Below are 269,096 nucleotides of genomic sequence, written 5' to 3'. Positions count from 1 at the left end.
AAAATCATGATTGTTGGGAAGGTGGAAAGTCACCTACCTGGATAAAACTGTGCATGCGCCCAAGTCGCAAACCCTCTGTGCCTTTCGTGTGACCAAAGGAATCATTACAATGAATGGGGGTGACCTCCCTATTTGTAGATTTGGTTGCATGGGTCTAAAGTGCGACCTTGCAACCTGGTATTTGCGAGGTCATAAGGGTCGCATGGTCACATTGATGGGCAAGTGAGATCTATGTGAACTTACGACCTTGCGACCTGGTAGTCGCGAGGTCGCAAGGGTCGTATTGATGGGCAAGCGAGACTTATGCAATCTTGCGACCTATATGACTTGTGGGTCGCAGGGGTTGCAATAGTCGCAACGATCACAATAGTCACAAGATTTAGACTTAGTCGCACTCTAAATCTGTGACTGACTTACTTTGGACAAGATCTAGTGACCTAGCTACACTTAGCTGGAAAACTTAGTCTTTTACGGGGTTCTTCTGGACTGGCGAACTCTTGAGTAGATCTCAACGGTGTAGGAGGTTCCGCACGATACAGGGGCTCCAAAAATTTTAAGGGTTTCAGGATTTTTGGAGGGGTTGTTGCAGCAACTACAACACAGGGGAAAATTAAAATACAACCTAAATATATATATATATATATATATAATAAAAAATAAAATTAGCAATTATAATTATTAATTAGTTCGCTTGGGATAGCTCAATTAGTAATGGCCATGGAAATGAAGTCTCACCAAACTGGAAGTCTTGGGTTCAAATCTTGTGTTTTCCCCCCCAAGTTTGGTGTGAGAAGTTGAACATGATGAAGGTGTAGTCCTACCAAGCTTAAAATATATCTATATATATATATCTCTCTCTCTCTCTATATATATATATATATATTCCAAGGAAAAATTGTAATCTTTCATTAATTTTGAAAAATTACATATAGTAGATGCTTGACAACATATGCATCATTGACTCTTAGTCATATCAGTGTGTACAAGTCACAAAATTCATCAAAGTCCATTCCTAAAATGGTTGGAAAAAAGAAACATATTCACCACGCAGGGTGATAGCATGAGAGAGCCTGAAAAGTATATTTTCAAAAACTGTGACATCTACAAAATATACACCACGCAGGGTGATCTCATAAGATATATTCTGTAAATAAAACTATGATATATACAGTGTATATTATAACTGAGCACTTTCAACAAAATTTAGGGTCCATCTACCCTATGATATGCCTGATCTATATATGGCCTGTGGTAATATTGGTACTGTGCAGTACCCCTCTGCTCCTGAATCATCCACTGACCTCTGGGTAGTAGCGTGGCCTCCTTGGAAAGCCTGTCAGCGTTGTTGTTATGCTCCCTGTAAATATGATGACATATGATGGAATTAAAATGTGTTTTGAATATGTTCACTTCATCCAAAATATTTCTAAGTGTGTGTGCATGGTAGATAGTAATATTATTGAACCAATTAATAATGATTTTGGAGTCCCCGAAAATCTGTAGATTGATGCATTCATGGCTTAGAGAAAAATGCAATAAATGGCGAAGTGTGATAAGTTCAACATAATTGTTTGTCCCTTCTCCAAGTCCCATCTTGACCCTAAAATGATATTGGTCAGAGATGTACAGTAGAAATCCTCCCCCACACCCATGTTCCTGAGCGGCACCATCAAAAAAAGCCCAGGGGATGGATTGATCAATGGGTTCAGGTGCAAGTGGTCTTCGGGGGCGAGGCATAGTATATTCAGGGAGTTCATGATAGGCAGAAATGATATTTGCAGTGATAATCTACCATCTGACTACACCATCTTCAAAAATTATTCTATTCCGAGCCAGCCAGATAGACCAACAAATAATCAGAGGAAGACAAATCAGATTTGATCCAGAATGCGAGCTGTGCCAGTTTTTCCATGCTTGGTTAATGTTTCCCCCCTCCCATCTGCCAGAATAATGAATCACAATGCGATGGACCTCCAAAGATTGATCGTAGTTTCACATTTAAGAAAAAGATGATCAGTTGATTCAGATGCTTGCTTACACAGAACACACCAGTGTGGTTCGTGAATGGCTCTGTGAGTTAAGGATTCCCCTGTGGGGACTTTATTGCTAAGTACACACCAGAAGAAGAGCTTGGTTCGCGGTGGGGTTTTTAACTTCTAGATAGCCCGCCACCAATCTTGTGTATTCTCTGGCTGTCTGTTATTTATCAACCCGAGGTAGCCAACTTTTGGGGTGTATGCTCCATTTTCAGCAAGGCACCACATAATTTCATCAGGTCCCTCCTTAATTCTGATGTGAGACTCAATCAATGCAACAATGTAATTATTCCACATTTGGTGCCAGTGAGGAGGGATATTTAGCTCATGTGCAGATTTCCAGGCCTGTGCATATATGGTGGTATTATCCTGGTCAGCAATATGTGCAATAACACTGATATCTCTCTGATTTAGATGGAGGATTAACTCTCTCAGAAGCTGGTATCGACCGCCTCCCCCTGTCCAGGGGTCCAGTCCGATGTGCACTTTTGTGCCATCATTTATCCGCCATGCCAAATTATTGCAGATGTTCGGGAGAGCCTGGAGCAGAGCTTTCCAAACCGAAGAAATACCAGTCCTCGGCCATCGTGGCAGCCTAACCCAGTCCATGATTTGGAGAGGCCATATGTATTTGTGGTAAGTAACAGAGGTCCAAAGGTTCTGATTGGAGAGGAGTGTCCATCCCATTTTTGCAGCAAGTGCTTGAGCAAAAAGGGGTAAATCTTTTAGTCCCCATCCTCCCCATTTTTTGGGCAAGGCAATCTTGTTCCAACTAACCCAGGCAAAAGTTCTCTTATCCTGTTGACCATTCCAAAGATATCTGTTGCAAATCTGTTGAAGGCGAGCAAGGATGCTTCTGGGTATCCAGGCTAAAGCCATCCAGAAAACAGGGGTGGCCTCCAAGACTGATTTTATTAGCACTAATCTTCTTGCTTTGGATAAGAAATGATGACACCAATTTGTTAGCCTTTTCTCCAATTTGATGACCAGCCATATCCAGTCAGCAATTTTTTGGCTCAGGGGTTTGATCCAGAACCCCAGGTATTTGAAGCCATGGTCAAGTGGGAGAATGCAATATGGGAAGTGTTGTTGTGCATATCGAGATTCATGGATGGATGTGTGAGCTAAAGTAATGGTGGATTTCCCATGGTTTGCCATCATACCTGTAGCCCGGGAGAAAAGGGATAGTAGATTGTCAAAAGAAACAGAGTCTCGAATGCTACCATCTAGAAAAATAAGGACATCATCGACAAATAGGAGATGTGTGAGGTAGCATTGATCATTTATTTTCAGACCGAATAGTCTGCCAATTCGCTTTTCATGTGCAATTAACCGGCTGAGTCCTTCCATGACAATGAGGAAAAGGAGGGGGGATAGAGGACAACCCTGTCTGAGTCCCCTTTCAGCATGAAAGAAATGGGAAGCAGAGCCATTAATGAGGACACTGAAGGAAGCTGTAGATATGCAAGACATGATCCAGGTGGTGAAAAGATGCGGGAAACCCAGGTGGATGAGAAGCATTTTGATGTAAAGCCAGCTAACACGGTCAAAAGCTTTCACCAGATCAATCTTTAAAATGATGCCTTTTAGCTTTTTGGATCTAATAGAGTGTATAGCCTCTTGAGCAGTACCAATGGCTTCATGGATCTGTCGGTTCTCGAGAAATGCGAACTGCTCAGGTGAAATATAATGTGAGAGGATGGGTCTGATCCTGTTGGCAATGATCTTAGAAATGATTTTGTAGAGACAATTGCAGAGAGAGATGGGGCGAAAGTCGTTGAAAGATGATGGTGAATCAGTCTTGGGGATAAGGGCAATGAAGGTGGAATTAATGGCATCATATAATTTTCCAGTGGTCCTGCTCTCCTCCACGACATTGAGCAGGTCTTGTCCCAAGAGATCATAAAAAGCCAGATAAAACTCAATAGACCACCCATCCAGTCCTGGGCTTTTATCTTTTTTAAACCACTTCAGGGTCCCCTCAAGTTCAGTAGGTGTCACTGGTGAATTAAGCTCCTCTGCCGCCTCTTCATCTACAAACTGAGGGAAAAAGCCAGCCACTTGTATAATATCCGCTAGATTGGTCCCTTGGGGAGATTTGTAAAGATTCTAGAAGTGTGAGGTACCCAGAAGAGATAGCTTTTTGAAGGTGTCTACCACACCTCCATTAGGTATGGGCATATTCCAGATAGTGTTAGCTACCTTTCTTCCCTTTGCAAAGTTCTGAAAGAACTTTGTGTTATCATCTCCAGCTTGTAGCCAGATTGCCCTGCTCTTAAGTCTCCAGGTTTCCTCTCTTTCCTTCAATATCTTGTCCTTCTATTTCTCAAGCTCAATAAGATGGGATTTTTCATTTGCAGATGAAAATCCCTTATTGTTGTCATCCATAAGAGCGCTCAATTCAGATTCAATCAGAGATAGGGTCTGATCATCCCTCTGTTTTTTCTCTTTGGCCCAGGAGATGGATAGATGCTTTAGCTGAGATAGATTGTGGCAGAAACCCTCAGCCAGGGATCTGTGTCTCGAGATGGGATTTGCCTTCCAATAGTCAGTGACCATCTTGATGTATCCCAGATCCTATAGCCAGACATGATTGAATTTGTAGGGGTTTAGGTTTTGATTCGGGACCAAGGATCTCCAAATATATTGGGGAGTGGTCAGATATGCCCCCAGAACCCACCCATTGTCTATATCTATTCAGATGATGCAACAGGGGCACCTTAATCAGGAATCGATCGAGCCGCCTAGCCAGAGCTGCATCCCCTACCCTTCTATTTCTCCAAGTGGGCAGGGGCTTTATCATGGGGACATCCGTAAGGTTGTGCTGCTCCAAAGAATTCATAAAGTACCCAGATAGAGGATCTACTTGTGCTTGGGATCCCCATGATTCCCCAAATCCTATGGAGAAATTAAGATCACCCCCGATGACCAGATGATCAGGTGAAGTAATCTCTAGATTGAGAAAACGCTGCCAGAAATCCTCTCGCCGATGACAAGGTCCATATACATTAATAACCCGGATATTCATACCAAGATCGGCCGAGAAAATATCCATACCTAAAAACCCTAATCCTCCCCAGGATGTTGTAACCTTAATGGTGCGAGGGTTGTATCCAATGGCTAGTCCCCCTGATCGTCCCGCAGCATCAAGGGAGTAAAAAAGCCAACTAGGTTTTAAGGATGATAAGGTTCTGATGATGAGGTCAGCATCCCCCAGGGTTTCTTGCAGCATAATGATATCCACAGGCTCGGCTTCAAATAACCTACGCAGGGCTAGTTTTTTGGAGGCACTAGCCATACCTTTGCAGTTGAAGGAGAGCCATTTCATGGTGGAACCCTCCCAGGGGTGTTCAATGCTCTAAGAACCCCTTCCAGAGTGGATTGTTTGCCAGTGACGACTTCTGCCCCAGCCTTTTGTATGGCTTTTGTGAGATTGGACTTTCGGCCATGAGATGTTTGAACAACCGGACCAGGAAGAGTGAGACCTAGCCCTGTATAGGAGGGAGTAAGGCTCTCAGGGAGGGAACGAGAGCGTAAGTTGTATGAGTGAGGTGGTTCCAATCGATCCAAGGAGGATGGGCGGGGGTGGGGGGGGAGGGACAGATGGAGCAGTGGTGGAAATGATGGGAGGGGGCAAGGTAAGAGCGCAGGGTATGGAGGGAGAAATGATCCTAATAGATGCAGAATCAAGTGATGCACTGCAAGAAAGAGATACAGATGAGATAGGGAGAGAGAAAAGAGGAGTACCCGCTTTTCTTGCAGCCTCAGCAGCAGCTCGGGATCATGTCATCGGAGGCGATGGAGTCCTATGCAGTTCTTTCGTTGCCATGGAAGTACTATCCCGAACAGGTGCTTGGGGGACCGAAACAGGGGTGTGGGCCGGGGTGGAGACAACATTACCTTTGAGTTAAAAGGAGCACTCGGAGAATCAGATGATTTCTTGATTAATGGGCATTCCTTGAAGATGTGCCCCACCTTGTGACATCTCCTGCAGCGAAATGGGACACCTTCGTAGTCCAAGATCTGAACCCGAGTGTAATGCCTCCATTTTAATGTAATTTTTTCCTCCAAGCCCTCTCGCGTATCCAAATGCACCAAGATGCGAGCCAAGGTTCGATTCTTGGTCTGAACATAAGACTTATCGAAGTCAAGGTAGGTGCCTAGCGTATTCCCAATCCTGACAAAAACATCTTCAGACCAATACTGAAGTGGGAGTCCAGGTAATCGAACCCAAATAGGTCCAGCCCCTATCTACTCCCTTTCCGGGTCAAACAATGGACTCCATCGCTTTAGGAGAACTGGCGCCATCTCTATATGCCAGTATCTCACGAGAACCAGATCTGTATATTCCTCCTTTGTAAAATGCAAAGCAAACCACCCCCTAGGAAGAATCTGGACCTCTGACAATTCTTTGAGGGTATTGCCCCAAATTTCCTTGACCCAGAGGGTCAGTCTCTCCGCTGTGTAAGCCCTACCCCGGACATGCCCAACCAGAATAGAGTTGGCCTTGTTCGCGACTTCGCCCATCGATATATCCTCACCGAAGGAAATTGTGAAATCCTTTGTCGAAGCTTTCACACACTTAACCTTCCTTTTCCTTGTCCGCAGAGCAGATGGATGATCCTGTAACGGATCAGTGGAATTACGTCCCTCTTGATGAAGCTGGGCTGTCGATTTAACCCTAATCACAGGGGTTCCAAAACAACCTGAAGGTGGAATGATAGGGATTGACGGGTTGCGACTTTGAGGACCCCCAGGTGTCTGGTCCAAAGGTGGCAGAGGGCTAGACGGGTGTAGCTGGTCGCCCGAAGGGCACGGCTCGAATGAAGGAGAGGGCGGTGTGACAGCGGCAAGCAGGTGCAACGTCCCAGGTGAGAGCGAAGGACAATCCAGGGCAGGAGAATCTATGGATAGCGAGCCGAAATGCAGAGATGATGCGGTGTGGCCAGGGAGGGTGACCACCAGGGCAGAGCAAGAAGGAACAGAAGCGGATGGCAGATGAAAACCAGAAGTCGATGAGTTAGGGTTAGGGCTTCTGAAAATGGCCTGATCAGGAAACGGGTCCTGAGAATAGTCCACCTCTTCGTAATCCATGCTTTCTTCCATAATGAGGTAGGGAACCGACATTGTGATCGTCGGAACAGTTGATAGCGACGCAAGGAGACGGATGTCATCGGTCAGCCAGAGGACTGCGGGTTTTCGGTGAAGCTGCAGAGAATTAGTGGATTACCCTAAACCCTCGCTAGGTAGACTATGCGGACGCTCCATCCTTTTTCCAACCATTAATTGGACTCGAGATGAAATATGTTATTTGCAATCATGATTTTGAATTTATTCCCTCACACGTGCAAATTGTTCAAGTCGACCTCAGCTTAATGTAGGCTCAAGAAGCCCAATGGATGTCATCTATATATGTGTGTGTGTGTGTGTGTGTATTAAAACATTTTGGCTGGGTCAAATTAGATAATTTTTTTTTAATAATTATATTTATCAATTATTAATAATTAAACCAACCTAGATCCATCTTAACTCCAGACTTACTAAGCGTCGAGAGTGATCAAGTGTATTGAGGTGAAAACCTCTTTTAGAGTGAAAAGAGATTTGATCCCTCTCAACGCTTGGTAGATTTGAAGTTGATATGGATCTAGGCTCGTGTATTTGTCAATATAATATATAAATTATTTTATGTTGTTACCAAACTTGTCTAGTAGACATAGAGGTAGAACGTATTATTAAAAAAAAAAATCATTATAAACATTATAGGTAGAACATAATGTAACTAAAAAGCAAACAAAAACAATATGAAAAAGATGTATACCAATATAGAAATACAACAAAATAATTACCTTAATGAAGGTATACTAATCATGAGTTTTTACCCCACCAATTACGCCCATTTTCATTAAGATATTTTATATTTTTGAAGAAAGCACCATGGGAAATTTAGTTTTCTAAATAACCTTTGTTAAGACATTGCTTTGTTCCTTGATAAATAACCATCGAAGAAAATCTTGGTGTCAATTGTTATTTGAATGAATTACATTTTACATTCCATGATAGGGTTTCCTCGATGTCATTACAAACTTCGATAAAAAAATTCCTTGTCACTCCTTCCTCGAGATTCTTCATAATAATTCTATTAGATTCTTCCTAATATGCATTGTATCAATCAAATAAGCTATTTGTAGGTGTGCATAGCAGATGAACGTATTAAATTGTATTGGATAACTTTTCATTCCTCATGGAAATCCCTTAATGCCTTGACAAACTTTATGAAACATAAATGAAATTACAACAATAATTGTTAGATACAATAAACATAATCCAATAAAGATAAAAATTGTGAAACATTATAAGCTACATAGACAAATTGCTTACCTACATGATTCCTATTATATTCCAATCCATGATTGAAGTGTCATTCATCATGGTTTTATTCGATTTTCTTCTTTCACATTGAAAATATGATTTCTAGCGGTTCAATGCCTATGGTTCTAAGTGCATTTATTCATCAAACACCTCTTTTGCCAAACTTTGTGTATGCTGAGATTTCATCCTAGGACCAAAAACTAGATACACAATTTGCACTTTGTTTGAAGAATCACAATAAATGGATTAATACCAATATTAATTATATACAAAGGAATTATTGGAATTACTTCAAAAAAACATGGTATTTTTATAAAATTATATAGTATTTAAGTGGATGTGTACATTGCATACCAAAAAAATGTGTTATACATGTGGCATCATGTATTATCCATGTAAGTATTTAATAGAATTGAAATTGCTTTTGCCTTATTGGTCTAGAGATGTTGTAAACGGTGATGCCAACCCATAACTTTAATAGTTCGTCGATAAAAAGCTTAATGTGTACATTCATATCTCTAAGTTGGTATTTACCTAATTTATTGAATATAAACATAATTACTAATTTAACATCCAAGGTGGAAGGCTATTTGTTGGGTCCCTATAATACTAGTGATTACCCCATTACTATTGTAGTTATACCCCTTATTTATATTGTTGTGCCCCTATTACCCACATATTGTTATTTCTGTGCCCCATAGAATCCCTCTATTATTATTTTTGTGGCTTTATATTAATATTGTTAGGTCGGCTGGATTATATTGTGACTCCTTAGACTCCTATATATAGAAAGGAGGTTTTGTCATTTGTATCATCGAAGAATTGTTCATTTATGTAATGTAAAGGAGGTTTCCCCCTCGAAGAGGCTGAATTCTAAGGCGTTGATCTTTCTTTTCTATCTTTTCTTGAGCTGGTTTCATAACATTTGGTATCAGAGCTTTGGATTCTAGGGTTTCGCTGCTCCAAACAGGTCATCGTGGCATTTTCGCTATAACTTTTTTTCTGTGACGTTTCAGAAGTCGCAAAAAAATCCATTTGAGAAGAAATCTCCCTGAACCTTGGGTCCGAATTTCAGAGTTTTTCGCGCGATATTTTCGGAGATATGATCTGAGGAAGTTGGTCTTTTTGCAGACTCCTGAATTACACTCAAAACAGGTGACATGGGGAAAATCGTCATAACTTTCTTTCTGAGCATCGGATTGAAATTTCGTAAGAAGGTACAAAAAGAGGACGGACTGTAGTTTTCTTTAATATATTTTTCAGAGTCAAAGGTTGAAAGAGTGACACGTGGCACGCCGTACAAGTTCACTCTACTGAACTAGTCTATAATCAAGTCACCGTGGGAGATTTCGCATAACTCTTCCTTGGAGAATCCAATTTGGGTCAGACTTGTGGAATTGGAAAGAGGACACAGAGGGCTACTACAGGTCACATATTCAGAACTAGATAATCAGAAAGTACAGAGATACATCGGAGGCAATATCGAGCTCCTACAAAGTGAAAAAAGGTGTGTAGATTTTCTTTAATTTTTGCTTAAGCTTGGTTTGAAAATTTATTTTGAAGGAATTCAAAGGGCATATTAGAGAATTATTATCGGTAACTGATGCCCCGAGGAAAGAAAATGAAAACACATATTAAGGATCCTGAAAGCTCTAGCATGACTCATGAAGAAGAAGAAGAAATGCTATATGATATATCAAAATTACAAGAACAAGTGCAACGAGTGTCACTTGCACAAAAAGCAACAGAGTCTAAAATGGATGGTTTAAGGAAAGATGTAGAAGCTAAGATGGATGGTTTAAAGAAAGGTGTAGAAGCTAAGATGGATGGCATGGAAGCTAAGGTGAATGGCATGGACGCTAAAATTGATGGCATGGATGATAAGATGGATAAGTTGCTATAAGAAATAGTCACTAAGGGTGAAAGAGTACTAAAGGAAACTCATGACGAGAACAAAAGAAATGTTAATCATGATTCCATAGACTCTAATGTTGGATCGAAGACTCACCATGTTCCAAAAATCGATATGAGGAAGTTTGATGGCAAGTATCCCACCACATGGATATTACAGATGGAGCAATTCTTCGATCTCAATAATGTGCAAAACGCACAAAAGGTATGTATGGCAACTTTATATTTGGAACCAAATCAGTTTGTATGGTATCAATGGCTTTGTTCTCGTAAACAGTTTATCACTTGGGAAATTTTTACAGAAGAATTGATAGCACATTATGAGGATACAAAAAGCAACACTTTTTTTAGCCAATTGATAAGTCTCAAACAAAAGGGTTCAATAATGGAGCACATTGAGGAGTTCCAAAAATTGAACATAAGGGTAAAAGATATTCCAGAGGAGCATAGGATTGATGTGTTCATAGGGTCTTTAAAGGATAATATCCAACATGATGTGCGCCTTTGGGAACCTGATTCATTAGAAAAGGCATTCAGGTTAGCAAGAAAAATGGAAAGCAAAATTATGGCAACTAGGAAGCATACCATTCACAACTATAAAGACGGAAGTGTTGTTGCCCATAGTCTTCCACAACCTACAAGGTTGACACCACAACAATTGGAAGAAAAAAGAGCAAAAGGGCTTTGTTACAATTGTGATAGCAAATACACAAAAGGTCATAAGTGTGCTGAGAAGAAATTATTCTACATAGATTGTGAAGAGGAAGAAGAAAAGGAGCAAGAAAGGTCAAAAGAAGAGGATATATTCCAGGAACAAAGCCTAGATGAAGAAAAAATAAATCCGACCATATCTTGTAATGCATTGGCGGGAATTACCACTCCTCAAACCATCAAGATAGAAGGACAAATCAAGAAGAAAAAGGTAATAGTGTTGATTGATTCAGGAAGCACCCACAATTTTATTCATTGTAGGGTAGCAAAAGAATTGAATTGCTTCCTATATCCAGCACCAGAGTGTCAAGTGATGATTGCAAATGGAGGAACAATAAATTGTTATAGAAAGTGCCATAATATCAAGCTATCCATGGGAGAATATGTATTGACTAGCCCAATGCTTTCCATTCCAATGGGAGGTGCTGATGTTGTACTAGGAGTCCAATGGCTACAATCCTTGGGTACAATAGCTTTTAATTTTCAAGAACTTTTCATGAAATTTTTTGTGGAAGGAAAGGAAGTTGAATTAAGGGGTATTGCAGGGAAACCAGGAAAGATAATAAGCTCTAATGGCATGACAAAGCTTCTAAAAAAGGAGCAAAGAGGTGTAATTGCACAATTATGTTCGCTAGATGTTTCCACATTGGAATCATCTATTTCTCCAGATCTCCAAAAAGTCCTGGACAATCATTCCAAGGTATTTGAGACTCCCAAAGGTCTCCCACCTATGCGTGATCATGATCATGCTATTCATCTGATTCCAGGAAGTGTTCCTCCAAACATCAGGCCGTACAGATATCCATATGTCCAAAAAAGTGAAATTGAACGTATGGTTGCAGAAATGCTAGAGGCTGGTATAATTCAACCGAGTCAAAGTTCTTTCTCAGCTCCAGTAGTATTGGTGCACAAGAAGGATGGATCATGGCACATGTGTCCAGATTATAGGGAGCTCAACAAGCTCACTATTAAAGATAAGTTCCCCATTCCTGTCATTGATGAATTACTGGATGAATTGCATGGATCAATTTACTTCACCAAGTTGGATCTTCATTCAGGATATCATCAAATCAGAATGAAGATTGAAGACATTCCGAAAACGGCATTTAGAACTCATGAGGGTCATTATGAATTTTTGGTCATGCCTTTTGGCCTTACCAATGCACCTTCAACATTTCAAGGTTTGATGAATTCAATTTTCAAACCATTCCTTAGAAAATTTGTGTTAGTATTTTTTGATGATATACTAATCTACAGCAAGTCTTGGAAGGATCATGTTGAACATGTTGACAAGGTGCTACAACTATTGGAGGAGAAACAATTATATGCAAAAAGATCCAAATGTTTCTTTGGAGTCCAGGAGGTGGAATATTTGGGTCATATTGTATCTCATGAAGGAGTTAAGGTAGACCCTAGCAAAATTAAAGCCATTAAGGAATGGAAAATCCCCACATCCATAAAGCATCTGCGAGGATTTCTTGGGTTGACAGGGTATTATCGCAAGTTTGTTAAGAATTATGGGAGAATAGCAGCACCTCTAACAACATTATTGAAGAAAGATTCATTTTCATGGACTCCGGAAGCAACAAAGGCCTTTGAACATCTTAAAGAGGCAATGTGCCAAGCACCAGTCTTAGCTACACCGGACTTCACAAAAACCTTTATTGTGGAATGTGATGCTTCAGGAAATGGAATTGGTGCTGTTCTAATGCAAGATGAAAGACCCATTGCTTTTGAAAGTCGTCCAATCAAGGGAAAGTTTTTAAGCAAAGCTATTTATGAGAAGGAAATGTTGGCAATACTCCATGCACTTAAGAAATGGCGACCCTACCTAATGGGAAGACACTTCAAGGTAAAAACGGATCATGATAGCCTTAAATACTTTTTAGAACAAAGATTATCCTCTGAAGAGCAACAAAAGTGGGTCACAAAGATGTTGGGTTACGACTTTGAAATCATCTACAAAAAAGGGAAGCAAAATGTGGTGGCAGATGCACTCTCAAGAAAGGATGAGGATATGGAAGCATTGTTGTGTGCCATTTCTATTATCCAACCAGATTGGATAAATGAAGCAAAGGAGGAATGGAAGAATGACGAAGAAGTGTGGGCACTTATTCGAAAGCTACAACAAGATTCCAGTACTTCTGATACATTTAGCTGGCAAAATGATTCGTTATGGTACAAAGATCGCTTATACCTCTGTAAGAATTACCAGCTAAAACAAAAGATTCTTATGGAATTGCACACTTCTCCCTTAGGAGGGCACTCAGGATTTTTAAAAACTTACCACAGGGTTAAGAAGGAATTTTTTTGGGATGGCCTTAAATCAGATATTCAAAAGTTTGTGGCGGAATGTTTGGTTTGCCAACAAAATAAAGTTGAAACAATTAAAACACCGGGTCTATTACAACCTTTATCCATTCCAAGCCAACGTTGGGAGGAGGTTTCAATGGATTTTATCACAGGTTTACCCAAGTCTGAGGGAAAGAGTGTCATCATGGTGGTAGTTGACAGACTTACCAAGTATGCACACTTTTGTGCATTATCACATCCATTTAAAGCCAGTACAGTTTCTACTGCATTTATGGAAACAGTTCAAAAGCTACATGGAAACCCAAAGATTATTGTAAGTGACAGAGATCCCATTTTCACTGGAAATTTTTGGACAGAATTATTTTCTTGTCTTGGTACTCAGTTAGCTCATAGCTCATCTTATCATCCTCAATCTGATGGGCAAACTGAGATAGTAAACAAATGTTTGGAAGGATATCTTCGTTGCTTTGTATCTAATAAACATACACAATGGGTCAAATGGTTGCCTCTGGCTGAATGGTGGTATAACACTTCCTTCCATACAACAACAAAAATGACCCCATTTATGGCACTTTATGGGTACCAACCACCATCAATCACATCATATTTAAGAGAAAATTCTAAGGTTCAGGCAGTGGAACATCACATCGAACATCAACAACAAGTCCCCCAACTCTTAAAGGATAACCTCGTGTTGGCACAAAATAGAATGAAACAACAGGCAGATCAACATCGCAGTGAAAGAAGTTTTGATGTAGGTGATTGGGTATTCCTACGGCTACAACCATATAAGCAAATGTCCCTAAAGCAAGCTAAGAAGGGTAATAAATTACCACCAAAGTATTATGGTCCGTACAAGGTGTTGGAAAAGATTGGTACTATGGCATACAAATTGGAGCTTCCTGCAGCTTCTCGATTGCACCCAGTTTTCCATGTTTCATGTTTAAAGAAGGTTATAGGCGACAAGCTCCCAGTTCAAACAATATTGCCAGAACTTGACGAGGAAGGAAAAATTATATTGGAACCGGAAGCAGTCACAGAAACAAGAACTCGACAGCTACGAAATCGATCAATTTCAGAGTATCTTATCAAGTGGAAGAACTTATCCGCTGAACATTCCACATGGGAGGATGAGAATTTAATGCAGAAGTATCCAGAAATGCTCAAGCGTTGAGGACAACACTTTTTTGAAGGAGAGGGGCATGTTGGGTCCCTATAATACTAGTGATTACCCCATTACTATTGTAGTTATACCCCTTATTTATATTGTTGTGCCCCTATTACCCACATATTGTTATTTCTGTGCCCCATAGAATCCGTCTATTATTATTTTTGTGGCTTTATATTATTATTGTTAGGTCGGCTGGATTATATTGTGACTCCTTAGACTCCTATATATAGAAAGGAGGTTTTGTCATTTGTATCATCGAAGAATTGTTCATTTATGTAATGTAAAGGAGGTTGCCCCCTCGAAGAGGCTGAATTCTGAGGCATTGATCTTTCTTTTCTATCTTTTCTTGAGCTAGTTTCATAACACTATTGTTTATAATAGAAATGGGCCACGATGAGAATAGAATTAGCCCCTCCACATGGATTGACACTACTAGCTTCCAATAAAATCCTTACATTACAATGTTCTTTTTTAAACATTTGTCATGTTTCTTTGATGTTTCTAAATGTTGAACCATCTATAGAACATCATTGTCACTTATGGTCCATGCATGGTAATCGATAAAATATATTATGTTTTTGCACCTAAATAGGTTCTATAAATATTGAATTAGGGGCAATGATTAAGAACCATACAATGAGTTTTTTCTGTTAATTAATTAGTTTGATATCTACTTATTTGGCATTGTGGGTATTTCATTTCTGTTGGATATTGTCCATATTTTATAATATGATTAATAGGACATGCATTGAATAACTTTCATAATGGAACAACATTCTCAATAAGTGTGAGGTAAATTATTTGGTGATGGCAAGTGAAATTGAGATAATAATCTACAACATAGAAAATAACTAGTTAATCTAAAGAATATTAATCGCAAATATTGCATCCTTAATTTACATGTTAATTAACACTAAAAATAGAGGAAAAATGTAGACCTTCATAAATATGTGATGAATTATATTATATACCATGGGCTCTAGGTGAGACAAATGTTTGGCAAACCATTCAATACAGAGAAGATTTGTTCTTGAGATTTCACAAAGGGGTTGTTGTGACTTCTCAATTAAAGGTACATTGTGAATATCATCAGAATTTTCATCCATTGCAGAGAAATATCTTGTATCAATATATTGATATCGTCATTCTCAATTACATTATTTTGCCAGCTTCTTCCATATGAGTAACTTAATCTTGAATGTTTACTCCATCTTCCTTGTAATCCCCCCGACTCGACCCCCAAATTGTAAACGAATATTTACATTTGAAACATAGACTAGTGGGTTGGTGCATACTAATTATGCTGGTGAGATGAGGACTACTTTGTGGCGTAGTCTTGTTTAAAATACAATTTTGAATGCATAAATGTATTCAACACCCTAAAAAACCCTAGGGCACTCGAATTATGCAGATTAAACAATTTAAACTCAAATTTTTAAAAATCTCTGTCAGATTTTGATTAAAATTAACTAGAAAAATGGTCGTGAAAAAAGCCATTTCGTCGATAAATTAGACTTCGTCTATATATATCGGCATTGTCTAATTTATAGACGAAATGACTTTTTTCACGACCAATTTTCTGGTTAATTTTAATCAAAATCTGAAAGAGATTTTTAGAAACTTGAGTTTAAATTGTTTAATCTGCATAATTCAAGTGCCCTAGGGTTTTTTAGGGTGTTGAATACATTTATGCATTCAAAATTGTATTTTAAACAACAAAACGTCATCAACTTTCAAACAATTTAAGTTTCGCACATTTTGGCTTATAGTTTGGAAAATATCCTTCGTCAAATTTCGCCACCTTCACTTAAAATATGTAAAAATGTATTTTACTTTAATTAGTTAAAAATATATAAATATAGTTATTTAATTATTTTTTCTTAACTTAATTAATTTAATTAATTTTAATTAACTTAAAGTTAATTAGCTTAATTAGTTTGTAAATACTCTTTTTTTTTAGTTATTAATTTTATTTATTAATAATTTTATTTTATTAAAAAACTCACTGGATTCAAGAGCACGTGCGCACACACACACATATATAGGTGTAGTCTAACTTATAGACGAAATAATATTTTTCACCAAAATCCGATAATACAAAATTAATATAACTTATAGTCGAAATCATGTTTTTCACTGAAATCCGTCAATAAATATATATATATGAAATAACATTATATATATATATATATGAAATAACATTTATTCCCTAGAATCCAATAATACAGTTTTAAGCTAGAATGTGATTTTGTTGTTGTTTAAAATACATTTTTGAATCCATAAATGGATTCTCCACCCTGAAAACCCTAGAGGCACTCAAATTCTATAAATTAAACAACTTAAACTCATATTTTTAAAAATCTCTACCCGATTTTAGTTAAAATTAACTAGAAAAAATATCGTAAAAATGTCATTTCATATATATATAACAAAGTCTGGCTTGTCGGTTGCCTAGCTCCCTCGACGATATTCCGAATGCATTTCATATGAAACTCCCGAGAGTAGTCAACCTTGAGTTAACCATATAAACACATCACGAACGATTAGTGTAGAAGCAAAAAGGTCTTTGTATTAAATACAAGAGGGGCTTTACATCACATATAGTGGGAAGAGGCCCACTCTCCACGGGGTTCCCCTCTTCGTATCCATTCTTCACAAGCTTGAAACTCCATTATTACTTATTATCCTTTCCGCAAGCAAGGTAATAAAGTAATTAATATTATGTTGATTATGAATTAATTTAATTTTGGACAAAAATTAACTGAGCTGCAAAGTATACTCTTTATATATATATATATACACAATGGTCTTCAATTCATTATGGTGTTGGCATCCATCATTTGTACAACATTAATTTCATCAATCACTTGCCGCTTGATTCGACTCATTAGAAAGGATGCCTCCAGTGCAGTGTTCATCAAAAGTTGTTATACACTCTCCCCTGAAACCTGTATGTTTACTTTTGGCACGAACACATCTGCATCAGTGTTGTCAAGCAAGCTTGGAATTTGACATCCCACAGGACGTATTTGGCATTCCATAATGTATTTGACCGACGTTGGAAATGTTTCCTTGTCAAGTTTGAAGTACATTATAAATCGATAACCTGTCAAAATGACGTTCAACTTCAAATTAAACCCGTGAAAATTTATCACACCTGTATAAAGTTACAAGCTCATCACACTTCTAGGATCCTTAGTCCCCAATTTCCTAATATCACAGGGAAAGTTTGCGAGAATGGCGAGATTGGACCTTGGTAATAAACGTGCAGTTATATCATGCGGCGCACTCAAGACTTTCTCTGCTCTGAAGGGAGAGATTAGCAAATCATTTAACATAAATTATTTTTGCATACTTACAGTGCATTAAATTCTGTTAAAGCCTAAATGGGTACAAGGCCAGTGGGCCGACAAAGGAAGGGTGTTGGTGTTGGTGGTCTATATTTTTTATATATAGAAACTCCCAAGTGTTTACAAAGGAAGTGTAAACAGTGTGGGCAGAGTGAGGTACCATCCATGCCGGTGGACTAGGAATATTGAAGGAGGAAAGGCTGGTTCCAATGTTTTTCTCTTGTAACGAGAAAGGTTGATTCCAGTGGGTTTCGATCTGCCTCCATGGCTAAAGAAGTTACTCAAGGAATAAATGCTTCCAATCTCACAACAATTTCCACTGGTACTGCTGAAGAAGTTACTCAAGGAATAAATGCTTGCAATTTCATTGCAATTCTCACGGGTACAACAACTTCATAGTTCACTATATATAGAAACTAATGTCCTAATTTTATTGATGTATATTTCACTTTTTTCTTGATCTTCTCTTAGATGTTGGTGGTATGGCGTGCTATGATAGAATGTGCAGAGCGCTTCCAAATTTCTTTCTGTGGGTTCATTTATTTATTTGTGGGGCTATCCCTGCTTGCTTGTGTGGTGTATGTGCGTGAAATTAACGTTTGTGGGTGAGAGCACAAAACAGAGAGGAAAATGTTCTTAAAGAAGAACAAAGAGTGAAAAATCTGGAAGCATAAGTATTTTTTGGGGTGTTAGATTAGTGAACCGAACCGGCCAAGGCAATCTCCATTCCTCTTCCGGTTGGATGTATGAGGTTGGGGAGATCTAAGTCTACTTTTTTAATTTGATTTGATTTCTTAACATCAACAACAATTGCCATACCTAATTCTCTTATTTTGATTTTAATAACCTTATCTAATTCTCTTGTTTTGATTTAACAATCTTAACTAATTTTTTGTAGACTTTCCCGGTTAAATGGTGTATTTTTTGTTTATTTGTTTTCAATTTCAAGGTTTGTAATAATTGAATTGCTTTAAGCGAAAATGGAGGAATAATATTTTACAAGGTACATTATTGCTCCTTTCAACTACCCCTCAGCTTATTCAGATTTGATTTCATTCAAGTAGCAACAATTACAACCGGTAAGTAATTCATTAATTTATTTCTAGATTTTTCTTTGTTCAGTAATTGCAATCTGTAAGTAATTCATTAATTTATTTTTTAATTTTTCTTTGGTGTTTTGTTTGTTTCTTTCAAGAGCATCTGCTAACATATAAAGCCTACGAAAAGGGCAGAAAGGATCATTGCTATGGAGTAATATTCTTAAAGTAAGTTGCAAGTCTTTCTCAATATCTTCTTGCTTATATTGTCATTGTGGATAACATTCATAACATTATTTTGTTTTATAGATTTAGAAATTTACAGTGAAAAGCAATCTAGATTGTTTGCAAAATAATTATAGAAATATATGAGGATTAGGTTAACATAAAATTACTCCCCAAAATAAATAATAATAAAAAGTAATCTAAAGACTCTTGACCAACAAAATAGGTCAACGTGTTCGATTTTAGGATGTTTGTATTATGTTGAAATTCAAGAAAATATTCTAAACCAGATATCACATTTTGGATATCCACAAATAAAATATATTCACTTAATTGGAACTGGGTTTATGAGAACTATATGCAAGGCCAGAACAAGTTTTATGAGAGTTATATGTAGGGCACTAGCGGAGCGGATAAGAGATTACTCCTTTCACACTTCGTCTTACTTCTTTCAAACACTTCGACGTGTTCCCTTTTATGGTGATTCTATAAAAAAAAAAAAAAAAAAAAAATAAATAAATCGGTTGATTCTAAACCCATATATTGCATTTTGATATCCTCAAATAAAACTTATTCACTTAAATTGCAGTTGGGTTTACGAAAATTATATGTAAAGGAGCATGGTTTATGAGAATTATAAGTAGGACTGGAGCAAAGATTACTTTTTTCGCACTTAATTTTACTTCTCCCGAAGTCATTTTGTACTAAATATGGAATTTGAATAATGAAGATTGAAGTACTAGTCAGAGAGAGCATGTGATAGTTTTTATTACTATATTACCCTCAATAGATGTGAATGAATGAATTGGAACATTGGTTTGACTTCCAATTTTCAAATTTGAAGGGTTGGCCTTAGTTTTATTTAGGATGATATATATCTATTTAATCCTTCAAAGATAAATGGTAATAAAAAAATTATATTTCAATTGATAGGTTATATTAAATAAACGTTTCTCTAGAGTTTCATGATTGTTTTGTTTTTTACACTCTCTTCATCCATTTTTCCTCTTTTCATCATTGCTATCAACTTAAATAAGAAGTAAACTATAGATTTTGACATGGTAAGGTACTCAGACGTCTTATTTTTCATATTTATTAATGTCCCTTGTTATTAAGTTAAAAGATTGCAATAGCTACAGGATCAATATGATTCTGGAGTTGTTTCATGATTCTGCAACTATCTCCATGGTTTGCTTTATTCTAGTATGCCAGCCAAGTAAAGAACCACATGGGCAGATAGGGATTGATCTCCCCATGGTTCTCCTCCTATTCGCCCGAGCCAAATCATCAAGGAAGTCGTCCAATGGAGTGGTCAAAGAAGCAAGTCAATACATGGATAAGCGGAGCATCGAGAGTTTAGATAAATCACAACTCTCTGATTTGCTTTCCAAATAGCAAATTGTAGAGAAATGTTATTACTCTGTTATAGATTAGAATTCAAACTAGGATTGTTTTAAGTTTTATAAGGCATAAAAGTCTCAATCTGTTGAGCACGAATTCTATATATATATATATATATATATATATATATATATATATATATATACTCTGTAAACAGAAAGCAAGGGGCGTATGTAATATTTGAATGACTGTTTGAAGTTTTATAACTTTGTTCTCTTTAATTGAAGAAGCATTTTCGTCAACCTCATGCGCAGTTAGTTGTTGAATTAAAGTTCTAAAACCTGTTGTTTTGTGGAGGGCCCCTACAGACAGTTGAGGTTCAATATTTTACGTTTAGCTCAGTCATTTCATTTTCGTTATTTCCAAAATTTCATTATCATAGCTTCAGTTTCTTTATAGTCATTTGTTTACAGTCTTTTTTTTGTTGTCTACCAATTTCAATCATTTATATGCTTTCTAAAATAGAACCATGTATATAATCTTCTTCTTTTCATAGCAAATACATCTGTTAGATTGCATTCCCTCTCTTTTTGCTTTAACATTTCAGTGGAATTGTTAATTGCAGTATAGAGATCTTAGCATATGATACTTTATAAATTCATTCTAGAATAGAAGTGATTCTCTTTTAGAGCATAAATAATTGTCTTTCTAGAACATAAGTAGTTTATTCACAGATTTTAGAATAACTTTCTTTTTAGTTTCTTTTCAAAAACACAATTTATCTTAAAGAAGTTTTTCGTAGAATTTACAAAGTAGTTTTGCTTTTCCATTATCTTGCATAGTAGTTCTTTTGAAACTAATGATAGTTAGTTAAATAGGATCATGATAACTTGTTTTAATTTTATTTTCAGAGTTGATTGTAGGAATTTAATTGTAAATCATCAATTTCATTAGGAACATAAGAATAAAGAAAATCCTTAAAATAAACACAATCATCATTTTAATAAACTCAAGAAGGCTTCTAGCATATATAGTGCACTTGCACTTCACAAGTTTACCAACTCTGGTCGATAATTTATGTAAGCAATTTAAGAACATTAAATTGACCAAACAGTGTATTAAAAAATGTTAAAATAGAAATGATAAGGGGCGGTTGACACTCACAAATTTGGTAAATTTGGGTAAAACGTAAAATGAAGGCCATGAAAAATGTATAAATGTCATCAATTTTTCATTTGACGGGCAAAGAAGATTTGAAATTCCAGGCTTGTTACTAAGCGAAACTCTCTAAACTGCAAAGGTTATTCCAACCCCAATCGATCCATGTTGTATGTTCGTCAAGCTGTCATTGAAAAGTAGAACGTGTTTTTAATGGTAAAGATTAGTAAAATCCACGACCAACACCATTAAAGAAGGGATCTAGATCTTTGTGCATAAAAAAACATCATTCTACCATGATGTACAATTCATCATCATTCTTCTATGATGTACAATTCATAAAGAGGGACCAACGCATCAATAATCATACTTTTGTTGTTTCAAATGAAAAATATAATCTATAAATATATTCTAAATTTGTGTGTAGAGGATACATATAAAGCTATGTATAGATTATAAATTATATTCTAAATATGTGTGTAAAGTATGCACATAAGGTTATAGATATGAATTTGAATAGCGTCATTCCAATATTAAATGGCTTTTGATATTTACCACACATTGTTGGACTTGCCTGGGTAGGATTTTGACGTATAACTGAATTTAATGCCAATAAATAATAGGTATATACATTCTTTAGATGCCAAGTTGTTTGTGCATTCCACACCTCACAACTTTCAAAAGATATTTTTCTTTCCCAATATTCCTCATTGGGACTCTTGGAGCCCTATAAATTTCCCTTGGCAATCAGAGCTTTTACTTAGTGGAAAATCCATTGAGTTGAAGTCGATAGGCCTCCCATATTATTAGTACGAAATAATTTTGTCTGCAATAGAGTTAATTGTCTGATAGATGATTTGGTAAATGATCAAACCCTAAAGACTACGTATTCATAGTTGACACAAAATCATGATGTGATCATAATAGAATGGCATGATGTGACCAGAACCATATGGATCCACCCGTTTAGTATAGTTACCCTGTCACATATTATTATTATTGTTATTTTAATAATGATAATGATAATGAATTTGCATTTGCAAAAAAATAAAATCAATTGGTGACTTTCTATATAAATTAAAAATAATTTATATGAAATAATGTAGTTATTTTATGAATAAATAATAAATTTAAATTTATTTAGGCTTTTGAAATAATAAATTTATTACAATTGAATTGTTAATTAATAATAACATATTAATCTACACTAATTTAATTAATCTTAATTATATATATATTTGAAAAAAAAAAATTGAAACAGAAAAACAATACACTTAAACATGGAATGTGCAATTATGTGAGAAAGCTTATTTGATATGGATTCATTTCCATGCCTTATATATGTGTGTGTGTAATGTGCATCAATGTGAGAATTTATTATTATTTTTTTTTTTTGGAAGTTAAGGGACTATAATTATTGTTGAATAGTTGACTATCATAAACATTATATATTAGTAAAGCTCTCTAAACCAATCTAAGTGTAAATAAATAGAATTAAAAAAAAAGATGTGTTCTAATGTCCACTTTTATTTTTGGTCAAAAATTGAATAATCTAAGGGTCAATGCATATAGCAATAGTTGAATTATTTCTAGTTTGTCATAGATATAGTATTAATTGTATCATTTCTATAGTTGTGTTATTTTTAATTTTTGGTCAAAAATTGAATAGTCTAAGCGTCAATGCATATAGCTATAGTTGAATGATTTGTAGTTTGTCATAGATATAGTTATAATTGTATTATTTCTATAGTTGTGCTATTTCTAGTTTGTCATTGATATAGCTATAGTTGTATTATTTCTAGTTTGTCATTGTTAGTATTTGATATATTATAATAAAATTGTGTTCTAATCAATTAAAATCAATTTACAAAGGGGAATGTGTTTTGCAAGAGTTCAAAGGAATATATTATATCACATTAATTTATCTAAAAATAATTTACAAATCATCATGAATAAACATGATATTAATTTTTATATAAATAATTTCTTCAATTTTCAAAAATTAAAAGGTCCAACTATAACTTCTAAAAATATAAGCTTAAATCATTCTTAATATTTCCCAAAAAAATATTGAATTTTTTCACAAAGTAGAAAGATTACTCAACTATTATTCATGGCAGTTAGTTCATACCTTTCAAAGTTCAGTGGTAAAACAAAGTGGCAGGGAACGCTAGCTATGCTGCCTTATTACTTATGCCATTTTGTTTAACTTTAATTTCTTTTGTTTTTCTTTTAACACTTAGTTTTGTTTATTTGAATTTATTTTTATTTGTTTTAAATACTATTAATATTTATTTATATTTTTAAAACTTTTAAGTTATTAAAATTCATTAAAAGTTTATAATTTTTATTTATTTTAATTATTAATTGTCGCTCGTCATTTCCAACAACGAATTCATTTTGGAACCTAGACTTTGGAGGTTGATATCTTGAGTTCTACTCAGCCAAATGAAAGCTTGTTAAAAAGCTATTTCCATGACGAACAATTTGAAAACATTAATTCAAGCGAACCTGGAGATTTACTATGCCAAAAAATTAGCATAAGTAAAAGCTATGAAATTTCAACAATATTTAGTTCCATGGTTTTGATTTGGAAAAAATTCTTTGTGTAGGAAGATTTGATGTTGCTTATTCATTCCAAGATTGTTTGATTGTTATTCTTTTCTCCAACATAAAGCAATAGGAAGTTCAAATTTTATTTTATAAATTAGATTAATTAGATTCTTTAATTGGTTTTGCATCATTTTGGAAATATGATTTCTCTCTTGATTTTTGATTGGCTTTAATTTTTTTCATTGGTTATTTTGGTAAAGAAATTGTTGGAGAAGATGAGGTAGAGGGATCTTGGAGCAATGAAATTGCACCAACAAGGAGGATAAAGGGATTCTTTCTAGCTAAAATCGGAGATCTCAACCATTCTTTCAAAAACTCTCATCTTTGGGAGATCTTTTGTAAATTATAAATAATAGTTTTGAGAATGAGCAGACGGTTCATCTTTTATGCAAATTAGAGACTCTTACCACTTTTGTAAGGAGTATTTTTGTTGTAGTTTAAGAGGAAAACTCATATTTGGTTTTTGGGGGTTTTCCTTTCAAGATTCAACCATTGTTGGAGAAGCAGATCTTGCAGTTTTGCAGCTCTTTTCTTCGCTAACAGAGTTGGTCATTTTGGGAGGATTCTTGAAGATTCATTGTAAAACAAAGCAAATGATCCAGATTTATTTTATTTTATTTTCAAATAATTTTATTTGTTAATAGAATCATATTCTATTAATGGTAAATTTGAGCCAATTATTCCATGTTTTTCACTTATGTCAAATATGTGAATGGTTGTTTATTTGATCAGATCTTGTAATTACATTGATCTCTAAATTTATTCTTGCATTTAATCAAATTTGAGTAATTATTTACTCTGAAATTTGCCATTAAAAAATAGATTCAATTGTCATTGAAATTGTTAGAGCTTTTTCCAAGTTTCAATGACCCATCTTTCATTGTTTTAAATCTCTAAACATATCATGTATGGCAATTGTAATACCGACTGCTAGAACTAATTTGGTCGTCTGATATTCATCATTAAAAGCATGTTAAAGCACAATTATTGTCGAATCCTTGCACTTGGTATTTAGGAGTTATCTCGTAGATATCGAGTTAGAGTAGTTTTCTTTGTTTTTCTGCATTAATGAGTAGGCTTGCATTTAGATTTAGATTTAGTTTTAGTATTATGTTTTAGAAGTCTTCTTATGTAGGACCAATCTCATTTATGGCTTGGATGAGCCCTTGTGCCAACTTAAGGATTTCTTTATTGCAAGTGCATTGCAAGAGGATAAGTCTAATTTCTTTTTCTTATTGATAAGTAATTAGATACATCACAAGTCAACAGGGAGAGCAAGTGTAACTAGACCCATTAGAACCAGCCAGAATCACCATCCAAATAGATCAGGGCTTAGTTTGGGGCCCTCATAAGGTGATCTCCCCATTTTTTATTTTAGTAATTTTTTGCCATCAACAGGGCCAAAGTGCCCAATTTTGTAGTTATAGAATTTCTTGCATATTAATAAAAATACATCACTACTACAAACAAAGTCAAACGAAAGAGTATGGGGGGATATGATTCCATGAGTGTGAAAAGGGCCTTTACATAGGTTAAGACACTATTAAAATAATATTAAGTCAAAAACACATATGCTTTTATTCAAGGTTCCTAAATTGACTTTAGAAGGTGCCATGTGTCAATATAGTTACATGCACATAAAAGTGAGAGTGTTATTGTTGTGGGATGCACATAAATATTATGAAAACATTCTAATTGGTGGGAATATTGGACACCCCAAAAGTGAAATAACCCTATGACATGACAGACACCAAGTAGAATTTGAGGTGGGTTTATGGAAAAAGGGGGACAGGTTCCCCGATGTGAGGTATGAGGGGTACCTAGACATCCATGAGGTAATAGGAACTCCTGGAAACCAAAAGTATCTATAACATGCCTGGTCAAATAGGTTGCACACCCTGGAGGTAATTACATAGCCTAAGGTATTGCAATTGCAGATAAGGGGGTGCAAGATTTGGGTTGTGGGGCTAATGGGAGGTGTGAGTCTATTGGTTGGAGGTTGTTGGGTTTGGTACCTTGAGTTGGTTATGCATGGTTATGGTATATAACTAAGATTGGCTAAGTGATGCACTATGGATTTGAAGCCATAACTCATGGGTGACTAACTATTGAGATATTATGAGCAATTCAGTCTATGGCTGGGAGGAATGTTTGAGGTTTGCAAATAATTGGTGTTAATATAAAGATAACTACTTATTTTTTATGTGTTATCCATTTTCTATTGCAATATTCCATGCCTTTTTATGAATTGTATGAGGATAATAATTTATTGATTTTATTTATGCAACTATGTGCACGTGTGTGAGATCATTTCATTATTGGATGCATTTAAATATGCATAACATATGCATATGGAATAAAATTAAAAGGAAATCTATTGAAAAATCGAGCTTAGGGGTAAAAATTATAATAACATGCCCTAGAAAGCAGTTGGGGGGGAGTTACAGAGTGGTATAAGAGCCCCGGTTTACAAAACTTGGGCCATATGGGTTAGACTTTGCTACAAAGGAAAATCCTAGATTACTAGGCAATTGTTTAATAAAACTCGTAGGGAATAAAGATAGACAGACTCTCAATTTGGGAGGAAAACCATTGGAATGATATATTTTACATATACACAACTAAGTGTGTATTCATGATGGATCTACCCATATCCATACTATGGAAAAAGCATGTGACAGTACATCCCATCAAAAAATGTAATCAACTAGTACAAAATAACTCAACAGGGACAACAAATTGTCCATCTGAAAAACATCATTTCCATAATATACAACCAAACAAAAAAATAGAGTAGACAACTATATGACTTATATCATAGTGTCAACTATATATCAAAAACATAAATAATATCCATAAATAAGTGTAACAATCATGAAAAGAGTCGGAGAAAAGACCAATTTTGAGTCTATATAATTTCCACAAAAGGACAATGGTAGAAATGGAAGTGTGCATCATTCAAACTTTCTTGAATTGACCATAACCTTGAAGCCAACTGAAGGCCTTCCTTAGAAAGATGATCTGCCTCTCTTTGTAAATATGAGAGCATGAGAAATCATCATAAGAGTGTTTTAACCTCAGTAAATCCTCTAGAACTTGAATAAGATGTAAACTACGACACTGTTGAATCTCATTATCCCAATTGACAACCAGTAAAGAGTCACTAGAGACTTGTAATTGATCACAACCCTTTTTCCTTGCAAAATCTAGAAGAGAGCAACAAGCTATTGAAATTGTAACTATGGTTGGTCTTCATAATGTACATTTATTCACTTGATATAAATGTATTTATCATTGTAAAGCATATTTATAAATGCTTGAGTCAAAGGAAATTTTATTTTGAGTCAAACTCTAATTGCGACTTTTAAAATATATAAATTTGAATTTTTGAAATGTAATTTTTTGCTTCAGAAGTGACAAGTCAGTTTCCCTCCAAGTCAGGTTGGTCGTGGCCAAGAGACACATCCATTCACCCTAGAAAAACTATTATATAAAGCTAGCTCGAGTTCCTCAGTTGGGCAATTCACATCTCTCACTCAACAAGTTCTAGGCAAAGGTATCGAAGGACAAGAAGGAAAAAAGGAAGGTGAAATCTTCTTTCTCTCTCTCTCTAGCATCTCGCACATATGGTCTACTCTCTCTCTCTCTCTATGATTCAAATATTTCTAGGGTAATTGTTGTTGGGGGGGCTGAAATTTTTCTATTTACTAGGCATTTATTGGGCGCAACCTGAAATTATGGGTTACTGGATAGTTGTCGGGAGGCTGAAATTTCTAGATCTGACAGGCATAAAAAAGTACATGATCAATTTGGGAGAATTGACTTGGAGGAGAATACTAGGTTTGACCATAGGTCTAGGCGTGTCTCTTATTGAACAAGAAGAATTTCTCTATAAGTGCATAAGTGAAAAGAAAGTCCAAATAAAAAATAATTATCAAAATTTTGGAAATATTATGCTAACCCTAATTGCACTAGAAAATCAACACAAGCAAGCAACTTAGCCAAGTTGTTTGTACCCCTCCCAATACCCATGGAAACTTTGTAAAAGTGTTGCCATGATAAGAATAAGATAAAACCTCCTCTACACATGGATTCACCCCACAGTGCGACCCCATCAAAGTAACCCCAGGGATGCAAAATAGAAGGCTCCTCTAGTATAAATTTTTTAGATGTGGGAATAGAATAAGATTGAGGGAAATGTAACAGAAAGGCCATAAAGTTAGCAACCACTTGATCCGGAAAAGATGGCACATCTATAAAAATGCATTTGTTTCTTGCTAACCACGTGGCCCAATAGATGAGAAGAGGCAGGGCCATGAATGGTTTTGTATTCCTGTTTTGTACCCAACCCCTCCACTTACCCTCAAAACATTGTCTAATCCAAGAACAATCATGACCAAAAAAAGATATGCATATATTCTAGATATGGAAAATAAACAGATAATCAACAAAAATGTGTTCAATATACTCACCATTAGCCTTACAAAGGATGCACCAACTGGACCAATATTATGATCCTCTGCAACTTATCCCAGGTAGGAACATTTTTAGCAAGGACGCACCACATGAAGAGATGGGATTTTGCCATAAACTTCACTTTCCAAACATAGAAAAGCCATAAAGTTAGCAACCACTTGATCCAAAAAAGATGGCATGTCTAGTAAAATGCCTTTGTTTCTTGCTAATCACGTGGCCCAATAGATGAGAAGAGGTAGGGCCCTCAACGGTTTTGTATTCTTGTTTTGTACCCAACCCCTCCACCTATCCTGAAAACATTGTCTAATTCAAGAACAATCATAACCAAAAAAAGGATGCAGATATTCTAGATCTGGAAAATAAACGAACAATCAACAAAAATGTGTTCAATAGGCTCACCATTAGCCTTACAAAGGATGCACCAACTAGACCAATCTTATGATCCTCTGCAACTTATCCTAGTTAGGAATTTTTTTAGCAAGGATGCACCACATGAAGGGATGGGATTTTGTGTTATGAAACCAGCTCACAAAAAGATAGAAAAGATAGATCAATGCATTATAATTCAGCCTCTTCGAGGGGGAAACCTCCTTTACATTACACAAATGAACAATTCTTGGATGACACAAATGACAAGACCTTCTTTCTATATATAGGAGTATAAGGGGTCATAATATAATGAGAGCCGAAAGAACAATAATAATGTAAGGGCACAATAAAAACAATATGGGAACTACATGGGCACAACAATATAATAAGGGGGTTGTACTAATAACAACAAGCACTTACACTAGTAGTATAGGGACCGAACATGCCCCTCTCCTTCAAAAAGTGTTGTCCTCAACGCTTGAGTAGTTCTTGATGTTTTTGTATAAAATTCTCATCCTTCCATGTGGAATCTTCAACGGGTAAGTTCTTCCACTTGATGAGATACTCTGAAATTGATTGATTTCATAGTTGTCGACTTCTCGGTTCTGTGAATGCTTCAGGTTCCAATATGATTTTTCCTTCCTTGTTAAGTTCTGGCAATATTGTTGGAACTGGGATCTTCGACAACTTTTGAATGAGTTCCCACCCTGCTTCTCCATTCTTCCATTCATCCCTTGCTTTGTTTATCAAATTTGGTTGGATAATTATACCAACCTCTACCATTTCTGCAACCATATGTTCAATTTCACTCCTTTGGGTATAAGGATATCTATAAGGCCTGATGTTTGGAGGAACACTTCTTGGAATCAAATGAATAGCATGATCATGACCACGAACACGTGGGAGACCTTTGGGAGTCTCAAATACCTTGGAATGATTGTCCAAGACTTTTTGAAGATCTGGAGAAATAGATGATTTCGACGTGGGAACCATTAGCGAACATAATGGTGCAATTATGCCTCGTTGTTCTTTCTTCAGAAGCTTTGTCATTCCATTAGAGCTAATTATCTTTCCTGGTTTCCCTGTGATACCCCTTAATTCAACTTCCTTTCCTTCCGAAGAAAATTTCATGAAAAGTTCTTGAAAATTAAAAGCTATTGTACCCAAAGATTGTAGCCATTGGACTCCTAGTACAACATTAGTACCACCCATTGGAACGGAAAGCATTGGGCTATTCAATACATATTCTCCCAAAAATAGCTTGATATTATGGCACTTTCCAAAGCAATTTATGGTTCCTCCACTTACAACCGTCACTTGACACTCTGGTGCTAGATATAGGAAGCAATTCAATTCCTTGGCTATCCTATAATGAATAAAATTATGGGTACTACCTGAATAGATCAACACTATTACCTTTTTCTTCTTGATATGTCCTTCTATCTTTATAGTTTAAGGAGTGGTAATTCCGACCAATGCATTACAAGATATGGTTGGATTCATTTCTTCTTTCTTTGGGGTTGGTTCCTAGTGAGTATCCTTTTCTTTTGATGTTTCTTGATACTTTTCTTCCTGATATTTCACTGCTTGAACCTTCTTCTTCTTGATATGTCCTTCTACCTTGAGAGTTTGAGGAGTGGTAATTCCTGTGATTGCAATACAAGATATGGTTGGATTCATTTATTCTTTTTCTGGGGTTGGTTCCTTGTGTATATCCTCTTCTTTTGATGTATCTCGATGTTTTTCTTCCTTCTTTTCATAATCTATGTAAAATAATTTCTTCTCAGCACACTTATGACCTTTAGTGTATTTGTTATCATAATTGTAACAAAGTCCTTTTACTCTTTCTTCTTCCAATTGTTGTGGTGTCAACATTATAGGTTGTGGAAGGCTAGGAGAAACAACACTTCCATCTTTATAGTTGTGAGGGGTAGACTTCCTTCTTTCCATAATTTTGCTTTCCACATTTCTTGCCAACCTGAATGCCCTCTCCAATGGATCAGGTTCCCAAAGACAAACCTCATGTTGAATGTTATCCTTTAAAGTCCCTATGGAGACATCAATCCTCTACTTCTATGGAATATCATTTTCCCTTATATTCAATTTTTGAAAGTCCTCAATGTGCTTTTCCATTGAACACTTTTGTTTGAGATTTATCAATTGGATAAAGAAGGTGTTTCTCTTTTTATCATCATAATTTGCTATCATTTCCTCCGTGAAAATTGACCACGTAACAAGTGGTTTACGAGAACAAAGCCCTTTATACCATAAAAATTGATCCAATTCTAAATAATTAGATCCAATACGTACCTTTTGTAACAGTGGTACACCATGTAGATCAAAATATTTGTCCATCTGTAGTATCCAATTTACTGGATCCTTGCCATCAAACTTCCTCATCTCACTTTTTCTTGATTTTAGGAGCTCGTTCTTGAAATGACCGTAACTATGTAATATCGAATCTTTAAGTCCTGAAATTTAGGCCAATGATAGCCCTCTGAGTCCTCTGTTAACTCCTCAAGTATGATCGCAATTGGATTCCCGAAGAAAGATTTGTTCCCAATCTCCCGCGATGACCTAATTATAGACTAGTTCAGTTGAGTGAAATTGCATGACATGCCACGTGTCATTGTTTCAACCTTAGGTTCTAAAAGTTATACCCAAACAAAATACAGTCTATCCTTTTTTCTGTAACTTCTTACGAAATTTCAATTTGATTCTCGAGAGAAAGTTATGACGATTTTCCCAAGGTCACTTGTTTAGGATGTAATTCGAGAGTCTGCACAAACCCTAACTTCCTCAGATGATATGTCGAAAAATATAGCGAGCCAAGATCTAAAGTTCAGACCCAAGGTTCAGCCTGATTTCTTCTCAAATGGGTTTTTGTTTTAGCCTCTGAAACTTCGTAGCGAAAAATTTATATCGAAAATTCCACGATGACATGTTTTAGATGAAATTCTGGAGCTTGCAAAAACCTTGATTTTCTTAGATCGTATTTCCAAAAATATAGTGATACAAGCTCTGAAATTTTGTCCCTAGGTTCAACGTGATTTCATCTCAAATGGGTATTTTTTTTTTCGCTTCTGAAACATTAAAAAAAAAAAAAAAAAAAAAAAGTTATAGCGAAAATTCCAGGATGACCTGTTTGGAGTTGCGAAACCCTAAAATCTAAAGCTCTGATACCAAATGTTATGAAACTAGCTCACAAAAAGATAGAAAATATAGATCAACGCCTTAGAATTCAGCCTCTTCGAGGGGGAAACCTCCTTTACATTACACAAATGAACAATTCTTGGATGATACAAATGACAAGACCTCCTTTCTATATATAGGAGTCTAAGGGGTCATAATATAATCAGAGCCGACACAAAAATAATAGTGTAAGGGCACAATAATAACAATAGTGGGCTTCTATGGGGCACAATAATAACAATATGGGGACTACATGGGCACAACAATATAATAAGGGGGTCGTACTAATAACAATAAGGGGTTACACTAGTAGTATAGGGACCTAACATTTTGCCAGACACTTCACTTTCCAAACGCATTTCATCCACCATTCCTCATTTGCACTGACAATAACGATATTTAGGTGAAGGTATCCTCCCTTGCGAGTGTAGATGCCTATTGGGAAATGGACCCAAACCAACTCATCCTCAGAATGTGTTAGTCTTATATGGGAAACATATAGATCCTCCAAATACCCTTTCCAGACATCACAAAATTCCAAACATATCTACAAATCCCTCACTGATAACCACCCTTGACACCATATAATAGTCCTAGCTAGGTTGTGATATGAATAGGGCAAGAGTACCCACTGTCTCTGAGTTGACCAACTATGGCCTAAGGTAGGCGATGGGAGAGCTTGTCACTTAGCTAGGGGTCATGTCCCAAATGAACCTTAATGTCATTACCAACCTTCCAAGGAAGACCTGAAAAAATAATGTCAAAAGAGTTGAGTACAACATGCCAAATGATAGATATATTAACTCGAGGCTTATCCCTCTTCTTAATCTAATATTATAGAGAAAAAGGATGGATGTACTTCTAATAAACCACCCACATCCATAAAATGTTAGTGGATAAGAGCCTCCAACCACATTTAGCCACTAGAGCATGCGATAATAAGAAAATTATTTTGATACCCCACCCTCCCATCCCTTTGGGATGATCAATCCACTCCTAATGAACCCATAGGAGCACAAACTAATCTTGAGTAACATCCCACAAAAAAGTAAAGTATATTATGCAAAATTTTCTAAAATACCATGGGGAATCCAAGTATCTGACATCCAAAAAATAGGAATGGCATCTAGAACATATTTAACCAACATAAGTCTCCCTGCTCTAGACAACCACCTAAGACACCAACTTTTTAATCTTTTTTCGATCTTGGAAATTGTAGCAATTTGATTTCAGATGAAAACCCAAGTATTTTTTACTAGCATCCAATACATGAAATTGAAAGAGAAATACATTCTTGATATTCAGATCTTCTATACCAAAAAAAGTTTGAGCCGAAATGGTTGACTTCCTATCATTAACAACCATGCCTATATATGTACCAAAAGATTAATAATCTATGATAATACAACTACATATCTACAAGATCCATTACAAAAAATAATAATATCGTCAACAACTAACATGTGAGAGATTGATAGTGCTTCTAAAATGAAAACGCCTTGAAAATAACCCCGATGATTTGCATCAACAAGAAAACAATTAAGACTTTCAGCAATAAGCAAGAACAAGATAAAGGGAATCCCTAGTGGAGACCTCACTGAGAACACAAAAAAGGGGATGTCTAACCATTGATCAATACCACAAGAGAAACAGATCACAAACATCCCATCACCCAATTTATGAAGTTTGTCCCAAACCCTAGATGTGTCAATAACAGTCTAAGGTACATCCAACTCACTCAGTCATAAGCTTTGGATAGATCAATTTTTTTTCACACTCTTTAATTTGTGATATTTTATACTATGAAGACCTTATTGCGCCACCCCAATGGCCTCATGAATTTGTCTCTCGTCAAGAAACCCAAATTGTTCCTTTGATATAGAGGCAGAGAGAATAAGTTTTCACCATCTTGCTATCACTTCAGATATGATTTTTTTGGTACAATTTCATAAAGAAATAGGGCGAAAATCCTCAATTTTTTAGGTTTGTACACTTCAGGAATGAGAGCAATGAAAGTGGAATTCAAAGCCAACAATACTCTTCCTTCCCTCTAAGATTCATTTACAACTCGCAACAGGTCAATAACAATGATATCAAAGAAACCTTCAAATAAATAAATCCCCCAACCATCTGGACAAGGACTTTTATCTTTCTAAAAACTTGAAATAACAACCTTCAATTCTTCTACAAAGACCTCCTCCATTAGGGTTATGTTTTCTTCATCATTCACAAATATAGGGAAAAATTGGGTGACCTTGATGGCTTCAACAATATTTTTCCTCTCAAGCTCCTTAAATAGGTTTTGAAAATGTGAAGTGCTTAAGGAATAAAGACCTTAAAATTTTTAGATCTCCTTGTCTGTGCCATCATGAAGATTCCAAATGGTGTTACACATCTTCTTACGCTTAGAATAGGCATGAAAGAAATTAACGTTCTCTTCCCCATTTTCTAACCAGATAACTCTGCTCTTCAAATGCCAAGCAGCCTCCTGAGCTTCAAGAATGGCCTTCGTACTGGAGGACAACCTAAACAGAGTCTCCCTATAGTCTACATCCAAAAATCCACTAGCATTTGAGTATGATAAATCATGTATATGCTTTTCAATATCCACCAATTCCTGCTCCTCTATACATCAATTTTGTTTTTCCCATTTCACAACATGTCTCTTGGCATGAATAAGATTCGCTTCAAAATGTTGGGCAGTTGACAAACTAGATTATGGATCAAAAGGAAACCATCCCTCCTTGAATAAACTGATAAATTCTTCATCTCTAATCTAAGAGGAATTTAACTTAAAAGGACAACCAGGCTCGGGACCATTTTTTTTTAATTCCAATAAAATTAGGTAGTGATTAGATTCCCCGCTTGAGCCGATCCACTACCAGATGTTAAAGAAATTTTCTACCAATGCTTTTTCCACAAAAAACCGATCAATATGCTTAGTAATGCGGTCCTCCCTAATGTGATGGTTTCTCCAAGACAGTTTGAGCCTAACATTTTCTATATCTATTTTTTTTTCCCACAAGTTTATTAAGGAAGAAATCTGAAATATTGGCAGCTCTAGCCCGAGGGCCCTAATATTCTACATCTCCCATGGAAAATTTTAGATCCCCACCTACCACAAGAATCTCTAATTCCACCACTTTCAATCCAGAAAAATGATTGAGGAAATATACTTGACCAGCACAATGCCCATACACTTTTATGCAAATAATAAAAGTCCCCAACTCCAAGAAAATATTTCAAGGCCCAACCTAGACCTTATACTCCAAAATTTCTAAACTTGTATCTTTCAAGAGACCCAACCAACAGTTAGGCCCTCAGATTGACCTCTATCATCCAAGGCTACAAAAATCCAACCACTAAACATATATTCCAATAATTTTGATATAACCTCCCTAGGACCGAAAGTTTCCTAAACAGAAATGATACTTGGGTCCTCTACCTGAATCAAATACTTAAGAATAATTTTCTTAGAGGAACTTGCCGACCCTTGACAATTAAATGATAAGAATTACACAAGGAAACAAATCCCTAGGCGAGCCTAGTTCTAAGCGCCCAAGTGATGGATAACTATCTTCCAATAACCATTTGTTCTCTAATGTTTTTCTTGGCCATAGCCAAGGTATATTTCCACCCATGAGATTTAGTACAGGGGGAGGAGAGAATAATATGGCCAAGACCACTAGCTAGCCTTAAGTCTTGGAAATACCAAGAGGAGGGTGACTCAATATTTCTTTTCAATTAGTTAATTTTAACTTCATAGAGCATTAATTATCATTAGGATTAAATCAAAACATAAATAAACAACACCATTCAATAATGCACAACATGCAAGACAATAGAGATGAAACTTTTAGGTGGAAACCCTTCCGGAAGAAAAACCACCGAACGCTTCTTAATATAGGTCTTTAAAATTTACATCAATTAGGAAGCACCAACTTCCAATATTTTTAGCATCGTCTGAAGGAGGCTCGAACCCCCTGGTTTACAGTCTCCAACTTGAAGGATGCTCCAATGCTTTGATTTACCAGCTCTAAATGGAAGGATGCTTCAAACTCTAACTTAAAGGATGTTCAAACACCCTATGCAGGCTCCAACCTGCCCTAGCACCACCATGCCACCCTGAAGTATTCTCAGGAGCCAACCTGAAGGAGACTCCACCCTCCTTCCTTGCACAACATTGCCACCCTATTCAGCAAGTTGACCACGTTTCAAAAATTTCAGACTCGGTCCACCTTGCGCTCAAAATAAATAATGTCAAAAAAATATGTTATTTTTGTGGATATGCAATACTGGCACAACGACATTAACAACAACAATAACTTCTTATGCTCAACCAATCAAACCCTAACTCAACAATCAACAACATTCTCAGCTCAATGATACACTTTTATTGCCATACCTATCAACATCAATATGTTCTCAAGAATGCATTCTTTTATAAACTCAGATCATTAACATGTAAGCCAACTTTGAAGCTTCTACTCATGATAAGCAACAAACCCTTACTACAACTCAGGTAGAAACCCTAACAACAACATGATACAAATCAAGTCACTGTTATTGCAACATTTATCAATCAACCAACTAATCTTATCCAAACCCTAGCTCTAACAACCAACATTCATATTCTTGCTGCATAAAGATTGAACCCTAGCTCGAAATTCCAATATCATTCAACACTCTATCATTCATAAGGGAATCCTAGCATATATAGTCTACTTAGCAGCATAAAACTCAGTCAAGTGCACTGCCGCATCAATTTTGCTCAAGTTACATCATGGGTCAATGTATAGTTTCAACGCTTGGTCAATACGTCAATCCTTAATAATCTTTCTCTTCTTCTGAACAAAAGGTCAAACACGACTTCTATCTAACACTACCATGTTAGTTTTTGTAGTATTAGAGGTGTTCCAGTATTGAAACTTTGTGGAGAGGCTAAAACACAAGAGTTCTCCATAACCCAAAAATCTGGAAATTCCACCTAGAAGCGTCTCAATTAAATTATTAGCCTAATTTTAAATATTTCCTAAGTCTAAACTTAGGAAAAATGGTTTAACTGAGAAAGGTGTGAATCATCTAGAAACTCACCTGGATTAATCCATAAATGATCTTAACCATCCATTGTGTTTTAATCTTGGTCATTGGAGTCCCAGTCAAAGATTATAAGAAGAAGTTGATGGGTAGATGGAGGAACACACTTAGTGTGCGATTTCCTTGGCAGATTGAGCTACCTAGCTGCAAATATTGAGCAAGGGAGAAGTTTGAGCCAGAAGGATGCACAAGTGAGATTGAGGGTGCACCAGTTGCAAATACTCAATGATCAAGGAAATCGATTGTATAGTAGCTAGCGTTTGAGTAGCAGGTGTTAGAGGGGCAAAGTAGTAGATTTTCGGAGGAGTTTCCAATTCCGGAAGAGTTAGGAGAGAGGAGGCTGAATATTTATTTAGAAAATCCAAGGAGACCTTGGTGTGAAACCAAAACAAGTCTCAAAAGGAGATCTTTGTGTAGAAGAGTGTTTTGCTCTGGTGTAAGCATGCTGCACATAACACAAGTGTTCATCCCAAAGCTTAGGATGTTTGCTACAATATTCTCTCAGTAACTGGATCACTGTCCTGTTAACTACTTCTGTCTGGCCATCAGTTTGTGGATGAAAAGTTGTGCTTTTCTTCAATTTGGTGTCCATCAGTTCCCACAAACTTGAACAAAACTTCCCCACAAATCGGGTGTCTTGATCAGATACAATAGAAGTGGGTAATCCAAAATGAACCCATACATGTTCAAAGAATAATTTTGTAGTCTGTTCAGCTGTAATTTGTTTATGACAAGGTATCAAAATACACATTTTGCTGAACCTATCCACAACAACATATAGATAATCATGACCTTTCCTAGATTTAGGCAGTCCTCCAACAAAATCCATGGAAACACTTTCCCAAGGGTGAGAAGGGACTGGCAATGGAGTGTACAAGCCTAGTTTTCTATTGCTGGGCTTGCTTTTAGCACACATAGCACACCCTCTTACATATCTAGAAACTGTCTCATTCATTTTCGGCCAATAACAAAACCTTTGTAGCTGTGCAACTGTTTTACTTACCCCAAAGTGACCTGATATCAAAGAAGTGTGTGCTTCCTTAATTATATTTACTCTCTCAGTTTGTGGAATGCAGAGTTTCCCACAATGATATAAGAGTCGGTCCTTCACATGATAGTCCAATTCTTCTACTCTTTTGCCTTGACTCAAAGTTGCATATACATCTTTAAAGTCCATATCCTGAGCATATTGTTCAATGTAGCTTTCATGTAGTACAAAATTATGCTTAAGTATGGTAGATGCATTTATAATGGGTCTAGATAACATGTCTGCAACTTTGTTATGTATGCCCTTTTTATATCTGATGACTAAATGAAACTGTTGTAGAAAACCCATCCATCTGTAATGTCTTGATTGCTGCAACTTAGTTTGGGAGTGTAGATATTGAAGTGGTTGATGATCAGTATGTATTACTGTCTCTTTGCCCATTAAGTAATGTTTCCACTTTTTCACACTCTAAACTAATGCATACAATTCTTTATCATATGTACGATAGTTTACTACTGCAGGATTAAAAGTCTCAGAATGATAACATATGGGTTTATCGTGCTGTGTCAACACTGCTCCCATGGCATAGTCACTGGCATTAGTTTGGATCTCAAACGGTCTTTGCAAATCTGGCAGTGCTAGTACAGGTGTTGCACTAATCTTTTTTTTCAAGGTGTCAAAGGCTTTCTGATGTTTTCCTCCCCACTGAAACACCTTATTCAATCATGTTAAAGCGTGTAAGGGAGCTGCAATTGAGGAATAGTTAGAAATAAACTTCCTCCAATATTGTGCTGCTCCTAAGAATCTTCTCACTTCTGTAGCAGACTTGGGTTTAGGCCAGTTTACAATGACTGCCACTTTAAAGGGATCTAATTTTAATTCACCTCCCCCTACTATATGACCCAAGTAGTTTAGAGATGTTTTGCCAAATTCACATTTTGAGAGTTTAACATAAAGTTTTTCTCTTTTCAAAGCATCTAGTGTCTGCTTAACATGCTTTAAATGTTCTTCCCACGTTTTCCTAAAAATCAGAATGTCATCCAGGTACACAATAACAAAATCATCAAGAAAAGGTCTGAGTACATCATTCATTAATCTCATGAAAGTAGCAGGAGCATTGGTCAAGCCAAAAGGCATAAGAATCCATTCATGCAATCCCTACTTTGTTTTGAAAGTAGTCTTACATGCATCTTGCTCTGCAACCCTGACCTGATGATATCCACTGTGAAAATCTAGCTCGGTGAAATAAATAACTTCCTTCAATTGATCTAAAAGATCATCTATGCGAGGAAGGAGATAATGATTTTTTATTGTTATCTTATTTAGTGCTTGGTAGTCAATGCACATTCTCCACGAGCCATCTTTCTTTCTCACCAAAACGATTGGTGACCCACATGGTGATGTGATAGGCCTGATGAACCCTTTCTCGAGCAACTCTTGCACCTGCTTCTTGATTTTAGCATTCTCTAAAGCAAACAACATGTACATTCCAATTTTAGGCAATGGAACATCTTGCTACAAAAAAATATCATGTACTATTCCCTTTTTGGGTGGCAGACCTTTAGGTTCTTGAAATAAGACATCATACTCTGAAACAACCTTTTCTATATCAACTTGTTGTTCAACATTACAGCCCTCAAATACATTAGTTTTATCAGGTTTCTTTTCCTTTGCAACCATCAGTAATAATTTCTTGCATGAATTTGTCATTCTTTTCATCTGCCCTGAGTTTATGAGAGTATAATTATTCTTGAGCTTGTGAGATCTTACAAAGTATTCGATTCCATCTTTAACAAGTAGATACTTGTTCTCAGCTCTATAGAAAATAGCCTTTCTATCATACAAGTAAGGACTTCCTAAAATAATTCCACATATATCCAAAGGAATTATGTCTAACTCAACCTCATATACAAACGTTGACCCAAAAGAAAACTTGAGTTTGCACTGTCTAGTCACTTGTAGTTGTGCTTTATCATTCAACCATCCTAATGGGTATGGTTTCTTATGAGGTGTAGTTGCTAATCCCAATTTCTTTACAATTGCTTCAAAAATTAGATTTACTTGTGAGCCACTATCAAACAAAGTATCAATCTTTTGATTTTTGGAAACAACTCGAATATGGAAAAGCTCATGTCTTTTTCTCTCATTTTCTTCATCAATAACAGATTGAATAGAATTACTACTAGATGCTTCAGAATTTTTACCTTTTATACCTATGGTTGCAATAGTTGTTTCATCTCCTGAGTTTGATCCCAAATCTTTCTGAATAGCTGCAGCAGTCTTATTCTTCTTGCCCTCGGACTTCTTAGGTCTCAGCTCTGGATGCAGAATCCAGCAATGCTCATCATCATGCCCATCCATTTTATAGTGAGTGCATGAAGCTTTGCTTTTCTGTGCAGTGTTAGCCTTCCTTGCTTTCCACTTCTGCTTTCTTTTCTCCTTGTTCTTGCTTGCAGTGGGTTGGGATGGTCCCCCAACTCCTGGATTTCCATTCTTTCCTCTAGCCTCTAGATGAGTAGCTTGTACAGATACCTCATCTATACTAGTGGGATTAAACATGAGAATGGTATGCCTCATGTAGCTGTGTAGACCGCCAATGTACTTCAAAAGAGTCTCTGGTGAGTCTAATTAGTTCCCTAGAATCAATGCTCTCTTTCTAAATTCTTGAGTATACCCTTGCACACTTTGACCTTTCAACTGCCGAAGAGTTTGCTAGCTCATCATGGCTTGTTGCATGTAGGCCAATGGATAGAACTGCTTTTTGATTGCAGAAACAAATTCACTCCAGACAGAGATGGTCTTACCATGTCTTTTCATATCAGCTTGGGTTCTGCCTTCCCACCAGACCAAGGCATTGCCTCCTAGGCGTAGGCTTGCCAACTAGATCTTTCTCTTGTCTGAGTCTATGTTTTGTACTCTGCAATACACATCAATTTGTCTAATCCAATTGTCCAACGTTTCAGCATTTAACTCTCCATCATATATAGGCAAATCTAATTTAACATCTAGCTTGATCAAAGATGTTTTCTTATTATGCACAGGGCTATTAGGAGGTGTGAGAAAGCTTTCCTCTTTCCCTTTTCCTTTGGAGTGGTCATCGAAATGAGACTCATCTTCTTCTTTATCTTGTTTAGAACCTGAGGAGTCTTCATCCTTATGCTTTCTAAAGTCCTTATACATTTCTTCTACCATAGACTTTATAGCTAGGAAACTTTCTAGGAATTGAGGGTTTGGCCCTACAGAACCTTCTTCTGACATTGTCTTCCGAGGATAGACTCTCCCAATTTCAGGATTAGCTTCCACCAACTCTCCTTCTCCTAATTTTAGCTTTGATCTAGTGAGCATTCAACGGCTAAACCAACACAAGCTTGTCTAACCTTACAGCTTAGAGCTCTGATACCACTTGATCTGATAATCACCCTATGAGTGACCTCAGTTAAAGATTTATTGAATAGAGGTATTACAGACTCATGTGTTGGTGTGCGTGTCTATGTTATTTAAGCAACAGATCGATCAGATTGCAAATACACAGACACTTGAAATGGAAAGACAACAGAGAATATAGTAAGCAAATACAATAACACAAGAAATTAATAAGGAGTTCACCCTATTCTCCAGGGCTACATCTCCGGTCCAGCTCTTAGTGGTGGTCTTATTTTATTGTGTCTTAAGCAGAGAATTACAATGTAGGGACTCAATATGAGTCTCCTGAATGGAAATTTACTTGGCAGGGTGGTTCTTGGATGCCCCAAGCCACTAGAGTACACAGACTCTTTTGCCTACTAGCTCTGTGACCCTCTGGTCTACAATGGAGAGAGCCCAATGTGGTGCTCAGTCCGGACAGATCCTCTCTGGGATGGCTTGAATCTCTCAAGCTCTCTGGTGCTCGATGCTGCCTCTGGTTAGCTCGGCCCTCTGTCTTCTGTCTTTTGCTTTTGCTTCACTGTCTTCTTCTTTGTGTTTCATCCTCCTCTCAGGGTTCTGGTCTCTTTGTCTCTCTTATGTGTCTTCTGTCTCTGTTCATGGCTTTAAAGTCGTTCGTTCCCATGTATGTTCATTTCCTCCATCGAATCACCTTCTGCAGTGGCGCTTGGAGTTCCCTGTTCAGCGTCATCATCAGGGTCACAAGGAGTGGCCACATGTCCTCCTTTAAATGGCGCCAGCCTGCTTCGTCGGTTCAATTCTTCGGTTATGTCGTGGAATGAGTCTTCCTCCACCGTGGCGGTCAAAACGGACCTCATATCTTTACAAACTGCTGCTTATTCCCTCGTTAAATCCGGTCTGGTCATCAGGCGCAATATCAACCGTCACATTTGGACCCCCCAAATCCAACGCCAATCGTTCATTTCGTGTGGTTGACTTGCTCGACCGTTAGCGCGCGATGAGCAGTGGTTTTCTCTCTACTTCGCTTGCCACACGTCGATCGCTGAGTGGAATCGCTCTGCTTTCATCCAAAACCGCTTATCGTTCAAGGAGCCCCCGATCAATACCACCGGTTTCAGAGCGGGTCCCACCTTTTAGCTTTAGCCCTTTTTCGCCTTTTTCCCTACGGTTCTCCGGCTCCCCACACGACCAAGTGCTCGGGGCTTCCCCATTTCAAGCCTTTTCGCCCAGCGATGCACGATTAGTGCTAATCGCGCATCAAAAACCACCTCCATTTCCCGATCCGGGCCTCCCAGGGGCTAATTTTGCCTCCCGCACAGTCTCCATGGGCCTCAGTCAGCGCGCTTTGACTGAGGTCCTCGTCGTTCCACGTTGGCTGCCATTACTACTAGTTCAAGGGTGTTTTTGATCACTGTTTTGAATTCTTAGAAGTTTGTCCCGAACTGATACAGTCATGGTTCTTTTGACAGTTCTTTATGGATCCAATTCGGATCAACTTCTCATCAAACTGACACTTCATGCCATCGAACAACCTTCCAATTGCATCAATCCCATATGAAGAATGCTCATCTCTAACACAACTCAATCCTATGGCTTTGCGAATGCTACTGTAAGAATGCCATGTGTTGGATCCCTCATGTCATCAACTAATGAGTTAGCTAATCTTATCATAGTACCAACTCCACAAGAATTCACGTCACTTGAATATAATGCAAAAACCATAACATCTCTCCTTGTCATTCGAACCTCTCCACACATACACACCATTAAATCTCAAATCTCAAATCTACTCAAGAGTAAGTACCCATGCTAGGTGCTCCACATCTCATTGGACTTGTCGCCCTCGACAACTAACAACGATCCCGTATCCAAGATACTCACAACGACGATGAAGTGGGGTAGCCTAGGGAGTACCTATGCACACTCTAACACTACCTCTTGAAGATGTACTTTTCTCTCTTGAACATGCTCAAATTGATCCTAGAAATGGTCTTCCTCCTCCTAGAATAAGCCCTCCATACTTGTTTGCAATGCATCTCAGCAAAGGGGGATATGAACCCATCCTAACCTCACTCTCCTTAGTCAATCTCTCCAACTCTAGATCCTCATGCCAACCTCCTGTGCGGTTGTACCAAGGCTCATCATCCTGACCCTCATATCAAACTACAAATGATTTTGTTGTGGCTCCATCATCATCAACATCAAAGTGATCCTCAATCAACTCGCCCTCCTCATCATATATGTCAAAAAATTCAACATACTTGGATATTGAAATCTTAACATCAACTATCTCGGGTCTCCTAGCAAGACTTGAAACCTTCTTTGCTAACTCAGTCATCACCTTTGTCTATCGTAGAAGAGTAGAATCCACATGATCCAAACTCCTCACAATCTCATTAACATGTTGTCTCCCCTTCACATGAATGACTATCATCCTTGCATCACCATATAAAATGCCTTGTATAGTTAGAACAATCATAGGCTCCACTCCCGAAATAAGGAATGATCTCCTTAAATGTGGTACATGCACAACTCTCTCTCTCTCTCTCTAATGAGAAACTCTTGTCCCAATAAAACATCATAATCATTTTACTAAATAATGGTGAAGTCAAGCTTCCCACTCCAGTGTCCAATCTTCATTGGAACATCTATGAGCATCCCAATGACTCTCCTATTTTCATAATTCACTACCTTGAAGGACATATGGACTAGAATAATTTGCATACCCAACCTCCTCACTACACCTCCTTCAAGAATTTATGAGAAGCATTGTTATCAATCAAAGCAATCTATTGCATCCCACCTACACACATACTCACATAGTTCAATCAATTCTTGTTTCAATCATGCTTTGGAGTAGCCTCCTTCGACAAACCTACACCCAAAACCTACATCACCCCTACAACTAGCTTCTCTACTTATTGTAATGGAGATACCTTTTGCTTCCATGGGAATTTCTTCACCATACGATCTTCTCCACATAACCAACAGGAAAGAGACTTCTTCTCTTTCCTTCCACCATGTCTCCTTCTCGGTCACTTCTTCACGGACTCAACCTGCTCATAATGTGTCTCGCTCATCGAGGCAAGGTATGCCACCTCGCATCTCATCCCATCTGAAGTCCCTAAGTGATCTCCATCAAATATGGCTAGGCTCAACCTTCTCTCTTGAACAAACCTCGATATTGTTGTAGTCTTCCACTACTCTCTTTACCTTCTCACTGAATGCTTTACTATCAACACACAACTTTACCATCTTTTCTTCCAAGCATTCCCAACTTCTTAGGATAGCTTGAATTTCAATGATGTGATCTTGCATCGATGTCCTCCATGATGAATCCTTTGCTACTTCATCTTGACAAACTTCCATCTCTTCTCTTGGTCGAATTTGCATTCAACTCATTACATCATGAGAGAATGGGGAAGTTACGAAACTATCTTCAAACTACTTCAACTCTGATCTTTGCTCTGATACCAACTTACATTGGAAGGTAGTAGACTTTACTTTGATACCAACTCTAAGTTGGTGAAGAGCTACACTTTTGTCTTCACAAACTTCTACTCTGGTACCAATTGTCATGCCCTAGATCAGAAACTCAATTTAAGGTGTGTCAATTCCTTTAGACGTGTGGCACTTGTAAGGTTTATTGCAATGAATGTGACCAACTTATGACTACTACTTCCAAATTACGCCTTTATAACTTATACTTCTTAATGTGTAAGATATATTATGTTAGTGGAATTAACATTCAATCTTCATCACAAGTATAATGCCCAACATTCAACATCCAATATAAATGTCACAATAATGTCACATACATAAACATCACAATATGGCACTTCACCTCATTAAAAACAATACATGTATGCATGACTTCTTCTTTATACAAATATTGAGTTCATGTACATCAGAATTGGCCCATGGCCTAATCTAAAATTACATACCACAAAGCCATAAACCCAATCCCCTTGGCTCATCAACCATGTTCCCCCACAGAAAACCAACCATAGATACCCCATCTCCATTTCAAATTACCCTCACAGAGTTTGGTCATTCCACAATACCATCGCACGATTCGGTCATTCCATAAGGCTCTCACACGGTTCGGTTATTCCACAAGACCCTTGCACAGTTTGGTCATTCCACAATGCCTTCCCATGGTTTATTTGCTCCATAGAATCTCGCATGGGTCGACAAGACTCTACATGTAAGGCAAACATTCCAAAATGCTTCAGTCTGTACCTACTCCTTTGTGCATAGCTCAGACCTGCTCCTTCATCCTTGTGTTCTTCCTCAACTGAGTCCGTTCATGCTTCCATTCATTCATTGCACATACATATGGCATCATCATGCCAAATGGGCGGTTGTGCAACCCTTTCAATTCGACGCACCATTCCACCACTTCATGTATGGAACCTTAATTTTGAGGGAAATAGACTCATTTCTTTAGGATGTCTCATTCCACTTAGGCATGGTCATTATGCCTGGGGGTGTTGGGCATGCTTGTTCTGTTTGGGCATGTTATGGGTCCACATGGGCACAATCATGCCAAATTGGGCACTAAGGTAGGGGTGTGCCTTAAGATGACTTGTGCACCACTTGTGCCTCATTTCTTGTCTCACGTGGGCGTGTTCCACTATGGGGCACCAAAATTCAGGAACTCTTCATTCCTTCATGTTGTAGCACCCAAAATGTTGCAAATATCATCACAAAATGTGTGATGGCGTTCTTGCCTCGTGACACATCTCATCTAGCTCGTGTTTCTTGTGGGCGCTCAAGCTCAAGGCCTGACATCTGTGATCCCATAAACCCCTCCAACTCTTGCCTCGCAAACTAGAGCCTAAAAAACTACAAGATGAGCCATGGCTCACTATGCAAACATAATCATTGAAGTAGTGAGGCACACCATTACAGAAGTGGAGGAAGAGGTCTAACAAGAACATAGGTTCATCCCTAATCAACACATTGAAAGGGAGACCAAGCATTCGATACCTAAAATAGGCACGTCTACTCGATCTCGGCAAACCTCATATATGCAAGTGATAAATTTATACTAGCACATCAAAATTCTTATTAGAAGAGTCTTTATTGAACGGTTTGACAAACAACAATAGATCATGGTTTGCATGGCAACAATGTTGGAGAATATTGAAAGGCTAGATAGGAAAGTTTTTGTCTTGACCAAAAAGCAAGTAGATATCTCTATCACCACCTATGATGAAGATAGTGACTCACCTACACCAATACAGGTAGATTCTCCTATGGCATGACGTGATCAAGCGAACCGACTTTCTAGTTTATATTTTAGCTTATAATTGAGTATTATTAATGTTTTGACTATGAAGATTAATCACTTGACATGTAATTGGATTAGTTGTCTTTTTAGCTCAATTGACAGAATGGTAGTTGCAACAAGAAGTAATGTGAAAATTTTGAATCTCTATTATTCGTCTAGTTTCCCAAGCAACAAACCAGTAGAAAAGAAAAGAAAATAGTTATGTAACTCTTTTTTTGAAAATTAATACAAGTTGCCTAACCTTTAAAAACAAACTTATAAAATGAAAGGGAACTCAAAAATTTCATTTCTAAACAATTATATTATAGAAACAACTCAGTAGTCAATTGGGTATATACCAATTGGTAAAGAGGAAAAGTTATTATCTTCCCCACTTGGGTTCAAATCCTACTTGTGACATGTTCTTACTTTGTGAGTTAATTGTTGTTTGGGGCTCTTCATGAGATGATTATTGATTGAGATTAGTTTAGGTGCCAACAATCTCATTATTTCCTATAGGTTGGAGGGTGGGTGCACAAGAACATGAAAAAACAAGTTGATATAATTTAATGAGATGATTGAGTAGTAGGTCCATAAAAATATGATAAACCATAGTTGGTCTCAATAAATATTGATAATCATTAGTGTCATATTTTGTGGACTACTTGTAGTTTGTTGTTGTTATCTATATCATGTTCATAATAATTACAAGTATAACCACTACAATGACATATTCTATAGTTAAAATTGTGTTCTATGTTGATACTGTCATCTCGTGTTCATACCCAACTAGTTTTTATGTCTATAAATAATAGTATTCTCGATATGTTGTTAGGCAGTCACTTTTTGTAAAAGTTTGTCAAGGGTGTCCTATTTTAAGTAGTTGATACAGTGGAGTCACCTTTGTTCACTTTTTGTTAAAAACTTGTCTCTTGTGCTCTACTCTATGGATTTGGTATGGTGAACTCACCTTACTCCGAAATTGCTGAAGAATTGAAGAGCTTTTACTGTAATATCTCATGTAATATTTTCAGTTATCAATAGAAATATTTGGACAAATTTACAAAAAAAAGAAAAAAGATACTCTCATATTGTGTAATAGCAATAATTTTGTAAAATAAATCAAAACAAAGGTTTAGGAAAATGGCATGGGCAGGTTAGTTAATGTTAATTACATAAATTGATAACCACTTATTTAGTTGTAAAAGGATTCAAAATAATGTTTCTTCTACATGGGTAAACTTCTATATTTCATAAGTATGGATGTTATTTTTTAATTACATAAAAAAAATTAGACATCTTTTATAATCTAAATCATAAAAAATTACCTTATTTATAAATATGGTGTTGTTGTTGTTGTTTCACAAGAAAATCAAACTTTTTATTAAGGAAATAAAAAGTTACAAAGTAGATGCAACAAAGCATTCTAAGCCAAACTGTGAATCCACCATACGCAGAAAGTGAAACCACAACATACTGAGGAAAGTGGAAAGTGCACTTGCTCAATACTAATAACCATATGAAGCACTATAATGTGTAAGCATAAACCCGGGTCTCTCTGAACATTCGGAGAAAACAACCCATCAACAAAAATATAAAGTAACAGTTTTGTGAATATCTAAGAGCCCAACAGTCATATACAAATTCAACTGAAAGGAGAGCCAAAATACCAATGAAAAATATATTGCCCCATAGTAAAAATATGCAGAGAAATAAGACCATATACAAAAAGCCAAGCCATTAAAAGCATGGAGGCTGATCCGACTCGGTGACCTGCCCATTGTCATAATCAATCATATGTCAGGAGTCCAGAGCATGTTGTAAACCTTTTTTAGAAAAGTAATCCACTTCCACATTCCTTTCCCTGTAAACGTGACATGCAGAGAAATCAACAAAGGTTGATTTAATAAAAGAAATATCTTTTAATATAGGAATCAAAGTAAGATTTTGACAACGCTGCACGTTGTCTATCCAATTTATCACATTCAGAGAGTCACCAAAAATTTGTACCGAATCAATCCCCAATTGTCTTAGCCAACATAAAAGGATTTTCAGAGTTTTTAATTCTGCATAGTTGTTTGAACCAATTCCAATACCCACTGAAGCTTTTAGAAGTCTGTGATCATTTATGTGAATGATAATCCTTGCCCCACATCTATCATGAGCATCTGAAGCCCCATCAAAATATGCCCACGGGATATCAGGTCTAATATGTTCTTCTTGAATGTTCCGACAACACAAAGAGGGAGTGGTTTGAGGAATCAGTTCATAGATAGAGGCACATTGAATAGCATAGGATAGGGATTTGAAGGCTTGTCTTGAAAAATGCTTTTGTTCCAAGCCAACCAGATCCCAAAACAAATAATCGGGGGATTGTTCCTATGATGAGAATCATTTGAAAATGACCACCAGTTTTGCCAAGCATCCACCAGGGAAAGACCAAGCCAATGCATGCTGATACTAACAGCCTTCAAGAAGATATCCCATGTTCTTAAAGTAAAAGGGCAACTTAAGAAAATATGAGAAATGTTTTCTTCATAGTTTTTGCATAGAGAACACCATCCCGAACCATGTTTATTTATTTTTTTGAAGATTATCCCAAGTTGAGACTTTGTTCTTGAGAATACACCAAAATAAAAGTACTTATAAATATGTTAATAAGCTATTTTATTTATTTATTTTCCTATTTTAACCTATATTATATTAAAAATCAATAAATATAATATAATTTCATCTTAGCCATTAATTTTTAAACAATCAAAAGCTTTCGTCTAAGTTTTTCCATATGTTTAAATGTTTAAGGAATGGGATAATAAATTTGTAAACTCAATTTTTTTTTGTAAGCTTGGTAGTACTACATCTTCATTATGTCCAATTTCTCACCCCAAGCAGGCCAAACTCATTTTTTTTTAAATGTTTTGTTTTGTTTTATTTATTTTTTCAAAATTATAATGATTTAAGTTTTTTTTGTAAGCTTGGTAGATCCTTTCTATTCCAATTTCAAAAATAGAAAAGTGTTACAAAATATCATCCACGATGAAAAGGCCTCAACCTGCCCATTGGGAAACCAGGTTTGTTGGCCATTTGACAACATTATAAGCCATCCAAAATCTGAATAGTCTGAGAATGTTTAACAAATCTTTATAAACTTGAAAGTCTTTGTGCCTTCTACTGGCTATACACCTATAACATAAAAACACAAACATCTTGCTACTCATCTATACATAACAAAATTGATTATCCAAACTATACTTAGCAACATACTAATCATTTGAAGATTCTATTGGTGTTGGGTCTTTAGCACTAGATCCCTACAAACCAGTCTGTGGGAGGCATGGAATGTGCCTCTCTATGCGGACTAAGCAAGTGTTTTTTTGTTGGATTTGACGTTGTATAAGTTGTAATTCCTTATGGATTTCCTGATTTCAATTGTTGGCTATGAGATTCCTACAAAAGTTGAGGTTAAGGTTTTTGCCAATAGAATCTTCGTTATCCAGAAAATATGTAAGGTCTGTTGATAATGGGTGCAGCGACCTCTGGTTTGGATAGCATTTGGGATGAGATCTTTCCACTCATCTAACTCCATCTCATAATTTTCTTTATGTCGTCCAATTTCATATTCCCAACCCATAATGGTCTGATGGGCCCGAGGGTGAGGGTTGGTCCGATAGGTCCTCACAACTTCCCTGCTGGTCATGATTGGGGTTGACTCCTTCCACATCCACGACCTTGGCTTTGTCCTCAACTTCCCCTAGCATTTTTCTCTTGAAGCGAGGTTGTTTAAGCCATTTCTTGATGCTGGTAGTGATGAGGATGAGAAATGCTAGTGAAAACTGACATGAGAATCACAATCCCTAGAGATATTGTCCAGGTAGCAAACCACAGAACTGACAAACAACCCAAAGGGAGATACCACCAAACTAAATTAAGGTGTAGTCCTGCAGGTGTTAGAAAAACATGTGCAGTGGAACAATGAACATTAGACTGAACCAAAAAAGTATTTCCCGCCCTCTTAACCTGGTATCAACCATAAATTCTGACAACAAAGGTGCATAACACACCATAAGCCCATAGGTAGAAGACAATACTAAGGCACAAGATTATCCCCTCAAGACCACCCCAAAGCAGACCAGTCTGAGGGTTGTGCCGAGTTTCAAAGAGAATATTTGTAGCATCCTAACATTTGACAAACGAATTAGCTAAATAGACATTCCAAAGAGGTAGGAGCGCATAAATTGGCAAGATACTAAAACAAGTAGACGAGTTTTTGGGCGCGAGCCATAATATCCCAAACAACCCAACAAAAAGGCAGACCTCTACGTCCCTTAATTTCAAAAACAAAACTGCTCCAGACCATAAATTCACACCCGAAGCATCCATCCATAGACTATTAAGGCACAAGCAAATTACAAGGAGAATGGAATGCAAACATTTGATAATGAAAACATACCCTTGTATACAACAACTTTAGGGGTGGCCTATTCCAACAACGACTAGGTTCACTATCGTCCAAATGCTAAAACCTTGGCTGGGAGGGCCTGTAATACCAAGGTCCTTTCCAGAAAACCCTTCGGTGCTACCTGCATAGAAACCAACGATCGTGTCTGCAGGCTTGACCAAAAGTCGATGAATAAAGATACTCAATCTCCTCGCCACCTTTCACATGGGAGAACTTAAGTGAGGGCGATTGTGCAACCACCCACCATGCCCCATCATTAAGTGCATGGCAGGGGCACAAATCCCACCATTGCTGCACTACCAACTCTCATCCAGATCAGGGAAATGATTTAAGTCATTTTAAAATAAATTACGATGGGATAAGAAATTTGCAAACTAATTTTTTTTTTAATTGCTTTAAATGTTTTGTTTTCATTTATTTATTTTTTCAAAATTATAATGATTTAAGCCATTTCAAAATAAGTTAGGAGTGAGTTAATAAATTTGCAAATTCAATCTTTTTTTTTTTTATAATTTTATTTGTTTTTAAATATTTTATTTATTTGAATATATTTATTTTTCAAAATTATAATAATTTAAGTCATTTAAGAGGTGATTACTTTTTTTAGATTTTTTTATAGTTAAAATTCTCATTAAGCAAATAAAACTTTAGCTTTTTTGAAAATATTTATTAGATTCGAAAACAATATTTTACCATCTAAAAAGTAAAATTTATCTAGTTATAAACTTACTCTTTAATTATATTTAAGGGTAAAATGAATTTATATTAATTAAGATACCAAACACTATCCATATTTGAGGGTGTTTAATCATTTTTTTTACGGGAAAGACCTAATGACCTAAGAATTCTTCAAAAATTTGATATGGATCACAGAAGTCTCAATTCAATAAAAGACCTAATGACTTAGTAAGAGTTGAGACGTCTTGTATTGATGATAGACAGAGTAAAAACTCCTTAGGGTTGCCTACTCCTTGAGCCCAATCAATACAAGCTAGAGCATGCCTCCGGAGACTTGAACTTGAGCGGATGGGATGTCAAACCACAATCTCAACCACTTGAGCTAAGAACCATTGGCAAGGGAATTCAATCATTAAGAATATATGTTTTCTCTTAAGAGGTCATAAGTTTATATCTAAATAGAGATAGAGTATGTCCACTTTTATAAACTTTAATAGTAAAATTGTTGTGTGGAGGGGTTCTCTTATCACACAAACAAGGGGGTCTTATACACCAATGTGATGTTTGACTTAACTATGAACTTAATATTAACTTATTATTATTACCACTACTTATTTCCCCAATCCATACGTAAGTATAGTTATTAAATTTTATTTATTTATTTTTGTCAATATCAAAATAGTTTATATACCCATACTCAAGTTTATACTCTTGCACTAGACAATATTTAAGTCATTAGCAAATTCACATCACTATGAATATCCTTACATGACCCTTGCATTTCTAATCATCACTAGCACACATTTTACTAAACTATCATATAATTTAGAGAATTTTGATTCGGATTATCCACAACATCCATTTTTTGTTATGTTTCGAGTCTATAGAAGAATCATCTTCAAGACAATGTCTTGAAGATGATTCTTCTATATACTCGAAACATAACGGAAAATTGATACTATAGATAATCCAAATCAAAATTCTCTAAATTTTCACCACATAAATCTACAAACTCTTATCATATATTTTTTTTCAAGAAAAAACATTATAGAAAAACTCATCACATGCTTCCTTAATAAACATGTCAACTTCATTAATACTTTTTACTGAAACTTATTTGAATCAAAATATCTAACCAATTTGATGATAATCATTTAGATTAACCTCATACATAAATAAACTCACACATATACCCAATCTAACTTTACATAAGGGTAAAAACATATCATAACTCAGTGACATCTTAAAAAAACCTAACTAAATAAAAACAATTTTAACACATACTCACACGGAATAAAATAAACAAATCTAACTCGAAATTTTAAATAAAATTCACAAAATCATCTCACAACCATGCAAATGTAACTCTATTAATAAAATCCAACATCAAACATTCAAAATTCATCTCACAACCATGCAGCCAGATGCAAGGCAAAACCTCGTCCACCTAACTTGTCCTAAACGCATGTGCATACCCACCTTGCATGACTCTAGGATCCCAAAACAATAAAAAAATATAACTTTTATGAAAATTAGAGAAGAATTGATGATATAAATAGAGAATAGGAGCAATCATCCTATATCATTTTTTATTTTCACACCATAGGGTAGAATAACGAAAGCCTCGCTTCTATTCCACTCCACAGGCCAGGGAAGCGCAAGGAAGACGTTCGAGGCTTCAATCGCAGGGTAGGTTTCAATCTGCAGACCTTCTAAGTCTCCCCAATTTACTGTTTTTGTTTGGGTTCAATTTGATGTCCCGATGGCAGAATTTTAGCCCTAGAACTCTGAAATTGATTCAGAAATTGGCTTTTCTTGTTGAATTTGGTCACCGTATGCTTTATCTAATCCACATGGAGGATTGTATGGGATTTACACACATAGCGACCGCGGGAGATTATGATGGTATATGGGAAGGCGTACCCAAGGAGGGACAATCGTTATGCGTGCTAGTGGACTGTATGGGACTCCCACAACGGCTGACCGAGGGAATGTTGACATTTTTATGAATTTTATTGATAACATTGCCACCCCCTTTATAGATGCTTTGACCTTAAAGCATAACATAAGGGTTTTCTAGGAATGACATCTTTTATTTTGACTTGTTTGTGAGTTGGCGAAATTCTCTCGTGTATTTGGACCTTCCTTGAAACTGGAAGCATTAACACCATACAATTTATAATGTTGTCATTGCCAGTTACGAACGGTTCTTCAAGGTTTGTAGTATAACTTACTAGTTGGGGTTTGTAGTATAACTTACTAGTTGTATTAACCATTCTGCCCCTAGAACTACATCCATTTCCTTGAGTAGTAGGGAAAATAGATTTGTTTGTAGCTCTAGTTTCTGTATTCGGATTGAAACCTTATAGCATTCTCATATTTCTTCGAACTTTTGCCCAGTAGCGACAAACATAGTTAGGTCCTTGATTGGGCATATACAAAGATCAAATTGTTTAGCAAGATCAATGTTTATGCAATTGAGAGTATTGCCATAATCTACAAGTATATTGACATTTCTTTCTCTTATGAGGCCCTTATGCTTCAGGGTTGTAGAAATTTTGAATAATTCAACACATATTCACAGAGATTATCCTGATCATACAATTATAAGCAGAACATGTATAATACATAATCTCCTCTACATTGATCATCAATTTACAGAAGCAGAAACATTCACAGGCACACATAGAAGCATCAATCAAACTCATAAACACAGTATGTATCCCGGGGAAAGCATCTCGCTAAAAACCCCACACTATCTGTATATTATATTGATTGAATCATGTAACATTACAAAGCATAATACTTCTCACAAGTATCTCCACCTGTTACACACAATACAGCTCAGATTTGATCTCCAAATCTCCCCCGCTGCTTGCCTGCCTCCACTGCTCAATACCTGCTCAAGAACTGATGAGAATAGCTTCCCAAACTCGTTTTTCACCTGCAAAATAGTCACCCACACTATGTTGGACGTGAGCAACAGCTATAATATCATGAAGATACGTGAGCAAACTCATTGGCATACTCAATCCTTTGATTGTGCAAATCATCATGCACAGCTATAGTCACAACTGATAGCAATCTGATCCTCTAACACCTGTCCCTGCTGAACTGAACATGCACTGACATGCAACTGAGTTAACTGATGTATTCTATAGTTGCATTATGAGTTAATAACTTGTGAATTAATTAATAACTAATTCACCCAACTCATCTTTAGTCTATTGATCAGTTAGACTAAATACAACCAGTTTAACAAAGCTAAACTGAACACAACTCCATCAACTGTACCTCCAGTCCACTAAACTCAACTCACTTGAGTTCTAACTGAAGTCCTGCATGCAACAACTCAACTGACTCATAAGAAAAACGAATTTCCTTCTGACAGCTGCATGTGCCACTTCCGTAGCTCAAACTGAAGTGCTCCAAGAGAATAAGATTAAGTTTATAGTCCAAATATTATTGTGAGATAATAATATTTGACTTTTCTATTTTTGACTTTGATCACTCACACTGTGATCACTCACACTTTCATCAAAAATAGAAGTCCATCTATTTTTCCCAACTTGATCAATCATCCATAGACATGATCCATATGTCTAAAAATAGACTTGCGCCAAAAATAGCCTGCGGGCCCACTTAGTGAAGGCGACTCTTTTCACTAAGCTCCATCATCTTGTTGCACTCTCAACAAGCATTTCTTGTTGCACACTTTTCAACACTCCCTCTCAACAAGAAAGGCTTCCTCTCAAACCCGATCCTGTAACTCTGGAATGTTCTCCATGCAACACATCTGGCTGGTCCACTTGCTCTGTCATCAAAGTCTCTGACTGCTATTGCCTCTGTCGACTGAAACTCTGCATCTCTGTGCTCTTCAGTATCTGACTGCTCTAGCCTCTGTCACTTTGATCTCTGACTGCATCCGTGCTGCTGCTGGTTCTATCTCCCAGAATTGCATCCGCACTGCACCTCCCAACTGACCTCCCTGTTGGGATAAAAACATCCTCTGATGCTGAAGCTCTACCTGCAGCTGACAAGTGCTCCCTCTCTGACATCTGCGCTACTGCAACATCTCCATGCATCTCGCACCATTGCACACCTCTCTGTGCCACCTAGCACTATGCAAAACACTTGTGCCTCTCGCATTGCTACAACCTGCTAGCTATGCGTTGTCCTGGGATTCCCTGCACTGTCGCTCTCTCTGCCGCTCTATCCGCATCTGTCTCTACCCAATCAATCAGTTCCTGCTACTACATATCGGGGCTCCTGTAGCAAGGTCTCATCCAAGAGGTTGGGTACCTCAAGGATCTTGCCCCTCCTCCTTGGGATGATCAATCCACATCACCTCACCTCCTACCTGGAGGTATGGATGCATGCGATCCCTCAGCCCACCTGGCTTGAAGTTTCCCCCTACTGGAGGTCTCTGGATGAGTAGATGTCTCTACTCGATCTCCTCTCAGCTTCCCCTGTTGTGGCTCCTCCACAATCTCCTGAAGCTGCTGCATCAATCGTGGCTCCTCCACAATCGTCTGAGACTTCTTCTGGCTCTGCATGTTGAGAGGTAATATACGCTCCCTCTCAACCACCAAGTCTCCATCAGTTGCCTCGCTGCTCAAGGCTTTGCATGCATCTTGAACCTCAAGAGCATACAGGTTCCTGACCTGTGAACCAATCTCATGACAACGAAAGCATCTCACCTTCGATTTGTCAACATTCTTCCCATCACTAGAAGAACAAGATTCGAAAAGAGAAACCTTCTCCTTCCCCTTCTTCGCCTTACTCGCTAAGGCACAGTTCTCCTCATCCTGCATGGATGAAGAACCGTCTCTGGTGCTCCGTCTAATCTCCTCCTGCACAAGATCCGACCAAAGTCTCTCCCATCCTGGCAGTTTCTCCCTTCCATTCACCGAGTCCTGGTAGCTATGCCAACTCTTAGGAAGGTCAAGGAGTCCTAGACTCACCATCCTCATCATCAACAGTAACCCCCACACTTCCCAGCTCATCTCGACACTGAGTGAACCTCGTGAGATACTGGGGCATACTATCTCCATTCTCGAACTGAATGTTTCTGAGTTTTATCTCTTGCTTTGGAATTAAATTCGAATTCCACCAGCACAAAACTCAACTGCTTCCGATCTAGAATTCGTGAGAACAAAGTATTTCTTGTACAGAGATCGACTGTATGGGCATTCACCGGATATCTCACCTTCCAAAAGAAGGATGAATCCAGAGGCTACCTGGCCCGATTACAGACTCTGCCTGAAGAAATAAAATGTAAACACTTTCTGAATAGTAGATCTGATGATCAATCCTCGCTTGATATCCCGTAAAAAATCTCTTCTACAAATCAAGCAGCTCTGATACCATGTAGAAACTTTTTCTACAATTATCTAGCTCTGATACCATGTAGAAATTTTGAATAATTCAACACATATTCACAGAGATTATCCTGATCATACAATTATAAGCGGAACATGTATAATACATAATCTCCTCTACATTGATCATCAATTTACAGAAGCAGAAACATTCACAGGCACACATAGAAGCATCAATCAAACTCATAAACACAGTATGTATCCCGGGGAAAGCATCTCGCTAAAAACCCCACACTATCTGTATATTATATTGATTGAATCATGTAACATTACAAAGCATAATACTTCTCACAAGTATCTCCACCTGTTACACACAATACAGCTCAGATTTGATCTCCAAATCTCCCCCGCTGCTTGCCTGCCTCCACTGCTCAATACCTGCTCAAGAACTGATGAGAATAGCTTCCCAAACTCGTTTTTCACCTGCAAAATAGTCACCCACACTATGTTGGACGTGAGCAACAGCTATAATATCATGAAGATACGTGAGCAAACTCATTGGCATACTCAATCCTTTGATTGTGAAAATCATCATGCACAGCTATAGTCACAACTGACAGCAATCTGATCCTCTAACACCTGTCCCTGCTGAACTGAACATGCACTGACATGCAACTGAGTTAACTGATGTATTCTATAGTTGCATTATGAGTTAATAACTTGTGAATTAATTAATAACTAATTCACCCAACTCATCTTTAGTCTATTGATCAGTTAGACTAAATACAACCAGTTTAACAAAGCTAAACTGAACACAACTCCATCAACTGTACCTCCAGTCCACTAAACTCAACTCACTTGAGTTCTAACTGAAGTCCTGCATGCAACAACTCAACTGACTCATAAGAAAAACGAATTTCCTTCTGACAGCTGCATGTGCCACTTCCGTAGCTCAAACTGAAGTGCTCCAAGAGAATAAGATTAAGTTTATAGTCCAAATATTATTGTGAGATAATAATATTTGACTTTTCTATTTTTGACTTTGATCACTCACACTGTGATCACTCACACTGTAATCACTCACACTGTGATCACTCACACTTTCATAAAAAATAGAAGTCCATCTATTTTTCCCAACTTGATCAATCATCCATAGACATGATCCATATGTCTAAAAATAGACATAGTCTAAAAATAGACTTGCGCCAAAAATAGCCTGCGGGCCCACTTAGTGAAGGCGACTCTTTTCACTAAGCTCCATCATCTTGTTGCACTCTCAACAAGCATTTCTTGTTGCACACTTTTCAACAAGGGTTTTAGGTTGTAACCTTCTTGTCATGTTTGTTGGTAGAGTAGTAGGCTTAGTGTTCTTTCTTCTTGGATACTAGTTTTCTCTGCTTCCAAAGGTGTGGTGGAACGTATTTTGTAGTGACTTATTGTTTTTGACTCATTGAAGGATTGCTTGCTTCATCGTGATTTTGTTGGACACATGAGATTGCAGCTAATCATGGTTCCTCAGGATCTGAATTTTCATTGTGTGTAATGACAATTTCTTCATCACGTTCTTGTGCTTCAACTTGCTTCCCATCTACTATTTTATAGTAGCGTAAGGACATGTCTTCATATTTATGTTTGGCATTCAGTCTTCACCACACTTGTGACAACTATTTGTTTTTTATCCCTTTCTCTGTTTCATTACTTGAAGAGTTTGACTCTTTTTCAACTTCATAAGTATAAAATTTCTTGTTAAGGTATTTGTGTAGTGAGGTCCATTTGTCTCCATAATACCTACATTTGTTTGTTTGTTTTTTTTTTTTGGTTTTCTGATTATTGTTGTTGGTCTTCATCTTCCTTGAATGATAACATTCTGAACTAATGTTTTTGCTCAATAATATTTGCACCATGTCTAGCTTCTTTGATAGTTTTAGTTTTGTATAATTTCAATTTTGCACGGATATAATCCTTAAGTCCACATCTATACATTTTTAGTAGTTCTTCATCAGTAAGTCCTCTTTGTTTTATAGCTAATACATCCCATTCGTGGGTGTACTTTCTTATAAACTCTTTTTGCTTGAGATGAATGAATTTCTTGTAGATTTCATGTTCTTCTTCGTCATGAAACCTTTTTAGCAAGGCATCCACAATTTTTTTCGAAAGGAATGAACGAACTTCACATTTGTTGGACCACCATAGGAACCAATCATATGCTTCATCTTCCAAGGTGTTGGATGTGATCATGATATTTTTTTGCTCACCTATTGGCAGGTTTGACTCAAAAATGTCCTCCATTTTATTAACTCACATAATAGCGCCTCTATGATCTTTACCATCGTACTTAGGTAATTCTCTTTTCATTCGTTGATAGTCTTTTTCCTGGAAATTGTATAGTACTGATTTCTTGAGAAGTTTGTTTGCGGAATTTGCGAAATTTCATGCATTTGCGAAATTTCGTGATTTGGAAAAGCTTCGCCTTTGGAAGTCTTGGGATTTTGTGTTGGTTCTTGAGTAATTAAAGGATTAAAAAATGGATTAAATCCTCCCATTAACTGGGTTTGTATGCCTAACAACATTCTCTCATTATTATTTACTTTTTTAATATTTGCCATTCCTTCTTGAGTTGCAAGTAGCTTATCTTGACCCTCTTTTAATTCTTATTGTTTAATATTCTCTCATTATTATTTACTTTTTTAATATCATTTGCCATTCCTTCTTGAGTTGCAAGTAGCCTATCTTGACCTTCTTTTAATTCTTGCTGTTTTTTCAACATTATCGAGATGACATCGTACCTTATCGAGTTCTTTTTGATATTTTTTGTCATCATTATTATTCCCCATTTTGTTCATTTTTTTCTTAGTGGAACATTTTTTTTTTTGGTTTCTTGAGTATTGTTGTTGGTCTTCATCTTCCTTGAATGATGACATTCTGAACTTACGTTTTTGCTCAATAATCTTTGCAGCATGTCTAGCTTCTTCAATAGTTTTAGTTTTGTATAATTTCAATTCTGCACGAATATACTCCTTAAGTCCACATCTATACATTTTTATTAGTTCTTCATCAGTAAGTCCTTTTTTCTCATAGCTAATACTTCCCATTCGTTGGTGTATTTGCTTATAGAACCTTTTTGCTTAAGATGAACGAATTTATCGTAGATTTCATTTTCTTCTTCGGCATGAAACCTTTTTAGCAAGGCATCCACAAATTTTTTCCAAAGGAATGAATGAGCTTCACATTTGTTGGACCACCATAGGAACCAATCATATGCTTCATCTTCCAAGTTGTTGGATGCGATCATGATATTTTCTTGCTCACCTATTGGCGGGTTCGACTAAAAAATGGCCTCCATTTTATTAACTCACATAATAGCGCCTCTATGATCTTTACCATTGTACTTAGGTAATTCTCTTTTAATTCGTTGGTAGTCTTTTTCTGGAAATTTTGTATAGTATTGACTTCCTGAGAAGTTTATTTGCGGCATTTGCGAAATTTCATGCATCTGCAGAGTTTCATGATTTGGAAAATCTTCACCTTCTGAAGTCTTGGGACTTTGTGTTGGTTCTTGAGTAATTAAAGATTAAAATATGGACTAAATCCTGCCATTAACTGGGTTTGTATACCTAACAAAATTCTCTCAATGTTATTTACTTTTTTTAATATCATTTGCCATTCCTTCTTGAGTTGCAAGTAGCTTATTTTGACCCCGTCCTAATAATTCCTGTTCTTTTCAACATTTTCGGGATGATGTCGCACCTTATCGAGTTCCTTTTGATATTTTTTGCATCATCATTATTATTCCCCATTTTGTTCCTTTTTTCTTAGCGGATTTTTTTTTTTGGTTTTTTGAGTAGTGTTGTTGGTCTTCATCTTCCTTGAATGATGACATTCTGAACTTATGTTTTTGCTCAATAATCTTTGCAGCATGTCTAGCTTCTTCGATAGTTTTAGTTTTGTATAATTTCAATTCTACACGGATATACTCCTTAAGTCCACATCTATACATTTTTAGTAGTTCTTCATCAGTAATTCCTCTTTGTCTTATAGCTAATACTTCCCATTCGTGGATATATTCGTTTATAGACCCTTTTTGTTTGAGATGAACAAATTTCTTGTAGATTTCATCTTCTTCTTCGTCATGAAACCTTTTTAGCAAGGCATCCACAAATTTTTTCCAAAGGAATGAACGAGTTTCACATTTGTTGGACCACCATAAGAACAAATCATATGCTTCAGCTTCCAAGTTGTTGGATGCGATCATGATATTTTCTCGCTCACCTATTGGCGGGTTTGACTCAAAAATGGTCTCCATTTTATTAACTTACATAATAGCGCCTCTATGATCTTTACCATCGTACTTAGGTATTTTTCTTTTAATTCGTTGATAGTCTTTTTTGGAAATTTTATATACTATTGACTTCCTGGGAATTTTATTTGCGGCATTTGCGAAATTTCATGCATTTGCAGAGTTTCATGATCTGGAAAATCTTCGCCTTCTGAAGTCTTGGGACTTTGTGTTGGTTCTTGAGTAATTAAAGGATTAAAAAATGGATTAAATCCTCCATTCACAGGGTCTATATACCTAACAACATTCTCTCAATGTTATTTACTTTTTTAATATCATTTTCCATTCCTTCTTGAGTTTGCAAGTAGCTTATTTTGACCCTCTCCTAATTTTTCTTGCTTTTTTTCAACATTATCGAGACGATGTCATACCTTATCGAGTTCTTGTTGATATTTTTTGCGTCATTATTATTCCCCATTTTGTTCCTTTTTTTCTTAGCGGAACAATTTTTTTGTTGTTGTTAAATTAAATAATATTTTTTTTGAATTATATATATATATATATATATATATATATATATATATAGATATATATAATAATAATAATAATAATAATAATAATAATAATAAAATTATATAATTATGCTAACTCTATTAAAAACCAACTATAATCTTCGTATGAGCCCTCAACTATAGTGTCGATAGAGAAGATGATAGTGTCGGTGGGGGTGGTGGGGGCCAGGCAAAGTGACGTTGGACGTCTAGTGACAATTCAAACTACAATGTCAAGGGATACAGTGACGTCGATGGGGGAATCGAGGTGACGGTTGGCCAGGATATGAGATGATGGAAACTTAACAATGTTGGAATAAATGAAACAGAGCGACAGTTGACAACAACAACGTGGGGATACATAGATTATGTATTGGTTGATTGGTTGGACGATGAGGAACAACACTAAGTGGAACGACGAGAGACAAGACATGGTCGAGAGAACATGTGCAGGGGGTCAGCGGAACAACAGTTGGGGATGAGACTTGTACGGACACTGACGAGTGTACACGGATACAATGCGACAAAGTTGCCGAGTTCGGAGAACAGATAACAATGGATGATGTCAGGGCATGCAACTAGAAGAGTGGTGGCGGGGATATGAAGGGGAGCTAAGATAGTGGGAGATAACAGAGACGACAACAAGAAAAAACAGGGTGTAGGGATGGATGAATGGCGATGCCGAATTGCAGCGGCACATTGACTAATTCAGTTGGGAAACATTGATGGATGATGAAGTATGCAACGAACCCATCAGAGGACCAAAAATGGCTTTGATACCTCTGTAAGAGGAAACCAACACACCATAAATGTAATGTGTGTAGACTCGTGTTTGTAAGTGTAAGTAAGTAATTTTATTGATAAAATTTGAATGGTGATTACAAACCTTCGTGGCGGTTGCCTATATAGGCATTGACTAGCCATGAAGGTGAATAGTCATGGCTTTTAACTATTTACCCTTCCATAATTAATAATGTTTTTTATAATTAATTAATTAATTATTATTATTTTAATATTATTTATTCAATTAATATTTTTATGAATCTTGTTCATAACAAATAGGTGATAGATCGAGGAACCCCATGGTGAGTCGAAGTGTGCAAGAGTTGAGATTTATAAGTAAAAATCTCCCTAATAAAAGGGGTTAGGCATCTCTAGTCCTGGTACCGAAAAAAGTAGAGAGGGGGCCCCTAGAATCGCTGTAGAGACAGTGAAAACGTCTTCTGATCTCATAGTAAACTGGGCATTTGAATATAAGGTGCCACTCAATCTCCGACTCTTGAAGATGTCACACTTGGCAAATTTTGTCCAACCGAAGAATATGATGGTCAGTTTTCAGTCTTGACTCTAAGATGATGTGAGCCAACACGAAGCTACCCTAGGGGTATCCTAAGTGCATCCAATGTCAGCACAAGTAGGGGGGTTGGATGATGAGGCCATCTTGCAGCTCTAAGAAATGCTCCAAATAGAATCACATCTTTAGTAGGAGGTGAAGTCCATGTGACCTAAGTGTATAGCCGATAAATATCCTCCTTGATGGACTGGTTCAACCCTTGTTTGGTTCGCATAAGATGACTTGGCGCATCAAGAGAGAATTTGAATGGGGGGAGGTGCTTTGGGGATATGGCCATAGACCGGAGGAGCCGAGATGCCTTTGAGAACCACCCACAAGCACAACCTGTAGATTGTTTTAAGAGAGCTCTTGGAAGATGAAACCAAGGGTAAAAAAAATGAATTTATATTTACGTTTGTTTAATGAAATGCATCTCACCTTTATATAATTCCCTATGTTCCATTTACATGAGTCTATCACAAACCTATTCCTTGTGTCTCATAGGGGTAAAGAATATACAAGTAAACCTCTTAAATATTTGGATGTGGAAGTAGAATGGATAGACTTGGAACTCTCTCTTGTTGCTCTTGATATTGTTGGTGATGCAAATTGAAAGTAGAGCCGCCTCTTTTTCCAATCGTTTTTCCTTTTTGTTTATTTGAAATCTAAATTTATTTTATTGAATATCTTTAGTTTGATTTTATTAATTAAATCTAGTAGTCTCTAACATTGATATGTTTATTTCCTAGGCTTGTTTTTTTCAATTAGGAGCCATTTCAAGTTGCTTATATCAAACCCTAATTGAAATTTTGCTTTAATCTTGCATTTCAAGTTTTATCTTTTTATTTTGGGGCTACTATATTTGTTTAAGCAAATTTGGAATTTGATCTTTAATTACATAAATCATATTTGCATACATCTTCAAGTCTAGTTTCTTTTACATGAGAGAAATTTACTCTCTAAACTTGATTTAACCAATGTTCCACCAAGACTCCGGGACGGGGAAATGCAGGTGCGGGTAGACGCAGAAGGGAGACGTGCGGGAGTACCCTCAAATTTTAGGGAAATTTAGGGGGGACAGGGGGACGTCAGGGTATATACTTTTTTCTTTTTTCTTTTTTAATATATATATATATTTCAAATTCATATTCAATAATGAAAGCATAAATACAATGATACATACATAATTGAATTAAATAATGAAATACATTGACCCATACTCATCATCCTTAGTAATACATACATGATTCATCCATAGACCACAAGATTTAATAATGAAATACTCATCCATATTCATCATTAATTATTCACCATTCTAAAATCTACATTGATTTAAAAATTAAATTCATCATTCATCATTCTAGATTCTAAATTGATTTAAAATTAAAATTCATCATTCATCATTCTAGATTCTAGATTGATTTAAAATTAAAATTCATCATTCATCATTCTAGAATCTAATTAGTACTGAGCAAACTAGACTATAATAGATACTGAAATCTGAAGGCTGGAATAGTAAATTGATATAACTCAAACTCAAGAACAGTGGAGTGTTGAGTCTAAAAGTCACTCTAAAGTACATAGAGGGCTTGGTTCTCTTGATTAAATACTAATTCCATACCCTTGTACATGACAAAATGCAATGGAAACATTGCAATCCATCGAATCCTGAATTTTGGAAAAACTGTTAAGTCTACTGGATTTTAATTTTTGAGTGAGATCTAAAATTCTACTTTCTCCATATGAAATCCAATGAGGTCGGAACCACTTTCAAACATCCCGAGTCATTTCATGGTAATGTTAAAAATTTAAGTAAAAGTGACATTCTTCTTTATCTTTCATGTAAAAGTGACATTCTCCTTTTTCATTTTCATCATTTTACTTTAAAAATTTAACATTACCATGATTGCATAGCATTAATATGGAAATATGGTCAAATACTAGGTTTCCCCCGTCATAAATCATTGTTTACAAGCAAATTTAAGAGGGGATGCATAGCCCATTTTGAGGGGGGCCACCCTTTTGGGGATTCACGTATCCCACACTGGGTAAACGCCCCCCTTGCGTCTCCCCACCTCTCCCCAAAAGGGGGACGTGGGGAAACGTTTCCCCAGACATGTCTTAGGTCAGTGGGGTGCAAGGGGTGCACGCACTTGACTCTGGGGAACGTGTCCCCGTGGAACATTGGATTTAACGCTATTCCATGAGGATGCATTTCCCATGATTTGGGGGGGACACCCCTCCTAATTCCCACATGTTGGGGGTGAGGGGCTACCTTGAGAAATGCCTCCACCGGGGGGAGGCACCCCTCTCATTTCCCACAGGTTGGGTTGAGGGGGTACCTTGAGAAATACCCCAACCGGAAGGAGGGGACACCCCTCTCACTTCCCACATGTCAGGGGTGAGGGGATACCTTGAGAAATGCTCTCCCATCCCCCGACAACCCTCTCAATTCCCACATGTTGGGGGTGAGGGGGTACCTTGAGAAATGCCCCCCTCCCCCACTAGGGGGGGAGGGGACACCCCTCTCACTTCTCACATGTTGGGGGTGAGGGGATACCTTGAGAAATGCCCGTCCCCCACTGTTCCACCCCTTGACACCCTCTTGAGAAACCTGTGAAGATGCATGGGGAAACATTTCTCTAGTGCGGGGAGCACTTTCCCATAAAGGGGGACATTTGGTCATGTTAACCCCTTGTATCGTTGTTGTTCAACAACCCTTTTAAGACAAAACAAAGATAAGGGATTGAGCTTAGAGTATTTTGTGACACCAATAATTAATGGTAATATGAAATTCACATTCTCCTTTATTGTACTTTTTTAAAAAAGTTTTCAAGATTTTAGACTGGTAGGATTGTAGCATTTCCTTTGGATTTTATTATGTAAGATGGTATGTGATTGGCATTAGTCAAGGCCACCAAGCTATGGGATTTTGTGTCATGGAATCACATATGTTACTCTCTACCATTTAATATTTACATTGCACAATGGTGAATTTGCATGGGATGATTTTTCATTCTTGGGATTTTATCTTTATTACTTTTATTTTTATAATTTAAGAAACAAAGACATTGATCTCCCCTTGTCCCCCATGAATTTCCCTAAAATATGGGGTTGGCTCCTGTGTGTACCCCTGCATTTCCATGCCCCTCCATCCTAGAAATTTGGTGGATTCAATCTCTAGTTGAGATATACACTAAGTTGTTCATTTAAATCATATACCTTTCACTTGGTGTTAATTTTAATTTACTATTGCAAATCTAGAATTTAACACTTTAATTCATAAATCAGATTTTACAATTGGACAAGTCTAATCACACTTTAGACTTGTCTCTCCATAATCACAAATTTGAATTTATATTCTAGGTTTACGTATTAAGGATCAAATTGTGGTTTGCCTCAAGCTTTTTTTTTCAAGGCTTATCTTTCACTTGAGGATTCATTGTATCGAATTTGAAATATACTCTTGCATAGCATAAATCAGATTTGTAGATTTGATTGAGTCTAGTGCATATTCATAATCATGTTCTAGACTTGTCTTTAAAACTTACAATTTGGAGATTGTTCTTCAAGGTTCATATTTCATTATCTAATTAGGAGTTACCTTAAGTTTTATATACATAAGATTTATCTTTCAGTTAAGGTTGTCTTATTTCATAAAGCATAATTTGGGGATATCTCAAGTTTCACGCTCACTTTTCCAAACAAACTCTCAACTTAAGTTTAAACTTAAAGCACTCATCTTTTACTTGGGTTGTTACTAATATTTTTACAAATTTGAATTATATCTTGTATACCATAAAGTAGATTTGTAATCTAACTCTTAAAGCTTAAATTCACCTCATTAAAAGAATTTGAGCAATTGATCTTTAGGGATAAGGCTTGTTGACCATTTCGTGTCAACGACCCTATAGCAGTACACCCTTTTTTTCACAAAAGGGATTTCATTATTCAGATCATGCAGGATTCATCATTAGTCTTCAGTTTGTTATAATTGTAAACCCATTTTGCAAGTTTATAATGTAAATGATCCTAGTAAGACTGCCTATATATGTAACAACCTAGGTAAGCCTACTGTTTTGATGACGATTTCTATCCTAGGAGGTTTTTCGGCTCACCGATTCATGTGTGTTTCTAAACATGGACGAGCGACAAAACTTTTCCCTCCAGCCTCACCCCAAAGCTAGGGTGGATTTTGTCATCAAGATCTTAGGTAAGTCTTAGTGTTTTAGTCGAGTCTTTGTAAAAGTAATTTGGAAGTAATTCAAGCTAATTGGCTAAATTGTTTTATTATAAATTACTTAATCTAGTATATCATATTGAGTTAGAATGAGGTATTATAATGAGGGTCTATAATGAACGAGTTTCCCCCTTCATGTATTAAATTGTAATATCTTGATGTAAAAACTATTTTAGTGCATGGTCCCTCATATGTAGACACCATGGCTGAAATATTAGAGAGTTGGAAAAATTATTTATCCCCTCATGGGTCAATTAATGAAAAATTCGAATTTCTCAAAAAATAAAATAATTTGACGGAGGAGATTAAAAGAAAATTTAATCATTTTTAACGGTTGAGATTACTTCGATGGGGATCAAGCCAACTAGCAGTTGGAGAATTAATCTATAAATTAGATATCGTTTGTCATTTGAAATCATTCGATTATTGAATCGTGTACCAACTCTTGAAGCTCTTGTAAACTTTTTTAGAATATTACAACGCAAAGTCTTTGGGGTTTTACTTGATGGCAGTGTTCCTCTCCGGTATTTTATGGTAACTTGTATTTAAAGTTTTGTTGATCTTATTTATAAGCTGCTGGTTTATAACTCTTGTAGATCAATCGATTGCACAAGTATCTTGCTTAGGTTGTTGGGTTTTAGGATAACATGAAGATTTTTAATTGATGAGCAGGTATCTCTAATTTTTAAAGATTTAGTAATTATTTTATACCTCTATTGGTTTAACGACTTATTTTATAAGTGTGCAGAAATCATTTGATTCAAAAAATTTGGGTGTTCGGGGAAGTACTTGGTTGAACCAGTTGTCTCTCGAAACTTGAGATCTGAAGAGCCTTCCAGATTAAAATTCCGGGATCTATCTAAATAAGTTTCTCTTGCAGGGTTTCCTGGCCGGTGCCTCATTTAAACTCATTTATATCTTAAAATCTTCTATATATGGAGCTTTAATTAATATTTTCTATTTCTAGAGCTATATTTTTTTGATCTATGGGCGGAGGGGTCCTCATACCCATAGGTTAGAATTGTAAATTAATAGTACATATCATGTAAATTATTTATAATTATCTTGTGTATTTTCTAGCTTTGTTAATAATTTTTCATTTTCTAACCTTTTTAATATATATATATATATATATATTTGTGGGGTTTTCCTAATTATTTGTGGCAGATCTGAAAGGGGAGGGCAAGGGTTTCAACCTCCATCATTAGATCTATTTGTTTGCAGCTTTTTCATATGGAATAGGTTTTGCAGGACGAAAAACTTTCTGGACATCAATTTCTTGTAGCTGCTAGTCTTGGAGCTTTCTCCTGGTCTTTAGAGTGAAGTTTTTTTTGAGATTAAGTTTTGTTTGTGGCATAAAAATTTGACTGAAATTATAAAGGAAGTCGCAGACATTCTTGGCACAATTTCTTTAAGCCACACGCCTTTGAAGTCTTGTTTTCCATTTTCAAGTTAAATACATTAAATTTGGAAGAAGCCGTTTTTTGTTTGAAAAGAACGTTCATCAAATTTTCACTTGCCTTGGAAGGATTGTTGGAACAACGAATATCTTTTGAGGGTTTGAGCCTTGGACGTCCCATTCCTTGATTCGCAAACCCTTTTTGAGATCTAAATTTCTTTTGTCCTATTGGTTTGGAGCTCTCTTTCCAGGACCGTAAGGAATTGAGGGATTCTCCTCGGATCTAAATCGATTTTCTCTTGAGGGCTTTCATTCATAACTTTTTCAAGAGAAATCGATTTCCTTTTAGCTGTAGACATTTCTTGGCTGCAGGCTTTAAAGGAATTTCTTCTTTAGTGCACGAATTTTGCTTGAATTTTGGAAGGGGTTTGATGATTTTCTTTTACAAATCTTGCAAAAGCCATTTTTAATTTTTCAGTTTGGATAATTTTTCTCTCAGCCACATGCAAATTCGAAAAGGGAGAGTCAATTTAATTTTTCCTTTAGCAAAATTCTTGATAGAGTATGAGCAAAATTATTTCTTCTGACAAACCCTTGGTTCTAATTTTTTGAGAAATTGAGCATTCCTAAAGCGTTCATCTCCTAGCTGCAAAATTTTATTCTTCATCCCTTCGTTATTTTGACGTCAATTTTATTAAGGGCAACGTATTTAAAGTTTAATTCTCAAACTTTGGACATATTGTAAAGTAAATGAGACATTCCATTTTGGGAAGGAATTAACTTATGAAGTGAAATGTTTTGTGGGAAATATTCATATTTTTAATTTTGTAAAAATTAACAAAAAAATTTCCCTCAATGAAGGGAAAATCAAATTACTGAAACTGTCCGCCCGTTCTGCCGGCTCGATTGTCGTGTCCCAAAACTCGTCTGTGCACACTCGCCCAGCTTGCAACTCGCCTTCGTTTCCTTCAAACCTGACTCAGCACTATGGCCCTTCGTCCGCCTGCACCTTGCCTCGACCTTATCCTTCGCTCTTGTTAAGTTGCCAAGTGATCTTGCTTAAGAATGCTTGTCGCTTGGATGGCTTTCTCCTCAAGTCGTCCTCCCATATATATATATATATTTGTCGCCCAAGTGTTTGGGCGGGTCGGCCTACCCCTCGACCGACCATATAACTCGTCCATCAATTGTCGGGTCCACTTCCGCACGTCGGCTCACCCAGTGCGTCCTCCTCCATACCTCGGCCCAACTTGGTTTTTCGACTCTCCTATAAACTCGTCGTGCGTGCGTGAATACTTGGTTGAATTTCCATTTCGGTTTTCCGACTCTCCAAGTAATTCGTCGCACGACTTATTAGGGCGCGTTTAACCGAACGCTCCCTCTCGTCGTACCGCCGGGCATGCTCACCCGTCGCCTTTAACTAAAATCGTGTGGTCGTTGCATAGGTCGACTTGTCGCACATAACTGAAGATGACTCACCCGTCGCATAAAACCGACTCCGACGCCAGTTAGACACATGTGGCGCACCCTCCTCGTCTCGGGGTCCTGACATCCTCCACCACTCTAAAAGTGTCATCACCCTCGACAACACTGTCTCAACAACCACCATCACCAAGACTGTAAATATGGGTACCTAGATGTGTCCACCTCTGACCTGCCTCATGCCATCGATATGCCAAACTCTGGAAGAAAATCATGTGTTGGATCCCTTGTGTTGGTGATTAGTTGGGTAGCTAATCGAACCGTACATTGCCTCCACAAGAACCCATGCTTCCTACATCATCATGACTCATTTCTACATCCTGCTACCAACCGTGTCCATCTCACCCCAGATGTCTGCTCAAAACATAGGAGACTCACTACCATGAGCAGCTAATAATGAGCCTCATCCCCATGTCAATCTAAGAAGAGAGGGAGGAAGTGGAGGCTGAAGGTTCTCCCTCTTCCTCAGCTAATAGCTCAATCCACCTGTCTGGATCTTCCTCGTCTAATATCTGCATGTATGCTTTCCGAATCTCCGTCTGGATCTCGGGTATAACATCTCCATCTCCTTCCACTGCCTCTAGTCTGCTTGATAGATCCAAGATATTATTAGACAATGCTCTAATCACCTGTGACTGCTCCATAAGTTTTGCCTCTGTACAAGACAACCTCTTATAGACTTCCTCATCTCACTCGACGTCCTCCATATTCATTGCTGTCAACTTACATTCGGCTGTCGTAGCACCTATGGTTGGCACACCAATGGGATCATCATCACGCCCGTTGTAAATGTACAACTTCTTCAAGTGTGGCACCATCATAGCTTCAAACTATTTCATAAATTCCATACTCATTACAGCTTCATAGTCGTCTAATCACACAATCGTGAAGTCGACTTTCCCAGTCCATTCACCTATGGTCACATCCACTTTTTCTGCTATACCAATCATTGAATTTGGTGGGGAGTTCACTCCTTTCAACTGTGCTTGAACTGGAATAGATTTCAACCCAATCCCCCTCTTAGTTTCTTCCCTCGTGAAGTTATGAGTCGCACCACTATCCACCATAGTGAGAACAGTGGTTTGCCCAATCTTCATCTCCACATATTCCAATTTGTTCCTTTAAGGATCTCATCGTGAGACTGCTTCCGTAGCCACTGCAGCTCCTAGAATCTGCATCACTCCAACGAATGTTTCTTCTTTCTTCTTCTTCACATCGACTTGTGCTACTGCCACTTTCGGTCTTGAAGGATAATTCTTCACCATATGTGGTTCTTCACAAATCCAAAAATTTAGAGGCTTCTTCATCTTCGACTTGTCATTTGATCTCGAAGGCTCTTCTTTCGTATTCTTCTCTTTCGGCTTATCTGTCTTCTTTCTCTTTTCGGTTCCTCCATCGTAATGTTCTACTAAGCGATCAACCATCACAAATGCTTCCTCTAGTGTCTTGATCTTATGCCTCTTCACCTCATTGCGTGCCCAAGGTTTCAATCCTATAATGAAATTGAATACCTTGTCCTTCTCCGCCATATCAGGTAACTCCAAGATCGCACTTGAGAACTCCCGTTGATATGCTTGTAGGCTTCCTGTTTGCTTCATATACTTAATCTTCGTCCTTGCATCTCAAGTCTCATCTTGTGGGCTAAAATGAGTTTGCAAAGCTTTCTTCATGTCGTCCTAAGAAGAGATTTCCGCAGCATCACCACTGGCAATCTGGTCCATCTTTCTTCGCCACCACATCTTAGCATCTTTCGTCAAGAATTGAGCAGCTACCTTGACTACCTTGACTTTGGCCTCATCATCAGGTATACCCAAACGCTCCAAGTATTGCTCCATATCCCATAAGAAATTGCCAAGAGATTTCACACTTCTCATCCCATCATAAGATTCAGGTTCTTTGACCTTCACATGGGCAACTCCTCCAACAGAGCCTTGCCCAACTGCTTTCTTCAAAACATTTATCTCGTTTCAAGCATCTTCAAGTTCCTTTTGCAACTTCGAGATTTCTGCCAAACCTTGATCTCTTGTAGCTTCAATGTCCTTGATTTTTTTCTCTGTTTGCGTATACATCCATTATGTATACTCGTATTGGATTTTGAGGTCTTCAAATTCTTCCTTCAACTTCGTGTGCATCTTCTGAAATTCAACATTCTCGGTTTTCACCAATGCCACTTCATAAGTTAATTCCTCCATTTTATCCACTAGTTTGTCCATGAAAATTGTCTCGACATCCTACTAGATTCCCCTGTCATAACTTGAGGTTCTTTCGCTTGATCAGCCATCTGCTTCGCTTGTGGTCTAGTAAAGACCATACACTTATTTTATCGTTCAACTTGACTCTTCACTTGCCCTTGTCGAATTTTCCAAAGCCCTGCAGAAAGTCTGATATCCCCTGTCACGAAAAGATATCTGCTTCAAAAAAAAGGGCTCTGAGACCATCTGTCATGCCCCTATCCTGGTAGTGGTCTTTCAACCGCACATAGGCAGGTGCGACATTGCTATCCACTCTCTTTTCACCAATACTCATGATTACGGAATACGCCTAACCATTCAACACTTCGTTATTTTCTTTAATTCTACTAAGCATTATCATTACATAGCAGAAATAACATTTACATCATCATCATATCATCATATATATGCACAACAGAAATACTTTCTTTTAAACGGGAGTGACAACTCCCAGATTATAGTCTGCCCAATAATACAATAATTCAGTGTTTTTACAAAAACAAGTACAAATCAAGCCTTTGCTAAAAACACCAAATTTCACCTCAGCAAAGCTTCCTTAAAAATTTCGCAGTTTGCCTGCTCCTGTCCGGTCGCCCACCTCACCAGGTGAGATCGCCCTCGTTTAGCAACGCCCACTTGCAAACCTGTTGTTCAAGGTTGCCTACTTGCAACTCGTCGTTTAGGGCCGCCCACCTGTCGTGTCGTGTCGTGCTGCCCAGCCGCACCGTGCACGAGCGCTTGCCTGCCACTGTGCAGGGTCGCCCACGTTCGGAGTTCACCGTTCACATTGGTCGCGCACCGTCCGTTGACCTGTTATACCCGTGCAAACTCGGCCAACCAGTTGGGTCGTTCGGCCGCACTCACGGGTCGGGTCACCCAGCTCGGTCGGGTCATCCAGCTCGGTCGGGTCATCAGTTGTTCAGCCGCACTCGCCGCAGCTCAGGTCAGCCTTCTGCCTGCCCGCGCCCGTTCATCGAAACTGTCTACCCATTCTGCCTGCTCGACTGTTGTGTCCCAAAACTCGTCCATGCTCACTTGCCCAGCGTGCAACTCGCCTTCGTTTCCTTCAAACCCGGCTCAGCCCTTAGTCCACCTGCACCTTACGTCGGCCTTATTCTTCGGTCTTGTTAAGTCTCCAAGTGCTCTTTCTTAAGAATTCTTGTCGCTTGGATGGCTTTCTCCTCAAGTTATCCTCCCATATATATATATTTGTCGCCCAAGTGTTTAGGTGGGTCGGCCTATCCCTAGGCTAACCATATAACTCGTCCATCAACTGCCGGGTCCACTTCCGCACATTGGCCCGCCTAGGGCGTCCTCCTCCATATGTCGGCCAACTCAGTTTTTCGACTCTCCTATAAACTCATCGTGCGTGCGCCCATACTTGGTCGAATTTCCATTTCGGTTTTCCGACTCTCCAAGTAACTCATCGCACAACTCACCGTCACACAACTCGTTAGGGCACGTTTAACCAAACATTCCCTCTCGTCGTATCGCTGGGCGCGCTTACCCATCGCCTTTAACCGAACTTGTGCGCTTGTCGCATAAGTCGACACATCGCACATAACCGAAGATGACTCACCCGTTGCATAAAACCGACTCGGGCGTCCATTGCACACATGTGGCGTTCTGACACAGGGGGTGGCAAGGGCCAACTCCACGCAGCTCCCTCCCCACCCACCCCCGTGGCCCAAGTCGACCAGGCGGTGGCAGGGGCAGCGTCCTCCCCACCCACGCTCGTAGCCAAGCTTGCCAGGAGGTGGCAGGGGCCGACACATGGAGTCGGCCCTTGCCACCCCCTAACCGGCTTGGTTCGCTTGGGTGGGCAGGAAGGGAGATGTTTGGAGTCGACCCTACCATCCCAAGGCTTCTTTTCGGTTTTTTTTTTTTAATATTTTAATTTATTTTAGTTTAATTTTTTTAAAATGATTTTTATTATAATTTTTTAAATTTAAATTTATTTTTTTTAAATGATTTTTATTATAATGTTTGTTTGTTTGGTTTTTTTTTTTAATTATTGTGTTTTTATTTTATTTTATTTTTTTAACTTAAAAATTTGTTTTTGTTTTTTCGAAAATTTTTAATTTTTCTTGGTATAATAACTCTTTCATTCATGTGTTCATTTTTAAAGGTTTTTTAGTCATAAATTTTTTGAAAACTTAAGACTTTTTTGTAGTCAATCTTTTTGGTTTTAATTCCATGGTTGAAAAAATGTCAAGATTTTAATGTTTTTCTAAGTCGTGATATTTGATCTTTAATGTTATGGTTGAAAACAATGATAAGTATTTTTTCTTAAATTCATGCTTGAAAATCGTTGGAAATTTAAAGATTTTCGGAGTCATCATATTTTATTTTTAACATCATTATTAAAAAATGTTGAAAATTAACCGTGAAAAAAAAAAAGACATTATTCTAGCGTCAACACTTTTTTTTTGGCAGAGTGTTTTTTGCACACAAAAATTTGGCTTTCACTGCCATTTAGAAAAACTATTGAAAATGTACCCCGAAAAAAAATATATGTTATTCCAAGCATCAACACTTTTCGTTTTCAGCATGTTTTTTCATTTTTTGGGGGATTTTTGCACTAGAGTACCCGTTTTGCAGTAATAGTTCTCAATTAATCGGTAACTATGTTAAGAATACAACAAAGGAGATGCGGGAAGCTATAACAAAGTAACACTAGAGCGATAATGCCAACAAAAAGATGGTGTTAAGAGAAAAGCTTAAGAACACCAAGATGACCAAATCAAATACAATGGCTACTTATCTCACCAAGGTCACACAAGTTCGTGATGAGTTGGTTGTTGTTGAGGAAGTCGTGATAGATGGAGAGATGGTAAGGATGACCCTAAATGGTTTCACCATTTACCAAGCCATGGGCTCCTTTCATTAAGGGCATCATGGTGGGAGAAGCTTCCTGATTGGGATAGACTATGGGATGATTTCATCTATGAGATTCAAGGGGAATCTCTATCAAGAGACCAACACAAGAGTGATGATGAGAATCTTGCTCTTGTCAATAAAGCAACAAGCAAAGTTAAGCGTTTGAGCAACAAGAGTAGGGAGTCAGCCTAACAACTAAACGAGGACTTAACTAAGGTCAAGTGTTTTGTCTGTCATAAGATGAGACATTATGCTTCACGGTGTCTAGAGAGAAAGAAGGGTGAAAAGGCTACGCAGTAAACTATTTGTGTCGGCAAACTCAGGAAGAGTTTGCCAGAAAGTTTAAAACTGAGTTCACACTTGTTTCCGACCTTTCCTTGGGCACCTTACCAATTTGTGCGCCGCTACGAGTTAGTGGAGCCACACAAAATATGACAAGGGCACGAGAGTTGTTTAACAGCCCGGTCAAGTCAAACTCATAATTGCATGTGGAGTTTGGTATTGATACCAAACGTGCAGTGAAGGGGGTTGGAACAATGATATTCGAGTTTGAGTTAAGAGGAAGATTGGAAGTGAAAGATCTGCTATGGGTGTGCCAAAACTCAAGTAGAGTTCGCTCTCAAAACTCAAGGGGTTTTGTGTAGCATTCCAAGATGGAGAAGCATTGATCAAACCCATGGGATTTAACTGTAACATGGGCCACTGCAGTTAAGGGGAGAAACCTTTACATGCCAAAGGGCCAACCTATTCAAGCAATGGCAAGAAGCAAAGCAGTGACAAAGAACAAGGAGCAGGAAGCTCTAAAGGTTGAGCAATTCAAAAGGAGTCGACCTTTAGGTTTAGGTGGGGAGGAGCGGTCAACAAATCCATCCAAGTTTGTCAATAAGCTCTCTTGGTACGGGATGACCTTATAGGATGTCTAGGAGCAATAGACTTCTTGGAACAAGTCCAAAGAGAGTAGCCTTCAAGGATAATTTCAAACTAGGTGGCAAGGGAGGCTTCCAATTCAAAGGGAGCAACCATGGCAATGGATGTAGTTCCAGGTGGTAGAAGTACATCCCTCACTACGAATGAGTGTTAATATTTGTAACTTAGGAGGAAAGTACTCCCGCACAGGCCGAAGTGTCTAGGCGTGCAAAAGTCACCCTAATTCTCCTTGGGACACTTGCTCAAGTATTAAGTAAGTTATTGTTTAAAATTAGCCTAAGTCTAACTTGGGAAAAACACATAATTAATTATGTTGGCTATTGAGCTAAAGAAATTTATCCTAAGTAAAGTATTTACTTCAACGATTATGTTTAATCGCAACTATCAATCTCAAATCAGGCAAGATCTAATCTTAACCATCAATCACCTTAAATATTAGGGTTAGGGATTTAGCTCAATGTAAAGTTATAAAATCAAGGCTAAATAGAGAAGAAAGAAACACCATAGAATAACACAAGACTTTGAGAGAAGCATCTCCATGATCAATGGAGGACTTGCTTTCTAGTGTGTCGTGTCCGAGAAAAGTGCATAAGTGAAGCATAGGAGATACACATTAGCCAAGAAGATTAAGGATAGATCTAGGGCTTTATCAACTAGATTGGATCCAAGGTATGTTTTAATTGTATTTTCTTCACTTGGAACATTATCCTAGGATAGGAGCCCAAGTAGATTTATATTAAGTTATTAATGAAGAATTGTTGACTAGGCATACTTCATATGTATCAAATGCGATTGAGATTGATGTAATTTTGCTTTCCAAAATTATGTTAAGAACCTAGTTGTGCATTCATTTAGTAGATTTGTAGTCTACTAGGTTAATAAAGTGCCAGGTGCTAGGTTCAAAGTAAAATTTAACAACTTGATCCTGGAGTTTTCCTTCATCTTTCCCTTCTCACGCCACCTACTAAACCATTATACTGCTACTCCATGTTTGCTTAGGTTAACTCTTCATTAAATCACCTTGTGCCTACACTCTATAGCCTTAACAATCTTACCTTTAGGGAAGCTCCCCTTGAATTGGAGAAGAACACTTAAAAGAGAGAGAGAGAACCACTAAAGTGACAATGGGTAGCCATCTTGAGTTGCACAAAACTAGCACCATAATGCTTGGGACTTTATGGGGGTGTTAGACAAATCCCATCCTAGAAATGAGTATTTCATGTTGCACCATTAGCTAAGTATTTCCAATAAGATGCTGAAGATGAGATTCAACAAAGCAGTTGATTGGATCTTGATTATCTACAAATGTAAGAATTTTTGGAGAAGCAATATTTGTTTTAATGGGATAATATCCAAACAATGAATCCATGGGGATAAACTGCTTAAAATATTAGAAACAGGTAGACATACAACAAATGAGAGCCAAAACAAAAAAAGTTATGCCAAAAACAACCACTGTGAAGTCGTCCGTTATCATAAAGCCATATCTTAAGTACATGACCATACAAATTTCTAGTTCTGTGGAAACAAAAAAAACCACCAAGAAGCAACACCCTTTGCTCTTCGATCTTGTGACACCCGCTTACCTATGTTGTAGAAACAAAATGTGATATATGTGATTTATTGATATGAGGTGCATTAGAAAATACTTCCCCGAAACAAGTTGGCAAAGACCGAGCATGCACTGCAACAATTGACAAATAAAAATTACCAATCAATCAAGATGGAAAGAAAGCTATCTAATTGTGTCCTCAGACGCATCCAATATCTAGCAATTGATATTACAATACAATATTTAAGAAACACTGAAAGTAAAACGTCAAGATGAATAATCAACTCTGTATCTAAGTAATAACTTTCCCCTTGCTTCAATCCGATTTAGAGTAGATTAAATCCACCTAAAACTGTAATATGGTTGCAAGAAAAAACAAACTCTTGAAACTCCATGATATAAAGAAATATTGAAAGGTTGATGCAAGAAAAATTAGGGAAACTACGCATAACACTTATCTTGCCCATGAGATTTTTGGTATTAAAATTAAATATTTTAAATCAACTGATCTGAGTGTAACAACTTAAAATCATGTTTCACTTTTTCTTTGAATACAATTCTGTGATTTCCCTGTATTGTAAAAAAGAAAGTTCGCAAGATCTTAAACCATGACAGAGATATTGCTGCTTTGATAAAGAAGAACGTTATGAGTTCCCTCGGTTCCTCATTTATCTATCAAGTACTTCGTTTTGACCATGTCTTTATCAAAGCGGGGAAAAAAATCTGTGCTATATATATTCATAGTTTTGGGATGCAAAAATGACACTGGAAAGTCTTTTAATGGGTTATGAGTAATAACCCTATACATCAGCTAATACAAAAATCCCAACGCAGTTTTAAAAACCAAAACATCTTAATGAAAGCTAGAATGGACTGCCAAAACCTGTTCAGTAAAAATTAAGTTCTCTGAATGGCTCATATTCAAATGAGAACATTAACAATGATAATTCAATGTCTAGACTAGTCAATTTTGGACAATTAGTGTCAGGAATCTGCGACCACAACATCGGGAATATCTAGCGAGGGCGGAGCACACGCTGTACAATCCACAGGAAAGATTTAAACATCAGAGAATTGACAAATAACCAGCCAAAAGATAAAAGCATTAAAATAATTTTCCTAATTAAATTTATCCCTAAAAGGTATTCAAAAAAAGCCAAAAAAGTCATTTAAATCATCTAACCAGTTTGAGTTTATATCCCATACTATCTAAAGTCCATATAGATTACAAAAATACATGTATACTTATTCATGCACCACAATCTACTAGAGTAGGTTGGGTATTTGCGTCTGACACTTGCTCATCTCCAGTATCATGTTTATAGAAAGTTTGAAGAGCTCTCACTATAAATGGCCGCACTAAATTAACCTCCATAGCAGAAAGGTTTTTTAGCTGCCAGTGTTTCCAATTTTTTTCCAATTTTTTAATCTGTGTGACACTCAAAAGCATTCGTTTAGTTTACTCTAATCTTTCAAGCATATATTAAGAATATCGTCATGTTACAAAGACTACCTTCATTGCATGAGTTCTAGAGTGAAGTGACTCTAAGCCAGTCTCAACCTTATGGAACCTGACATCCCTTATATCCTCTATTAAAGACCTCACCTACAACAAGGTTGAAATTAGAAACAAGCACTCAAACTACTCTTAGCCAAATCAATTTGTAAGAATATATTATTATTTAAAAGATAATAACAAAAGCAACCTCAAAGAATACTTACAAGATAAATGTCTGGTATGTCATCACGTGCACTAAAGTTAATCATGTCCGAATTGTTTAAAAAAGAGGTTAGATATTATAGCTGGAAAAGAATAGGCCTCCGCATTGTAAATTGAATCAACCTAAATGACTCAACTGGCATTAAAATTAATGGCAATAAGGGCGTTGCTAGAAATACATACTAGTCAAAAAGCAACCTTGATATCTCCACATAATAGAATGGCAGTGGTTGAAATTCTCTTGGGGTTCCACGCTCAGCATCAAGAACTTCTGTCAATATCTCTGTACAAGCACTTAATTAAACGTTTTCCCACATTTAAACACTTGAAAGAAATCCAGAATGTTATAGATCATGAATAACAATTAAAAAATCTCCCAAAACAGAGCTAAGACTGTTTCAAATGTATTATCTTGCTACAAGCTAACCAATACAAAGAGCAAAGGCAGATGCATAAATTTCAAAATACAAAATGTTCAAGGCCTCAGTTACAAGGAGAGACAGTGTAGGTGCATAGTTGGTAATATGCAGGATGCCACTGGAGAAGATGGAACAACCACTAGGATTCGGTTCAGCACCACCATTGATGGCAGGAAGCCATGGCAACAGGTTTTTGCAGTGATTTTCCTCCCAGATTCTCTTCCCTCATCTTGTCTGCATATTTTGATGTGGTTTTCTTGTGCCTCATGGGTTATTTTATCAGTCCTCATGTGTTTGGTTGTCTTATTTCCTTTCTAAGAGATGGTGGCTTACTCTGCAGGTCTATAATTTGCCATCACATCGGTCTCTGGTGTTCATATTCTTCTGTTTTCTTGGCCCAGGGCTGGCAAGAATTATCTTTATTTTTTATTTTTCTGTTTGGTGGTGCTAGGAATTTCCTTTTCCATGGCTGTGATGCTAAGGGCAAACTTATGTTGCCATGGAATCTGTTGGTTTATCAGCATCAAAGGTGGACTGAGGAATCTCTTGCCAAAACAAGAGGCAACAAGAAATTGCTACCCATTCCTGCCCAACTTGGAGTTTTTCTAGCAACGGAGGCCCCAATGACTGTATTAAATCAGCAGCCTCTAGAGGGTTATATTGAAAATTCATTGAAAACAGCTCAGATATGTCATTTCATGAGCTTGTGGCCATTTGTTGAGTCAACTGCCAAAGTGGATGCTCCAGAGTGGAGCAGCTTTAAAACTACTTCCTCCGGGATATTTCGTATTGTTCTTCTAAAGATTCTACTTCCATCATAGTGCAGCAGAGGTTTCATGGCTTACCTCTTGAATTATGGCATGAACCGGTCAATTCTCAAATTGGGATTCATTGTGATAATTTCTGATGGGATCCAATATTACCCTAGACAAATCAATCTTGCATATGCCCAAAGCAGCTTGGACTTGAATCTTCACAAAGCCCTACCAGCCTCAGTCTACTTACTACTTGAGGATTTCTAATGGGAGTAGAAAGTCAAGTATGAGAGTACCCATTCAATTGCAGGATTTGCTCCCAGACAGGTCACTTGGCTGACACCTGCCCAAAGAAGCAGACTTCAAATCAATTAGCAGCAGCTTTCAGAGTCAGATATCAATGAGCCTGCCGATCATCTGTTAACTTTTGGGTTACTCTGAAAGTGTTACATCATGTTTGAGGCTGCTTCATGAACTTTGGGGTACATGGTGTATGATCAGCCCTTGTATGGTCTATGATAGATTTTCCCATGGGAGATGGTCTATGGTGGACATGCACATTGGAGATGGCTTACCCAATGGTTGCTTAACCTCAATTGGGTGTTTGCTTGACATTGTTCCCTAGTGCATTGTAAATCCCCTAATAGCTTACGTGACATTCTACATGATGGCCACATGGAGTGTTTGCTTGCTTGGAGAATGACCAACGTGGGAGTGTTTGGCATCCTAGAGGAGGGCATTGGACCCTAGACAAGACAAGGTAGCTTGGATACTTGCATGGAACCTTGGAGTTGACTTGGCGATGCATCGATTGTGACAATGTTCATGCAAGGAGAATTGACATAATGGAGTACATGCCTTAGGAGATTCGTTGGAGTCTTTGGAGACTTGTAGGAAGAGCATTGGACATACCTCATGAAGCTTCGTTGCATTTGGCCCAAACAATGAATGTAAAACATAATAGAATTAACACTTGTTTAAGTTTCCATCATATGCTGAAGTAGGAAATTTTAGAGACTTGACCAAGCATTTATATACGATATTCTTTTAAATGACATTGTCAAAAATTAGTTGCAACAACCAATGTTTAATCTGGCAGTTGTGAGAGGAAAGAGCTTCCCTAACGAAAGTAGAATGGTCCTTATATAATGTCCTCCTTGAATTAAATTGCCCAAAGGAGGACAAAGTAGCCTATCTAACCCTGTAGGCTATAGTCAATTGTAAAAGGGAAACCCAATATTTGATGTTATTGGGGTAATATTAGATAATTTGGGGTAAATGGAGGGAAAAGTGTAATAAAAAAAATTGGGGCAAAATAGAGGGAAACTTGTTAGCCCCTCAAACAAAAATTAGGAGGGTAGACCCCAAAGGGAATCTATAAAAAGGAGAGCAGAAAATCATTTTAATCATCATGGTTGTGGATCTTTCTGATTTTTACGCTGAGGCTCATGGAGGGTTTTAAGCCCCCCTTTTATCTGATTTGTTTCGGTGGTGAAAGATTCCACCCTCACCAATCCTTTCCCTCTACTCTGTTTAGAATAATATATGAGGCAACATTCATCCATTTTGAGATAGTGAAAGGTTTTGAGGCTAGGATTGAAGCAGTGAGAGTTTTCCTGAGGCTAGGACTGGAGCAACGATGGTAGTAAGAGCAAATCTGATGCAGCAGGGGCTTTTGTGACCCTACTTGAGGCAGCGACCCATCTGGATGGTGGTTTCTTGTGACAACACGTTAAATTTTGAGGCGAAATCTTTGACAGTGAAGTTCCTCGACTAGATCTGAGGTAATGAAGGGGTTTAAGGTTCAATTATGACAGTGGATCACCCTTCCAGGTAACCACTATGACAACAAGGGTTCACTGTGGCTGTGGGGCGCAATTATGACAACGGATCACCCTTGAAGGTACCCACTGGATAGCGAGGGATTATTGTGGCTGCAGGTTACTCCTGGAAGATTCCTTGTGGAAACAACACTCCATTAAGGTCAAATCTGAGGTGGCAAAATACCATGAGAGATTCTTTGGCAGCTGATCATCTTTGAGACAACAAAATCATTCCTAAGGCGGGTCTGTGACAACAGGACACCCTTGAGGTTTGTTTGCAGCCTCAAACATCTTTGTGGCATGATCTTTGGCAAAACAATGTTCGGCTGAGTTAACTGTGGCAGTGAAGATGCATTAAGTCTGGGTCCAATAGTATTAGGACCAATGTTGCATGAAACCATCCCCCCTATCCCCCACCTGCCTTCAAGGATCCAAACTGAGATCTGTGGGTCAGGCCGACAATTATGGTTCCTGGAAATTCAGAACCATGTCACGGATCCATACAGATCCTGAGCGTATCCAATGCCCAATGGGCGGTTCCACGACGACCGACCCAAAAAGCTTATTTATTTATTCATTTTTCTCTAACTTGAGTTGGAAGTGGGTTTAGGTTGAGTTAGGGAAATAATAGATGGGGATAAAGCTCATTTCCTCCTCTCGTTTCCCCACTCTTGCATTTTTGGAGAACTTGGAGAAGAGAGGAGAAGAGAGCGAGGAGAAGAGAGGTTTGGGGAGAGTTTGGAGTGAAGGAGGAGGAGCTTGGAGGAGTAAAGAAGAGCTCCCATCTACAAAAGCTAAAGAGGTAAGTGCAAACCCCAAACTCCCTCATTTTTCTGTCATTGTTGTTTGTATTTTTTCTTCTCTCTCCTACTCTTTCCCATTCTCTTTTCTTGCTCAAGTTTGTCCATCTATATTCATTTTCCAAATTGGTGTTATTTTGGCTTCTATGTATCATTCCACTTTTGGTTTTCATTATGGCAAGGGGGAGTAGGAATAGAAGGGAAGAAGAACAAGAGGATAATTGTCCCCATATGAGTGACCCAATGTATGATGAGGAAGGGTTTGAAGAGGACATTGAAATGCTAAAGGGGAAAACTGCATTGACACCCTTGTGGAATTTTGTGACCAAACTTGAAGGGGGAAAAGGTGGTGGAAGCTACAAGTTTTTGTACCCTCATGGTTGTCATGGAAGAAAACCATATAGTGGTTGATGTACCCAATGTGAGAAGGCCTCTTTGTGGGGTGTTGAACAATGATGACAAAAAGGATGCCGTGTGGATAACAATTTGCTCAAAGGTTTCAGTCGAACAAAGAAAAAAATACATCCAAATAGAGGTTGCACAATAGAAAAACAAGAAACAAGAAACTCGTTTTGAATAAGTGCAACCTCTAGATTTGGTAGCTCATCTCATCATGGTACTTCTACAACCTTTGGAAGTAGAAGAACAATGGGGGATTTCCTGAATGTCGCTGGGGGATGATGTGGATGGAAAGTTAGTTTGGCTTTTTTGTGGTTGTGGTGTACCATTCAATGTGCTTCGCTCTCCCTATTGGCATGATATGGTTAAGGCAATCAATAAAGCCCAAAAAAGATACAAGAGCCCCAACTATGAGAATGTTAGAACAATGTTAATAGAAAGAGAAAAAACAAAAGTTCGAAGAGCTTTGATACATTTTACAAATGAGTGGGTGGATTGTGGGGTATCCATTGTATCAAATGGGTGGACAAATGTTAGAAACCAACATTTGATAAATGTTCTTGGTATTTCTGCTAGTGGTGCAGTGTTTATTACATGTCTTGACTCCTCCTCATCGGTGCAACTTCCTAAAACATTGCAGATCTCCTATTGCAATCAATCAAAGATATTGGTCCTAATAGTGTGGTTCAAGTGATCACTGATAATGCAACAAATTGTAAGACAACAAGAAAAATTATTGAGCATACTCATCCACACATCTTTTGATTTGGGTGCTTGGTGCACGTAGTGAACCTTTTGATGCATGATATTGTGAAGCACAAAGAATGTGGATGGATTAATGAGCTTTACAAGAGAGGGAAGCAACTCATTAAATTTATCATAGGGCATACTATGGTAAACTACTTTTATGGCACTTACTCCAAGTTGCAATTGCTTAAACTTGCAAAAACCAGATTTGCAAGTTATTACCTCACCTTTAGGCGACTAGTGAAGGTGAGACAAGCTTTAACTAATATGGTGACCTCTGAATCATGGGAGGAAATTAACACTGATAGAGATGGTGCTAATGTAGCCAAGGACATTATTCTTGACAATTGCTTTTGGTCACAGATTAAATATGTTCTGTAATTCACCAAACCAATTTATTACATGATCAAATTTGCAGATTCAAATTGGCTAATAATTAGGGAGGTGTATGAGCAAATATATAGCATGTTGGGGCAGATTAAAGACATTGCTTAGCCTATACATACCACATTGTACAATTATATTCGTGCAAAGGTGGAAAAACGATGGGATATGCTAAACATCCCATTGGATGCCTTACATATTTTATGACACCTAAATATTATCATCCATCATGGCTTTCAACACCAACACCTGGGGGGGAGCAGGAGAAAACCACACCTAGATCTAGAGGTTCTAAATGGTTATATGAAAGCATTGGATAAATTAGTCCCTGATGAGGAGTTTGCCATGCTACAAAAACATTTGAACTATACGCTTAGCACTGGTCCATTTGGGGGCATGCATGCAATTAGAGATCGAGAGAATTTATCTTCTCTTGAGTGGTGGAACATGCATGTAGGTGTTACTCCACTTCTACAAACTTTGGCATTGCGGGGGTTATCACAGGTGGTAAACACGTCTTCTGTATAGAGGTGCTGGAGCTCTTATTCTTTCATCCACAGTTTTATAGGGAACAAGTTGAGTTTAGACCGGAAAGAGAGCTTGGTTTATGTTCACTACAACTTACGATTGTTATCCCATTACTATGATGATGCAAAGACTAATGAAGACCTTAAGGTTTGAGACAAAAATCCAGAGGAACCCAATTTGGAGAATGGAGTGTTGTGATTAGAACAATTGGAGGATGCTCTTATCCAGGATGATGATGATCGAGTTGAGATGTCACCCCTATTTGGTCCCTTGGTTGGTGTTACCCACCACCTGTGGGTAACATCTATAGGAGAAATTTTTTCTCCTAGATGGTCCTTAATTGGCAGTCAGGAGCCCCTTGTAGCCACCAAATAACTCAATGTGCCATTGTGTTTGCCACCTGAGCCAGACATGTGGTCCCTCAACCACTTGTCATGATTGTATGTTTGAAGATGCGCTTCCCGACCCCAAAGTTATGGCTTTTCATTGGTATATTGAGTAATTTTCCTTACTTTTCATGGGCACTTTTGGGCATGAATTGGTGGGGGGATTCAGCGTAAAGAGTGGGTTAGGTTTGTATTCTTGTTTCCATTGCCCAATTTCGTGGTTACCCTTGTATCCTAGTCTTGTGGGATCTCTTTTACTGGCTATTAGCTTTAGGGTTGGCACTACATAGAAAATCCTAATTTTGGTTGCGTGGTCCTGCTTTCTGATACCACCTACATCACTCCCCTTCAACTCATTTTAGCCCCATTCGTTTGTTTTCCCATCGAGGTCCACATGTGTCCATTGGGTCCACATAAGGTTAGCCTCCCCTTCCCCTTGTCCGCAACTTCAGTCAGGCCTAAAATGATGCCCCAGAGGTTGATGCAGCGAAAAAGAAAAGAAAAAGCATAATTTGGCCACTCTCAATAGGAAATGCACCACAAAATGCAAAAGATGGTTGGGACATACAGATTTAGCACGTGGGAAAAATCCAAACATGAGCTCTACCACTTATCCATGGCCATCACCCTTGTTCCTATGGGCCTTAGTCGAACCCCCTCCATCATTAAGGAACCCATGATTGTCCCAACCCCTAGTTGGCGATGAATTGCCCCACTTTAAGGGGGTATTCACTGCTATATATTACACATCATGTTCTCATCCCCTGGAGCCCTAAGTAGTTTGAAGAAAAATCAATCAAAGGCAAAAGTGATATGAAGAAGGGTGGAAAAACAAAGGTTGAGGTAACTCATGTACCATGATTTGCTCCCTTCTACACTCATATACCTAGGTGTGGACTTCCCTTATTATAGCTACCCTTGCATCTTGACATGTGGTCTGGATGATTCCCCTCATCCTCACTCCATTCTATTATTATATCATTTGCCACCTACCACTTGAAGAGTGTACCATGAACCTGTCACCCCCTTTAAAGGTTGAAACCACCTAATAGGGTCCTTGGTTAACCCACTATTGAGCTTGAAGACACTTGTACATGCCAAAGCTCGTTATGGAAGGGCATGCCACCATGAAATGCTCCATTGATCCAATGACTTATTAGCTCTTTTACTTGATTATTCAAAAGATTTTTTAAATTGGAGGGAAAGGGGACAAATTGGATCTTATGCAGGATTGCAGGTGGGTCTCCATTTGGGGCTTGGTCTCCTTAGATGAGGTCGTAGCCCTCCAGAGGGCCACAATGGCTCTTGTAAGGTGAGTGTTGAAGGCCTCGGGCTCCACCATAGCAGAGATTACTTCATGGATCCCCATCACCGATCATTGATTGCTCGTTTTCCACCTTTTTGGATGAAGATGATGCACCTGGATCACCATGCCCAGTCGACTCTACACTTGCACCACACACTTGGCTGATGTTCCAGGGTCCAGAGGATATTTCCTGCTGCATTGGGAGGACTTATATCGTTATCGTAGCCCTTACAGATGGTCTACTGGCATTTTCGATCCACTTGGAGACCCATGAAGATGTCATTGTGCCCCTCACACCCACTTGGGGGCACCACAGGGATTCGCTTGGAGGACAAGGGGGCAACCCCTTGTCTATTATGTTTGAGGTCCATTCTCACATCATGGCATACTCAGGACTTCATTAGCTCTCCTCAAAGGCCCAATGACTCACTTTGTTCATCATTCGACCCTCTTCAGAGGCTTCTTATTATGTTATTGAGTTATTTGGTGGGTTTGTCACCATAAGTATTGTTATTATGCACATTATTTAATTTGAGGGGCTCAACTGGGCCAAATTAGCTAAATTGGACTCATTAGTGATTGTATAAATATAAGTGAGATGATTCATTTTCATCATCATTGTTATGAAACCAACTCACAAAAATATAGAAAAGATAGATCAACGCCTTAGAATTCAGCTTCTTCGAGGGGGCAACCTCCTTTACATTACACAAATGAATGATTCTTTGATGATTCAAACGAAAAAACCTCATTTTTATATATAGGAGTCTAAGGAGTCACAATATAACCCAGCCGACCTAACAATAATAATATAAAGGCACAAAAATAACAATAGAGGGATTCTATGGGGCACAGTAATAACAATATGGGGACAATAGGGGCACAACAATATTAATAAGAGATACAACTACAATAGGAATGGGGTAATCACTAGTATTATAGGGACCTAACATGCCCCTCCTTCAAAAAAGTGTTGTCCTCAACGCTTGAGTAGTTCTGGATGCTTCTGTATAAAATTCTCATCCTCCCATGTGGAATCTTCAACGGATAAGTTCTTCCACTTGATGAGATACTTCGAAATTGATTGTATTCGTAGCTGTCGAGTTCTTGTTTCTGTGACTGCTTCCGATTCCAATATAATTTTTCTTTCCTCATCAAGTTGTGACAATATTGTTTGAACTGGGAGCTTTCCGCCTATAACCTTCTTTAAACATGAAACATGGAAAGCTGGGTGCACTCGAGAAGCTGTAGGAAGCTCCAATTTGTATGCCATAGTACCAATCTTTTGCAACACCTTGTAGGAACCATAATACTTTGGTGATAATTTATTATCCTTCTTAGCTTGCTTGAGGGACATTTGTTTATATGGTTGTAGCCATATGAATACCCAATCACCTACAACAAAACTTCTTTCGCTGCGATGTAGATCTGCCTGTTGTTTCATTCTATTTTGCGCCAACACGATGTTATCCTTTAAGAGTTGGAGGACTTGTTGTTGATGCTCGATGTGATGTTCCGCTGCTTGAACCTTAGAATTTTCTCTTGAATATGATGTGATGGATGGTGGCTGATATCCATAAAGTGCCATAAATGGGGTCATTTTTGTTGCTGTATGGAAGGAAGTGTTATACCACCATTCAGCCAGAGGCAACCATTTGACCCATTGTGTCTGTTTATCATATACAAAGCAACGAAGATATCCTTCCAAACATTTGTTTACTATCTCAGTTTGCCCATCAGATTGAGGATGATAAGATGAGCTATGAGCTAACTGAGTACCGAGACAAGAAAATAATTTTGTCCAAAAATTTCCAGTGAAAATGGGATCTTTGTCACTTACAATAATCTTTGGGTTTCTATGTAGCTTTTGAATTGTTTTCATAAATGCAGTAGAAACTATACTGGCTTTAAATGGATGTGATAATGCACAAAAGTGTGCATACTTGGTAAGTTTGTCAGACTTGGGTAAACCTGTGATAAAATCCATTGAAACCTCCTCCGAATGTTGGCTTGGAATGGATAAAGGTTGTAATAGACCCGGGGTCTTGATTGTTTCAACTTTATTTTGCTGGCAAACCAAACATTCCACCACAAACTTTTGAATATCTGATTGAAGGCCATCCCAAAAAAATTCCTTCTTAACCTTGTGGTAAGTTTTTAAAAATCCTGAGTGCCCTCCTAAGGGAGAAGTGTGCAATTCCATAAGAATCTTTTGTTTGAGTTGGGAATTCTTACAAAGGTATAAGCGATCTTTGTACCATAACGAATCATTTTGCCAGCTAAATGTATTAGATGTATTGGGATCTTATTGTAACTTTCAAATAAGTGCCCACACTTTTTTTATCATTCTTCCATTCCTCCCTTGCTTCATTTATTCAATCTGGTTGGATAATAGAAATGACACACAACAATGCTTCCACATCCTCATTCTTTCTTGAGAGTGCATCTGCCACCACATTTTGCTTCCCTTTTTGTAGATGATTTCAAAGTCATAACCCAACATCTTTGTGACCCACTTTTGTTGCTCTCCAGAGGATAATCTTTGTTCTAAAAGGTATTTAAGGCTATCATGATCGGTTTTTACCTTGAAGTGTCTTTCCATTAGGTAAGGTCGCCATTTCTTAAGTGCATGTAGTATTGCCAACATTTCTTTCTCATAAATAGCTTTGTGTAAAAACTTTCCCTTGATTGGACGACTTTCAAAAGCAATGGGTCTTTCATCTTGCATTAAAACAACACCAATTCCATTTCCTGAAGCATCACATTCCACAATAAAAGGTTTTTGTGAAGTCCGGTGTAGTTAAGATCGGTACTTGGCACATTGCCTCTTTAAGATGTTCGAAGGCCTTTGTTGCTTCTGGAGTCCATGAAAATGCATCTTTCTTCAATAATGTTGTCAGAGGTGCTGCTATTCTCCCATAATTCTTAACAAACTTGCGATAATACCTTGTCAGCTCGAGAAATCCTCGCATATGCTTTATGGATGTGGGGATTTTCCATTCCTTAATGGCTTTAATTTTGCTAGGGTCTACCTTAACTCCTTCATGAGATACAATATGACCCAGATATTCCACCTCTTGTACTCCAAAGAAACATTTGGATCTTTTTGCATATAATTGTTTCTCCTCCAATAGTTGTAGCACCCTATCAACATGTTCAACATGATTCTTCCAAGACTTCTTGTAGATTAGTATATCATCAAAAAATACTAACACACATTTTCTAAGGAAAGGTTTGAAAATGGAATTCATCAAACCTTGAAATGTAGAAGGTGCATTGGTAAGGTCAAAAGGCATGACCAAAAATTCATAATGACCCTCATGAGTTCTAAATGTTGTTTTCAGAATGTCTTCAGTCTTCATTCTGATTTGATGATATCCTGAACGAAGATCCAACTTGGTGAAGTAAATTGATCCATGCAATTCATCAATGACAGGAATGGGAAACTTATCTTTAATAGTGAGCTTGTTGAGCTCCCTATAATCCGGACACATGCACCATGATCCATCCTTCTTGTGCACCAATACTACTGGAGCAGAAAAAGAACTTTGACTAGGTTGAATTATACCAGCCTCTAGCATTTCTGCAACCATACGTTCAATTTCACTCTTTTGGGCATAAGGATATCTGTACGGCCTTATGTTTGAGGAACACTTCATGGAATCAGATGAATAACATGATCATGATCACGAATAGGTGGGAGACCTTTGGGAGTGTCAAATACCTTGGAATGATTGTCCAAGACTTTTTGGAAATCTAGAGAAATAGATGATTTCGATGTGGAAACATCTAGCAAACATAATTGTGCAATTACACCTCTTTGTTCCTTTTTAAGAAGCTTTGTCATGCCGTTAGAGCTGATTATATTTCTTGGTTTCCCTGCAATACACCTTAATTCAACTTCCTTTCCTTACGCAAAAAAATTCATGAAAAATTCTTGAAAATTAAAAGCTATTGTACCCAAGGATTGTAGCCATTGGACTCCTAGTACAACATTAACACCTCCCATTGGAATGGAAAGCATTGGGCTAGTCAATACATATTCTCCCATGGATAGCTTTATATTATGGCACTTTCTAGAGCAATTTATTGTTCCTCTATTTGCAACCATCACTTGACACTTTGGTGCTAGATATAGGAAACAATTCAATTCTTTTGCTACCTTACAATGAATAAAATTGTGGGTACTTCCTGAATCAATCAACACTCTTACCTTTTTCTTCTTGATTTGTTCTTCTATCTTGATGGTTTGAGGAGTGGTAATTCCAGCCACTGCATTACAAGATATGGTCGGATTCATTTCTTATATATCTAGTTTTTGTTCGTGGAATATATCCCCTTCTGTTGACCTTTGTTGCTCATTTTCTTCTTCCTCCTCACAATCTATGTAGAATAATTTCTTTTCAGCACACTTATGATCTTTAGTGTCTTTGCTACCACAACTGTAGCAAAGCCCTTTTGCTCTTTTTTTTTTTAGTGTCTTTGCTATCACAACTGTAGCAAAGCCCTTTTGCTCTTTTTTTTTTTTTTTTTTTTTTTTTTTTTCCGATTGTTGTAGTGTCAACCTTATAGGTTGTGGAAGACTAGGGGCAACAACACTTTCATCTTTATAGTTGTGAGTGGTATGCTTCCTGGTTGCCATAATTTTGCTTTCCATTTTTTTTGCTAACTTGAATGCCTTCTCTAATGAATCAGGTTCCCAAAGGTGAACATCGTGTTGGATATTATCCTTTAAAGGCCCTATGAACACATCAATCCTATGCTCTTCTGGAATATTTTTTACTCTTATGTTCAATTTTTGGAACTCTTCAATGTGCTCCATTATTGAACCCTTTTGTTTGAGATGTATTAATTGGCTAAAAAAAATGTTGCTTTTTGTATCATCATAATGTGCTGTCAATTCTTCCGTAAAAATTGTCCAAGTGATAATTTGTTTACGAGAGCAAAGCCATTGATACCATATAAACTGATTTGGTTCCAAATAAAGTTGCAATACGTACCTTTTGTGTGTTTTGCACATTATTGAGATCGAAAAATTGCTCCCTCTGTAGTATCCATGTTGCGGGATCCTTGCCATCAAACTTCCTCATATCGATTTTTGGAATATGGTGGGTCTTCGATCCAACATTAGAGTCTATGAAATCATGATTAACATTTCTTTTGTTCGCATCATGAGTTTCCTTTACCACCCTTTCACCATTAGTAAGTGTTTCTTGTAGAAAATTTGTCAAATCCGTCTTCAAATTTGCCATGCCTGTCTTCAAATCGTCCATCTTAGCTTCCACACCATTTATCTTAGATTTCATGCCATTTATCTTAGCTTCTGTTAGCTTTTGTGAGAGTGACATTTGTTGCACTTGGTCTTGTAATTTTGATATATCATGTAGCATTTCTTCCTCTTCTTCATTAGTCATGCTAGAGCTTTCAGGTTGCTTACTAGGCGTTTGCATTTTCTTTCCTGAGGGCATCAGTTACCGATAATAATGCTCTACTATGCCCTTTGAATTCTTTCAAAATATTTTTTCAAACCAAGCTTAAGCAAAAATTTAAAAAAATCTACACACCTTTTTTCACTTTGTAGGAGTTCGATATTGCCTCTGATGTATCTCTGTAATTTCGAATCATCCAGTTCTGAAATTGTAACCTGTAGTATCCCTTTGTGTCCTCTTTCCAATGCCACTAGTCTGATCCAAATTGGATTCTCCAAGGAAGAGTTATGCCAAATCTCCTACAGTGACTTGATTATAGACTAGCTCAGTAGAGTGAACTTGTACGACATGCCACGTGTCCCTGTTTCGACCTTTGGCTCTGAAAAATATATACAAGAAACTACAGTCTGTTCTCTTTCTGTACCTTACGAAATTTCAATCCGATGCTCACAGTAAAAGTTATGACGATTTTCCCCAGGTCACCTGTTTGGAATGTAATTCAGGAGTCTGCACAAAGACCGACTTCCTTAGTTCATATCTCTGCAAATATACCGCGAAAAGCTTTGAAATTCGGACCCAAGGTTCGGTGCGATTTCATCTCAAATGGGTTTTTTTCGCTTTTGAAACGTCGCAGAAAAAAAGTTATAGCGAAAATGCCATGATGACCTATTTGGAGCAGCGAAACCATAGAATCCAAAGCTCTGATACCAAATGTTATGAAACCAGCTCACAAAAAGATAGAAAAGATAGATCAACGCCTTAGAATTCAGTCTCTTCGAGGGGGTAAACCTCTTTTACTTTACAAAAATGAATGATTTTTCGATGATCCAAATGACAAAACCTCCTTTCTATATATAGGAGTCACAATATAACCCAACCGACCTAACAATAATAATATAAAGGCACAAAAATAACAATAGAGGGATTCTATGGGGCACAGTAATAACAATATGGGGACAATAGGGGCACAACAATATTAATAAGGGATACAACTACAATAGTAATGGGGTAATCACTAGTATTATAAGGACCTAACAATCATCACTTAGATTGGGTTTTTATCTCTTATGAAATTTTCGTTATCCCTTTTGGAGGATTATTTTGGATGTAATGGATGAATTTTGATGCTTCGATATCTCTTTCTTTTCTTGGAGCTTCATTATTGGCATAATTTGGTGATTGAATATACTCTTTACACATGTAAGTAATCTTTTCATGTCCATTCTTGTTATTTGCTTTAATACATTGATGTTGTTGGGACTTTCGCTATACTAGATCTGAAATTCACTGCTTTTCTTATGTGAAATTGTGAAAATTTAGTCTTTTGTAGCGTTGCATCACCTCATGTATCATGTGTGAAAGGGTGAATGTTCTTAGAGATTGTTTCAATTGAATACATCTTGATAAGTCATCAACTATTTCAAGTTGAAGTATAAATTCTTATAGCAATTGTTCTCATGCCCTAATTGCCATGCAAAGTTGTCAAGGAGGCTCCTTGATTGGGTGTAGTTCCTCTAAATCACAAATATCATCTTGACTCCATTTTCCCCAAAGGATAAGGCACTGATCCTTCCATAGGTGATCATTTTTAAAGCTTATTTCTCTCACCTTCCCCTCTTTTCCTAGGTCTGGCCTCCATAGGTCTCCTAGGGTGTCACTTTTCTCATGATTTAGCCATCAAAAAAATTTGATCTCTTGCCCACAACTACGTTGGTGTGTTCTCCAGAGGCCCTCCAAATTTCACGAAATTCTGATGGTGGGATCTTGAGATATTTCAAACCCTAGCTCGAAGATCGATTCTTGCCCTTGGTTTCCCATTGGCTAGTGACCTCATTAGGATCATAGCATTAAATCATTAAAAAAAATCTTTTTTTGATCCTCTTCCCTTCCCTAATTAGGTCAAGTACATCCTTGATTGATCAACTCCATATCCTTGACCTAATTTTGGGCCCACCTGGCCCTTTGTAGTCCTACAACTTGTTGACTCCAATTCCACAAAGATTATTTAGAAGGCAATCATTCATAGGGCCTTTTGAGTCTAGGGGCTTCCTTGATAAGATATACTCTCAAACCCTAACCTTGAAGGCCCTCTTAGCCCTTCCCAGAGAGCCTATCAGCTTGCTTCCCCAACAAGCAAACCATACAATTGAGTCTTTCTTGTGATTAGGCCTTAGGAATCACTCTGTATCCTTTCATTGACCTATTCATCTAGTGATTCCCTTTATACTGAGTCTCCTCCCATCAGTAAAAGTCCGTAAAGAGCAGGGAGCTTTAGCTGAGGTGACAGTGGACTATCGCTCCATTATTGCCCTTGACCTAGTAGTTGCCCTTCAGGATCCCCTCCTAGGACTCCTACTAGTTTGAGCGGTAACATTTTGGTGCCATTGCTGGGGAGGAAGCAGGTCCACCTCCCTAGTGAATCATTGAGGAATTAATTCATTGGTGACACTTCAAATATTCCTCTGCAACTCCATTCATTGTCCAAACCCCTAGTTTGCTTGAAGGTGACAACATTCTTCCTCTAACTAGGGTCATTGCAAGAAGGGGAGAATGAACTCCATCACCTGTTAGAACCGCCCTTCTCCCTAAATTTGAAAAGGTCAGTCATCCTACCACAAAGATGGGAATTGATTCTAGCACTGACCTAAAACAAGACCAACCCAAAATGACCAAACGTGAATGGAATTTGGTTAATGTCTTTGCCCCTTTGAAATTGAGTGATGACCCAAAACCTTTGCTTGAGAAATATAATAACTGGTTGCCCAAGTTCAAAGGTGATGCTACCATATGGGCCTGTGACTTTATCAAATAATTCTATTGGAATATGTCTCCTAGGTTGATATTTGATGAAGATAGGGTCATGATGCTTTTTGCTTTGTCTATGAAGGACAAACAAGGGAATGGTTCCTTAGTCTTCCCCCAGCATGCATAGATGACTTTGACCAATTTGATGACATGTTCATGAGAAGATTGTCATGTAATGCACAGGAAACCTTCAACATTGAGAAGTTTTATCAAATAAGTAGGGGAAGGGAAGACATTCGAGAATTCATCCAAACATTTGATAGGGTAGTTCGGGATATCCCTGACCATTTGAAGCCCCCTGATGCTAACATTCTCGCCAAATTCATCAAAGTTGTGGATGGCCACCTAATGTATACATTAAAAGACAAGAAACCTTCAACCTTAGTTGAGGCTAAAGAGCTAGCAATGGAAGTCGAGGAAAACCTGTGAATCTCCAAAATGGATGCTAATGACCACCCCAAGGCTAAAACAAAGGTCAAGAAGGAAAATCCCAAATATCAACATGAAGAAACCCTTATGTTACTTCTCAAGAAAATGGAAAAGCTCAGCAAATAAATGAACTCACAAGATAGGCTCTACATGAACAAGTTCACTGCCTTGGAAAGGGCCCAAAAATCTAGCTATAACCCAAAAGGGAAGCCTTTTCCTAAGAAGCAAAATGAAGAGGAAAAGCCAAGCTCATCTCAAGTCCCCAACACTTTGGCTCCAATAAATGTTGTTGAACAAGATTCGTCCTCTGAAGATGAGCAACGTGATGAGTATGGTAATGATGACGAAGAAGTAGATGAGCGAGCAAACCTTGTAGAATCTGAAGCCTTCAACATTTTGCGAGGGGGTTCATATATTCATCCTCCCATTAGTGAGGTCAATATCAAAGAAGAAAAAGAAGAGCCAGTCCTTAACGTTGATGATAGTGGAAGATTCAAGGGGGTCCAATATTCACAAAAGGACAACATAATAAAGACCCCACAACCTCCAAGGAACCCAACAAAGACGACTCAATATTAAAGTAGGTCCCTCCTAAAGAACCTCTCCCTAAAGATCCCCTTAATAAGGATCCTCTGAAGAAAGCCAATCCCAAAAAGGATACTCAAAAGAAAGAGACCATCAAGAAAAAGGATAAGGGCAAAGAGGTCGGACTTGACATTGATCTAGAGACCACTATAAGGAAAATGACTATACCAGTTCCATTAAAAGAGATTGTGAAGCTTCCTCGACAATAATGGAAAATTAAGAAATCCTTGGGCTTTGAAGAGGAAGAACTACCTGAATCATTGCAAAATATCCATCTTCCCGATCTAAACCCAGGACATGAACCATTCATGCTTACCTCAACCATAAATGACCTTCTATTACATAATTGTATGTTGGATTCAGGGGCTTCTACAAACATCATGTCAATAAAGGTCATGAAGCAATTGGGTCTTAGCATCACTCGAAGGTATAAAAGTGTGTGTGGTTTTAATTCCAAACTTATGGAAGTAGAGGGCCTCATAAAGGACCTTAAGGTTTCTCTAGCTATGAACCCCGATATATCATTGCTTATGGATGTTGTGATCATAGATATCCCTGATGCCTAGGGGATACTATTATCGAGGAAGTGGGGAACCATTGTTGGAGGTCGTCTCCAAATGGATTTGTCATATGCCACTATTTTGCAATTTAATGGAACCCCCTTTATTCTTTTTGAGAACCTGCATACCCTATTCATGTGGTCAAGCCAACACTGATCCCATACTACAAGACACATGAGATTGAGAAGCCTTCTCCCATGGGGTTATCCTTGACATGTGGCTCCCATTCTCAAACCCTCCCCATGAAATTTGAACCAATAACTCAATAAGAAGTAAACCCCACACAAACGAACTGGTGTACACCCCATGGGTGTTTATCTCTCTCTCCCTCTCTCTCTATATATATATATATGTGAAAATTAAAATTAAAATAGTATAATGAGGTGATCAACTGAAATCTTGAAAATAAAAAATATCTCTTTGTCTTGACTCATGTGCTCCATAGTGAAATTAGGTGTTTGTTAATTCCCAAAACCCCTTGGGATGAAATAGTGGTCACAACACTGAGAGGGTTGAATGTTAAAAACAGTTTCTCTTAGATTGTTTGACATATATTGAGATTAAATCTAAATTTCAAAATATATGTCACGTTACCAATCTTCTTGACCTTTTAACTTAGCAAAATCATGGTAATCTTGGAATACTTCTCTTATGTTTTTTAAACATATAAATAAAATTCTAAAGAATTCCAAGTAATATCTTATTTTCTTAAGGTTTGGTAGCTTAGTTTGATATGGGTGGACCTTAACCAACACCATTATTTATAATGAATCAATTCAAGCAATTATATATACATACACAACTTGAGTGGGCAAATGGTTAAGGCACACGTGCTTCCTCATAAGGGGTCACAGGTTCAAATCTAGAAGGGGGCAGAGTATGTGCACCTCTGTAAACTTTAAGAGTCGAATCATTGGGTAGAGATGGGTCCCTTGTCCCATGAACAAGGGGGGTTCATACACGAGTTTTGTGTCTAGCTTGATTATAACCTTATGCAGAGATGAACCCCTTGTTCCACAAACAAGGGGTCCCATACACAAATTTGGTGTTTGGTTTGGTTGTGACCTTAAAATCTGATGATGATGATTATTATTATAATACAAAATAAAATATACAATTGTTTGAATAGGTTTAAATTTGGAAGGAGGTAGAATATGTATACCTCGCGCGTGTATATATATATATATATATATATATATATATATGTCCACGGTAAATTGGTAACTCGTTTGGAGTAATCTAGGTGAGGCCTAAGATCAAACCTAGCTACTATCACTGTAAGACCAAGAGTATATTTAATAACCCGTAAGCCAAATATACCAGGAATTTATGGCTTAGCAAGAGTCAAGACTCCACGAGGGTGGGGGAGCCTACTCCTTGAGCCTTATCTCAATGGGCCAAAGATATCACCCCACGAGATTTTGAAATTGTGGAGGGGATAACATCCCATTGTGCCAACCACTCAGTTGTCCAACGAGGAGACTCTATAAACTTTAACAATCAAATCATTGTGGGGAGATGGGTCCATTGTCCCACACACAAGGGGGTCTTATACACCAATTTGGTGTTTTGCTTGGTTGTAACCTTAAAATTCGATTATTATTATTATATAAAATGAAATATATAATTTGTTTGAATGAATTATTATATATATCCCACCCTCTAACTCATATGCAAGGGTAATATAACAAGGTTCAAAGCCATTACAACAATATATTGGATATGAGTTCAACATTTTGAAAATGTAGCGAGCAAGGTCTTCTGGCTTGTGCCTTAGCCGGTGAAGACCTCGAATTGTCCTCATGAGTTAGACTTCAGTTAGGATGAGTTATTTCTAGTTTAAAATAAGCATCAAGTTAACATGTGTAGAGTTGGAGCTTCAGTTAAGAGGAGTTTTCATCAGTTTGACTATAGAAGGAGGTGGTAGTTAGTAGTTCAATTATAGTGAGTTAGTCTTCAATCTTGATTGAAGGAAGAGCGAGTTAGATCTCCAATGTTGATTAGAGAGAGCACGAGTTAACAACTCCAGTGATGATTAGAAGGAGAGTGAGTAACACTCTCTGTTAACTTGCTATCACAACTCGAGTTCTAAATTTGAACTAGCCTAATCTAGCATGGATTGCATATATAAAGAGAGGACGAAGGCACAAGTAAATTCAATTGTTTTGTGCACAAAGGTTTGTGACAAGTCAAAGCTCACGATTTAGTGAGAGGGAGCCTTGAATGTGGAGTGCATAACTTGTGTCCTAAAGAATAGGAGCCACAAGTGCACTAGGATTTAGGAGAATTGGTTGTGTGGAGTTGGTGCCCTAAAAAATAGGAGCTCAAGTGCGCTAAAAAATAGGGCCATGTACAGTGATGTGTGGTTTGACGGTAAAGTCATATGGGCGATGCCCAGGCAGACCCGAGTTCAAATCTGATTGAGTACATTGACCTGCTGTGGTGGCGGCTAGAGGGGCGGATTCCCCTTTCCCGTTGAGTCTGCTCTTGCTAAAATCATAGGAACTTAGTATAACTGATTTGCAGGTGGTTGGTTATGCTCTTGGTGTTATAGTGGCAGCGTTAAGGTTTGATCCTGGGTCTCCCCTAGATTAGGCCAGGCAGTTACCGATTCACCATGTGGTATAAAAAAAAATAAAAAAAAATAGGGCCATAATTGCACTATGAAATAAGAGATCACTACAAGGAATAAGGAGGCCAAGTGTGCAAGGAAGGAGGAGCATAATTGAAGCAAGACAAGGTTTGCAGAGCAAAGTCAAGGAGGCAACAAATGATCAATTATGTATAGTGACCGAGATCAAGTAGTGATCAAAGGCAGGCCAAAATCAATTGTATTAGTTGAGATTTGTGTGAGAAGCATAACACTTTCTCAAGAGATACAAGTTATTTTGCAATAGATTCAATTGCTCCAAGACAATCACTAAAATTGCCAGATTAAGCAAGCCAGTTTTCTCTATTGGGTTTCTTGAGATGTGTTTTTATTCCACTGCTTATAAGTTGTTAAGAGGCTCTGTATCTTGGTGAAAAATTAACTAGTTTCAGTGATTGTCTAAATAGTACAAAATTTCATGAAAATTTAACATATTATTTACAGAAATTAAATTTACTTAAAATAGATAACAATAATTCCTCCCCATTACTCAATTTACAACTATATATAATATATTTATTTCATTTTGATAAATAGATTATGTGAAGTTTAATTCCTATTAAATATTATATTAAATCTCATCAAATGGAAACAACCACCTTTGGAGAAATAAACCACCCAAAGAATGTTTATACAAAGTAAGTCGTATACCATCTTGTTTTGTTATCTTATTGGTGGGCCCGAATCGTTCTTCAATATTAAAACTATCCTAAATTCTAACTAAATGATTAAAAAAAATAAAAATATTAAAATAAATTCTAACTAAATGGTTTAAAAAAATAAAAATATTAAAAGTAATGAAGGTACAAGTGTTGCTTTTACTTGCGCGGGAAAACAGCCACTTCAGATCGTTGTGTTCAAGCGGTTGAGAACGATCATTGTCTTCAAGCTCTCGCTAAGAACATAACGGGGATGGGCGTCAATCAACTCAACGTGTGAAGAAGTGTGAAGAAGCGTGGGCAGAGCATGAAACCTTGCCACAAAAACCCAGAAGCCGACTCGCCGGATGTAACAATAAACAGAAGCCACTGATTGTCAGAAATCAGGATAATACAAACTCAATCTTAGTGCACAGAATAGAGATCCCCAGGGGTGCATTAGTCGTGAAAAGATTAAAGTACTCGGCAAAGATCAAAGGAGATACGAACCAACCTGAGCGAACTTGAGCCGAAACTGAACAATTTTTTTTGAGGTTCGCCGATTTTTATGCGTCATGTTCGACGAATCCTGTAATATTGCATAGATGGCTTGCTGCTTCCATTAATGGCTCTTTTCTCGACACTTACTGAGGTACTAAAAATCTAACTTACTAGGCATGGGTTTCTTCTAATTTCTTTTTTGTATACATTTAATAGTTTGTCGAATTAGGGGGATTTTATTACTGGAATCTGTCTTTGGAGTCACTCCTCTGTCTGCCTTACTGAATTATTAGTACTTATAAGGTACTGTGATTGGATCTGGATTACGCGTTTGTCAGTAATCCTCTGTCTCCTGTCTTTTTGTCACATTAAACCGAGGACAATGGAGCCATGGAATGGGCACAAGTCATGACATTGATTTTCATTTTCATATGGGTCGTCCACTTCTAATAAAAGGCATTGAATAGCAAGAAGCTATGCTTAGATTGGGCAATGAGGGGTTAAATCTATAAATATAAAATTATGAAAAACATCTTTTGAGTCAATCCCTATTCATCCTTCTTCTTGCTTCTTCTTCTTCATGCAATGATGTACAACTGTCCAAATATTCTGATTGTTTCCCTGCTTTGTGACTCAATAATGACATCAACTGCGTAACGGCTATCACCAGGTGAGAATTAAAAGGCTAGAATTATTTATTTGTTTGTGTTATCTATACACTTGTCCAAAAGACCATTGTATGTTCAGCCTCTTCTCACTGTAGTTATTATTAATTTTGTCGCAAGTGATGTAGATGGTAAGAAGGTAGATGTAGAAGCCACGGGAGACTCAATAGGCCATATGACAAAAAAGATTCGAATGGTGGTCACAAACATCTCTGAAAGAATGGCAATCACTGTTATGTAGGGCCTGTCCTCTCAATCCCCTTTTCTTAAGCACCTATTAGTCATGGTTAAAGAAGTGTCCTTGTCAAACGCCTAAATATTTTGTTAAAATTAATTGCGGGTTGAATAAATGCTGTTGGCAGAAAAAACTTTACTTGAAGGCCTTTCAGAATGGCCTATGAGAATATGTCAAAACCACCGGGGAAGAATATGTAACATGAACAAAACAAACATTGATATTAGCTGAGCATCATGAAAAAACTGCCAAGCTATTGCATGCTTATGATTAGTTTCTTGAAGAAAAGGGTAACGCTAGGTTGTGCTTGATAATTGTATGACTTGTTCTGAACACTTGGACCATGTATATAGAGTCCATCTTGAACTTGCTGAAATATTGTATTTGAAAAGCAGAGAATGAAGGGGATTATCAGTCGTCTCACCAGAGTGCTCTCTACAATCCCAGAGCTTTACTCTAAGGCATCAAGCTTATCCAATTCAGTTAAGGGCATAGGAAATATCAGAGATTGGTAACATCCAAGGTTGCAGACTGGACATGTGATTTATAAACAATGATTTCGACACTCATAACAGATGACTAGAGACTATCTCTGCTTATGGACTAACACCAGTAGGATACAACTGTAGGAACAATTGAGACTGTTGATCACAACCAAAAAGTAGAGAATGTCCCAGCCAGTCATAGATGGCAGGAGACGATTGGACTGGTAGATAGACAACACAAAGTTAGGGAAGAAAAGTACAGTAACATAGCATGTGTGTTTGCAATAGTGATTCATCAAGAGGATGCCGAAGAGTATGGATTTGATATATGGTAGACTGGACAATAAAACTGTATTTGCATTCCCAAGCGTATTATGTATAAGGCGTTTAGATGGTTGAGGAAGTTGGGTTAATGCATAGATAGTAGGAAGGAAGCCATGAAGATAGAATGTTGTAAGGTTTCTGTACCACTGCAGGAACAATGGGGACTGTTGATCGCAGCTAAAAAGTAGAGAATCTCTCAGCCAGTAAATAAAGGTAGGAGACAATTGAACTGGTAGATGGACAGCACAAAGTTGGGGACTGAAAGTACAATAACATAACATGTGTTTTTGCAATAGTGATTCATGAAGAGGATGCTGCAGAGAGTGGACAATAAAATATGCGTTTGCATTCTCAAACGTATTAAGTAAGAGGCATTTAGTTGGTTGAGGAAGTTAGGTTTAGTACATAGATGGTAGGAATCAAGCTATGGAGATAGAAGGTTGTATGGTTTCTGTGCCACTGCCGGAACAATTGAGACTCCAACATCCTATGTGATGGGATAAGAGAGAATGCTGCCTACAAATTTGATTCTTAAGTCTCTATTTGATTCATTCACCTCTGTTTGGATTGCTAATTTACGAAACAAATTGATGTATTGTTGGACTAATTGCAAGGGCTCACACAAGAGAACAAGTAAGATATAAGTATGCAAGTAAATAGAGAATTGCTATTTTCATATGGTACACTTCATTGTATCATCTATGTAGAGATTAAAAAATTGTTCAAAATGGTCAAAGTTGACCATGTCTTCGATGAAATACATTAAATGTTGAGAAATCTAGGGCATTAGGATTAGGTGATTTCTCTTGTAATGATAACTACTTGTGAATGCTTTTTACTTCTTTAGATTAGGTTCTTCTTTAAATTATTATAGTGTTCTTCTTCATTAAACAATTATCAAAGCATAAACAATATGGAGACAAGAGACACAAAATGTAGGCAATCAACTAGGGCCAAAACCTCTCCAACTTTAAAGGAAAACCTAAACGAATTCTTCTTCTTATAGAAACTTCAAGTGGCGAATACCAATACCAAGACCCTTGACACAATGACCTCTCCAAGACCAAGTCACAAGACCCTTTCTCAATGCTTCTCCTTCTTGTCAAAGTCAACATTGGTCAAACTGACTTCTAGCACTGCTAACTTCGGCTATTCTGGTGTTTCGGCCTTCCTCCACAGATCTGCAACTTTTTGGCTGCCTAAAATCTCTGCAAAATCACACATGTGGGCTGGATTATGGACCTTTATGATGTGTTCCTCCTTCGCTTGGCTTGAGAGCTTCTTCTTGTAACTTCGGCTAGCAAGATTGAAGGTTTGGTGACCTTTTACTTGGCTTCTATAAGGGCTGGTGTAACCCTACTGTAGAAACCCTAGTTTCTGTCACACGTGAGGAAGATGACCCAAAAATAGTCTCAAATTACTTCGCTCTCCTTCCCTTCTTACTGGTTATGTGGTTGCTCTCCTTGTGATTCTCGTGCCTTTTCTCTTATTTCGGATGCTTGACTGAATTTTGCCTCAAGTGATGCCGAGTTGCTCTATATATAGTGAATTGCCCATGTGATATACGCCGACTTGCCTTTCTAGAATCATCCTTATACCTTTTTGTAGGCCGACTTCAAGGAGAGCTTGTGACATGGTCTTGGAGGGTTAATGATGTTGAAGAATCTAGGACAAATAAGTGTAGTGTGATTCTTCGTTACTTGATAACAATTTGTGGAGTCTTTTTACTTTTTCTTGTTAGCTTAATCTTGTTCTTCTTCTTATTAATGCATGTGTGTGTACTTCATTCAAACTGCTATGAAAACATAAGAACAAGAAGACAAGATGTTGGCTCTTTGCCAGGGCCAAAACCTCTCTTCTCTTGAGAGGAAAACCCTTTAGTAAGTTTCTCTTATTGAGGCTTCTTATTGATTAATGCCAAACCCTAGACCCCTGTTAAATTATGGTATGTTCTATGCTTAGAGCAGTTTACTTCTTTTACTTTTATTAGCCACTAATTATCCATCACGACAAAAAGTAAAATGCAGATAGAACATTAAATGATCGACAGAAAACAAGCCAAGACAAGAGACACAAGATGTGGCGGCTAGCCAGGGACAAACCCCAATGCGGGGAAACCCTTTGATCAAATCTTCTTTTATCTTCAATAGTTCAACAGAGAGAAATAATACAATGCAAAATTCTGAAATTTTAGCAGCAGCAAAACCCTAATCAACAAAGTCAAAGCTGGTCAAACAAGTCAGATTTGACCTCCAATCAGCTTGGTCAATATCCTAGTCAACTCGGCTTCCAACAACAAGAAGAGTCAACCCAAAATAGTCCGAAATTACAGTCAAACTTCAGTCAATGATGGACAGATTTGCGGTCAACCTTTTGATAGTGAACATTGGTCAAACCTGAGGTCAGATCACCTCGGTTTGCATGCCAAAATTTGCGGCCTGCCAAGGAGAAGCAACCACACCTAATCTGTATTCAAAGAGTAGTCCACGTTGGTCAATACTGGTCAAAGTACCTTCTTACAGCCTTGGTCAAACTTGGTCAATGCAACCCTAATCAGAAATTTGCGTCTTCCTTTTTTCAGCCACACATGAGAGAGAGAGAGGCTCATCTAATGTGTAGGAGAGAGAGAAGATGAGTGATGAGATGAGTTGCAAATGACTCAACCTCTCTTCTATTTATATGAAACGTTGGGCATGTGTGCCACACACTTCGCTATTGGCCGACCTTGACAATTTGTCAAGTAATTAGAAATAAATTCATATCTCCATAAATACTTGTCGGAATCGGATGATCTTTAGATCAATCCTACACCTCTCGACAAGAGGAATCTAGGAAAAATATAAGCAGCCATAAATAAGGTGACCCACATGGAGTTTGGCCCTAGTTGCCAATTTTAACAACCCCTGACTAGGATATCCTCCAAGCGCAAGTCAAGTCCTTCCTCTGTTCTGCTCTTTGTTCCCGGCACATAGACTTCCTCCTTCCGACACGTTGCTTCCCAGCACTTCGTCCTCCTTCGCTCTTTGTCTAGAGATAGTTCTTGCTCATGTGAGATTCTTGATGTGATATGCTTCCTTTTTACTTAGAGATGATCTTCACTCATGAAGACACCCTTTCCTTGATCCAACGAGGTTCTTCTTGAGATAGGTCTACAAACTGGTGTAACTGAACAACAACCCTAGTTTAGCTATGTGTAGTAGGAACCCTAGAGAATTAGGGCTCTTTTTCCTTCGCTATAGATAGAGACTCCTTCGCTTGACTTGGGAGGCTTTGTAGACTTGATCTTTCACCCAAACAATGATAATTCATGAACTGCTCTCTAGCTGCTGTTATGCTGCAGATTTTCCTTACTGTTCCTCGCACGTGTGATTGTTTCTAGCCCTAGAAACAGTCCCTTACACTTCGGTCTTCTTCCTTCTTTCTTTGCTTGTCTTGGGGACCCTTAGACTCGTCTTTCACCTTCACTTTCTCAGCTTCTACCTTCTCTGATTTCAGAGCTTGATTGATTACGTTGAGAGGGAGTGGACAACCTATATATATATAGAGCACTGTCCCTCCTTTAGGCCGACTTGAGGCCGACTAGCTGTCCTTAGGTCGACTTGACTATTTCTTCATTATTTTCTTTGTTTTGCTTCTTGAGGAGGATGTTGCTGCATGGAGAGGACTTGCACTTGTCTTGGAGGTATTCCTTTGACCTTTATACTATTTTATACATAGTAACATGCCCTTAAGGTCTTCAATATTTTCATTTGACTATTTGACTTACCTATAACACTTTAACTTGTGCTAGACCTATTTCAATGAGCAAGAAACTCATTGACATATATTTTAAAAATAATATTTCTTTTCTTGAATAAATACAAATATCAAAAGTACATTTATGAAGACCGAACCTAGTTACATTTTCTTCAACACTCCCTCTTAACTAGGGAGATATTCATACAACATTACAAGGTGTTTGGATATAATCAATCTTGAAGAATTCACATAAGAGAAACTGGATTTACAATCCATTTGTTATAGCATCATATCCATTAGCATTATCACAGTGCAAGGCCTTGACTAACAACTCCATCTCTTCATGAGATCATGAGCTACAATGCTGGCGAGACCAATGATTTATAAACACCTTCATCATTGTCTCTCAAGGTATATACCCACTTGGGTGTTCTTTGAGTATGACCTTCTAGGACTATTCTTATCTTGGGTTCCCAACCCTCAAAGAATATCAGTCCTCTTGCCTACTCTTGTCTTGGATGCCCTACACATCCTCAAAGAGTATTGGATGTCAGATGATTACCCAATCCTCCCATTTTTTCTTCCCAAGTGAAGACAAGAATGTTGTGTCTATCTTGTGTCTACATTTCCATTTGCGACCTTCATCTAGACTTATGGCTGTTAGTGCTGGTCTAGTGCATGACCCATGAGATGGAAAAACACAATTGTCACTCCTTTGTAATCAGGGGTGATACAAAACTCCTTGATTAGGGACTTGTCGGAACTCGCTCTTAACTAGGGACGCTTTCATTCATCAGCAACTTCTTCTTTATGGGTCCTTTAGCTGCTTGATCTCCTTCCTTTCTTTGATGTCATGAAGTCTTTGTTCAAACTTCTTCTAGGTATGGCACCATCCATCGATCACTTTCCTTCCTGGTTTGTCATGTCATTGCTTCCTTTGTGGAAAGTGTCTTTCTTACCGTACATCAGGTTTTCTTGTCATCTGGCTACTCCTTTGTCATCTGTCCATGCTTCAGAATACTCTTCTCATGGATGCTTCATTGCATTTGATTATTTACATGCTTCGACCTAGTAGCCCATCATGAATTCATCTTGATATTGCTTCAAAATTACTTTTTATTTTGTTGGATGGCTTCTTCATCACGACATCTTTGTAGAGTAGAATCAATTATTTGCATATTTCATATCTCCAAGGCCTTCATAGGTGTCAAGGGTCCTTCCTTCTTTTGTCAGAGAGAGTTGTCCTGCCTTCTTTCGGGAGATATATTCAAAGTATCTTGTCAGATAGTGATTCTTGGTGATCATGGTGTTCTTCACATGATTGATCTCTTTCTTCATTTGCTTCTTCTTAGATAGGTCAACCATCTTATGCTTCTTGTGAGAGCATTTCTTTATTGCTTGCTTCCTAGACTGGTCAACGTTTCTTCTTGCTTTGTAGTCAACAATCGTATATTCCTAATGTGAGCATATTATTTTGTTGGCCTTCATTGCATTGTAGTACATGCCTTCGAGCATGTCCTTGGTGAAAGAGATTCTCATCTTGATTCTCCTTTGATCATCTTAGCTTCATTTGGTTGTCCTTGGTGTGGCCCTTCTTGCTTCATCTTAGATTGCCTGCATATCATCCTTTTCTTGAATCCCATGAATGGGATTCCCGATGAGACATCTGCTTTAGTTCATGAACCTTCTTTTGAAGATTCCATTATAGGATCTTAGAGACCCTTGCCTAGCAAATGTTTCTTTTCTTTTGATGATGGAGGTCTTCTAAGATTCTTAATCATGATCAATCTTCTTTTATCATGGATGAGGTCCTATACTAGGTATGCTCCTTCTATATGAATATCTTGAGCTATATCTACCATGCTCTTATATTCTAGAAGATATTTCTATCCATGCATTTTTATTCTCATTATAAATGCTACATCTTCATGAGTATCTAGAACTCTATGGACTTCATGCTTCTAGATTCTAGAAGATGTTTCTAGTCTTGCAATTTTATTTTATTCCTACATGCTCCTATCCTACTCAAAACCTTGAAAGAAGACTTGAAGTAAATAGTTTGTCTTAGTCATAGTAGAGATCCGACGGTTCTTCCTTCTTTTGCTTCTTTTCTTCTTCTTACACCTCTTGAGTCATGTGCGCTGTTTCCCTCTTTCTTTTGATGTTGTTGTCCTTCTTAAGCTTAGGACAATTCCTTTTGTAGTGTCCATATTCTTGGCATCCAAAACATTGGATTTAGGACATGTCTTTGTTGTTTGTTCTTTGTGGACCAAATTTGCCAAATTTTCCCTTTCTCTTGGTTATAGTAGCAAATGCTTGCTCCTTTGATCCCACATCTTCCTTTGCTTTAAGTCTGGTTTCCTCTGTCCTGCATATTTCACTGAGTGTGGTTGCTTCCTTCTTGGCATATATGCTTGATGTGTAGTTGCCCCAATCCTTAGATAGAGCATTGAGTACTATAGTTGTCATCTCTCTGTCAGACATGACTTCCTCAAGCTCTTGAAGTTGATCTCTCATTTCAGAGATTTTCATGAAGTAGGGAGCTATTCCTTCCTTTGTTATCTTCATCTTGTACAGTTCACTCCTTAGAGATATGACTTCTCCGGTTGTGGATAACGAGGAAAGCTCTACTAGCTCATCATAAATTTCTTTTGATGTTTCAAATTTGGAGACATAAGGAATGAGAGAGTCTTTGGTTGATTCTATCAGAATCCTTTGAGCTCTTGTCTCATCCTTATTGTACTTAGCTAAGGCTTGAGTTTGTTCCTTAGCAGGGATAGTGATATTCCCCATGTTCTAGAAGTTCATTCTCCTTGAGAAGTAAATCAATCCTCTTCTTCCATGCAAGAAAGTTATTGGTACCTACCAATTTATTGCTTTCCTTGCAAAAAGACATTGATGTATATTCAGAAGGGGACATGTACTTGATAGATTTTGAGATGTAGTGGATTTTCTTTCTCCTTGAAGACTTGATGGCTTGAATTCCTATGATCTTGATGTTCTTCAAGTTGCCTTCTCCAAGTGGACTTGCTTGATGATGAGATTTGCTTGTTGACTTGTAGCGTGATGGAGGTCTTGCTTCAATTTGCTCTTCTTTGTAGGTGCCTTTATGTAAGGCACTTCTTGCTATGTAGTCTTCCTTGGTGAATGATAGGTGATAGGCCTTCTTTTCCTTGAGTAGATTTGGCTTGATGCTTCAACCTTGTAGATGACTTTCCTTGATGAGTGTTCTTGAGTTGCCCTTTCCTTAATGTGTCACCTTAGCTCTGATACCATGTTGAAGAATCTAGGGCAAATAAGTGTAGTGTGATTCTTCGTTACTTGGTAACAATTTGTGGAGTCTTTTTACTTTTTCTTGTTAACTTAATCTTCTTCTTCTTCTTATTAATGCATGCGTGTGTACTTCATCAAATTACTATCAAAACATAAGAACAAGAACACAAGATGTTGGCTCTTTGCCAGGGCCAAAACCTCTCTTCTCTTGAGAGGAAAATCCTTTAGTAAGTTTCTCTTATTGAGGCTTCTTATTGATTAATGCCAAACCCTAGACCATTGACTAGGATATCTTCCAAGCACAAGTCAAGTCCTTCCTTTGTTCTGCTCTTTGTTCTTGACACATAGACTTCCTCCTTCTAACACTTTGCTTCCCAGCACTTTGTCCTCCTTCTTCGATCTTTGTCTAGAGATAGTTCTTGCTCATGTGAGCTTCTTGATGTGATATGCTTCCTTTTTACTTAGAGATGATCTTCACTCATGAAGACACCCTTTCCTTGATCCAACGAGGTTCTTCTTGAGATAGGTTTGCAAACTGGTGTAACTGAACAACAACCCTAGTTTAGCTATGTGTAGTAGGAACCCTAGAGAATTAGGGCTCTTTTTCCTTCGCTATAGATAGAGACTCCTTCGCTTGACTTGGGAGGCTTTGTAGACTTGATCTTTCACCCAAAAAATGATAATTCATGAACTGCTCTCTAGCTGTTGTTATGTCGCAGATTTGCCTTATTGTTCCTTGCACATGTGACTGTTTCTAGCCCTAGAAACAATGCCTTACATTTCAGTCTTCTTCCTTCTTTCTTTGCTTGTCTTGGGGACCCTTAGACTCGTCTTTCACCTTCACTTTCTCGGCTTCTACCTTCATTGATTTTAGAGCTTGATTGATTTACGTTGAGAGGGAGTGGACAACCTCTATATATAGAGGATTGTCCCTCCTTTAGGCCGACTTGAGGCCGACTAGCTGTCCTTAGGCTGACTTGACTATTTCTTCATTATTTTCTTTGTTTTTCTTCTTGAGGAGGACATTGCTGCATGGAGAGGACTTGCACTTGTCTTGGAGGTATTCCTTTGACCTTTATACTATTTTATACATAGTGTAACATGCCCTTAAGGTCTTCAATATTTTCTTTTGACTATTTGACTCACCTATAGCACTTTAACTTGTGCTAGACCTATTTCAATGAGCAAGAAACTCATTGACATATATTATAAAAATAATATTTCTTTTCTTGAATAAATACAAATATCAAAAGTACATTTATGAAGATCGAACTTAGTTACATTTTCTTCAACAAATGACTCAAACAAATTCTCTTTTTACAATGTATAATATGCCTATATAGGTCTTCAATCCTTGACATTAACTCACTAGACTTTTATGATATGATGACCAAACCTAATAGCTCACAATGGGAGCTTCAACTAACAATAAAATTCCTTGACTATGAAACCCATGATGCAAGCATTACAAAATAATTTTATTTTCTTCTTTACATCAATTACATAAAATCGTGGTTACACATGTCATTATGAGGACCAAACTTAGTTACATTTTTTAACACTCCCTCTTAACTAGGGAGGTATTCATAATCCATACAAGGTACTTGGACATTCTCAATTTGAGGAATTTTCATAAGAAGAGTTGGATTGGTAACCCATCTATTTAGCATCATATCCTCCAATATTTTTACATAGCAAGACCTTGACTAACAACTCTTTCTCTCCACAAGATTAGAGCACAATGTTAGCGAGAACAATGTTTTATAGACACCCTCATCATTGTCTTTCTCGGAATATACCCCACCCAGGTTCACTCAGAGTATGTTCCACCAGGACTATTCTTAAATTGGATTCCCAATCCTCAAAGAATATCGATCCTTTACGACTACTCTTATCTTGGATGCCCTACCACATCCTCAAAGAGCATCGGATGCCAAATGCTTACCCAATCCTCCATTCTATCTTCCCAGGTGAAGACAAGAATGATGTGTCTATCTCTCTGTTGATCTAGATTGTCATTAGTGTCAATATGGCAATATTCTAGGATACTAAATGATGATATGAAGCCAAGGAGAAGCAAAGTAGATCTGTGAAGAAACAGGAGCAAGAAGCCAAGGAGCAAAGAGGATATTGGAAGCCACGAGAAGCAAAAAGGAACACATCGTAGGAGTATTGCAGAATATTAGAGCAGAGAATATCGGAAGTCATAGGAGCTATCAGAGCAGAGAATATCAGAGCAAAGCAGAGCTATCAGAAGTTATAGGAGGTCACAGGAAGATAAGCCACAGGAGCAACAACTATCGGAAGAGCGGGGGTAGGAGTGTACGTCTGTTTTGATCGTGGCTGAAGGCCTGCACTAAATCCTAGCCGTCGATCTCATTTTCAATGCTTACGTCATAGTCAACGGTGGGGGTTAAGCCTGTTGTTAACTCGTGTGCTAGTTGAAGACCCGCAGGCCGTAGATTTGATGACCTCGTATATCCAATGGATATCGAGTCACAAAATGATCGGACGTTAATCTCAAGAACGGACCCGAACTTTTATAGATCAAGGATTTATAATCCTTATCGGCTCCGTAAAGGCGGTTAAGCGTCGCACAAGTTTCCCGATCGATATCGTTATGAACCATTGGATCCAACACGCCTTGATCAAACGGTGGAGGATCGACAATTGGGTTTGTTGATCAGGTGGATCAACAACCGTCGGATTAAAGATGAGATCAACGGTGGAGAATTAATCCGATAAGACTTGGGACTAAGTGGACCCGATTGAGTTATCAAAAGAAGCTTATTGGAATATCGCATCCGTCGCATATCGCTAGTCTTGAAGAAATGTAACGATGGTAAACTGCGATTGTGATTAAGGTGATGATGTGGCAGGTGGGACCACCCATTATATGGTTTTAACTATGTTGATATGTGAAGATCGATGATGTTGATACGGAGGACAGAGTATGTTATGGGCACAACTTATAAAATACCTCCGGAAGTTGCGATTGATGACGTGGATGTGGGACCTCCTTGGGTAATCGAAGGAACAGAGGAAGCCGAAGAGAAAACGAGAAAGAAGGAAGCCGAAGGTCAAGCGACACTGTTGCGTGGGTTAATCTTTGAAATGCTTGAACCTGTGATGATTTAAAAAAGAGGAGCAGTACAGATCGTAACTGAGTTGAACAATTCGGTGAAGCGAAATAAGGTTTGATCTGCCATCATTTGAAGGGAGCAATAGACTACACCAGTACTGAAGTATTTATGAGTATGATCCTTGGAAGTAAGAGATCGTGACACTAAGAATAGTGAGAAGCAGTCACTCCTGAAGCACTTACCGTGACAGATAGAACAACGGGTTGAAACAAAGATTTTTATTTTTTATTTTTTATGTTATTTTATTTATTTATTTTTATTTTTATTTATTTATTTATTTTTTGTGCAGACAGTCAGGGGTCTCGGGCATCTATCACAGAGAAGAGGTAACAGTTCACAACTCGTAAACTAGAAGAAACAGAGGTAAGCTGCAGGTCCAGCAGGACAGAAGAAAGCAGGAGGACAAAAGTAAGTTGTAGGTCTAGCAGGGTTGGGAGCAGAGAATAACTACCAAACATATCTAGACAATATACAATAGAGGGTTGGAGCCCTTGGGGTAGGTGCCTCAGATTTGGAAGGATTGGTGTCCTTGTAGTTGGTTCTCCTAAATCCGAGGTTGGTGCCTTAATAAGACAGGGTTGGTGCCCTAGAGGTTGGAGCCTCACAAAAAGTCCAAGTTGGTGCTTGGCAACAGGTTGAAGCTTTATATATATTGTACCTGATTCATTGTAAAGATTATATTAATAAAAGCATGTATTCCTATTGTTCATTTTGTGTTCTAAATGTAAATGATTTAACTGGTAAAAATGACAATTGAAAAGAAATACTGATTCACCTCCCCCTCTTAGTATTTCCAACAATTGGTATCAGAGCAGTTTTTTCATATCAGCCTAACAACTAGAAGAAGGATTCTTAGTCATGATGAGAAATCAAGAAGTGTCAGGAAGACCTCCTCTGTTCGATGGCACAAATTTTGGTTTTTGGAAAAAAAGAATGTCCTACGATTTAATGTCCCTTGGACCTGAAGTTTGGCATTTGGTTTTAAATGAGTACACAGCTCCTTCCACTCTTCCAACAGATCAAGACGAAAGTAAAGCTTACATTGCAAATGCAAAAGCCTTAAACTCCATCACTAGTGGAATCATTGATTTTGAATTTACAAAAGTCATGAATTGTAACTAGGCCAAAGAAGTATGGGATAAGCTAATTAGCTTATACAATGGGGACTCCAAAGTTAAGAAGGCAAAGCTTCAAACTCATAGAAGGCAATTTGAAAGTCTGAAAATGGATGATGAAGAAGATATTGCATCATACTTTCTCTGAGTAGCTGAAGTGGTCAACTTTCTTAAAGGATTGGAAGAAAACATTGAAGAAAGCACTATTGTTCAAAAGGTCTTAAGATCTCTCCCAGACAGATTTGACTCCAAAGTAAGTGCTATAGAAGAAGGATCTAGATACTCTCAAGATGGATGAACTTCATGGAATCCTCATTACCTATGAGATGAGAAAAGGATGCCCAAGTTCCATATAAGCGGCATTCAGGGCCTCAAAATCAAAAAAGGGGAAAGAATGGAATACCAGTAGTGATGACTCTGATGTTGAATCCGAATTGGCAGAATTTGTACGAAGACTAAAGAAAGGATCTAAGCTAAAAGGTAAGTACTCTCTTATTTGTTTCAAATGTGGAAAAATAGGTCATTATGCTGCAAAATGTCTTCATAAGCATGATAGTGATGGTGAGGGAAATTCTAAAAGGATGGTATACAAAAGAAAAGGGTTCAATAAGAAAAATTTCTTCTCTAAGCAAGATGAGTCTGATAAAGATGAATTTGTAGTCATAAAAAAGAAATCAACTAATCAGTGCTCTCATCGCAAAGGAGGTAATGAAGAATTAGATGAAGAAAATGAACATGCTGGAAGCCAAGAAGTATTATTCATGGCATTCACAAATGATGATGATTCAAGGCTAGAAGGAAATGTAGATGAATTGTTAATGAGTGCCATTGAAGAAAATGAGAAATTACAAAATAAAATGATCTCTCTCAAGGTAGAAAACGAGGAAACAAAAAGAAGGGAAGACCTCTTGAAAAATAAGCTAAAAGAAAAAGAAGAAGTTTGTGAAGAACGTGAAGCCAAAATAGTATCTCCGAGGAAGGAATTGGAGTAAGTCAAAAAGGGTTGGGAAAGCTCTCAAATACTTGACACTATCCTAAATAATAAAAAACCTCAACATGGCAAATCTGGGATAGGTTTTAAAGGAGAATCATCAAGTACAAAGAATAATGCGAAAAGCTATGCCGACTTACTTTCCAGCAACCCAAAAGAGAGATTATTTCATCAAAGGCCCATCTCAAATCCAAAGAATGAAGAGAGAGTAACTCCAAGGAAGAATGTTGATTTAAATCATGGCTATTACAACAGGTACAAAACATTATTTCATCAAAGGCCCATCTCAAATCCAAAGAATGAAGAGAGAGTAACTCCAAGGAAGAATGTTGATTCAAATCAGGGCTATTACAACAGGTACAAAACTATATATTTTGGGCTTTGTTTTTATTGTAAAAATTTTGGTCATCAAGCTAGACATTGCATGGCCCGTAAGAATGAAACACCAAAATTGAAGGATCAAACAAACAAACCGTATGGTCCCAAAGGGCAAGAACAAATCAAGACCTACAACTCTTTTGATCCCTTGGCCAAATTTGATCCGATGTGCTCATTATGTAATGATAATGGACACAATGAACAAAATTGCCTCCTCAAAAGAAGAAAAGCAAAAATTGCCTCGTTGAAACATGCTTTGAACCACCGTTGAAAGGAATCTCTGCAAATTATGACTGGTGATGTGTAACTTCTGTAGCTCATTCAAGACATGTTTTGAAGACCGTGTGTTTTTTTTGAAGGCCGTATATGCTGTGAATACTGTGAAGGCTTTGTGCGTTGAATAATTTTGAATGTTGTATGCTGGTCTGCGTTCTGTTGGAACCTGCATTATATACATATCTTTGAATGGTGCGTTAAGTCCATGTGCGATGGCCATGTTCAAATGTTGCTGGCCATAAATGGGTAATGCGTTGTTGGTGGCTTATGTGGTGCGTTGAGCTCCTTTTTTGGAGATCATGTAATGCTTTTGGAACCTTTGATTGGAGCGCTAGCCTGAGCATGGAATGCATTGATGTATTATGTTATGGATTCCATTTTTAGTATGCATTGGTGAATAGTAACGTATGTTGTTTAGAAAGGCTGTGGTATATATGTGATGGTTCATGCATATGTTGAAGTTTATGAAAGCGTTGTTTTTAAATGAGCATATGTACATTGGAAAGTGGGTATGGTGAATACACATTTTGGTACATATATCCGCTTTATGCATTGAGTTTTGGAGGGCCGTAAACTATATAATGGTTGGTAAAATATATGGTTGAAGTTGAGTTATATATATATATTGAACCATTCGAACTGATTTATTCTGATTTGTCTTTTGAAGAAGATGCATGTAGGATGAATCTCTGTTAAGAGATTTTTGTAGCAAGAATTTTGTCTATTCAAGGTCCAACCCAGAAGTATTGCAAAAATGCATTATCTTATTTCCATAGTTGGTGTAGTTCCCACTGGCAAAGAGAACTACCATGAATGGTCCAGGAAGATAAAGCATACCTTGATTTTTAATGAGTTGTGGAAAGGAGTTTGTGAAGGAGGAGGAGGCAATCCTCCTGAAAAGCCCACTTCAGACAAAGAGCTTGCCATCTGGGAGAACAAGAACAACAAGGCCTATGCCTTGATTGCAACATCAGTCAATGAAGAGGTGAGTCGTTATATTACACCATTCACAAATGCTTTTGAAGCTTTAAAGAAGCTGAAAGATTTATATGACTCACACTCTGAGCTTGAAGTAGTCCAATTAATGATCAAACTGTTTAATTTAGAATTGAAGGATGATGATCCCCTTGCCTTAGCCTCTAAAATAAGAGCCATTATGCATGATATAGAAGCCATTGGTGTTAAAATGGATGTTCCTCTCACAACTTTTGTCAAGGCATTGTATCCCACTTATTCCCATTATCTTGAGTCATTACAAGCTAGTGGCAAATTTAAGGAGATTTCCTTTGACTCTCTTGTGGAGAAGTTTGCTGAAAGAGAGAAAGCTTTTGGAAAGAAGAAGATAACTGCTCAGTCTCTTGAAGAAGCTATGTGCCTTGCACAAAAAGAGAAGAATCAGGCACAAGATTATTCTAGAGGAAGAGGTGGTCAAAGAGCACGTAGAAGAAAGAATAATATAGGCAGGGGGGACAAACATTACCAAGGAGAAAGACCTGATCTTCGTTGCATATGATGCAACAAAAATGGACATGATGCTTCCACTGTTGAAGTTTCTAAGTCTACCAGTTAGAAACCCTCCATGCACTTTACTGATTTATTCCTACCTACTTGTTCTGTTACTTGACAAGTTATTTACAATGTAATCAACATATTACAAATCATCAACTAAAGGAAACAAATACAAGCACACAAAATGACACCATTATTTTTTGACCAATGTCCTCGAAAAAACCCAATGCAGGAAAACCAGTGCAGCTATCTGAGGGTTTTCTTATTAAGCAATTTCAGAGTACAATTTGGGTGCCAAATCCGGCTTACCCAACAGAGAATGCCCTTGGTAGTAGTACCTCTCAGTCTGAGACAGATGTCCTGGCTGAAACCCCGAATAAACCCTCCGCCAGCTCCTCAGCTCCAATCTGCCCCAGAAATCCTAGCATCAACCTCTCTTTGCCCAACGCTGGCCCCGCGTCACCTTGAATAGGCCTGCGTTAGCCTCAAGAGGCCCTTTGTCAGCCTTCTGGCCCTCTGAGTCAGCTACGCTGGTCTCTCTGATGCATTGCACAACCCCTGGTTGCCTCTGCGTGAGCCTTGGCTGCTACTGCGTCACTCTCTTTGGCTCCTGCGTTGATCTCCCGACACTATCTCTGCCTCTTTGTACTCATTGCTCCTCAGCTGCAACTCTGATCACTGATTCTATTTCTCTTAGCAAACCCCGCTCTAGAGAATAGAATGATTGATCATCTGGTGTAATCTCTAAGTGACCCTCAAGCCCCCTCTTATACTTTTCTCGTTGACATATCAACGACCGAGATTAAGTCCCTAATCAACGGCTAAAATTAGATCTGGCTGGATTAATTCACTTTAATATTTTAATTTCCCTAAGTTTAGACTTAGGGACTCCATTAAAAATATTCATTATTTTAATATCTCCCAGACTGTTTAGAATCTGCCCAAACCCTTTCGAGGTATTGGAGATCTCATGTGCCCCAACCTCTCCACCAAATTTCGTGGCTAGAGCACATCCGATGCTACCCCAAATCAACACCCACATGTAATCTCTCATGGGACATGATTAGACGGGAAGGGGATGAAGAGAAAGGAAAATCATTAGATAAAGGGAAAGATAAAGCACCCGAATCTGCTCATTATGTCGTGGCACATTGCAATATGGGAGTAACCGAAGACTTATTTAATGCTTCATTTGCTTCTCGAAAAGATGCATGGTTGGTTGATTCAAGAGCAACTTGCCACATTACTTTTAGAAGAGATTTCTTTTGAAGAATTCACTAACAATGTTGATGGAGCAATTTATTTTGTAGACAAGTCAAAACTCAAGCCATCAGGGCTTGGCATTATCAGGCTCAAACTGTCTGGTCTCCCATGCTTCCTTCTACATGATGTTCTCTACCTCCTAGAGTTGCGGAGAAACTACTGTTTTTGGTTCACATCTTGCCAATAAGGACACTCTTTTTAGATATTTAATGGCAAGGTTGACGTCAGAAAAGCATCAAACAACTCACTTGTTATGGTTGGGATAGAAGAAGAAAGACTTCTAAAGCTGCAAGGAACCTTTGCTCGTCCACAAAATTTTGCATACAGTTCTCAATTTGACGAAGGCACAATACCATCCTGTCTCTTATGGCATGCTAGGTTTGGACATCTGAACTATGACAGTCTATGTTTATTGAAGAGAAATGGTGTTACTGGTTTGCCTACTATTCCTAGGAAACTTAAGCAATGTGATGCTCATATCATAGGAAAGCACAACAAATAATCTTTTCATGATTCTCATTCTAGAACGCATAGAAAGCTTGAACTCATTCATTTTGACTTGTGTGGGCCTATGCCCGTTCCTTCTACAAATGGTAATAAATACATGACATTTATTAATGACTACACCATAATGCGTTGGGTATAACTATTGAAGAACAAATGTGAAGCTTTTGAAACTTTCAAGAACTTTCATGCATTGATTGTGTTGTTGCACAAAGTGTCCAGGCACCGCGACAATGCTTAGAGTAAGGGCTGTCACTCTAATCCTTACTCACTCTGTTTAGACTTTCTCCTAGACAAGTCAAGGGGGGTAGTCCCTAGGGTGAATGAATGAGGGCAACTTGTGGAACACAGGCTCTAGGAGACTCAAGGATGAACAACTTGACGAATGTAAAACAAGTCCTAGTTAACGAGATGGATAGATCAAACAATTAAGACAAATACAACCACGAGATAGAAATGATTTTAGACTAGTGCCTTAATATCAAGTTAACCATACACCAAATGAAAACAATTTATCCAGAGAAATTTGTAAATGTAATGGAAGTGACGATCATGAAGGATTAAATGTAAAATGCTCAAAACTTTAGCATGCAAGATATTCTAGCAACTAAATACCATGAAGAATTATGAAATTTAAATGCTAAACAATATATGATCCTAGAGTTAAAATGATTTTCTTTAATGACCCAGATATAGGAAATTTGTCTATAGCCAATCTTTAAATATGATTTTAAGCGTGTTTGACAATAGATAAATCAATGCCATAAAATTTTCCCCTTTTTAATTTTCAAAGTCAAAAACCCTTAGCATAAATAAAAATCCCAAGAATGAACTTTAGATTAAAATTTTTAATGTTTTCCTTAGGCAATTTGTTTCTATGTGCTAAGTTTTATGAGAAAATTTAATGTGGCAAATGTTTAATAAAATTTTTTAATGTGACAAAAATAAAAATCAAAAGGGTTACAAATTTAAATTTTTAAATGTGAGAGCATGGGTCTCCTTTTGATTTAATTCCTTCGAAATTTCAAAGTCACAAAAAATTTGAATATATATATATATATATATATATATATATATGAAACAAAATCAAAATAAAAAAAAAGGTCAAAAGAGGAACGGAAACATAAATAAAACCAAAGTCATAAATGAGAAACCTTAGAAAAAAAACCTGAAAAGCAATAAAAAATATAAATTCGAAATTTATTAAAATTTAATCTTAACCAAAGGTTAGAACAAATGTGAAAATCAAAATTAAAAAAAACAAAAAGAAAAAGAGCTAACCCTAACGCATACCCAAACGATAAAGCAATTAAAAAAAGATGAAAATCGAATGTTTGTGCAGGTCTGGACGGCGGCGGATAGGAGCTCGAGCGGGGGGCAGAGAGGGGCTGCAGGTCGAGTTCGCAGGTTGATGTAGCTAGGGAGACACAAGTCTATGAAAGGGAGGAAGGAGCCGTGGGTATAGAGCCTCATGAGCAGGGAGTAACGTGGGTTATGGAGGCAGCGATGTCGGGCAGTGTGAAGAGGAGGTAGAACGAGCGGATTCAGAGGTCGGGCAACAAGGATATGGCAGTGAGGTCGCAGGTTGAGCAGCGAGGGAGAACAATGCAGGTTTGCGGAAGGGATGAGGACGACAACAATGAGGAAGGAGTATTGCAGGGGGATGAGGAGAAGGAGGTGCCGGGAGGGAGATGCAAGCAACAGAAAAGAAGGGAGTTGGCAGAGGAATGGCAGTGATGGGGAACCACTAAAATGGATGGTGAATGAAATGAAGAGCTGGGAAGTAACAAAGGCAAAGGAATGATGCAAATGACAACAATGGCAGTGGGAGTGCAGGGATGAGGAAGGAGGGAGCCAAAATTGCAACAAACGAAGTTCAGATTTTGAAAATAAATGGAAAACACCAAGCAACAGAGAAAAGTGAGGCTTCCAAGGAGCAAATGGTAGCCTCGAAACCCTAGAATAAACCCAGAATAATCGAATTTCACACTAATATATCTTTTGCTTCAGATTTCTTTTCAGGAGAAACTTATAAAATCCACAGATTTAAATTTTTCAAACCCTTGAACTGTAAAAAAAATAATGCCCCTGCAAAATGATATTGAGGCCAGATCTTACCCTCCAGGGCCTAGATCTGGCTTCAAATAAAATTTTCCTTCCTTTCAGATCTGTACCTGCAATAACAGAAACAAAACACCCAGAACCCAGATATACAAATAAAATTGAAAACCCCAAAAACCCATGTTAGAGAAATACAATAATTACAAGTTGAAGGCTCTAAGTAGCTAGATCTATCATTATGCCGCACAGAAATTAAAAAAAATAATTTTTTAAAGAGGTGCTAACTCGAAACCCTCATGCATCATAAAAAAAAAATCTTATGATAAGCCCAAAGTTAATTTAGTTGGGCTCTTTAGAAATACAGACCGAGAGTTGGCTGGTCCAACTGAAAACTTCCCCTAATGCCTGATAATCTAACTCAAGGTTTCCCTGCAAAACTCAATTCAACCATTAAAAATAGAGCGAGAAAATAATAATTAAATTCAGACAAATAGAGGTCCCTGCTATTACATTCAAAATTTAAACTACTATTCAACGCCAACAACTGAACAAGATACCTATACTCAAATCACTCTTCAAATGCTATCATCAATGGCTTTAGAAAAAATTATGCATGAAATAAAACATCTTACAGTATTCCATGAAGAGTAACACTAGTAGAATTTAACTCCAAAGTCTTTCTTTATTATCCAGAAAAGAATTACACCGGAGCTTCTTGCTAAGTATACGACTCAAAGATCGGATAGATCGATTGACAAATGACCTCCTATTCAAAGATAAATCTTCAAAGGCTAGTTCGAGTGATCCTCGTCAAAGTAATCTCAATCTTTGATGAAGATCAATTTTTTTTTTTAATCTCATTCGTCGAAATATTTAATTTTTGAGGAAATTCTAAATTTTCATTTAAATGCATTTTAATTAACTCAAAAATTAATTTTTTGAGTTAATTTCCCCAAAAAATTGACTTTGACTTAACCCCAAGAATCAAAGGTTTAAAATTTATCAAAATAATTAATTTACCTTAGTCCCTAGACCTCTTAAAATTTAATTTTTTAGGACCGACGAATTTTTCCGTTGGAGAATTTAAATTTACCTAGGACCTGGAATTAATTAAATTTCTGGCTTAGGATTTTAATTAATTTGGGTCAGAAAATTTAATTAATTAACCTATGAGGGGATAATTTTTTTTCCAACTCTCAAGACATTTTACATCATGATTTTCATATTTTTTACATCATAAGGGGAAAACCCATTTGTAATACCCTCATAGATTACCCATTTGTACGACACATGTATAATCCAGCAGATCAAGTAATTTGTAATAAAATAATCTAACTAATCAAATAGTTAGGATTATTCCCAAATTACTTTTACATAGACTCGATCTAGAACACTAGGACTCTCCTAAGATCCTAGCGACAAAATCCATTCCAGCTTTGGGATAAGACTGGACAGAAAAACTCTGTCGGCCATTCGAGAATGGATTAGTGAGATAAAAAACCGCCCAGAATGGGGATCGTCATTAGAAAGGTAGGTTTACCTAGGTTGTTACATACATGACACGGTTCTGCTAAGATTATTTACATCCTATACATGTAGAATGGGTTTACATAACTTATTGGAAGTCAGACTGATGATGATATTTGGACGACATAGACACATCGATCAGGCGCTATCTCTTTTGCGAAAAAAGGGTTTGTACTGCTATGGGTCATTGACACATAGTGGTCAACAGATTGAAAATGATACACAATTTCATATTGGCTCTATTTGTACTAATAATGGAAAATAATATACTTCAAATGAATTTGAAAACTATCTTCGCTAGCATGGGAGCAAACCATTAGAGGAAATTTCAGCCTAAAAGTGGCCTCTTAAGGAAAAGTAATAAAATAAGAGTTATGAATTTTGGAGGCAAAAGAAAAAAACTATTATTTTTTTTATTGTATTTTTGGCTTATCTCCTTATTGGTTACTCAAATTTCAAGCACTCGTTGGATGCACATTTAAATTTTGCATCCAATGAGTACCTATTATGCATACTTTTGAGAAAACCCACATTGATAAAAATTGAAGATACATTAAAAAAACGTGTTGAATACACTTTTTTAATGTCTGTCCAATTTTTATCAATATGGATCTTCTAAAAAATATGTATAATGGGTACTCGTTGGATGAAAAATTTAATTCCGCATCCAACAAGTGTCTACACTTTAAATTTGAGTAAACCTCTATAGTATAAGGAGATAAGCCAAAAATACAATTAAAAAAAATAGTTTTTTTATTCTCTCCGCAAAATATTTAAATGTACTTCTTTTTAAATTTAAAAGATTTTGATTAGTTTACATATTATGTAAGTGAAAATTTCATGGGCACTTTTAGGTCGAAATTTCCTCTAATGACCAAACAAATGTGCCTTATAATCCTCAATAGAATGGTGTAGTTGAAAGAATGAACAAGACAATCTTAAATATGGTATGTTCAATGATGTTTTTCAAAAATGTAAAGCTGATGTTTTGAGTTGATGCAGTTCTATGTACAGTGTCTATTAAGAATAGGTGTCCATCTCATGCTCTCAAAAACAAGACTTCCTATGAAATATGGTATGGTCACATTCCTTTGAGGAAGCATCTAAGGGTTTTTGGTTCCACTTGTTATGCCTTGATACCTAAGGAACAAAGAAACAAACTCATTGCAAGGAGTCAGAAATATATCTTCTTGGGGTACTCAGATACCTCCAAAGCATACCGTCTCTATGATGAAGTAAATAAGAAGTTTATAATATTTAGAGATGTGATATTTCTTGAATCTCCCAAGACTGACAATGTTTTTGAGCGGCAGCTTAATTGCTTGGACAGATTTGGACATGCAAAATCCTTTCAAGAAATTGATAATGAGATTCCACATCTTGAAGGGGGGATCCCTATTCTGGATCAATCTGTGGAATCTCCTTCTGAAGCACTCTCTCCCCTTCGTGAAGCTCCAATCACTGATCAAGAAGACACTTTGCGTGATGTGATTGAGAGAATTGGAATGCTAAATCTTGATTCAGCCCCATCTCAATCAACTAAACAACCCGGGCCATCTCAGAAAGGTCCTCCAAAATGGCTCACAAAGACACTTAAAAGTGTTCGTCTTGATGAGGTTGGAAAGACGGACAAGAAGCTTTGCTAAACAGAATGAAGGCGACGTAGACGATTTTGATTCCCCTGTGGATATGGTTCTTCTTATTTATGAATTAAATTTGTCTACAAATTTTGAACCAACTTCCTTCAAAGAAGCCACTTCTCATGATGAATGGAAAGAAGCAACGCAAAAAGAATATGATGCTTTGATAAAGAATGGCACCTGGAAGCTAGTTGATCCTCCATTGGGAACCAAACCGATAGGATGCAAGTGGGTCTTCACAAACAAGTATAAAGCATATGGCTCACTTAACAAGCATAAAGCTAGGCTTGTGGCAAAAGGTTTTGCACAAAAGGAAGGGGTCGATTATGAGGAGACCTTTTCCCTCACAGCGAAATACGCTACCATCCAGACTCTCTTTGCCTGGGCAACTCAGAACGGTTGGAAAGTCCATCAAATGGATGTAAAAACCGCCTTCTTGAATGGATACTTGAAAGAAAATGTCTTTATGTCCCAACTAGAAGGATTCGTTGTGAAGAGACAGAGCACAAAGTATGTAAGCTTGTCAAATCCTTGTATGGCCTCAAACAACACCGCGAGCCAGGTACGAAAAATTCACTGAGCATCTTTTGAAACTCAATTTGAAACACTATGATCTTGATGATGTAACTTTGTTTGTCAATAAAGTTGGCAAAACAATTGTATATATTGTGGTGTATGTAGATGATCTTTTGATTGCATCCATAAAGAAAGAACTGAGGAAAGGTTTTGAAATGGCAGGTTTGGGATATGTTAATTACTATCTTAGTTTTGAAGTAACCTAACATCCAAAGTTTATATTCCTCTCTCAAAAGTACATTGGAGATTTGTTGAACAAATGTGGCATGGTTGAGTGCAATCCTTTGACCACTCCAATGGAACATAACTTAAGGCTCACATGCACTGAAGGAAATGAATTTGAGTATGCAACAAAGTACAAACAACTTGTAGGAAATCTCAACTACCTAACTACTACCAATTCAAAATTTTCATTTGTTGTTTGAATCGTCTCCAGGTTTATGCAAAAGCCTTGTGAGGGTCATTGGTCTATTGCAAAAATAGTTCTAAAGTACTTGAAGGGAACTCAAGACTTTCGACTCAAGTATACACAAGTGGATGACTTCAACTTTATTGGATACTCTGATTCAAATTTTGACGGAGATAAAGAAACTAGAGTATCTACTTCAGGTTATGTTATGAGGCTTGGATCAGGAGCTGTCTTTTGGAGGTCAGACAAACAGTCAGTTCCAACAGATTCCACAATTGAGTCTGAATATGTGGTAATTGCAGAAGCAACGAAGGAAAATGGGTGTCTCAAGAAAATTTTGGAAGATTTGCAGGAGAAACAAGTGCATTCAACTCCTCTTTTGATTGACAACACTTCTGCAATAAAGTTAGCCAAGAACCCAAAGTTCCATGTTCAAACCAAACACATCAATACAAAGTATCATATGATTTGACATCATGTTGAGGCCAAGACTATTCACCTTTGCCATTGTTCCACAAGCAAGTAGACTGCAAACAACTTCACCAAAGTGCTCGGAAGAGAAAAGTTTGAAAGATTCAGATATGCTTGGACTCACCAACATTCCTTCGGATTGAGGGGAGGAATGTTGACACCTAATCCTAAGGGATTGGGAAATTAGTGTAAATATTGTAAATAACAAAATAAAGAAGATGAAGAGACATTGGAAGATGAATATCAATAGTCTCCCTCTCCTTGTATATATTCAAGATTTCTGTTCATGCAAGCGCAATTCCATTTAGAGTTACAAACCTGGCCCGACACATAAAAATATAGAATACATTTATTTTAAGAGAAGATCGAGTCATAATGAGTTACTTGTGTACTTGTTGCTGCAAAATCTAGCAGGCCTTGGAGAGGGGTACCCTACAAGGCTATCACTAGACTAAGTGACAACAATGGGGTGATGGCCCACTATCACCACAACCAAAACCCCTTGCTCTTTATGGATTTTCACCAATAGGAGGAGTCCAAGTATATTGTCACCTGTAAGGGATATTCTAGGTATAAAGGTGTAAGATGACCAAGAGGCTTCTAAGGGAAATACACAACTTAAGTACAAGGCTTCAAACAATGAACGAAAGCAATTCACTTTCCTTAGAGATGTCGAATTTCTGCAACACAAGACCTAGCGTTTGATTAATGAATTGAGAGTTGGGATGGCCAAAGGTCAAGGTGTAGAGAAAGGGTTACCCATAATGTATTTCAACAACGATATGGCACATGAAACCCTTAAGAAGTCCCCAAGTTGAAGCTAAAACTAGATTAGGGTTTTACCCTAGGGTAAACAACTAGGGCGAGCGAAATTATGGACAAACTTGGAATGAGTGCTTACCAAAGGGGAATGATTTTGAGGCAACTACTCCACCCTTGATATTTAGACTTTCCAAAAACCAAAATTTCCCTTCCTAGTCAATTCACACTAGGCTATAGGTGGTTGTTTGGCCTTAAGAAGGTCGAATTAGGTAAGAGAGGGAGAAGAGTAAAATTTATGGATAAAAAGTGACTTGATCACCAACAAAGGATGGCCAATGCCTAATCCTAGGGTTGATGGAGTTTATGGATTCTTTAGGTTGGCTAAAACTGGCAAAGAAGTAAGGATATTTTGATGCCCTAACATTCAAAATCCTAACTATTTTTCTCTGTGGTTCATAGATCCCAAAGATCAGTGATCGCTACGTCCACCGAATATTTGTACTCAGCAGATCCACTTGAAAGGATCACTCCTTGCTGGCTCAACCATGGAGCTTGACCCCGAGAGTGTCGAGAGAATTGAGCCCATGACCTCTCAATAGCAAAGGTGATTTAATGATGGGGACTCGACTAATTGAGCTAACTTTCAGGGCTAAAACCCTAACTGTTACCTTTGTGAGGGATTGAAATTCACTTGGGAGAGCTAATGTAAGATCACCAAGGGGATTGCCATTCACATATCATACACTGAGTAATGTATGCAATAATATGACCTAGCTTACATGAAAGTGATATTCAACAAAATTAGGGCACAATATTAAACCTAGATCACCAATTCATTCCATACATTAGACATAAAATCTAAAATTTTGCAAATAAAGGCACTTACAAGACAATATGAATCTATAATCCAATTATCAATCCAAGATAACTTCTCCAAAGACAAAACAATAGCTTGAAGACAAGATTTGCTCCATAGATCATATCTCTCCAATAGGAAAAGAGGCCAAGTTCACAAGTGATGATGATGAGAAATGCAATAGTCCTCTCCTTTATTTATATGATGAGGAATAGTTCCTAATTAGACTAAAAGCCTTTAGAGAGATGAGTATAATCATATTGATACATTGGGTTACAAGCCAACCCTCTATCTTAGACATAAAATCATTTGAATGCCCACATGTGTGAGCTGTGAGGCCTTATTATGATGACATCATCCATCAAATAATCTCCATGTGGCATGCGTTGAGGCTCTAGGATGCCATGAGTGGTGTAGAGGCCTCACAAATCATGATGTGAGGGTTGGCCTTCAAATCTTTGTCAAAATCCCTCTGTGGACCCCAAAATTCACTTTGGGTGTCAAAAGGTGATCTTGTGGGTCTCCAATTGCTCAAAACTCCCATCTCTACTCCAATGTTGAGGGCCTTCCAGGTGCTACTAGCCCTCCCATGTCTCAGAAGGTGAGACCATACTCATCCGGGCTTTCGATGAGTTGCCATCTCTCAAAGAGTGCTAAGGCTGGCCTGGGGGCATGCTGGTCTAGATGCATCATCATGAAGAATCATGAAATGTAGTGCAAAGTGGCAAAACATCGGGTGCAGAAGGTGTCCAGGGGTAGATGTGATGTGTTGCTACTACCCGGAGACCTAATGCTCTCAATGCTTCACTTGTGGGTGCCAATATACTTCTTTGGGGCATGGGTACCTGTGGGTAAGGTGCCCAGGTCATGCATTGTAGAACCAAATGACAATTACAATATGAAGTCTAGTGAAAGCAACCAATCATTAGGGATAATAATATTTTTTGCATCTAAGTAAACCAAGCTTGAATGTAAAGGGTTATTTAATACTTCAAATAAGGCTCCCCTTCCAAAATTAGGGCCTTGAACTCGCAATATTGTTTCCTTCCTAGGTAGGAGTGGCTAAATGACAATCCTATTAGGTGTTTCCAGTGCCTAGGTGAAGTAACATTTCCTTAGCCCACCTTTCAATTGATAGGTGTTAGTGAATAATGATGTTGTGGAGGGGAGAAGACTTCATGGCCAAGTGCCATGGTAAAAGGGACTAGCATGATGGGAATCCACATCCTGATTGTATAAATGTGAGGAGGGAGCAATCATGGATGCATGAGCTACCAACTTGGCCTTTGTTTTTCTACCCCTCTTGTGCGCCTTTTACTTTTGCTTGATTTTTCTTTGTATTACTGCTCGTAGCTCAAAGGCTTAGAGCTTTCTTTGTATGATGTATAATAGTTGTATTACCCCTTAATGATGAGGCAACTCATTGCCCATCAGGGTTGGGACATGCAATGGTTCCTTTTATGATGTAATAGGAGCAACATGTGCTTAGGAACCGGGTGATGGCCATAATGAGTGAGGTAGATCTCATGCTAGGCTTTTGCCCATGTGCTAATGTGTATGTCCCAACCATCTTTTGCATTTTGATATTCTTTTGTTTTATTTTGTGGCCATAATATGCTTTTTCCCTTTTCTTTTAGCTGCATCAACCTCCCAGGGCAAAGTTTTGGGCACTGTTACCACTCAAACTAGCAGGGGTCCTAGGAGGGGATCCTATGGAGCAATTACTAGGTCGAAGGTGATGATGGAGCGATAGCCCATTGTCACCTCGGTTAAGGCTCCCTTCTCTTTATGGGTTTTCACCGATGGGAGGAGACTCGATGTATGAGGAATCATGATGATGAATATATCAATGGAAGGATGAAAGGTGATTCCCAAGGCCTATTCACAAGAGAGACTCAATTGTATGGCTTTCTTGCTTGGGAAGCAAGGTGGTAGGCTCTCTAGGAAGGGCTAAAAGGATTCTTGAGGCTAGGGTTTGGGAATGTATCTTGAAGAGATGTTCTCTAAGCCTAGAAATCCTTATGGAGACTTGGTCTTTATGTGATCTTTGCGGAATTGGAGTTATAAAGTTGCGAGACCACACAAGACCAAGTGGGCCCAAAATTAGGTCAAGCAAGTGGAATTGGTCACTTAAGGAGGGGCTTGACCTAATTGTGGAAGAGAAGAGGATCAATGAACAAATCTTCTTGGAATAGAATGTAATAATCCAAATGAGGTCACTAGCAAAGGGAAACTTAGGGCAAGAAATAGTCCTTGAGTTGGGGCTTGCATCATCATCATGACCAGCATTGTCCCTAAGGCCTAACTGGACAAGCTCTTCTTTAACCAAGAGCGTTATGTTGGGAGGCTTTATGTATGATACCGTGTGAAAATTTCATCTATCACAACAACTAGAAATTATTTTTCTAATTGTTAATTTATTTAACAATTTATTTGTTGTCTTCTATGACAATACCAAATAATTCACACCGTGATTTTCACAAATAAATACAGGGGAAGAAAAATAGCGTTGGAATTTGAGAAAATATAGCACAGACACATAAAAATATGACACCATTATTTTTGGACAAATGTCCATGGAAAACCCAACTTGGGAAAATCGGTGCAACACCTGAGGGCTTTTATTATTATGTAGCAATGAAATTCTGAGTACAATTTGGATGCACAAACTGGAAATCCACTATAGGAGAAACTAGCCACAAAAATTAGTGAGACAAATTTTGTCTCACCCGACACTAATCCAGCTCTAAAACTGACTCTCAATGGGCTCCATGAAACCCCTGCGTCAACCTCTGTGTCAAACTTGTGCAGGCACTAGAACGCTCTGCCTGGAATTGCAACTGATTAAGCTGTCTGCCCAATCCAGCCTCTGAGAATGACTCGCTGGCACCTTTTTGAAATCTTCCTGGCCCCTCTGTCTGGTCAAATTGAACTCTGTCTTTGCGCAACCTCATTGAGGAAACTCTGCCCTTCTGTAGTCGACTCTCCGGATTTGGAAAAACTTTCCTCCGGACTCATTGTCCTTGCCCCTCACTATCTCTGCTTCGATCTCTGGCTCTCCGACAACTGCTTTTGCTCTCTGGAAATCGATCTGCCAAGTAAATCGAACTGCTCAAGTTTCTCAAGTGTGTTCTCCATCACCACGTCGATCCCTTCTTATATTTTCCTGTTGGGACTCCAACGACCAAGATTAAATCTTAATTGATGGCTCAAATAAGTTTTGGATCGGTCCGTGTGAGTTTCTATAGAGTTCTCACCTTGACTTAATTAATTTTGATTAATTAACAATATTCCTTAAGTTTAGACTTGAAATATTTAAAAATTGGTTAATAATCTAATTAAGTCATTTCTAGGTGGAATTTCCAGAAACAATTTTTGGGTTTTGGAGATCTCATGTATTCTAGCCTCTCCACCAAATTTTGTGGCTAGAACACATTTGATGCTACATAAACTAACACTCCCTCTTAGCAAGGACTGTGTTCTCTCTAGTGCTGCACATTCTGCCACAACACCTTGTCTCTGTGTCATCCCCTGTCACACTGTTGATGTTTGGCCATACTGCCCACCAACTACTGCACAACTCTAATGCTGCATTTGTGCTGTTGCTGACACTGTTGTAATGCTACCAACCCTGCATCTGCACTGCAATTCCCTCTCATTTGTTGTTGCTGCTATTGCAACCACTGCAACTGAGAAGCATCCTAAATACTGAATCAACTGTGATCAGTATGATGCATCTGTCTCCCGAGTCTCTAACGGCTACTAGCATCTGCAATGTCACTAAAGAATCTGCGTTGCTGCCAACTCTACACTGAGCCACCTGCTCTGTTGTTAGCACTGCACTGTGCTCCTCAGCGTTAGACTGCTACTAGTCTGCAATTGTCAGTCTGGTACTGATTGCATCAATTGGCACTGATCCATCTTGCTACTAAATATTGTGGGCCCCTATAGCCAAGTAATGATCCATGAGGTGGAATCCCCAAGGATCCCGCCCAATCTTTGTAGCTCTGTGGGGCTACAACACCAAATCACGCCACCTCACTTTTGAAGGTATATCTGCGAACATAGCAAACTCTTCCTCTAGCCTAGAGGAAAGCTTGTCTGAGGCTGCTTGCTAGTCCTGCTTCTCCTGCTTGTCCTTCTTCCTGAGAGGACATTGGGTACTGTAGTGACCAAGCTCACCACATCGGAAGCACTTGACCTTTGACATGTCCTTCTTCTTCTTCTTTTACTCCCACTACCCCTGACTGGGACTCTTCGATGCAAGGACCACATTCTCCTCTTCCTTCTCACTCTTCACGACCTTGTTGCTACTACCGCTGATGGTGCTCTTTACCAAAGCTCGCCTTAATTCTTCCTACTGCAACCCACATTCTGTCCCAACTAGGCAAAGTGTCTTTGCCCAAAATGCTTTGAACAAACACTTGCCAGTCCTTTGAGACACTATTTAGTGCCAATCGTACAAGCTTTGTAGGTTGGGGCGCCTCCCCAACGATTGCTAGCTGATCTCTGACCTCCTGAATCTGAGTGAGGAAGGGATCTATGCCTTCACCCTTCTGCATCCTGATGGTTCTCAACTTCTCTTGGAGAAACATCTTCCGCTGCTCGAAAGAACTTTGATATAGCGTAGAGAGAGCTACCCGCATTTCTCTGGCAGTACTTTTGCCAAAAATATGCAAGACTATATGATCTCGGACTCCATCTAATATTATTCGCTTCGCCTTTGCCATTTCCTTCCTGCACTCCTTCAGTGGTCTGCATCCTGGGGAACTGCCACCACATTATCTATGTAGGCTTTCAGGCCGTATTCATCTAGAAGGAAGGACATCTTCGCCTTCTAGATGACATAGTTGGAGGCTCCCTCCAACCTATCCTTATCTCTAAGCCCAGTTGTGGCCATCTCAATTTTGTCGAAAACCTCTTTCCCTTTGCTTGGTTGCTGGTTCTGCTATACTCCCTTCTGGAGTGAGAGAATTTGCACTCAGCTACTGCCAATCTGCTGCTGGAAAAATCAGATTTCTTGGCTAGAAACCCTCTGAGAGAAATTTTCCCTCTGTTGTGTGTGCTTTTCTGTTCCACCTGATGCTGATTTTGCGACTGCAAACTGCTGCAAAACCTTATGTGTCCAACCAAGGAATCTACTCAGCTAAAATATGAGTTGCTTCTCCCTCTAACTGTTGGAATCACTATCTTGGGCAACTTGACTTTTTTGCACCCCTGCAACTAAATATCGAATTTCTTCCCCATCAATTCGCCCTGCCTATTAATGAAGTGCGCAACCTCTAGGAATTTTGGCCTGCCTATTAATGAAGTGCGCAACCTCTAGGAATTTTGGTCTACTGCTACCCCTGAGCAATGAAATTCTCTCCTCTGCTTTTGAGCTTCCCGGCTGATTACTCATGCTCTGATACCATGTGAAAATTTCATCTATCACAACAATTGGAAATTATTTTTCTAATTGTTAATTTATTTAACAATTTATTTGTTGTCTGCTACAACAAATACCAAATAATTCACATTGTAATTTTCACAAATGAATACTGTGAAAGAAAAATAACGTTGGAATCTGAGAAAATATAGCACACATAAAAATATGACACCGTTATTTTTTGACAAATGTCCTTGGAAAAACCCAACTTGGGAAATCTGGTGCAACAACTGAGGGTTTTTATTATTATGCAATAGTGAAAAGTTGAGTGCAATCTGGATGCACAAACTGGCTGTTCACTATAGGAGAAACTGGCCACAAAAATTAGTGAGACAAAATTTGTCTCACCCATCACTGATCCAACTCTGAAATTGGCTCTGAATGGGCTCTATGGAACCCTTGTGTCAGCCTCTGCGTCAAACTTGCCCAAGCATTAGAACACTCTGCATGGAACTGCAATTGATCAAGCTGTTTTCCCAATCCAGCCTCTGAGAATGACTCATTGGCACCTTCTAGAAATCTTCCCGGACTCCATCAACTAAATTGACCCTCTATCTAGCGAAATTGAAATTTGCTTCTGAAGCTTCTGCACTGCCTCTGCACAGCCTCACCAAGGAAACTCGACCCTCCTGTAGCTGACTCTCCTGATTTGGAAAAACTTTCCTCGGACTCTCTGTCCCTGCCCTTCACTGTCTCTGCTTCGATCTCTGACTCTCCAGCAACTGCTGCTACTCTCTGGAAATCGATCTACCAAGGAAATCGAACTGTTCAAGTGTGTTCTCCATCGCCACATCGATCCCTTCTTATATCTTCTGTTGGGACTCCAACGGCCAAGATTAAATCTGCATCGATGGCTCAAATCATTTCTGGATCGATCTGTGTGAGTTTCTAGAGAATTCTCACCTTGACTTAATTAATTATGATTAATTAACCATATTCCCTAAGTTTAGAGTTACGAAATATTTAAAAATTGGTTATTAATCTAATTAAGTCAGTTCTAGGTGGAATTTCCAGAAACGATTTATGGGCATAGTTTTCAAAACCGGCCGGTCTGAACTGGAAACCGGTCAAACCGACTGGTTCATTAACCTTGGCCATCAAACCAGTTGAAAAACTCGGTTTTTTGAGCGGTGCATCGGTTTTTTGGTCTGACTAGCCATAAACCAATCGGTTTATGAAGGAATTGACCGATTTTCCCTTAAACTAACCGGTTCCTTCATAAACCGATCGGTTTATTGCCAGGCCAGCTACGAACCCCACAGAATGCAGTTTTGTGAGTTTTGATGAGATTTTGAGGAAAATTTGGGGTTGTTTCTCTGCAAAAACAACCCCTCTAAGAAAAGTATGACCCCCCTCTCATTTGCCTCACATATATCAACCCTAGCAACACTAGCAATCAATGGTAATGTTAAATTCTTAAAGTAAAAGTGACATGTGAATCTTATCCAAAGTTTTCTTTACACATTCTTATGCTTTATTCGATCATCTAACTATCCACATGTTTCACAAAAAGTTTGTATTTTTGACCCATTGCAATCCTTCATCCCTTTTTACCAGTATGTTTCCACATTACATAGAATACATACTATTCCTGTCATGATGCTCTTCCCAAGGACATTTAGAATGATGGTCCTTCCCGGATCATGATGATCCATTTCAACAAGATGACAAACCTCTAACATAATTTTAGATAATATCTGGATGAACAATATGCAAAATGGTCTATCATTATATCCTAGATGATCTCTACAAAGCCACTTATGTAAACTTCAAAATATGCTACCATCATATTCTTCTTTCCTATGATGCTTATGCAAGACATATCATCTAGAAGGAAAACCAACATTCATGAAGAACCTAGAAGTCAGCAAACCTTCTTTTAGTAGTAAAGATCCTTCACTTCTTCATTCGTTGCCTTCTTCTCATGTTCTCCCACTGCTTCGGCTACATGAGCTTCACTCCTATCCTTTATCTTATTGTTCTGTTGGTTTGGACAATCCCTCTTGTAGTGTCCAAATTCATTGCACTTGGAGCATTGCGACTTGGACATATCTTTCTTCTTGGACTTGCCAAACTTTCCCTTCTTCATCTTCTTGACTTGGGCTAGAAAGGCTTGAGATTGCTCATCTGATCCAATGTCATCCTTGACCTTGATCCTCGATTCTTCTAGTATGCATTGTGCCCACAACTCATCAAAGGGAGTTAAATTATTCTTGGAGTAAATACTTGTTGCAAAGTTGCTCCATTCGGGTGGCAATGCATTTAGAACACATATGGTCACTTCTGAATCAATGATTGGTTCCCCAAGTCCTTGCAAATGGTCTCTTAGCTAAGAGACTCTCATGAGAAAGGATGCTATATCCTCATCCTTTGGTTTCTTCATTTTATATAGCTTGTTCTGCAAGGACATCTTTTGACCTATTGTACTTACATAGTACAAATTCACTAGCTTTTCATACATTGCCTTGGAAGTCTTTAGGTTTGCCACAAATGGAACAAGAGAATCCTTAATTGATTCAATTATGATCCTTTGTGCCCTCACTTCCCCTTTCTTGTAGTTTGTTAGTTCTTGTGTCCTTTCTTTGCTAGGTTCAGTAATTTGCCCAGTGACATATTCCATCACTTCTTGTTCTGTCAGTATCAAGTCAATCCTCTTCTTCCATGCTAGATAGTTTGATGCCCCAATGAGCTTGTTTCTCTCCTTGCAAAAAGAACTTACATGACTTGAAGATTCAACCATTATGAAATAGTATGATACTTACTTGAATATCAAGATTCCCCTTTTGATGATATCTCCAATGTTCTTGGTGTCTTCAAGATCCTTTAAGGAGACTTCCTTGAAACAACTTCCAAGATTGATGCCTTTCAAGTAGACTTCTTCTTATGAGATCAATGCCCTTCTTGAAATCTTCCTCTTAGAGCTTCCTTTGATGCAAGCTTGATGGAGACTTGATCTTCCTTGAATGTGGAAATCCTAGATCAATAGGTCTTCTTCTTCGGGCCTTCTTGAGAGTTTCCTTTTTCCTTCATCTTGACAATCAAATTCTTCTAGTGTCTTGCTAGTTGCCTTCCTTGTTCACCTTAGCTCTGATACCATGTTAGAAAATGATAAAGTGGCAGCTTATTAAACTTATTTTATTTAACCTTGATACTTGCTTGTGAATCTTAATCTTCTTTATGTTCTTTTAGTTATATCTTTTCATCAAACTATTGAAATATGTAACTAGGTCCAGTCTTCATAATGACATATGCAATCATGATTTTATGTATTTAATGTAAAAAGAAAAATAAATTTATTATTGTTGTTCTTGAGGCATGGGTTTCATGCTCAAGGGAAATTTATTTTTAGGTCAAGCACTCATTGAGTGCTTCTAGGGCTTTGTTATTTAGTCTACAAGTCAATTGAGTCATTGTCATGTATTGAAGACCCATTTGGGCATGTTACATATTGTAAAGAAAACTTTATTTGAGTCAAAATAGAGTCAAAAGACCCTCCAAGACCTCGTCATGATGCAAAGATCAAGTCGGCCTTCTCAAGTGGACAAGTTGGCCTAAAAGGAGCAATTTGACCTAGTGGGAGCATTATATATAAGGGAGACTTCGACCTCACTTAGGACACTCACTCATGTCTCACAAGTTCAATCAAGAAATAAAAGGAAGTGGAAAGAGGAGGACGAAGAGAAGGAAAGAAAAGCAAGATTGCTGGATTTGTTTTGGGCTATTACTCTCCACACATGCAAAGGGATTAGGACATCTATTGCAGCAGAAAAAGGCCGAGTTGCAGAAGTCAAGTTAGGGCATCAAGAAGGTCACTTTGCAAGTCGAGTTCTCTAGGAGAGAGAATCAACTCAAGCGAAGACGAAAGAAGGAAAAGTCTACCATTATTTTCCACATGTGCAAAGGCTAGGGTTTTTGCAGAAGAATCTACTAGGAGGTCGAAATTGCAGAAAAATCTGCAGGAGGACGAAGTTGCAAAAGAATCTACTGGGGGGTCGAACTTGCAGAAGAATTTGCTGGAGGTCGAAATTGCAGAAATTGTTGGAAGGAAAGCTCGTCAAGAAGGAAAGATTTGACTTCGTCTCAGAGGGTCTTGGTCAAGGGTCGTAGGTCTTGGAATTGGTCAATTGAATTTCTATAAGAAGAGAAGAATTCTGGTGGAGTTTCCTCTCAATTGGAGAGGTTTTGGCCTTGGCTCATCACCTATATCTTGTGTCCTCTTGTCTCATTGTTCTTTATCGTTTGGTAGCCGTTTGATGATAAGAACACAATAATAATCGAGTTGAAGAAGAATATAAGCAAGAGAAGTGAAAAGACATCACAAGCAATTATCAAAGTAAGAGAAATAAGCTAACTTAGTTGTTGTAGATTTCTCAACACAAACAATATCAAGAAACGACAACAACAAAGGAGGATACAGATATAGGCTCTCAACTAGGGCAAAACCCCTCCAAGGGGAAAACCCAAAAACTCTTCTCTTCTAAGAATCTACTTCAAATAAGATATAAAGACCCAATCCTTAGACCAAGTCCTTCTCCCAGTACCATGTCAGCCCTTCCTCAAGTACTTTCTTGAATCTGCACCAAATTGCGACACGCTGCAACTTCGACTTGCCAGCTACAACATTGCTACTCGATTTGCAACTTCGACCTTGCAATTTCAGCCTTGTAGCTCCTGAAGAAACCCTATCTTGGCCTCCTTCTAGGACCTTCCAAGAGCAAGATAGCTCTTCCTAAGGTCAACGAGGTATAAACAGATTTTCCTTCCTCCCAACCTATGTTACCAGAAACGAGAAACGGGAAACGAAACGAGAAACGAAAACGGTACGAGAAACCGAGTTTGGAGGTTTCGCACTCAAGAAACGAGGAGAGAGAAAATGAAAATAAAAATAAAAAATACAGCATTAGTTTTAATTTTCAATATAGTTTCAACTGAATTTCCAGCCCAAATTTTATTAAAAACCTAAATAATTTAAATAAGAAACTGATGCTTAGCAAATTGACTATTAAATATATACATTCTTATGCCTCCTAATCAATTAAGTGTATACATTTTTATGCATTTTGCGCCTTCAGCTAATTATTGTTTCCTTAAATTTTTTTTCAAATAATTAGATATATATATATATATATATATATATATATATATATATATAGATATATATATAAACAATAAATAGAATTTGCAATTAAATGTGAATTTCTTGAGCCACATATAGAATAGTGTTTAAACTATGAATTTTAACCATATATATGTTAAAGGAAAACAAATCAACTAAAAAAAAGGACAATAGTACAGAAATGATCAACTTTCTATATACTTGGCATAAGCCTCTAGATTATTGAATGAATACATGAGTGAAATCTACAATAAAGAGTGAAAATACAGGGCTGAGAATGACATGCAAAAGAGCGAACTACCACCGGTAAAAGATTTCTCATAAAATATATGCACCCGTTAGCTAAAATAACCGTAGAAAACGACGTTTCCATTTGGTTTCCGTTTCTTACACGTTTTTTACGGGGAACGGTGGCAACCGTCCCGTTTCTGGTAACATAGCTCCCAACTACAAGATGCTGCACTTCGTCCTATTGCAACTCGGTCTTGCAACTTCGACCTCTTCCTTCAACCCAAAAACCCTATATTTTTGCACGTGTGAGAGGGATATAGCCCAAAAACCAAGAAAATTCATGCTTCTTCCTTGCCCTTGACCTTTGCTCTTCGTTTCTAGCTTCCCAACTACAAATCAAACTCTTTCTTGAGATATTGAACTTGTGAGTGAGTGTGTCTCCAAATGAAGTCGAACTACTCTTTATATAACCTTTTCAAAGGGTCGAATCCGCTCCTTTAGGCCGACTTGAGGATCCCAGGGCTGACTTGTACTTTTGGAGATTCTAGGGCTGTCTAGACAAAGAAACAATCCTTTTTACAATTACAAATTGCCTGGAAGGGTCTTATAAACATGATGTTGACTCCTTTGACTCATGACAATAAATCCTAAGACCTAACAAACTCTAGAAGCACGAAGAACATGCTTTTACCTAAAAGACCATCAATAATGAGCATGAAAACCATGCTTTAATAATAATAATATTTCTTTTCTTTTTCTTGTTTGTTACATAGGATACATATTGAAATGAGTAAAGCAATTATGAAGTCTGAAACTAGTTACATTTCTCAACAAGTTGCTCATTGGTTCTTTGATACCATTTGAGTGTTGTGCCACTCATGGTACCTTTAAATGTGATCTATTGAGCTGAGGGGTTGTTTTTTTGGGTCTTCTCAATGGGTATTGAGGGTGAACATATGATTGTTTTCACTCCTTGTACTATTAAAAGTAGGAAAGTTGGATATATTAGGTCGATGCTTCTCTTGAGTTTTTTCTTTGCACTTTTTCTCTTCATAGAGTTATTTGACTCAATGGAGATTTGTTGAGTCTTTTGACTCGGTCGAGTCAAGTTTGAAACAAGAACTCGATTTAGACTTGCTTACTAGACTTGGGATTCACCAAGACTCTTGTTACTCGACTTTAATGATACTTGCAAGACTTGAAACTCATCGAACTAGTGACACTCACAAGAATCGAGACTTGTTGAAATAGTGATACTTGCAAGTCTTGGGATTTGTCGAGACTTGCTTAGACTTGGCTTAGATCCCCTAGACCTGGCTCAGACTTGTGAGTTTCACATCACTAAAATTATTTTGTTTTGTTTTGTTTTTTTTCTATTTGTTGAGTTTTCCAAGTCTTGAATAGAGTTTGTTGAGTTGTAGAGGTTTGTTGAGCCCTAGGCCTATTGATTCTTTTTGTTGAGTTTGAGTTTAGCAGCATTGCTTCACAATTCAAATCTCTATACAATTTTCTTTACAAGATTCAAATTTATTGGCTCTTTTTCTTTGGATTCTTCAAGAGTTTGGTGGATGCAGCCATCAAATCCTTAGGGGATTTGGTTTCTCCATTCGTGTGATCCTATTCTGACTTCGTTGCATGACAGATTTTAGTCTCTACTGTAAGAATCTCTTCAAATTTTCCCTTTATAATGTCTAGGGATGCCTATGATGCTTGCTCACTATGTTGGTTTTTTGTCTAGTCTTAGGTTTCTTGATCTTATTTCTTTGGTGCCATTGGACTTGCTTATCTTCGTGATATTTGGGGCTGCCCCCCAAAACCCCTTGTGGGAGTTCACCAGTGATATCATCTCTTGTCGAAAGATTATTCTAAGATTGCAAAATGCACCCCAATTGTTGGGTATAAAATGAACCCTAACCTAAAACCTTAGAAGTAATAAAAACTAATTTGATATTCCGAAGGGACATGGATTTCTGATAACTACCCAAGGAATTCAAGCTTTATGCAAGTTCTTAATGAGATTAAGTTAAAGTTGAACTAGATAGCTTAGCTCCCTACTTGCCTCCAATATTTGTATTATAGCATTGCATTAATTGAAGGAAAACAGAGCATCCCCCTAAAATCACAACAATGTCAAAATTGGAAATATTTGTACTCTAAATCAAGTTATGTAATACTTTGATGTTCATTGGGGATTTATGAAAGTGTAAAATTTGTTGGCAGTAAATTTGGTTTGCTTTGTCCAATGACCTCATCTCCAAATTATTACAATGTTTGTGAGGCAATGTTGCACAACTCCACCATTAGGTAGAGCCAATAAATCTCCTCTTTGTCTACTTTGGAAAAGAAAGTGAATATGCCCACTTCTTCCAGCTGTGGATAATTTGATGAATAGTAGGTCCTTAGAATGGTGATTATGATTATTTCACGATCTAGTGTTTTGAGTGAAGTTGTTGCTCAATAAATATGTGCAGGTCATGCTCTAACTTTCACCATGGGCAGACATTTGATAGGATAAAACTTTTAATATTCATTATAATGTTTGTAATGGTCATATTTAAGGTACATTAAATTAACTGCTTTTCTTTTTACATGATATGGTATTTAGCACATGCTTGATTCCATTTACTACTATAGTTTTTTTTCTCAAGCATGAATTGAATGAGGCAAGTTTATTCTTGGTTTAAAGATGATGTTTGCTATTTCATATGATGGCACTTGTCCAATTTTTTTTTCTAGACTGATTGTTGAATAATGACAAACAATTTGGGGTATTGATGATTATATTTCACATTCTGAAGAGTGTGTGCATGTGTCTATATATATATGTCATAACGTGAATTTAAAATTGATCAATGTTGATTTATACATTAGAGTTATTGATTTTTTATGTTATTAACTTATTGATGATTGGATTTCACGATATTGATTTACATTGAATTTATAAGTACTTGTATGATGCTTTCACATAACATTATATATCTCGAGGTCCTATCATTTCATGGAAATTGAATATAACTTTAAAAATATTTGTGGCAATCACTGTTTTATGTATTACTTGATAGTTAATATTATTTCCATAATTTTAACAAAGATATAATTTATATATCAGTTAAAAATTTCCCTTAACTATATTCTAATGGTTGTGATATTCACGTGGACTTCGATTTGCACTAAAAATGCTTTCCACTTTTTCTTTATGTAATATATATAAATAAATGCTCAACAAAATGAGGTGTACTTGAGCTAAGTTTACCTCATTCAAAATTTCGGATTAATTGAACTTTTCCAAAAGAAAATTTCCCATTACCATAGTACTTTTGAGGAGGGTGGCAGTAGCTTATTACTTGTCTTGAATTTCATGTTGTAGAATGAAAGCAGTCACATTTGAATGTGTACTATAATGTAGTGAAATTAAAGAAAAAATTATGTCCACCAACTACCAAAACAGGTTGACTGAAAGGGAGTGCAAAAGTTATCTCCCAAAAGTACTACAGAAAACTTAGTTAATTCTTTCTTACTTGAATACCTTTTGATGAAGATAAAGAGTTTTGTAAACAATGGTTTCATTCTTGTAATGATAATTGATAACTCTCTTCCTTTTATGTTTATTCCACTAAGTAAATATTACTGTTCGCTTAAATTGGCTCATATATTGTTGTGGAATGACCATTCATAACCGTCTTCTTTTTATGGTTGTTTCATTAAGTTAAGATTCTTAAAGTTTGAATGCTACTTCGATTTCAAAGCAATAATTGTATAAAGGCACAATACTAGCTCCAAGAAACCTAATGTATAAATTATGCATTGATGGTTAAGTTTGGTGATTTGGATTTTATGCAAATATAGAACATGTGACTTTTTTTCTATCACATATATTTACAATTATGTTTCTTAAGTAATAGCTTTAGGATGAGAAACCTTGCAATCATGAAATTTCTTCAACTATTTTTGGTTTTGTTTTCATTATAGTGGACTAAGGTCATTTTCTTTTATTATTTGCAGTGGAAGATATTATAATGGCTCATGTTTGTAATGCGTTTAATAATTATTTGTTGTAATTTAGGAATTTTGCCAGCGTGCATAAAGGTTAATCAATAAAGCAATGGCTGGTCAGTCTGATCCACAGTTATCTCTTTTCTCTTCAGCAGAGGTAAGTCCTTTACTTTCTATATAGAAATCTATCGTTTTGTTTTGTCTTGAAATATTTTAATTACTTGTAGTCTGTTAAATTTTAAAAATAATTTACAAAGGTTTTGATTTAGTTTTTATTGTAGGTTGAATTTTTGGCAGAGGACGAAATGACAGATATTATTCCAAACGTGCGAATGGATGCTTTAAACATGATTTGTGTATGGACCATCTCCATCTCTCCTTATTACTTGCGAATCAGTGTGCACATTTGTTCTTACCTTTCTACTTTGGATTTTTTATGCTTTATTTATTGCCTTCAGCTATTAGATGTTACTTACACAATTTGATTTTTGGCTCTAGCAGAGGCTCAAATATTTTAAAAACTTATGTGCAGGGAGATTTTGGTCCATTCCGCCCTCAAATCCCTGCGAAAGTACCACTATGGTTGGCAGTTGCATTGAAGAAACGTGGGAAATGTAGAATACAGCCACCAAATTGGATGACTGTTGGTAAGTATGGATGAGGTTGCTATAATGAGATTATGACGTTAAGGGTATTTTGCATTTTACATTTGGATCATTGCTTTCAAAATTTCTGCAAGTGGTCTTGCCATGGATTATACTTGTACCCCATTTCGACATGAGAGGACTAAAAGGGAAAAGGCTTAACTTAGTGTGGAAAGTTATTTACCAGTTTTAATTAACCAAGATATTCTTAACAAGGTGGATTGACATCACTATATGTCTGATAAAAATAGGGAAGGACGAGGCAAAATCCAATCCAGATGCCTTATGTACAACTTTAGTCTACTAGAGAACCTTTGGATCATCATAGCACACATGACGAGGGTTAGAAAAGGACACTACTCCTAGGATCGAGGAACAAAATTTGTTAGTCTCTTGGAGAGCAGGTACACGTTTTGGATGTTGACGATGACCCTGATTTCAAAGTAATTAACAATTTAACTCCGTAAAAATTTCAATTTAGTTGTTGCTAGTTGGTTAGATATGCCTTATTTTCTTAAATTAGATTCTCTGTTAAGATTACAATTATGTTTGGTCACATCTTGAGGTCAAAGCTTATCTGTAGACTGAGCAGAATTTGATGAGTGGCTAGAAAATTATGATAGCTAGTTCATAGGAAGGACCAAGCACATAGTTGGTGGCGGTCTTGTGTTTAACCCAATGTTTTTAAAACCAGAACCGGTGACCGGACCGGTCCACCTAATGAACCGGTTTACCGACCGGAACCGGTCTAACCGGGACTGGTTTGGTCTAAACTAACCGGTTTTTAAAAAAACATTAAATAATTAATTTTTAATGAAACAAAACTATTTTTAAGATGTAAAACCATGATTCCAAGCCAATAGAGACAAAATATGCAAAGTTTGCTCATTTATATACCATGTAAAGGTGAATATATCAAAATGGCACCGAGTGCAATACATATCATCGACAAAATAGCAAAATACATAAGAAATGAGGCTCTAAATGGCCTATAAAGTCCAAAAACAATGTTGCAAGCTATGAGGCCATTGGCCTACTGTCCTACTACAAGTCTACAGTGTACACATGATCAATCATCAAGTTCATCACCACTACTAGACACAGGATCATCATCAGGAGCTACATAGACATCATCTGGTTCAGAGTCTGAGGATGCCTCAGCCTGATTTGCAACCTCAGTATCAATGCCACCAATGACAATAGAAGTGGAAACGAAACCTTTCCTAGATTTGAAGTTTACCGTCTGTCTGGCAAGGACCGGTAATGTGATGTTAAAGCAACCATAAAAAAATGCTAAGGCATTTTAAGTGCAAAGGGAGAAATGTTACAGATAAAAAAGTCACTCGTAATTCTGAAGATGTACATGACATTTTAAGCTTTCAATTACTGGGACAAGGTGAGAATGCTTGAGGGAGGACATTCCAAAGGAATATGGAGTCACATGGGGTGTTTTATTTCAAAATTGTACAAAAACAAGCATAATTGTGGGCACTTGGGATTTGGGGGAACACCAGCTTAAGAGGAAGTTTGATTGTTATTCAGGGGGTTTAAAGATCACATACAACATCGTGGGAATGTCTTTTAAGCTAGGCAACATAAATTTACCAAAAAGAAAAAAGATGGGATCCAAAGTATCATGTTAAAAAATACACGAGATTGAAAGAAATAATTAGTTTAAAAGAAAGATATACTTTCGTGCAGGAAGCAATGGAGTTTGCACATAATAATGAAGACAACTGTAATCTTATTTAAGCCTTAGAGTTTGTCAACTTTGACTCTTTCTACAAGAAAAGCAGTTAAATATAAAATGAGGATAATTGAACCTCTAACAATGCTCCAGAAGAAAAAGAAAAAATAGTGTAATGGCGGTTAATGCTCACATGAGTTATTAGTTGTTAACACAAAATTCACAAATTTATTGTAAATGATCATGCACATTTGTGAGCATACCCTTTGGTTCCATGGTTCAAGTTCATGCAAAGTTCAGCTTGAGAGTTCTTTGAGATTCAGAACAAGACAACACAACATCCGAGTGATGCCTCTTAGATAGCTGAGTTTGTGCCTGAATTAACCCTAGATCCTGCACAAAGGAACACAGGTGATCTGTTGATTACAAACTGTTTCGTTTGAAGAGCATGCCTAAAACCGGCCGGTTTAGGACGGAACCGGCCGGTTTTTCACTGGTTAGGGCAAAAACTGGGCGAAGGGGGCCTTCCAACCGGGTCTTTTGGCCGGTTTAGACCGACGACCTTGCTAACCGGCCGGTTAGACCGATAACCGGTTTTTTAAAACGGTTTTGAAAACACTGGTTTAACCTTGGTACTACCCATTAGCTGTGTTAGTGGATTCACGGGGTCTTGATGCTGGATCCACAGATCTGTGTTTTGGATATGGATACGGATACGGATCACCACCCACATCTGCGTAGGATCCACCATGTCAACAGATCTTTCAAACCTGAAAACGAATCCTATGCTACTGAAAGAAATCCTGTGCCAAGTTCCAATTAGCCCTCACATGCCGGATCCCAAGCAAATATGATTAGATTTTTTGGTTTATTTTTTGTATTTTTAATGACATTTGCCACCTGTTTGAAACCCTATAACGCAAATGATCTATTTGGATTTTTAGTTAGATTACTTATTAGTAATTTGTAGGTCGTATAGTTGTATAAGTTATTAATTACCTATTGTCCGTATAGCGCATGATAATTCTAGCAAGAAAGGTCTGTCACATCAAAAATTTAATTTTCAATTTTTATAATGCTAACAGGAAAGCTTTGAGACAATACATAGATAATAATATATAGTGTACAAAGGATGGTTGTGTTAATAATAATTTAATTAGATCAATCCCATCCAATTCTAGCTGAAGAGTCATCTTAGAACAATATGATACATAGACTATAGCATGTTCTCAAAAGTGTACAATATTCATTTACTTCTGTAGCTAGATGGGAATTTTAGATTTTAAGGCAAATTTCAATGAAGATGACAGGTTGATCATGATGTAGAGTTGAATTATTCAATTGATGAGCATGCAGACCCATTTTTCCACGTGTAGTTAGACTTTTTGTATTTACAATTATCCTTTTTGTATGAAGCATGATTTCAGTTCTACTGTTGTGATTCGTGAATGGTTTTGATCTCTATCTTTGAATATGTCTTTTAAAATAAAAAAAAATATATTTTTGTATTTTTTATACGTGGCATTTCCCACCGTATCCAGATGTTGGCTTTTCAAAAATATCATGGATCCGTATCTGTTTCCGTTTCTTGGTAACTTAGCCCATTAGCAATACCAGCCACAGTTCAATGCAGCAGTCAACAAAAGATTTTACTCCCTAGAATATAATGAAGATAGGTAATTCACTAGGCAATTTGTGGAAAAATATATCTATCAGCTCAACTAGCCGTCTATAAAATTGGAAGACGCAGTGTTTGATGAGCCCTTTCAGATTAAGTTTCATTGAAGAATCGTTTCGTTATTTGAAGTAATGAATGGTGCTTTTCCTTATCACTTCTTTGCAGTAAGCTTTTCAGTTTGCTTTGGAGATCTAATATAAACTCCAAAAGGGGTTCTTACAACCAAATCAATAGTCAGGAAAACAGTTTCAAAAGAAGTCTTTTCGATCTTTCTATATATACACCTAGCACTTCTTCCCAGGATTGTGGGGGAGCGGCTCCCACACCCCCCCCCCCCCCTCGAATCGCTCCTGGAGCATCCTCCCACAAAAAAATTTGCTCCTTGGTTTTTTCACAAAATTTTTGTCGCAAAGATGTTCCAAACACAATTTTTTTTCAAAGAAACAAGAGTTTTTGATTAGGACAACATAATATTCAACCTTATGTCCCTAGTATTGATATGTAATTTATGGTAATGCCAATGAAAATGAAAGATAAGGAGAATGTGGCTTTTACTTAAATTTTTAACATTATCATGAAATGACTCGGGATATTTGAGAGTGGTTCCGACCTCATTGGATTTCATATGGAGAAAGTAGAATTTTAGATCACACTCAAAATCCAGCTGAACTATCAATTTTTCAGGATTTCAGGATTGGGGGAATTGCATTGTTTCCATTGGATTTTGTCATGTACTAGGGTATGAGACTAGTATTTAATCAAGAGCACCAAACCCTCTATGTACCTTGATGTTAGTGACATTGGTTGTCGAACTCCTCTATCATGACCCTATTAAAAAGGTACTCATCACTCAAACAAAATCTTGACTTGACATGCTACATTTTTTCTATTTTTATGTAATTACTTAGAGGGTGATATTAGTGACAAAGATCCCATGATAGGCAATGATTTTGATGATATGTAGCTATTTGTTGTAGCATGATTTTTTTGGATGCTAGAGGCCATCTAGAGCGTATTTGTTGATGTATTTTCGGTTTAGATATGGATTGCACTCTATTGTATTTTGGTTATGTGCACCCTTACATGCTATATAAATGAGAACTTGTAACTTGTGGACGTGGTTGATGAAGATTATAATTTCTAGATGATTGATGTTATATGGTTTAATCCATGTTTTTATGCTTTTTATATCTAATTTATCATTTTACATGCTTTTGTTGACATATATGCATCAAAATATACACTGATTCGCTCCTAACCTAGGAGCTTTTGAAAATGTCACTCCTCCCTCCCGCTTCCCGCTCTCACTTCCCGCTCCTGCTCCCAAGTAACATTGCGTCTTCCACCTTTATATATGATGGGAGAAACTATGGGCAAAAACCAAACTTGATAAACCAAGTAGTACTTAGGGAAACACCAAGAAAATATTGTGAATATCTCAAGCTGTATGGCTAGTTTGATGAATAATATATCAAGTAAAAGTTCGATAACACGAAGATAAGGAGGAGCAACCAAAGCCTCTTGTAGAAATTATAGTTTCAATTCCCAACACTTCCAATTCTTAATCGCCGCTGATGAATAAGGTGTAATATCCCTTAGGGGAAAAGTGCCCTTAGGGTTGGAAGGAGCACACGACAATAAATTTTATTGTAACTAGTATCACATTAATCTCTCAATTTTTGCAAACAGAGATAATATTGAATGCAATAAATAGTATAACCAGTATTAATTCCACCAACTCATACACATGTAGCCAATACAACAATACATAAAGGGTTGCAAACCCATAGTCCTTTCAATAACACACTAAAGTTTTAGATTCACAACAATTGCTAGCAAACCCTACAGTCCTAATCAATGTTGCACGAAAAGGGGACACGGAAGTGTCATTTCCCAAAAATCTATGAAGCGAAGTGTCTACTAATATATATATATATATATACATATATATAGATATAAATAATATTTTTTTGCATTTATATTAAAAAAACATCCCAAATACCAAATTAGTTGTAGAAGACATGACAACATGCATATTTTTACATAAATCAAGATAGATATGGCATCCATGATTTCATTGTACATCAATGTTAATTATTCGAGCATCAACCATCTAGATTATAACAATTACAAACACACATCAAATTTTTAAGCATATCACAAAACATAAAATATTTAGAAGATAAAATCATCAAACATTCAAGTAACTTATCGAGCAAGTGAGCAACTGTCAACATGACTCATGTCCAAAATTCAAATAATAATGTTTACAAAATAGGCCACTTGGCCACCACCAAGACTCAAGTACACACTGAACTAGGAAGAGTAAGACAAAAAAGTTCAAATTCACAACAAGACTACAAGTCTATTCTCTGCAAAAGCAGTGACTGTGAATATATCTACTAATCTCTCCTCTTTCCACCACGAATAGGACGTGAGCCTCCACATGGTGGCAATGAAGAAGATAGTGAAGATGGTGGCTCTGGAAGTTGTGGTAGTGGAACTGATGGAGATGACCCTTGCTGTTGGTGTTAAAGCATGGATCCTGGGAATTGTTACTGCTCAAACTAGCAAGGGTCCTAGGAGGGTAATCTAAATGGCAACTACAAGGTCAAGGGCAACAATGGAGTGATAGCCCACTGTCACCTCAGCTAAGACTCCCTGCTCTTTACAAACTTTCACCGATGGGAGGAGACCCAGTATAAAGGGAATCACTAGATGAGTAGGTCAATGAAAGGATAAAGAGTGATTCCTAAGGCCTATTCACAAGAGAGACTCAATTGTATGGTTTGCTTGCTTGGGAAGCAAGGTGATAGGGTCTCTAGGAAGGGCTAAGATGGCCTTTGAGGTTAAGGTTTGAGAGTATATCTTATCAAGGAAGCCCCTAGACTCAAAAGGCCCTATAAATGCTTGGCTTCTAAGTGATTTTTGTGGAATTAGAGTCAATAAGTTGCGGGACCACAAAGGGCCAAGTGGGCCAAAATTAGGTCAAGGGTATGGAGTTGATCAACCAATGATGTACTTGACCTAATTAGGGAAGGGAAGAGGATAAAAGAAAGAATCTTCTTTTGATGATTTATTGCGATGATCCCAATGAGGTCACTATCTAATGGGAAGCCAAGGGCAAGAATCGCCCTTCGAGCTAGGGCTCGAAATATCTCAAGATCCCGTTGTTAGAATTTCGTGAAATTTGGAGGGCCTCTAGAGGACACACAAACCCAGTTGTGGGCAAGCGATCGAATTCTTTTGGTGGCTAAATTGTGAGAAAAGTGATGCTCTAGGTGACCTATGGAGGGTAGTCCTTGAAAAAGAGGGGAAGGTGGGAGAAATAAGCTTTGAAAATGATCACCTATGGAAAGATCAGTGCCTTATCCAATGGGGAAAATGGAGTCAAGATGATATTTGTGATTTAGAGGAACTACACCCAATCAAGGAGCCTCCTAGACAACTTCACATGGCAATTAGAGCATGAGAACAGTTGCTAGAAGAATTTATACTTCAACTTGCAATAATTGATGAATTATCAAGATGTATTCAATAGAAACAATCTCCAGGAACATTGACCCTTTCACACATGATACATGAGATGATGCAACGCTAGAAAAGACTAAATTTCCATAATTTCGCATAAGAAAAACAATAAATTTCAGATCTAGTATAGCGAAAATCCCAACAACATCAATGTATTAAAGAAAATAACAAGAATGGACAAGAAAATATTACTTACATGTGTAAAGAATATATCCAATCATTAAATTATGCCAATAATGAAGCTCTAAGAAAAGAGAGATATCCAAAGTTCAAACATCAAAATTCATCCATTACATCCAAGATAGTCCTCCAAAAGGGATAACGAAAATCTCACAAGAGATAAGAATCCAATCGAAGTGATGATGATGAAAATGAATCATCTCACTTCTATTTATACAATCACTAATGAGTTCTATTTAGCTAATTTGGCCTAGTTGAGCCCCTAAAATAAAATAATGTGCATAATAACAATACTCTTGGTGACAAGCCCACCGAATAGCTTAATAACTTAATAAGAAACCTCTTAAGAGGGTCAAATGATGAACAAAGTGAGTCGTTGGGCATTTGAGGAGGCCTAATGAAGTCTTGAGTGTGCCATGATGTGAGAATGGACCTCAAACATAATGGACAAGGGGTTGACCCCTTGTCTTCCAAGAGAATCCATGTGGTGCCCCCAAGTGGGTGTGAGGGGCACAAGGACATCCTCATGGGTCTCCAAGTGGATCGAAAATGCTTGTAGACCATCTATAAGGGCTGGGATAATGACATAAGCCTTCCCTCTGTAGTGGGAGACATCCTCTGGACCTTGGAACATCTGCCAAGTGTGGTGCCGATTGGTTTTGGTGATCCAGGTGCATCATCCTCATCCAATAAGGTGGAACACGAGCAATTAATGATCGATGCTGGGGATCCATGAAGTAATCTCTGTTATGGTGAAGGCCCATGCCTCTCAACGCTCACCCTACAAGAGCCAATGTGGCCCTTTGGAGGGCTATGACCCCGTATAGGGAGACCAAAGCCCAAATGGATACCCACTTGCAATCCTGCATAAGATCCAATGCGTTTCCTTGCCCTCCAATATAACAAATCATTAGAATAATCAAGTAAAAGAGCTTACAAGTCATGGGATCAATGGGGCACTTCATGGTGGCATGCCCTTCCATAGCGGGCTTTGGCATGTACAAGTGACTTAAAGCTCTGGCATGTACAAGTGACTTCAAGCTCAATAGAGGGTTAACGAAGGACCCTATTAGGTGGTTTCAACCTTTAAAGGTGGTGATAGGTCCATGGTATACTCTTCAAGTGGTAGGTGGCAAATGATATAATAATGGAATGGAGTGGGGATCGGGGGAATCATCTAGACCACATGTCAAGGTGCAAGGGTAGCTATAATAAGGGAAGCCCACACTTGGGTATATGAGTGTAATAGGGAGCAAATCATGGTACATGAGTTACCCTGACCGTTGTTTTTCCACCTTTCTTCATATGCCTTTTGCCTTTGATTGATTTTCTTTGATAACTGCTTGGGACTCCAGGGGATGAGAGCATGATGTGTAATATATAGTAGTGGATACTCCCTTAAAGTGTGGCAATTCATCACCCACCAGGGGTTGGGACAATCATGGGTTCCTTAATGATGGAGGGGGCTTGTCTAGGGCCCATAGGAACCAAGGTGATGGCCATGGATAATGGGTAGAGCTCATGTTTGGCTTTTGCCCACGTGCTAAATCTGTATGTCTTGGCCATCTTTTGCATTTTGTGGTGCATTTCTTATTGAGAGTGGCCAAATTATGTTTTTTCTTTTCTTTTTAGCTGCATCAATCTCCAGGGCATCATTCTAGGCTTGACCCAAGGTGCGGACAAGGGGAAGCGGAGGCTAACCTTATGTGGACCTAGTGGGCACATGTGGACCTGGATGGGAAAATAGATGAATGGGGCTAAAATGAGTGGAAGGGGAGTGACGTAGGTGGTATCAGGAAGTGGGACCACGCAACCAAAATCAGGATTTCCCATGTAGTGCCAACCCTAAAGCTAATAGCCAATAAAGGAGATCCCACGAGACTAGGATACAAGGGTAACCACGAAATTGGGTAGTGGAGACAAGAATACAAACCTAACCCACTCTTTCCACCTAATGCCCCCAACAATTCATGCCCAAAAGTGCCGATGACAAGTAAGGAAACTTACTCAACTATACCAATGAAAATCCATACCTTTATTGTCGGGAGGCTCATCTTCAAACATACAATCATGACAAGTGGTTGAGGGACCACATGGCTGGCTGAGGTGGCAGAGACAATGACACATTGAGCTATCTGGTGGCTGAAAAGGGGCTCCTGGCCGGTGCCTGAGGATTATCTAGGAGACAAAATTTTCTCCTATAGATGTTACCCACAAGTGGTGGGTAACATCTGGGTCCAACTGGGACATGAGCTGTTGGGAAAGTGCACTAAGCTACTCAACGAGAGGTCATGAGAACACCAACAATCTCTTGGTATCGCAAACCTATTACCTGCACATATCAAATACCAAGCGCACCGGGTAACATGTTTTTGTGGGTGTCTTATGATCACCCATGCTTATTACTAGGCTGTAAAAATCAACGAGAAATTAAAGTGCAAATTTGATCTAAATGGAACTAATCTATCACGAGAATATCATATGATGTTAGTTCTAATGAGAAAATTAGCTTGCGACGCATCCTACCTTAACATGCATATAATACAATGTCAAGTATCAAGGAAAGGGGTGATATGTCTTAACTTGACCAGTTGCGGCCAAAGTTCATCGTTGAGTTTGGCAATGTAGTAATAATCCTCCCCAACTTTCTCATGAATCCTGACGAGCATTGGATTTTTGTCTACCAAGACCACATCCCCAACCTTGTATTCCCTTTTAGTCTTCCACTTTTTGTTTGCTTGTGATTTGGTCACTTGAGAATACAAACTTCTTGTGAAGGGAGAATGGGAGAAGGCTTCTCAATATCATGTGTCTTGTAGTATGGGATCAGTCTTGGATTGATCACATGAATAGGGTATGCAAGTTCTCTAAAAAGAATAAAGGGGGTTCCATTAGATTGCAAAATAGTGGCATATGACAAGTCCATCTAGGGATGACCTCCAACAATGGTTCCCCACTTCCTCGATAGTAGTATCCCCTAAGCATCAGGGATATCTATGATCACAACATCCATAAGCAATGATATATTGGGGTTCATAGCTAGAGAAACCTTAATGTCCTTTATGAGGCCCTCTACTTCCACAGGTTTGGAATTAAAACCACACACATTTTTATACCTTCGAATGACGCTATGACCTAATTGCTTCATGACCTTTAATGACATGATGTTTGTAGAAGCCCCTGAATCCAACATACAATTATGTAATAGAAGGTCATTTCCGGTTAAGGTAAGGATGAATGGTTCATGTCCTGGGTTCAGATCGGGAAGATGGATATTTTGCAATGATTCATGTAGTTCTTCCTCTTCAAAGCCCAAGGATTTCTTAATTTTCCATTGTTGTCGGGAAGCTTCACAATCTCTTTTAATGGAACTGGTATAGTCATTTTCCCTATAGTAGTCTCTAGATCAATGTCAAGTGCAACCTCTTTGTCCTTATCCTTTTTTTTGATGGTCTCTTTCTTTTGAGGATCTTTTTTGTGATTGGCTTTCTTCAGAGGATCCTTATTGACGGGATCTTTAGGGAGAGGTTCTTTAGGAGGGCCCTGCTTGGGAATTGAGTCGTCTTTGTTGGGTTCCTTGGAGGTTGTGGGGTCTTTATTGTGTTTTCCTTTCATGAATATTGGACCCCCATGAGTCTTCCACTATCATCAACATTAAGGATTGACTCTTCTTTTTCTTCTTTGATAATGACCTCACTAATGGGAGGATGAATATATGAACCCCCTCGCAAAATGTTGAAGGCTTCAAATTCTACAAGGTTAGCTTGCTCATCTACTTCTTCGTCATCATTTTCATCCTCATCACTTTGCTCATCTTCAGAGGATGAATCTTGTTCAACAACATTTGTTGGAGCCAAAGTGTTGGGGACTTGAGATGAGCTTGGCTTGTCCTCTTCATTTTGCTTCTTAGGAAAAGGCTTCCCTTTTGGGTTATAGCTAGATTTTTGGGCCCTTTCCAAGGCAGTGAACTTGTTCATGCAGAGCCTATCTTGTGAGTTCATTTCTTTGCTGAGCTTTTCCATTTTCTTGAGAAGTACCATAAGGGTTTCTTCGTGTTGATCTTTGGATTTTTCCTTCTTGAACTTTGTTTTAGCCTTGGGATGGTCATTAGCTCCATTTTGGAGATTCACAAGTTTTCATTGACTTCCATTGCTAGCTCTTTAGCCTCAACCAAGGTTGAAGGTTTCTTGTCTTTTAATGTATATGTTAGGTGGCCATCCACAACTTTGATGAATTTGTTGAGAATGTTAGCATCAGGGGGCTTCAAATGGTCGGGGATATCCCTAACTACTTTATCAAATTTTTGGATGAACTCTCGGATGTCTTCCCTTCCCCTACTTATTTGATAAAACTTCTCAATGTTGAAGGTTCCTTGTGCATTACATGACCATCTTCTCATGAACACGTCGTCAAATTAGTCAGAGTCATCTATGCATGCTGGGGGAAGACTAAGGTACCATTCCCTTGTTTGTCCCTCACAGACAAAGCAAAAAGCATCATGACCCTATCTTCATCAAATATCAACCTAGGAGACATATTCCAATAGAATTCTTTGATAAAGTCATGGGCACATATGGTAGCATCGCCTTTGAACTTGGGCAACAATTATTATATTTCTCAAGCAAAGGTTTTTGGTCATCACTCAATTTCAAAGGGGCAAAGGCATTAACCAAATTCCTTTCACGTTTTGTCATTTTGGGTTGGTCTTGTTTTGGGTCAGTGCTAGAACTAGTTCCCATCTTTGGGATAGGATCACTGACCTTTTCAAATTTAGGGAGAAGGGCGGTTCTAACAGGTGATGGAGTTCGTTCTCCCCTTCTTGCAACGACCCTAGTTAGAGGAGGAATGTTGTCACCTTCAAGCAAACTAGGGGTTTGGACAATGAATGGAGTTGCAGAGGAATATTAGAAGTGTTATCAATTAATCAATTCCTCAATGATTCACTAGGGAGGTGGACTTGCTTCCTCCCTAGCAATGGCACCAAAATGTTTTCGCTCAAACTAGAAGGAGTCTTAGGAGGGGATCCTAAAGGGAAACTACTAGGTCAAGGGCAATAATGGAGCGATATCCCACTGTCACCTCAGCTAAGGCTCACCGCTCTTTACAAACTTTTACTGATGGGAGGAGACTCGGTATAAAGGGAATCACTAGATGAGTAGGTCAATGAAAGGATAAAGAGTGATTCCTAAGGCCTATTCACAAGAGAGACTCAATTGTATGGTTTGCTTGCTCGGGAAGCAAGGTGATAGGCTCTCTAGGAAGGGCTAAGAGGGTCTTTGAGGTTAGGGTTTGAGAGTATATCTTATCAAGGAAGCCCCTAGACTCAAAAGGCCCTATGAATGCTTGGCTTCTAAGTGATCTTTGTGGAATTGGAGTCAACAAGTTGCGGGACTACAAAAGGGCCAGGTGGGCACAAAATTAGGTCAAGGATATGGAGTTGATCAATCAAGGATGTACTTGACCTAATTAGGGAAGGGAAGAGGATCAAAGAAAGATTATTTTTTGATGATTTAATGCTATGATCCTAATGAGGTCACTAGCCAATGGGAAACCAAGGGCAAGAATCGATCTTCTAGCTAGGGCTTGAAATATCTCAAGATCCCACCTTCGGAATTTCGTGAAATTTGGAGGGCCTCTAGAGGACACACAAATGCAGTTGTGGACAAGCTATTGAATTCTTTTGGTGGCTAAATTGTGAGAAAAGTGATGCTCTAGGTGACCTATGGAGGGTAGTCCTTGAAAAAGAGGGGAAGGTGGGAGAAATAAGCTTTGAAAATGATCACCTATGGAAAGATCAGTGCCTTATCCAATGGGGAAAATGGAGTCAAGATGATATTTGTGGTTTAGAGGAACTACACCCAATCAAGGACCCCCCTTGACAACTTTGCATGGCAATTAGGGCATGAGAACAATTGCGAGAAGAATTTATACTTCAACTTGAAATAATTGATGACTTATCAAGATGTATTCAATAGAAACAATCTCTAGGAACATTCACCCTTTCACACATGATACATGAGGTGATGGAACGCTACAAAAGACTAAATTTCCACAATTTTGCATAAGAAAAGCAGTAAATTTCAGATCTAGTATAGTGAAAGTCCCAACAACATCAATGTATTAAAGAAAATAACAAGAATGGCCATGAAAAGATTACTTACATGTGTAAAGAGTATATCCAATTACCAAATTATGCCAATAATCAAGCTCCAAGAAAAGAAAGAGATATCCAAGCATCAAAATTCATCCATTACATCCAAAATAGTCCTCCAAAATAGATAACGAAAATCTCACAAGAGATAAAAACCCAATCCAAGTGATGATGATGAAAATGAATCATCTCACTTCTATTTATACAATCACTAATGAGTGTGCTTTAGCTAATTTGGCCTAGTTGAGGCCCTAAAATAAAATATGTGCATAATAACAATACTTTTGGTGACAAGCCCACTAAATAACTCAATAACATAATAAGAAGCCTCTGAAGAGGGTCGAATGATGAACAAAGTGAGTTGTTGGGCCTTTGAGGAGGCCTAATGAAGTCCTTAGTGTGACATGATGTGAGAATGGACCTCAAGCATAACAGACAAGGGGTTGGCCCCTTGTCCTCCAAGTGAATCCCTGTGGTGCCCCCAAGTGGGTGTGAGGGGAAAAAGGACATCTTCATGGGTCTCCAAGTGGATCAAAAATTCCAGTAGACCATCTGTAAGGGCTAGGATAACGATATAAGCCCTCCTCTGCAGCGGGAGACATCCTTTAGACCTTGGAACATTTGCCTATTATGTGGTGCAAATGTGGAGCCAATTGGGCATGGTGACCGAGGTGCATCATGTTCATCCAAAAAGGTGGAAAACGAGTAATCAATGATTGGTGCTAGGGATCCATGAAGTAATCTCTGCTATGGTGGAGGCCCATGGCCTTCAACACTCACCTTACAAGAGCGAATGTGGCCCTCTGGAGGGTTAAGACCTCGTATAGGGAGACTAGGCGCCAAATGGAGACCCACTTGCAATCCTGCATAAGATGCAATGCGTCTCCTTGCCCTCCAATATAACAAATCATTTGAATAATCATGTAAAAGAGCTGACAAGTCATTGGATCATTGGGGAACTTCATGGTGGCATGCCCTTCCATAATGGGCTTTGGCATGTGCAAGTGCCTTCAAGCTCGATAGGGGGTTAACCAAGGACCCTATTAGGTGGTCTCAACCTTTAAAGGGGGTGACAGGTCCATGGTACACTCTTCAAGTGGTAGGTGGCAAATGATATAGTAATGGAATGGAGTGGGGATCAGGGGAATCATCCAGACTACATGTCAAGGTGCAAGGGTAACTATAATAAGGGAAGTCCACACTTGGGTATGAGTGTAGGAGGGAGCAAATCGTGGTACATGAGTTACCTCAACCTTTTTTTTTCCACCCTTCTTCATATGCCTTTTGCCTTTAATTGATTTTTCTTCAAACTACTCGGGGCTCAGGGGATGAGAGCATAGCAGTGTATACCCCCTTAAAGTGGGGCAATTCATCGCCGACCACGGGTTGGGACAATCATGGGTTCCTTAATGATGGAGGGGGCTCATCTAGGGCCCATATGAACCATGGTGATGGCCATGGATAAGTGGTAGAGCTCATGTTTGGATTTTTCCAATGTGCTAAGTCTGTATGTCCCAACCATCTTTTGCATTTTGTGGTGCATTTCCTGTTGAGAGTGGCCAAATTATGCTTTTTCTTTTCTTTTTAGTTGCATCAACCTCTGGGGCATCATTCTAGGCCCGACTGAAGGTGCAGACAAGGGGAAGGGGAGGCTAACCTTATGTGGACCCAGTGGACACATGTGGACTTGGATGGGAAAACAAATGAATGGGGCTAAAATGAGTTGAAGGGGAGTGATGTAGGTGGTATCGGGAAGCAGGACTGAGCAACCAAAATCAAGATTTCCTATGTAGTGCCAACCCTAAAGCTAATGGCCAGTAAAGGAGATCCCACAGGACTAGGATACAAGGGTAACCACGAAATTGGGCAATGGAGACAAGAATACAAACCTAACCCACTCTTTCCACCGAATCCCCCCACCAATTCATGCCCAAAAGTGCCCATGAAAAGTAAGGAAAATTACTCAACTATACCAATGAAAAGCCATAACTTTGGGGTCGGGAAGCACATCTTCAAACATACAATCATGACAAGTGGTTGAGGGACCACATGTCTGGCTCAAGTGGCAGAGACAATGGCACATTGAGCTATCTGGTGGCTCTAAGGGGCTCCTGGCTGCCAGCTGAGGACCATCTAGGAGAAATCTTTTTCTCTTATAGATGTTACACATAGGTGGTGGGTAACACCAACCAAGGGACTAGATGGAGGTGGTATCTCAACTCGATCATCATCATCCTGGATAAGAGCATCCTCCAATTGTTCTAATCACAACACTCCATTCTCCAAATTGGGTTCCTCTGGATTTTTGTCTCAAACCTTAAGGTCTTTATTAGTCTTTGCATCGTCATAGTAATGGGATAACAATCCTAAGTTGTAGTGAACATAAACCAAGCTCTCTGCCCGGTCTAAACTTAACTTGTTCCTTTTAACACTGTGGATGAAAGAATAAGAGCTCCAACACCTCTCTGCAGAAGACGTGCTTACCCTTGGATAACGCCCGCAATGCCAAAGTTTGGAAAAGTGGAGTAACGCCTACATGCATGTTCCACCAGTTAAGAGAAGATAAATTCTCTCAATCTCTAATTGCGTGCATGCCCCCAAATGGACCAGTGCTAAGCATATAGTTCAAATGTTTCTGTAGCATGGCAGACTCTTCCTCATCAGGGACTAATTTATCCAATGCTTTCATATAACCATTTAGAACCTCTGGATCTAGGTGCTAGTGTTGAAAGCCATGATGGATGATAATATTTGGGTGTCATAAAATATGCTAAGGCATGCAATGGGATGTTTAGCATATCCCATCGTTTTTCCACCTCTGCACGAATATAATTGTACAAGGTGATATATCTAAGCTCAACAATGTCTTTAATCTGCCCCAACATGCTATCTATTTGCTCATACACCTCCCTAATTATTAGCCGATTTGAAACTGCAAACTTGATCATGTAATAAATTGGTTTGGTGAATTACAGAACATATTTAATCTATGACCAAAAGTAACTGTCAAGAATAGTGTCCTTGGTTACATAAGCACCATCTCTATCAATGTTAATGTCCTCCCATGATTCAGAGGTCACCATATTAGTTAAAGCTTGTCTCACCTTCACTAGTCGCCTAAAGGTGAGGTAATAACTTGCAAATCTTGTTTTTTCAAGTTTAAACAATTGCAATTTGGAATAAGCGCCATAAAAGTAGTTTACCATAGTATTCCCTATGATAAATTTAATGAGTTGCTTCCCTCTCTTGTAAAGCTCATTAATCCATCCACATTCTTTATGCTTCACAATATCATGCATCAAAAGGTTCACTATGTGCACCAAGCACCCAAACCAAAAGATGTGTGGATGAATATGCTCAATAATTTTTCTTGCTGCCTTACAATTTGCTGCATTATCAGTGATCACTTGAACCACATTATTAGGATCAACATCTTTGATTGATTGCAATAGGAGATCTGCAATGTTTTGGGAAGTTGCACTGATCGAGGAGGAGTCATGACATGTAATAAATACTGCACCACTAGCAGAAACACTAAGAACATTTATCAAATGTTGGTTTCTAAAATTTGTCCACCCATCTGATACAATGGATACCCCACAATCCACCCACTCATTTGTAAAATTTATCAAAGCTCTTTGAACTTTTGTTTTTTCTCTTTCTAGTTACATTGTTATAACTTTCTCATAGTTGGGGCTCTTGTATCCTTTTTGGGCTTCATTGATGGCCTTAACCATATCATGCCGATAGGGAGAGCGAAGCACATTGAATGGTACACCACAAGCACAAAGAAACCAGACTATCATTCCATCCACATCATCCCTCCCAACAACATTCAGGAAATCCCCTATTGTTCTTCTACTTCCGGAGGTTGCAGAAGTACCATGAGGAGATGAGCTACCAAATCTAGAGGTTGCACTTGTTTCAGAACGAGTTTTTTGTTTCTTGTTTTTCTATTGTGCAACCTCTATTTGGATGTATTTTCTTCTTTGTTCAACTGAAACCTTTGAGCATATTGCTATCCCCACGACACCCTTTTTGTCATCACTGTTGAACACCCCACAAAGATGCCTTCTTGTGTTGTAGCTCTGACCCAACTCTGATATCTTTGGTTGTAGATCTAAACCAAAGATATTATGATAATAGAAATAATCCAAGAATAACAAGATCAAATATAGATAAATGCTTCTTTATTAATCTCAAAACCCTTAAGGTAGGGCAACACCATACATTCACTCCTTAAGGAAGGAGAACACTCCACAAGCCATATGCCTGTTCATACAATAATCCTTCACTCCTTCTCCATGTGGAGTCTCTAGCCTCTATATAGGCCTCATACATAAAATACCATGGATCATTACCATGGTTCCCTCATACCATCAAACTAATACCATGGGCCCATTACATTATTAACTACTTGTGGTCCCTTACATGATATGGGTTAACCACGTTATTTATTACTATGGCCCATCCCATTATTACATTATTACCTTGGGTACCTCCCTTGGTACCCCATATTATCCCCCCTAGGTATATAACATTCCATCCCCCTAAGCATGTTTCGTCCCCGAAACATGGGAAGAACACAAATAATAAGATCTACTCAAAAGAGTAGTCCACTGATAACATGCACGTGCATCTAGCCATCCAAGAGAAAGGTGAACCCTCGATCTCGCTGATGCCTCGCTCGCTTGAGATGGAAGTTGACCGTGGCAGCTCTTCTGTGTTGATGTGTAGTAGGTGGATCTTCTCTCCTCGCTATCCGTCATACGGGGGTTGTTGTCCTTGTGACTACTTGGTTGCCATCTTTTTGTTTGTTTTCTTGCGGGGTGATGTGGGTGATGATATGTTGAAGTTTTAACCCACGGTGTCTTTTTCTTTAATTCACCCTGCTGTGGTGCCTGTTGTGGTGTCTTCTTTTCCAATATGACTTCAACCACTGATCCCTCCTTTGATGTATCAGCACCTGGAACCTTTTCTGCTTCAGCCTCTGTTTGTGTTTGATTGTCTATCATCACTGGCTCATCATCTAATATGTCAGACCCTGGAACATCTTCTCCTTCAGCCTCCTTGGACTCTACCTGTTTATTAATGGAAATATCCTCTAATGTAATTTTCTTCTTTTTATACCAGAGCTTCAGGAATTTCTTATGCACATTAATATTGATAGTACCCACAGATTCCATCCAAGGATATCCCAAAACAACATCCATATTATCCATCTCTGAAGTATAAAAATCACCATGCAACACATACTTATCCATAGAAAGCTTCAAATCCTTATAAATTTGAACATCCTTATCATCAACCTGTGTATTTTCAATATGTTTTGCTGGGACTTGCAATTTTTTTTCCAAATTAACATTGATAAAATTATGTTTACCACTAGGATTGATAGAATTAGAAACAATGATCTTCTCTTTCTGAATCAATCCATGAACCTGCAATAAAGATATATCAGTAGGAAATAGCCCCACATGTTTCTCTTTATCTTGTTTTCTGGCATGAGACCATTTGTCCATAAAGAGTTTTTCAAATTCTTTATCTGACAAGTCGTCCAACTGTTTGATGCCAAGTGAGTTCCACCATTTGTCAGCCTCTTCTGTCAAATTAAGCCGTACTATAGCTTTCCAACATATCCCATATTTGGACTTTATTCTTTGTATGAATTCTTCAATAGTAGGACCATTATCTTTTCCTGTAAAACATAGAGTCGCCATGAAGAGGGTTTTGAAAAAATTCACTTACTTGGAGAAAATTTGAAATTGTCACAGTTTAGTCAATATTGCTCAGAATCCCTATTATGACCTATTTTTAGAAATGGAACAATCATTCTGCATCTACCCATGTGATAGAAATCTTGATCCAGGCACTAGAATTCCATATCTGCGCTGCAACTCTCTCGCCGTCACCAAAATTTCTGCAAAAAGAGCTGATTTTAAATCAGCGATATCTCCCTCATCCGGACTCCGATTCGACTGATTTTTTTTTTGAAATCGGGTAATTTTTCTCAAACAATCCAGATCTACAATTAGATTTTGCAGATCTTCCACCAGGACGTCCAGATCTGCGCCGCAAACTCGCTGCCCTGAAAAATTGTCTGCAACCCCACTGATTTTAAATCAGCGATATCTCCTTCATCCGGACTCTGATTCGACCGATTTTTTTTTTTTGAAATCGGGTATTTTTTCACATAGAATCCAGATTTGCAATTAGAATTTACAGATCTTGCACCAAAACTTACAGATCTGATCTGCAAACTCGCCGCCCCTGAAATCCTGCAAAAAATAAAAAAAAATTCTCCACTTTTGTGCCCAAGAAAGTGCTCTGATACCACTTGTTGTAGCTCTGACCCAGCTCTGATATCTTTGGTTGTAGATCTAAACCAAAGATATTATGATAATAGAAATAACCCAAGAATAACACGATCAAATATAGATAAATGCTTCTTTATTAATCTCAAAACCCTTAAGGTAGGGCAACACCATACATTCACTCCTTAAGGAAGGAGAACACTCACAAGCCATATGCCTGTTCATACAATAATCCTTCACTCCTTCTCCATGGGTATATATTATCCCCCCTAGGTATATAAAGTGTTCTTTATTGGGTATATTTGTATTCTCTTATATTTTTGGCCCCCCTTGGTACCTCCCTTTATTTGCCCAAGAAAGTGCTCTGATACCACTTGTTATAGCTCCGATACCACTTGTTATAGCTCTGATACCACTTGATATAGATCTAACCCAGAAATATATGAGAATAGAAAATAACCCAAGAATAACAAGATAGAAATAGATAGAAATGTTTCTTTATTGATATCAAACCCTTAAGGTAGGGCAACACCATACATTCACTCCTTAAGGAAGGAGAACACTCCACAAGCCATATGCCTGTTCATACAATAATCCTTCACTATCTCCCATGTGGAGTCTCTAGCCTCTATATAGGTCTCATACATACAATACCATGGATCATTACCATGGTTCCCTCATACCATCAAACTAATACCATGGGCCCATTACATTATTATTAACTACTTGTGGTCCCTTACATGATATGGGTTAACCACTTTATTTATTACTATGGCCTATCCCATTATTACATTATTACCTTGGGTACCTCCCTTGGTACCCCATATTATCCCCCCTAGGTATATAACTTCTTGCCTGGGTATATGAACCACTATATGGTTTTCTTCCATGACAACCATGAGGGCACAAAAACTGGTAGCTTCCACCACCTTTTCCCCCTTCAAGTTTGGTCGCAAAATTCCACAAGGGTGGCAATGCAGTTTTCCCCTTTAGCATTTCAGTCTCCTCTTCAAACCCTTCCTCCTCATCATACATTGGGTCACTCATATGGGGACAACTATCCTCTTGTTCTTCTTCCCTTCTATTCCTATTCCCCCTTGCCATCATGAAAACCAAGAGTGGAATGATACATAGAAGCCAAAATAACACCGTTTTGGAAGATGAATATAGATGGACAACCTGCAATGAAATGAACAAGAAGAAAGAATGGGAAAGAGTAGGAGAGGGAGGAGAAAAAATACAAACAACAATGACAGAAAAATGAGGGGCTTATACAAACAACAATGACAGAAAAATGAGGGACTTTGGGGCTTGCACTTACGTCTTTAGCTCTTGTAGATGGAAACCCTTCTTTACTCCTCCAAGCTCCTCCTCCTTCACTCCAACTCTCCTCAAGCCTCTCTTCTCCAAGCTCTCCAAAAATACAAGAGTGAGGAAACGAGAGGAGGAAATGAGCTTTATCCCCATCTATTATTTCCCCAACTCAACCTAAACCCACCTCCAACTCAAGTTAGGGAAAAATAAATAAATAAAATAAGTTTTTTGGGTCGACTGCCGTGGAACCGCCCGTCGGGCATTGGATCTGATCAGGATCTGTAAGGATCTGTGGCATGGTTCCGAATTTCCAAGAACCGTGATTGCTGGCCCGATCTGTGGTTCCGGATTTCCGGAACCGTGGATCCCCCACCGATCCATATGGGATGCGGATCCCGGTTTGGATCCTTGGGGGGGGGGTGAGGGGAGGAGGGTGCGGTGGTTTCGTGCAGCATTGGTCCTAATACTATTGGTTTGACCTTAAAACCAGCCTCAATAATCATCCAGACTTGCTGCCTCTTTACTGCCACAGTCAACTCAGCCGAACATTGTTTTGCCAAAGATCACGCCACAAAGATGCTTGAGGCTGCAAACAAACCTCAGGGGTATCCTGCTGTCACAGACCCGCCTTAGGAATGATTCTGCTGTCACAAAGATGATCAGCTGCCAAAGAATCGCTCATGGTTCATCAACAGGGCCTCAGGGGTATTCTGCCACCTCAGATTTGACCTTAATGGAGTGCTGCTGCCACGAGGAATCTTGCAGGAGTAACCTGCAGCTACAGTAAACCCTCGCTGTCCAGTGGGTACCTTCAAGGGTGATCTGCTGTCATAATTGCGCCCCACAGCCACAGAAAACCCTCGCTGTCACAGTGGTTACCTGCAAGGGTGATCCACTGTCATAATTGAACCTTAAACCCCTTCACTGCCTCAGATTTGGCCCAGGAACTTCACTGTCAAAGATTTCGCCTCAAAATTTAATGTGCTGTCACAAGAAACCACCATCCAGATTGGCCGCTGCCTCAAGTAGGGTCACAGAAACCCCTGCTGCCTCATATTTGCTGTTACTACCATTCGCTGCTCCAGTCCTAGCCTCAGGAAAACTCTTACTGCTTCAGTCCTAGCCTTAGAACCCTTCACTGTCTCAAAATGGACGAATGCTGCCTCAGATGTTATTCTAAACAGAGTAGAGGGAAAGGATTGGTGAGGGTGGAATCTTTCACCACCAAAACCAATCAGATAAAAGGGGGGCTTAAAAGTTAAAACCCTCCATGAGCGTCAGCTTAAAAATCAGAAAGATCCACAATGATGATGATTAAAATGATTCTCCGCTCTCCTTTTTATAGATTCCCTTTGGGGTCTGCCCTCCTAATTTTAATTTGAAGGGTTAACAAGTTTCCCTCTATTTTGCCCCATATTATCTAATGTTACCCCAATAACATCAAATATTGGGTTTCCCCTTTACAATTGACTATAGCCTACAGGGTTAGATAGGCTACTTTGTCCTCCCTTGGGCAATTTAATTCGAAGAGGACATTATATAAGGACCGTTCTACTTCTGTTAGGGAAGCCCTTTCCTCTCACAACTGCCAAATTAAACATTGGTTGTTGCAACTAATTTTTGACAAGGTCATTTAAAAGAATATCATAATGCTTGGTCAAGTCTCTAAAGTTTCCTACTTCAGCATATGATGGAAATTTAAACAAGTGTTAATTCTATTATGTTTTACATTCATTGTTTGGGCCAAATGCAGGAAGCTTCATGAGGTATGTCCAATGCCCTTCCTACAAGTCTCCAAAGACTCCAACGAATCTCCCAAGGCATGTACTCCATTACGTCAATTCTCCTTGCATGAACATTGTCACAATCTCTGCATCGCCAAGTCAACTCCAAGATTCCCATGCAAGTATCCAAGCTACCTTGTCTTATCTAGGGTCCAATGCCTTCCTCTAGGATGCCAAACACTCCCAAGTAGGTCATTCTCCAAGCAAGCAAACGCTCCATGTGGCCATCATGTAGAATCTAAGTCACCAGATACGCCGAATTTGAAGCATTAAATTCGAAATTCGGCGTTTTTCAAGGGAAAACGAACATATTCGTTCGAGTTCGCCATTAAATTCGGCGAACTCGAATTTCAACCCGAATTTGATTGTCTGGCGAATAAAATCGAATGAAATTCGTTTGAAATCGTTTAAATTCGGCTACATTTCATTAAATTCGTTTTTTTTTTCGCGCGCCCGCGGGTTTTATTGTTCCTGTTTGGGACGGCCTGGGTTTCTTTGTTTCGTTGTTTCATTGGCGCCGGCGGTCCAGACTCGTCACTCAGCAGACATACTCCAGTCTCCAGTCTTTGTAACTTTGTAAGGGCTTCTGTTCAGTGGTTCACTGTTTACCAGGCCGAGAAAACTGCAGCCGCAGGCGTGCCCACTGGCGCGTGAGTCTAGTAGACTTGATTCGATTTACGGTTTACCACGCGCGTGCCCACTGCCGCTACAGCCTACAGGCATGTGTAATACCTATACTTATTACTGTGTAATACCTTGATGTGAATCGTGATCATTGATGACTATATCCTTTTTGGTTTGCCATCCCCACCTGTATAAAGCCTGCATGAATGTGACAAGTTTTATGAAATAAATTGTCTCCTCTGCACCCTAGCAACCGAGATGGTGATTTTTCTTTGCTTGGTTTGGCACTTTTGCATTTCATGTGTCAACGTCACTTTTTTTATGTAGTAAATTAGTTATTTATGCCTGTGATATGATATTTTTTAATAAATCATTATTTGGTAGTTGGCATGGTGGTTTTTCTGGTTACAGATTTTAGATTATATTATATGATAACTTGATAAGTATAAGGTTATCCACGTGTATTTGTTAGTTTGAGACCCATCTGTATTAACATGCATGCATATGATGACCTTTGGAGAGGCTGCTAAGACAGCATTCGTAGGGAATTTAAGCTTCATAGATTATATAACTCGAATGTTCGTCAATCCCTGTCATGGGGTGTCTACTAGATTTGTCCCCAGTTTCACTCAAAAATGTTAAGTATACTGATCCAGATTTTATGTTGAAACCTTTCCACTTTTCTTATATGATGGAAATTGGTATGTGTGCTAAACAACACCATTTGCCTGGTTCTCTATTGACAATTTCATACTGCCAAAAAGGTTTCATCTGTGTAATAGATAAGTCTCTGAATGGATAGGAAAAAGTGTGAATATACAATTGATTATCCTTTGCCTACAAACTGTGGTTGCAGCAGTCATAAAGGTCTGATATTTGGTTTTGAGCTAACAATTGGTGAGTGCAGCTATTGAAAAATTGATCTATTCTGATATAAAATTTGATATTAAGCATTTAATAGTCTGATTATAAGGATAATCATGATAAAACTCACTCCATACCATTTCTCATATGCATATGATATATCTATCTTTAATATACATTTTTTTTTTCGAATTTCTATTTGTCGAATTTTATGTCGAATTTTATCGACAAAATTTGAGTTGCCGAACTTTATTCAAATTTCATGGTCCTCGAACTCGAACTCGAACCTGGTGACTTAGTGTAGAATGTCATTTAAGCTGTTAGGGGATTTCCAATGCACTAGGGAAGAATGTCAAGCAAACACCCAATTGAGGTTAAGTAACCATTGGGTAAGCCATCTCCAATGTGCATGTCCACCATAGACCATCTCCCATGGGAAAATCTATCATGGACCATACAAGGGCTGATCATACGCCATGTACCCCAAAGTTCATGAAGCAGCCTCAAACATGATGTAAACACTTTCAGAGTAACCCAAAAGTTAACAGATGATGGGCATGCTCATTGATATCTGACTCTGAAAGCTGCTGCTAATTGATTTGGTGTCTGCTTCTTTGGGCAGGTGTCAGCCAAGTGACCTGCCTGAGAGCAAATCCTGCAATTGAATGGGTACTCTCATACTTGACTTTCTGCTCCCACTAGAAATCCTCAAGTAGTAAGTAGACTGAGGCTGGTAGGGCTTTGTGAAGATTCAAGTCCACATTGCTTTGGGCATATGCAAGATTGATTTGTATAGGGTAATATTGGATCCCATCAGAAATTATCACAATGAATTCCCAATTTGAGAATTGACCGGTTCATGCCATAATTCAAGAGGTAAGCCGTGAAATCTCTGCTGCACTAGGATGGAAGTAGAATCTTCATGAAAGGACCAACTTTGTGCTTCTTCCATAGGCCTCTGTCGTAGACTGATTCTCAATGCTCAGGACTTTAGAAGAACAGTATGAAATATCCCGGAGGAAGTAGTTTTAAAGCTGCTCCACTCTGGAGCATCCACATTGGCAGTTGACTCAACAAATGGCCACAAGCTCATGAAATGACATATCTGAGCTGTTTTCAATGAATTTTCAATATAACCCTCTAGAGGCTGCTGATTTAATACAGTCATTGGGGCCTCCGTTGGTAGAAAAACTCCATGTTGGGCAGGAACGGGTAGCAATTTCTTGCTGCCTCTTGTTTTGGCAAGAGATTCCTCATTCCACCTTTGATGCTGATAAACCAACAGATTCCATGGCAACATAAGTTTGCCCTTAGCATCACAGCCATGGAAAAGGAAATTCCTAGCACCACCAAACAGAAAAATAAAAAATAAAGAGAATTCTTGCCAGCCCTGGGCCAAGAAAACAGAAGAATATGAACACCAGAGACCGATGTGATGGCAAATTATAGACCTGCAGAGTAAGCCACCATCTCTTAGAAAGGAAATAAGACAACCAAACACATGAGGACTGATAACTACATAACTGAATAACCCATGAGGCACAAGAGAACCACATCAACATATGCAGACAAGATGAGGGAAGAGAATCTGGGAGGAAAATCACTGCAAAAACCTGCTGCCATGGCTTCATGCCATCAATGGTGGTGCTGAACCGAATCCTAGTGGCTGTTCCGTCTTCTCCAGTGGCTTCCTGCATATTACCAACTATGCATTTACACAGTCTCTCCTTGTAACTGAGGCCTTGAACATTTTGTATTTTGAAATTTATGCATCTGTCTTTGCTCTTTGTATTGGTTAGCTTGTAACAAGATAATACATTTGAAACAGTCTTACTCTCTGTTTTGGGAGATGTTTTAATTGTTATTCATGATGTATAACATTCTGGATTTCTTTCAAGTGTTTAAATGTGGGAAAACATTTAATTAAGTGCTTGTACAGAGAGATTGACAGAAGTTCTTGATGCTGAGCGTGAAACCCCAAGAGAATTTCAACCACTGCCATTCCATTATGTGGAGATATCAAGGTTGCTTTTTGACTAGTATGTATTTCTAGCGACGCCCTTATTGCCATTATTTTTAATGCCAGTTGAGTCATTTATGTTGATTCAATTTACAATGTGGAGGCCTATTCTTTTCCAACTATAATATCTAACCTCTTTTTTAAACAATTCGGACATGATTAATTTTAGCGCACGTGATGACATACCAGACATTTATCTTGTAAGTATTCTTTGAGGTTGCTTTTGTTATTATCTTTTAAATAATAATATATTCTTACAAACTGCTTTGGCTAAGAGTAGTTTGAATGCTTATTTCCAATTTCAACCTTGTTGTAGGTGAGGTCTTTAATAGAGGATATAAGGAATGTCAGGTTCCATAAGGTTGAGACTGGCTTAGAGTCACTTGACTCTAGAACTCATGCAGTGAAGGTAGAGTCTTTGTAGCATGAAGATATTCTTAATATATGCTTGAAAGATTAGAGTAAACTAACGAATGCTTTTGAGTGTCACACACGGATTAAAAAATTGGAAACATTGGCAGCTAAAAAACCTTTCTGCAATGGAGGTTAATCTAGTGCGGCCATTTATAGTGAGAGCTCTTCAAACTTTCTATAAACATGATACTGGAGATGAGCAAGTGTCAGACGCAAATACCCAACCTACTTCAGTAGATCGTGGTGCACGAGTAAGTATACATGTATTTTTGCAATCCATATGGACTTTAGATAGTATGGGATATAAACTCAAACTGGTTAGATGATTTAAATGACTTTTTTGGCTTTTTTTGAATACCTTTTAGGGATAAATTTAATTAGGAAAATGCTTTGAATGCTTTCATCTTTTGGCTGGTTATTTGTAAATTCTCTGATGTTTAAATCTTTCCTGTGGATTGTACAGCGTGTGCTCCGCCCTCGCTAGATATTCCCGATGTTGTGGTCGCAGATTCCTGACACTAATTGTCCAAAATTGACTAGTCTAGACATTGAATTATCATTGTTAATGTTCTCATTTGAATATGAGCCATTCAGAGAACTTAATTTTTACTGAACAGGTTTTGGCAGTCCATTCTAGCTTTTAAGATGTTTTGTTTTTTAAAAATGCGTTGGGATTTTCGTATTAGCTGATGTATAGGGTTATTTCCCATATCCCATTAAAAGACTTTCCAATGTCATTTTTGCATCCCAAAACTATGAATGTATATAGCACAGATTTTTTTACCCGCTTTGATAAGGACATGGTCGAAATGAAGTACTGATAGATAAATGAGGTACCGAGGGAACTCATACCATTCTTCTTTATCAAACCAGCAATATCTCTGTCATGGTTTAAGATTTTGCAGACTTTCTTTTTTACAATGCAGGGAACTCACAGATTTGTATTAAAAAAAAAAGTGAAACATGATTTTAATTTGTTACACTCAGATCAGTTGATTTAAAATATTTAATTTTAATACCAAAAATCTCATGGGCAAGATAAGTGTTATGCGTAGTTTCCCTAATTTTTCTTGTATCAACCTTTCAATATTTCTTTATATCATGGAGTTTCAAGAGTTTGTTTTTTCTTGCAACCATATTACAGTTTTAGGTGGATTTAATCTACTCTAAATCGGATTGAAGCAAAGGGAGAGTTATTACTTAGATACAGAGTTGATTATTCATCTTGATGTTTTACTTTCAGTGCTTCTTAAATATTGTATTGTAATATCAATCGCTAGATATTGGATGCGTCTGAGGACACAATTAGATAGCTTTCTTTCCATCTTGATTGATTGGTAATTTTTATTTGTCAATTGTTGCAGTGCATGCAGGGTCTTTGGCAACTTGTTTCGGGGAAGTATTTTCTAATACACCTCGTATCAATAAATCATATATATCACATAGGTAAGTGGGTGTCACAACATCGAAGAGCAAGGGGTGTTGCTTGTTGGTGGTTTTTTTTTTGTTTCCGCAGAACTAGACATTTGTATGGTCATGTACTTAAGATATGGCTTTACGATAATGGACAACTTCACAATGGTTGTTTCTGGCATCACTTTTGTTTTGTTTTGGCTCTCATTTGTTGTATGCCTACCTGTTTCTATTGTTTCTAATATTTTACGCAGTTTATCCCCATGGATTCATTGTTGGGATATTATCCCATTAAACAAATAATGCTTCTCCAAAAATTCTTACATTTGTAGATAATCAAGATCCAATCAATTGCTTTGTTGAATCTCATCTTCAGCATCTTATTGGAAATACTTGGTTAATGGTGCAACATGGAACACTTATTTCTAGGATGGGATTTGTTACAAACAAAATCTAACACCCCCATAAAGTCCCAAGCACTAAGGTGCTAGTTTTTTGCAACTCAATATGGCTACCCATTGTCACTTTAGTAGTTCTCTCTCTCTTTTAAGTGTTCTTCTCCAATTCAAGGGGAGCTTCCCTAAAGGTAAGATTGTTATGGCTATAGAGTTCAGGCACAAGGTGATTTAATGAGAGTTATCCTAAGCAAACATGGAGTAGTAGTATAATGGTTTGGTAAGTGGTGTGAGAAGGGAAAGATGAAGGAAAACTCCAAGATCAAGTTGTTAAATTTTATTTTGAACCTAGCACCTGGAACTTTATTAACCTAGTAGACTACAAATCTACTAAATGAATGCACAACTAGGTTCTTAACATAATTTTGGAAAGCAAAATTACATCGATCTCAATCACATTTGATACATATGAAATCTGCTTAGTCAACAATTCTTCATTAATAACTTAATATAAATATACTTGGGCTCCTATCCTAGGATAATGGTCCAAGTGAAGAAAATACAATTACACCATACCTTGGATCTGATCTAGTTGTGAAAGCCCTGGATCTATCCTTAATCTTCTTGGTTAATGTGTATCTTCTCTGTTACACTTATGCACTTTTCTCGGACACGACACACCAGAAAGAAATTCCTCCATTGATCATGGAGATGCCTCTCTCAAAGTCTTGTGTTATTCTATGGTGTCTTTCTCCTCTACTTAGCCTAGATTTTATAACTTTACATTGAGCTAAATCCCTAACTGTAATATTTAAGGTGATTGATGGTTAAGGTTAGATCTTGCCTCTTTTGAGATTGATAGTTGCGATTAAACATAATCATTGAAGTAAATACTTTACTAAGTATAAGTTTCTTTAGCTCAATAGCCAACATAATTAATTATGTGTTTTTCCCAAGTTAGACTTAGGCTAATTTTAAATAGTAACTTACTCAATACTTGAGCAAGTGTCCTAAGGAGAATTAGGGTGACTTTTGCACGCATAGACACTGCGCCTTGTGCGGGAGTACTTTCCTCCTAAGTTACAAATACTAACACTCATTTGTAGTGAGGGATGTACTTCTACCACCTGGAACTACATCCATTGCCATGGTTGCTCCCTTTGAATTGGAAGCCTCCCTTGCCACCTAGTTTGAAATTATCCTTGAAGAGCTACTATCTTTGGACTTGTTCCTAAAAGTCTATTGCTCCTAAACATCCTATAAGGTCATTTCATACCAAGAGAGCTTATTGACAAACTTGGATGGATCTGTTGATTGCTCCTCCCATCTAAACCTAAAGGCTGACTCCTTCTGAACTACTCAACCTTTTGAGCTTTCCGCTCCTTGTTCTCTGTCACTGCTTTGCTTTTTTCCATTGCTTGAATAGGTTGGCCCTTTGGCCTGTATAGGTTTCTCTCTTTAACTGCAGTGGCCCTTGTTATAGTTAAATCCCATGGGTTTGATCAATTCTTGTACATGTTGGAATGCTACACAAAACCTCCTCTTCTCTATCATAGAGATTGAGAGCGAACTCCACTTGAGTTTTGGCACACCCATAGCAGATCTTTGACTTCCAATCTTCCTCCTAACTCAAACTGGAATATCATTGTTCCAACCCCCTTCACTATATGTTTGGTATCAATACCAAACTCCACATGCAATTATTAGTTTGACTTGACCGGGTTGTTAAACAACTCTCGTGCTGTCTTTTTTTGTGTGGCTCCACTAACTCGTAGCCACACACTAATTGGTAAGGTGCCCAAGGAAAGGTTGGAAACAAGTGTGAACTCAGTTTTAAACTTTCTAGTTTGTCGACAGAACTAGTTGATTGCATAGCCTTTTCACCCTTCTTTCGCTCTAGACGCCGTGAAGCATAATGTCTCATCTTATGGCAAACAAAACACTTGACCTTAGTTAAGTCCTCGTTCGATTGTTAGGCTGACTCCCTACTCTTGTTGCTCAAACCCTTAACTTTGCTTCTTGCTTGATTGACAAGAGCAAGATTCTCATCATCACTCTTGTGCTGGCCTCTTGATAGAGATTCCTCTTGAATCTCCTAGATGAAATCATCCCTTAGTCTATCCCAATTAGGAAGCTTCTCCCACCATGATGCCCTTAATGAAAGGAGCCCATGGCTTGGTCAATGGTGAAACCATTTAGGGTCATCCTTACCATCTCTCCATCTATCACGACTTCCTCAACAACAACCAACTCATCACGAACTTGTGTGACCTTGGTGAGATAAGTAGCCATTGTATGTGATTTGGTCATCTTGGTGTTCTTAAGCGTTTCTCTTAACACCATCGTTTTATTGGCATTATCGCTCTGGTATTACTTCGTTCCCACATCTCCTTTGTTGTATTCTTAACATAGTTACCGATCAAATGAGAACTATTACTGCAAAACAGGCACTCTAGCGCAAAAACACCCCCAAAAATGAAAAAACAGGTTGAAAGTGTTGATGTTGGAATAACATATTTTTTTTTATTTTTATTTTTTATTATATATATATTATTTTTTGTTTTTTATTTTTATTATATTATTTATTTATATTTTTTAATTTATATTTTATTTTATTTATATTTTATTTATATTTATTTATTTATTTTTTTTCGGGGTACGTTTCCAACATTTAATAATAATAATAATCGTCTGTGAAAGACACTGATATGGCAATATTCTAAAATTTGAACTAAAACCAAATAGAGGAAGGACATCCTTCTGTAGTGGAGTATTGTTAGAGAGTTTTGTACATTATATGTTTACACGAGAACTATTTTATTTGTTTGTCCATTTTTCATTTTATGGCCCACATGCAATGCAAATGAAATTGAAATTGAAACACAAAACTTCAGACTAGCAACCACATCTTAGTCGAGATGATGAGCAACTCTTGTGTATTAATATTGCATGCAGTCAGTTGCATTTTCAGAGAGGCATAGGAAAGGAAAATGTGAGCATCCTACCATTCTAATCTATTCAGAGCCCGACAGAAATACCAAGTAAGATTTACCTATATTTACATCTTGTGATAAGAGCAGAGCAAAGAAAAGGACAGACTTGGTTGGAGCTTGGACTCTATTCCATCATCTATCCATGTCCATGGAGGTTTGCCTAATTATTAACAGGCTGACCGAGTGCATGAGATCTGAAAGACATAGATTTATTGTCTCTGCTCTCTTCTTGCTATATAACTCTTTTCTTTCTTTCAGAAAGGCCAGTACTCGGCGGCTTGATTTTCCATTTGTTCATGGAAGGAGTTTCTCCGTGCAGACCTGAGAATGGTCTTATCCGCTACAATGAAATAAGCCGAACCACTGACTGCCAATCAAAGTACATACAACAGAATATCAGGGAACGATCAACATTTATTGTAATTAGAAGGATGTTGTAAAGGATCATTACATATACTCATCCTACCACACTTTTATGTTCACTTGTATCACACTCTAAGCTTCCATAAGCTTTGTACTAGAAGGCATCCCGTTTAAGGAGATTTGTGTGCAAAAAAAATTTTTTTTTTTTTTTTTTTTTTATAAGTTTTAGTTTTTTTCATGGTCAATTTTCAACATTTTTTAATGATGACGTTAAAAATAAAATATCACGACTCCGAAAATCTTTAAATTTCCAACGATTTATTTTAAGCATAACATTAAAGATAAGATATCATGACTTAGAAAAACAACAAAGATTGACTACAAAAAAATCTTAAGTTTTAAAAAATTTTATGACTAAAAACCAAGAAAAAAATTAAAAATTTTCAAAAAAAAAATCCACTTTTTTTAAAGTTAAAAAATAAAATAACATAAAAACACAATAATTAAAAATAAATAAATTAAAACTAAAAAAATAAAAAAAATTAAACATTAAAATAAAAACTATTAAAAAAAATTAAAATAAATCATCATAATAAAAATCATTTAAAAAAATAAAAATTTAAATTTAAATTTAAAAATTGAAAAATGAAAAATTGAAACTAAAATTATAATAAAAATTATTTAAAAAAATTAAAATTGAAATTAAAATAAAAAATAAAAAAAATCGAAAAAAGGCCCTAGGATGGTATGGGCAGACTCCACACAGCTCCCTCCCGACCCACCCCAACGGACCAAGCCGGCTAGGGGTTGGTAGGCGTCGACTTCATGAGTTGGCCCCTGCCACCCCTTGGCCGACTGGGTCGCAGGCGTGGGCGGGGAGGGATCTGTCCCTGCCACTCCCCCATGAGTTGACCCCTGCCACCACTTGGTCAGCTTGGGCCACGGGGGTGGGCGGAGAAAGTTGCGTGGAGTCGGCCCCTGCCACCCCCTGTGTCAGGGCCTCGAGAAGAGGAGGGCACGCCACATATGTGCGACAGGCGCCTGAGTTGGTTTTATGTGACGGGTGAGTCATCTTCGGTTATGTGCGATGAGTCGACTTATGCGATGACTGCACGAGTTTGGTTAAAGATGATGGGCGAGTGCTCTCGAGGATATGACGAGAGTGAGCGTTCAGTTAAATGCGCCTCGACGAGTTGTGTGATGGTGAGTTGTGCAACGATGCGACGAGTTACTTGGAGAGTCAGAAAATCGAAATGGAAATTCGACTAAGTATGGGCGCACGCACAATGAGTTTGTAGGAGAGTCGAAAAAGTGAGTTGGGTTGACGTATGGAGGAGGACGCTCTGGGTGGACCAATGTGCGGAAGTGGACCCAACAGTTGATAGACGAGTTATATGGTCGGCCTAGGGATAGGTCAACTCGCTTAAACACTTGGGTGACACACACACACACACACACACACACACACAGATATATATATATATATCAGAGGGCGACTTGAGGAGAAAGCCATCCAAGCAATAAGCATTCCTAAGAAAGAGCACTTGGCGACTTAACAAGAGCGAAGGATAAGGCCTAGGTAAGATGCAGGCGGACGAAGGGTCGAGCCGGGTTTGAAGGAAATAGAGGCGAGTTGTAGGCTGGGCGAGTGTGCACGGATGAGTTTTGGGACACAACAGTCGAGCGAGCAAAACGGGCAGACAATTTCGGTGAATGGGTGCGGGCATGCAGCAGGCCGACTCGAGTTATGGTGGGCGTGGTTGAACCATGGACGACCCGACCAAGCTGGGCGACCTAACCTGCGGGTGCGACCGAACGAGCCCACCCAGTTGGGCATGTCTGCACGGGAAGAATAGGTTGACGGACATCTGAACGGTGCACGAGCAGTTTGAACAATGAACTCCGAACCTGGGTGACCTTGCACGGTGGCAGGCGAGTGCTCGTGCATGGTGTGACTAGGCAGCACGACACGACATGACAGGTGGGTGACCCTGAACGATGAGTTACAAGTGGGTGGCCTTGAACGACATTTGCAGGTGGGCACTGCTGAACAAGGGCGACCCGACCCGATGAGGTGGGCAACCCGACACGAGCAGGCCAACTACGGAATTTTTATTGAAGCTTTGTTGAGGTGAAATTTGGTGTTTCTAGCAAAGGCTTGATTTGTACTTGTATTTGTAAACATAATGAATTATTGTATTATTGGGCAAACTCTATAATCTGGGATTTGCCCCTCCTATTTAAAAAAAGTATTTCTGTTGTGCATATATATGATGATATGATGATGATGTAAATGTTATTTCTGCTGTGTAATGATAATGCTTAGTAGAATTGAAGAAAATAACGAAGTGTTGAATGGTTAGGCGTATTTTGTACTCATAAGTATTGGTGAAAAGAAAGTGGGTAGCGATGCCGCACCTACCTATGTGCAGTTGAAAGACCACTCCCAGGATAGGGGCGTGACAGATGGTATCGGAGCCCTTTTTTTGAAGAAGCATTTATCTCTTCATGACAGGGGATATCAGACTTTCTGCAGGGCTTTGGAAAGTTCAACAAGAGCAAGTGAAGGGACAAGTTGAACGATAAAAGAAGTGTATGGTCTTTGCTAGATCACAAGAGAAGCCGATGGCTGATCAAGCGAAAGAAGCTCAAGTTATGACGAGGGAATCTAGTAGGGATGTCGAGACAATTTTCATGGACAAAGTAGTGGATAAAATGGAGGAATTAACTTCTGAAGTGGCTTTGGTGAAAATCGAGAATGTTGAATTTCGGGAGATGCACACGAAGTTGAAGGAAGAATTTGAAGACCTCAAAATCCGATACGAGTATACAGAATGGATGTATAAGCAAACAGAGAAAGAAGTCAAGGACATTGGAGTTGCAAGAGATCAAGGTTTGGCAGAAATCTCGAAGTTGCAGAAGGAACTTGACGATGCTCGAAACGAGATAGCTGTTTTGAAGAAAGCAGTTGGGCAAGGTTCTGTTGGAGGAGTTGCCCATGTGAAGGTCAAAGAACCTGAATTTTATGATGGGATGAGAAGTGCAAAATCTCTTGGCAATTTCTTATGGGATATGGAGCAATACTTGGAGCGTTTGAGTATACCTGATGATGAGGTCAAAGTCAAGGTAGCTACTCAATTCTTGACGAAAGATGTTAAGATGTGGTGGCAAAGAAAGATGGACCAGATTGCCAGTGGTGATGTTGCGGAAATCTCTTCTTGGGATGACATGAAGAAAGATTTGCAGACTCATTTTAGCCCACAAGATGAGACTTGGGATGCAAGGACGAAGATTAAGTATATGAAGCAAACAAGAAGCCTACAAGCATATCAACAGGAGTTCTCGAGTGTGATCTTGGAGTTACTTGATATGGCGGAGAAGGACAAGGTATTCAATTTCATTATAGGATTGAAACCTTGGGCATGCAATGAGGTGAAGAGGAAGAAGATCAAGACACTAGAGGAAGCGTTTACGACAATTGATCACTTGGTAGAACATTACGATGAAGGAACAAAAGAGAGAAAGAAGAAGACAGATAAGCCGAAAGAGAAGACTACAAAAGAAGAGCCTTCAAGATCGAATGACAAGTCGAAGACGAAGAAGCCTATGAAGTGTTGGATTTGTGAAGAACCGCATACGGTGAAGATTGTTCTTTAAGATCGAAAGTTGTAGTAGTAACACAAGCTGATGTGAAGAAGAAGAAAGAAGAAACATTCGTTGGAGTGATGCAGATTCTAGGAGCTACAATGGCTACGGAAGCGGTCTCACGACGAGATCCTTAAAGGAACAAGTTGCAATATGTGGAGATGAAGATTGGGCAAAGCATTGTTCTCACTATGGTGGATAGTGGTGCGACTCATAACTTCACGAGGGAAGAAGCTGCGAGGGGGATTGGGTTGAAATTTATTCCAGCTCAAGCACAGTTGAAAGCAGTGAACTCTCCACCAGATTCAGTGATTCATATAGCAGAAAAAGTGGATGTGAGCATAGGTGAATGGACTGGGAAAGTCGACTTCACGATTGTGTGAATAGACGACTATGAAGCTGTATTAGGTATGGAATTTATGAAACAATTTGAAGCTATGATGGTGCCACACTTGAAGAAGTTGTACATTTACAACAAGCGTGATGGTGATCCCATTGGTGTGCCAACCATAGGGGCTACGACAACAAAATGTAAGTTGACAACGATGAATGTGGTGGAAGTCGAGCGAGACGAGGGAGTCTATAAGAGGTTGTCTTGTACAGAGGCAAAACTTATGGAGCAGACACAAGTGATTAGAGCATTGTCTGATAGTATATTGGATTTATCAAGTAGACTAGATGCAGTGGAAGGAGATGGAGATGCTAGACTCGAGATTCAGACGGAGAGTCGGGAAGCATACATTCAAAGATTGGAGGAGGAAGATCCAGATAGGTGGATTGAGCTATTAGCTGAGGAAGAGGGAGAGCCTTTGGCCTCCACTTCCTCCCTCTCTTCTTAGACTGACATGAGGATGAGGCTCATTGTTCGCTGCTCATGGCAGTGAGTCTCCTTTGTTTTGAGTAGACATTTGGGGTGAGATGGACACTATTGGTAGCACGATGCAGAAATGAGTCATGATGATGTAGGAAGCATGCGTTCTTTGTGGTGGCAATGTACGGTTCGATTAGCTACCCAACTAGTCACCAACGCAAGGGGATCCAACAGATGATTTTCTTGCAGAGTGGCATATCGATGGCATGAGGCAGGTCAGAGGTGGATACATCTGGGGACCCATATTTACAGTCTTGGCGATGGTGGTTGCCGAGATGGTGTCGCCAAGAACGACAACACTTTTAGAGTGGTGGAGGATGTCAGGACCCCGAGATGAGGAGGGCACGCCACATGTGTGAGACGGGCGCTCGAGTTGGTTTTATGCGACGAGTGAGTCATCTTCAGTTATGTGCGATGAGTCGACTTATTCGACGATGACACGAGTTCAGTTAAAGGTGAAGGGCGAGCGCACCTAACGATACGATGAGAGGGAGTGTTCGGTTAAACGCGCCTCGAAATGGAAATTCGACCAAGTATGGGCGCACGCATGATGAGTTTATAGGAGAGTTGAAAAACCGAGTTGGGCTGATGTATGCAGGAGGACGCACTGGGGGTAGGCCGACCTGCCTAAACACTTGGGCATATATATATATATATATATATATATATATATATATATATATATATATCGGAGGACGACTTGAGGAGAAAGCCATCAAAGCGACAAGCATTCTTAAGCAAGAGCACTTGGCGACTTAACAAGAGTGAAGGATAAGGCCGAGGTAAGGTGCAAGTGGACGAAGGGTCGAAGTGCTGAGCCGGGTTTGAAGGAAACAAAGGCGAGTTGCAAGCTAGGCGAGTGTGCATAGACGAGTTTTGGGACACGACAGTCGAGTGCGCAGAACGGGCAGACAATTTTGGTGAACGGGTGCGGGCAGGCAACAGGCTGGCAGGGCGACCCGAGTTGCGGTAGGCACGGTCGAACGGTGCACGACCCGACCCGTGGGTGCGACCGAATGACCCGACCCAGTTGGGTGGGTCTGCACGGGCATAACAGGCCAACGAACATCCGAATGACGTGCAAACAATGTGAACAATGAACTCTAAATGTGGGCGATCTGCACGGTGGCAGGCGAGTGCTCGTGCATGGTGCGGTTGGGCAACACGACACGACACGACAGGTGGGCAACCCTGAACGACGAGTTGCAGGTGGGCGGCCCTGAACGACAGGTTTGCAGGTGGGCGCTGCTGATTGAGGGCGACTCGACACAAGTGGGTAAACTACAGATTTTTTAAGGAAGCTTTACTGAGGTGAAATTTGGTGTTTCCAGCAAAGGCTTGATTTGTACTTATATTTGTAAAAAGACTTAATTATTGTATTATTGGGTAGACTATAATCTGGGAGTTGCCCCTCCCATTTAAAAGGAAGTATTTTCGCTGTGCATATATATGATGATATGATGATGATGTAAATGTTATTTCTGCTGTGTAATGATAATGCTTAGTAGAATTGAAGAAAATAACTAAGTAATGAATGGTTAGGCGTATTCCGTACTCATAAGTATTGGTGAAAAGAAAGTGGGTAGTGGCGCTGCACCTACCTATGTGCGGTTGAAAGATATCGCCAGGATGGGGGCGTGACACCCTAGTCGGCTGGGTCACGGGGGTGAGCGAGGAGGGAACTACCCATGGCCCAATAGGTCCTGGGGTGGCCGGGGTCGATTCTTGGAATCGGCCCTTGCCACCCGAGAGCTTTTTTTAGTATATATATAAATTTTAATTTATTTATTTTTTAAATGATTTTTGTTTAATGTTTTTTTTTTTAATGTTAATTTATTATTATTAATATTTTTATTTAAATTTAAATTTATATTAATTAATTAATTAATTATTATTTGGTTTTTATTTTATTAACTTAAAAAAATTGTTTTATTTTTATTGTTAATTTTTTTATTTTTTTTCTTGAATTATGTTGTGTTTTTGAAATATTTTCCATTTTTTATTTTATTTTATTTTTGTTTAAATTTTTATTTTTTTATAAGTAAATTTTGATTTTTCTTGTCTTTTTTTTTTTGATTTTTTTACCATCTGTTTTATTTATTATTATTATTATTATTTTTTTTTTAATTTTTTTCAATATTTGAAAATTTGTTTTATTTTGTATTATTTTGTGTGTGTGTTTTTAAATTGTATTTTGAATTTTTGATATTTTTTATTTTTTATTTTGTTTTATTCTATTTTATTTTTTTAGATTTTTATTTTTACAAGTTAATTTTGTTTTTTTTTTCTTCAACATTTGATTGTTTATATATATTTATATTTGATTTTTTTGTCGTGTTTTTATTTTTATTTTTTATGTTTTATTATCAACCTGAAAATCACCAACATTTAAAAAAAAATCTACATTTAACGCATTAGAACATTTAAAGTGTAAAAAATAAGCCCTTTAATGCATCACTTTTCAAAATCAAGATGAAAATCAATAACAAAAAAAATATATTCATACATAAAAAAAATTAAAGTATCAAAAACAAGGGCGCATAGCTAGCGCCAATTTAGTTATTGAATTTTGAAAAGTATATACCAACTGCCACATTTAAACAGGGTACATTGTAGATACTCTTAGTTTGAATATGGTTAAATTAAAATAAAAAACGTAACTTTCATTGGGGGTGATTGAGGGAGATGTGTTCATAATAATGAGCAAAATATAAGCTTTTGTTTTAAATATAATGTACTTAAAACATTGAATTTGATTGTATTAAATTACAGTTAATCATTTTTTTTTTTAATTTGTTGTTTCATAGCTAATATTCTTTTGACCAAATAATTTTACAAAATCAGAAAGTTTTCGAAGTAGAACAATCATATGATGTTGTTAAATTGAAACATTTCCATACTTCTATTTAATGTGGTAAAACCACGTGTGTTGTTAAATTGAAACATTTCATACTTGTATTGTATTTGGTAAAGCCATGTGTTTTGCATAGTCATAAAAATGTCTAAGTTGGAACATCTAGATGTTAGTTATAATGTATGAATACATTTGTTAAATTACTTTTCATATTTATTAATAATTTAATCTATATAATTATAAAAATTAATAAAACTTGAATCAATCATTTTTTTCATGGATAATTGTTTAAAACACTTAAGTATCTATTTTTTACTACAATTTTCAAGCAATAAAAATTAATTATAAACTGATTAATTGTATAGTTTACTTTAATGGTAATAAAATTTATTTTTATCTAAGTTTTTAAAAGATAAATGTAAAATATCACCCAGATATATCCAAGGAAGATTAATGTAATAGTGTGGAGTCTATTTATTTCTTAGTTTTTTTTTTTTAAATCTTTATTATATATTTATGTTAAATTAACTAAAGGTTTTTAAGTTTATATTTTGTTGTACATTGATAATTAAAATTAGATTTAGAGTTTGAATTACAAATATGTTTTATTTTGTTGTAGAGTTTGCTTTGTTTATCGTTACATTATGGTTTTCTGCCCAAGGCAAAGTTTTTCCTTACTTGAATTGGAAAAACACAAGAGCCCTCTTAGTGGTAAGATATAAAGATAAACAATCTTTAGTAGATCTTATTAAGATTTCCATAGCTTAATACTTTTCCTTTCAAAACTTCAACAATTGCAATGCTTGAGAGTAGCAAAGACGCTATGGTAATTATTAAATTGCAAGAGCAACTTCAATGCACAAAAGTTTATGTAAAACAATAAAGATGATACATGAATCAAAGTCTTTGTTCTCCATAGATGTAGAGAAACAATTGATAATGATAAATACTTCAATAATGGACAATTTGGAAAGTCATTTCCCATTTTAGAGAAATTACGATTAAAGAGAAGAAACATGAGGGTGTGATTATATGGTCATGATTATGAATGGACAATTTTTAAGGCCACTTCACATTTTAGAGTAAATCTTAAAGGGAAGAAACATGAGGGTACGATTATATGGTCATGATTATGATTAGCTTATGATATAGATAGTAAAAATTTGAAATCAATAAAGAACTAAAATTGCATAATGCAATAAGAAGGATATTGCATACCTGCAGCGTACTTTAAATACAACTAAATTTAAGTAAAAACCAATAAAGAACGAAAATTGCATATTGCAATTCTCGGATGCGGGTATACACAACAGATGACAGGACGGCAGTGGAACGGGTCGGCAAGTGGCATCTCCACATGGCCACCCATAAGCTCACACACAAAGTAATAAATCCGTCACATAGCATTCGTAAATGCCATTTAATGCAACACTCGAACCAATTCACCAGCGCCATCCCACCTCGGCTCTACATCATGGAGACCTCAGGTAATATTCGGCCCACCTCCTATGTTTTTGCTCCTCTACCTCTGAATTGCAATTGCCCCCTGGCTGCAGTGGAGCCAAGCACCCGCACTGCAACAGGCAGGCGATGCAATATTCTCTGCTGCATAGAATTAGGAAAGGGCAACCATTTCTCTCAAAGTCTGATATGCAACCTGAATCCTGCCTCTCAGCCTTCTGAGCCTTCTGCCTCCAATTTTAGCTCAGTGTTGACTTCTTACAGATAGTCCCTTCCTCCCCACACCATTATGCCTTGAATGCGTAGCAGGAGAGGCAACAACAGAGGCAGACCGCTTCGTCCTTCACCCTCAATGGTCTCTGACTCCTCTTCCCCCTCATGTAATTCCATCTTAGCTCGTTATCCTGATACACACAGCGGCAGAGGCTGCACTCGCGCTGTTCACTCCCACCCCTCGCAAACCCATCCTTCAGCCACTACTCCATCTTCCAGCTCTCAGCAATACAACCATTCTACCCAATTCACATACCATTGCACTCTGAATCGATCTATTATCACGACCACCATTACAGTGATGTTTCAGGAGGAGCCTTCTAGAGATGAAGGTCGTCCCACTCGCACAACGGAGAAGAGTGATATTGCTCAGGGCGAGCCTTCTGCAACAGAGCAAAATCGAGAAACTCTGGCGAAGGAAGACACAGGTGAGCTGCAGAATGACGAGGATGACCATGACGCCTATAGGTGTCTAATTCTTGAAGAACACCCGTTAGCACCACATGACAACTAGAACACCATGCATCTTCAATTCTCAGGTTCTTGGCTACCAAGTCTATGGGTTTACTTTTGCATTTTTGAGCAAAACAATTAGTTTTGAAACTGAATTCAATAGAATATCGTTCTATGTTCACATGCTGGTTTCCCCTGCGAGGGCAACAAATTTATTTTGGATTGCACTGGTTTCCCACTTCTGGGCAGTCTTCATTATGTTTTTGTTGCAATATGCCATGAACCTTGGCTAAGAACTATAGAGGCCAAAGCCTCCTTGTATCATTTTGTTACAGTAATAGATCTTAGATTTATTTAGAAAAATAAAATAAAATTGCATATTGCAATAAAAAGACAATTGTATTTAGGCAAAATGATGTAATAATCTTTGAGATACGTGTACACCATTTGCAACGAACATTTTGATCTCGTGGTATATGCAAATGCTTTCAACAATAAATACAAGAGAAGATTTCCCGATGAACAATAAAAATAAATTTATGATTTAATAGTGTTCTTATTTATGGTTTATTATGTATTAAATATACAAAAGTTAAAACGTATAATTTTCAAAGTGTTTAAATTTAAATTTAAACGATAAATTTAAATTTATTGTTTAATAAGTATTTAACTAAAAATATATTTATGATTATTGTGGAATAAGATTTATAAAAATATTCTTAAATAATTAAAGAATAATGATTTTTTAAAATATTTATTGAAATTATATAAATATTATATATAATAAATTTATTTAACATCAACATATTTATGATTTTTAAAAATTAATATTCGTAATAAATATTAATTAGAAATAATATACTAAATTTTTTCAATAGTATTAATTTCTAAATAGTAATTGTAATTAATGAATAAAAATAAATATTAAATTTAAATATAGTTTTATAAAAATTATAAAATATAAATAAACTAAATTGTGTATCATAATTATTTATTAAAATAATTAATTAAAATTTTTAATAATATAATTAAGTGTTTAATTATATTTTATTAATTTTATTTCTAAAAACTTATTTAATTAATATTATTTATTAATTAAAAAACACAATTTTACATTTTTATGGTGCTTACTTCCTAGAATGAATGGATTTTTTTTTGCGCGGACATAAAATATAAAACATAATGCACAAAGTTATATTTATTATCCTGCCGTCATAACAATTATGAGGTTACAAGCTATACAATGTATTAATAATGATGCAACATTTAATGACACATATACATCATATATTCACCGAGCTTCAAGGTTTAACCTATGAATATCTCTATTATCCAGCCGGGGCATTAAATGTTGCTGGTTTCTTAGACCCTCACGTCATTATCTTGGTGAATTTCGAAGCGTAAAGGTTTTTTTCATACTCATTTTTAGTGAACTTGGTGTAGTTGTGATGTTAGGGAATAGGGATGTATATTATTAGTATTCTTGTGATACAATATAATTGGCAGCGAAAACATCATTATAAAATAAGATTCTAACCAAATTACCCAATCACTATTCAAAAAAAATAATGTTCACATTAATAACCGTTGTTTGATTTTTTGTCAAATTAACAATAATTCGATGGTTAATACATTTTCGAATGCGTTATACCTGTCGTCAATGGAAGGGATAATATGCCCTCTAAAAAAATGTGTTGATGTTGCATCAACACTTTTCAAAATCAGCGTGAAAATCACTAACATTAAAAAAAATGTTCATACTTGATACATAGGAAATTTAAAGTGCCAAAAATATGCTCAAAAAAAATGTGTATTCTGAATCACCACTTTTCAAATCGAGTGATTTTTTACTACCTCAAAAAAACGGGTACTAGGTAATTTTCTCGCTTGAGCGGTAACTATGTTTCTACTCGAATAACTGAGAAATCACCCAATCCTTTACCACATCTAAGATGATTAGTTTGGCCTTCACATTCTTTTGAATGTGGATGGCTAGATCTACATCATTTGTTGGCAGGGCGAGTTTGGTGTTAACAAACTCCCATATGCCATTCTCCATGAGTATCAATGAAACCTTCACCTTTCAGAGAATGAAGTTATAGGAACCCTCCAAATTGTACTCAAACCTCAATTTGGTTGCGTCCATCTCCAAATCAAAAACTCAATTGAAAGGTTTGGCTTGGTCCTTTAAGCACCAAAAACTCAATCGAAAGGTTTGACCTCGTCCTTTAAGCACCCAAATTTTTTGCCAATCCCTTGATTGGTATAATATCTCTCTCTTCCTTTGAGGGCTGACCTCCACCAATCACACTAACCAAATTGTTGTTTATTTTTCTACCTTGGCAAGTTATTATTTTGCTACCAAGTTGCATAGATCTACAACTATTATTTTTCGACTACCTGTCTACTCATGTGAGACTCTTATTATTGCTCGATTGCTTGTTTACTCACTGCACAAGACTCTCATTGCTGCCCAATTTCCTGTCTACTCACTGTGCAAGACTCTCATTATTTCCTGTAGCTTTCTAGTGGATGTTCTAGCTAGGTTTTCCTATGTTTCCCCCAACTCTTTGCATTGTGCTCTCGATCCACTACTTGCTCGATGGTTGTCGACTGTCTCAGCCACAACACCAATCTCCTCATGGGCCTCGATCTCCTTCTCTTTGTCATCTTGTTGTGTCCCTTAGCTGCTTCCTTTGTTGCGACCTCACATTGTCACTTGACCCTTGCCTAACTACATATAAACCTTGTCTATTGTCATTGCCTTTGTTGTTGATGACACTTTGCATGTGGCCCATTTGTTGTAGGTCTCCTTGCTTGTGAGCCCTAGCTAGTCAATGGTTCTATGTCAGTTGTCAGCCTTTGTCCCACACATCTACACCTTCCTCACACATGTCCTATCTTCTTTCGCAGTTGGTTCGTGCTGTTGCGACTTTTATCTATCTGCCTAAGTCCAAGTGCAATTCAGTTGAGGCCTACTACTCTTGTGCCACAAGCTAGATAGCTACAATTGTTGCTAACTTGTTGGCCCTAAGGACAAGTCTAATAGCCTACTGTCGTCGACCACAAATGCCCCGCCCTATTTTATTTAATTTAACCTTTAACATTTCCCAATAGCTACGTTGTACCACTGTACGACTTCAACAATTTTTTATTTTTGATTCCACCTCGTACAATCACGACCAAATCTGGCCCCTACGATTATTGTATGAACCTGGCACTATGATTTCAATATTAGTCTTCTTCAGAATTTACACTATGATACCATGTTTCCTTTGAAGTTAGCCCTCGACACTTTATTATTGTAGCACATTACAGATCTACTAAATAAATGCACAACTAGGTTCTTAACACAATTAGTGAAAGAAAAATTACACCAATCCCAATCACATGTGACACATTGATTATGTCTAATCAATACTTCTTCATTAATAACTTAATGAAAACCTACTTGGGTTGCATCCTAGGATGATGGCCAAATTGAAATAAAATACAATTATAACATACCTTGGATCTGATCTAGTTGATTAGGCCTTAGATCTACCCTTGTTCTCCTTCTTTGATTTGGATTTCCTATGCTACATTTTTGCACTTTCCTTAGACTTGACACATTAGAATGGATGTCCTCCACTCACCATTGAGACACCTCTCTCAATATCTTGTGTTGTATGGTGTGTCTTTCTCCTCTCAGATTTTCTTTTATAACTTTACATTGAGCTAAATCACTAACCCTAATCTCCAAAGTGATTGACGATCGATATTAGTTCTTGCCTCACTTGAGATCGACAATTGAGATTAAATCATAATCGCCAAAGTAAATACTTTACTTTTTCTAAGTTTCTTTAGCTCAATAATGAACATAATTATTTATTTTCTTTTCCTAAGTTAGACTAAGTTACAATAAAAACTTACTGAATACTAGAGAAAGTGTCCTAATTAGACTTAGGGGCTTCTGCACACCTAGACAATTAGGCCTATGCATAAGTACCTGCACAATCAACAAACATAAACACACGTGGCTAATCGCACTTTGGGAAAATGGAATCAAGAGAGTATAAATTAAATAGGACAAGTGCATGTAAATATAAGGCTATGGCTTCTATACATGTCCCAAATATGCCTTAGATTGTTGATTTTTCTTGCAAAATAATGTCATTGGAAAGCTAGTTGTGCTATTCAAGATGTTTATATGAAACTGATACCACATCAATGCTAACAACAATTTGGTTGATTAGATGTCGCTAGATACAATAACAATAATGGTAAATGATTTTAAATCCTCACATTATGTTATCACAATGAATCATGATTCATTATAGGGTTTCACATCAACAATACGAGTAAAGTAAATTGCACAAAAGAAAGCACCGCATAAAAATGATTGCCTCCAATTTCCTTTTAGGCTTTATGCATGTGAAATTTAGATGAAATTTGAGGGGAGAGATCCTCTATCCTCAGAATCCAAACAAACATTGCAATGGAAAGAGAGCCCCCCTTTATAGAGTGAATCTCCTCTTCAATGTTCTACAAAGTTTTCGAGATGGCGGTACACGGGAACGAGGACACACAGAAAGGGGATGTGTGGGAGTACCCCCAAATATTAGGGGAAATTCAAGGGGGATTGGGGGGGGGGGTTGTCGGGGTTTATATATGATTCATGAAATACAATGATTCATGCATCATAAATATGATTCAATGAAATAGAAATAGTAAAATATTTTATACATTGATTAAAATCATCATTCATATTTTAAAATATAATGATTACTAAGCAAAATAGTAGATACTACAGTGCGACGATTGGAATAGTAAATTCAAATTACTTAACCTCAAAAAAACAAGAGTGACGAGTCAAAGGGTCGGTCTAAGGTCATCAATATCTAGAGTCAAGACTCAAAAGTTGAAACTGAAAATGAAAAATGGATAATGAACCAATGTGATTAGAACTAGACTGGTCATTGAATTAGTTTACCCCAAAACTAAGATTTGAAAAAAATTTGGACCAAAAAACCAATCGACCAAAAAATATATAAATTTTGAAAAAAATACATAAATATTAATGTGCATTCATATGAATCCAAACCATTATACAAAAATATGCAAAGTTTCTCATATGTATAGAGAGCATACATGTAACCAAAATAGTAGTGGGTGCCATCCATCTTTTAACCAAAAATACAACAAAGAGGCTCTAGATGGACTCTATATTCCAAAAAAACCATGGTACAACAAATACCTACATATCATTAAATTATTGTGTATATTGGGATCCTCATCATCAATATCACCCTCTAAGCATTAAAATAAGATATAAAAAGCTAAACATGTCAAAACAAGATTTTGCTTGAATGATAGGGACATTTTTATTTAGGTCATGACAAAGGAAATCAACAACCAATGCCACCAAAATTGAGGTTCATAGAGATCTTGGTGCTCTTGATTAAAATGTTAGTTTCATACCCTCTTACGTGATAGAATCCAATGGAAATGTTGCAATCCCCCCAATATTGAAATCCCGGAAAATGTAGTTTATTGGATTTTGAGCGAGATATAAAATTATACTTTCTTGATATGAAATCCAATGAGGTTGGAACCACACTCTAACATCCTCAAACAATTAATGGTAATGTTAAAAATTTAAATAAAATGATGAAAATTACATAGCATTAGGAGGGCCCTAGGGTTGAATATTAGGCTTCCCCACTTATAAATTATTTCTTTAGGAAAATTTAAAGGGGTTCCCAACCCTTTTTCAGGAGGGATTCCCACAAGCACCTCTTTTGGGGAAACACGTTCCCCACATTGGGGAAACATTACCTCTTGTGTTTCCCCAAGTTTTCCCTAAAGGGAGACATGGGGAAACATTTCTCCAGGCGTCCGCTTTTCTTATGAGTGTGGGAAATGTGGGGAGCACACCCCTATGAACACTGCTTCTCTCATACAATAAAGAACAAAAACATTTCCCTTCTAATTAACTCCATGACATTCCAAATAGATAGTAAAATATTGTAATAGTTATATCTCTCCTTAATCGAGGGTTGACTATGTCACATCATGTGGAAAAAAGCCTCATAAGGAAAACTTGTCATCATCTAAAGAATTGCAGTGAGTTACATCAAAAGTCTACAAAATATGACGTACAAGTAAAAATGCGTGAGAACTAAATCAACATGCAAAGGTACACATTAAGCTCACCATCTACTAATGTATGTATGAAAGCTATAATAAAATAATTCTCTGAATAGGAGGATGTGTTCCAAATTCCACTTGAGAAATCTCACCTAGTGCACCCTCCAAGGTGCATGAGAGAATAAATAATATAATTATCCTCCTAAGAGAATGCTCCATAACAACCACATCCAAATATAGCAAGAGGTCCACAATATGCATGCAACCAATCCACATGTGTGAATCCCAAGGTAATCAACTCTATGGATGAATATACAGAATGAAAAGTGGTTGGAATGCTCCACAAGAAAGTATACAATCAAATCCAAAAATAAAAAGTAGAAGTCTACACAAGTGTGCCCTCCAAGGAAATTTCCAAAAGTAGAAAGGAAGGAACCTTTAACACGTGTTCCCTCTAAGAATAGAAAGAAGACCATGTCGTATGTATGAAAAAGACACATATGTGAACCTTAAAGTATGCTACATGCCTTGCCTCCTAAATGCCTTGCATAACCATCTCAAATAAAAAAATGTATGTGCCAAGTCAAAGAGGTGAAGGTGCTTTTCAACAATATAAAAAGATGCAAGCATAGCTAAGATATCCCTACAATAAAGATGAAAGAGCACCTAGGATGGTTTTCCCTAGAAAAGTGTGCCATGCCACTGCCTCCAAACAATAATAAAATACTCTCGGATAACATATGCCCTAGGAGAATGTGCTAAGTTGGTCAGAACTTGTCATTTGAATACTCCATATTCCATGTCATAAATATGTCCAACCAACCCAAGAGAGTGTGCTCTATAGAAGTGTGCCAATATTTCTAAGAAGAAGTACCTAAATGCTAGATTTGATTTAAATACCCAACAATATTTTATACCCAAAAAATATATTTTTAACCCAATAATTTATTTTCTGAATTGTTGAGTAAAAATACACTAGTATTTTAACAATAAAAATATGCAACAGAAGCACAAATAGAAAATCAAGTACCACACAAGTACTTGAAAACATGCTTCACTCCAGTCCAATGCACCCTCCTCAGCTCCACTAAAAATTGGCTTAGGTTATTCACAACAAAGCATATATAAATTGGTCTAGTGTTAACCAAATACATCAAGGAACCAATTCATTTCCTATACAAAATGGGGTTTGCGGTGTATACAAAGGCTTGCAATCCACAATCCCGAATCTTCTCAAGATAACAACTACATACTTTCCCTAACCTAGAAAAATCTCGACTAACTGCTACCACAGCTCCAATCCCAAAAAGTAGTGCATTATGTTGATGTCCTTCATCTTGAACTTTGAAGCTAAATCTCACTTTCATATCTCGATAAGATTCTTTGACCCTATGAAAAATAGGTCATCCACATAAAGTACCAAGATGAGTAAATCATTGCTAACTAGTACAAAGTACATGTAACATAGTTACCGATCAAACGAGAAAGTGAACTTGTACCCGTTTTTTGAGGTAGAAAAAAATCACCCGATTTTGAAAAGTGGTGATGCCAGAATACACTTTTTTAAGCATATTTTTGGCACTTTAAATTTTCTTATGTATCAAGTATGAACATTTTTTTTCGATATTAGTGATTTTCATGCTGATTTTGGAAAGTGTTGATGCAGCGTCAACACATTTTTTTAAATGTTAGTGATTTTCATGCTGATTTTGAAAAGTGTTGATGTATCACCAACACATTTTTTTAGAGAGTTTATTTTTGACACTTTAAATTTTTTTTATGTATCAAGTGTGAACATTTTTTTTGTTAGTGATTTTCATCTTGATTTTGAAAAGCGCTGATGAGCATCAACCCTTTTTGTTGAGAGGGGTTAGTTTTTACACCTTAAATTTTCTAATGAATTAAGTGTGGATATTTTTTTTAAATGTTGGTGATTTTCATGTTAGTAATAAAACATAAGAAAAAAATAATAATAAAAATAAGACAAAAAAAATTAAATAAAAAAAATATATAAAAAAAAAAAAAAGAAAAAAGAAAAAAGAAAAAAGAAAAAAGAAACTTAAAACATAAAAAAATAAAAATAATAAAAACATGTTAGTTCAAAAAAAAACATGACAAAAAAAGCAAATACAAAAAAAATATATAAAAAAAGAAAAAAAAAACAAAAACCTATAAAAATGTAAAAAAAAAAACCAAAATTAATTTGTAAAAATAAAAATTTGAATACTTTATTTTTATTTTTTTCAATTTTTTTTTTTTTAAAGAAAAACAACTTGATCCAAAAAAATCTAAAAACATTTATTTATTATTATTATTATTATGTTTTAAAAAACCTCTTTACAAAAACACTTAAAATGACTTTAAAAAAATTTAAAGTAAAAAAAAAAAAATTAAGAAAAAAAAATTAAAATAAAAAATAAAAAATATTTAAATTAAATAATTTAAATAAGCAAAATTAAAAAATTAAAATTAAAAAAAATTTAAAATAAAAGAAAAATTTAAAATTAATTTTTTAAAATTAAAAGTATAGAAATAAAGAAATAACGTAAAGACAATTATGAAAAAAAATAGCCAATTTTTTTTTTTTATAAAAATTAAAAAACAAAATAAATATTGAGAAAAAGTTAAAAATATTTAAATTAAAAAGTTTTTAACTTTTTATTAAAAAATTATATGTTAAAATTTAAATTATAAAAAATTCAAAATTCAAAATATTTAAATTTAGAACTTACAATAAAAAATATTTAAATTGAAAAAAAAAATTAAAATATGAAAGAAATCAAAACAAACAAAAACAAATTTAAATTAAAAAAAAAGAAAAAGAAAAAAAAGGAAAAAAACAATTTAATTAAAAAACAATTAAAAAAAACAATATAAAAGAAAACAATTAAAAAACAATAAAAATAAAAAACAATTAAAAATATAAATAATAAAAAAACAATTAAAAAAAATAAAAAAATAAAACAATTAAAATAAAAATAAAAAAACAATTACAAAAAAAAACCAATTACAAATTGCATAACCCCGCGCCCCTCCCCATCTCGCCTCCCTCACCCACCTTCGCTCCCCCTCCTTCCCCTCCGCTCTCCGCATGCTTGCCCAACCCCCAACCCACTTGCCTCCTTCACTGCGCCACCTCCCTCGCCACATACCATACCCCCCCTTACCCCCCTCCCCTATCCGCCCGGCCCCCCAGCTAGCGGCCAAGAGGCCGCAGGCCGATTCCCCGGGTGGGTAAGGGAGGAGGGTAAGGGGGGACAGGGAAGGCGGTGAGGGAGGCGGGTGGGCTGGGGGCCATGTGAGGGAGGGGAGAGCGGAGGGGAGGGAGGGTGTAAGGACCTGCGGTCCGTGTGACGGGCAGGGCGACTCCGCCATGTGAAGTTGGATGAGCTGTGGCTGAAACGAAGGCGTGCGATGTGAAATGCGCATGGAAGGAGTTGGCTGGGGGAGTTTATATGGTGGGGACGAGTTGGGCAAGTCACCCGCGGGCCGACCAGACGATGGAAGTGTTGGGCAAGTTGTGAGGGGCGGTCCCACGAGTTGGGTTGGCCGACCCACCTCACGGGCGAGCTGAAACAAGTTTGGACAGTCGGCTGTGTGTAGGTTGGAGGGTCGGCCAGGTGGCACGACCTCACCTCCCAACCATGTACATAGGCAGATGGAGGTGGAACGAAAGGCAGATTCGAACAAGCATTCGATCATCATCAAGGAAGGCGAAGTGAAGTGCGAAGAGCAGGCATAGCTGGCGCAGAACTGTAGGAGTTTATGCATCCGCCCGCCGGGCAGACAAGCACGAAGGCTTGCACGAGTTTGGTGAACGGGTGAGTTGGGAGGAGGGCTGCACGAAGGTGCCTGCCTAACGGTCGAACGAGCATGATAGGTGGTATCAGAGCAGCTGATCCGGATATAAGGGTGTTGAAGTTGGTATCAGAGCTCACGGTTGGAGCTGGTACGTGACGAAGTGACAGTGGAAATCAAGGGTACTTGCAGGTGAAGGAAGCTGGTTTCACATACAAGTGGAATCAAGGGCTGGCTCGGTTTTGTAGGGAACTTGGTGAAGCTGGTGGATGGTCTATACTAGATCACAAAGAAGGAAGCTGTTGGCAGACATGGCAGGTGAAACTCATGTTATAATGGGTGAATCTAGCCACAATGCAACCGAGGCTTTCATAGAAAGGATATTGGAAAGAATGGAGGAATTGGAGGCCTACTGGACTTCAAGAATGGCCGTGGTCGTTAAGGATCAAGAAGCCAATGTGAAGATGAGGGAAGAACTCGATGAACTCCAGACTCAATATGAGTACACTGATCTTAAGTGTACACAACTTGAAGATGAAGTCAAGGAGATTGGAGAAGCAAGAGACTGAGGTTTGGCAGAAATCTTGAACTTGCAGAAATCTCTTGATGAAGAGAGAGATGAGATCGTGGTGTTGAAGAAGGCCGTGAGACATAACTCAGGTGGAGGAGTGTCTCATGTGAAGATCAAGGAACCAAAATCTTATGATGGTACAAGAAGTGCGAAGACTCTTGGTAACTTTCTATGGGATATGGAGCAATACTTGGAACGCTTGGGTCTATCCGATGATGAGACAAAGGTGAAAGTGGCTGCTCAATTCTTGACGAAGGATGCTAAGATGTGGTGGCGAAGGAGAATGGATCAGATTTCTAGTGGCAGTGCTGGTGACATAACTTCGTGGGATGACATGAAGAAGGCTTTGCAGACCCACTTCAGTCCTCAGGATGAAACATGGGAAGCAAGGATGAAGATTAAGTTTATTAAGCAGACAGGGAACCTACAGACATATCAGCGGGAGTTTGCAAGTGCAGTTCTAGAACTTCCTGACATGGCGGAGAGGGACAAGGTGTTCAACTTCATTATTGGGTTGAAACCTTGGGCACACAATGAAGTGAAGAGGCAGAAGATTAAGACACTTGAGGAAGCTTTTGCTGCTGTGGATCGATTGGTGGAGCATTATGACAAAACTTCTGATGAGAAAAAGAAGAAGTTCGATAAGCCGAAAGAGAAGAAGAAAGATGATGCTTCAAAATCGGATGAGAAGTCGAAGACGAAGAAAGCATTGAAGTGTTGGATATGTGCTGAACCACATACGGTGAAGAATTGTCCTTCAAGACTGAAAGTGGCTGCTATTGCACAGTCTAGTGCGAAGAAAGAAGAAGCTTCTGTGGGGATGATGCAGATACTTGGAGCTGCAGTTGCTACGGAAGTGGTCTCTCGAAGAGATCCTGAAAGGAACAACTTGGAGTATGTTCGGATGAAGATTGGGAGTGCTGATGTGCTCACTATGGTGGATAGTGGGGCTACTCACAACTTCATGGGTGAGGATGTTGCAAGAAGGATTGGGCTGAAGTTTGTACTGGTGAAGGCACAAATGAAGACAGTGAATTCTCCTCTTGATTTTGTGCTTGGTGTAGCTGAAAAAGTGGACACAACACTAGGTGAGTGGACCGAGAAAGTCAACTTCACTATAGTGCGGATTGATGACTATGAAGCTGTGCTGGGAATGGAATTCTTGAAACTATATGATGCAATGATTGTTCCACAATTGAAGAAGCTGTACATTTACGATGGAAGGGAAGATGTACCCATTGGTGTGACAAGGCCTGATTGTAAACTAGCAGTGATGAAGATGGAGGATGAGAAGTGCATGGATGATGTGTGTAAGCGATTGTCTATTGTTGAGGCAAAGCTTACTGAACAGTCATTGGTTATCAGGACACTATCTGATAGTATCTTAGATTTGTCAAGAAGGCTAGAGGAGGTTGAGGATGATGATGATGATGATGTTTATGTGAGACCAAATGTACATGGGGAGGATCAGGTTGCATATCTACAAAGGATGGAGATAGAAGATCTTGACAGATGGATTGAGCTTATTAGTGAGGGTGAGCCTTCAGGCTCTACTCCCTCCACATCTTCTTAGGTGACTTAAAAGATGGGGCTCATTGTTAGCTGCTCATGGCAGTGAGTCCTTGAAAACATGTTGAGTAGGTATGACAGATGATGCAGGAATGATTTGGCATTAGCATCATGACATGTTGCAGATGGGATGGAGTTTCCATGGACCTGAGCATGGGTGAGATTCTTGGTGAGTCCAGGATGTGACAGAGTGAGAAAAAGCGATGTAGGCATAATGATGTGCATTCTTATGGTTTGAGCGTGACAATTGGACTGATCATCCGACTAGTTCAAATCATGAGGTCTGGAAGTGTGCAGAGAGATGGTGGCATTATGTTGGAGTATCTGACGACAGTTGATAGGATGGGACGACACATGGTGGAGACAGTTGTTTTACATATGTTGCAGGGATGTTTGCAGTATATGGACTGGTTTATATCATGGACCAGGGATGAAACAATTATTTTGATGAGATGATGTTCCTGGTGGCAGATGGTTACTAGGATGGTATATTGTCGAGGACGACAAAGACTTCAGGTGGAGGAGGATGTAAGGCCCTGTGGTCCGTGCGACAGGCAGGGCGACTCCGCTGTGCGAAGTTGGACGAGATGTGGTCGAAACGAAGGTGTGCGATGTGAAATGCGTGTGGAAGGAGTTCGCTGGGCGAGTTTATATGGCGGGGACAAGCTGGGAAAGTCACCCGCGGGCTGACCAAACGATGGAAGTGTTGGGTGAGTTGTGAGGGGGCGGTCCCACAAGTTGGGCGGGCCGACCCACCTCACGGGCAAGCTAAAATGAGTTTGGACAGTCTGCTGTGCGTAGGTTGGAGGGTCGGCCAGGTGGCACGACCTCACCTCCCAACCGTATACATAGGCAGATGGAGGTGGAACGAAAGGTAGATTCGAACAAGCATTCGATCATCATCAAGGAAGGCAAAGTGAAGTGCGAAGAGCAGGCGTAGATGGCACATAACCGTAGGAGTTTATGACTTGCCGGGCAGACAAGCACGAAGGCTTGCACGAGTTTGGTGAACGGGTGAGTTGGGAGGAGGGCTGCACGAAGGCGCCCGCCCGATGGTCGAATGGGTGACACGGGTGGAAGGCTGCACGAAGGCGTGCCCGCCCGCGGTTGAACGAAATCGGGTGGAGGGTCTCACGAAGGCGCCTCCGCCCGTGGTTGAATGGACTCGGGTGGAGGGTCACATGAAGGCGCCTACCCGCGGTTGAACAGACTCGGGTGGAGGGTTGCACGAAGGCGCCCGCCCGCGGTGAATGAGTTCGGGTGGAGGCTGCACAAAGGCGCCCACCCGACGGTTGGATGAGTTGGTGACTCGGGTGAACGAGTTAGGTGGAGGGCCGCACGAAGGTGCGCTTGCCCAACTGTGTCGTGCACGAGGTGGGTACCCGGTGAGGGCGCCCGTGCACATGAGTTGGCAAACCGGAAAATTGGCTAAGTGTGGATTATGGAGGTGACCACCGTGCAAGGTGTGCATGAGGTGGGCAACTCGTGGGCAAGACACGAAGTCTGAAATTTGTCTAAGTATGAAACTTGGGGTTTCCAAGGTAATACTTGTATTTTTATGAAATTGGAAAATATATTGAAATCGGGCAGACTCATTCCAGGGAGTTGCCCCTCCCTTTATACTGTTGCAATTGTGTACATGTGTTAATTGCTGTGGATAATGAATGTGTATGGGTGTTCATTTGTATAAAGGCTAATCTTAATACTTGGTAAAGAAAAATAAAACTAAGTATCGAATGTTAAGGCGTAGTCCATGAACATAAGTATTGGTGAAAAGAAAGTGTTTAGTGGTGCTGCACCTCGCTATAAGTGGTTGAAAGATTACTGCTAGTGTAGGGGCATGACAGAGGGGGAGCGGAGGTGGGTGAGGGAGGCAAGAGTGGAGGGGGGCGGGATTATGCAATTTGTAATTGTTTTTTTTTTTTTTTTGTAATTGTTTTTATTTATTTATTTATTTTGTAATTGTTTTTATTTTATTTATTTTTTAATTTGTTTTTTTTTTTGTAAGCTTAGGTGGGACCTTCTCATTTTCGAGTTTTTACATGTCCGTTATTCACCCCATTTTAGCACAAGAATCGAACCCAAGATCTCCGGTTCGGTGAGACTTCATTTATTGCCACTTGAGCTACCCCATGCGGACAAATTGTTTCTTATTTTTTAAAATTATTATTATTATTATTTTTTTATTTTTATTTTTATTTTTTTAAATTTTAATTTAAGTTTTTTTTAATATATATATATATATATATATATATATATATATAATTTTTCAAATTAAATAAATTTTTTATTTAAAATTTAAATATTATTATTATTATTTAAATTTTAAAATATATATATATATATATATATATAAATTTATTTTTGAATTAATTTGTTTTTATTTTAGAGTTGAGTCTTCTGTGATCCATATTAACTTTATGAGAGATTTTTCGGCGTACATCACAAGAAATTTTATTTTTTTATAATTATTTAACATTTTTTTAAATGATGTTTTTATTTATTATTATTATTTTTTTTATAACTTAAAAAATGGTCTTTTTTTAATTTTATTTTTTTTATTTATTTTAATTTTTCATTTTTACAAGTTAATTTTGTTAGATATCATTTTGGGATTCAACTGCGTTAAGTAAGTCATTCACGTATGACCATTTCCATGAGAGGTAGTCGTAACTGACTAATTTCTCATGATTTGAAAAGTTGACTTAGCACTCATTGCATCGGGTGATGTTCAAGGGAGTGAAGAAGTGGGATTGGAACTAGTGAAATGAATCACATAGCGTCAATCATCACTTCCGGGGCTTGCACCCGGTACCGAGACTTCCCAGGAGGTCACCCATCCCAGATTGCCTCTGGCTCAAGCACGCTTACTTAACGCAGTTGAATCCCAAAATGATATCTAATATAATGCACTGCGTAAACCCTCTATACTTAAAGTTAATTTATTTATTTATTTTTTACATTTTTATGGTTTTTTTTTGTTTTTATATATTTTGTGAAATTTAATTTATTTTTTGTCATGAATCGCCCCCTTGCCACCCCTAGCCAGATGGGCCTCGGGGTCACCGGGGAATTTTTTTTTTAATGTTGTATTTTATTTTTGTAATTTTTTTCTTTAATTTTTTATTTTATTTTATTTATTTATTTTTAATTTTACATGGTATGGTTAATTTTTGTTTACATTTCATAGGGTTTTTTTTTTTAATTATGTCATTACTATATATTTTTTGTATTTGATTTCTTTTGTCTTGTTTTATTACTCGTTATTATTTTTTATTTTTTTCAATATTTGAATTTCTACATATATATATATATATATATATATTTCCAATATTTGAATTTTTGTTTTCTTATATGTATATTTTGTAGGGTATGTGTTGATGCTTGTCTAGCAAACCGATCCCATTATGTGCAATTTGATAGTTGATTTTAAATTTTTTGGTATAATGAATCGAGTCTACCCCACAATGTGTTAATTTCATGGTTGGTCTTTAAGTTTTCATTACAATGGGTCGAGCTCACCTACACTGCGTGTCAATTTGATAGTTGATTTTATTTATTTATTTTTTCGCAATGTATCAAGTTGTGTTAGGCTAAGATTTCAAAATCGCTATACATTTAACATTTAAAAAAAATTACTCTTGCTATAATAACTCTTTCATTCAGGTTTTCATTTTTAAAGTTTTTTAGTCATAAATTTTTTCCATAATGTCATGCTTAAAATATTTTGAAAATTTAAGATTGCTTTGTAGTCATAATCTTTGGTTTTAATTCCATGGTTGAAAAATTGTCAAGATTTTTAATGTTTTTCTAAGTCGTGATATTTTATCTTTAATGTTATCGCTGAAAACAATTAAAAATATTTTTTCTTAGCACCATGCTTGAAAATTGTTGGAATTTTAAGGTTTTTCAAAGAAGTGATATTTTAAATTTAATGTCACGCTTAAAAATCGTTGGAATTTTAAGGGGTTTCAAAAGACGTGATATTTCATTGTTAATGTCATGCTTGAAAATCATTCGATATTTTGTTTTTAACTTCATTACTAAAAAGTATTGAAAATGTACCTTGAAAAAAAAAGAAAAAAAAAAGAAAAAGGAAAAAAGAAAAAGAAAAGAGAAAAGAAAAAGAAAAAGAAAAAGAAAAGAGAAAAGAAAAAGAAAAAGAAAAAGAAAAAGAAAAAGTAAAGTTATTCTGGCATCAACACTTTTTGATTTCAAGGTGTTTTTTGGACCAAACAAAATGCCTTTTTATTGTTTTTTACTGTTATTTTTTAAAATATTGAAAATTTACTCTAAAAGAAAAAAAAAACTTTATTCCGGCATCAACGCTTTTCGATTTCAAGGTGTTTTTTCATGTTTTTTTTTGGGATTTTTGGATTTGAGTACCCATTTTGAGGTAATAGTTCCCGTTTGATTGGTAACTACATTGTTTGGATCTACCTCAATCTTGGTGAAGCACATGCTAAAAAGATACTCATCAATCCTTGAATACCATTCCATCAATGTCTGCTTGAGACTGTATAATGCTTTATTCAATTTACGTACATGAGAATCTCTCCCATGCACCTCAAAGCCCCGAGGTTTCTTGATGTACACCTCCTCCTCAATAACTCATTTGAGGAAGGTTGTATTCACATTCATTTTATGTATTTTCCACCCGATCTCTAAAGCAATAGATATAATAGGCATGATAAGGGTAAACTCGGTGACTAGAGCAAGTGTTTCCTCATAGTCCACTCCCTCCCCTTGGGAGAACCCTCTTGCCATGAACCTTGCTTTTTACTTCTCAATACTGCCATCGGTAACATGTTTACTATTAAACATCCACCTGAAGATCACTATTGCTTTACCCTTTGGCCTCAACACAATGTCCCACACATCATTCTTCATGATGGAAGCATACTCCATCATGTCATCCCTTCAAACTTGTTGGCCTACTTTCTCTTCAAATTGATAAGCTCAGAATCATTGATGTCACTCATGAGCACCATGTAACTAGGAATATTCCTTGGTGGTATTCTCTCCCTGAAGGTATTCCTAGGAGCCTCCACAGGCTCTTAAGCATCTCTTATTATTTTCTCTAGTCATATCATCCTCCTCTTGATAGAATTGGAAGGCGCTTCCAATTCCTCTTGATCTGAAGACCAAGTCCTTCCTACTAGTGGTGTTGGTCTCTCTTAAATCTTAGGAGCCTCTTTCTCCTTATCCTCTTCCATTTCTAGAATGGGCTCATGTGACTTACTAAAGGCTCAACTCTCCTCAAATATGACATCCCTACTTCACACAATCTTCCCCTATGATGGAATGTACACCTTGTATGACTTTGAAGTCTAACTATACCCTACAAATATTCTCTTATGTGTTGAGGGCTCCAAATTTGTCCTCTTCTATGAAGGTACATGAATATATAATGGACCCTTGAAGATTCCAAAATGATCAACCTCTTGTTTCACTCCTATGAATTCCTCCTCAAGAGTCTTGTTCTCAAATACATAATGAAGACTACGGTTCTAAATATATACTATTGTATTGCATGCCTATGCCTAAAGGAACATGGGAAAATCTTGATCATGGATCGTTGCCTTGGAATATCCAAGAGTTGTCTTGTTATTCCTCTTTGCAACTCCATTTTGTTGTGGGTTGTAAGGTATTTTCAATCCCTTAATGCATCCTTGCAGAAATTCTTGAAGTTGTTTGAGGTATACTCACCTGCATTGTCTAATCTCAAAACTATGACCTTTCTCCCTATCTAGTTATACAAGAGAGCCTTAACTCTCGAAACCCACTGAAGACCTCACCCTTGATCTTCATGAAGTAGATCCATGTCCTCCTGGAAAAATCATCAATAAAGGTAATATAATAACTATAACCACTCAAGGATGCCGCTGACATAGGACCATACACGTTTGAACATACTACATCCAACACTTGAGTGGACCTGCTATCACTGCTAGGAAAGGTAGTATTGGAATACTTTCCAAGTGTACATCCATTTTACATGCCTTGCTGCTCTACATTGAACTTGGGAAGACCAGTGACAATCTGCCTCAATATCGATAAAGCTCTATGATGGAAGTGACCCATTTTCTTGTGTGACATCTGGCATAAATGGTCATTTCCATGAACCAGGGTATGTACAGATTGAGCCTTCAATATGTACAAGTTATCCTCTTTGCTTCAAATTACTCATCTTAAGCTTAGACTAGAATCTCTTGACTTAACAAGTACCTGTCCATCCTGAAAATAGACCTCATATCCTTTGCCCTCCATGGTTGAGACTGCAAGTAGGTTTTTAGTTAACCCTAGTATATATAACACATCTATCACTTCTAAAGGACCTCCTTACTCTAGTTAAAATTTAATATTCCCAACCGTTCTCTACAACACACTTGACATTGTTACCAAGCTCCACATGTAGTTGTGAGTCTCCCATTGAAATACTAGTGAATAACTCTTGTGATCCTATCATGTGATGAAAAGCACCATTGTCCACAAACCATGCACCCTTAGTTATAATGCCAGAAAGACAAGACCTCGATAAGAATTATTTCTCAAACTTGGTGGAAAACTCACCAACTTGTGTGTCTATTAATGGTGCAACCTATTGTACCTTTTCCTTTCCTTTCTTCTTGTTTGAACATTGAGCTGCATAATTACCAAAATTGTGATAAGAAAAACATTTCACTTTTCTCATGCCTTTCTTCTTTCCATTCTAAGAGGTGACATTCCCACTAGCATTCTTCTTGGTCTTCCCTTTTCCCTTGTTTGAATGACAAGGGAAAGGTTTTTATCATCACCCCTATGTTGGTCCCCATGCGAATATTCCACTTGAATCTCCTCTTGGATGAAATTATCTCACAATATCTTCCAGTCAGGGAGTTTTTTTCGTGCCATAATGCCTTTGAAGAATGGATCACGTGGCTTAATGATGCCATTTAGAATCATCATCACCAATTCTTGATTTATCACGATGTCCCCAATTGCAACCAACTCAACACAAATTTATGAGATCCTAGTGAAATCAGATGCTACACCCTTTAGTCTTTCCTTCAACACTATCTTCTTGTTTTGGTTATCATTTGGTATAATTTCGTTAAAGCCTCCCACATCTCCTTGATAGTGCTCTTTCTAGATATATGAGGGATCACATGATACTTCATTACATTTAGAATAATCCTTCTGGATTTCACATCCTTTTGATTACAGATGATCGATTATGCAACATATGTAGGAGGGACAAGTTGTTTTTCAACAAATATGAAATGTCACTCTCCATTAGTACCAATGCTATCCTCTCCTTCCAAGAATTCTAGTCGAATGCACCCTCTAACCAGTCTTCAGATCTTGGTCCATTTGCAACCATCTTCCCAAATAAAATACTCAAACCAAGGAATAAAATATTTACTGCTAGAAATTTATCTACTGTAAACTCATGACAAGTCAATCTTCTAATCCTTCAAAGTTTATTGCTCTAATACTAAAATTTTTGAATGCTAGATTTGATTTATATTCATAGTGATATTTTACACTTGGAAATTTATTTTAACCTACTATTTATAGCATTACATAAAGATACATAGATATTTCAACAATAAAAATATATAGCATAAGCACAAGAAGAATATCAGTCACACATCATAAATTTTAAACCCTCCAATTTATCCTTCACTTGCATTACTCAGAATAAATGATGGCTCACTTACAGCGAAATTGGCTCACAAAGAATTACAGAATTTATACAACAAATAGAACATGAAAATCTCAACCCCTAAAAAAACTTGGTCATCTAGAAAATTCGATCCCTGGAAAATTCAAATTATCCAATCTACAATTCAACCTTTTCTCTTCTATCTTGGTATGGCCCACACACTGGATGAACCTCTTGTCCTTAGCTAGGTTGTGACACTTACATCTCCTTGTGCAATCATTTAAGCTGGATCTCAACACCCTTGCAAATTCGACCTTCATAAGTTTCTTCTCTTAGGAATATCTTGCTTTGATGTTTCCTTCTCCTTAGCTTTGATTCTCTCACTCTTCACTTGAGAAAATCACTTTCTCAATGACTCGATGTGTCTTCCTCCTCTCTTTAGGCATTCTTTTATATTTTCTCATTGAACTAGATCCCTAAACCTAATCTTCAAAGTGTTGGATGACTATGATTAAATCCTAACCCACTTGAGATCAATGATAGAGATTAGATATAATTCATTAAAGTGAATAACTCATTTTTTTTTAGAGAAACTTAGCCAAATAGCCTTAATTATTTAATTAATTAATCAATGTGTTTTACTTAAGTTAAAAAATGTTACCAACTTAACTAGAACTTTACCATGTTCTCCTTTTTTAGGAGTTGCATCAAATAATGACTTTCATGATGATTTTGAAAAGTGGTGATGTAACATCTCCCCTTTTTATGCATTTTTTTACACTTTAAATCTTTTAATCTATGAAGTATCAACGTTTCTTTTCAAATTCTGATTTTTGAAATATCTTTTAAATTTGTCTATTTTTTTTATTTAAATGTTTAGTCTTTAAGCATTTTTCAAATTTGTATACCATTTTTTTCATATGTTGAAGTTTAAGCATTTTTCAAGTTTGTCTACTTCCTCTTTTTTTTTGGCCAAATGTTGTTTTAAATTTTTTTCAAGTTTTTCTTTTTTTATCTTCAAAATTTTGGTTTTTTGTTCATTTTCAAGTTTGTATTGTTTTTATTTTATTTTTGGGGTCAAAAATATGATTTTTTATTTTATTTTTGGGGTCAAAATTACAAATTAATTGATAATATGGCCTTGATCAATCGTACCCTTGAAAATAAAAAACCTAAAATCCATTCTCAATCTAAAAGTGGTATTATGTGATCATTTTTTTTTTCCATTCATTGAGGTTTTAAAATAATATATATATTTTTAAAGAAATGGGTAGATTTATATTGATCTAATTGGAAAACAAGTGGCCCAACTCCTTTACAATCAAAGATAATTCTTCATCATCAGTGTTCCAATATTGTTCAGAAAAAAACTTGCATCTACCATGCTTAGTTTTAGTTATACTTTTAACAACAATCATCTTGTAGAACCTCCAAAAGACTCCACAGATTACTACATACTTACATAACATTCAAAAAAAAATATATCAAACAAAAAGATCTACCCGTTTTCTACCCTTTCAACATAAGTGCTCCTCCTTGTCAATTTCCATCTGCAAATTGAATGCAGGTGTTGTTCCAGGGGATTCATCTACATGCTGAGCAACCCATTCATCATGAGAAGGAGCTTCTGCGATTCAAAAGACATCTCTAAGGACACCTAGGGTAGCAACTTCCACTGAAACCTCAAGGTTATCCACCTTAGTAGTCAGATTTTCCAGCTTGGTGGCCAAATTTTCCATTGAGAGTTGAAGACACTCTACATCCCCACACATATCCTCTAGTTGACGAGAGATCAAAACAAATGAGAACAAGCCTTTGTCATAATTTGGTCACTGACCTTAGCAAAAAGAGTTGACAATTCAATCTTAACCACCTCCAACTATTCCTCTGTTACATTCCTGTCACGATTGCTAATTGAAGATGCCATGGCATCAACTACTTTGCTTCTAACTCGAACTAACACCATTCTAATTGCTTACAAGATCCCTTTATAATACATGTTGTGATCCAAACCGCCTCCAGATTTGAGCTTTGTGCATTGAATGTTGGCATTCCTTTTTTTAGCCATATTTTCTCGAAATGTCATCCCTGCTACCGCCATTTTGTTCATAGAATTAACTTCTCTAGTGCAGAAGGAGTACCTACCATGCTTGAGCTGAAGCAAAGATTTAATACTACTTGAAATGACATCCACATGTCCTTCGAGATGATGTTTTCATGCCATTGCTTCCAATTAGAGAAACCTTGTTGTACTGCGAATAATTGTTTTGTCCTTCGAGATCTTGCAATGCCTAGGGCTTTGGCGGATTAATGAGAGAAGTGTGATCCATGTACCTTGCATATTCATGGGATATGAGAAATGGAGGTTTCACCTTGGTCATCTATTATGATCCATTGCCCAAGGTTTACACCCTTGTTGGCTTGCTCATTCGCTGCTTGATTATTCTCTCTCTTTTCATGATAAAATTCGAGGACGTCAAAACTCTTGGATAACATCCAAATTCGATGGAAGATCAACAATATATTTTATTCTGGATTTTTTGGGAGATTGTGAGTGTGACATCATATTTCGTTCTTTTTTAAATGTATGTATTTTTTTCATTATTATTTTTAAATAATGCATTTTTTAAAATCTTAAACAAAAAAAAAAACTATTTTTTTAGGTGGTTTTTAAAATTATTTTGTTTATACTAGAGAAATTTCTGGAACATGGCTAAAAGTGTCACAATTTTAATACTTTTTTGAAAAGGAGTTCAACTTGTAGGCTAAGATTTAAAATGAGCCATAATTTTAACCTTAAAAAATTGCTTTAGGTAGAACAATTTTCTAGTTTAGGTGCCAAATTTTAAGGTTTTTCATAGTCATGACATTTGTTTTATACCATGTTTTAAAATGTTGAAATTAGAATTTTAATCATGATTTTGATTTTTGTCCCACAGTTGAAAATTGTTGGAAATTTAACTCTAAAAAAAGGGTGATGTGACATCATTACTTTTTTGATGTGAGGGTATTTTTTTTATTTTTTATGCAAAAATATGGGTTTTTTTCTTCAGCTAGAGTTCTTGTTTTGAAGTTATAGTTCTCATTAAGTTGGTAACTTTGTTCTTAAGAAAGATTTATAAATCTCATTCTCATAATAAATTAAGCAAGTACTTAGAGAGGCTTTGGACAACTTCTACTTGCTCGACACCTACACTATGTAGAACCACTTGTCTTAGCTATAATCATCAACAAGAAACAAATAAAATATTGGTGCCTTATGTTACCGCCCAAATTAACACTCTTATGAAAGTCCCAAGCATGGTGCTATAAGGATAAGCGCACTTATAAATGCACAACTATCGCCTTAGTACCTTTTCCCCTCCACTTTAGGCTTTCTCCTTTAATCTGAAGGGTGTATCCTTATCTATGTGAAGTAAACTGTTAAATTATGGTATGTTCTATGCTTAGAGAAGTTTACTTATCTTTCTTATTATTATCCACAGATTAGCAATCACATGTACATAAGTAAAGTGCAGATAGAACATTAAACGATCAACAGAAAACAAGCCAAGACAAGAGACACAAGATGTGGCAGCTAGCCAGGGACAAACCCCAATATGGGGAAACCCTTTGATCAAATCTTCTTTTATCTTCAATAATTCAGCAGAGAGAAATAGTACAAAAGTATGATTTATATCAGCAGCAGCAAACCCTAGATCAGTGGCATCAACATCAGCGGCATCAACATCATCGACATCACTGGCATCAGCATCATCGGCATCAGCATCATTGGCATCACCAGCATCAATATCATCGGCATCACTGGCATTAGCCCTAAACTAGGGCAGTCAATATCTTCCAAACCGGAGGTCATATCACCTCGATTCTTGTGCCAAAAATTGCGGATTTCAAGGAGAGTCAGCTTCATCTATTGCACAGTCAAGAGAGAGAGAATGTTGGTCAACACTGGTCAAAGTTCCAATCTATAGTTTGTAAACCCTTAGAAAACTGTGTCCTTCCTTCCACGTGTGAGAGAGAGACCTATCTGCGCAAGAGAGAGAGAGATGGATGAGAAGTGTGTCTCGAAATGAGGAGGAGACATCCTGTATTTAGATGCAAACGTTGATGATGAATAGATGTGTCTGTTGGGCTTCTGAGCCTACATAAGTTGCTGGCCGACTTTGACAATTTGTCCATAGTCAAAATAAATTCATATCTCCATAAATACTTATCGGAATCGGATGATATTTAGATCAATCCTACACCTCTCGACGAGAGGAATCTAGATAAAATATTATCAGCCATGAATAAGGTGATCCTCATGGAGTTTGGCCCTAGTTTCCAATTTTAACACTCCCTCTCAACTAGGGAGAACTCCATCTGCAATTCGTCTGACCGTCGCTACTATTCATCCATCAAATGCACTGCCCTGAACAGCTTGACCCCTGCTCTGCTTTGCCTTGCTATGCTTTGCTCTGCCTTGCTATGCTTTGCTCTATTCTGCTTTGCTCGAACTATGAAGAAGAAGAAGAAGTGATCGAGGATGTATCATACCATCCTCCATTGACCCGAAGTCAGTCTTAGAGTGTGTACCACTGGTCTCAGACCAGTCCTCTACTGACCCAAAGTCAGTGTCATAGTGGGTACCACTCTCACTGGTCCTAGACCAATATCATTGATCCCAGATCAATGAAGGCCATCCTAGCATAGCGAGTACGGTAGATACAACGATGCATCCATCAGTACTACTATGGTATCTATCCTCATTTCCCTGCTCATTGATCAGATGAGAGGTACTTCCCATGAGTCCCAAACTGCATGGGTAGGATGCCGCAACAAGAGAACTAATCATCTTGTCCACAGGAGAGTTTTTATGCTCTTAACCTGCAAGACGATACCAGAATACCGAATATGCGAAGAAATATACCCAGAACATAGAACAATGAGTAACAATAGCAAGTATTCTATTAATCAGAAAGAAATGTTCACTTGCCTCTTCGAGGGGGCAACCTCCAATAGAGCAGAGCTCGATTACAAAATAAGACACGACACTCCTTGCAGGGAGTCTCTATCCTTTATATATGACTCATACATGCAATACCATGGTTCTTATTAATACCATCTATCTAATACCATGGCCCATTTGCAACTAACTTTGGTCCTGTCATTAAATGTGGGTTAACCACTTACAATTATTAATATGGGATTTATTGACTCTTTACTTAACTATAACTATGACTCGATCCTACTACATAAATAAGGGGGTTAGGGTGGGACCCTAACATGCCCTCCCCCTTAAGAATAGCCTTGTCCTCAAGGCTAAAGCTGCGGAAACTGCTGAAGAATAGTTGCTGGTTCCCAGGTTGCATCTTCCAGAGAGGTGTCTTTCCACTTGACGAGGACTTCCTTGATCATGCGGCCACGCAGGTGCCGTTCTCGTGTGTCTAGGACCTGTTCAGGTTGGAGCCAGATTGACCCTTCTTCATCCAAGTCAGGTAGACTGGTTTGAATTCTGCAATTATTCCCAATCACTTTTTTGAGGCATGAGACATGGAAAACTGGATGGATTTTTGCAGTGGGTGGAAAAGCTAGCTTGTAGGCCACTTCTCTAATGCGTTGAAGTACTTGATACGGTCCGTAGAATTTTGGAGATAGTTTCTGGCAACCCTTGTCTTTGAGTGATTTTTGCTTATATGGTTGTAGTCTCAAAAATACTTGACCCCCTTCTTAAAATTGGCGCTCTGAGCGATGCTGATCTACCTGTTGCTTCATGCGGTTTTGAGCTTGATGAAGATTCTCTCTAAGATGGGTGAGCATGGCTGTGCAGTTTTGTAGGAGTTGATCCATTTCTTGTACCTTTGAGCACCCCTTGATATAAGAAGTAGGGGAAGGAGGGAGTTGACCATAAACTGCTTCATAGGGAGTCACTTTGGTGGTGGCATGATAGTTGGTGTTATACCACCATTCAGCTAGAGGTAACCACTGTACCTAAAGATGTTGCTTTTATGAAGTGAAACACCTAAGTTAGGTTTCTATACATTTGTTGACTTCTTCAGTTTGACCATCCATTTGTGGATGATAGGAAGTACTAAGTTTTAGTTGGGTACCTTGTAGCCGGAAGAGTTCCTACCAAAAATTACTGGTGAAGATCAGGTCACGATCAGACACAATAGAAGTGGGCATGCCATGCAATTTGAAGATCTGATCCATGAAAGATTGAGCGACCAAAGTGGGTGTAAAATGGTGGGGTAGGGCGCAAAAATGAGCATACTTAGAAAGTCGGTTCACAAACACCATGATGACTGACTTGTTTCCTGAATTTGGAAGACCTGTAATGAAATCCATAGAAACCTCCGTCCATATTGATGTCAGGATGGGAAATGGTTGTAATGTGCCTGGTGCTTTGACTGTCTCCCCTTTGTGGCGCTGACAGAATCGTATTCCGCTACAAAAGTAAGGATTTCCTTTTTCATGCCTGTCCAAAAAAATGATCTTCTAGTGCGAGCATACGTCTTCTGAAAGCTTGAATGCCCCGCAGTGGGGGATGAGTGCAATTCCGCCAAAATGCGGCTTTTGAGGGTGGATGTTGGTGATATTATGACTTTGTCCTTGTAGCGAAGAATCTCATCCTGCCATGAGTAGCCCTTGGTGGAATTTTGATCTGTCTGCAATTGAGTAATGAGTTGGGAGAGCCAGGGATGTGAAAACCATTCCCTGCGAGCCTCTTCAATCCATTCTAGAATGGGAAGGGAAATTGCGAGCAAGGTACTTTCCTCCTCAAATTGGCGAGATAATGCATCTGCTACAATATTTTCATACCCTTTCTTGTAAATGATCTCATAATCATATCCCAGCATTTTGGCGAGCCATTTATTTTGTTGTGGGGAGGAAAGGAGTTGCTCCAAAAAATATTTAAGACTGTGATGGTCTGTGCGGATTTGGAAACGTCGCCCCAATAAGTAAGGTCGCCAGGTATCTACTGCATGTAAGATGGCCATCATTTCCTTCTCATAGGTAGATTGTCCCAGATTCTTCCCACTTAGTTGTTGGCTTGTGAAGGCCAATGGTCGACCTTCCTGCATTAAGACCGCCCCAATACCCATACCCGAAGCATCACATTTAATGACAAAGGATTTGGTGAAGTTGGGTAGTGCTAAGACTGGAGTGGAACACATGGCCTTTTTTAGAGCTGTAAATGCCTGTTGTGCTTCATCATTCCAGAAGAATGAATTTTTCTTGAGGAGTTGAGTGAGGGGCTTCGCAATGCGACCATAATTGCAGACAAATTTGGATAGTAGCCTGTGAGACCCAAAAATCCTCTCAGGCTCTTCAAGGTCTTAGGTTGAGGCCAACCCTGCATTGCCTGGATATTTTTGGGGTCCACCTTGACACCTTCATGCCCCACAATGTGGCCCAAACACTCAACTTCTTCCATGCCAAAAGAACACTTGGACATGTTAACAAATAATTTATGCTTGCGAAGCAGTTGCAAGAGCAGATCTACATGTTGAAGATGTGCAGCCCAAGTGCAACTGTAGATGAGGATGTCATTGAAGAAAACAAGGACAAATTTCCTGAGATATGGTTTGAGAAGGTGGTTCATAAGGCTCTGAAAAGTAGATGGGGCATTACAAATACCGAATGGCATGACCAGGAACTCATAATGGCCTTCATGAGTTCTGAAAGCAGTCTTTGGAATGTCGACCTCCTTCATGCGAATTTGGTGGTAGCCTTAGCGAAGATCCAGCTTAGTGAAGAATTGAGCCCCATTGAGTTTGTCCAACAAATCATCAACAACCGGAATGGGAAATTTATCTTTGACTGTCAACTTATTGAGGGCCCTGAAGTCTGGACACATACGCCATTCCCCATCTTTCTTGAGCACCATGACCACCGGTGATGAATAAGGACTAATGCTGGGACGAATGACGCCTGCTTCCAAAAGTTCCTTGATTATTTTTTCTATTTCATTCTTTTGGGTGAACGGATATCTATATGGGCGCAAATTTGGTGGTTGGGCCCCTGGGACCAAGGTGATGCTATGATCATGTTCCCCTCTCGAGAGTGGAAGCTCATGAGGCTTGTCAAAGACTGGCAGATGGTTATTTAAAATCTGTTGCATCTCAGGATGAATCGACAGAGAATTGGGTTCAACGACGTGGATGGCATTAAATTGAGCTATAACTCCATGATGGCCCTTTTTTAACAATTTTTCCATCCTATGTGAGCTGATGATAGAGGGAGCTCCTGCTTGGAGTCCGCGGAGGGTATGTGTGGAGTTGTTCTGCTTAAAGCTCATATATAACTCCTGGAAATCCATTGTGATTGGCCCAAGTGTGCGAAGCCATTCAGCACCGAGGACAATGTCGCACCCTCCCATGTGTATGGAAAACATGTAGGTATTTAACTGATAATCCCTCATTTGAAGTTTGACATTTTCACAGCGGCCTTCACATTTCATTGTTCCCCCATCCGCAATTTGGACTTGGAAGTTAGAAGCTTCTCGTACAAAACAATGCACTGCTTCCACGACTCTTTGATGGATAAAATTACGTGTACTTCCACTATCAATCAAGACTACTACTGGGCGATGCTTAATAAAACCTCTAATTTTGAGAGTTTGAGGTGAAGAAATCCCTACTAAAGCATGCAACGAAATAATTGGTTCGTCAGGGACATTGTCCTTCTGGTTGTCCTCTTCTGCCTCCTCAGGTTCCTCAAGTGGTGGGGCGTCCTCCAATGAGCTGTAATCAGTGGCATAAATTTGAAAGAATTTGGGCCCCTTGAATTTATGACCTGGGGAGTATTTTTCATCACAGTAGTAACATAATCCCGGCTTTCTTCTTTATTCCATTTCTGCAGGTGACACCTTTTGAACCTTAAGTGTTTGAGTCGTGCTGTGAGCCTGTGGGGGGCGACCCTTGGTGGTGAAATTGGGGCGAGTGGACTAGGCCGCTAACGCACGTTCCATGTTATGAGCTACCCTGCAAGCCTCCGATAATGTGGGAGGGTGGTGCAGTCAGACATGGGCTTGTATGGACTCTTTAAGACGGCTGATAAAACATTCCGTGTAGAATGCATCTTGGAGACCCCTAGTGTGGAAAGCTAAGGCTTCAAAGGCTGTAATATATTCATCCACTGTGCCAGTCTGTCGGAGCTTAGTGAGACAACCCAAAAAAGCGGAGTCATGGTCAAAGCGCTCTATAAGAGCTTTTTTGAAGGCGTCCCAAGTCAAAAAACTTCCATTGCAACGTTGATGCCATTGCCACCATTACCATCTTTCATTGTCCAAGTACATGCTCCCCACCATAAGCTGAGTCTCATTATCTAAGATGTAATTCAGATTGAAATACTGCTCCATTTGTGCTACCCATGTTGTTGGGTGAGAACCATCAAATTTATGCATATCCAGCTTGGGAGGTCACGGACGGGATTGTTGGTGGGTGCCCCAGAGGTGAAGAGAGTGGCTAGACTCACCCTCACTATGTCCATTGCCAATATACGCCTCCTTGTGGGCTTCCGCCTTCCCCTTAGAGAGTTTGTTAGTTAGTGACGTAAGCTAATCTTGGAGGTCTTTCAAGGATTGTTCAAGTTTGTCGATCTTCTCATTGGCCATAGCTTGAGCTCTAGTTTCTACCATGCACCGATCCGACGTATTTGAAATTTGGGACCACCCGATTTTTTTTTTTTGGCACTAACAATTGAATGGTACCACCTTGCTCAACTCGTCGTCCTGATTCTTATGGGCTAGATCACCAATAAGCGCCCCGGGGGGTCTTAGATGACTCTTAGGAATACTGCAATAGCCGAATCCCCAAAATTTCAATGCTGCCAAAAGTCCTACAAAAATCACGCCTCGGTATAAGAACCTGTTGTGCTCCACAACAACCCCCCATTTCATAACATTTTTATTCCCAAAATTATCATATGAAATGGGTCCCTTAGAGTTTAATTGGTATCAACTTTGTATCTTTCAAAATGGTCCGAAAACCAAATGAATACATTATATAAAAAACCTTTTAAAAAACCCATTTTTGGTCAAATAAAACAATCTTTCATCATCGCGATAAAGCGATCGCAAGATCGCATATCGCAATGACATAAAAAACACAAATAAGTGGCACATTGGTCTCCGCCGATGCGATATCGCTATCAGTTATCGGCAATACTTCATGCACATTTTAAAGCGCCCCCATGCCATTAGCCCCGATGCGATGCGCAATCGGCGATCGGTGATCGATGATATATAATACATATCTTATGTGATGCCAATACCCCGATGCGATGCGATATCGCAATCGGAAATCGACAGTATTTCATCCACATTGTTAAGGCGCCCGGGTAATGTATTCCGATACGATGCGATATCACAATCGGAAAATCGGAGGCAGGCTGTCAATATTATATATAATCCTCATTCTCCCAATGCGATGCGATATCGCTATCGGCGATCGGGGTTTTAAAATTGTCAACATAAGGATTTAAGGTTGCCCCGATGACCGATTGTGATAAAGCACAGTTTTCGAAAAAGCCGTTAAATGAAGGGATATCATGATTTGTTTCATATTAAAGGCTTGATCCATCCAACAATGATTCGCCTGCGCACAACCGCCAAAATGCCCACAGCACGCTTAAATGAATCATTCGGCCGATTAACGATATAATGGGCATTTAAGATTGGCAGGTTTTAAACGGCCATTTAATGTGATCGTAAGTCCTAAAATCCTCCCATGGATTGTGTTTGCGCCCATTTTAAAAGCTAATCCCTTATTACGCATCTGTCAATATTTCTCATCACTTGCAAGTTTTCATTGCTATTTCTCTGTATTACGTATATTTGCGCCTCTGTGCAGAATTCATCCAAAGGAGAAAGCACAAGCAAAATGGGGAAGAAATCCAAGAAGACCACAGGCGCTTCCACTACGCCAGCTGCAGGACAGGTTCTCACTGACAAGAAGAAAGGATTAATTTCGGATACAACATGTTCAGGTCTCAGCAGAACTACTTGGCAGGGTACCTACAACTTAATCGAAATTGAAGAACCTACGGTGACAATAGTAGAAGCCACTGCTGATTCCACTCGGAAATCTGAGTGCACTCTTAAGGATTTAGCTGACTCCTTCCTTCACAGGATAACAGCCAGGGAGAAAATTCTCCCATAGACAGATGTAGTACGTTGGGCAATTGAAGAAATCCCAATCATGGACAAAACCTTCAGCACCAGGGATGGGAGGATTTTCGGGTCGTTCAAAGTTGAGGACTTGAGGCAAATGTACCATTTGCCTAGGCCAAAGAAGATATACAATAAGGCGTTCCTGGAAAAATTCGCAAACGAGACTGAAGTTGAATCCGAACCCATCAGGGATTGGAGACAAAATCCGGCAAAGCACAAACATGAGTCTTCCGGTAAGTACTCAGTTGATTCCCTGGCTTCTCCTTATTGCTACGCTGGAATAATGATGTGTAGATTGTGGGGATTGCATAACTCCTCTAATTTCACCATAGAGATGGTTCCTTTAATGGAAGCTGCAGTGAACAGTCAAATAATGGATTGGGCCACTATTCTCTCAGATAAACTAGCCAAAGCTGTTCTTGATTTTAGAAATCAGACTGTCATCTCTGAAAGGAAAATTCCCCCATTCTATTACAGTGCATATATTTTAGATACATTTTGTTTCAATTCTGAATTTGCCGTGCTCGGCTGGAGGTGGACGCCACAAGATCCCACGGCTATCCACATATACCATCAGAAATTATGGAAGTCCTCTTACAAGCACCATCTGTACCAAATCTGCAATGGCTTTATGGTGCCTATTTATTATTCTATTTTTGATAAACCCATTCCCAAGATTTCCTATCAAGCTTCGTTTGATTTAACAGCGGTATGGAGTTGGTTTGGAGAGGAAAAATTCACTTATGTTAGAGTTTTCGGTAGCCAAGCCAAACCACATGTTCTCCCTTTGTACATACTATATAAACTGCTAGCAAGAGAAATCGCTTATCAGATTACGGCTGAGAGTGTTACACAAACTCTCAAGAAAGAAAAGAAGAGGAGCTGGCCCTCTTTTCCCTTGAGGTGTGGTGTCTATACTCTGCATGATCTCAAACATGCAGAAAAGGAAGCCACAAAGATTCAATCCTTAACTCTGGCGACTATCCCAAATAGGCCATTTGATCCAAAGAAAGTTGCCTATAATGCATTAGAACAGGCCAAACTGACCAAATTTGAGCATAAAGAATATATGTTTGATGACCTGTTCGTTTCAGCCGAATCAATAGGTCAGGCTAAAGAATTAGCTAGAATGAAATATAATGATGAAGGGTTGACTGAATTTAATAAACTTAGAGAACAGAGATTGCAAACTCTACCTCTAGATTTACTAGCAACAACCCCAACAACATCATCAAGCGAGCCTGGTCGGCAACAGAGAAAAGAAAAAGAAGAAAGGCAGAAGAGAGCACAGGAGGCGAAACAGAGGAAAGAGAAAGAGGAACAACAAATGAAAGAGCAAGAGGAAAGACAAAAGAAGGAACACGAGGAGCAACAGAAGAAAGAGTAGGAAAAAGTGCGGAAGGAGTCCCAAGAGGAAAAGGAAAAACAAACCACCATTGATGTCAATATAGATACTCGTATTGACCCTAAATTGCTCCAGGAATGGAAGCAATTTTACTCTATCATCAGTGGGTTGGAATGTTCAAAGGATACAGACACTTCCAAGACAAACGATACACAGGACATCAATTCACCTCAGGTTCTAAGTGGAACCAGCGGCCCACCCATTTCTAAGGATGTTGAGGTAATACCAAAGGACCCCTCCGACCAAATCATTCTCCAGGTAGAAGATATTCCTCCCCTGGATGTTTTCTACAGCCCGAGGCATAAAGCAGTGGTAAAACGACAAAGGAAAAGAAGAAGGATTGATCAACCTTCCCTTTTCCCAGAGCAAACTGTTACGGGCAGCGTGGTTTGGGAGGAGGAATTCGACCCCTCCGATGACCTGACAAAACTGTCGCAGTATGCGGGAGCCTATTCGGCAGTGACAATCGATAAGGCATCAGAGGTAAGTCTTCTACTGAAAACCAAGGATCAAGAAATTTTCGCATTACAGGTAGAGTTAGCTGAGACAAAGCAGAAGGCAGAGCAGGCAGAGCAGCAATTGTTGACACAACAGCAAGCGAACAGTCAACTAACTCAACAATTACAGGCAGAAAAGCAAAGGGTCGACCAAAGCACGATCCAGAAACAGAAGGAATTATCAGAGGCATTGGCACAATTAAGGGCAGCAAACGAGCAAATGATGAAAACAAAGGATGAGAAAATTGCTCAATTGTCATCACAGCTCGAAAAGATAAAGGGCGTTCCACAAGTGGCTGAATTCAGAGCAGAAGCATTACAAATAAACACTGCATTAATATCCCAAATTAAGCTCCTGTGTCAACAAATCACTCAGGCAGAGCCACTGTGTGAATTAACGACATCCATAAATCAATAGGTAGAGAAGGCCAGAAATGAATTGGATCAAGCCGAAGAGATCATAACTGCATTTCTTGACTGGCAAGATTCTGAACAAGGGAGAGCAACAAATTTGCCCAGGATCTTAGAAACACATAAAGATATACTCTTCACAGAATGGCAGTCTCAAATGATGAAAGCAGAGAGGGCGGCTTCAAGATGTAAATCAACTTCCAGCAACCTGGTTGAACTAGTTAACAACACTCTCTACTTATCAAATATGATTTCCCAATGTACACCAGGAACGTTGACAACAACAAACACATTGGAGCAATCATGTTATCCTAATTTAGAGGAAAAGGGGAGATTAATCGCCGGGATTAACAATTTAACCATGGAAGCATATTGGCTCTTCCTGGTAAAGCCGCATACACAGAGAGCCGCCCTTAAGTGCCTAACAGATGCAATCGGGTATATGATTCCCGATATTCAGGATGCCACCTATGCCGCCCAGCTCAGTTCGCGCCTCAACAAACCCCCTGAAGTAGAGCCAATGCTTGCGACAAGTCAGCTCAGATATAAAGGCAAGCAACCTACTTGATGAATCATGCCGCCGATTGCCAGATCGCTGAGGAAAATAGGATCAAGATTTATTGATACCGATTTAGTTGGATTTCAGTTTAGTAGATATTTAGATTAATTTAGTATTTATAGACCCTTTCATTGTTTTGGAAAGGGTCGTAAAGTTTTGTACCATACTTAAAAGACTGAAGTTTACACTACTGTGCTTCAGTCAATATTCTTTTATGAAACTGGACCAGTGGTTCTTAATTCGACAAGGAAGCTTTTTATGCAATTGTGCACTATTGTCGTTGTTGAGAATGTTTTTGCGTTGAAGGAAGAACTACAAGTAGCGATTGATATTGGGAGTGTCAAGCAGCTCATATGGTATTTCTATCTATGTCTGAATTCATTCCTTTCATATGAATTGCTATGTGATTATTCTTGCTATTATTGATTATATGCATGCGCTGTGACAACAGATCTATATTCATTCCACTATTGGATGTTTTATGATGTGTTTCTTTTTTAATCTTGTATATGTCAATGATATAAATGATAAGTGTGGTAATATCGCTTTAATCGCTTTGCTTAACTATTTAAGCATAGTAATCATGAATGAAATAATGTCTATGTCTGTTAAATAGAGTCATCTATATGCCTGTTTATAGACACAGATCATCAACCGCTACACTTTAAAGCTCAATAGGTTCCCGGGATAGATCATAATTTATTTATTTTTGTTAATAGTTTAGTTATTCGCTCACCGTTAGTCTAGTTTATAAATCATCCATTCATCCCGTTTATCCATTTTTGGGAAACTGGTCCCATTATCCCTAGTCGGAGCCACTATTCCAAACGGAAAAGGAGCTGTACTAAGGTCCGGACCGGGTGGTTATCCCCGATGTTGTTGCAGCGATTTTTGAGGCGTCAACATTTTTGGCGCTAGAAGGAGGGCTGACTGTGAATGGCAAACAAACCCAAATCTGCAAGCCATTCTAAGAGTAATTCTCCCTCCGAATCCCCTTGAACTTCTCATTCGCATGCTGGCTCTCCAGTATCCTAACAAGAAGAAGAGGAATCAACTACCACTGCTCAAACCCATCATACTCCAGAACAATTAAGTCTTGAATCACCTGAAGTTCAGTCTCTTATCCACAAACTTCAGAGCTTCTCGATTTCACCACAGAAATCTGAGGTATCACAAAGCAGTGCGACTTCGCAGTTCAATTTATCACATCCTCTCACCAGACTTCAGAGCGAAAAGCTCGGTATTGAACCCACTAAGTTCCCTTTACCCAAAAGGAAAAAGGCGAAGAAAAATACTGAAGGATCTGACAGTGAAGAGCTTTCATCCACATCCTCCATTTCAACTTCTCATCTGCAAAGTCAACCATCCACTCCCCCATTACATATTGTTGTTCACCAGGGATTAGAAGCTTCAGCATCCCAACCTGCTCACTCCTCAACATTATTTCCTTCCCAGACATCTGGAGTTCCAGCAGTAGTATCATCCACTACTGCTATTATAATGGCAGATCCATGGACCAGACCTGGTGCAGTCAATATGCCCGCGCCATTGCATCCATTACCAAATTACCCTGAAAAATGGCTACCCAAGTTTAATCCAGATGATGGAACCCAGGCTGAGGAACACATTAATAATTTCATGTTAGCAATCAACTTGAAAGGAGTAACAGAACAAGATGTTGTTGTTAGACTTTTCCCTTACACCTTGCAAGGATCAACAAGATCCTGGTATTTCTCTTTACCCTCTGGTTCCATCACCAGTTGGAACACTTGCCAATAGCAGTTTCTTACCAAGTATGGAGATGATAGGTCTTTGGCTACCCTAATAAACGATCTCTCCAATATGAGAATAGAGCATAGGGAACCAATTAAGGAATTTAATGCCCGCTTCAATAAACTCCTGAATAAAATCCCTACAACCTCCAAACCAAGTGAACAAATTCGAAGCGAATGGTATATCACCGCCCTACTTGCCAATATAGCCATTTTTGTAGACAGGGCTGGGAAACCTACCTTAGCTGAAAACATGCGAGAAGCACTTGCTGTGGAAAAACGCATCAATGCTCTGGAGAAGAAAGCTGCTCTGGAAGACAAAAAAGCCAAGAAAGTCTCTTTTAAAGATGACTCAAGGAAGAAGACCCCAAAAGACCCATATGACATGGAAGGTTTGCAAAAAGTCCTAAAAACTTTATCAAATGAAATGGTTGAGATAAAGAAACATGTAGCCGAAACCTCAACTAAAAGACCCTTTAGGACTTATAAGAGAAATGAGTCAAAGCCACCAAATGTCATATCTAATGCAGATTCAGAGAAAGAAGAAGAAGAAGAAGAGGAAACGATCTTACCAACTGATGATGAGGAAGAAGTAGTGGAATGTCATGGAATGTGGGCTTTTATACTCCCCAACTCTGATACCGATAACGAAGAAGAAGCGTTCCCAGTCACTACAAGGAGAAAAAGTACTGCCAAGCCCGTTCAGGTAACATCAAAGAAAAGGAGTGCTGGTGCTGCTACAACCAAAGAAAAAACACCTGCAAAGAAACCACCTGTAGCAGTTCCCCAAATCCAGCCTTCAACTTCTAGTACTCCTTCAACATCCAAAACATTAGTGGTATCCGATTCAATGGAATATAACATTGTTGATGACATGAAGAAAACTAAGGCAAACATTACCATGTTTGAACTTAGTAAATTAAAGCATCAACAGAAATTACTCCTTAAAGAATTGAATGCTGTTCCATCTACACCACTTCCCAGTGCAAAAGCTGCTAATGATTCAGGCCAACCTCCTCCAGGTATGGTTGAAGCTACCGATTCAGTTCTGATTGGCGATAGATCAAATTCTCATACTACACCCTTCCTTCTAACCTATGAGATCTATAACATAAACCTGCACAACTGTTTAATTGACTCAGGGGCATCGTCTAACATAATGCCAACTTCAGTTTGTTCTAAACTGAACATTGAACCCCAGAAGTCTGCTATCCATATTGTATAGTTGGACAGGACCAAAGTGCAGGTTGTGGGAGAAATTAATTCCGTAACTATCAGGTTATCTGCTGATCCCAGAGTAGTACAAAGGATTGACATCCTAATAGCCGATATACCTGAATTTTACGGCTTAATTTTGAGTAGGGATTGGTCTGAAAAACTGCATGGGTATATTTTGACTGATTGGTCACATATGTGGCTTCCCTATAAGGGTAAGCCAAATCAAATTAGGATCGATCGGGAAAAACATATGGCCCATACAGTTACTGAATTTGAGCAAGAAAACCAGCCGGTAGCATTCAACAACAAAATTTTAGGCAATTATTCATCAGAGTCATTCTTTGGCAACTTTGTTGCCCAACCATCTCCTTTTTCAGTCAATCATTTTACATCTCAGATTGAGAATTTTTCACAAACTGATAGGTCTAGATATTTCAATGATGCTGAGAAAACTGTAAATATATTTGTTAATACTTCTTTATTTTGGTCATTATACTTCAATGGGTCCAAGTCTAGCGAGGGCTCAGGAGCAGGATGTATTTTGGTTAGCCCACAAGGAGAAAAGACAATGCTGTCCTGTAGGCTAGAATTTGAATGTACTAACAATACAACCAAATATGAAGCCTTAGTCCAGGGATTATATAAAGCAATCGGCCTTAAAGTGTAATATCTAAAAGTATTTGGCGATTCTGAAATTATTGTTAAACAGGTGAGGAATGCAATTCATTGTCGTTCAAATCACCTCAAGCATTATCAATCGCTAGTACAAGAACTTACCTCGCACTTTTCTGCATTCAACATTTCCTCCATTCCCAGGTCTCAAAACTCGGCAGCCGATCTCCTAGCTAATGTAGCTTCCAAGCTCCTACCTTCTGAAGACTACAGCCCAGATAGATTTTCTGTAGAATTGCTTTTTAGGCCTTCAGTGCCTGACAATGTCACTAATTGGAGAGTATTCAACCATGATGAGGATATTTTACAATTCTTATCTTCTGAGAGGTCCTATGATAATCAAATCATTGAGGAAGATGAGCATGACTCCCAAATGAGAGAAACACCTCAGGAAAATGCAATTCCTAAGCCTGTGGTAAAGCTGGAGGATCTTTATGATATTAAAGACAGGTTTAAACCTGTGACTAACGCAAAGCTCCAAAGTTCTACCCTTAGGTTTGAATTGATAAATCTTGGCACCGAACAAACTCCTCAAAACATTAACTTAGGACTAGGACTTTCCTTGGAAGAAAAGGAGGCATTCATTAAACTGTTAAGAAAAAATAAACAGGTTTTTGCTTGGAAATATGATGATTTGAAGACTTATGATACATCCATTATCCAGCATACCATTCCGGTACTCCCCGATCAGAAACCGATTCAGCAGAAGTTAAGAAAAATACATCCAAATTTAGAGAGCCAGATAAAATCGGAACTTAACAAACTCTTGAAAGCCAAGATTATTTTTCCTGTCCGACACTCAAACTGGGTCTCTAATATGGTGCCAGTCAGAAAGAAAAATGGCGACATCCGAATTTGTATTGATTTCAGAAATTTGAACAAAGCGAGCTTGAAAGACAATTTCCCATTACCTACTATGGAGCAAATACTTCAATCAGTAGCAGGCTCTGAATTGATGTCCTTTCTAGATGGTTTTTCAGGATATAACCAAGTCCTGGTTCATCCTGATGACCAGCTTAAAACTACATTCAGAACAAAATGGGGAACATATGCATATCAGAAAATGCCTTTCGGACTTATAAATGCAGGGGCAACATTCCAAAGAGCGATGGATACAACTTTTAGAGGGTTGATTAATAGAACAGTAGTCGTCTATCTAGACGATATTACTGTATTCTCTAAAGAGCGGTATAATCATTTGCATGATCTAAATCAAATTTTTCAACGTTGCAAAAGATATGGTATTTCTCTTAACCCTAAAAAATCTTTCTTTGCTCTTGATCAAGGAAAGATCTTAGGTTTTAATGTGTCCAAAGACGGCATTTATATTGATCCTGATCGGATCAAAGAAATCTCTGAAATTCCTTTCCCACACAATAAAAAATCGATGCAGTCATTTTTAGGCCAGATCAATTTTGTTAAAAGATTTGTTCCAGATTTTTCTCAAATTATTTTGCCACTTCAAACAATGATTAAGAAAAATTCAGTTTTTAAGTGGGGATCAGCAGAAAAAGAAGCTTTTGATCTAATCAAGCAATCAATAATCAATGCCCCAGCCTTAAATACTCCAAATTTTTCTAATCATTTTACATTGTATACCATTGCATCCAACTCGTCGTATGCTGCAGTACTCACGCAACTAAATGATCACAATCTGGAAGCACCCATTTCATTTTTAGCTCAAATCTTCAGGGTGCTGAATTGAATTACTCCGATGTAGAAAAACAAGCCTTTGCTGTATTTAAAACAGTCAAAATTATAGACCCTTCCTTTTGAAAACCCACACAAAAGTTATAGTTCCTTTCCCTGCAGTTAGGCAAATATTAATCCAAAAAGAACTGGGTGAAAAAAGGGCAAATTGGGTCATAGCGCTTCAAGAGTATGACTTAGAAATTAGGCCAGCAAAGATTGTTAGGGGCCAAGGTTTTTGCAGGATATTGGCAGGAGCATCCAACATTTCAGAATCAAGCGATACAGATCAAACTGAAGAAATCAATCAGATAAGTGTTACTGATTCCGAATCCCAATATGCAGATTTAATCTTTTATTTAAAGAATGGTTATGCACCTCCAAACCTATCTTACAAGAACAAAAGGGCCATTAGGTTGAAAGAAAAGAATCTTACAATTATTGATGATGTGCTTTTTAAGCAGAATTATGATTCTATTTTATTAAGATGCCTTGAGAAACCTGAAACCCTAAAGGTTTTGTAGGAGTTACATGATGGACCAGCAAGAGGACATTTTGGAGCTGACACAACAGCTCACAAAATTATTCATGCTGGATACTATTGGCCTACTCTGTTTAGAGATGCCCACGAATATGTAAGGAAATGCCTCAATTGCCAAACTTCTAGTGGAAGACAACGTAAACCAGCTTTCCCTCTGCAACCAGTCAACATTGAACAACCATTTGAGCAATGGGGATTGGATATCATTGGGGAAATTACTCCACCGTCTTCCAAACAGCATAAGTATATCCTTACTGCTACCGATTATTTTACTAAGTGGGTTGAGGCCATTCCTTTGAAGATAACAAATTCTGAAGCAATCATTGAATTCATAGATCAATTCATCATTACCAGGTTTGGTGTCCCAAATGCTCTTGTTTTTGATAATGCATCTTATTTCTCAGGCAATGCTATGTTTGATTTTGCTATTAAAAGAGGATTTAAATTAAAGTATTCTGCTAATTACTATCCCCAGGGTAATGGTTTAGCGGAGTCCACTAATAAAAATCTGATCAAAATCATTAAGCAAACTATCGAACAAAATCATAAAAACTGGCATAAATCCTTAATGTTTGCATTGTGGGCTGATAGGATAACACAGAAAGCTTCTATAGGATCTTCCCCATTCAATCTTGTGTATGGAAAAGAAGCAGTACTACCCACAAATCTTCTTCTTCCTTCTTTAGCCCTAGTACAGTTCATTGAGGAAAGTCCTTCCTCTTCTATTCAGCTTAGACATGATCAAATTCTAAAATTAGAAGAGGAAAGAGAAAAAGTCGGGGTTACTCATGCCAAACATCAGCAAATCATCAAAGCAGCTTTTGATTTAGTCTCTTCCGGTTCAAAACAATTTCAAGTCGGTGATTTAGTTCTGAAATGGGACAAAGCCCATGAGGACAAGGGAAAGCACACCAAGTTCCAGAAGATGTGGCTTGGACCATTTCAAATCTGTGAAAAGATAGGCCATTCGACCTTTATATTGCAAGACTTATAAGGGTTGATAGATTCTCTCCCTGTTAATGGCCTTATCTTGAAGAAATTCTTTAATTGAGGAGGTAACCCCTTCTCCTTTTAGTTTGATAGATTTTTGTAGTTTGTAGGATTTGCAGAAAATAATGTTGTAAGGTATCTACGATTGACCTTTGCTGTGTTTGAAAATTTAATCTACAGGAGTACAGTGATATTTGCTTTTAAAATAATAGAACTCTTAACCAAAAGGGATAATTTCTAGGAAATTAGGTATCATTGTATTCTGAAGCCGCATTTCAAGTTTTGTGAACTCCTCTCAAAAGTTTAAAAGTATTTTAAATCATTTTCTGTTTTCAAATTGGTCTCAAAAAGTTATCAATATCAAGATAGAAGCTAATCCAATTTCAGCATCTTCAACTCTTACCCTGTCACCCATTTACTCTTAAGGAGAAGATTGTTCATCCCATTCACTAAAGTTTATGATTACTCAGAGTGTAATTCTAAAATATCTGATATTAAAGATAAGAGGTCTTATTACAAGCCTGCTTACCATGCTCATAGGGAAATAGCTTAACCGACATTACCAATACTGCATACCAAAACAGGGTAATGGCTTGAAATTATAAGACAAGGGGTCTCATCACGAGCCAGCTTGTTCGGTTAGATTATTACCAGTGAATGGCATTGTCAATAGCTGGCCACCAAACCAGGACAATGGCTTTTTATCTTGTCAATGATAGAAAAAAGAACAAATACAAAATATGAAAACATGTTTTGAATTCATTCTGTTAATCACACTCTTAATTGGATGGAACAATGGACAATAACATGGTTAAAAGGTATCCCTGTCGAAACTATAAGCGTTTGCTGGCAGCAGAGGCTCTACCTATGACATAGGAGTTCACTTTAAAAGCTGATTTGGAAAGGTTTTCTGTTTTATCATTATAAACCAATGAAGGCCTATTTAAAACTTAGAATGTATTTATTTTCTTAAAAAAGAGAGGAAATTAACAAAATAGTTTCATTTTATTTGGAATACATATATACCTAGTTATATTAGAATTTTCCCCTTTAATTAGAATTCTATTTTTGAAAAAGTTTAAGTATTTCTATACTTTTCAGAGATAACTGTTTCTTCCAGCGAATCGCCAATTGTTGTGCTCCACAACAACCCCCCATTTCATAACATTTTTATTCCCAAAATTATCATATGAAATGGGTCCCTTAGAGTTTAATTGGTATCAACATTGTATCTTTCAAAATGGTCCGAAAACCAAATGAATACATTATATAAAAAACCTTTTAAAAAACCCATTTTTGGTCAAATAAAACAATCTTTCATCATCGCGATAAAGCGATCGCAAGATTGCATATCGCAATGACATAGAAAACACAAATAAGTGGCACATTGGTCTCCGCCGATGCGATATCGCTATCGGTTATTGGCTATCGGAAATACTTCATGCACATTTTAAAGCGCCCCCATGCCATTAGCTCCGATGCGATGCGCAATCGGCGATCGGTGATCGGCGATATATAATACATATCTTATGTGATGCCAATACCCCGATGCGATGCGATATCGCAATCGGCAATCGGCAATATTTCATCCACATTGTTAAGGCCCCCGGGTAATGTATTCCGATGCGATGCGATATCACAATCGGCAAATCGGCGGCAGGCTGTCAATATTATATATAATCCTCATTCTCCCGATGCGATGCGATATCGCTATCGGTGATCAGGGTTTTAAAATTGTCAACATAAGGATTTAAGGTTGCCCCGATGACCGATTACGATAAAGCACAGTTTTCGAAAAAGCCGTTAAATGAAGGGATATCATGATTTGTTTCATATTAAAGGCTTGATCCGTCCAACAATGATTCGCCTGCGCACAACCGCCAAAATGCCCACAGCACGCTTAAATGAATCATTCGGCCGATTAACGATATAATGGGCATTTAAGATTGGCAGGTTTTAAACGGCCATTTAATGTGATCGTAAGTCCTAAAATCCTCCCATGGATTGTGTTTGCGCCCATTTTAAAAGCTAATCCCTTATTACGCATCTGTCAATATTTCTCATCACCTGCAAGTTTTCATTGCTATTTCTCTGTATTACGTATATTTGCGCCTCTGTGCAGAATTCATCCAAAGGAGAAAGCACAAGCAAAATGGGGAAGAAATCCAAGAAGACCACAGGCGCTTCCACTATGCCAGCTGCAGGACAGGTTCTCACTGACAAGAAGAAAAGATTAATTTCGGATACAACATGTTCAAGTCTCGGCAGAACTACTTGGCAGGGTACCTACAACTTAATCGAAATTGAAGAACCTACGGTGACAATAGTAGAAGCCACTGCTGATTCCACTCGGAAATCTGAGTGCACTCTTAAGGATTTAGCTGACTCCTTCCTTCACAGGATAGCAGCCAGGGAGCGAATTCTCCCATACATAGATGTAGTACGTTGGGCAATTGAAAAAATCCCAATCATGGACAGAACCTTCAGCACCAGGCATGGGAGGATTTTCGGGTCGTTCAAATCTGAGGACTTGAGGCAAATGTACCATTTGCCTAAGCCAAAGAAGATATACAATAAGGCGTTCCTGGAAAAATTCGCAAACGAGAATGAAGTTGAATCCGAACCCATCAGGGATTGGAGACAAAATCCGGCAAAGCACAAACATGAGTCTTCCTGTAAGTACTCAGATGATTCCCTGGCTTCTCCTTATTGATACGCTGGAATAATGATGTGTAGATTGTGGGGATTGCATGACTCCTCTAATTTCACCATAGAGATGGTTCCTTTAATGGAAGCTGCAGTGAACAGTCAAATAATGGACTGGGCCACTATTCTCTCAGATAAACTAGCCAAAGCTGTTCTTGATTTTAGAAATCAGACTGTCATCTCTGAAAGGAAAATTCCCCCATTCTATTACAGTGCATATATTTTAGATACATTATGTTTCAATTCTGCCACAAGATCCCACGGCTATCCACATATACCATAAAAAATTATGGAAGTCCTCTTACAAGCACCATATGTACCAAATCTGCAATGGCTTTATGGTACCTATTTATTATTCTATTTTTGATAAAGCCATTCCCAAGATTTCCTATCAAGCTTCGTTTGATTTAACAGCAGTAGGGAGTTGGTTTGGAGATGAAAAATTCACTTATGTTAGAGTTTTCGGTAGCCAAGCCAAACCACATGTTCTCCCTTTGTACATACCAGATAAACTGCTAGCAAGAGAAATCGCTTATCAGATTACGGCTGAGAGTGTTACACAAACTCTCAAGAAAGAAAAGAAGAGGGGTTGGCCCTCTTTTCCCTTGAGGTGTGGTGTCTATACTCTGCATGATCTCAAACATGCAGAAAAGGAAGCTACAAAGATTCAATCCTTAACTCTGGCGACTATCCCAAATAGGCCATTTGATCCAAAGAAAGTTGCCTATAATGCATTAGAACAGGCCAAACTGACCAAATTTGAGCATAAATAATATATGTTTGACGACCTATTCGTTTCAGCCGAATCAATAGGTCAGGCTAAAGAATTCGCTAGAATGAAATATAATGATGAAGGGTTGACTGAATTTAATAAACTTAGAGAACAGAGGTTGCAAACTCTGCCTCTAGATTTACTAGCAACAACCCTAGCAACATCATCAAGCGAGCCTGGTCGGCAACAGAGAAAAGAAAAAGAAGAAAGACATAAGAGAGCACAGGAGGAGAAATAGAGGAAAGAGAAAGAGGAACAACAAATGAAAGAGCAAGAGGAAAGACAAAATAAGGAACAAGAGGAGCAACAGAAGAAAGAGCAGGAAAAAGTGCGGAAGGAGTCCCAAGAGGAAAAGGAAAAACAAACCACCATTGATGTCAATATAGATACTCGTATTGACCCTAAATTGCTCCAGGAATGGAAGCAATATGACTCTATTATCAATGGGTTGGAATGTTCAAAGGATACAGACACTTCCAAGACAAACGATACACAGGACATCACTTCACCTCAGGTTCTAAGTGGAACCAGCGGCCCACCCATTTCTAAGGATGTTGAGGTAATACCAAAGGACCCCTGCGACCAAATCATTCTCCAGGTAGAAGATATTCCTCCCCTGGATGTTTTCTACAGCCCGAGGCATAAAGTAGTGGTAAAACGACAAAGGAAAAGAAGAAGGATTGATCAACCTTCCCTTTTCCCAGAGAAAACTGTTACGGGCAGCGTGGTTTGGAAGGAGGAATTCGACCCCTCCGATGACCTGACAAAACTGTCGCAGTATGCGGGAGCCTATTTGGAAGCGACAATCGATAAGGCATCAGAGGTAAGTCTTCTACTGAAAACCAAGGATCAAGAAATTTTCGCATTACGGGCAGAGTTAGCTGAGACAAAGCAGAAGGCAGAGCAGGCAGAGCATCAATTGTTGACACAACAGCAAGCGAACAATCAACTAACTCAACAATTGCAGGCAGAAAAGCAAAGGGTCGACCAAAGCGCGATCCAGAAACAGAAGGAATTATCAGAGGCATTGGCACAATTAAGGGCAGCAAACGAGCAAATGATGAAAAAAGGATGAGCAAATCGCTCAATTGTCATCGCAGCTCGAAAAGATAAAGGGCGTTCCACAAGTGGCTGAATTCAGAGCAGAAGCATTACAAATAAACACTGCATTAATATCCCAAATTAAGCTCCTGTTTCAACAAATCGCTTAGGCAGAGCCACTGTGTGAATTAACGACATCCATAAATCAACAGGTAGAGAAGGCCAGAAATGAATTGGATCAAGCCGAAGAGATCATAACTGCATTTCTTGACTGGCAAGATTCTGAACAAGGGAGAGCAACAAATTTGCCCAGGATCTTAGAAACACATAAAGATATACTCTTCACAGAATGGCAGTCTCAGATGATGAAAGCAGAGAGGGCGGCTTCAAGATGTAAATCAACTTCCAGCAACCTGGTTGAACTAGTTAACAACACTCTCTACTTATCAAATATGATTTCCCAATGTACACCAGGAAATTTGACAACAACAAACACATTGGAGCAATCATGTTATCCTGATTTAGAGGAAAAGGGGAGATTAATCGCTGGGATTAACAGTTTAACCATGGAAGCATATTGGCTCTTCCTGGTAAAGCCGCATACACAGAGAGCCGCCCTTAAGTGCCTAACAGATGCAATCGGGTATATGATTCCCGATATTCAGGATGCCACCTATGCCGCCCGGCTCAGTTCGCGCCTCAAAAAACCCCCTGAAGTAGAGCCAATGCTTGCGATAAGTCAGCTCAGACATAAAGGCAAGCAACCTACTTGATGAATCATGCCGCCGATTGCTAGATCGCTGAGGAAAATAGGATCAAGATTTATTGATACCGATTTAGTTGGATTTCAGTTTAGTAGATATTTAGATTAATTTAGTATTTATAGACCCTTTCATTATTTTGGAAAGGGTCGTAAAGTTTTGTACCAGAATTAAAAGACTGAAGTTTGCACTACTGTGCTTCAGTCAATATTCTTTTATGAAACTGGACCAGTGGTTCTTAATTCGACAAGGAAGCTTTTTATGCAATTGTGCACTATTGTCATTGTTGAGAATGTTTTTGCGTTGAAGGAAGAACTACAAGTAGCGATTGATATTGGGAGTGTCAAGCAGCTCATATGGTATTTCTATCTATGTCTGAATTCATTCCTTTCATATGAATTGCTATGTGATTATTCTTGCTATTATTGATTATATGCATGCGCTGTGACAGCAGATCTATATTCATTCCACTATTGGATGTTTTATGATGTGTTTCTTTTTTAATAATGTATATGTCAATGATATAAATGATAAGTGTGGTAATATCGCTTTAATCGCTTTGCTTAACTATTTAAGCATAGTAATCATGAATGAAATAATGTCTATGTCTGTTAAATAGAGTCATCTATATGCCTGTTTATAGACACAGATCATCAAGCGCTACACTTTAAAGCTCAATAGGTTCCCGGTATAGATCATAATTTATGTATTTTTGTTAATAGTTTAGTTATTCGCTCACCGTTAGTCTAGTTTATAAATCATCCATTCATCCTGTTTATCCATTTTTGGGAAACTGGTCACATTATCCCTAGTCGGAGCCACTATTCCAAACGGAAAAGGAGCTGTACTAAGGTCCGAACCGGGTGGTTATCCCCGATGTTGTTGTAGCGATTTTCGAGGCGTCAACAGAACCCCACACAACTACTCAGATCTGGTGGATCTGAGAGATATGAATGGCTGATCGGATATCTTTGAGCGGCAGAACAAATTGCTGTTGTGGATCTGATGAATCTAATAGATCGAAGTGGCTGTTCTGTTAACTCGAAACTGCGGGACTGGTGTCTGCTGCTGCTGCAAACCCCACTTGCGAGATCTGATCTGGTAGAGATTATGCGTGATCCCGAGATAGAAAAGGGAACTATGGTCTCGAGGAGTGTCAGGTGCTACAGATCGCAATATACATAAGGGTCTGACACTAGTACTTGACCCGATGTTTCAGGACTCTAACTAAGGAGGATCAACCGTACCCTTAGCCGTACAACTCGACTACCCTATCGTACGAGTGAGTAATCTCTCTGAGTGCTGTTCTCGGTGTACTGTAGCAGCAAGACGACCGACAGTTTATCTATGGCGAGGTTTCAAAAGAGCTAGGGGGCTTCCGATATACCCAGAGGGTACTTGGAAGACAGTCTGTGCGCAATATTGTCTAATGCACTACTACTCGAAGGGGTACCCACAAGGGTTACAAGGGAGTCTAACAGGCGTGACCACCTCTTGTATTTCCTGCGTGCATGCCTCCGCAAATCCATAGGTTTATGCGCTCAATGATAGATCCTGTGGTTTAAAGACGCCGGAACACATCTCTAGCCAATTTTTTTTTTTTTTTTTTGCTAAGAAATGGAGATCCCATCGGCCCTAGAAAGAGCTCTGATACCACTTTTTATACTCTTAACCTACAAGATGATACTAGAATACCGAATATGTGAAGAAATATACCCAGAACATAGAACAGTGAGTAACACCAACAAGTATTCTATTAATAAGAAAGCAATGTTCAATTGCCTCTTCGTGGGGGCAACCTCCAATAGAGCAGAGCTCGATTACAAAATAAGACACGATGCTCCTCGCAGGGAGTCTCTATCCTTTATATATGACTCATACATGCAATACCATGGTTCTTATTAATACCATGGCCCATTTGCAACTAACTGTGGTCCCGTCATTAAATGCAGGTTAACCACTTACAATTATTAATATGGGATTTATTGACTCTTTAATTAACTATAACTATGACTCGATCCTACTACATAAATAAGGTGGTTAGGGTGGGAGCCTAACAAGAGAAAATCATCCTGACCCACAAGAGAGCGAATCATTGTGTCCACAGGAGAGCGAATCATCTTGTCCATAAGAGAGCGAATCATCCTGTCCCACAAAAGAGCGAATCATCTTGTCCATAGGAGAGTGAATCATCCTGTCCATAGGAGAGCGAATCATCCTGTCCATAGGAGAGAGAATCATCCTGTCCTACAAGAGAGCGAATCATCTTGTCCCATAGTCACCACGGGGTTTCACAGGGGAAGGTTGAACCTTTTACCCTGTACAAAGTGCACCAATAGGGGATGGTGAGTCACCCTATGGTCATATGTCGCTCCAAGAAGTACCCTGTGCCCCCCTGGAGCTCCTAGAGTTAGTACATCATACTTGACCCTCATCAGAGGGTCTTTGAACAACACTAAGTCGTTCTCGGAAAGTCAGGAATTTGACCTTTCCTAGGGGCTTTGTCAGAATGTCGGCGACCTGTTCATCTGTACCGATATGTTGGAGCTTTATTTCTCCTTGCTACACCATATCTCAAATATAGTGGTACCTGATATCGATATGATTGGAGTGATCATGAAATACATGATTTTCTGATAAACGGATCCCACTCTGGTTGTCACATAGAATCATGGTGGTATCCAATGTAAATCCAAATAGCTCACTGAAGATCTTTCACAACCAAACTACCTCACAGGAGGCCATGCTAGAAGTAATATACTTTGCCTCGGCAGTGCTCAAAGCCACCGACTTCTTCTTCCTCCTCATCCAGAATAACGAAGTAGATCCCAAAGAGAAAAAACACCCGGAAGTGCTCTTTCGATCCACCACGTTGCCTGCCCAATCAACATCAGTATACCTAAGTAGTCTCACATCTCCGGCAGTGTATCTTAACCCATAAGTAATTGTGCCATGAAGATATCTCAACAGATTCTTGGCAACAATCCAATATATGTGGTGAGGTTCAACCATATGTTGACTCAACGTGTTGACTGAAAAACATATATCTGGATGGGAGTTCACTAAGAACATTAATGCTCCGATGAGTTGACAATACTCAGTGGCATTTCGTAAAACAGGTCCAGCAGCACTACCGCTTAACTTTTTTTGAAGTCAAGCTCCATCAGGGTAGTTATAGGCTTGCAGTCCACCATACTGAATCTTTCCAATATCTTCACCACATATTTTCCTTGAGATAGGAAAATTTCCCTTAGCAACAGTGCATCAGGCCTAAGTCCTTCATTTCAAATTCAGAAGCCAACTCCCTCTTCCATTTGTGAATGAGAGGGTCTGCACCTATTAGAAAGAGGTTGTCAACATATAGCACTAGTATGAGAGGTTTGTCATCTTCAACCTTAAAGTAAAGGTTGGGATCGACTTCACTCCTAGTGAATCCCAGCTTCATCAAGTAGCTAACGATCCGCTCATACCATGCTCGGGGGTGCTTGCTTCAGTCCATAGAGGGCCTTCTTCATCCTGCACACATGAGTTTTCGATCATAAATATCAAATCCTTCTTGTTGCTCCACGTAGACCTCTTCTTTGATCGAACCATGCAAGAACGCGGTCTTGACATCCATCTAATGTAGTTTCCATCCTTGTGAAGCCACAAGGGCTATGATCGAGCAGATGGTGGTGTATCTGGCAACAGGTGCAAATATCTCGTCATAGTCTATACCTTTCTTCTGGGAGAAGCCAGGAGCGACAAAACGAGCCTTATACTTTTCCGTACTTCCATCATCAAGTGTCCCCCTAAGCCATGAAGGCCTCTTCCTAAAGGAGGAAGGCTTAGGTGGAGGAGGATCAATACACATCGGGCATTGTTTCATCTTCTTTTTCTTTCAGTTCCCTGGTGTCAGCTTCTTGAGAGCTCCTCACAGTAGGAATATTGTTCACCTTGCTGAGAGCCATATCTTCGTCAAAGGTGACATCATGAATAATCACGACTTCCCTTTGACTGGCTAAATAGATTCTATAGTCCTTAGTATTTTCATTATAGCCCACGAAAATTCCTTTCTTTCCAGATGCACCCAATTTATTCCTTTTCTCTTTCGGCACATGAAAATATACAGGGCTTCCAAAAATTCTAAAATGAGATACATCAGGTTTCTTACTGGTGAACATTTCTTTAGGAGTTTTGGAACCCAATGCTTGATGGGGGCATCAGTTTTGTATATATATGATGGTGTTTGCAGCTTCAGCCCATAGAAACTTCGGAAGTCTTTGATCATGAAGCATAACATGGACAACTTCCATAATCGTATGGTTCTTCCTTTCCGCCACACCATTCTGTTTAGGAGTGTATGGTGTAGTAGTCTCCCTCTTAATGCCAACCTCTTTACAAAAGTAATGAAACTCATTAGATTCATATTCAGTCCCATTATTAGTCCTTAAGATCTTGATCTTCTTTTCGGTTTGATTCTCGATCAAGGCTTTGAAGTGTCGAAACCAGGAGAACACTTCATCCTTCTTTTTCAAGAAATATATCCAAGTCTTGCAAGAATAATCATCTGTAAAAGTGAGGTAACATGGATATCCTCCCAAGGAGTTCACAGGCATCATACCAGATATGTTTGAGTGAACTAACTGCAATATATTGGAGGTCTTGCTTTGGCTTGAGGGGAATGGTCCCCTTTTTAGCTTTCCTTCGGCACATCCGGGACATACACCTTCTTGCTCTATTATGAACTCGGGCATCCCAGTCACCATTTTTCTTACATCAGGTAGAGCTTTATAATGAAGGCAAGCAAACCTCCGATGCAATAGTTCGGATTGAAGAGATGTGTCACAAGACATGACACCTAGCGGACATCCTTCAACCTAATATAATGAATCAACTCAAAACCCAAGAGTGAAAGGCATCTTTAATATTGTTTTTCCATACATGTACCTTGCCATCGTTGAAAGCCACCTTGTAGCCTTTGTCTTCCATTGCTGAAATGGACACCAGGTTCTTTTTGAGATCAGGTACATATAATACATCCTGTAGGTGGATTGTATTACCTTGATTTAATTTAAGAGAGACATTGCCCACACCTTTCACGGGATATTTCATATTCCATCCTTTCCTTGGATTTAGCCTCAGAATTGTTTCTTCTTTTAGCATGAGAATAAAAGGCAGCAAGATGACCTTTAAGTGTGGGCATTTCCTGTTCTTCCATCCTTGCTTCTTCTTGAATTCACCTTGCCATTAATTCCTCAAATCCGGGAATTACATTATTGTTGAGAAGAGTAGTCCTGAATGTATACCATTAAGATGGTAGTCCTCCAAGAGTTGTGAGTGCCATTTCCTTGTTAGGAATTACTTCCCTAATAGATAGGAGATTGTTCTTGATCTGGGAGATTCTTAAGAAATATGCTTGCATATTTTCATCTTTTCCCTTCTTAATTTCCTTCAGCTTATTTCTAAGAAACAAAACTTGATTTGCATCATTAAATTTAAATAAACTCACCAGTCTATCGTAGATTTCCTTGGAGGTGTTTAGCTCAGAAACATAGGCCACCAAGCGCTTGTCGATATAGTCCTGGATGATCTTCTTTGCTTTGACTTCTCCAGATTTCCATTTGTTCCTGGTAGCAGCGGCTGCATTTGATGGAGGCTCAACAATATTACCTCTCACATGGTCCAATACTTCTTGATCTTCTAAAGTCAGATCGAGAGACATCTTCCATCCATGATAGCCAGACTTCTCACGGAGCTTGTCTTCGGCGGGGAAGAGTGTTGAGAACCCCATAGTTCCTTTTAGATAGCCTTGCCAACCTTCTCTTCGGTGATTGATTTTGCTCTTGCTTAGGTTTTGTCTTCACCTCAGCTTTGATACCATTTTAAATTATGGTATGTTCTATGCTTAGAGCAGTTTACTTATCTTTCTTATTATTATCCACAGATTAGCAATCACATGTACATAAGTAAAGTGAAGATAGAACATTAAAAGATCAACAGAAAACAAGCCAAGACAAGAGACACAAGATTTGGCGGTTGGCCAGGGACAAACCCCAATATGGGGAAACCCTTTGATCAAATCTTCTTTTATCTTCAATAATTCAACAGAGAGAATAATACGAAAGTTTGATTTATATCAGCAACAAAAAAACCTAGAACAACGACATCAGCATCAGCGGAATCACCGACATCAGCATCATCGGCATCACCAGCATCAACATCATCGACATCACTGGTATCACCGGCATCAGCCCTAAACTAGGGTAGTCAATATCTTCCAAACCGAAGGTCAGATCACCTCGATTCCTGTGCCAAAAATTGTGGATTTCCAAGGAGAGTCAGCTTCATCTACTGCACAGTCAAGAGAGAGAATGTTGGTCAACTTTGGTCAAAGTTCCAATCTGCAGTTTGTAAACCCTTAGAAAACTGCATCCTTCCTTCCACGTGTGAGAGAGATGCCTATCTGCGCAGGAGAGAGAGACTCTTTTCTGCGCAGAAGAGAGAGAGAGATGGATGAGAAGTGTGTCTCCAAATGAGGAGGAGACCTCCTGTATTTATATGCAAACGTTGATGATGAATAGATGTGTCTGTTGGGCTTATGAGCCTACATAAGTTGCTGGCCAACTTTGACAATTTGTCCATAATCAAAATAAATTCATATCTCCATAAATAATTATCGGAATCGGATGATATTTAGATCAATCCTACACCTCTCGATGAGAGGAATCTAGATAAAATATTATCAGTCATGAATAAGGTGATCCTCATGGAGTTTGGCCCTAGTTTCCATTTTTAACATAAACCTATCAAGTAAGTCATTATAATGCGAAGTACAATTTACTTCAATGCACACACCAATATATGATTAGATAGACCAAAGGCATAAAAAATCAACAAGGGCATAAACCATCACAACATAAAAAGGTTTAGGAGGTAATTATTTCATGCTAGGCTTGAAATTAAACACAAGTTACATTAGTAACTACAAACTAACACTTAGATATCGCTCTATAGATGAAAGAACAAATTACCTTTGATGTGAAAGAGTGAAATTTGATTACATAAACCAAGAGTGAAAGATGCTCTTGAGTTACCACTTGAGAGTATGTTGAAAGATGTACAAACTTGCTACTGTCCACAAATGATAGTTGTGCTTTTTGATGAATATATGTAGAAATTTCAGTTTTGAAGTGAGAAAAAAGTGATCCAAGGGTGTGAAAATACACTTGGAACAAGAGCTCTCAGTTTCTTTTTCTATGACAATGAATACAACATGAATAATGGCACAACAATGATAAATTACAAGATTAATTGATATGTATTTATGAACTTAGCATAACCTTGTAAAGAAGATGGTGAATCCCCATAGGGTTTCACCAAGAAAATATCCCAATGAAAGATAAACATAATCATGCACTTAGGAGATGAAATTTGCCACTAGATATGTTAGACAAGCTTGAAAATCCAATATATAAGTGAAATATATACCAGGAGAAGGTTAAATACACCTTTGAACATCAAACACTAGCCTTTAGGGTTTCACCAAATTTGTCTTTTAATGCTCCAATTTAATTTCCAAATTTGAAAAACACCTTAAATTTATTGACAAGATGTTAAAAAATTCTTTTAAGAACAATAAAAAAGGGTTGATTTGACTTCTTAAAGTAGAGATCAACAATTAAGCATAAGCCTTCACACAAATATGTCTAGAACCTTAGATTTCTTTAGACCATGAATACTACTTACACACACACACATTTTTTTTCTTTTTCATTTTTGGTTCATGGATACCCATGGTCATTGGGTCCGATACATCCAGGTTCGTTCAACACTAGGGTGGACCCCACCTGAAGGGGGTCACACCCCTCGGCCTATTTACTAACCTGACCCCAAGAGCTTTCGGGATTCGACCCTGTGACCTCCACACACGCACACATATATACATATTCAAATTTTTATCTTTATAAGAACAAGTGCTTCCTCGTAACAGGTCACATGTTCAAATCCAAACATGGGTAGAGTATGTACACCTCCATTGACTTAAAATTCAAATCGCTACATGGAGACAAGTCCCTTGTCCCACAAACAAAGGGTTCTCATACCCCAATTTGATGTCTAGCTTAGCCGTGACCTTAAAATAGATTATTATTTTCATTATATAAATTTTTAATTTTAGAGTTTTTATGGTTGGTTGTTGGGAAGTAGACTTAGTGTCTTATCTCCACTTAGGGTTTATGGGGTCAAGATGTATGCATTGCCAAAATTGATTATTTCAAGGTTATGGATTTAAAATGAGAGACTAGATCCTTAGGGTAAAATAATCTATTGTTTAATCAAAATAAGACATGAAAACCAAGACACTACAAGAAGGGTTTCCTCAAGAGAAATCCTTAACCTACAAGACCAATTACAAATTAGATTAAACACTTGAAACCCTTACCAAGGAGTCAAAATCAAATTATGACTAGAAATTGAGCACTTACTAGACCAACAAAGGAGAAAAGATAAATAGAAACCCTATACATCCACATTCCAAGTGATAATATTACCTTTTAGTCAATATTTACTAGAAATGTAGAAGCTTTGAACATTCATGATAATATATTTGATAAACAAAGAAAAATAAACCAAGAAAGAGAATGATTCAAAGATTGACACCAAAATATCCATAAAAGATCTATTAATGGCTTATTGAAATGATATCCAAGAGCCACAACAATTTGGAATGAAAGGAAGACCTTTACTTATACATGAAGATTCTAAATCCTCATTCTTTGTTCTCAAAATTAAGCATAAGGAGTTAAAATATAAATGACTTGTTATCAACACAAGGAGACTAAGTAAAAAACAAGTAAACGATGCCACATATGCATAAAAACCTCATGATAGGTGGATGCTACCCTTGAAGGAGGAGTGACTTGCTTTGGATGCTCAACATTCCATTGAAAAATCCTTCTAGAAGCCTCAAATCATGGAAATGAAGCATCCTATTTCACTTTCAGTGCAACATCCAACTTTTTAGATGGAATGACATTATGAAAAGGGTGAATGATGCCTCAACAAGTGGATGACTTCTTGAAATATGGTTAAGTGTCATCATAACATGTTTGGAAGTCATGCCCACATCATTAAAGTGCTTTATGTGAGTGTGACATCATATTTTTAAGATAAAATATCACTTATACGATCCCTCCATGTCATAATGATGCTCCAAAGTACTCCACTACTAACATAAATAATCCAAGTGTAGGCCAACCCTCCTAAATGTTGATAATAAGATAAAAAAATGACAAGTTTGGAGGGCACTATTTATTCTTCAATGTAGCATGTGCATATGAGGTATATGTGAACATGAATAACCCCCTTGTGCCTTGGAGAGTTTTTCCATGTGAATTAGGAAATGTAATTTGTCTTGGGAACAATGAGACTCTCTTGAAAAATGTGAAGAAGCATGATTGACAATAGAATCATCTCCAATTGAAGCAACTAGTCTCTTCAATGTAAGCTTTGTTGCGAAAGCACAAATTCATATAGGCACCTTTTGAAGTTGACGGTATATAATATCCTTCATCAAATTCAACATATCTTTTATAGTTTTCGGTTGTGTAAATGTTGAGTTGATGATATTTGTGCTTAGGATTCAAAAAAACATGTAAGAAGACATTAAAATCTTGTGTGCTATCATTATTATCCATATCTTATGGATGCTTACAAGTGTTTTAAAGGCGTCTTTGAATTGCTAGTTCATATACCCATTATTCTTTATGGCATTGAGAATACGTGTCTTTTCTTAATGAGGATGATCATTATCACATGTTTTTAGGGTATAAGTTAGTGTATTGATTATCTTGAAATTTTGTGCTAGATGGTGATGAGAATCAAAACATAGACATTGCTTTGTGTCTTCTTATACATTGGATGTGGCAATATACTATCCAAATTTCTAGTGATCAACACATCTATAAAGGGTGGGAAATGTTTCTCTTCAATCCCCATGGTGAATTTTATGTCAGACTGATTGTTGAGATGATCAACAAGCCTCTCTAGGTTCTCCCTTCCATAAAATCTTTCAACATTAATATCATTGGCAAAAATTTGACCACCATTTTGGTTTGAGATGAAATGTTCTAGGGGATCCATCCTCAAAGTTTCCCATTAGAACTTTATCTATGACATGTAAAAGTGGTGAATCCATGGTGAAACCACTTATTTGTTCATAGATCACCTCGTAGTAGTTGACAATGTTGACTTTAAACATGTTTTAACAAGTTCGACAATTTATAAATCCTTAATCCCTTTCGTGATCTATACAACTTCATGGATGGGAAGTGAAATGGCATTAAAAATCACTATGATATTGTGAACGTCAACTTTCATGTTAATTTTATTTCAAAGGAGGTTGAATCTTTGACTAAGGATTGTATATATTCCCCTAGTGGTTTGAGTTCAACCACCAATATTTCCACAAGCCTCCAAGTGGGAGTTCCAATCATGTTAGTGATATGCTATTGAAGATTATCTCTTTGTGAGTCCCAAGGAAACCATAGAACCTTGGGATCAAGAGGTGGAGAGGAATTTCTCAATATTATAATGGAGATGTGACTACTATATATTTTCATTATATTTTTCATAAATTTTTTATTACCCTCTTTAGTGGACAAATGTTCATCCATATTCATTAAATATACTCTTTTTTTAGGGGCATTAAATTAACTTAATTGGACAAGTTTTCTATTCACATTGAGAGAGTTTATGTGTAACGCAATCAATGTGCAAGGTTCAAATAATGGTCCTTCTATTAAGGTACCACAAGTGAGATGTATTTATTTTTCCAAATTCATGGAGGACGTGCACTTGGCCTTGGTTTCTATCTCATGTATAGTGGCAGAATAAGCACATATGGTACTTATGGGACTTGAATTTTTGCTGGGGGAATCAAAACAATTCACTTGAAGGTGTAAGTTGATCCCCAATTTAGTGACATCAATTTTAGAAGGAGAATACCAATATAAAAAAAATAGTTTCATGTAATTTTCTTGAAATTTAATAAAGTATGCATAAAATGCATGCAAAAAAGTACTTAGGAAGTTTTATAACTTGATTAGTAAGTAATTATTGATATAAGCAATAAATTAATGTAATTTCTGTCTTTTGAGATATTAAGAGATAACATTGAATTCTCAATTGGTGTTGCAACAACAGACTTAAGTTTGTAATTTTGTTTTTGTAGAAAATGTTTAATGTTTATTTTGCTTTCTATTGTAATTTTTTTTTGTAGAAAAACATCAACGATCTACCTTCAATTGGTATCAAAGAAAACAACATTAAAGGCAACAGGTTTGGAAGGATACATAATTTTTGTCTCAAAAATTTACAAAAATAAGAAGATTTGTAAGAGGTTTGTTTGTAGTCCAAATAGTTGGTTATGCTTCAAAAGGTGAATATCTCAAAGTTGAAGGAGCTTTGGTCACTAACAACAATAAAATTTTACTCAACCTCAATTCCTTAGGTTGAGGGGGAGAACTATCATCTTTTGAGTATTAAGTTGAAGACACATTTTTTCTTATGGGATCTAGTTGAACTGGTTATGAGGTGTTGGCTAATCAAGCACTTACGATACATGGAAATGTGCACAAAAAGGACCAACTAAAAGAAAAATAAGAAAAATGTCTTTGGTTGCTAGTCTGCATTCAACAACATATGCATGGATCAATCTTCTAGATAGTTGCACGGGGGCTTCGCTAGGGAGCAATACCATACCACATGAACCCATATTGGGAGATATATATTGAGGAAAAAATGACTTAATATATTGAGCATATATTAGGGGGTAAAGGGTTTTTATAGTGGTAGGTATAAAATATGGATCTCAAAGTTAATAAAAAAATATAAAGGGGTATTAAAAATGTTAATGAAAAACTGGATACCTACAATATCTAGTGAGAGTAGGGGTTTTAGGGGTTTTTTAAATTGGGAAGGTGTATTGGTTTGTATTGGTAGGGGGTTAAATATTGTGATTTTTAGAGGTATTTTCCAATATGTAGTAAAATTAGGGGTATTGTTTAGTATGCCACAAACACATGTGATATGTTAGAGGTTCATTGAGTGAAGCACCCATGGATAATTGTGACAACAACAAAATCAAAGGAAGCCTAGGATATTCTACAAAGTGTTTATCAAGGAATAAATAAGGTAAATATAGTTAGAATTCAAATGTTAAGTAAATATTTTGAGAATGTCAATGAAAGAGTCATAATCTACGTACAAATTCTTCTCCCATGTTATAGGAATTGGAAACCAAGTGAGGTCTCATTTAGAGACCTTGTCAGATCAAAAGATATTTGAAAATATCATAAGACAATATGGTTTAAAATATCAAAAGATAGCTATAAAAATATAAAAAAATTGAATATGAGATTTCAAGTCAATGATGGCTATGATTGAGAACTTCAAGGATTTGACAATGTTATTTGTTGATAAACTCATGGGGTCACTTCAAACTCATGAACAATGAATGGATAGGTTAACAAACACTTTTCTTGAACATGCATTTTAAACATGGTACACAATTAATGATATAAAGAACAAAAGAACAAAATTTTCTTCTCAAGGAAAATGTTCATCATATAGAGGTTGAAGCATATGAAGATTTAAAGAGGAAAATGTCATGGAAGAGGAAAAGGAAGAGGAAGGAACAACACCTATTATGGAGGTAATCAATAAATTGATGGATCACATGTTCATTGTCATTTTGTAGAAAATATATACACTAGGAGTTTGATTATAGAATTAGAAGCTTTAAAAAATATAAGTATAGGCCTAATTTCATTATAAAATGAATGTTTTTATACTATATTTTTCACTTGTAATGTTGTTGAGGAATCTTAAGAGGTTTATTTTTAGACAAAGATTGTAGCAATCATATGACAGAAAATAATATTATATTCTCTGCATTATATGAATCAATGAGTGAATCTTGGAAATGAGAAAAAGGGGCTTGTGATGGGTCAAGGAATCATATCAATCAAGCCAAATATCACAAGGTGAAAAAATATATATTTTTGATGTTTATTATGTGTTTAGTTTAAAACACAATTTCGTTAACAAATTACAAATATTATGTTGTGTTTAATTTAAAACACAATTTGATTGGCATTAAATTGTTAATTGAAAGAGGCTAAAGACTATATGGTTGTCTTTGAGAACAATAAATGTGTTATTTATGATTGAGATGATTTCCATGACTAACAATAAAATATATTCCCCTAAAGCTTGCAAAAATATATAGTTCACATTATATGAATCAATGTAGTTTGAAGTGAAGCTTGTAAACATGAGAAGGTGCCCATGATGTGTAGTGCATCATCTCAATTAAGACAAAGAAAAGTGAAAATAAATTCATTTCAAATGTCTATTATGCCCTTGATTTAAAACATGATTTTCTTAACATTGAGTAGTGAATTTCAAATGTCTATTTTGTCTTTGATCAATATAGTAGAAATAAAGTTGTTTGGCAGGCTTCCATGATTAATGATCATATTTTTCCCCTAACACTTGTAAATGAATTCCTTAAGTTTTAAAAATTGTTCTAAATGATGAGTTTTGAATATGGCATATGATGCTTGGCCATTTAAGTTTTGTGAATGAGTTTTCCATTACGGATAAAACATATTAGGCATACAAAGGTCACATTCTTGGAAAACAATACATACTCTTTTCTAGTAAGAAGATCATAAAGGGTTAAGGCACCTCTTTCTTTGGTGCATGCCTAGTGCAAACACTTCTAGTGGTAAGTGGAGATATTTTGTTACCTTTATTGACGACTTTAATAAAAGATCAAGGGCATTCATTTTTAAGAGAAGTGGATCTTTCAATTTTGTTAAGCAATGTAAGTTTGTTGTAAAGAAACACAATGGATGTTTTTCAAAGCTGTTGTATTTAAATATAGGGGGAGTATTTATAGCCCACGAATCCAATAATTTTATGAGGAGAATGGAACTAAAAATATGTATACTACAAGTTATTCCCCTATAGCAAATGGGGTTTAGAACGCAAAATTAAGAAAATCCTTAAAATTATGTATATTATGTTTAAGGCCATGGGCCTTCCAAATTATTTTTGGGCATAAGCTATAACTATTTTAATTTATCTGTTGAATAGGTGTTCTATGAGTAGGTGAAGAGATGACTCCATATGAGACTTGGATTTGAAGAAATATAATTGTGCCTGATGTTAAGGTGTTTGTTTCTATTATTATTCTTGTGTTCCTAGGGAGAAGTGACAAAAAATTGATGATAAAAGTGAAAAATGTATTTTTTTTGGCTACAATGGGGAGATAAATGTTTATGCATTTTATAATTGTTATTTAGTGCTGGTGCAATATTTGTTGAAGGGGGAAAGTGGTAGTGTTAAGAAGATGTCTGTCAAGAAAAACCAATGAATGTGTAAATAGAGTTATAATAAGATTTCATTTCTCCCCTTGCCACAAATCCAAGACCCCAAGAAAGGTAAAGAGTTTGAAATGAAATACATTAAAAGACTAACAATAAATATTATATTTTTATTTTTCTCTAGTTTTCATGTTGAAGTTGAACCGAGTTTTTATGATGATGTGTTATATCATTCATTTTATATATAAGCAATGGATATAGAAATTGCAATAAAAATAAAGGAAACATTGGAACTTGTTAATCTCCTTGAAGGCAAGGATGTCATAAGAGTTAAATGGGTCTACAAAATAAAGCACAAAGTAATTGGATCAATTGACAGGTACAAGGAAAGATTGTATCAAAGGGTTGCTCACAAAAACCATGCATATATTAGAATGAATATTTTTCCCGAGTGCATGATTAGATACTTAAAGGTTTGTTTTGGCATAAAAAACTTAGTTTAGGTGGAACATTTTTAAGGTAACTATTAATTAGACATTTTTCAAATGAATTCTTGGGTGAGGAAGCATTTGTGAAGTAGTGACTAGGTTATGTAGTTGAAGGTCAATAACATAAGGTTTACAAGTTGAAGAAGGATATATATCAATTTTAACAACCCCAAGGCCCTAGAATGGTAAAATATATGATTACCTTCATAAAAATGGTTTCCACATAAGTGCAAAGAACAAAATTTCTATGCTAAGTGTAGTGGTTAGAATGAATTGTTGGTTGTGTGCTTATATTTAGAACTTCATTTATATCTAAAATAATGAGTTGTTGATGGATTGTTTAGAACAAAAATGAAAATTGAGTTTGAGATGAAAAGATTGAGATTAGTGCATTATATCATTGCATAAAGGTTAGTCAATTGAGTGATCCTTTTTTTATATAGAAAGAAAGTGTGTAGTTGATTTATGATGCAGGAGCATCTAGACCTAGCCAGCAATGTGATGGAATGGTCACATGTTGTGGCTAATACAAGTTGAAGGAAGATTTGGTTGTTAATCTTGTATTAATTTCAATTAAATGTATTTAGTTAAGAGTGGCTTAATTTTGAGCAGAAATTAGAAATAAATGGCAAAGGATCCTCCCTGCGTGGAGATCAAGCCAAGTAGTCTAGTTGTTTAGATTAGGATAGGATGTGAATTCTAAAAGTAGAATTTATTCCTCCAAATGTGGAGGAGATGGTTAACTTAGATATGTGCAATCTCCATCGTTTTAAAAAGAGTAGAGCGACAGTGTTAATAGGGGGAGGAGTTTTTGAGCGAAAGCTCAGATTTGAGTGTGAATATAGCTGTGGATTAAAATTCATAATTCTGGAATAATTTAGAAAATAAATGAAGTTCTGTTTTATTTGGGTATTAGGAGCGTAATGGTATTCTGCCCAAATCAAATGACAATTGATGATATTGTGTGATAATGTCTGCGCAATTGATTTAAGAACTCGATCTATGTTTGTTTTGGAAATTGTATGCATTGTTATATACGAGCCTGTGTTATTCGATAATTGGCTTCTTTGGAAATTGGTTGGAATGATAGTTTTCCATGTGTTATGTTGTTAATACAAACGTGGCATAGATTAAAGCTTTACATATTCATGAATGACTGGAATTTGTACAGCAAATGCTTCTGGTTTGCCGCTCTTAGATCCATATCTCGGCAATAGGACTTCAACTTTCAACTGCGGAGTCAACTTCGCAGTGGGCAGAGCCACGGCTTTAGACCTTGATTTCTTTTCATCTAAGAATATTGCGCTCGTTGGGACTCCATTTTCTCTGGACACGCAGATCCAGTGGTTTTTATCTCAAAGACCGAAATTAAGTGCAACCTACAGAGGAAAAGACTGTAACGAGCATTTTGCAAATGCATTATTTCTGATGGGGGAGATCGGCATTAACGACTATACTTATGCATTCTTCCAGCAACGGTCGATGAAAGAAGTCCAGACCTTTGTCCCTTTAGTCGTGGATAAGATCATAAACACGCTGCAGATTAAAGCTGCGAGCTGTAAAGATTTTTAATACGGAAACTCGGCGCAAAGATACTTGGTGAATTCCTGAGTGGATTTAAAAACACATCTGATGTTTTGTATTGCAAATTGGATCCGATAACACCGTTGGATCGGATCGAAGAGGAGATTTTAATTATCACATTCAGTTAACAAAGGGTGTGGACGCAAGGTTTATAAAATTGTTTTGAATTGGAGCGGATCTGTTTGTAATCATCGCCTCGGCGCTGGAGTCGCAATTGACACTTGTAGTGGGCTGCCAACCGCAATTTATGAACGCCGAATTAATATATCAGTGGAGGAATAGAGTTTGGAGCGCGTGGAACAGTAGTTGATATTATAGCAGTGTATGTCAGGGTTGGAATGTTTTAGTTCAGCGGAAGGTTAGTCATCGAATCGGATCTGGAGATTCAAATGCGTTGGCAACTTTAGGGACGATGAAATCTGCGTTTCTTTGAAGGGCAGAAGCAAGTGTCACAGCTTGAGATTGCTGGACATAAGCTTTGCAAAAAGGACTCTGTCTATTTGACACAATTCATATAATTGTTCAAATCGGTATCTGAATGTCGATTTATAATCTGAAGGTTGAGGAAGATTGGTTTTGAAGGTCTATTTTTGTACAGGAAAATCTTGGGGAAATTTAGACTCAACCGAAGAGTCCTAAGTTGAATTGTGAACGGAATTTGATTGAGAATTGAATCCATCAGAAACTGGTTGAGCGCTATCAGAACAAGGTGAGTATTGTGGTGTGAATGCATTGGGCGCATTGTTGAAGGACGGAAACAGATCCTTAGTTTTTTGGGAACATTAGAATGATAATTTGGTTTGATTTCTATGAAATGTAAAATGTTGAGCTGCAGCGCTCAATGCAGAGTATGAAGGTTAATGGTATTTCAGTTTGGTTCGTAATTAATTTTCATTCGAATTAATTGGGTTTATTTAAATCCTTATTTGAGGGTGATTGAAGATGCAAAATGTATATGGAAAAACAGAGTTGTGATTCTGGGTTTGCAGGGATTTACCTGCGTCAATTTACTTGATAAGTTTAAAATGACAAATTTAAGCTAGTTGGTAGGCCTACAAGCTTGGATAAGAAATTAGTTAATGATGATGACTACAACGATGACCCTATAGTTTATAGGAGGTTGGTGGGTAGTCCTATGTATATCATTGTCATTAGACTTAGTATGATGTATGCACTGAGTTTAGTTTTAATATTTATGTAGGATAAATGTGACATACATTTTCCTACAACAAAAGAATATATATTTATGTCAATGGTACAAACAAATTTGGTATTTTTCACACTTCATTTCATGATTTTGGTTTGGTTGGTTACACATAAAGTGATTAAGCAAACTCCATATATGATTGTAAAAGTACTTTAGGTAATGCTTATCATTTTTTTTTTATCAAATGTTACTTCATTTCTTTAAAGGAGGAAATTAACAATTTTCTTGCCAACAACAAAGGTATAGTATAGTGTAACAATTTCAACAATATGTCAAGCCATTTGGTTCATACGAGTATAAAAATATGAAGTAGGAGCAAAATATGACCACTACCATTTTTTGTCACAATAGTCCCATGATTTCCATGACAAAAATTTGGTATTTCATAATAATACTAAACACATAGATATATGTCACCACTTTATCAAAGAAATAGCATATGATCTGGTTAAATTGAGGTTTTGCAGATCTTAGTGATCAACATGTAGATGTGTTCAATAAGACATTGTTTAAAGAAAGTTTTGAAAGGTTGAGATAAATGTTGGGAGTCACCACATTGAACATCAAGGGGAATATTAAAGTCATATAAGCATGTACAAAAGACTAGCAACATGACATAGGCCTGTTATAGTGCCATCAACTAAAAACAAAGAGTCAAATTCCTATAGGACTAGTGTGTAACAATCTTGAAGTTGTATGTGTATTATTCTTGACCTTAACTAATCCACAAACAACCAACAAATGAAGAGACTATAAATACGTATTCATTAATTAAAAAAAAATAAGATGAGGTGGAAGCATCCACCTCAATGCGGACAAGGTTGACTGGAATGAGACCACTCAAACCTACTCTTGAGGCTAGATTATCCTCAATTCTCTTGATTCTCTCATTCATCTCCCACAGCTAGAGCACCACATCATCAAGAACCAACATAATTTTTTTTTAACATTGTTCTTATCCATGAGCACTCGACCAAGCATGGAATTCATTCTCCAATATAAATATATGGTATGAATGTATTGATTTTGTCATCCATGTGTGTTTCCCATGTTCAACATACAATCTGTTACCATTGCCATCACCTTTGAATAAAAAAAACATAAATTTTCACCTATGACCTCCTCTTCTAACTTTCGTAGTTCCTCCTTGACATATGAAAATTCAAGGTAATTTGATTTTCCCTTCATTGACAGAAATATTCTGATCTTATTTTTATTTTTCATTTTAAAATTTTTCGTTCATTAGCATTTTTGAGGTAGTATTTAAATATTATATTTGTAAGCCCTCGTTAAAGTTTAAACCCTTTTTGTCCAAGGAGTTACTTTGTAACTTTAATAAAATCATTTTTAAGGTAGCTTGGGATCCCTATCTCCTTTTCTACGAGGAGCTTTTCTTGTCTTGTCTTGCATTGACATCTTTAATTTTATTTTTGCATTTATTAGAGTAGTTCACTTATGTTTTAAATATAGTTTCACCTAATCTAGTCTTGCATTCATTCTCATCTTTTGCATTTCAATTGGTTATTGTAAACAAAATTATGGGCTAATCAATTACTTGCAAGCTTTACTTTAATATCCTTGTACTTGTTAATTTCATGCCTACTATCTCTTGAATATCATTAAAAAATCTTTACTTCGAGTACAAGATTTCTTTCCTACAAGTTGTATTTAAATCTCATTGCTCATAGTTTTAATTGCTATAATCTCTTGTACTAACTCATCTGGCAACATTGTTATTTTTGTGATTTGAAGTATTTATTTCTTAGCAAGTGCTTTTATTTACATTGAGCATTATTGAAGGCACTGATCTACTTTTTATATATCTTGAATATGCCTTGTTGATCTCAATTATATATATATATATATATTTGAAAAGCTATTGCTCATAAATATTTTAACTTGCTATAATCAATAATCAAGTTACATTGATAATGTTTGCCTTGCTATAAATCTCCTAGGACTTATTGTTCCAACAAGTTTTCCCTTTCATCATCACCTTTAGGGACTACCCCCCTTAGTTTGTCTAGGAGAGAGCTAGAATAGAGTGAGTAGGGATCAGAGTGACAATCCCTACTCTGAGAATTGCGCCCTAGGTGTACACTTTGGGCGACAACAAGGCTCAAATCGGAAATTTGCCTTTCCTATCAACATAAACTAAATATGGGTTTAATACACTCATTTCTTAATTTCTTTAAAATCTTTGTGGATTGTTGTGATATATGCTTGTTTCATTAAGGTAAAATCCATTTTTGTAAAGAATTACGTTGCTAAGGCATTGAATGTTTTATGCTTTACATATTATATCTTGGTGGGATTCATCTATTTCATCATTAAACTAAACGTTGGCACCTTGGTTAATCATATTTAGATTTATTTACGTAGGTTCTCATAACAATCAGTGTATAATTGAGGGACATCCTCGTTTTCCCTTAGAGAGGAGGCCAAAATTGGAGAGGAGATTGTATTAAGGAGACATTGATACAACTCCCAATTGTGAACCCAACGTTGCATCCTTGGATTTAGTTTTTCCACATAGATGCTAGTTTAGGTGGTAACAATACCCACTACATGTGGTACAAAGTTGGCAACCATGCTTTTGAAAAATAGTCCATTCAAAATATTAATAAACATTCAACCCATATGGTCTTCCAAAGATTCATAAGGAGGTTGTGCCATTCAAATTTTAGACCAATTGTCATCAAAATTGGGTTTCCCATGTATAATTTGGCTAAGCACCTAGCAAAAAAGCTCAAACCTATAGTGGGAACACCCAGTCCTTCATTAAGAACTCAACACTTTTCATCAATAAAATTAACAATGAGAAGGTGGACCTTGATGATATCCTTGTGAATTTTGAGTTTTGATAAGGTGTCGATGTTGATTATGTTGACATCATTAAGGGTATTGTGTATAGTGATATTGCAAAATTGGTTGAGTTATGCCTAAAATCTACTTCCTTAAGCTTTTAGAGTGAAATATATGATTAAATAGATGATGTCAGTATGGGAGTTCTTCTCTCTCCCATTCTAACCAAATGGTTTATGGAACATTTTTGAGGGACAATGTCTTAGCAATTTCCTCCTAAAATTCAAATGGTATGGGAGATTCATGGATGTTACCAATCTAAATTGTCCCCTCGGTCTTGAAAACTTGGAAAAATTTGTGAATAATCTAAATAATAGATTAGACATATAAAATTCACCATGGAGTCTGAGAAGAGTGAGTGTCCTCCATTTTTGGATGTGCTTATCACCAAAATTACTAATGGTTCCTTACCCTTAAAGTGTATAGGAAAAAAAATCCACACTAGCAACGCGTGCATGCTAAATCACATCTTTAGTTAGCTTAGAACAATAGGGCTATCAACACTTTGGTTACCTTGGCTCTTAGGATACATAGTTTTTAGGATTTGGAAAAACACCAGAGATAAAAAACACATGCACACAAATTGATACACTTGTTTACCCAAGAAACCCAAAAGGGAAAATCTGCTTTCTTTGTTGTGGTATTTTATTGATTGTTCTTGAGCAATTAGACCTATTACAATTCACGCTACAGCTGCAGCTGCAGCTAGCAATCTATCTCTGAAAAATCCTTGATCCCTGCTCCACAATCCTTTCGCACTGGAGCCCCCATTTCCTTGCACACTTCCTCCTATTTTCTATTTTTAATCTCCTATTTCCTTGTGCACTTGTGGCCTTCTAAATCCTTGTGCACAACTCCTCAATTCTACACACTCCACACACAAAGAATTGATCTCTCAAGAATGATTGATCTTGTGCCTTCGTCCTTTTCTTTATAGATAGAATTCAAGCATGCAAGAAGGCCTAGTTCAATCTAGAAGTTCGAGTTGTAATTTCAAGTTAGCTAAAGGTTCATCTTGTTCTCTCTCCAACCAACACTGGAGTCTTAACTTGGTCTCTCTCCAATCAACATTGAATACTTAACTCATTCTAACTGAATTTGTAACTACCACCTCGTCCTGCAATCTAATTGGAGAGGACTCCACATAACTGAAGCTCCAACACTACGCATGCAAACTTGATAACCATTCTTAAACTGAAAATCAACTCATCGTAACTGAAGTCTATCTCATGAACTTGCACTTATGCTATAGAAAGACAAATTTGTGGTCTTCACTAGCTAAAGCACAAGCCAGAAGACCTTCCATCACTACATTTTCAAAAATCAGGTTATAAACTTGTCTTTCCATGGGGTTTGCGATTTTTTTTCCATCGAATCAAAATGTTTCCTTAAAATATCATGATGTTTATAAAATACCACAATATTATTGGTGCTGGAAAATATAGCAATATTTTAAGGCGATATCACTGCTGGTGAGGGGTCATCATGATATATTGCGATGTTATCAGCACTACGTAGAATATTACAAAATCTACTGGGTCTTTCTGAATGCACAAGGCCTTGACCTGCAATATTAGACATATATCAGCTGAACATTGTGCTTTTTTTTGTTCCGGAAGCCTTTTGGCACTTGACTTCAAGTTTGAAACCATCTTTGCTTTTTCTAGATTTTGCTTATGCAAAATTTCTCCATTATTTTGCTGCACTTCTTTTCATATGTCTGATTCTCCCTTTCATTATTCAACAAATAATTGTCTTATTTAAATCTAGAAGTTTGTTTCAGTGCAAAGCTCCTATTAATGCACAGAGACTGACATTTAGTTTCAGATTTGGTGTTTGCTTTGGTTATCTCTGGAAATTTTAAGTCTCAATATTATTTAGATGTTAATTGCCTTCTAAGTAAATCCCATTCCTTGGACTTGTGGAGGATTGCACACTCAATAGCTTTATCTTGTTCTTTGCTAAGGATGGATGCCTGCTTAATGTACTGCATTCAATCCTCTGTATCAACTATTGGCATTCTGTTGAAGAGCTTTATCCAACTGTTTCTTGTGACAAGTAGATTCATCTTGTTGCCACCCTACAATCAACATTAACAGACATATGAGAAGAGAATTTGCTTGTTTAGATACTCAATAGAGATAATTCAATACAAGGAAAGCACTCTTTTAGCACATATTTGATACTAAAGTATTTGTCTAAATGAATATCTTTTGCTTGTTTACCAAGACAAAAGTATCTTTTTGTGCTCTTGATTGTAGATGTTAGTTGGCCAATTTTGACTATTAGTAAATAAATGTTCACCATTGACTTTTTTATTTATTTTTCTTTAAATTCATATAGCAGTGTTGCAGGTTATCTGGTTTTTAAAGTATATTTGGTGAGAACAATTAGTCTTCTCTTGTATTATATCCAATTTCTTCAACAACCCTTGACAATTATGATGAAAAACATGACCATAAACGGAAAAATAAAAATATGCTAAACTTTGATTTACATCACTGAAGATAATAATCTGCTGAATATTATTTTGGTCGGAAGAGTTTTTATTGCGCAAGGGTAGAATTTGGATTTGTGTGTTCTATGGTACTTTGACATAGTATATTTCAAAACTTAATAGAAGCAATCAAGAGTTATGCTTGTTTAAGATTTAGATGGTATACATTCCTTATATTATATCAATTTACATTTAAACTGATGCTGTTGTCTGGTTTTCCTTTGTGTGTTATTATACAGCTTCCTTTGTCACTACTGAGGACAGCTCAAGGTCATCCTATGGTAAGGTTCCATCTAACTGTTTTTAGGCCATCATCATTTCACTTAGAAAGCATTGGGCCTAGTATTAGTAACCCATCATCTGAAACAATTTGATTTGAATTTTTTTTCCTTGCCATCAAAATGGTTTAATAACAACTTAGCATTGAAAAACTAATATGGAGTGTGTAAGCATGAAGCAGTGTAGTGGTACTCCAGAAGTTGGAGGATTGCTTCTACCATTTTAGCAGGAATTTTTACACTTTTTTTTAATAGACAACTTCTGGAGCCTATGGATTACATTTTTCTTTCCAGAGAAAAAAATAGTTCAATTTATCAGAAAAATATTGTTATTGCATTGAATTGGATAATCAATCAAGTTGATCAGACAATAAATATTTTATAATCCTGATTGTCTTCACCAAAAGTCTGGATCCTATTCTGCCACCCCTATTATTTTCACTAAAAAACTATGCAGTAGATAAGCTGTTTTGGCAATTCTTTTTTTTTTTGCCCTCGTAAGATCTTTTATGAAAATTATGCAGTAGATTATATGCTTTTAGTCTGATGCGGCTTATTGTTGTCTCTGAGATGGAGGTTTGCAAGGTGCACTTTACAGCCTGGTTGAATGAGATGTGTAACATGGGTAGCGTTTCTAAATTAAAATGAATAAAAAGTCTAAGTATGTAACATCATTACAAAAAAAAACAATTAGCAGTAATTATAATTTATTACAGCGCACACACGTGTGTGTACATATATAATTTGTAAATGGTTTCAGTGCATTTGGAGTGACTTTCAAAGAAAATCTAGAAAACCTGAACTTCCTCATTACAATCATGTGGAAAAATCCATGTAAGCTAGCATCATCCAATAATAAAAACATAGCTATGAATATTCTAAAATGTTTGCAAGTACATCATTTAAAGTGTCGGATGCTCTATGGATCAAATCTCTGTAACTTTTAGAAAGATTTCAAAATTAAAGTCAGTAACTATCAACATAGATCCTTTTCCTCTTTTCATCTCTCCCTCCCATTGCGGAAGCCCAAGGATTTTCACATTTTTTCTCGTGTTCTCGCATATAGATTTCATGATTCTACTTTATTTCTTTGTTAATTATATTTCTACATTAATATAATTATCTTATCTTATCTGACATGGTGAGTGGACTAATCCTGATCTAGAAGGGAAGGTACTTGGAGGGGAGATGATGAGCCTCTATATTCACAGAGTCTACTTCCTGTTGTGGTAAAGAGTCAGCCTCCATATTCTTCTCCATGTAGATGAGAGAGTAATTGCAGAGAAACTGGGAATGAGATCTGTTACCCCTCATTTTGGCAGGGCTATCTCGTTCACCGTTGACTCATGCAGATCACTGGAAGGAATCTCAAAGAAAAGATTGAAGTTCTTGAAACGATATGGTTGGAACTTCATAGGAAGTTTGAACAAAACTGAATTTCTTTCTGCACACCACAACTCTGCAGCCCTCCCACCATTGTAGAATTCACGTTCTATTAAATAAGCAGGGGCACGAAATACCTGGTTTTGGTTGGAGAGCAGATAATTCCATTGTTTACAAACAATCCTTAACCTGTTTATGCTCATTAAAGAGAAAAAGCATGGAGGTAATGCAATCATAGTTTGTAGCCAATTATAGCCATTCCGAATTGCAACAAAGAGATCATCTACAACCAAGTCGCTTCCACCTTGTATTAATTAGGCAGTGACCACTCAATTTGGCATGTTGTTCACCTGAGTTTTCTCCATGTTCATTTGGAGGAGCAACTGGGTTTGAATTTGCTGGAGGTTTCTGTCCAACCATTTAGCAACATGGTGAGTAGTGTGAGCGGTGTGGTCAGTAGTATGAGCAGAGTAGAGCAGTGTGAGTAGTGTGGGCAGTAGTGAGAGCAACGAGCAGTGAACAATGAATAGTGAGCAGTGTGAGAGCAGGGAGTTTTTATGCAACAACAATATTGAGCAGCGAGAAAGCAACAACAAATGCATTCAAACATGACAAAGGAACCAGAAATTTCAGAACATGTGGAGACAAATGATTTAGGACAAGTGAAAATTGCTCCATCTGCCAAAGCTGGGAAGTGGGTTTGGGTCAATGCCAAATAGTATCGGGGCATTTTAAAACGAAGAATAGCCCGTCTAAAATGGGAGCAAGCAAGGAAGAAACGGTCTCAAAAGAAAAGTAATCGAGCCCTTCACAAAAAGCACTCAAACAAGTCTCCTCCACAAGCATGTGGCAACAAGAAGTCCAAAAGAAAAGTCATTGATGACTCTGTCTTATATAGTCCCACATCCACACCTCTCACCTGGTCATCTGATCTTTATGTGAAAGAATTGTTAAATGCAAAACAAAGGTTGGAGGTTTTAGAAGCTAAAGGGCAGGAAAGAGATCATAAAATTCATATAATAACAGTTGAGAACAATGCGTTAGTAGAAAGCAATAAAATTTTAAAAGAACAAGTGGCATTGCTACAGGAAGCTCTCCTGATAGGGAAGATGGAATCGAAACACATGAAGGCGGATGTGAAAAACATAAAGAAATCTGTAGTGGAAAGTACAGAGGTGGTGAATGTGAAATCATCCCAGGATAAAGGGAAAATGATTGCCCAAATAAAAAACCATGAGGAGAATGCCAGAGAAGAAACGAAAAGTGATTCCACCAAAGTTTCCAAAACTTGGGCTCAAGTTATTAGCAATTCTGCTAATAAGAAAGGAGAAACAAATATTCAGGTTGACAACATGCAAGGTAGTGAAGGCAAAGAAAGACAAAATAGGGCAGCAAACATAATTATTAAAGGGGTGAAAGATTATGGGAAAAATGAATGTACTCTTGACCTTGCAAGAGACTTCTTGAAAGACAAGTTGCTATGGTAAAGACAGATATGTCAAGCATGAAGGGTGGGCAAGTTTAACGGGGAGAGATCCAGGCCCATAAAAGTCATTATGCCTAGCTTGCGTGATAAATATATTATTCTAAGCAAGAAACATCTCTTGAGGGGTTCTCGTTTTTTCCTAGAAGAAGATTTAACTGTAAAACAACAGGAGGAAAGAAGGGAGGAAATTTTAAAGGTTAGGGCAGCAAGAGATGAAGGAAAGAGAGCATGGATTTATAAAGGCAAAGCTGTGATAGTGCAATTTGGACCTCCTTCCAAAACAGAGCAGCAAGATGGTAATAAAGAAGAGGACACAAACTCTTCAACGGGAAATCATAAAGCAAGGTCGGTATGGGAAAACAGGGACAAAGACTCAAATGTGAGTTTTTCATGTCAAAATAAATAGCAATCAAGTCATACCTAGGTTTCCTTAAGATTAGTTTGTTGGAACTGTAGAGGTTACCCATGGAGACGAGGACCTGGGTTAGGGCCTATTGCGGAAAATAGAGACATAATTTGCCTCATAGAAACACACGAGCATGAAGGGTGCAAGACACCTTTGTTTGAAGGATACTGGAAGATGGCAGTGTGGAACAAGACAGTAGGGAATGGAAAAGGGCACGGGGGTATCATGGTTTTAGTAAGGGAGAAAGAAGGTCATCTTGTTCAGTTAGAAAAAGAAGACTCAAATAAGCAATTCATTTGGTTTAAAATATTAGAAAATGGAAACCACATCAGAATTGCAGCATGCTATTTTGTGCCACAGGTTTCAAAAATCTACAAAGATAGAGGGCTTGACCACAAAGATCCATTTGCAACTTTAAAAGTGGATATTGCAACATATTCGCATCTAGGTGAAGTCCTTATAGTGGGTGATTTCAATGCTAGGACTGTAAGTGAGCAAGCTAGCATTCTTTGTTGTAAAGATGATTGTGACCCTATTTGGCTTACAGAAGAAAGTAATCATTAGTGGGAAAGAATTTCAGAGGACAAGGGCTGCAATCTCTTTGGTGAACAATTGCTTACTCTATGTGGGGCCTTTGATTTAGTCATTTGTAATGGCTTGACCAGATGGGAAAAGTCTGGTTATTTCACTTGCAATACTTACAATGGAGCAAGTGTGGTAGATTATGTAATTTTCTCGCATGGTTTGTGTGAGAAAATGGAAGAATTTTTGGTTGGAGATCAGCTGTGGGATTTGAAATCAGATCACAATCCAATTTATTGATGTTTCTCTTGGATTGCAAAAAAAAAATTAGAGTAAAAAATTCAGCATGTCTAACAAAATCTCCCACAGGGTAGAATTCTTTTGACGCTAGAAAATTGTAATACCTTCAAAATGACGCTAGAGAGGCTCTTTGAGAAGGAGAAAATTACAATTCACAGCGTTCATAGTCATGAATTAACACATTTAATTCAATGCGCACTTGCAAAGTGCAAAATAACAAAAATTAAGAAGTTTGACACACATTGCTTTCCGATTAATGCTTGGTTTGATGAGGAATGCAAAAAGGCAAGGAGAATGTGGAAAGAGTCAAACAAGGATAACATAAATCTCAAATCGTACAAGCAGTTATTAAGCAAGAAAAAGGATGATTTCATGGTTTCAAGGAGGGAAGAACTAATCTTCCTTGGGAAAAATAATCCCAAATTATTTTGGAAGGAGCTCCAATCGAAAAAGATACAATTTGGAAATAATATTGCAGCTTCTAAATTGGAAATAATATTGAGCAGGTTCCCAAGGTTGACCCTTGCCCCTTGGTCAACACTGATACTGAACTCTTCACAGTACAAGAGGTAGAGATGGGTATCAAGAAGTTGGGTGTTGGAAAAAAAGAGACTTAGTTGAACTCCAAGTAGAATATCTAAAGTGGGGCTCAAAGATTCTTGCACCTCACATTACAAAAATCTTCAACAACATCATACAACAAGGGCTCCCCACAGATTGGTCAACTAGTCTGGCAATACCTCTTTTCAAGAGCGGTGACGTCAATAATCCCTCCAATTATAGGACCATCATGATAAACCCTTTGTTTTCAAAGCTATTTGGAAGCATGCTAGAAAACAAAATTAGCAAGTGGGTAGAAGAAAGAGATAAGCGTGCTAAAGGGCAAGCATGTTTTAGACCTAAACATTCCACAGTTGATCATTGCACAAATATAAGGCACATCATTGAAAAAGTTTGGGAGAAAAAGGAAGAAGTCTTTTGTTGCTTTGTTGATTTCAGAAAAGCATTTGACTCAGTTCCTAGGGATAAACTTTGGTAGAGAATGGAGGAACTTGGGGTTCCTAAACATTTGAGAGCAGTTGTGCATAGGTTGTATGAAGATGTGAAAGTCAAAATTAGAACTTCAACAGGCATTTCTGAATGTTTTAGAAGCGATATCAGGGTCAAGCAAGGTTGCCCACTATCTCCTACCCTTTTTGGTTTATATATTGACAAGCTTTAGGAGTGGTTAAATTCACAGGGGGTGATGGTATCTATTTGTGCAAGTTTGTTATAACGCTTCTTTTGTATGAAAATAACCTTATTTTGATTGCTAAATCAGCTCTTGGTTTGCAAGAGCACTTACTATCCCTTGAGAATTTTTGTAGAAGTGTGGGGATGCAAGTCAATATCAGCAAAACGAAAGTAGTGGTCTTCTCTAAGAAAAGAAAACATAACCAGCATAAATTCTATTTTGAAGGCAACATTCTGGAAGAAGTTGCGGATTACAAATACCTCGGGATTGACTTCAACAAAAATCTAAGCTAGAAAGGTTGTAGAAAGAAGAGAGCCTTGGGGGGTTGAAAAGAATTTTATGCTTTTCAAAATAGGTGTAGAGAGGTAGAGTTATGGGACTGGGGGACCACTCAAACTCTTTTTGGGCTTCTAGTGATTCCGGTGATTCTCTATGGTTGTGAACCGTGGGCTAGCAGTACCTCCAACATGCAGTGGAAACAAATTGAGAAAATTCAGAAGCGTTTGATTACAAACAAATTTAAGATTGAAAGTGCAGTTCCTTATGATATCTTGTTAAGTGAAATAGGCACTGCTCCTATTGAAGCAATTGCTATGGTGCGAGTCATAAGGTATTTAAAAAAAATTGAGCAAATGGAAGAGGGTAGATGGCCTAAGGTTGTCTTTAATGATAGATTGTGCAAGAGAAAAAGAAATTGGATGCAACAAAATAACAAATGGTTTAGTAAATGGGGTATTTGCTTGAATGTGTGTCCCATAAACAACAAAGAGATAAAAGCTTTTGTTATGGAAAAGTTCCAAAAACGTACTTGGGATAAGGAGCTAGGAAGAAAGAAAAATTACTATATTGAAGTGTTTAATCCCACTCATAATCATCAACCAAAAGCATACATAGAGGCCAATATTTCTTGGAGAGCCAAAATTCTTATTGCTCAGTTAAGGATTAATCCTCATCAACTCCATTGTGAAACAAGGTGCTGGAAAAGGCCAAAGGAAGTGTGGGAGGAAAGGGTATGCATTTTTTGTTCTTTCGGAAAAGTGGAAATAGAAAAACATTTCATTTTAGAATGTGAGGCCTTAACAAAAACAAGGAAAGTTATGTAGATATGCTAGAAACTAGCTCTTGGGATACTCTATTTAGCGAGGGGTTTGTCAAGAAGTTGGGAGAATATATTGTGAAGCTTCATAGAAAAAGGGTCGAATACATCAAGCAGATGAAGAAGCAATCTGTCCCATAGGCTATCTTTAGCGTCGTGGACGTTAAAATAATTTCTTTCTTCATTTTTTCTTCTTTCTAACCCTTCCATTGTGAGCTTTGATAGCATGGGTATTTTCTTGTACGAGGATGATGAGGAGGGGTGTGATGACATTTTTGGGGCAGTTTCACATTTTTGAATACAGTTCACACTTATTGAGGCAACTCACATATCCCAAGGCATTGGTCACACCTCGACTTTTGGGCCATTTATGCACACATGGACATCCTATACACATGCCATGTGGAAGATGCTTGAGCTCTCACCCTTTTCATCATTTTGGAGCTGATTTTCACTTAATTAGAAGGCTAACCGACACATGTGGACATCATGATAGTTGTGAGGTGTTTTTATGGCATGATGTGGAGGGGCACTTTCCTTACATTGGGAAGGTTCCTTTCATCATGAGGATGATGTGGACATAGCTTCAAAAGCACAACTTGAAGACTAATACGCTGAGCTTGAGGGCCAACCCGATGTGTTTGGATGTCAATATGGTTGCTTGGGAGTTTTATGACTAGTTTTGACTTGGAAAGTTATTTCCATGCTTCATGCAGGTTCCTTAACCTAAGGTTTGGGCACAAGGCGATTAAAGAGCATTATATTACACTTTTATGGAGCTGCTTTGGAGGTGCTACCCCTTTGGTGGGATTATGTCACCACTTTGGGGATGTTTTTCACCATTGGAGGTTTGATCAATCACTTTGGAGGATTTCTAGGAGGGAAGACTTGCCTTTTGAGGAGAATGTTGAGTATCTATATGTTTCTAGGAGCCTTTGTAGGCTAGATGTTGCATCTTGGGCTATCATTCATCCTTCTTTGGAAGAGAGGACCTCTCTTTGGGGTTTATCTCATATTGTTCATTGTACATGTGGCATGACCATTTTGATTTTATTCTTGTGTTAGTTTAATTAGTTATAATTTTGTTTTGCCTAGGCTAGATCTAAGGAATCACACTAGATAATATTATTTTGTTGTAAAAGGAAGTTAGGCCTCACTCTATAAATAGAGGAGCCATTCCTTATTTGTATTCATGGTTGGACTTTTGGGAGCTCTCCCATTGGAGCTTCATTGATAGATCTTTCTTGGAGCATTTATGGTGTAAGGGTTCTTCTTTGTGGATGAGTGTTCTCAATTCTTGAAGCTTCTCCTTCTTGGTTTTATTTGGTGCATAGTGATTAATGGTGGAATGTTCAAGGTTTCTACAAGCCTTTCAAGAGAAAACCATTAAAGGATAAGTTTATCACTTGGAAATAAGTTTAGGGTTTGTTCTGATTCTTCCTTTGTTGAATTGGTGATAATTTGATACCATGCTTTGTTTTTCTTACAATTTCTTGGCTGAAGTATTAAGTAATTTCATCAAGTCAAAGTTGGTTTTGGATGATGAAGGTCTTTCCACTGATTGTTTCCTTCTTGTAGACCTCAAATTTATTGTTGATCTTAGTTGGGTGAGGGATTATTTTTCGTCTTGATTCTAGTTTGAAACCTTAATCCTTGAGGAAAATAGGCCAACCTTTGGAGAGCTTCTTCTTGGTCTTATTGCCATTTTATCCACCTTGACTCCATTGCCGTAGTTGGATTTGGCACTAATTTTTGTGTCCCTCCATCACTTATCCTAAAATCCTTAAAAATTCCAAACTCTGTTTTACTAAGGCTTACTATGAGTGCCACCTTATGCTTCATTGCTTGGTCTTAGTAATCCTAGTAGGGATATCCCCATGAGTTGGAGGAGAGCTGACCTAAAGTGTAGATAACAAGTTGCTAAGATGACAATGGTGACCTTCCTCAAGATTTCCCTTTGGATTGTATGTTGTGGATTAAGGCTTTCATTATTATGTATAATTTGCATAGTAACAATGTTGTTTGCGTACTTCACGAGGTTGAGTAGGAGATTTTCGTTGATTTGTCTTTCCTATATCCATGAAATCACAAGTCTATAGTCTTCAAATAATTGAAAACTTCTATTATTCAACTCAACATCTAGGCTTAGGGAAATTTCCATCACTGCCTACCTATTGGAATGTCTGACCAAGTCCATGTTTGTAATAAAACCAATGATTGTCCTTTATATGCAAGAGACCCCTTGCTCCATAGAGTTGTCAGTTACCTCATGAGGCATCGTCAAGGAATCCTCCTTGACTTATTAATTTGCATGCTAAAGATCAATTTGAATTCTCTTTAGCTATTTTCGCTTTACTAGGTTTTGGTGGAAGTTTCATATATTCACATGAATTTTTGATCTTGTGATAAAATTGAGGAGAGAGTTATATCTCTTGGAATCTAGCATTATACCTATATTTCCAAACTATCCATGAAATAACAATTCAAAAATGTGGATGATCACTCAACTATTGTATTCAATCCACTTCTCCAAGGCTATTTCTAGATCCTCATCCCACCATGAATACCTTACTCCAATCATATACAAAGTTGCATCCCAAACTACTTGAGGGAAATGTCAAGAAACTGGCTAGTTTATCAACTTCCTCATAATTTTCTTTACATAATAAACATTGCTAAGACCTTGCATTTGGAGCTTGTCCCCATTACTGCAAAATCTAGTACCTAAGTGAAAAGCTTCACTAAGTAACCTAGATTGAGAGCAACAATGTGAGAGTTACCATTGTCACCTTAGCAATTACTCCCCTCATTTCTATGGTTGGATACAATCCACCACAATGGAGGCTTCTGTGGTAGATCTTAGGGATCAAGCAACCCAATTAGGCTCAGGCTAAATGCCCCCTAAGGGTTTTCCAACAAGATTTCACCCAAGGCAAATATGCAATTAGTAGGGTTTTGGTTGATTTATGGTATAATTTCAAGAGAGTGAATTTAAGGGGTCCTATGGCTCAAGCTAGATTAGGTTAACCAACAGAGGCTCAAATGGGTTCCCAAGCATAATAAACCCTAGACAGGGTCCTAATTTGTGGTTGAAAAATGCATGTAAAATGATATTTTTTACTTTTCCAAATAAATGCATACAATTCCTATCCCTAGGACAATAATATCCAAAGTAGATAACGCTGAAAATAAATGATTTTGTTGTAACCTAACCCTAATTTACCCTAGAAAAACATAACATAAAAAATATTTAAGCTTTTTGAAGGATTGACACGAGATAAGATTAGTGCCTTTCTCAGTCTAGGGCTAACGTTGTCTAGGAGTAAAAATCTATGGAAAAAAAAGAGATGAATATGGATTCAAAGAAATTGAGGAAGACGAACTTGTGTTCCTCAACCATTTAACTTCAGTGTCCTATCCTCTTTGGAGATTGAAATGGAGGGAGCTAAACCTAGTTTGCCTCAAGAGAAACTTGATGAAAATCTTGTGCAAGGAGATTTTAAAGCAATAAAACATTAATGAAACCTTAGTGAAAATTTCATTAAGTCTTAATTCATCTACAAGAATATGTTGGAATAAGATACCTTACATTAATATAACACATTATTAAACAATCACTAATAAACATCCAAGAGAGAGAACCATCCGATAAACATCCTCCGCAAGAAGTTCCCTACATTAGTGCTCCATAGATCAAAAGAGGGAAGAGACCAATTAGTTAGTGCGATTTATCTCCAAGTGTGATAATGATCCAAGGGAAGTCAACTTACCTTTATTTATATGAGGATAACCAAGTTGATTTGTCCTAATTTAGCTTAAAATCCCTAAGATAATAATAAATCATGATTACTAGTTGGATAGGTCACAAGCACACCGCGAAAAATAATCAATGATATAACATAAAATTATGCCTTATTTAATGCACAAGTGTGAGATAAAATTCCTCCAAGGGTGATGCCATCCTCAAAAGTTGTCTCTCCATGAAAAGTGCGATAAATGGCTCCAATGGGTGCATCTCATCCCAAAGGTCACATGTTCTCATCAAACTGATACCTATTCATCAAGCAAGGCTTCCTCAACCCAATGTCATCCATAAAAGAGTCCACGACATGTCCCAAGCATCAAGAAGGGGACATCATAATGATAGGGCATGATGTCATAATGGAAAATAGTGTATCATCTCGTGCAGAGGGATCCCATGTCATCCAGATCACCAAATATCATTGAAAAAAGGGTAACATCCATTAAGTAGGTGCTATGCGAGCTTGGGAGCATCTTGTCATCTCTAGGGTACATTGTTTCTTAGGGAAATGTCCTAGCTTTAGAGGGTAGCATCCAAGGTCCTATAGGTACGTGGCAATATTATCAACCATGGAAAGGCATCACATGAGTCAACAGCCCTCAATAAATGCTCGATATCATCTATCAAATTATACTGAGTGATCACGAAACAGGGCTAGATGTCCTCTATGAAGTGCTAGAAAAGCATCAGGCAATCCATCAAGATATAGTTGTACATGGGATAAAAATATCTACACATTCTCAAGGGATCAAGTGAGATCAACATCCCGGGTGCAATGTTGATTGGAGTAAAGAAGTAAGGGTTTTTCTTGTCTAAGTGCTAAGACTAGGAGAACCCAAAAGATTGCCATTTTAGTAAAATATTAATTTATTTAACTATTTCCTAAAGTTAGACTTAAGAAAAATTAGAAATTCCTAAGTTAACTTATGATTTAATCTCAACCATTGATCACTATTTAATCTCAACTGTTGAGAGCGAGTTTAGGGTTGAGATCGAAATTATAAGAGATAGAGTAAGTGGCAAGTTAGTTGAACACAAGTAGTGTGTGTCAGATTAGTGAAGGAAAAGCTAAGGGTTTCAATAGATTGCAGTGATACAGGATTAGAGAAGAAATTGAGTGAGGGTCGAGCTCTTATAGCCCCAACGCAGTCATACCATTCGCACAAGCGCGTATGAGAGAGGATTTGTGCTTGAACATGTGTGCAACGTAGTTGATTTGCACAGAGGTTTTGCAGATATAGTGCACAGGTAGGGGGATTGATTCATCTTGGAGGATTGATTAGTTGTTCTTGTGATAAAAGGGAAGTTTCTCCCTTGTTGTAATTCTTAGAAGAAAATCCTTTGTTGAGAAAAATAATAGACACACAATGTTGTAGGATTTCTCGGAGTTGGGGTTTCCTAGGTATATCTTGTGTTTTATGTGTTGATGTGTTTGTCTTCTGATTTATTTTACACTATGCATATTAAGTTAGAAAACTTAGTGCATTTGTGATTTAAGTTTTCTGAATATTAGTTATTTGTGTTTTTTGGTTTTTACATTTAAAAAATTGCAAATTAGTTTAGTGGGTTTGTTGGAAATACTTAGAGGGGGGGAGGGGGGGTGAATCAATGTTTCTTTTACAATTGTTACTTTACCAGTTTAGATCACTTAGATAAAACACAAAATGAACAATAACAAGATAAATAATTTTATTAATAGGAAAATGGCGAGGACTCCAATTCTCTCAACAAATCACAAGCTCCAACTTGTACAACAATTTGCTCTAGGGCTCCAACCCTAAGGACACCAATCCCAAAACCAAATCAACTAAGAAAAATTGTAGGGCTCCAACCCTTAGATGAAGACACCAATCTTCAATTTGCCAAGGTCCAACTTGGTCTTTGTGACGCTCCAACTTCTAGGGCTCCAACCCTATCTTTTACAAGGCTCCAACCTTGTTTTATAAGGGACCAACCTCTAGGGCACCAACCCTTTCAATCCGCTTCAAGTTTTTCAAGATAGTTACAAATAGTTCTTCAAGGCTTCTTATGTCTTTTGCAACAAGCCCTGATAGTGTCTTCTCCACAAATCTTCATGTCACCCAAAACGATTTGTCCATTGTTAATCCATGAGAGCTTGAGTCATGTATCGGTCTCCAAAGATGCCTCCAAGTCAGTTCAAAATTTCTGTCCCAGAACTTCAAAAGTTTTTTCCAAGATGTCTTCACAATGTTCTCAACAAGCTTCTTCAAGAGAGTTCAATCCTTCACAAGTCTTCAAAAGTCATCTCAGTCTTTTTTTGATGTTAGCAGATGTCTCGATAAGTTGTTCTCAAAGAATGCTCCAAATTATCTTGAATACACAACTCTAAAGGGTCTTCAAAATATCCTTAATGATGTCTTCAAATTCAACTTCAACCTAACTTTACGACAATGTTTCCAAGATTTTTTTATCATCAACTACTTCAAGATAACTGGTCCTTTCAAACACGTCTTCAAGATCCTCCCCCAACAAGTCTTCAAACACGGCAGGTCTTTTTGAATAGGTCTTCAAGGTACTCTTCAAACAAGTCTTCAAACACTGCAGGTCTTTTTGGACAGGTCTTCAAGGTACTGTCCAAACAAGTCTTCAACTGCTCGAAAGATAACCTTTAGGTTAAAAATATGCTTCAAGGAAATTCCAAAGTACGTTCAAGTGATGCTCAAATACCGCTTCAAGATTCCAACTGAGTTTTACAAATCACCAATAGTCTTATGGTCCTCAAGTCGGAATTGTAGGGATTGTGTTCTCTCAAGTCCGAGCCCTTGATTTCCAGGTTCTCAAATCGGAATTGTTGGGATTATATTTTCTTAAGTCCGAGCCCTTACTGTCAACAATCTTCTGGTCCTCAAGTTCGAAAGCAGTTAATCTTCACAAGTCGAGGAAGACACTTGAACAGGTCTGTCCAAAAGAAACTTTCACAACAGAACCGAGACTTTTTCTTCCATCCACAGGAGCCAAGATCATAATCTGGAGTCTATTCACCACAAGTCCAAATTTCAGATAGATGAGCACAGGTCCGAACAAAATCTACAACGAATCCACACAAAATAATCACCCTGGTTCTGTAACAAAGTCTCCTCAAATCCGCTAGAAGGAGAAATCTAGGTTTGTAATGAAGTATCACAGGTCCACAAAAAAGAATTTTCTTTACAGGTCTTTAAAATAAATGCAAGCTTCAGATGTATAAATTTTAGATTTATGAGACGTGATTTTTTTTTTATTCTTCACCAAGTTTTGAAGTAGATTAAATAGTGAAATGGTACTGGGTGAACTAGATTCAACAGTGAAATAGTAAGGCATTATAAAATGAAATGATATAATATTTTAAGATTCACAAGACTAAAAATAATCTTGCCAATATATGATAATTTGTTTATTCTTGAAAAAATACATGTTGTAGAAAAGGCCGACCAAAATCCAATGTCAAATATGTAATACATTTTAATGTTATAGAGTTTATTGGATGCTGTGAAGGAGCATTATAAAAGTTTTATTAATGCATTTAAATTAATAAAATTATTATGATAGAACGTTAAGGAAGGGAGAGTTAAAGTGTTTTGAGATATATTTTTTTTTAATAACATTTTTTCATGAATCACTTATGGTGGAATGTTAAAGAATGGAGAGTTAAAAATGTTTTGAGGTATTTTTTAAATAATAATTTTTTATGAATAACTTTTTAGGGTTTTAGGATTTTATACTATAATGGAAGGTTTTATTATATTAGGGAATTACTATTTAAGGCATATCGATCATGATTGAATTTGTGAGCTTACTTGGGTCATGAGCATTTAATTGGAATAATAAAATGACCAATGATGGATGATCATAGACATTATTAGTTCCTATTTTTCCAATTCGTCTTCCATCACGGGAAAAAATAAGTGATATATACTTCCTCTAGTTATTGTTCGAGCCGGATGATGAAAATTGGCATGTCCGGTTCTTTCGGGCGATGGATCCATAAAGATCTACTTATCCCAATAACAAAGAAACCTGACCTAAATGATCCTGTATTAAGGGATAAATTAGCTAAAGGTATGGGACATAATTATTATGGAGAGCCCGCTTGGCCCAATGATCTTTCATATATTTTTCCACTAGTAATTTTAGGTACTATTGCATGTACAATAGGTTTAGCGGTTCTAGAACCATCAATGATTGGTGAACCAGCAAATCCATTTGCAACTCCTTTGGAGATATTGCCCGAATGGTATTTTTTCCCTGTATTCCAAATACTTCGTACAATACCTAACAAATTATTAGGCGTCCTTTTAATGGGCTGAGTACCCGCGGGATCATTGACGGTGCCTTTTCTAGAGAATGTGAATCAATTTCAGAATCCATTTCGTCGTCCAGTAGCTACAACAGTATCCTTGATCGGTACTGCAGTAGCCCTTTGGTTAGGTATTGGGGCAGCGTTGCCTATTGATGAATCTTTAACTTTAGGTCTTTTCTAATCCAATTTGATCCAACTGTCGAATATAAAAATATTTCAATTTTTTTATTCATATATCTAGCGAGTAGTTGCTTTAAGACAAATTATATCTCCCTAGATATACCCATCTTGTCAGATATTTCTTTCGAATATTCCACGAAAGAGAGATATGTCAAATATTCTCATGACTCTCCAAAAGAACTTGGGTAAAGGAAATGAAGAGATGAAATGAAACCAACCATTTTATGAACCCGAAACTAATTCCTGGGTGGATCAATTGCAAATTTTTTTTGTAGAACTTCCAATACCTGTTCGACAGATTCCTTCCCGAAGTGTTCAATTCTCATTAGATCTTCTCGACTGTAATTTAAGAGGTCCAATAATGTATGTATATTGGCTCTTCTGAGGGAGTTATAGGTTTTGGGGGGTAACTCTAATTGGTCAATGAAAATAAGTTGAAATGCTATTTTTTCTTTCGTTTTTCCCGTATCAGTCAATACATGCGAAAGGGGGAAGGGAAGCATATTAGACCCTTTTTTATTGTTCATTCCATCGATGTTCTGTTCCTCTCCATGCAGGAAGGGAATAAATAAGTCGATCAAATTTCGAGAAGCTTCATAAAGTGCCTCCCAAGGAGTTAACCCCCCATTCGTCCATATTTCCAGGAAAAGGACTTCTCGTATTTCATTTCCGCTCCCATAGGAATGAATACTATAATTCGCATCGCGAACAGGCATAAAAACAACATCTATAGGAAAAATTCTATCCTGATAATTATTTGGACTATGTATAATATATCCGCGATTTTTTTCAATTTGTAATCTGATATGAGAAGTAATTGATTTAGTAAGTCTAGCTATATGTTGTGTAGTACCAATTATTTTCACAGAAGGTGGTAATATGATATCTTGAGCAGTTACATTTCTGGGTCCAACAATATAAATAGAAGCTTCTCGGATTCCGTACGAGTCACTTCTAAATACAATTTCTTTTAGATTCATCAAAATGTCATGTACTGATTCTTCAATACCTATTATCACGGAATATTCATGTTTTATGTTCTCTAATTTTACACGTGTGATATATGTTCCTTCTACTTGGAGACCTAG

The 269,096-nt window shown here is 37.7% G+C and overlaps 2 protein-coding genes across 4 annotated transcripts; one reads left to right on the top strand and one right to left on the bottom strand.

The window, feature by feature from the left end:
- Positions 1-53,741: 53,741 nt before the first annotated feature.
- Positions 53,742-170,255, top strand: PSF2. Of its 3 annotated transcripts, none has more exons than XM_089455804.1 (9): positions 53,742-53,842; positions 142,249-142,335; positions 142,460-142,534; positions 142,711-142,825; positions 168,889-168,988; positions 169,139-169,169; positions 169,286-169,378; positions 169,491-169,634; positions 169,847-170,255. In XM_089455804.1, exons 2-9 carry the CDS (start codon positions 142,288-142,290, stop codon positions 169,865-169,867), a joined length of 627 nt encoding a protein of 208 aa, XP_089311930.1. In that variant the 5' UTR covers positions 53,742-53,842; positions 142,249-142,287; the 3' UTR covers positions 169,868-170,255. The 3 variants fall into 3 exon arrangements, with proteins under 3 accessions (XP_089311930.1, XP_089311931.1, XP_089311929.1); XM_089455805.1 differs by lacking the exon at positions 53,742-53,842 and adding an exon at positions 100,909-101,360 and having other exon boundaries at positions 142,448-142,534; XM_089455803.1 differs by lacking the exon at positions 53,742-53,842 and adding an exon at positions 100,910-101,360 and having other exon boundaries at positions 169,847-170,166.
- On the bottom strand, positions 79,519-130,364 carry LOC149246962 (DNA replication complex GINS protein PSF2-like). The gene is made up of 5 exons (XM_089442960.1): positions 130,214-130,364; positions 80,249-80,348; positions 80,068-80,098; positions 79,859-79,951; positions 79,519-79,738 (listed from the first exon to the last, which is right to left on the bottom strand). The coding sequence occupies exons 1-5, from the start codon at positions 130,362-130,364 to the stop codon at positions 79,595-79,597; spliced, it is 519 nt and encodes a 172-aa protein (XP_089299086.1). The 3' UTR covers positions 79,519-79,594.
- Positions 170,256-269,096: the final 98,841 nt, after the last annotated feature.

The sequence above is a fragment of the Pinus tabuliformis genome, chromosome 7 (assembly GCF_031772625.1).
Source record: "Pinus tabuliformis cultivar Carrire ecotype Pingquan chromosome 7, CPIR1, whole genome shotgun sequence".
In the NCBI taxonomy this organism is placed as follows: domain Eukaryota; kingdom Viridiplantae; phylum Streptophyta; class Pinopsida; order Pinales; family Pinaceae; genus Pinus; species Pinus tabuliformis.
This window is presented reverse-complemented; position numbering and strand designations above follow the sequence as displayed.

What these genes read in the sequence shown, in the direction of transcription:
- PSF2 (XM_089455804.1), top strand. Translation starts at nt 142,288, where the DNA reads ATGGCTGGTCAGTCTGATCCACAGTTATCTCTTTTCTCTTCAGCAGAG. An exon ending in TCAAGGTTGCTTTTTGACTA is followed by an intron (nt 168,989 to 169,138) that starts GTATGTATTTCT and finishes GATTAATTTTAG; the next exon opens with CGCACGTGATGACATACCAG. An exon ending in ACATACCAGACATTTATCTT is followed by an intron (nt 169,170 to 169,285) that starts GTAAGTATTCTT and finishes ACCTTGTTGTAG; the next exon opens with GTGAGGTCTTTAATAGAGGA.
- LOC149246962 (XM_089442960.1), bottom strand. Translation starts at nt 130,364, where the DNA reads ATGAGGTTGCGCAAAGACAGAGTTCAATTTGACCAGACAGAGGGGCCA. An exon ending in GCGTTCTAGTGCCTGCACAA is followed by an intron (nt 80,349 to 130,213) that starts GTTTGACACAGA and finishes GTGCTTGTACAG; the next exon opens with AGATATTGACAGAAGTTCTT. An exon ending in CTAGAACTCATGCAATGAAG is followed by an intron (nt 79,739 to 79,858) that starts GTAGTCTTTGTA and finishes AAACACTGGCAG; the next exon opens with CTAAAAAACCTTTCTGCTAT.